Source organism: Pelecanus crispus, chromosome 8 (genome assembly GCF_030463565.1).
Source record: "Pelecanus crispus isolate bPelCri1 chromosome 8, bPelCri1.pri, whole genome shotgun sequence".
NCBI lineage: Eukaryota > Metazoa > Chordata > Aves > Pelecaniformes > Pelecanidae > Pelecanus > Pelecanus crispus.
In genome coordinates, this window is record NC_134650.1 from 26181367 (window position 1) to 26434814 (window position 253448).

The 253448-nt window shown below is 50.2% G+C and overlaps 13 protein-coding genes and 4 non-coding genes across 22 annotated transcripts; 6 read left to right on the forward strand and 11 right to left on the reverse strand.

Moving 5' to 3' along the window:
- Window positions 1-5117: 5117 nt before the first annotated feature.
- Window positions 5118-17189, reverse strand: SLC9A5 (solute carrier family 9 member A5). The gene is made up of 16 exons (XM_075714836.1): window positions 17057-17189; window positions 11805-12107; window positions 10978-11141; window positions 10597-10675; window positions 10146-10323; window positions 9792-10012; window positions 9419-9621; window positions 8762-8851; window positions 8561-8631; window positions 7713-7842; window positions 7492-7580; window positions 7213-7339; window positions 6913-7083; window positions 6250-6319; window positions 5909-6040; window positions 5118-5616 (listed from the first exon to the last, which is right to left on the reverse strand). The coding sequence occupies exons 1-16, from the start codon at window positions 17187-17189 to the stop codon at window positions 5150-5152; spliced, it is 2628 nt and encodes an 875-aa protein (XP_075570951.1). The 3' UTR covers window positions 5118-5149.
- Window positions 17190-19507: 2318 nt separating this feature from the next.
- FHOD1 (formin homology 2 domain containing 1) lies at window positions 19508-35291 on the forward strand. The gene is made up of 22 exons (XM_075714835.1): window positions 19508-19678; window positions 25593-25699; window positions 25844-25908; window positions 27316-27383; window positions 27489-27594; window positions 27807-27901; window positions 28319-28430; window positions 28510-28604; window positions 28701-28844; window positions 28964-29178; window positions 29334-29444; window positions 30777-30943; window positions 31204-32081; window positions 32335-32487; window positions 32648-32830; window positions 33101-33220; window positions 33435-33596; window positions 33697-33887; window positions 33967-34159; window positions 34240-34393; window positions 34479-34655; window positions 35209-35291. The coding sequence occupies exons 1-22, from the start codon at window positions 19508-19510 to the stop codon at window positions 35289-35291; spliced, it is 3750 nt and encodes a 1249-aa protein (XP_075570950.1).
- An 8307-nt stretch (window positions 35292-43598) lies between these two features.
- HSD11B2 (hydroxysteroid 11-beta dehydrogenase 2) lies at window positions 43599-60294 on the forward strand. The gene is made up of 5 exons (XM_075715715.1): window positions 43599-43869; window positions 58445-58657; window positions 58933-59118; window positions 59333-59470; window positions 59933-60294. The coding sequence occupies exons 1-5, from the start codon at window positions 43599-43601 to the stop codon at window positions 60292-60294; spliced, it is 1170 nt and encodes a 389-aa protein (XP_075571830.1).
- A 2242-nt stretch (window positions 60295-62536) lies between these two features.
- ATP6V0D1 (ATPase H+ transporting V0 subunit d1) lies at window positions 62537-97914 on the reverse strand. Its single transcript, XM_075715146.1, has 8 exons — window positions 97760-97914; window positions 87136-87307; window positions 72628-72806; window positions 69496-69575; window positions 65533-65610; window positions 64725-64901; window positions 63710-63787; window positions 62537-62861 (listed from the first exon to the last, which is right to left on the reverse strand). Exons 1-8 carry the CDS (start codon window positions 97887-97889, stop codon window positions 62700-62702), a joined length of 1056 nt encoding a protein of 351 aa, XP_075571261.1. The 5' UTR covers window positions 97890-97914; the 3' UTR covers window positions 62537-62699.
- Window positions 97915-98770: 856 nt separating this feature from the next.
- Window positions 98771-99941, reverse strand: AGRP (agouti related neuropeptide). Its single transcript, XM_075715725.1, has 3 exons — window positions 99767-99941; window positions 99382-99476; window positions 98771-98962 (listed from the first exon to the last, which is right to left on the reverse strand). The coding sequence occupies exons 1-3, from the start codon at window positions 99939-99941 to the stop codon at window positions 98771-98773; spliced, it is 462 nt and encodes a 153-aa protein (XP_075571840.1).
- Window positions 99942-105211: 5270 nt separating this feature from the next.
- On the forward strand, window positions 105212-109070 carry LOC104036364 (SNF-related serine/threonine-protein kinase-like). Its single transcript, XM_075715734.1, is given in 6 exon segments — window positions 105212-105800; window positions 107297-107438; window positions 107614-107826; window positions 107936-108073; window positions 108226-108882; window positions 108884-109070. Coding segments are annotated over 6 exon segments (1926 nt in total).
- Window positions 109071-110744: 1674 nt separating this feature from the next.
- Window positions 110745-110817, reverse strand: TRNAK-UUU (transfer RNA lysine (anticodon UUU)). The gene has a single exon. It is a non-coding gene; the product is annotated as a tRNA-Lys (tRNA).
- A 627-nt stretch (window positions 110818-111444) lies between these two features.
- On the forward strand, window positions 111445-111516 carry TRNAH-GUG (transfer RNA histidin (anticodon GUG)). The gene has a single exon. It is a non-coding gene; the product is annotated as a tRNA-His (tRNA).
- An 836-nt stretch (window positions 111517-112352) lies between these two features.
- On the forward strand, window positions 112353-116206 carry SETD6 (SET domain containing 6, protein lysine methyltransferase). The gene is made up of 9 exons (XM_075715197.1): window positions 112353-112379; window positions 112592-112690; window positions 112806-112950; window positions 113523-113664; window positions 113972-114166; window positions 114342-114465; window positions 114773-114953; window positions 115185-115327; window positions 115857-116206. The coding sequence occupies exons 1-9, from the start codon at window positions 112353-112355 to the stop codon at window positions 116166-116168; spliced, it is 1368 nt and encodes a 455-aa protein (XP_075571312.1). The 3' UTR covers window positions 116169-116206.
- A 2607-nt stretch (window positions 116207-118813) lies between these two features.
- Window positions 118814-179954, reverse strand: CNOT1 (CCR4-NOT transcription complex subunit 1). 5 transcript variants are annotated; one of them, XM_075715807.1, is made up of 49 exons: window positions 179899-179954; window positions 173235-173511; window positions 169205-169312; window positions 168410-168508; window positions 167787-167855; window positions 167633-167687; window positions 166991-167194; window positions 165401-165569; window positions 163210-163336; window positions 162804-162914; window positions 161465-161635; window positions 160790-160917; window positions 159504-159744; window positions 157839-157958; window positions 156576-156698; window positions 156192-156343; window positions 151426-151576; window positions 149852-150053; window positions 149271-149414; window positions 147998-148122; window positions 146860-147146; window positions 145430-145508; window positions 143901-144131; window positions 142423-142563; window positions 141350-141529; window positions 140153-140269; window positions 139635-139745; window positions 138966-139043; window positions 138466-138643; window positions 137829-137959; window positions 136971-137267; window positions 134221-134361; window positions 134016-134120; window positions 133289-133408; window positions 132517-132708; window positions 130588-130730; window positions 129253-129361; window positions 128990-129159; window positions 127634-127865; window positions 125484-125732; window positions 124701-124864; window positions 124307-124424; window positions 123740-123841; window positions 123322-123495; window positions 121805-121954; window positions 120538-120718; window positions 120009-120141; window positions 119773-119907; window positions 118814-119636 (listed from the first exon to the last, which is right to left on the reverse strand). In XM_075715807.1, the coding sequence occupies exons 2-49, from the start codon at window positions 173334-173336 to the stop codon at window positions 119558-119560; spliced, it is 7128 nt and encodes a 2375-aa protein (XP_075571922.1). In that variant the 5' UTR covers window positions 173337-173511; window positions 179899-179954; the 3' UTR covers window positions 118814-119557. The 5 variants fall into 5 exon arrangements, with proteins under 5 accessions (XP_075571922.1, XP_075571923.1, XP_075571921.1 ...); XM_075715808.1 differs by having other exon boundaries at window positions 149286-149417; XM_075715806.1 differs by having other exon boundaries at window positions 149271-149417.
- On the reverse strand, window positions 140692-140830 carry LOC142594241 (small nucleolar RNA SNORA46). The gene has a single exon (XR_012831280.1). It is a non-coding gene; the product is annotated as a small nucleolar RNA SNORA46 (small nucleolar RNA).
- Window positions 150963-151098, reverse strand: LOC142594235 (small nucleolar RNA SNORA50). The gene has a single exon (XR_012831274.1). It is a non-coding gene; the product is annotated as a small nucleolar RNA SNORA50 (small nucleolar RNA).
- A 3291-nt stretch (window positions 179955-183245) lies between the features above and the next one.
- Window positions 183246-187606, reverse strand: SLC38A7 (solute carrier family 38 member 7). 2 transcript variants are annotated; one of them, XM_009478355.2, is made up of 10 exons: window positions 187340-187606; window positions 186907-187105; window positions 186673-186817; window positions 185804-185902; window positions 184970-185027; window positions 184522-184636; window positions 184153-184300; window positions 183866-184065; window positions 183563-183617; window positions 183338-183479 (listed from the first exon to the last, which is right to left on the reverse strand). In XM_009478355.2, the coding sequence occupies exons 1-10, from the start codon at window positions 187604-187606 to the stop codon at window positions 183377-183379; spliced, it is 1389 nt and encodes a 462-aa protein (XP_009476630.2). In that variant the 3' UTR covers window positions 183338-183376. The 2 variants fall into 2 exon arrangements, with proteins under 2 accessions (XP_075571632.1, XP_009476630.2); XM_075715517.1 differs by lacking the exons at window positions 183563-183617; window positions 183866-184065; window positions 184153-184300 and having other exon boundaries at window positions 183246-183479.
- A 3572-nt stretch (window positions 187607-191178) lies between these two features.
- On the reverse strand, window positions 191179-202998 carry GOT2 (glutamic-oxaloacetic transaminase 2). Its single transcript, XM_075715086.1, has 10 exons — window positions 202937-202998; window positions 197688-197844; window positions 196049-196177; window positions 195611-195670; window positions 195321-195482; window positions 194564-194668; window positions 193480-193630; window positions 193055-193220; window positions 191921-192071; window positions 191179-191437 (listed from the first exon to the last, which is right to left on the reverse strand). The coding sequence occupies exons 1-10, from the start codon at window positions 202996-202998 to the stop codon at window positions 191315-191317; spliced, it is 1266 nt and encodes a 421-aa protein (XP_075571201.1). The 3' UTR covers window positions 191179-191314.
- A 2155-nt stretch (window positions 202999-205153) lies between these two features.
- CALB2 (calbindin 2) lies at window positions 205154-211333 on the reverse strand. The gene is made up of 11 exons (XM_075715087.1): window positions 211243-211333; window positions 208015-208091; window positions 207724-207813; window positions 207554-207634; window positions 206593-206649; window positions 206402-206479; window positions 206198-206253; window positions 205959-205998; window positions 205813-205866; window positions 205528-205599; window positions 205154-205270 (listed from the first exon to the last, which is right to left on the reverse strand). Exons 1-11 carry the CDS (start codon window positions 211331-211333, stop codon window positions 205154-205156), a joined length of 813 nt encoding a protein of 270 aa, XP_075571202.1.
- Window positions 211334-218259: 6926 nt separating this feature from the next.
- Window positions 218260-228636, reverse strand: PNP (purine nucleoside phosphorylase). The gene is made up of 6 exons (XM_009486444.1): window positions 228614-228636; window positions 225081-225250; window positions 224680-224783; window positions 223103-223278; window positions 219418-219608; window positions 218260-218477 (listed from the first exon to the last, which is right to left on the reverse strand). The coding sequence occupies exons 1-6, from the start codon at window positions 228634-228636 to the stop codon at window positions 218260-218262; spliced, it is 882 nt and encodes a 293-aa protein (XP_009484719.1).
- An 8353-nt stretch (window positions 228637-236989) lies between these two features.
- Window positions 236990-243349, forward strand: CMTR2 (cap methyltransferase 2). Its single transcript, XM_075714841.1, has 2 exons — window positions 236990-237022; window positions 239036-243349. The coding sequence occupies exon 2, from the start codon at window positions 239055-239057 to the stop codon at window positions 241326-241328; it is 2274 nt and encodes a 757-aa protein (XP_075570956.1). The 5' UTR covers window positions 236990-237022; window positions 239036-239054; the 3' UTR covers window positions 241329-243349.
- Window positions 243350-253448: the final 10099 nt, after the last annotated feature.

Consider the following 253448-nt stretch of genomic DNA (forward strand, 5'->3'; position numbering starts at 1 on the left):
TGGCTGCACAGCACTGGAGAAGGCGAGGTGAGAGGAGCCCAGGTGGCTTCTTCAGGGATCTTTGCCTTCCTTGTGGCTGCATGGAACAGCTCTGTCCAGCTGCGGGGAGGATCACAACTCTAGGATCTAGAGTACTCGTAAAATCAAAGCCCCCGCCATGTCGACATCCATCCTGGCTGTTCTGCAAGCGTCCCTGGGAGCAGTAGCCTGGCCACGTAGTCCTCCAGGGCAGGGAGTCCCACAGCCGTGTTTTCTCCTCCAGGCAAAAGCAGGGAAATCTGAACCGCAAAGTGAGGTGTGGATCACCCCACCCAGCTCCTGCTGACCTAAAGATCCCACTGATCTTGTCTGTCAGCCAGTCCACACTGCAGCTTGTTTCCCCGCACAGCCGGGGTGCAGGGAGAGCCTGCTGGCCAGCCCTGCAGCCTGGTGGGTGGTACAGCTGCTGGAGAGGGTCCCCAGCTCTGCGGGGATCCTGGGGACGCTCACTGCCGGCAGACAGTGAGGAGACACAGGCGAGCCGAGGGGCTGGCTCGACACACGATGGAGAGGTGCAGTGCGAAGCACAAAGGCTCTCCCATCCTGGCCGCTCTGCCCTGGAACGCATCATGGGAACCGCTGCCCAGTGCAAATCTGTTCCTCATTATCCTCCCTGGCTGCCGACTGATCCCGGCTCCGTCACCAGCCACTCACTGCATGGCCCCAGCCGGCTCACATCCCCTCAGCTGAGCAACTTCTGCACGACTTCACTAGCCAGCGCAGCGGAGCAGACGGGGACCAGGGCTGGCATCCACCCCTCCAGAGTTAATTCCGGAGTGAAAATGAATTGTTCCCTCCATCAACAGGCAGAGAAGTCTTCCAGCAACAGGCAGGGAGCAAGGATGGCTGCTTCACATACAAAGAGCAGCAAGGTAAATGCAGAATTGAGGAGAGGTGTTCAGTCTGATTGTACCCAGGTGAGATGAATGCCTGGACAGATGGATAGGAGCAGGAAGGAGCAAAGAACGTACTGATGTCTCCAAAATGTGTGTACCCAGATATGATCAGACTGAACTCCTGAATCCTCCTGCTGTTCTCCTTCCTGCTGTTCTCCATGAAAACGTGAGCGTGGCCAAAGTCTCTGCCATGCTTTGTGCTTGCTGGGGCTAAGTGGGAGGTGAGAAGCTGAGCTCCCATTCACTAGCTTCCCACCATTTGTGCCTGTATAGGCCATCGTGAAAACATCACACGAGGGCGTCAGAAGTGCTCCAGAAATAGAGCAGAATGAAATATCATGCAAGCTTGCCCATGAGTCAACAGCACCTTTGCTGCAATGGAGAACATGAAGCTGGCAGGTTTAAGGAAATTATTATTCCTTTTGACTTGGTACCTGTGAGACACAACTGGGTACTAGCTCCAATTTGGGGGTCCCCAGAACAAGATAGATAAAGATAGATATAGATATAGATATAGATATAGATATAGATATAGATATAGATATAGATATAGATATAGATATAGATATAGATATAGATCAGAGAGAACCAGCTTTAGGAAGACAAGGCAAAGAGGGGAGCTACCTGCAGGGGGGGGCATAGAGGCACCAGAGCCCAGCTCTTCTCAGAGACACACCTGGAAGGACAGGAGGCAACGGGGACAAGCTGCATGAGGGGAAATTCTTGCTGGGCATAAGGAGAAGATCATTCTGCACAAGAGTGTTGCAGCCATGGTATGGCTCTGGGACAGGGTGATATCTCCATCCTCAGGGACTTTCCAAGCCCAACTAGACAAGGCTATGAGCTACCTGCTGTAGCTTTGCCACCAGCCCTGCATGGAGCCCAGGTTGGACCGCAGACCTCCCGAGCCGCTTCCAGCCTAAAATTTACCTGATGCTCCAACATGCATTGTGCAATGGCGAGGTGGTGATTTTAAGGTGACTGCGCAAAGCTGCTGCTTAACTGACTTGGGAGGTGGCCAACACCAATCTATCACCCACAGCTTGGCTCTTCCATCCAGCTGATGCCCCTGTACCAGATCTGCCTTACATCCTCTGCTGACTTCACAAGTTCTGGTACCACGGAGAAACTGGAGGAGCTGAGCATTGGAGAAAGTAAATCACTGTGGAAAAAATGTGCAGATCTAATGGCAGGCTCTAAGGAGAAGCCTGCGTGCAAAATGATGGGTCTGTGATAGTCAGGCAGCTCCAGGATGGGGTTGCTTATAATAACAGTCAGAGGACTGTAAGTTCTGGGTTACAGTCTGACAAGCAGCTTCTTTGGTTATGCCTTACTCTTTCCTGGAGAAGCAGAGGTTTGGGCACATGTGTTCATGGTTTGGCCTGGTTCTTGTGTTTTTCCACTGAAGCACTTTAGTATTTTTAGGCTGAAAGAGACAGCTCTGTGCTATGCTGGAAGGATCAGAGCAGTCCTGTGCAGGAAGGACGCTGCCTGCTATCTCTCCCTGTAAAGTGAAATACAGAGAGTATGAGAATAAAAACCAATAAAACCCTGCATGGAAGGGTGTAGTAGGAGCCACCACCCCTGGTCACAACATGACTGGGGTTGAGGGTGGGAAGAGGGGACTCCAAGCTCACCAGCTGCTGGCTGGTGGCATGGAGAGCCTGCACACACATTAGCTGCTAGGCTCAGATAACCATGTGAGACAGTGTTTCCCAAAGCTGAGACATCCGCTTTTCCTCCTCTGAGGACCTGAATGCTGCAGACCCACCGCTTCCAGGAAAACAATGTGGCCCGCGCAACCTGGTGCACTGCCAAGGCAATCGTGTCTATAGGAAATGCCGGCACTGAGGTCTGGCACGCAGAGCATGGCTCAGCCAGCATCTCTGGTCAGTGGAATGCAAGGCAGATGGGAAACATCAGGAGGAGCAAGAGCTTCCAGAGGGACCAGTACAAAGCTCTCAGGGCTAGGAGCTGTATAGGAGGGACCCTCGCAAAAAGGACCTGGGGGTGACAGTAGATGCCAGGTTGAATACAAGCCAAACATCGATCTTGTGAATCAAGTAAACCACATTTACCTTCCTTTAGGAGAAGTGGAGCCAGCAGGTTGAGGGAAGAGCAAAGCCAGCACACACCAACGCAGGGAGGTTCCTGTGATCCAGAATACCCTGAAACAGACCCATTTGAACCATATTTTTGGCAAAGAGAAAGGAAGCATGGACAAGGGAAGATCTGGGCTCCCAGCACTCTGCTGCTGTGCAGGCAGCCACAACAACAGGCAGCAAGGGACCAGCTGCCTGCTCGCCTGTTGCTGGCTGCTCCCCGAGGCATGGCCTAATTATGGCTGCAGACAAGCTTCTGCTTGGAAAGAATTTCACATTTTCCACAAATGTTATCAAAACTAGGAAATCCAGTTAGGTACATTGAGTCTGAGAGGGGGGCAGTGGCCTCAGGTGGAGAAGAGCAGAGACGTACAGGGACACGGTGCCTGCAAGGGAGAACCGAACCAGGAGGTGCAGGAACCAGCATGTACAGAGGTTCCCAGACAACAGACAGACTAGACGACAATGCCTGCTCCAACTCCAATTTATTGAACATTACAAAATACTCTGCATATATTTTCACATTAAAACAATATTCTTGCAAATAAGATATTAAGTCTTGAGTCATTTGTGGTGCCCATGGCTACAGAAAACACTGACCCAGCTAGAGATTTAGTATGGCCCAATATCAGAAATCAAAATCAGAATAAGGCATACCAGAAATGCAAAACTATATAAAAAACTTTTAAAAACCACATGCTCAGCTGGTGGGACAGGTACAGAGCATAACGGCCTTTGCTGAGCCTTGCTAACAGTACCAGGGGTACCACCAGCTCAATTGCCCTATGTTGGGCTCACTCACCCAGTGCATCTACATGTCCCCCTGACACCTGCTGTCTCAGCATGCCCACATAGCTGAAACAGGCAGTTATTTACCTGCCTTGGGGCATTAAGAGCCCAAGTACCCATTCTTCCCTAAGAGAAGCATCCCCAACCCTCCTGCATTGCTGGTGCCCAGCTGCCATGCTGAGCTTTTGCATGCTGAGCAGTCCTTGGGGAGCAGTTCTGGGTCCTTGGGGTCACACCAGGAGTAATTCACTGTGTAGGCCATTGCCACCAGGTCCCACCACCCTCTCAGGAAGGACCAGGGGTGGCTGGGAGGCAGGTGGTGGGGACCTGAAGGTGCACTCAGCTCTATCCCATCACCTCTGTTCCTGATGTACATTCATACCTGCTGCTTGCTCCACATCTCACACCATGACCAGCCCTCCCAACTGATGGTCCCCAGGCAACTGGAGGGACTGGAATGTGGGCAGGATGAATGCCAAGGATACTGTGCAGGGCAGCTGCCTCCTAGCAAAGCCAGAAAGCTGAACACCACAGCTATTGAGAACACATTCAGACAACAGGCATGAGGCTGGCACAGCAGGTTGGGTGCTGGAGGAGTCCCTGTGCGTACAGGTTCACTAGTCCGGCTCCTGGTGGAGCCAAATCCCAGGAGCACTGCTCCCAGTCCTGAGAAGGTCATGGCCTTGCCTCTGTAGTACCTCCATAACCTGGGGAATGCAGAGCTGCCGTAGCAAGGAGCCCATCCTGGCTGAGCTCCATGCATTCTGTGAGGAACCAGCACTGCAGCTGTCTTAAGTCAACGGTTTGGTCGCTGGGTGTGGATGAGCTCTCATGCACCAGCTGCCACTCCCAGCCCTCTCTCTGGAGGTGTCCTACACACAGCCAGGCTGGAGATCAGCTCATGCTCCCACATCCACAAGCAGCCACGGACAATAAGCCAGCACCCCTACACCTCAGAGCAGCACAGCCACGACAGGATCGAGTCCAGATGGGATCCCAGCCCTGGGAGGAACTTCTTTGGCCTCCCAGCACTGCAAAGATGTGTAGGGACCAGAAAGGAAAAAAGAGGTTTGGGGTCTGTGCCTCCCTGGGCGGTTGAGGGCTGGTACCTCCTGTTGCAGCACAAAGCCCAATTATTGACCAGTTTTGCATCAGTAGGTGCATGGGCAAAGTCCACCTTAAGTGTAGCTCCAGGAGGAGTACTAGGCTCTCCTGCCACTCCTTATGGAGACACACATAAGCTTTACAATGCAAGACAGCAGAGCAGTCAGCGAGTCGCAGCCTGTCCGCAGCCCCGAGCCCCTTCCCTATCTGCAGTCTGCCTCAGAGGTGGCTTGCTCTGTTGAACATCATCCACCTGGGCTCCATGGCAGGCAGCATCCTCCCCTGCTCCCCTGTGGCCATCAAAGGCTGCAGCTCCTGCTGCTCAGCACCGTCTGGGCTGCTGTCACTCTGCGACCGGCTGCTCTTAGAGACGTGGCTGGGGAACTGGAAGCAGGAGCTCTGCTCTGGCATCACCTGGCTCGCAGACTGGGGTTGCTCCTCCAGCACAGGACAGGCAAATCTCCTATGCTGAGGTCCGCTCTCAATGCCTGGGGGTGAAGCAATGCTCTCCAGGGAGGAGATGCTTTGGTTCCACGCCTTCTGCATATCCACTGGCACGATTTTGGTGGTCTCCGAGGAGACATAAACAGCCAGATCAGCCTGGTCTCCTTTCCACGGCAGCTCCTTCTCTGCCAAGGTGGGTGATGGCGGGATGATGCAGGGGCTGGGGCAGACATCCAGGCTGCCTGGGGATGCAGAAGGAGGGACAGTGAGAGGGATCTTGCACAGCTCTTGCTCTCTCCCTGGGCCCTGCAAACATTGCAGAACCAACCACTACTGAATGGCCAGCTCGTCCAGGGATGCAGGAGCTACCAGGGAGGCTCTGCCATGCCTCCAGAGCCACAGAGAAGAGTGATTCTCCCATTCATGCTCTGCTGACTTTAGTTTTGCCCAGGCCAAGGCAACTTTACTCCTCAGGTGGAGGAAGGACAAGCTACCCAATGGCAGCTGCCCTGGCGTGGGAGCATCGGTGCCTACCAGGAGTTGTCTTTCCCTGCAGGATCTCATTGGTGGCTCGAGCGATGAATACAATCCCTTCATCATCCTCTCTTTCTGTCTCCGAGCTATCACTCTCCTCCTCCTCTGAGCTGACCATCACCAGGACAGGAGCTGCAGCCAGATGGAGGGAGTTGGTTTGGAAGATGGGGCACCCTGTGGTGGAAGGACTGCACCCATGCGAGAGGGACTTGGTGCTAGCGCAACCCCAGGTGCTGTCATGCCACCAAGCTGGCAGTGGGCAGGCACAGCGAGCTGCTCCCATCCCACCCCAATAGGTCCCCTTGCCAGGACCTACAAATCTCACCTGCCACTGGCCTTACCTGCCTCCTGCCAGGGGACATTTCTGTGTGTCTTCCCATTGGGTGTGTCGCTGGTCAGAGAGATGTTCTTCTGTGAAGGAAGAGGGACCGTCTGGGACCTGCCCTGTGCAAATCCCTAACCCTGACCCAGGCAGCCCTGCAAGCCAGGGTAACCCCAGGGACACAGATTCCCACCCTGGCTAGATAGCAGATGGCAGTCAGTGGTTCCTAGTCCTTAGGCGTTGCATCTTCACGGCCCTACAATAAACAGCTCAGCTGCAATTGCTTCAAGAGCCTCCAAACGAGAGAAGACACCTAAGGCCCAGTTTAAGGTGCAGTGCCACACTTCTGAGCCTGGATCTGCACTGATGTTCAGGATACTTTATGCTGAGTGCTCTTGGAAAACAAACATGGAGCTCCTCCAGGGCTCAGGACCACTTTGCCCAGGGAAGAGCCACCCTGTGGCAGCGCTGGCATGGTGGGGACATGTGGACATGCAAGACCTGTGTGCTCACACGCAGCATACGCAGGACTGAGATGAGGTGAGCCACCCTCCATGCTGGCCCTGGAGCTGCCAATGCCCTACAGCACTTCATCTAACCCCCAAAGAACCTCACTGTCTGCAGCTTGGGGGAGGCCAAATCTCTGAGCTAGTAATGGAGCAGGAGGTTGGGGAGCGCTTGCCTTTTTCCTGCCCTTTTCCTTCAGCCTGGCCTTGCTCTTGGAGGAGCACACATTGTGCTTTGTGGACTTGAAGGTCTCCAGCCGCCTCTTCATGTTCTGCCGGAAGATTTCTTTATCTTGGCGCTCTTGTTTATCTGGAGAGATGAAGTGACGGCTGTAGCTGGCCTTGTACTGGCCGAGGGAGAGGCAAAGAGACACAGGGTGAGCAGCTGGCCCCACGGAGCATCTTCCATTCCTGCTCCTCTTGCAGGTGCTGCTACCCTTGGAGTGAGCCACACGCCACGGCCAGGGAGCACTCACCCGCCGGCGGGGCTTGTAGAGGCTCCCTCGCAGCACGTGGTGCATAGCAGCATCCTCCTTGTCCCGGCGGCTCCGCACTGTGTCAATCACCTGCAGGTCCAGGCACGCACCACTCCCGCTTTCCCTCCTGGAGGGGAGATGGAGATGGAGACACTGGGCTCCATGCCTGCATCCTGCCAGCCCCCTGCCAGCCCTGGCACAACCCACCCCCAGGGAAGGGGGCAGCTGCAGGGGTCCAGCGAGATCTGCCCAGGGGCTCGGAGGGATGTTCATACTCACAGGAGGTTTGTGACCGATGACTCCGACATGGATGTGCGGCTGGGCATGGAGGGCAGCGCCAGCTTGGCAGCCGAGAGCACATGGCCACCCTGGGAGGTGGGAGGGCAAGGCTGGCATCGGGGCAGTGGGGATACGCATGGCCATGTGCAGGGGCCCCACGCCAGGCCAGACAGATCCTGTCAGGGCCATCCCACCACCCGGCCCCCACCGCATGCCCCTACCTGGTCGACAAAGCTGATAGCATCACGGATGTTCAGCTTGTAGTAAACGTCCCAGATCTCATCCCGCAGCCTGTAGGCAGATTTCCGCATCAGGAGCTGGCTCAGGTACTTCTTGTCAAACTGCTCCCACCTGCCACGAGATAAAGACACGGGCTGTTTAGCTCCCACAGGGTACCACAGCCATGGACTCCCTGCCCACACAAGGTTGAGAGTGTCCAAAGTGTGGCAAAAGTGAGCTGGGCACACAGGACCTGACTGTGCCCAGGGACATGCTGCAGGGAGGGCAGGAGGGGAGGGGACACGCTGACCCTTCAACCCTACCCAAGGGTAAGCTGGAGACCAGAGGGTCTGTGGGAGGCAATGGGAGCGGGACTGGGGCCAGCACAGCTGCCCCGCTGGGAGTGCTTCCCCTCCAGGAAACAGGCTTTTCGCATCCTTTTCCTGTCACTGTGCTGCAGATAAACACTGCCCAGGCTTTAACAGGGCTGTTCCCTCCTCAGTGCCCAGTGCAGCTCCATCCATGGGGAGGCACAGGGCCATCGTTATCGATACCCCACAGCCCCCCAGGCAGCTGTGGCACAGGCAAGCAGTGCCAGCTCTCTTGGCATCCCCAGCTGCACCTGCGTGACCTCTCGCAGGGATGTTTTTGGGAGCTTGGTCTGCTGCCCAACAGCAGGCAGACAGTCCTCTTCCAGATGGACTGATGGACAGACACACAGCCTTCCTGGTCCTGCTGCCCTGCCTACAGCAGGGGTGTCCTGCAGCGGGGACCCTGCAATGTCCCCATGGCTGACATGCATCCACCATCCACTTGATGGCTGATGGAGAATCTTGGCTAAGACACTCACTTGTCCCGCCAATAATGGTAGCCGTGGTGCCCCACGATGTCCTCCACCGCTGCCAGGATGTGGTCAAAGGCCTTGAGCGAGGAGAAGAGGGTGAGACCAGTGGTGAGGCTGCAGGTGCCCTAGGGGTGCAGAGGCTGTGCATTGCCCTCATCCAGCCCCGGCAGTGCAGTGAGACGGGCAGCCTCCGGCACCAGCACCTACGTGCTCATGCAGCTCCTCATTCAGTGTGGGCTTGTGGTGGTCGCTGCGCTTCACCTTCAGCCACGTCACCAGGGGTTTGATGGTGAGGCCCTGGAACGGCAAGAGAAGGCACGGGAAAGACTGGGAGGGCGAGAGGGTGTGTGGCTGGGGCATGGGGAGCAGAAGCAGCACCAAGTGACCAGAGACAGCAGCAGTGCCAGCCACGTGTGCCCCTACCAACCCAACCCCCTGCACCCAGGACCTGGGCAATGGTCCTGTGTCCCAGCAGGCAGTGACCATGTTGTAACCCCCAGTCCCCCTTCCCCTAGGCTCGCATCCATCCACCATATGGCTCCCCTTCCTGGGGCACAGGAACCCCAGAGCCATGGGCCATCAGTAGCTTCGTAAAGAGAACAGCCTGGCCAGGCAAAGGCCATTGCTGCTCTTGGAGTGAGTCCCAGAACAAGAGGCCAGCAGGGAAACAACATTAGCCATGGCCCCACCATTGCAACAGCCACCAGGGCAGTCCTGCCTAGTGATGGATGAGGTGCCAGGAGGCACCTAGGACCAAAGATGACTTGAAAAGAGGTACTTTCCCCAAGCACATGTCCCTAAGCGCCACAGGACAGCTCTGGGCAAGAGGGCAGAACTGAAGGAGGGCACGGGGCCCATCCTCACCTGCACAATGACAGTGAAGAACACTACCACGATGGTTGTTGCCACAAAGTAGTCCTTGGCTTTCACCTTTGCCCTGTCCAGCAGGATGACCAGGGCAAAGGCCACAGCTCCGCGGAGGCCACCGTATGACATGACCACCTGGTCGATCTTGTCCAGGGGGATGAGGCGGAAGTGGTTGAGCACGCAGGTCTGGAGGACAACGCCTAGGGAAGAAGGAGAGCCTGGGATGCCAGCAGAGCCCTGCCTGCTCCTGGAGATGGGGCAAAGCCCAGGCCAGGAGCTGTAGCTGGGTCCCATGCCCTAGCCTTTCTTGGGGGATACCACTTTTTGGCATGAAAACAGCTGGGTCAGAAGCACAGTGGGGCAGACTGACCCACAGCTCTGAAGAGCAGGATAAAGAACAGGGTGCCCAGCACCAGCGCTGTGTCCCATGCCCACTTAGAGGTATCCACAGCCGAGATGCCCAGAAACATGAAGATGATGGTCTCTGAGCTGCTGGCCAGTGTCTTCATGGTGTACTTGACTGTGGTGCGGGATTTCTGGGAGATGTTGGCTTCTACGTACTTCTTGCAGCAGATCCCACAGAAGGTGACTCTGCAGAGGGACAGAAGGAGCCAGAATGACCCTATGGCAGGATGAGGAATGGGTCTGCTCACCACCTCTTGCTGCTCAGCACTGCACCCCCGATTTCCTGGACACCTTCCCCCCGGCACACCCCAGTACTCACGCCAGGATGGAGGAGAGTGAGACCATCTCAGCAGCAAGGTACGCGACGTAGGCCAGGAGGAAGACGAAGAGCGGCTCAATGATGCGCACGCGCTTGGTAAATCGCGTGATCAGGGCCAGGAGGAAGGCGAAGAGCAGCCCCACAGCCGTGCCCCCCAGGCTCACCAGGAAGAAGGAAGCTGGTGGGAGGAGAAGACTCATTTGCACCATAAGCAAGCAAGCCCAGCTCCTGTGCCCCATGGCCATGCCACGCTGGGCTGGCCAAGCCCCACGTTCCCACCTGGTTCCCCACTAAAGCATCCCATGATGACAGCCAGCGTGTGACCACTTGGATGGAGATTACAGAGCTGTGGTGCTCAGTTGCCACCTCACAGTATGACAGCACCCATGCTTGCCCCCCACACTTCCACCCCAGAGGAAGAGTCAGAGGGTCTGGTGGGGCATATACTCACCTACACCCTTCACGTAGTCTGTGGCATGGATGTGTGCTGGGCCCAGCTCCACAAAAGAGTTGAAGACCTTGTAGAGTACCTGCAGGCAAGGCAAATCCCTTGGGGAAGGCAGGGTATTGACCTGCCTTGAGAGGGGCAGCACCTGCAGGCAGGATGGATCCTGCGGAATAGGCATTGCCTGCCCCAAATCTGCCAGGCAACACAGCTTATCTCAGCAGGCAAAGTCCCCCAGGGCCAGGAGAGAGGAGAGACACAGAGAGCATGGCATGGGTCTGCCTCCGGCTTGGGGGATGTCACCTGCATCCTCTGCCCATTCTGGAGGACTCCAGTGTCCTGACCCACGCTGGGCTCCACTTTTGGGTCCCCCAAGCTCCAACTCACCACGGTGACAGCATCATTCAGGAGAGACTCGCCGAACACGATGATGAACAGGGTCTCGTTTACATGGACCTCTTCGAAGACAGCCAGCACTGCCACGGGGTCCACAGCTGAGATGAGGCTGCCGAAGAGCAGGAAATCCATCAGCCCAGCTTCAACACCTGGATCTGCTAGGACAGAAGGACCAAGCTCAGGCAGACCATCTGCCCCAGAGCCCCTTTCACCAGGCTGAAACAAGCCTGTCCTTTATCTGCTCCTGGTGACTTGGTCGCAGCATTCCAACTTGGAGTGCAGTGGGCTGAACCATGGAGTGCTCCCAGGCCTCCAGGGTCCCCCAGGCAAAGTAGGGTTCCGCACACCCTTGCTGCAGCATAAAGGGAGCAGGGCTCGGACATGCCCCCTGGCACCCAGGTGCATCACTGCCCCTCTGGCAAATATGCACTGAAGGAGGGTCAGCAGCCCCAACTCAGGTACAGGCATCAAGCAGTTCCTCAGGGCTCAGGAGACTCAAAACACAGCCCAGGCCAGCCAGGGCCAGTGGCTACAGCCAAGGACAGGCAACACGGCAGCAAGCCAGCAAAGCTAGCCAAGGTCGGTGACAAAAATAGCAAAGACATGAGTCAGCTCAGTGCCAAGCAGGGCTCGTTTGTCCTGCATGCCTGACGGTCCTGCCAGAGCACTGTTCCCAGGATGCCAGGACCCCACTCCTGCAACACTTCCTGGGAATCCATGGCAGGGCTGGGCAGTGGGCTCTGAACTTGGGGGTGCTTTGCACCCTCCGACCCATCTTTCGGGGATGTGGTCCAAGCTGGGCAGCCCTGTGCACCCACCCATGAGCCCAGCCCGGTGCAGCCCCCAGAGCGCAGTGCCGGTGGCGAAGGAGTTCCAGAGCGTGCCCACCACCGCGTAGGTGAGGATGGCGCCAATGTTGTCAAAGAACAGACGGCTGGGCATGAAGTACCCCGAGTCTAGGACAATGGGGGGCAGAAGGAAGAGGAAGAACATGTTGGGCTCCAGCTGGTACTCGGCTTTCTTTGCCACGGCCAACACGATGCCCCCCAGGCCCAGCCCCAGCAGGATGAGGAGGCAGCTCTCCGGGACAATGGATGTCACCTTCCTCGACAGGTGGAAAACTAGAAGGAAAGGAAGAATGAGATCATCAGCCAAACAGGCACATGGATAGAGCATCCTAGATCCACAGGCTCCACAGAAGGGTTGGCTGATGCATGATGGACCCTGGGGAGGACAAGGGAGCACCTAAGGCTGCTTCATGGACATGTGTGTGCAGAAGACCTTCCAGCTAGTTCCCAGGTCAGGATTTCAGGTCCCTGACTCTTTGGGATTTCCCTCTCCTCCTCAGCCACTGTCTAATAAGCCAAGCAGCTGGACATTTTGCTTTTCTTGGCCTCTGGTACCTGCACTTAAAGCAGCCAGTGACCACATTCACAGTGTCACAAGCAGTGCCGGCTGCTGTTTGAGCGAAGGCATCCTGGTTCATGGGGACACGTTACCCCACTCAGAGATGAGGATGCTCAGCCGTGATGATGGGGTGACCTTGTTTGCAGCCATCTGAGCAAGCAGACGGAGCAGCATGCAAACCACTGCAGCACAAGCCAGTCGGCCGGTCTCTGTGCCAGAGCACAACCTTCCTCAACCAGGCTAGCCTACCTGCATGCAAAAAACAGGCACACGGGAGCTGCAGATTTAGAGATGCTTTGAATAATAATCAGTTTATTCCATGCAAGGTTTGGAGCAAATCTTAAACTGCCGTGGAACAAGATGTATTTTTTAAAGCAAGCAGAGTATGTCCTGGTATTCATCCATCAGCAATGTGGCAATGAGTCTGCAGCTCAGGCACAAGGAAGCGGGACGTCACGCCAGCCAGCACAGGGGACTCACTCCTCCAGGCAGCCTTGTCCTCAAAGCCAGGGTGCCCTGCATAATCCCAAATCATTCCAGCTTCCAGGTGGGCAACCCCCCCATCCCTGTGGATTTCTCCTCCCTAGCAGAGTGCTGTATTTTTGCTACACCCAAAGGGCAGTGCTTGGGGAAAGGCTGTTGAGGGTCACAGCAGTTTTGCCCCCTTGTCAGGATGGCACAAGTTCTGCCATCACTTGTGACATCCAGCCCAGCTCTGTAGCATGACTTAGCCACCAGATGAAGAAACATCCTGGGGACTAGGTTCCTCCAGGCACTTCCAGAGTGAAGTGTCCTTGAGCACCCAGCAGGTACAAGGGACATCAGAGCAGCCTCTGAGCCATCACTTAGCTGCAAGCCCAGCCCTGCCGCCAACCCAAAACCCAGTCTCTAAAGCCCTTTAGCTGGATTAAAGGTACCCATTGCTTGTGCCAAGTCATCCCACCAGAAGGAAAGCTCTGCTGTGGTCACACACAGACCCTAGGCTTCTTCCCTCCTTGGGAACCCCCATGGACAGACCATAAGGTCTGCCTAGCCCAGAGTCCTGTCTCCAGTGACATAGACCTGGAGAGGAGCCCAGGAACAGGTAGTGCTTCATCAGTATGTTTCCATGTCTCTGTGCCCTTGTCGTTCTCCTCTGAACCTGTCCTAGTCCTGCTCTATCCTTTCTGAGACAGGTCCCAGTGTCCCTGTGATGCAGACACCCTAGGCACTGAGGTCATGGCCTCCTGATGTTCTTCCTTTCTCCTTTCCTAACACCTCTTAGTCAATTTGCTTTCCTTCACTGCAGCTGAGCACTGAATTAGAGGAGATAACTCAATGTCAAAGATCTTGTTCCTAAGCAGAGATATCTCTGAGCTCACCACCAAATGTGCAGGCTAAGAGCCACTTTTCCTCTCATTGAGACCTTCACAGCAATCTGTGCTGCACCTTGGCACAGTAAGCCCTGTCCGTGCCATCCTGGCGAGCCCCAGCACTGCTCCCCTGCCGTGACGCCCCAGGAACACTGCCACAGCCGGCAAGGGCAGAGTGGCAAGCACTAGGGTGGTGTGATCTGCAGCTCCATCACCAACCACCTCAAGGGCAAAGAGCTGCAGAGCACCCAGAGCCAAGCCTCCACCATAGCTCTGTAGCCAAGTGCCCCAGCCACAGGGCCCAGGGCATCCACCCTCACCCCCAGCTGCCTCTGCTCACTGCCAGGGCTGCGATTCAGCCACAGAGGCAGTGGCAATACAGACACTATGGCCCTCCAAGCAAACCCACAGCCCATAGAAGGCCTGGCTGAGCTCCAGCCCAGCTGAATTCCTGCTAAATGACCACACAAGCTGCGGCAGAGCCCTGTTCACCCCACATGAGCCCAGCGAAGGCAGCACCAGTGGGCGAATGGTGCTCACTCAGCGCCTGCGGCAGGCTGCAAAACCACTTCCCACCCACGGGAACAAAGCTCTGAAGTTTTCAAGAAGGGAACAAGGCGTCCAGCCCCTTTCTGCACGCTTGGGATCATTGCCAAGATCCTCGCTCCCCACTCCGGCAACCCATCTGCACTCCCCGTGCTGCGGAGGTATGCCCTTGGCTGGCTGGAGAGACCCAGCAGAGCCTGCAGAGATGCTATGGGGACATGGGGACATGGCTCCTGGCTGTCATACGTCATTCTTTCCCCTAGGCCAAAAACTTGGGCAAAGAAGGGAGCAGCGTCGATGGGAAAGACCCTGCTTGTCCAAAAATCCCCTGGCCGAGGGGAGATGCTGCCACCCTCCTGAGCAAATAACAGCACATGAGCTCCTCTGTGCTGCAGGGAGCAGCCAGTGGGGACGGGTGGAACGAGCTCTAATTTTACATGCACTAGTCAAGAATTTCAGCATTAAAGGTTCCCACAGCAACGGTAACTTAGCCACATGTGAATTAACTTCAGAGCCATAATCCACACTCGGGCATCCATAATACAGGATTTGCCATTGAGAGGAATCGGGGCCAAAACCTGCTCCGCTCCTCTGGTGCTTGGGAAATGGTGAAACACCTAAACCAAGACACAAGCAGCCAGGGACAGAGGTGATGGTGCAAGAAGAGGGGGTTGCAACCCACGGAGATGCTGCTAGGTAGAAAAACATCCGTCTGCTGGCAAACCCCTGCCCACGGGACAGCCACGGGTGAGGAGCAGGTATGGGGCAATGCTCCTTACTGGTCCTTAATTTCCCTCTTCCCCACATCCCATTCAAGCAGAGCTGTGCACTGACCAAATACAGAAAAGGCAGCAAAGCCCGGATGATGCCTTGCTGTGCAGGAAGGCAACACCCAGGCCAGTTTTTCCCTGCCCTGGGTGTTTGCTGCCTCGGGGCACCCTAGCATCGTGACGGCTTCCGAGAACAGAGCCCGCAGTGTCATTTCCCCATCACCCAGGCGCGGGGCCGCTTCCTCCCCTGCAGTCACAGGGCTGTGAGCTGGCAGCCCAGCGCCACAACCGCAACGGCTCCTCCATGTCAGCCTACACCCAGCGTCCACAGCCACCACAGCCGGTGCCGCCTACTCCGCTCCCCAACATCCTCCACCTCCATCTCCTCCACAGGCTCCCGTGCACCCTGGGGACTGCACGTGCATGGGGTCGCATGCCAACTCTGGGGACACCCCAGCCAGGGTGCTGCCCACAGCCCTGCCTCCAGGGTATCGCTCCTTGCTCCAGACTGTAAGTATCCATTGGACCTGTCGGATGCGCTGAGCCAGGCAGTCTGGAGTTGCCCACCATCAGGGCTGTGCCTCCCAGATGGAGAGGGAGAGTGGTCATCAGCTTGCCTCAGGCCTGGAAGAGCATGGTGGGGCTGGGGGCTTGGGAATGACCCCGGCTCAGGCCCCCCCGCACCCACTGACACTACCAGGGCAAAGGGGAGTGCATCAAGGGAAACCCGCACAGGGAGCAGCTCTGGAGAGACGTTTCAGAGAAGAAAATAAGAGCCAGGGAAAGGAATCATCTCTCTGATCTTCTGCAGGTAGGAGGGATGTGCTCGGCAGCTGGAGGTGGCACAGCTGCAGGCAGCGGGTTGTATTTTTAAGCTCACAACGCCCATTAGTTCATTCCTCGCGATACTTTAGGCCTCCCTTGTGAGAAGACGAAGGAAGGAGAGGAGCGCAAGATCCACGGCAGTGGTTTCAATGATGCTTCGGACCAGTAGAGGCCAGCTGGTGGTCACAGCTGTAGCTCTCCCCTGGGTACTGGGAGCTGCTGCTGGTCCCCGGCTGCTTGGAGACTCCCCTGCCCAACTCCTAACCCGCATTTCTTGAGCCGGCTTCAAACTAAGAGGGTGCCTGCACACCCGCCACAGGGACTGTGCCCACAGCGGGGCCCTCAAGGAGGAAACCTGCCTCAAGGTCACGGTCTCGTCCCCTGGGCCCAGCACAGCAGGCAGGGGCACCGCGGGAGACCAGCCCTTGGGGACCCTGCACGGCGCCCACACACGGGCGTCCCCTCCCCGGCACCCAGGGTGCTCCGGGGTGCACAGCCCTGCGGCAGCTCACACACATCCTCCTTGCACCTTCCCACGCAGCCTCTTGCAGCAGAGCCTCCCCCCAGCTGCCTAGTCCTATGCTAGGGAGCACAAGAGCCCAAGGCGATGTAGATCTGGAGTGACCCACTGGAGGGGACCACAGGCATGGACCCATCCCCAGGCTGCCATGGACATGTCTTGCCCAACACCTGCACCACTAAGCCCTTCCTGGGGCTGGGGGGATCAAACAGCTTCCAGCCCTGCCAGCTGCCCATGCTGTGCCAGCCTCTGGGGCATGGGACATCCTTGCTGGACATCTCTGCTCAGCTCCTCTTCTCCTCCTTGAACCATCCCTCCTCTGTGCCCGCTCGTCCATCCCTCATGGGGAAAAGGGGACCAGGCCCCCATGTTGTCCCTCAGGCTGTACCTTCATCTCGTCACCGCTTGCCATCCCAGGGAAGGGGAGGGAGGACACAGCATGGGGTCGTGCCAGGCCACCACAGCCTGGCGACCAGCTGGGCTCTGGCCATTTGTCCCCATGACCCGTGTCCTGGTGTGCAGAGGCACCCCTCGGCCCGGATGCCCCCGCGCCTGCCGGGGATGCCGCATCCCACCCTGCCTGCCCCTGTGGTGGGCACAGCTGCTCCCGGAGCCCTGGGGACTGAGGAAGGGGTGGGGGGGACACTCACCGATCTTGGCCAGGCTGGCCACCAGGATCCAGGCAGCCACCAGGCAGGGCGCCTGCACCTCCCGCCACTGCCACCGCAGCAGCTCGGCGCCCGCCGGGGCGGCGGGGCCGGGGGAGGCCGCCGGGGGCTGCATGGCCCCGCGCCGCTCCCCGCCGCTCCCCGCCGCTCCGCCGCGCTCCCGGCCCCCGCCCGCGTCACGCGCACGTGGGGCCGCGCCGGGCCGCCCCCCCCCCCCCGCCCGCCCCACGCCACGGGCTCCGCCCGCCGCTCCTCGCCCCGCCCGGGCCGGGCCCGCCCTGGCCCCCCCGGTACTGCCCTGGGCGCCCCGGTACTGCCCCGGGGCCCCTGCACCTGCCCTGGTGCCCGGCACGGCCCTGCCCACCCCATGCATCCCCCTCCCCCACGGCGCACCTGCCCCGTCCCGGTGGCCCCCGCCCCACCTCGGTCCCCCTGCGCAGGTCCCCCCTGCAATCACGCTGGTGCCTCCGCACCTGCCCTGGTGCCCTCTGCCCCATGCCAGTGCCCCTGCGCCTGCCCCAGCGCCCCCTGCCCCACAACGGATACCCCTGCCCCTCCCCTGCTGCCCCTCACCCCATGCCAGTCCCTTGGCTCCTGCCCGGTGCTCCCTGCATCACCCTGGTCCCCCATGCCCTCCCCTGGTGCCGCTGCTCTGCCTGAGTCCCCTCACCCTGGCTCAGTCCTCCTGCACCCACCAGATTCCCAGTCTCCCCACCCCACCCAATCCCCCTCCCAGCCCAGCCCCTTTTGCTGCCAGATGAGAGCACCCAGCCCTGCCCCAGCCGCTGCCTGAGCACCAGCCTGGGAGCACCCCAGGAGGGCCCGCATGGTTCCTGGGTCCCCCTCACCTCCCCAGCCCCTCTCAGACACCCCTAAAAGCTCCCACTTGCCCACTGACCCTGGGCCATCCCCTCTGCTCTGGGAGGTGCCCCATGTCCCACATCCCATCCCCATGGCTCCCAGATCCAGGATCCATGTGCTGAGCAGGCAGCAAGTGCCCTGGCAGCCAGGGAGCAGGGATGCTGCCTGGCAGGGGGCAAAGGGACACTGGCAGAGACCTTCATGGAGAGCCAGCTCTGAGCCGTGTCCGTGTGTCCCTGGAGCCAGGACAGAAGGACACCTTGGCTGGGCCAAGCCCTCTGGCTGGTACTGCCTATGGCACGGGCACCCTCCAACACTGAGTGCCAGGCAGAGCCCGCTGGCCAGAGGGGAATGGCCTGCAGGACACCTCCCCGGCAGCCTCGGCAGTGTCGCCTCTTCCCATCTCTCTGACCCGGCACAAATGTGCTGGAAATGTTTGCCAGTGGAAGAAAACAGCTGGGGAAAGCAGCCTGCTGCTGCCACCCCCTGCCAGCAGGCTCCTGGCAGGAAAAGCAGCACAGGAATGGTCTCTCAAGGGCTGCCACTGAGAAGACGTTGCCTCCCGCTCCCCTTTTAAGTTGTCAAAGGTGTAATTAAATCCCCCCTTGGCTTTGCCTCCCCCAGGCTGGTCACGCCCTGCCGCCCCGGCCTCGTGGACCCGGCTTGGGCTGCTGCCTGGGCGTCTCTGCTGAGCTCCCCCCAATCTGCTCACACCTCACCCCTACAGGGAGCCCAGGCTGGAGCCAGGAGCGAGGGGAAGGCTCCCTGCCCACAGCTCCATCGCATTGGGCCATCGTCACGGCACAGGTAATCAGTCAAAAAGAAAGTAAAATCGCCTTTGCCTTGCTGGGTTGCGCTCAGTGTGCCCAGCAATGCTTTGTGCCGAGTTCAAGAGCGATGAGACCTTCCCACGTCCCCAGTCCCATCCCTGGTGCAGCCATGGTCCCCCCTGGGTCCTCCCGGGGGTCCCGGCTCTCCTTTACGTACTCCTTTCCAAGCCCACCTTAGCAGCAGTGATGAACACTACATGATCCATCTTGGACGCCCTCGGTAGCATCAACACCTTGGGTGCGTAACGCCCTCGTCAGCATCAACACCGGCCTCAGAGGCTGCCCCGCTGCTGGGTTGGTACCGCTGCACCCCTGGCTCGCGGCTGCCCGGGGCAGGGCGGCTCATCCCTCCGCCGCTTTCCCCCCTGCCCCAGAATGGGGAGGTTCAGCCAAGCTGCCCACCCGTGCTCCAGTTCGCCCGGGGCGAGCAGCCCACCAAGCACCCCGGGGCAGCCCGGAGCATCCCCGCCCACCCGGAGCCCCCCGCGGCCTTGGAGCACGCCCGACGCCGGCGCGTCCCGGCCGAGCACGCCAGCGGAGCGTCCCCCCGGGGCGGGAGGCAGCTGTGGGCGGGCAGCCCCCGCTGCGCCGCCGCGACGCCCGCGGGAGGGCGCGCCGAGCTCCGAGCGGCCGCCGCCGGGCGGGGCGGGGCCGGGCGGGGCCGGGCGGGGCGGGGCCTCGCCGCCCCCACCCCCGGCGCAGCGGAGCGGAGCGGAGCGCGGCTGCTGCTGCTGCCGCTGCCATGGCGGAGGCGGCGGTGCCGTGCCGGGTGCAGTACCTGGAGGACGCGGACCCCTTCGGCTGCGGCAGCTTCCCGGAGCCGCGGCGAGCCCCGGTTTACGCCGTGGTGGAGGCGCTGGCCCTGGGGGCGCAGCTGCCCGCCCTGCACCGCCTGCTCGGGGCCCCGCTGCCGGTGAGGGGGAGCGGGGGGCGGGCGGGGAAGGCACCGCTCAGGCACCGGGCGGGGGGGCATTGTCGGCTGGAAGGAGCGGGGAGGCGAGGGACGGGGCGGTGTGTCCCCGCCGGAGCCCGGGCAGCGCTCCGGGGGTGAGTCACGGCGGAATCCGTGTGCTCCTGCGAGAGATGCCAGTTCTCGGCCGGTCCCGGATGAGTCGGCGAGAAGGAAGAGGATGTGCTTGCTCACAGCAGACAGGAACCCGGGCAGGGGGAAGCAGGATGAGGCAAGGCGTCCATCCCCGTGTTGTCGGGGCTGAGCCTGGCAGCATGCTCCCACCCCAGCATCCCCCTTCCACACCGGCTACCGTGAGCAGAGCTGAGCCTCAACGGGAGCACATAAGGCCGGGGACCCGGCCAGCGTCCATGCTCGCTGCAGCCCGTGGGCCTTGGGGAGTCGACGGTGGAGCCAGAGGGCCTCCAACCCCTCACCTCTCTCGTTCAGCAGCCAGCTTTGCCACCAGAGAGCAACGCGGAAATTCGTGCTGAGCAATTTCCTGCGGCCGGGGTGGGCGAGCAGAAGGCCTGCGTCCCACATGCATCCCTCCCTGTGCTGCAGGAAGGAGCAGGGGATGGCCAGGAGGAAGGGACGAGGTTGAAGCAAGGTGTTGTGTCTTGCTTGCGTGCCCTCAGGCCTGATCCAGGCTGGAAAAGAGGGGCTGGGGAAGATACCCCACCATCCTGGGTATCTTCTGTTGGCGTGATGCTTTCAGAGCATCCTTTACAGGATGAGGACAGGCTTGTTTTCCTCCTTACGAACACAGGACCCAGCAGAGCTTTGACGATGGCTGAGCATCTCTGTCTTGCAGGAGTGCAGGCAAGGGAGGCAGGGACCCAGACAGGCAGAGGAAGCATACCCTGCCTGGAGCCAGATGGGAAAGCCAAGGGCTGCAGGAGGGGGAAATGGGCTCGGTGTGCCTGGCACCAAGCTTGCTGGCCTGCCAGGGGAGGGGGGATCACTGTGAGACCTTTGCCTGCACCAAAAAAAACTCCTTTTTATCCCCCTTTTCATTTTTCTTCGAGCAAAGCAGCAGCGTCTCACGTCGTCGCCGTCATGGGATTTTTAGGCGGTGACTAAACGGAGTTTGTTTGGGAACAAACAACCCGAGACATGACAAGTGGAGCAAACTCAAATTTCAGGCATGTGCTCTCCTCCCCAGGCAGGAGCTGGCTGTAACAGGATCACCAGCCCAGGGTGCTGCCGTGGTGGCACGGGAGGGGCTGGACGTAGCGTTCCCGAGGGCAGGAGCGTTGCAAGGAGGTCCTGTGGCTGGCAGGGGCGTGTTGATCCTGGGATTTCAGGCTCTGTTCTCTGCCTAAGCCAATCTCTGGATGTTTTTTTCTGTAGTTTCCCTGCATCACCCCATGACCCTTGGCAAAATCGCAGGCGAGTGGCTAGGACCCTGCTCTGGATTTATAAGCCAGATTCCTGGTTTATATAGGTTATAAGGGTTATAAACCATGCTGCTTTTATTACACAGAGCTTTCTGAGCCAGCAAGGGCTGCAGTACATCCCGGCCTGACAAGCTGGGATGCTGGCTGGGGTTTGCATGAGCCGATGTCTTCATCAGGAGCCCCCTGCAGCAGGATTTACACCCTGTGGCATGATGTTGGTCTCCCGAACCACCTGGTTCAATCTAAATTCGCAGACGTTGTTACCATGGCACAACCAGCCAAAACCTCCCTTGGTACCCTTTGTGCCAGGGCTCCATTACTCGCCGTCCTAAAATTAGTAAATGAACAGTCGGATTTTTCCAAGGAACCGGCTGTAAAAAAATTTAGCTAGGGATGCCCAGTGCCAGGCTTGTCTTGCTGGGCAGCATGCCTGGAGCTGCAAAGCACTGGGAGGAGGATGCAACGGCTGGGAGCGAGCTGGGCTGGGGGTCCCCGCATCACTGGAGGAGGACCAAACCGCAGGCACCCAGGGGATGAGCTGCCATGGGGGACCAGCTGGGTCCTGCCCTCCCTGGATACAGCAGAGCTGCTCCCTGAGCTGGGAACAGCCTAGAGATGACAAACAGGAGGCTTCTCGTGCCGGCATCACTGCCTTGAACAGCCTGTCCTGCCCCATGACACCCTTGGTGCTTCCTCTCCCTGAGCGCGACCTGCTGCTGATGACTTTTTCATGCTCTCCGGAAAGCATGTTTGTGTTTGAAAATACCTTCCCGCTTTGTTTGCTGCCGCTGCATTGTTCTGCTCCAAGCCGATACTATCTTCTCCTGCTTTCCAGCATTTTTCTAGTACCCTTAGGTGCTGCTCACGCTGGGTGTGGGGGTTTTCTGAACCTCCACAGGCAGGTTTTGGCGGGGCAGATTTTTTTTTTTGTCTGTCCTTTTGGTCCCCAAAGGCCACTGCACTCCCTTGCCTCCGGCACTATCTCACCTCTGAATCTAGGGATTTTTCCAAACAGTTGCAAAACCCAATGGGCTGGAGCTTTGCTTTACCCTTCCTGCCCCAGAAACCTGGGGAAGAGCAAACAGCTCGCTGGCCTTGATGCCATAAGCTTGCCCTCCCACTTGCTGCAAACTCTTGGGCTTGATAGAGGAGAGCCGCTGGCATGACCTTGATGCATGCAGCATGCAAGCCCCATCCCACCAGCTCTGCTTGTCCTCTGTTTCCTAAGTGGCTTGAGGGGCGCTTCACCAAGGGTCTTTGCCCCTCTTAACCTTTGGCAGGCACAAAAGTGGTGAGATGGGGTCATCAGCAGGCTTCGAAACTCTGCCATCTGCTTCTTGCCAATGCTCAGAGCTGAGTGTTGGTGCTTAGCAGCCTCCAGTGCTCCCTGGCTCCCAGCATGGTCCTCGCATGAATCCTGGGACAGGAGCTGCAGCCAGGCATTCGTGCCATGGGATGCTGGCTGCTTGCCAGGACTGGGGTCCTCCCACTATTGATGAGAAACGAGGGATCTGTTAATGAGCAACAAGCCTGGCTGGAGGAGCTTCGAGAGGGACATGTGCGAGTGAGTGTGCAGTTCTGGGCCAAGTCTGGGTGACCTCCAGAAATCCCTCCTGGCCTGCGTAATTTTTTATTTTTTTCCCCCGTGATAAGGCAATGGCAGTGCTCCCATCCACTTGTTGCCATCCATCAGGTAGGAGCAGGCAGGAGGCAGCAACCGAGTGCCCTGGCAATAAACACCCCTCTTAGCCCTGAAACCAAATCGCGGTGACTGGCTTTGGTGGCTGGCTGGGTTGCTCCTCGTGGGCAGAGGCTTGTGATGCCAGGTGTTTCTGACCTGACGGTGCCTTGTGTTTAACTGCTGCCTCAAGCTTGAGTGCTACCTTGGCTGGAGCAAATAATACATATTTCTGTAATTTCCCCCATAGCCTTCCTAGAAGAGCCACGGCAACGTTGGAAAATTGTGGTTACTGCAAAAAGAAAGTGTTAGAGAGAGGGGGGAAAAGTGTTTCCTCTGCTGGCAGATAAAGAGGATATTCACTGCCCGGCCTTGGAGCATCCTCCTGTGTGCGGATGCCGTGATAGGGGTGAGCAGGAAGATGTGATGCCGTGGTGAGTAGTGCGAGTGCAGCTGTGGGTGGAGGATGCCTCCATCTCGGAGGTGGAGGTATCTCCATCATATCCCCATGGTGTGGGGTAGGGGGCAGTCCCGCTGCGGGGGAAGCCGGTTTTCCCTGGGGACTTGCTTGCCTGGCATGTGTGTCCTTGCTGAGCTTTGAAGCCAGCCACAGCTGTTTGGTGTTGGTAGGATCAGGAACATCCACATGTTTCCATTTTCCCCATGTCTCAGATTTGAGGCAACAGGGTGGATGGAGGACATCAGTGCTGTTGTGGGGTAGCTGGGGCTCCCAGGAGCCACGGGCTGGAGGTGTGAGCGTGGGATGCTCTCCTCCTACCCCAGCTCCGCTTTGTCTGCAAGTCCCCATGACCCTCAAAGCCCAGCTCATTTTAAAATGGTTTTACAGGTAGGAGGCAGATGGATCACAGCCATCCTGTGCCGAGAGCAGCGTGACCCCAAGGTCCCGGCTCATGGTTCAAAACCTCATCCAAGGGCACGGGGGTAACCCTGGCTCCGGGGCAGTTGGTGTTCCCTGGCGCAGAAGTGCTGCCCTGGGATTCAAAAATCAGGCAGGGCAGCGTGAGCCTGGGACAGCCCAGCTTCATCCCCAGGGGCTGGTGCTTGCCAAGGGGGGTTGCAACCAAACCTAGGCCTAGCACTCAGAGCATCCCTTGTGGGGAGCACTGCCAAGCTTGCATGGGAAACATGCGGGGTCATGTCCCAGGGGCTTGGCCTCCCCCGCCAGCTGGGATATGTCACTGGCCCTGGTAGGAGCCGGGGATGTTAACTCCGGCTTGCCGGGGCTCTGGCAGCCTAGAGAAGGCAAAGCTTTTGTGCTGGAGCTGTGAGTTGCTCTTCGCTGTGTTTGAGTGCCCAGGAGGATGCAGGGATGCCTGAGGGGATGCAGGGATACCCAGGAGAGCCCTTTCTCCATGCAGGAATTGAAGCTTTCCCCAGCAAGCAAACCTTGTGTGGGGTCAGCATTAGCAATACCTGCTGCAGAGGCAGAGCTGGCAGCCAGACATGCTGGCCCGGTGCCAGTTGCCTGTGTTTGGTGCACGTTGCCATGGCCGGCTGGCATGGCCAACCGGGAGGTGGAGCAGGACACTAACAACTGCATCCAACCCGACGGCAGTACCCTGCCAAATTGCCTGTTATCCTGAGGCTTAGTCAGGGTCATTAAGTATTTTAATGCAGGTGGCATTTTTCCTTGCCCTCTGTTTTAACATCATGCTTGCAGTGAAGTCATACGTCTGAGGTCTAGCACAATCTTAGGACTCAAGGAGATGGGGCTTTCATGGAAAGCAACACCAGTGAGGTGCAGGAGCCATACCCAGCATTGCTGTGCGTTGCCAGCCTGCCCGAGGGTGGCCAGGGCAGGGTTTTATATAAAACCCAATAATAGGATTTTATCCCCAGTCCTCAGCTCTCCATGTGGTTACACAGCACTGCTGTGCATCAGTTCCTCGGAGGTGGGGTGAGCTAGGAGACAGGGGGCTGCAAACACTTCAGGAACAGGACCAGATGCGCTGGGGTGGCAGGGGTGCTGGCAAGGCTAGGCAGGCACTGCCTTCCCTCTGCCTTCAGTCATGCCTGGAGGGCAAACTGCAAACTGCCCCATGGGGAGTTCACCCAGGAGCCCTGCCTGGGTGTTGCTGGGTCCCAGGTGGCTCAGAGGCTTTGTGGGTGCCGTGCCTGGAGCACCTCTGGGTGCTGTGCCCGCTGGCTGGGGTGCACTGTGGGTGCTATGCGCTGACTTTCGGGGGAGGTGTCCTTGCCACAGCCTTGCCTCGGGCTGTGCTTTTCCCCATCCCGCTGGAAGATGCTATGCGGCTGTGTGCTGAGCCAGAGGCTGCGTCAGCCAGGGGACATCCCTGTGAGATTTGCCCTGTTTTGGGGTGTCCCTGGCTGGGCCAGGTGCCTTGGCAGTTCCCACAGAGCCAGTCCCTGCAGGTGGAGGCAATTCATCTGCCCAGGCGAAGGCACCAGCCCAGGGAGGAGACGGATCCTGCCCTGGTCGCACCCTGGCTGACTAAGGGGAGCCCGAGGGAGCGGATCAGTCTCTTGCCTTGGCTTCTGCCCAAAGGATTGCCAAGGAGCCCGGCGGCAGCAGGGCCGCCCTCGTTCTGCCTTTTCCCAGCCTGGGGCTCCATGTTTCTCTCCAGTCTGCCACTGGGCTGGCGTGGAGGGTGCTGTGGCATCTCTCCACAGGACCAGCGCTCGGGCACCCTGCTCCAGGATGTGGCTGCCTGCTGGGTTCAGTGCAGGCAGGAGGGGTGACTCGGGGATGCTGCATCCTCTGGGAGATGGGAGGACCGTAGTGGGCACAGGGGCTCAGCTGGGCTGTCTGCATCCCCAGCTGGAGGACTGCACGCTCCAAGTCTCACCCTCCGGACACTACCTGGACCTTGACTTGTCCCTGCTGGAGCAGAAGGATGATCTGGAGGGTTTCTATGAGGAGGTCAGGTGAGGCATGTGGGGTGCCCGAGCCCTCTGTGGATGGGACATGGGCACCCCACGTGTGTGTGAGCACTGGGGGCCATGGGCGGGGGGCTGCGGGCTGCAGTGGTCCTGCTGCAAGTGCTCATGCGGTGTTTCCCCCCACCCTAGGAAGGGGAGACGGCCAACTCTGATCCTGCGCACGCAGCTCTCTGTCCGAGTCCATGCCATCATCGGTGAGTCAGGGATGCTTCTTCCTCTGGGGTGGCATGGGTCCGGCATCTTGACTCCCCCCGGATGGTGGGGCTTTGGTCCCCACAGTGAGTTTTGGACAGGCTTTTTGTGATGGAGAGAGGGAGCGATACAGCCCAGGGCTGCTCCTGCCCCATAGCCCCCCCAGAGGTGCAGGGGACATGGTCCCCATGCAGCTTGTGGGGACCCAGTGGGTTAATCCCCTCCATCCTCAGAGATCAGGACTTTTGCCTCTTTGGCTGGGAGATACTCTGGGTCATTGAGGCGAGCTCTAAATATAGCTTTGCAGGATACAAACAAATAGCTCGAGCACAGCAGAAAGTGCTGCCGCAGCTTTGGGCAACCCACTTGGAGGTCCTGCAAAATATTTGGGAGTCTCAAGCCTTTTTTTCTCCTTAGCAGGAGAGGAAAACAAGTGCTGAGCAGAGCAATGCCAGCCGGGCATCTGCTTCCTGAGTGGCACGGGAAGGGGCACAACACGGAGCCCTCTCCCTGCAGGAAGGCCGGGGTTGGGGTTGTGCTCTTTGCTGGTGGTTCCCAGGCTCTGGCTGAGCCCCGGGCTGTTCTGCTTTCCCTCTTGACTGTTCTGCTTTCCCTCTTGACTGTTCTGCTTTCCCTCTTGGCTGCTCTGACAAGCTGATAAGCGAGCAGAGGAGGCTGCTGGGACCTCCTGTTTTACAGAGCCCTTGTCAGCATGTCTGGAGGGCTCCTTGGACAGTTTGTTTTTGCCTTGTTACAACTCAAAAGCTGACCCAAATAACTCAGGATGCTTGGACAACTCAATTTTTGGATGCGGGAAGCACTGGCTCCTGATGCCTTTGGTCTCCGCTAGTTTAAGCAGGACTTTCCAGCTTCCCATTGCCCTAGCTGGTGCATGCTGGCTCCTGCCCACAGGCACTGTCCCTGTGAGCATGTAGTCTCCATCCAGCCTCCAGCCTGGTGACCATCCTTTTGTCCCCGAGTAGCCGGTGTCACACTGCCGTCCTTCCTGTCCCCATGCTGCGGCTCTTCCCAAGCCACGGGGCTGCTGGGAGCTCTGGGACCATGCCAGGGCTATGCCCGGGGAGGGACGACTAAAAGTAGCTCTGCCTCCTGGCCATGTTCCTGTTTCGGTTCTGCACAGGAAACCAGAGGGGATATTTATGTCATTGCTGGGCAGAAAAAAAAGGAAATAGGGAGGTGGCAGGGCTGAAATAAGTAGTTGTGGAGCTGCAGCTGCTTTCACCCTGCATGTCCGACAGCCAGGCAGTGCTGGCATCCTGGGGTGACAGCACAGGGGTTGAGCTGGGATGCATGGCTTTCCCAGGCAGCTAGGAGCATTTTGGAGCCCCGGTTCAGCAGCTGGCCCCTGCGGGTCAGGCTGTTACGCTGCATCTCTCCTTTCCTTCCAGAGAAGCTGTACAACTCGCAGGGGCCGGAGCTGCGGCGATCCCTCTTCTCCCTCAAGCAGCTCTTTCAGGTACGGTGATGCTGGCGCGGTGGGAGGCTTGGGGGGAGCTCCCCTGGGGCTGTCTGCCTGCCCCTGCCTCCCACGCTGCAGTAATGCCTGGCTTTCACCCTGCAGGAGGACAAGGACCTCGTGCCAGAGTTTGTGAACCTGGATGGGTTGACATGCCTGATCAAAGTTGGGGCAGAGGCTGACCAGAACTACCAGAATTACATCCTCCGAGGTTGGTATTTGGGTACAGGGCATCTCTCTTCCCTGGGGAAGAAGGCTGGCGCTCAGGGGGGTGAGCAAGCAAGTTTGCATGGGCTACCTTGCAGGCAGCTGCCAGACCTTGCCCTCGTTGTGGCGATGCTGCATGGGGCTGGGAAGGCCCTACCCCTGCCTGCTGCAGCCCTGCCTGCCACACAGTGACCCTGCCCACTCTCTGCCTTGCAGCCTTGAGCCAGATCATGCTCTTTGTGGATGGGATGCAGGGTGTCATCAACCACAATGAGACCGTCCAGTGGCTGTACACGCTGTCAGGAAGCCCGGTAAGCTCCTGCTGCCCTTGGGGGTCAGCCTGTGCCTGCTGCTGCACCCCATTTCCCTGCCTGTGGCTGTCCCCTTGCACCATCCCTCAGGGGATTTACCCCACACTGCCTTTGGGCTTGGTGCCCTGGTACCTTTGGGTATGTTGGGTCCTGCTCCCCACCAGGGGTCACCCAGGGTCCCCCAGAGCTCCCCATCCTGATGTGACTGTGCTCCAGGCCGCAGAGCTTAAGTAAGAGAGGGTCCTGCTCCGGGTCCGTTCCTGGTGCCCTTTGGCCACCAGCATCACAGCTGCAGGCTGGTCCCTGGCCCTACAGCAAAGCCCCCAGCCCTTGAACATGGGCCCAGCCACCCCGCAGTACCTTGGCATTGCATTGGAAGCCCCCTGCCACCGTCCCAGCTGCCGTCCCTTGTCCCAGTTTCGCCTGGTAGTGAAGATGGCACTGAAGCTGCTGCTGGTGTTCGTGGAGTACACAGAGCCCAATGCCCTGCTCTTCATCCGTGCCGTCAACACTGTGGACCAGGGAAGAGGTGGGTGCAGACCCAGTCACCTGCAAGGTCCCCACTGGGGACGGTGTCCCCCCCATGGCCTGCATGTCGCTTTTCTCAGGCACATGCCCATGGTCCAACCTGATGGCCATCCTGGAGCAACGCAACGGGGCTGACACAGAGCTGCTGGTGTTCACCATGACGCTGATCAACAAGGTCCATGGGGGTGGCCCGGCATCTTTGCGATGCCATGCTGGTGGGGCTCTGCGTGGGTCACACTGGTCCCAGCAGCATCCCTCTGGTCCTGCTCAGACTCTGGCAGCCCTCCCAGACCAGGACACCTTCTACGATGTGACGGACTGCCTGGAGCAGCAGGGCATGGAGCGGGTGGTGCAGCAGTACCTGGGCAGCAAGGGCACCGACCTCGACTTGAAGCAGCAGTTCATGCTCTATGAAGTGAGCGAGGCTTCTGTGGGATCTGGCCACGCGCCATGTCCCATGGCAGCGGGGAGGGCGGGTGCATGGGGTGGCAGGGGTGCCGTGCCCAGTGCCATGCTTCCCCGGCCCCTCTGCAGAGCGCTCTCAAGCTGGAGGATGGTGTGGAAGAGCCTCCCTCAGGGGGACGCAAGGAGCGGAGGAGGACAGATGAGGGCCGGCGCGGGTGGCGATCCCAGGGCAGCTGCCCAGAGCCTGGCCCTGATGCCCAGCCGCTGCTGGGGTCCCCTGGCACCCCAAAGGACCCACCCACCGAGGACACCCCGGCTGTCCCCGCGCCAAGCAGCCCAGCCGAGTAAGTACAGCTGGAGGTGGCCCGTGGCAGGGATTCTCCTGGGATGGTGAAGATGCTGGGATGCAGCATGAGCAGTGCTTGGGTCCATTCCCAGTGCCAGGGTGGAGGGCAGCCCTGCAGGACCTGCTCTCAGTCCCCGTCACATCTTCTTCCAGACCCTGTCCCGGCAGCATCTACAACAGCGCATCCAGTGTGCGGCTGGCCCTGGCCTCCCCCCCAGCTGAGAAGGAGCAGCCCCCAGGCCCCGGCGAGCGCAGTGTCTACAAGTAAGCAGTCAGGAGGGGCTGGGTGCTCAAGGGGTTCCCCCCAGGGCTGTGGGGGGACTCCCAGGGGGAAGCAGGGTCTGGGCAGGCACTGGGGCTGGAGAGAAGCGTGACAGGGGAGTGGGCATCAGAGAGGGTACAGCTAGGGGCTCCAGGGTATCCTTCAGACATTCACGGCTCTGCTCCAGCTCCTCCTCACTGCTCCTCTCTGCCCACGCTTGCCCTCTCCTCTGCCCACTCTTTCTATCTTTCCTTTTGCAGGCTGTGCCAAAGTGCCCCTGTCTGGTAAGTGCCCGGGCTCTGCACGCGTGTGCTCCCTCCCAGTGTGATGCTCCAACGGGAGTGGGCACTGCCCTGCCCCACTCGCTGCCCCACCCCACTCTCTGCCCCTTCCACCCACCTCGCTGCCCCCATCCCTTGCCTGTCCCCCATGAGCCCTGCATGTGGGACCCCAGCCTGCTTCCCCCATTGCCAGCATCCCCCATGGGGTGATGGCACCCTCTGATCCCCACCTTCTGGGGTGAGGTGTCCCTGTTGGGGGTGACACAGCCTGCCCTGGGGCTTGGCAAGGGGCTGGCATCACCATCCTGGTGGCAAACTGGGTGGCTCTGGTGGGGGCGATGGTGCCCTGTCTCGCCAGCACCCAATGTCATGCAGTGCCCAGGCAGGAGGGGACTCACTGGGGCTTTCCCAGCTCCCCATGAACCCCAGGGCCATGGGGTGATGGCGGGGTGAGGGTCCCATGCTGGAGTGCTGCCAGGCAGGTGCTTGCAGGAGGCACGAGCCCTGGGGGGCTGCCGGCAGTGGGAACTAACGCCTGTTTTCCCTCAGGCGGGAGGATGCCCCCTCCTTGTGTGGGGACAAGCCTATTTTGAGGAAGTTTGAGTAAGTAGAGGCATGCGTGTGTCTCCAGGCATGCGCTTCCTCAGGCTGGTGCCCAGCTGGAGGCGTCTGGGCTCTGGCCATGCAGGGCATGAGGAGCAGGAGGGGTCCCCGCAAGTCTCTGCCCAGGCACCCTCCTGGGTTTTGCAGCTTTTGGACAAGGGTTGCAGTGAGCACCACGTCCATTGGGACCAACAAGTGATGGTGGCACCCTGACGGTATGAGCCTTTGGCTCCCATGGGGCTGTGGCATCCCTGTCCCCAAGCTGTGGTGGTATCACATGTCTCTCTGCAGGGCTCGGAGGAGGTTGAATCCTCTAAGTCCCTGATGCGGTGTGGCCAGTGCAGGAGTTTTCTGTGCTGCGGGGCTGGCTGTGCAGTGTGGCATGGTATAGTTTGCCCATCATCCCCATCCCTGCCTTGCTCCTGGCCAACGTCCACCCCTGTCTCACAGAGCTCGCTTCTTGGAGAACCTGGCCGCAGCCCAGAAGGAGAAGATCTCTTCCATGGCCAAGGGACGGTTTGAAATCCTCAGTGATGCTGCACTGGAGCATCCCACCACTCTTGCATGGGACAGGGACAGTGGCACCCCTCAGCCCGGGATGGAGCCACCCAGCATAAGTAGGTGCTGCCGGGGTGTGTGTTCCCAGCTCTGGGCACATCGGGGTCCCTGGGGTGGGTGTTAGTGGCCCATCTGCCCCCAAGCCCACACCTGTGATACCCAGAGCCATGGAGGAGCTGGGTGGTACCTCCCCATCCTGCTCCAAATGCCGGCATCTGAGCACACCCCCCTGCGGAGCAGGACCCAAACTCTGCGTGCAGCCCAGCAGCACCTGCCCACTCCAAGCGGGCTGTCCCAGCCTCTCCCTCTCTCCCTGCAGGGTCTCGCCTGGCTCGGCTGGACACCACTGACTCCTGCAGCACCATCTCCTCCGACACCAAGTTTATGCTGGACATGCTCTATGCCAAGGGCTCCTTGGAGCCGGGGAGGGAGAAGGTCTTCCCCGAGGTCCCGTCATCCCCCCTGGTCCAGGGTGAGGTGGACATGGATGCTGAGGGAGGTGGCAGCCAGGAGCAGGAGGGCACCTGGCTCCATGGCAGGGCTCCAGATTGGCCAGTGGCTAGTGCCCATGCCAAGCTGGCACATACCGTGTCCAGCGTAGGTGCCGAGACCCACACACAGAAGCTGGAGAACACCGGGATGATGGCTATCAAGAAGGACATGGAGCTGACATGGGAGCGCCTGGAGGCCAGCCCCGTGCAGCTGAAGATCAAGGACCTGGACTTCACTGATTTGGGGGAAGAAGAAGACTTCGACATCCTGGACACGGGGCCCACAGCCAATGGCTCCTTCCTCCCTCCCGGCATCGAAGCGACGAGTGCTGGAGCTGTCATGGTTCCCCCTCCACCTCCTGTGGTCCCTGGCTGCCCACCACCTCCACCTCCACCTCCTCCGGTCCCTGGCTGCCCACCACCTCCACCTCCTGCGGTCCCTGGCTGCCCACCACCTCCACCTCCTGCGGTCCCTGGCTGCCCCCCAGGGCTGCCAGGCCCCTCAGCAACAGATGGCCCCTCCCAGGCCAAGAAGAAGAGGACAGTGAAGCTGTTCTGGAAGGAGCTGAAGCAGCTGGATGGCACTGTGGGGCTGGGCAGGTTTGGCCAGGTGACACTGTGGGCGTCCCTGCAGAACATTGAGGTCAATGCTGCCAAACTGGAGCATCTCTTTGAGTCACGGTCAAAGGAAGTGCCAACTTCAAAGGTACCAGTGGGTGGTACCCATTAGCCAAGGGGACTTGAGGGGTGGGAGGAAGTCTGTTAGTTCCTGTGGGGATCCTAGGCATGCACTATCACCCCTACCCTATGCTGAGGATGGGTATCTGCAGCGCAGAGGCTCGGTGGGAACGGTGAAGGGCACTGCGCAGGTTTGGCTCTCCACTGGGTCCCTGATCAGCTCTCTGTGTCCATGGTGTTGTCATGAAGGCAAACCCTTTGCCTGGCTGTCCTCTTTGCAGAAGGCCATTGATGGGAAGAAGGTGGTGGTAGTGCTGGACCCCAAGAGGAGCAATGCCATCAACATTGGCCTCACGGTGCTGCCACCTGTGCATATCATCAAGACAGCCGTGCTCAACTTTGATGAGTTTGCAGTCAATAAGGAAGGGATTGAGGTAAGCACAAGAGAAGCTTGGCCCCTCTAAGGTCCTCATACAGGTCGCTTCGCCTAGCCACGAGGCCTCTATGCCGTGATGCCTGCACTGCCACCCCTGAGGTGACATGTCCAATGGTGACATGTCTGGAGTCTGACACATCCCTCTTTGCCTGCTTTAGAAAATTCTGACCATGGTCCCAACTGAGGAGGAGAAGCAAAAGATCCAGGAGGCCCAGCTGGCCAGCCCTGATGTGCCCTTGGGTTCTGCAGAGCAGTTCCTGCTTGCCCTGTCTTCCATCAGCGATCTTACGGCCAGGCTCCAGCTCTGGGCCTTCAAGCTGGACTATGAGAGCCTGGAGCAGGTACGGAGCCACGTACCCCATCTGCCCTCCATCCTCCCACCGCTGTCAGCCCAGCACTGCTGAGCGCTGAGCCAAGCATGTTCTTGATGGGGGCCAGCCATGTCCAAGTATGGGAGGTGCCGTCCTGGCTGGGGATGGGCTGCAGGTCCCCAAAGCAAGCATGGGCTTGGGTTGACCATGAGGTGCTTGTCCTCATGGGCAAGGGTGAATGCTGAAGCTCCCAAGGGAAAGGGTGGCCAAGGGGTCTCACCTGCCTCTTTCCTCACCCAGGAGATTGCAGAGCCGCTCTTTGATCTGAAGGTGGGCATGGAGCAGCTGGCCAGAAATCACACGTTCAAGTGCATCCTGGCCACACTGCTGGCCATGGGCAACTTCTTGAACGGCTCCCAGGTGAGGAACAGGGTGCAGAAGGACATGGCCTGTCTTGAGTGCTGCAAGGACAGGACCAGCCATGGTGCATGGGTACCCAAGAGGGACCATGGGAAGCCTGGGATGGTGCCTGAGGCTGGGTGGTGTTGGTGGGGGTGCAGTGGGTCTGCAGACTGGAGGTCTGCTGGCGGAGTGATGGGATGGAGAGGCCCTGCTGAGTCCATTGGGGTTTCAGAGCAGAGGCTTTGAGCTGGGCTACCTGGAGAAGGTCTCGGAAGTGAAGGACACGGTGCACCGGCAGTCGCTGCTCCACCATCTCTGCCAGATGGTGGTAGAGAAGTTCCCAGAAACCACTGACCTCTACTCGGAGATTGCTTCCATCACACGCTCTGCCAAGGTGAGGCAAGATAGATGACACCCGGCCAAGGCAAGGGTGTGGGTTCCATGGCTGCCCAGCTCCACCAGCAGAACCAAGGGCTGATGTCTTGCTCTTCCAGGTTGACTTTGATGAGCTGGCCAACAGCCTGGTGCAGCTGGAGCGGAGGTGCAGGGCCTCCTGGGACAACCTGAAGGTGATTGCCAAGCATGAGACCAAGCCGGTGCTGAAGAGCAAGCTGACGGACTTCCTGAAGGACAGCACCCAGCGCATTGTCGTCTTGAAGGTCGTGCACAGGCGAATCCTCAACAGGTTGGTGGCTCAAGGTCGTGGGGACACAGGGGGACACCTGCCACCTGTTGGTGGCCCACGGTGACCAATGTCCCCACAGATTTCACTCCTTCCTGGTGTACCTGGGGTACCCAGCAAGCGTGGTGCGGGACATGAAGGTGACGCCTATCTGTAAGCTGTTGCGGGAGTTTGCCCTGGAGTACCGCACCTGCCGGGAACGTGTACTGCAGCAGCAGAAGAAACGGGCTGCCCACCGTGAGCGCAACAAGACCCGGGGACGGCTCATCACTGAGGTACAGGGATGCTTGGCTGGCTGCCACCACCAGATGTTGCCCCCCCAGGTCCCCAATGCCCACCTCTCCTCCCACTGCAGACCGAGAAATTCTCTGGCATCGCTGAGGCCACTTCACCACCTGCCATGGTGTCCAGTGGCCCCAAGGAGCAGATGGAAGCAGGTCACGAGAGTATGAAGAGCCTGCTGACCTCCCCCACGGATGCCCCTGCCCGCCGCAACCGGGCCAGCCGGGGTAGGAGCGGGGTGGCAGAGGCATTCAAGGCATGCCCGGCTGGCTGGGCACAGCTGATGCCAGCATCCCCATTGTCCCCGTGCAGGGACAGGGCACACCACCCCTGCCCAGGGCTCTCCAGCTCAGGAGGACGTTCCCAGCTCCCCAGACGATGCTTCGGATGAAATCATGGACCAGCTGGTGAAATCGGTGACTCACAACGCCAACCCCCGGCCCTGTGCCAACAAAGAGCGCAGGAGGTCCCGCGGCAATAGGAAGTCCTGTAAGTCCCATCCCTGCCCCTGTGCCCTGTCCCATCTCTGTCCCCATGCACTGCCCCTGTCCTCTGTCCTATCTCTGTGTCCCTGCCCAGATGCTTTTTCCCATCTCTGTGTCCCTGTCTCCTTGCCCTATCCCGTCTCTGTGTCCCTGTACCCTGTCCCTATGCCCTGTCCCATCTCTGTGTCTCTCTTATGTTCTGCCCTGTCCCTGTACTCTGTCCTGTGTCCCTACCCGGATGCTCTTTCCCATCTTTGTGTCCCTGTCCCATCTCTGTGTCTCTGTTCCCATGCTCTGTCCCCATGCCTTGGCCCACTTCTGTGTCCTTGTCCCCATGCCCTTCCTGGCTCCTTCCCCTCTGGCCACCCCTGAAGTCCCATGCTGAGCCCACCAGGCCACAGCAGGAGGTACCCTGAGACCAGACCATGCCACTGCACCCTATTGCTGCCCCTCCCCAGCATGCCAGGGCCACTATGTCCAGGCAGGCAACAAGTGCATGGGGACCCTGGCAGCCAGTGCTGTTCGTGCTGCTAGTGCCATGTTCTCCTCTTCCCCAGTGAGACGGACGCTGAAGAGCGGGCTCAGCGATGACCTGGTGCAGGCACTGGGCCTGGGGCGGGCGCCTGGCATGGAGGTTTGAGGGGGGCCGAGGGGGCTTGTGCAGCTCCCCACCACTGGCAGCCCCCAGGGCAGGATGTGGTGGCAGCCCCTGCTGTTCCAGGACTAGAACGCTCTGCACCCTTGGCCTCACCTTGCTTTTCCCTGCTAGTCTCCAGCTCCTGGAGGTGCAGGCAGCAGGATGGGAGTGATGCCCTGGAGCTGTTCCATGGGGGCCAGGATGGAGGATGCTCGGCGCCCGTGCATGGGCGTGGAGGCTCAGGGTTTGTCATCTCAACAGTATTAGAGGGGTCAAGGGGCTGGACCCAGACCCCACTCTGGGAACTGGGTCTGGCCCGTGGCTGCTGTGGCAATAAAGTGATCTGACATGCTGCCTGTGTCCCTTGTCCCTTTGCCCAGGTCACCCTGCTGATGGGCTGAGATTCTGGAGGCTCTTGATGCCATGGGCTGGAGCAGGCAGTACCAAGAGTGGTGGCAGGAGGGAAGGGGTGATGTTCCCTTCGGCATCCCTGGGGAAGCCATCACCATGGTCCTGAGCAGGACCTGGGTGCTGATGGAGATATTGCAGGGTTGGCCCTGCCTGGGGAGCCCAGTGTCGACATGCCCTGTGGAGCCCTGAGAGGCTGGGGCAATGTGGTACTTCCCCCCACGTGGGCCAAGCCAGCATCCCTCCTGCTGCATCCCCAGCCCTGCTGCCCTGGGCAAACACTTGGCCCACAGCAGCCAGCCCTGGGGCTTGCAGGCACCATCACCCCTCCCAGGGACAGCACAGGGGTCCCCCAGGAGGACCCTGCCAGAAGGAGTGAGGACTGCTCAAAGGCAGGAGCAGAGGCTCAAGTGCAAGGCTGCAGCACAGTAAAATCAAGAGTATATGCCCTGTCTCAAACATCACCTCTCCCTTACAAACTGCTCCTGGGGGATTTTAGCCAGACCAGGACCTGGGTCTGAGGCAGGGCTGTTCCCCTCCTGGAGCAGGTCCAGGGCACAGCAGCCATGTTGCCCCCTGCAAACCTGGCCGTGGCCAAGCTGCAAGCCTCAGAAACATCTCCCTGTGCTTGGCAGAGATAGGCTGCCTCATGATGTAAATGCAGTCAGGGCAGCCTCTGCCTGTCCCCGGGGGGCCTGGGAGATGTCCAGGCAGGAACACATCACCTCCTGGTCCAGCACCCCTTGTGCGGTCCTGGGCACAGATTAAAACCCAGCTGGATGCTGGCCGCAATACTCCCCGCCGGGTGCTAGGTGGTGGGCGGGTACCATTTCTGAGCATCTCCCTCTGCCAGCTGCAGTGCTTTGGGCACTGTCACCCATGGCAGAGGCATTTGGGAATAATGTCAGGTCATCCATCACAGCAGCTCCACCTTGGTGCTGCCCTGGTGCTGCCTCCCCTCCAGCCCTGAATCCTGTGCAGCAGGTCTCTGTGGCTTTCAAGGAATGAAGAAAAACTCTACTGGGCAGGGTAGCTTTTTCCTCCCGGCTAACCTCTGCCCAGGGTTGTCCCTCTCCTGCGAGGCTGGATGTGCCGGTGGCCTCGGAGGAGCTGGGCAGTGCCAGGCCACCCCAGCTTGTGAGGTGCCTGCAATAGTCCCAGGCGGCTTTGGGGACAGGGGGCTGCCATGCCAAGAGCTGCAGGTGTCCCACAGGTGCCCCAAGACATGGTCTGGCTGTCTTCCTCTCCGGGTGCTTGACTTGGGTCCCCAAAGAGAGGATGAAGAGGTCATGAAAGGCAACATTGAGCTGCTCAGATGCACAGTGGGAAGGAGAAAGGGGTATAAAAGCATCTGCACCTGCCCCAGTTATCCAAAGTGATGTTATACATGTGACAACCCCAGGACTGTCACTCCTAAGGGCTCACTGGGGGAAACTGAGGCAGGGTGCCAGTGAATGCCCCCCCCCCCCCCAAGTGGTTTAGTGGCACTCAGGGCAGCTTTGTCCTCAGTGAAGGCCTCCATCAACCTGTTTATTTTTTTCTAGCTGGGTTTTTTTGCAGCCTTGGTGATATTTCCAGGGGGGCCAGCCTGGCCCCAGGCACATGCTGCCCTTGAGCGGCGCCTGAAGTGCTTGGCTTGGCTGTAGTGCAAGCAGCTTATGCCAAAAAAACACCAGGCAGGTGTGCCCCCCCCCCCCCCCCCGGGAAGGAGTGGGGGTGGTGGGACACTGAACTCCTTTGCAAGCAGGTTCACAGGCTGCCATATGCGGCTTGGTGGGGACCCAGGGGATTCGTGGCCTCAGGCATCAGCAGAGCTGGGGTTGGGGTGCCAGGCCCCCAGGAGGATGCTCCAGGTGGGATGTGGTGACCCTGCCAGGGGCACCTCGCAGGCAGCCGGCACCTCCATCCCTGCCTGCACCCGGGCTCAGGCCCTGCATGCCTCCTGCCCACGCCAGCCCAGGGCCACCAGCTGTGTCCTGCTGCCACGAGGGGGCACGGCGGCCACGCACACAGCAAGGCCACTCAAAATAACGCTTCATGTCCAGCCGCTCTTCGGGCACTTGCCCACTGGCCTTCAGTTTGCTGTTCTCCCCTCCCTGGCACCCAGGGGGGCTGCATCCTCCCCCCCGCCCCTCCCCGGCGAGATGTCCTGCCACTTCTGTGTCCCTGACGGAATGACAGCCACGTCCTTGGTCCCAGCCATTTGTCTGGCTGGCGGGGACAGGTTCCTGTCTCCCTGTGCTCCGACATCTCTCCAGCGCTCGTCCCTGGCCCCCATCGCACCCTGGCCCCCTTCCAGGCAGTGGGGAGGAGAAGGGGACAGCAGGGACGAGCCCAGCTCCACTTGCTGTCTCATTTACTCTCGTCTGTAGCAGTTTGTCTGCAGACACCCGCTCCCTCCCCTTACAGAGCCTGTGCTGGAAGATGTCCCCTGCCTCCTCTATCCCACCCTGCCAGCCCTTTCCATGGGACTGTCCCAGTATGGGGTCCTCTTTGCTGCCACGCTCCAAGGTTGGCTCCAGCCTCGTGCCGCACGGGCACATCCCCACTGCCTTCCTTGAGCTCAAGGGGGGTACCACCCGCAGTCCTGGGCTCATGGCTGCCACAAAGCCCCACCACCTCACATAAGAAGCACCATTCCCACCAGGGACAGCACAACCTCACCTTTGCACATGGGTTGAAGCCATCCAGAGTGCTTCTTGCAAACACCGGTGCACTCTGGCCACCTTCCAGAAGCATCATGATCACCTGTCCCCCCTCCAAATTCCTCCTACTGTCTCAGCTGGAGGACTCCTCCTCTACTTCCTGGTCCCAACCCTCTTAAGCAACCCTAGACTGGCAACATGCTCCATTCTGCAGCCACCTTCCCCAGCAGGACGGAGGCGTTGGACAGGAACCAGGACACAGCTGCCATGATCTACTGCCCTCTCCCTTGCGGGCAGATGCAGCAGGATGTCACCTGGAGCATGGCCCAGCCAGATTTCCCTGGGATCTGTCTTGCGGACAAGGGGGAGCCACATTTGCCCTGTCCCCATCACCCTAATATCATGGTAGATGCCCTGTGATGAACATGGGAGAGATGGGAGATAGGAGGGTGATGCTGGGCTGGCAAAGCAAGCCGAGCATAGGTACCGTGCATGCCCGAGGAGATGGGGGATGCAGAGTACCAGGCATTAGCAGAGCTGGGAGCACTTTCGAGTGTCACTGGCCCTTCCCAGCCACACCAAAGGAGCAAGGTCCCTGCAGCCCAAAAGCAGCTCTTGTTTGGAGAACTGTGGTGCAGAAAGCCCAGCTGGTGAAGGGGCTGCCAAGGCTGCGTCGGCAAGCAGGTACAGCAACACAGGGTCCTCGCCGGGCTGGAAAACCTCAAGGTCAGGCTGGGGAGCGGCTTCCCAAAGGTGAAACCTCTCCCTAAGCCATGAATGTGGCTTGAAGCAAAGCCGTGTTTTGTAAATACCTGGAGATCCTGCACAACCTGAAAAAAACAAGTCAGAGACAGGAATTTTCCAAAGATGAGGGGATTTGCAGAGAGCCAGTTCTGGGGTCAGCGCTTGGCTGGGTGCTCCATGCTACCAGCAATGCTGTCCTGGGGAGCAGGCCTGGTACTCCCCGAAGGAGCTGCTCCAGCTGCAGCAACCCAGGAGCAGAAAGGTCCTGCCAGGAGCTGGGGAGAGGTTTGGGCTGTGCCCACCATCCAGCTGAGGTGCATTCTCCCCCACAGATGGAGAATCGAAGCCTGGGACCCAGGCTGATCCCACCAACATGGCACCAGATGTGTGGGATGATGGGCACAAATGGCTACCCGTGTTTTACAACAGCAAAACATAAAGCAAGCCCCCAGAAAAGTCCTCGGTCATGTCCCAAAGTAAGTTGGAAACAAGGGATGGAAAGTCCTGGGGGAGAAGATCCCAGCACAAGGAGTTAAGGCGGCTTCTTGGGCAGCTGTGGCTCAGGTTGGCCATGCTGTGGGAAGTGTCTCCCGGCTAGGCTTTGGTAGACCCGTTTTTCCATGCCCTGGGCTTGGAGAAGGATAATGGGGACATTAAAGTGTTAGGTGCAGGAAAGGTTTCCTGGAGCTGAGCCTGGCTTAGCTGAATCACAGCCACCTGAGGATCTGCCCTCCCTGGACAAGAAAGCCACAATAACAGAGACCTCCTGCTCCAGCAGCGAAGTCCAACCAGAACCAGTAGAACAGCACAAGTTCAGTGGTAGGACACAAATATTTGATGCTGGGAGTAATTAATCACTGTGCTCTGCAACATGCTTTGGGTCAAAATGAGAGTTAATTCCAGGCAGTGCAATGGCCTTTGTCACCCCTGAACTGTCTCCAGCCCCAGGCACCAACAGACTCCAGTGTCCCACATCTTCACCGCGAAGAAGGATGGACCCGCATCCATCCCAAGGGCTCTTAGAGGACATGGTGTGGGAGAGAAGGAGCCCCATCTGCTTTACTTAGCAAGGGACATTTCCAGCATCCCCTTTCCCCTGGGCTTGATGGTCCATGGTAGGTGCCCAGCCCACAAGTGACATCCAAGGAGGTCCCAGCCCCATGGTCCCCTCTCCTGAGACAAATGCTCCCAGGGAAGGACTATGCCCTGTGGCCTGTGAGAGGAAGCAAGCGCTGACACAAGTCTTCATCAGCGCCAAACAGACAAAAGTGCCCTGTTAGGCTCTCGACTGGGTGGTGTTAACTAAGGAGATAATAGCCATGGAAGAAGGGCTTACTTGCTGTTTTGGAGAAGATTAAGTACCTGTGGGAGCAGCATGGATGAATCACATCCCTCATGGGCTTAGAGCCCCTGGAAATGGCTCGTGGCACTTCGAAAACAATGTCATGAATCTTCTGCAGATGAGATTAGGGAGTGGAACAATTATCTCAAAACCTGTTAGTCATGGGAGGCTCCACTGAGCTGGAGAAACAGCCTGGAGCAAGGGGAGCACTAGGAAGATGTGGTGTGTGTTCCCCCCTGGCCAGGGACCTGCATGAGCAGCCCCAGGAAGGCTGTGGGAGGTGGCTGTGGTCCAACCAGCCCCACTTCCCCTGAAAAAGGTGAACTCTTAATTAGCAGAACGGGTATGGAAGAACTCAAGTAGGTCAAAAGGTAATAGGGCTATCACCAGTGTTTCCTAACAGCGCAGCATGGCTGGGAGGCAACCTCCGGTGTTGAGCAATGTGAAGATGAACAAGGCCAGGCACTGTCTTCAAAGGAATAGCCACCAAGGTCATCCTAACCACACACTGGCCTTTTTGGGGCAAGCTGGGGAATGGCCAAGGTTGGCAAAGGGTGCCAGTGGTCCAGCTCCACTCCACCAGACCTCTTGGTGAGCACATCCACGGAAAGCCCAGACTGTGGCCAACAGAGCACACCATGGCTATCTACAACCCATCTTGAGGTGTCCCACAGGAAGGGCATCCCAAGACCATGCATGAGGAGCTCTGGAAGGGATGGATGAACAGACATCCAACCCAGCTCTGAAGGAGATGTGTGAATTCATGTTGCAATTTGGGAATGGCCGCATCTGCCCTTGTTGAAACACTGTCATCCGTATGGACTCTATGATCTGGCTGTCCCTGTAAAGCACCGTATCCCTGACCCTGCTCCCTTCCATGCCCCAGCAGCTCTAGCTCAGCCGGTGTGGCAAGGGATGCTCTCTCTGGAGACTACATCTTTCAAAAACAGTCTTTCTCCAACAGGATTTTTCAAGCCTTGGTGAAGTGATGGGTGGGGATGTTTAACAGGGTCCTCTTCAGAGCCCAAGTTCCCTGAGGCTCTGCCTTGTGGCCACCTCCATCATTTTCACAGAGTTCAGCAGCCCAGTGCCGCAAGCGAGCGGATTCCTGTGGGAGAGCCCACGACCATGTTGTTGGGAACATCCCTCCTCCAATGCTACCTTGCCAGCATTGCTGGCATTCCCCTGCCTGGAAGAGCAGGGCTGTGAACCCAGCCGCATCCCACCACCACACCCTGGCAAAACCACCCCAGCCTGTTTGACACTGCACTTCTGCAGCACTGCCACCACCATCGCTGCTGATGAAATGTGTTTTTCTGCTGGTACCAGGTGGGTCGTTTCCAACAAGGATGGCACAGGCACCCACTGCCATTGCCACCACCGTGCCAGGGCTCACAGGGTCTGGCAGGGGTGGCCAGCACCAACGACAGTCCAGCTGGCAGAGCCCAGCTCCTCCAGGATCAGAGACCAGTGTTGATGCTGGCACACAAAAGCCTCTCACCCTCCACGCGGACGGCACCAAGGGGCAGGCCCACGGCAGGGACGCACGAAGGATCACCAAGTACAGAGACTTGGTGAAATATTAAAGCAGGTGCTTAATAAAGCGAGCCCAGCAGCAGCAATTACCCTGTGTAATAAACCTGAAAAGGAGAGGACTTTGTCCCCCCAGCTGGGGTGGTGCAGGGATCTCCTGCCGGCACTCACCGGAGTTGGCACAGACCTGGTGCCTGGTGCTGCACGGCAGGGCTTCCCTCGAGCCTTAAGGCACCAGCTGGGGCAAGCCAGGAGCTGACCTTCCGGCACGGCTTGCCGTGCCGCAGCCCCAGAATAACACTGGGTAGCTGGGTGGCAGGGTGCTGCCTGCTCCGGGTGGCAAACAAACAGCAGGGTGCTGAGAAATGGTTTGGGATCACCCAGGGATTATTAGCCCCACGTCATAGGGAGCAGCTGGGAAGGGAGCGTGGCTGGCCAAGGCAGTGGGACCCAGGTGGCACATGGCCCAGCACCCGTATGCTGCTCCCCTAGCAGACCAGCAGGTCCTGGGGACACCACCCTGTGAGGGGAGACACCGATGGAGGGGTGGCCCTGGGGGGAGGCTGTGCCCTGTGCTCCCTCTGTCCCAGTGGGACATGGGCACTGGTGGGACTGGTTCTGGCTCTGGCAGCAGGCAGGGGACCTGCCCTCCTGCAGAGCAGGGCTGAACGCACTGCTGCTTCCTGCCAGGAAGCTCTGCCCAGCATGGGCACCTAGCCAAGCCATGCCAGGCTGAACCAAGCTGAGCTGAGCTGTGCTGAGCCATGCCATGTCGAGCAGTGCTGAACTGAGTCGAGCTGTGCCTGCCTAGGCGGCATGATGCCCCAAGCTGTGCTGAACTGAGCCGAGCTGAGCTGTGCTGCAGGTGGCATGACGTCTCGTGACGTACGAAACCAAGTCAAGCCATGCTGAGCCAAGCCGAGCTGAGCTGAGCTGTGCCTGCCTAGGTGGCATGATGTCCCAAGCCATGCTGAACTGAGCCCAGCTGGGCTGTGTCAAGTTGTGCTGAACTGAACTGAGCCAAGCTGAGCTATACCTACCTAGGTGGCATGATGTCCCAAGCCGTGCTGAACTGAGCCGTGCCGAACAGAGCTGTGCCTACCTAGGTGGCTTGATGTCCTGAGACGTGCTGAGCCGAGCCAGGCTGCAGGCGGCATGATGTCCTGAGCCATGCTGAACTGAGTCGAGCTGAGCCATGCCAAGCCCTGCTGAGCTGAGCCGTGCTGAGCCGAGCCGAGCCGAGCCGTGCCAAGCTGAACCGTGCCTTCCTAGGTGGCACGGTGTCCTGAGCCATCCTGAGCCGAGCTGAGCCGAGCCGAGCCGTGCCGAGCTCAGCCGTGCCTACCCAGCCGGCGCAATGTCCCTAGCCGTGCTGAGCTGAGCCGGGCTGAGCCGAGCCGTGCCGGTGTCCCGCCGCGCTCCGCGCTGCCGGCCCCAGCCCCGCTGCCCCGGAGGGGTGCCGGAGGGGTGCCGGAGGGGTGCCGGGCCGGAGCCGGCGGTGCCCGGCGCCCCGGCGCGGGCCCGATCGTCTCCCATTGGCGGGGCGGGAGCGGCCCCGCCCCTTTCCCACCGCCTGGGCGGTTATAAACGGGCGCGGCGGGGCCGGGCGCGGCGGCAGCGGCGGGGCCGGGGCCCGGGATGGAGCCGGGGCTGGAGCGCTGGGCGTACGGCGCGCTGTGGGCGGCGCTGGCCGGCAGCCTGGCGCTGCGGGCGGCTCGGCGGGCCCTGGGGCCGGGCCGGGGGCTGGTGCTGCCCCTGGCGCTGCTGGCCGGGCTGCAGAGCCTGTGCCGCGCCTGCCTGCCGCTGCCCCTGGGGCTCGCCCTGGCCGCCGCCGCCGCCTGCCTGCTGCTGTGGCGGGCATCGCCCCGCAGGCTGCTGCCGGTGGCAGGCAGAGCCGTCCTCGTCACAGGTGAGTGCGGGGACACGGCCTCGATGCCCTGACGGCCCTGGCACGGGGTCAGGGTTGGCAGGGAGCAGGGCGTCCCATGGCAACCGGTCTGGTGCTGCAAGCGGGGTCCTGCCTGGGTGCCGTCCTGTGCCTGGGGCAGAGCAGTGGCACGGCCACCAGCTTACCTGCTCGTCCCTCCTACTCCACGTCCAAGCAGAACTGGACGGCCTGTACCTGCTGTTGCCCTTGCCCCGAAGTGAGGAGGCTTTTGGGAGTTGTGTTGGCCCCTGCAAGTGGCTCCTTGACTCGAGCATTGACCACCAGTTGCAGCGTGACACTGGGAGCTGCTTCTGAGAGCTGGGAGATTGGATGGGACACGTGGTGGGGCTGGCACAGAGCCGGACCACTGGTTTGGGAGCACCTTGGCTGGCCCAAGGGCTGTCCTCTCCTCTCCTCCCCTCTGGAGCCATGCTTGTTCTTAGAAAGCTTCTTGTGGCATCTCTAGAAGCTACAACAGAGCTGGCTGCCTGGGGCTGAGCACCACTGCTTCATCCAGAGCTCTGTCCTGGGAGCTGCTGGAGGCAAATGAGGATTTGTTGTTGCCCCCCCCCCCTTTGTGGGGGCATCCTTGGGAAGTGCTGCTCAGCTGCTTCCAGCTTCTCTTTGAGCTGCCTGGTATAGAGCTGCTGCATGGGGAAGGTGGCTCTGCAAGGGGATGTGCTGTGATCCCATCCCAGGCTCCTTGCAGCTCTGGCTTTGTGGCTGAATCTCTTTAGGATATCTTGGCATATAGGTGCTTTCTCTTCTCCTTCCTCCTGGCAGTGGGACTGAAGGATGATGAAAGTAGCTGGGGTCAGCAGGTGCTTTGCTGTGAGATGATGGCAGCAGACACAGAGTGAGGAGGAAGTGCTGGAGCCAGGGTGGTTGTTGCCACAGGTGTGCTGGGAGGGTGCTGCTGGCTCTGCATGGATGCACAGGGGAGGGAAACCTGTGGGTGCGACCTTGGTGGTGCTCCTGAGTATGGGAACCTGCATCCTGGTGGGAATGTCTGGGCTGGGCTTGGAGACCCCCAAGCAGGCAAAGGTGATTTGTGCATTTCCTAGAAAATTGGGTCTTGTGATGGAGAGTTGCTTTGAGAAGGAGAGCTGAGAGCCGGGTCCCCCACCCAGCTCAAAGGGCTCTGTGGTGCCGGTGGGAAGTGGAGGGAGGCCCCTCTCTGGAGGGGGAAGCTCAGAGGAGCAAGGCAGCAGATGAATGAATGATTCAGTTGGGTGAAGGTCAAAGCCATGGCGGGGCAAGGCTGCCTGGGGAGGACGTCTGACAACCACATGCTTGCAGGTGCCTTGTGGCACACCAGGTCAAGCCAACCCTGGCTCTGTGGCATTGCCTGTATAATTAGTGAGTCAGTGGCTGGAACAAGGTGTTCTTGCCCTGGTGCATTGAGGTGACACCTCTGCAGCTCTGGTGTGTTTGCTCTGGGCTGTAAATACTTTGTGGTTTTACAGGTTCAAGGCACTGCCTGCGGTGCGGGACCGGCATTTCCTTGCTGCTGCTCCAGCAGGTGCCTGCCAAAGGGCAGATGCGAGTGCTGTTCTGCCTGGGACAGCATCCCTTGCTTAAGTATTTACATAGTAATTAGCCTGATTCTTCTGCGGATTAATTCTGGATGCCTCCTGGCAACTGCGTATTGAGTGTCTCCTGTGGGAGCAGCCAGGGAAGATCAGTGCAGGAGTAACCTTATGGAGGAAGGCAGCCTGGCCTTCCTCCTCTTGCCCATAGGAAGCAAAACACAGCAGAGGGGGAACTGCAGAGTTTGCTGCCTGGGAATTCTAGGCATCAGTGGAGGTGTGTGACGTCGGGGACAGGGCTTCTGCAATGCTGGATGTCATGCTGGACCCTGCAGGTCAACTGAGAAATGCAACAAAGTCCTCTCCTGATGCATGTCATGGTGCAGTGCAGGTCCCAGCCCAAAAAACTTTGGGCATTGTTTCCTCTTGTATATACTTCTTGGTCTCTGGCTTAATCCTGCAGTGGGGAGTTGCATAGGTTCAGTGATGTTTACCTGGAGCAAAGGAATGTGGCTGTGGTGCTGTTCTATCTCCTGGTCAAGGTGTCCCAGCTCTTCTAGCTGCCTGCTCTCCTAGACCTCCTGGGAGGAACCCCAAGTTGAGCTCTGCATGTGATGCTCCAGCCCCATGTGCTGGCCTGGACATTGCTGGCTAATCAAAACTTAGTTTATGGGAGGAGTTGAAGGAAAACTAACTGTGCAGCTCAGTGGGAAAGTAGCAGAGCAGATGTGGAGCTGCTGCAGAGCAAAGGTGCTGACCCTACAGTAGCAGCAGGAACTAAAAGTTACGGTGTTTCCCATCTGTTGCAGGCTTGCATTTCAGGTGTTGCATGTGGGGCTGGCATTTGGCTGGAGCAGGGATGGGCAGCTGCCTGCTGCCAGAGTGGAGCAAGGAATGCTGTGATCTCCCATGATGCATCCCCTGGGCTAGCAAAGTAGGTAGCCACTAGTCCCTGCAGTGCTGTGTTTATCTGTGGCTGTGACCTTGGGGCTCTTGTTCTGCATCCTGATGGTCCAGCTTCTCCAGGAGTGTGGCTCCTGCATATGCAGCCTGCCTGGGGGCAGGGGGTGAGGAAAGTGTTAATCCTGCCTTCCAAGGGGAGGTCACAGCTGTTTGCAGTGAGGAGGAGAATGCCCTCCTGTGCAGCCTGGTCTGGAAGAGGTCAGCCCTGGGAGGATGGGTGGGATGAGGAGGAGTGGAGATTAGCTGCTCTGGCCTGGGGCTGGGAGGGGGGTGGCAGCCATCTCCATGCTGCCCTTGATGTGTTGTCCTGAGCCTGCCCATGAGTCCAAACCTGCCTTGAAGATGAGCCCACTGTCTGGCACAGGCTTTGGCCAACCATGGGAAGCTGCAGGGACCCCAGCACACTTGTGGTGGGGGTAGCACACTTGTGGGCAAGCTGGGTACAGGCAGCTGCCTGGCTTGAGGCTGATCCAGCACTGGAAAGCTGCAGGGTAGCTGATACCTGGCATCCCTTGTTGCTGCTGTGTGGTCAAGGCACCCTGGGGTGCTGATGCTGGTGGTTGGCATCTGTGGGCCAGCAGTACAGGGGTGTGCTGGCAGCTCACCGGGAGCAGCCTTGCTCCGATTACCAAAGGGCTTATTTCTGTGTGTTTGTGCCCTGAATCTGAAAATGGCACTGTTGGAGTCCTCTGAGCTGTGTGAGTGAAGAGGAGGGGTGTTGCTATCCCCTATCTAGCAACTATAGCTATTCCCTATTGGGAATGTATATAAAAAGTGCTCCAGCCACTGCAGCCTGTGCAAAGGTGAGTCTGCAAGAGCAGCCTTGGAGGGAGGTGATGAGCTTCTGTTGCTTGGCCTCTCCAGTTCCAGGCTGACAGCACTTCATGCAAGGTTTGATTTTGACCTGGGTTGGTTTAGACATGAGCCTAGATCATCCTTTGGTCCCTCTGATCTTAGTGAGTGCCTGTGAGATTTGGCAATTCCATGGAAACCACCCAGCGCAACTGGATTTAGGGTTTGGAGGTGGTGGAGGGATGGCTGTGAGCATCCCAGGGCTCTGCTGTGCAGCTGGAGCAGTTGCAATCCCCTTGCTGTCATGTAGCTATGCTGTGTGTGACTGCTTGGAGTGATTCTTTGGACAGTAGCCAATTGCCCAATTTACTGCAGATCCTTGAAAAGGACCGAATGCAAACCAGCCTGTAGACCCTGCCTGGCAGGGTTTTGCCAGAGCAGAGGGAAGACACAAATTGTGTAGCAAGGTATTGATTCTTGCACTTCAGCTTGGATAAGTTGAAAACAGTGAATTGTTGCTCTGTCTGTAAAGGTTGCACCTGAATTACACAGTTCTGAAATAACCCAAAGCCATAGGACTGCTGCCTGGGGGAGGTGATTTGGGTTCCTTGCATCCTTGCTTCTCCTTGGTGTAGCCTACAAAGCCAGGAGGCATCTGCCAGGCCAGTCTGTCCCCCCAACAAATCATCTTTGTGAACAAAACTGGTTGGCAGGTCAGGCTGTTCTAGACCCAAACCTGCCATGTTCTCATCTGTTCTCCTTCCTCGCTGCAGGGGAAACTTGGTTTTCCTGGTGAGGCTCTCTTGTTACAATTGCATGCCCCATTAACAATCTGAAATGGGTCAGAGCTTCAGATTGTGTTCAAGGTTAACAGAGGTTTTGCAACTTTATCGTAGTCAAGTGGAGCTTCGATGTTTCCCATGGACTCAACAGATGTTGAAGCATCTGGTGACTGCAGCAGCATGGAGTGATTCAATCCAGATGTCGGGATTCTTGCTGTTCTGCCATGAAGGTAAATCACTTTCCTTGCTAAGAGAGTAGGATCGCTCCCATCTGGACTTTGATCCTGTCTTAGATGCATTTTCCAGCTAAACTGGGCGATCGGGAGATGTCAAGGGTCCAGACTTTGGGGCTGTTGAGCGACGCATGCTGGCTCGGAGATGGGCACCTCTGCTCCAGGGCATGGCTGAAGCACCAGCATGGCACACTCACAGCCTGTATTTGGTGCTGAGCCTGCCAGCAGCCTCGCAATGAGTAAAGCTTCATGCAGTGATGCTATAGCTTTCCATAGGCAACTTCTACTCTGCTTCTGGAGCCAGTGAGACAGCTCAGAGATACCTGATGTCTTCCCCAGGCTAAGTGCAGGCTGAAAATCAGCTTGTTCCCTGGAACTGCTCTGGTTTTCCAGGATCTATTAAAAATTAACAGCAGGGACCACTGCTCCTCCAAGCTGAGGCGGGGACAGGACCAAAACCAAACACCCAAACTCCAACCCTGGTGTACAAGCAATCCCTTGCATATTTAAAGGGGGAAAAAAAAAACAACACTTAACTCTCTAGTTATGGGGTTTGCTGCCAGTTTCTGGGAGCAGAGCAGAAAACCTGCTTTCTCTGCCTCTCTTTGCAGGGCTGAAGCTCTCCCCCCCACTTTGTCAGCAGCCCTCCACAGTTTTAGGATTCTTCCCCTTGTTAGGTTTCTTCAGAAATAGATACCTACCCCTGCTCACTGCAGACATTTAGATAGATACTCAGCTTTTTTCTCACTTATCTGTTAAATAAGCACTTTTAAAGCCTGCTGAGGACACAGACCTGTTGGGGTGGTTTTTTTAGCACCGTTAACCAAAAATGATGAGCACAGCTAATTAGGAGGAAAAGCATATAGAAGTTGCACACTGTGGGAGAACAGTGTTGGTAGAGAAACCCAAGCTGACTTCATTAGTGCTCGGGGTTACGTGGGGACATGAGAGCAACAAAGCAGAGACTTCCCTGCAGAAATGAGATTGTCAGATGGCTTCGGAAGGAGAAGTGTAGGCAGTTGCTGCCCTCTAGTCCAATGAGCAGCACATCTTTAATGAGGTCTGGGATTGTGTTACCCACTGTTGAGTCTAGCTCCCCTCAAGCCAGTATCTGCTTGCACAAGAGCTGTGCTGCTTTACTGCTGGTAGCACAGTGGTGGTGGACTTTGGTCAGCCAGGGTTTGGCTTGAGTGGGGATGGGGTGGGGAGGGTCTTCAAGATGCCTCCAGCAAGCCCAGGCAAGCATTTGCCTTCTCTGCATAGTTTTCCTCCAGTGCTGGTCCAAAACCCCAGCTGGGGAACCTCTGCTTGCCCAGCTGACCTGTGCAGGAGGAAAGGCTGCAGAGCTTTCATACCTCTATACCTCCCAATGTCCCTCCTGCAATCTCAGATCTGAGACACGGCTGTGGAGCCTGCAAGGTGGAAAATGCCCAAGCCTGTTGCTGTTGTGCTGTCAGTGTGTTGCTATAGGTATAGTTTGTGACTACTTTTTTTTTTTAACCTTGCCCAGCATATGCCTGTTACCTCCTTCTCTGGTTCCCCATGGCTGTTAGGGTATATCCACCATCTCCAGTCCCCATTCTTCTGTCCCGGCCTGTGCATGCTTCCATGTGCAACATATCACTTCTGCTTCCTTCTCCCCTGGAGAGCTGCCAGCCCCTGAGCTTTATCAACTTTCCTGTTGGGAGCTGGCTTCCCTGTCGCATGTGGTGCTGTCCCAGGATTTGCTGGCTCTTAAGGCTGTAATCTTGAAAAGCAGTTTTCGGCTTTACAGGCTTTGCGGTGGTGCAGCCTCTTGCTGAGCAGCTGACCCTGGGGAGCCAGATGGTGGGTGCTGCCCAGGCAGGCTGGAGATGGAGAGGAGGGATGGGCTGGTGAGCTGAGGTTCTGGAGGAGGTACCTGCCCTGATGTCTTCTGCAGAGGCTTTGAATGTCTGGCTGCTTTTAAGTCTTTCTCTGTTTCTTCTGGTGGTGGTGATATTCTTGTGCTGGGTCTCTCAGCTTCCACCAGACATACCCTTGAGTACATCTGTGATCCCTCCCTGCCCTGTTTCTCCACTGTGGTGGTCATACTCCAATTTGGCATAAACATCACACCACATGCATCTGCTTCTCATGACCCTGTCCAAAGACACTGTGACCAATGCTTGCTCCTCTCCAGGGTCTCGGTTACCACCTGAGGACAAGCTCTATAATCTGGGGTGTGCAGCCATCCTGTGGTGACTTCTTTTCCCCCCTTCAGCTGGTGTGCTGAGCTCTGCCTGTGCTGTCCCAAGCTGAAGGGTACGTGTGGGTGCTGCCCTGTGCATCGCCCTTCAGCCTGGTTCAGCATTACTATGTCCAACCACATCAGCCTGGAGGGCCACCTTCATGTATTTTGGGAAAATGCACCAAAACAGTCTTGTGATGCCCAAACTCCGATGAGCTGGTGGGAGCTGCAGGTGGAGGGTGAGGAGGGAACAACTTAAATCAGGTACAGAAGGGGCTGGTGTGGCTTGAGGGGGTCATGGGGGTATGGCTCCTAGCCTGGAGGTCTAAACAGCTCAATGTATTCCAAAACCTGTCTTGGCTGAAGCTCAACTGGTGCTCACTCAAGTGTTTTGCTCAGTTTCTTTAATTCTGCCCCCCCCCCCAAAAAAAACCCCAGACACCTGAGATCCACATGGATCTGCAAGCTGGTGCAACTGCAGAGCCCATCATGATGTGGGGATGGGCAGGGCTTGCACCTATTTTTTGGCTTTCCTGGGCTTGTGGCATGTAGTGGGAGTTTATTCTTGTGACAAGGGGAGTGATAAGATGGCACCTTACAAGCAAGTAGAATTTCATCACCAAAAACACCCTTGAACTGCTACAACTGCATTGAAACTGCTGTGGCTTTATTGTGGTGCTGCAAACTCTGAGCTACTTAACATCATGATCCCCTGGGCTTGCTCTGGAGTGACTGCTTTGGTTGGCACTGCCCTGGACTTGCTTTGTCCCTGCTGGCACCCTGTGCCATCAGCCCCTGTGACTTGTCCACCTCCAGGGTGGCAGTTTAGGGCTCTTCCATGGCTGACCTGACCCGCCATGTGGCCAGAGGTTCTCCTGGTCCTGTGGTGCTTTGCTGTCCTGGCTAGTTGTCCTGGGGTGGTGATGGCTTATGGTGGTCCATGTAGAAGAGGTGGTCTTCCCTTCTGCTGCTTGTGGATGGCTTAGCCCTGCCCATAGCAGACCTTAGGCATGACCTTCTGCATCTCCTTGCTGGCTCCTGGGGCCTGATGTGTTATCACATGTGAGAGATGGGTATGGGGCTTGGTGTTTCTCCATCCTGCTGGGAGTCTGTGGGGAGCCCTTTTGCAGCCCAGGGATGCTCCCCAGCAGGTGCCCTAGCCATGGCTTTACTGCCACTGCCTCATTCCCTGGGAACATCTTCAGTGTTGTGTCCCAGCCGTGACTGGTGAAGCTTTCCAGCTTCCCAGCCTGGCTCCCACCTGGCCTCTCCCTCTCCAAGAGCCCAGGTGGACATGTTACTGGTACCAGCTTAGCATCGGCACCGATCCGGTCGAGCTGTCTCTGGGCAATGGGTGTCCTTCCTAGTGACAGCTCTTGCTGATGGATGGCTTTCGTGGCTCGCTGGTGCCGTGTTCCCAGTTCGCCGTGTTCCTTCTGAAGATGATTATTAACCTGGTTATCACCACAGCTCTTCACAACTTCCTCTTCTCGGGGGGACATCCATCCATCCCAGATTAGCTCTGATGTACAGGCTGTGCCCTTTCCCAGGCAACATCCACAGTGCCATCTTCACATGCTCATCCCTGCCCATGGGAAGCTTGAATCCTTGACTGCAAGAGTCTGTCTGCTCCTTCTGGGGACTCGATCAGGAAGACCCTGTCTGACCCTGGGATGTGGCAAGTGGCTGCTTCTAGGAAATTCCCTGTGCCCTTTTTCTGTGAAACGCTGAAGCCTCACAGAGTTGCTGGGAGGAGAGGCACTTCCTCTGCCCTGCCTGTTTGTGAGCCCTGGGTTGGTCCTTGCTGGCAGCAGCATCATTGCTGTACTGGGGCTGGCCCAGCTCCTGGGCTGTCCTGTGCCCATTCCTCCTGCATCTGAGGAAGACTCCCATGCTTTTGCATCTGCTGACCCTGCTGGTGCAAGCTCTTAGGCTGAGCTTAGCAGGTCTGGGTAGCCACCCTTAAAGCCTGCGCCAAGGCTGACTGCAAGCTTGTGGGTGGATCCTGGCCTCCTCGAGCAGCTTGCCAGGCACTGGCCTTGTACAGGGGAAGGTGGCTGGGCTCATTTCTGTCCCCGCTGCACCAGGGCCACATGCAATGTAATGAGCTCCTGTCTTCATTAGCCCCACTGGTTGGAAGCAGCATCTGCTGCCCACAGCTTTGGCAGGGGAGATAAGGTATCTGGATGGCTTTTAGTGACAGTGGTGGGAAGGGCTGTGGCTCCCGACACTGATTTATCTCATGGCTGCTCTTGTGTCATTGGGTCCCCAATACTGAGACACCAGAGCTGGCACCTGCTCCTGTGAAATGGGCTTTAATTCAGGAGCTGTGGGCCCATCTGTGCCAGCCTTGGGGCTCCTTGTCATCTCTGCCTGGCTGCTTTGAGTTGTCTAGGCAGAAAATCAGATTTTCCCCCTTCTCTTTGGTTTGTTAAGTGAAACATATCTTCTCAGGTGGAGGTGATGGTGTGTGAGGCTTCAGAAACACTTGGCTAATCTGTTGTAATTCATACCATCTGGCTCTTGTCCCTGGTGTGGGGAGGGGGTTGGGTCACCCGTGGACACCCTGCAGTGATGGGCATCCCCAGCTCTGCCTTCTGCCATGGTCCACAGGCCTCCCTGGGGAGGTGGGGGGCTGCCTGGCCCCTGCCCCACCCCATAGGACCCACTGGAGGGACGTGGATGTGGCATTTCACCCTGGGCTGCGGGGGCTGTCAGCACCCCAGCCAGTAATCTTCCTCTGTCTCCCTGTGCCAGCTGTGCTGTGTGGGAGGTCCCCGGTGTGTGCCCCCTTCACTCAGGTCCTGGCTGGGGAAGGAGGCTGAGGCTTTGCAGGGACACCCACCCAGGCTGCTTGGGTGGGAGGCTTGTGTGTTGTCCCCTTGCTGGGGGTTTGGGGATGGGATTCGGGTCATCCCCGAAGGCATCTCCCTGGGTTTAATTGAGTTTAGGCTCATGGCTTCCTGAAACTGGGCAGCATCACAAGGGCTGTGGCCACCTTCTGCCACACTGGCCCCATCTGCCAGTGCCTGGGCACCGGGGCTGCTCCTGGGGGGGCTCCGTGGGGAGCAGGGACACCCCGCTGCCAGCACAGCATGCTGCTGTGCCAGCTGCCGGCTGGGGTGCGGTTTCCTGTTGACAGTGATGCTGCCGGCTGCAGTGGGGTGGGGGCTGCCAGTGTCCCTGCCAGCCCCTCTCCCCCAGCAGGACCTTGGGTGCAGGAAGGTGGCATGTGATGGTTGGCTGGGGAGGGGGGAGCCGGCTGGGGTGCCTCAGCTGCCACAGGCACAGGTGCTCCTGCCGTCCCCTCCCTCCCCAGTGCACTGCCAAGAATTTGTTCCCTCTTGCCTGGGGCTGACATCACCCCTTTATCACTCTTTGCTCCAAACATGTGCGGCATCCGGGAGGTGTTGGCCACAGGACCCTGCCCTGCCCATGAGAGCTTTTACTGGGCACTTTGTACTGGCCCATGCAGGGACACCCCTCCCCAAACCCCTTTTGGGGTGTCCAATCCCCTCCAGTGGCACTGTCCCTGCTGCATCCTGCTCTAGCTGCCCCGCTTGGTGCCACCTCACCCTGGACTTCCTCATCCGTAGGGTGCCCATGGTGCTCCCAGGATGGAGCTGGGATGACTGTCCCCAAGCAGCCAAGCCAGGATCAGTCCCTGCTGCGCCTGCTTGGGTGCCCGGCTGAGCCTCCCCATGGTGCGGCTGGGTTCGACCCCATCCTGTGCCTGGAGGAGCGGGATCCGAGGCAGTGGCAGCGAATCCTGCAGGGGCCAGAAGGCAACACCTCTGAGCAAAATGTCAGCCGTGTTTAGCTTGGCATCCCAGGCAGGATTTGAGCTTGAGCCTATGGAAACAAGCAGCTCAGCGTGTTAATCTGCTCAGCCTGAGTGCCTCTCCAGCTGACGGTGTCCTTGAGCCTGGTGCCATCCCAGGGCTGGGAGGCTGATGACAGTGGTGACAGCCCCTTCTTGGTGAGGTGTTGTGGGCAGGGTGGTGGGACATGCAGCCCAAAAGCTCTGTGCAGGAGGAGGGATTCATGTCCTGGGATTTGGGGGGTGGTGGCAGGGCTGTGGGAGGGCACCCAGGCAATGGCCTGCAGAGCTGTGAAGGGGATGATGCTGCTTTGGGTGTCCAACTCAGCTGACAGGCACCCGCCTGCCTCTGGGCTTGGTGAGAGATGGAGTGTCCCCAAAGGATGCCTCACAGCCCATCCTTGCCAGGTACCTGTGTGCCCCTGGGGCTGCCGACTGCTCATGCTGCCAGGGCTGACTGTGGGGCAGCTGGTCAGGATGCTCAGTCCTGGGGCAACCCCTCTCCAGCTTCCACACCGGGGTGGCCATGTGGGGGAGCAGCTCCCAGGGACTTGCTCCTGTGGCCAGGCACTCACTGGGCTCTGGGCAGCTTTGCAGCCACACAGGGCTTCTTCAGCAGAGCTGTGCTTCTGACCACTGAGGTTTTGCAGGTCCTTGCTGGTCCTCTCCTATTGTGCATGGCTCAGGGATGAGGATGCATGGCTTGCAGCTTCACAGCTCAAGGATGAGTATGCACAGCTCATGGTTGAGGGTGAGGATTCATGGCTCACAGCTCAGGTGGGGAAGCCACTGCTGCGTTGCATTGGGGTGGGCGCTGAGGACCCATGCTACCAGCCCTCCATTACCTACCGTGCTGGTGGTGGGCGCAGGTGCGGGGGGCCGGTTGTGGTTTGGCAGCTCCTGGGCAGTAGCCATGTTATTGCCTGTCTCAGCTCCACTCTCAAACTGTGGTGTTGATTTTGAGCGTGTGTCTGTGCGTGGCAGCCTCGGTGCTGGCTGCAGGAGCGGCGCGAATACCTGAGACAGCAAAAAGCCAGTGTCGTGCTGCGCCTGACTCACCCAAAAGAAATGCGCCCATGCCAAACCGGGACTGTGGCTTCAGCCGGTGGCACGTGAGTCCATGCCACAGCCTGGCCAGCAGCGAGGAAGTGTGAGTGGTGCCCACCCTCTGCCACAGCCGAGCAGCAGAAGCTGTGGGCAGGCTGGCTGGGAGCTGCCAGGCTGCTTCATCTCATGCCAGCATGGCTCAGCCCCTCCTGTGTCTCTGATGTTGCCAATGAGGGGCATCTCTGGGTGGTGGGCACGGCATGGCACATGGTCGGTCCTCTTTGCCCTCCCCAAGTTGGGGAGGGGGAGCAACACAACAGCGGTGCTGGAGGACAACTCTTTTTTGCTTGGACAAGATGTGTAAAGCTGGGGCTCTTCGTGCCAAAATCCCAGTGGAGGCCGGCATGCCCCGCTCCTGGGGGAGCCACTGCAGTGGCTGGAGCATCTGCAAAGTCCCTGGGGAATTGCTGCCGACCCACTGCTCCAGCACAAGGCCAGCTGGCCCCTGGGGTGGGCGTTTGCCCACTCTTGCCAAGCCTGCAGAGCTCTGCTGGATTTTGCAACCTGGGCTCTGCTCCCACTGCAGCAAAAGCTTCTGGCTGCTGGCCCAGGGCCTGTGCGGGGGTTGCAATGGGGGCTTCAAGCTGCCTGCCCTCCTCCGCCGAACTCCCTATGCCACGCTTCTCCTGTGCTCAGTCTGACCGCGGTCCCTCCCACCGGCATGGATGCAAAACTGGTTGGCAAGCCGGGAGCCGGGGCTGGGGGAGCTGGCGCCAGCATCTCCTCGTGATGCAGCATCCTCGGAGGGCGGCGTGCCCAGCGCCAGCCTCGCCGGGACCGCGCAGACTGGCCGGCTCCGGCATTCCCGGCGGGGCCGAGCCAGTGGCGGCAGCTCCCGCGCCAGCCCCAGCATGGCCAGCGGCTCGTGCGCTGGTAGCCATGGGGAGCAAGCATGGCCCTGGGCAAACTGCCATCCTTTGGGGCTGCGTGTTATGGTCCCAGGGGGTTTAATTCTCCCTCCCTGCACTGTTGGCCATGCCTGAGCGTGGCAGCTGGGAAGCCAAGCAGCTCCAGAGACCTTAAATAACACCAGATCATCCTTGCCCTTCTGGCCCTGGGCCTCCCACCAGCCTCCCAGGAGGGGATTTTTTTTTTGTGTCTGTGTGAATAAATTAAAACTTCCGAAACAAACCCTCCAACCACCTCACTCCTCTAAGGCAAAAGAAACCCTACCTGGCTTGGATGGCACACGGCTGTGTTTGCTCCCTCCTTTCCAGGCTTGCCTGAAACAAGCTGGCAAGCCTGGCTCTCTCAGGTTTTTGGGATGTTACCTGGTGTTTTGAGGCGTGGGAGGTGATGGGGAGCTTCGTGTTTGGCCTGGAAGCTTTTCTTGCTGGCTGGGGTGGGAGCAGTGCAGGTAACTGTGTCCCAGCAGCAGGCAGGGTGCTGGCTGTGGCATGGTGAGGCCGTGGCTGCAAGCACTTTTATTTTTTAAACCTTATCTTTATTGCAGTTTTCTCCTGCCTTGCTGGGAAAGGCAAAATGCACCTTATCTGGCTGGCTGCTGGCAGCACGACCTGTTCCCAGGGAGGGGAGAGGCAGAGGTGCTGCTGTGCCTGGTAGCCCATAGTACCTTCAGCATCATGGGGGAAGGCGCTGGTGGGGGGCAATGCCAGGGGTGATGCTGGGGTGCTGCTGAGCTGTCCTGTCATACACCCATGGTGGGTGCTGGGTGTTGGGTGGCTCTGCCGAGAAAGGGGTGGGGGTGGGTGGGGGTGGTGTTCTTGCAGCCCCTTCTTGCCAGCTGAGCACCTCCAGGGTGTGTTATCACTCTGGCCTCTGGCCTGGGGCTTTATTGTGGATTTTTGATGCAGCAATAAAGCCAAGCCAAGCTGGGGAGCAGCCCACAGACACCGAGCCAAGGACAGCTTAGCTGGCACCCCAAGAGCAGAGCCGGCAGCGCCCTGATCCCAGCCTGCAGGTGTGGGAGCGGGGAGCCAAAGGGGCAGCCAGTCCCCATGCCCAGCCCAGGGCTGGCAGCAAGGGTGCTGGGAGGTGTCTGGTGGGGGGGGGGGTCCATGGAGCGAGTAGCAATGCCTGGAGCCACCACTGCATCCATCCCAGGGTGTATCCAGGTGCCAGATAGGGCCCTTTCTCAGGGATATCCTAAGGAGCACCCGGGGGGGGGGGGGGGGGGGGGGGCAGGGGGCAGGGGGCACAGGCCTGCAGGGGCCATATGGGGCTGCCCCTGCAGCACTGCCCTCTTAAAGGTTAATGTGGCTGGGCAGCAGCGGCACTGCAGGCTCTCCCTGAGCTATCAGTGCTGCCATCGGCCCCTGGAACAGGGCCAATGTACCTTGCTGCTGCTGTTTGTTTGCGTCTTTGCAACCCTGCCCTGGCCACCATCCCTGCAGGCCCTGCCGCTGCCCTGTGACACCCAGCTCCCACCCAGGCTGTCCCCAGTGGATGGTGTTACCTGCAGTGCCCATGCTCGAGCTGAGATGGAGGAGATGAGGCTGGGACTGGCAGCACCTGGTGCTCCCCTGCATGGGACATCCCCATCGGATGCTCCCTTGAAAGATGCAGGGTGGCAGGAGAAGACCAGGATCCCTCCTTTTTCCTCCCCCTTTTTAATCCTCTCGGCACCGCAGCCAGGCGATGGGGTGGGGGGGGCGGGGGGCAGACAGTGCTGTGCCTGTTGGCCACCATTTCTGGGCGACAAAAAGGATTTGGGGAAAGGCAGTGTCTCGGAGCCTTGTGCCAGCTCCCAGTGGTGCCCGATGGCGCTTTTGGAGAACATTTTGGGGTTGATGGCTCCTGCCCCACATTACTCTGAGCCATCCCACTGCCTAGCCACACCATGCCTGCCTGTGCTTTTACCTGCATCTTGCATCAGAGAGGCACTTGGGGCGATGGGGTTGCAGATAAGGGAGTGTTTTCTTCCTCCCATGTGCCATACTACAGAAAACAGCAGCTCCACGACCTGCAAATGCCCCAGGGCAAGGTCACATCCCCAATAGATCTGGAGCCGGGCAGCAAGCCCCGAGCAGGGGGACCAGTGTCAGGGGGGTTTGGTCCCTGGGGATGGAGAGGCAGAGCTGGGGGGGGTGGTCCTTGGGGGCTGGGGACAGCCAGCTGGCAGCTGTCACTGGCCACTGCAGGGCTCCTCTCGGCTCTTGCAGGCTGCGACTCAGGCTTTGGGCAGGCAACGGCACAGCACTTGGATGCCATGGGCTTTCGGGTGTTTGCCAGCGTGCTAGACACGCAGGGTCCTGGTGCCCAGGAGCTGCGCAGGAGCTGCTCGCCGAGGCTGACACTGCTGCAGCTGGACCTGACGAAGCCAGAGGACATCCAGCGTGTCCTGCAGCACGTCCAGACCCACACCAACAGCACAGGTAGAAGCCCTTGGCACCCCCTAGGACCCCACGCAGCTCCCTGGGACCTCAGCTTGCAGCCAGCGTGCCAGTGTCAAGCCTCCATGTGCTCCCCACCAGGAGTTGCATCCCTTCGGGCACCCGTGCTGACAACCTCTGCTAATGGGGCTTGTCCTGGGGCACCCTGTAATTCCCCTGCAGGATCCCCCTCACCAGGGAGCAGCTGGGATCTCCAGGGTGGGGGGGGGGGGGGGTCCCCCATTCGGGTCACCTCTTCAAGCATCCCATCCCTGCAGGGCTTTGGGGCCTGGTGAACAACGCTGGCTTCAACGACACAATTGCCGATGCTGAGCTCTCACCGCTGGGCAAGTTTCGTACCTGCATGGAGGTGAACTTCTTTGGTTCGCTGGAGCTCACCAAGGGGCTGCTGCCCCTGCTCCGCTCCACTGGCGGTCGCATCGTCACTGTGAGCAGCCCCGCAGGTGAGCAGCCTGCCTTCAGCATGGCCCACTAGACGCCTGGCACCCCAAGCTTGAGTGCAGGTCAAGCATCCCCATGGTGCATGGAGGCTGGCACCCTTTCCTTGTGCAGTGGCTGGGAGCGCAGCCTTATGCAAGCCCTCCCAATCCCTGCCTGCCCCTGGCCACATGGGCAGCTGCCTGAGAGCCCGCTTACTCATCCTTTCTCTCCTGCAAGGTGACTTGCCCTTTCCCTGCCTGGCAGCCTACGGGACCTCGAAGGCAGCCCTCAGCCTGCTCATGGACACCTTCCGCAGCGAGCTCCAGCCCTGGGGCGTCAAAGTCAGCCTCGTCCTGCCTGGCTACTACAAAACAGGTAAAAGGGTCAGCAGGCAAAGCGCAGGTACCCTGGAGAGGCAGAAGAGATGGTGATGGAGCAATAGCAAGAGCAGTCAGTGGTCAGGATGCAGCTTCTGAACATCCCCGGCCACCTCCCTGGAGATGGTGGCTATCCTGTGGCCTTTGGGTTCCAGCTGGTGAGAGGCAGGGTCAGGATGAAGCCCGCTAGCAGATCCTCTGCCACTGGGGCTGGCCGAACCAGCTCAGCCACATTTATGGTAGCACCATCCCCACTGCAGGCAGAGAGACCTCTGGTCCAGTCCTGGGCTATGACAAGTCACTACGGTCCTCTCACCATGCCTCCCCATGGGAGATCTCTGCCAGGGTTTCAGAGGACCTTCCCAGGAGGCTGGGAGGGGACTGGGAGCTGCTGGCACCCATGCCAGGGGGGCTGGAGGAGGGGGGCCATGCAGCTCACAGAGGGGCTGCGTCTTTGCAGGGACAACGTGCGACCCTGCCTTCTGGAACCTGCAGACACAACGGCTGGTGGCCAGCCTGCCCCAGGAGCTGCTGCAGGCCTACGGCGAGGACTATGTGGAAGAGATCAACCGCCAGTTTATCCAGTTCATGAAGGTGGCAGTGGAGGACCTCAGCGCAGTGGTGAACAGCATCACAGACGGGCTCCTGGCTGCCAACCCAGCCGTGCGCTACTACCCGGGGCAGGGCCTTGGGCTCATGTATTTCATACACCGCTACTTGCCCTATTTTGTCCGAGACTTGTTCTTGAAAGGATTCTTCATCAACCCCAAGCTGCCCCGAGCGCTGCGGCGAGAGCACCACGACGCCGCGAAGAAGGCCTGACCTTGGCCCACACGCGGTCATGGGGCAGGAGCGAGCCTTCTCCCAGGATCTCCAGACACACCAGCCCCCAAGCACATGCACGGCCGCTGGCATCGCCCTCCTGCACCGCAGGGGAACAATCAGCATTAGACGTTAAAAACCAAATTGCTTTCCAAAATCAGGCAGATCTATTTTCTATTGTGCGAGAATCAACATTTTCTAGAGACCTTGTTTTTGTATTTTTTCTAACTGTGCATCCTGCAAAGGGGCCACCCCTGCCTGACTGTGGCTCTGCACCACAGGCTGGGATGTACCTCGGGCGTTTCTCAGCTACATGACATCTTCTTCCTTACTGCTGTCAGAGCTGCAAGCATTTGCCTGTGTCACCTCTTGGCTGGGTCAGGCCTGGAATCCTGTGGCCGCTGCTGTGCCAGCCCCTGCCTCCCTGCCATTCATTACACACTCCACGTGCTCCCGGCGAGCGCAGGGGCTGAGGCCGGGCTGCAGAGCTCTTCATGAGATGAACTACATGATTGTCACTTTTTAAATAAATCTGTTCTTGATATGCCACTGGGCTCTGGCAGTTTCCTTCCATGTCGGGAGCTTTGCATGGGGCAGCAGGTGCCACATACAGCCCCAGAAAAGGGGTCAAGCCTGTCAGGAAGAGCTTGCACCCACTCCCCCCCCTACTCTCCACCCCTACCTCCAAGGCTGACTTTTGCTTTGCTCTGACTCTGTGGCCTGGCTAGGGCAAGGATGGAAGGGATGACAGTGCCACACACAGACAGCCCCACACAGGAAGCCCAGGCACAGGAGGACAAGCTTAGCAAAGCCAGGGGATGTGCCATGCAGCTCCCTAACCACATGGCTCACTCCCATATGGCTGCACAAGCAGTGAGGGCTACACCTCCCGGGCACCCACTAGCTCAGCACCCAGCTGCACCCACAGACAGCACATGCAGCTTGGGCTGGAGTGCGAATGCCCACCTGCCTGTGGTAGAAGCAAGTGCCTCAAGTCATGCAGGAGCCACAGCAGGCTCCACTACTACAAATATCAAATTCCCTGGTAAGAGGCCCCATGGCTGACACAGGCTCCTCTTGGGGACATGGGAGCAGGCACCCAAGTAAGCAGAGAGAGCACAGTGCAGTAGGCAGCTATTTATTGGTGTAGAGAGGAGGGGATCACAGGATAACAAACACCGCAGAGGCAACCACAGCACAAGCTGGGACAGAGCTGCTCTCCATCAATCCCTCCCAGCAGCAGCACCAAGCACGTGTTTCCCACCAGCAAGGCTTCTCCGCTACCACACCACCATGGGGCAGCTCCTAGACCTCAAGCACAAGTGGGAGCTAGCTGGGGGACAAAGCAGCAAGGAGCAGGGCTGCCCCGCCATGCCCAGGGCTTGGCTCCCACCCTCTAACTACAGGCGGGCAGGGCCTGGACAGGGTGTGGGACATCTCTGCCAACAGCTGCCCTCTGCACTCATCAGGGTGACCAAGTGGAGCCCAACAGTCAGCTGTACCCATACAGCTCCATGGCAGTGCCAGCCCAGACGCCCTGTGTAGGTGAGGAGGCTGTGCCAGCCTGGGTGTCTGCCCTGGGGTGGTGCAGGGGTCCGGCACCATCCGCAGAGCCAAAAGGAGCCCCAACTCTTGCATGGTTGTGACAGTAAACTCCAAGCCATGGGTCTTCGGGGGAGGAAGGAGCTCAGCCAACTTATGGAGCCCTTTCAAGCTGCAGGGCAGGAGGGAGACTGACGAAAGCTGCTTCTGAGGACACAGTGAGGCTGCACTAGTGCAAATGCTGCTGGAGTGGGGAGGAGCATGCTCCACAAGTGCTCTGGCTCTGCCCTCGCGTTCCCACAGGCTCCATCCCAGTCCTGGCCAGGCCAGGGCTGCTCAGTCTCTCCCAGGTCAGGGTTAGCTACAGGGGGATGCAGGGACTGCACAGCAGCACAGGCTACGCTACAAATCACACTTGAACTAAATCTCACAGGAACAACACTGACTAGGAGGTGTGCAGAGCACTGACGGAGAGGACCCCTGGCCACAGCAGACCTGGTGCTTTCCTCTACGGCGGTGGGAACCCCTTGGAGGCAGCAACCCCCCGGCTGCTGCTTGCTCTACGAGCATAAGCGCATACAGCAGATGAGTACAGTAACATAGGGACTATTAGGACAACAGGAGGTGTCCCTCCTGCTACACAGGGCCAAGCCTGTGCCACTGGTCCCTCCGGACCCCTCACGGCACACACAACTCAAACTTCAGCTTGTGAATAATTTAACTAGCAACTGCACAGTTTCCTCATCTGAGCCAGTTCCACAGATGGGACATCCCTGGAGTCTGGGGAAGGGATAACTCGGGGAGTTAGGCAGGTGTCCCTCTGGACTCCAGGCATGGGAGGGTCGGGCAGGAGCAGAGCAGGGTTAGAAGATGGGAATGTAGTTGTCAATCTTGGTCCTGTGCCGCTGGGCGATGCACTCTGCGATCCACACAATGTTGCGGCACTCCTGTTCCTTCAGCTTCACAAAGGCATAGAAGACTCCAAAGTGGAATTGGTTGAGGAAGGCCAGCTTGTTCAGCTTCACCTGCGGAAAGCCCAGAGGAGGACACGTCACTTGTCCACCTCAGATGGGAGGAGCAAGGCGAGCATGGAGCAGGTTGGGAGGTCCCATGACTTCCCCAGCAGGCTGGGAGGGGGCTCAGCACAGGTATCCTGCTCTGCACCTCTCTAGGTCCTCAGGGCAGCTCTAACCTGCAGCACATGGCTCAGGACAGGCTCTGACATTTGAAAATCCTTCTTTCCCACATAATTACACTCTGATCTTGCTATCAATGGACCAAATATCCACCAGCAGCCACAAACTTGCCTCCCACACTGCTCTAATCTGTCTGGGTGGGAACATGGACTGAGCACCATGCTGGGCCCCCAATAGAGGGAACAGAGGGCTATCATCCTTTTCCTTCCTGCAAACTCTGTTCATCCACAGCACTGCTGACAGGGCAGCAGACAAGCTTGCTGCTACCCTGAGCTTTGCACGGGTATGCACATAGAACCATTTAGGTTGGAAAAGACCTTTAAGATCATCGAGTCCAACCGTAAACCTAATGCTGCCAACTCCACCACTATACCATGTCCCTATAAACATATTTAATATCCCATATGTGACAAGGATTTTAACAACGCCATACCTAAGGACTTCAAGAAAAGCTGGGAGTTTAGCACTCAGTAGTCACTAAGAACATTAAAAAAATACATCTACTTTGCCCAGTGTTCTCTGCTGTATATTTTAGGACCTCAATCATGCTTGATTTCCCTGTTAAAGAAGGCTGCTTCAGCTGCTGTGCTTTAGAAAGACAAATAGCTGATCTGAAATATCCCTCTGGTATTGGATTATGGACCTGCAGGCTGAGAAGTGTCTCAGGGCTCACTCACCTCATGCTCAAAGAACCTGTCTTCAAGGGTCTTGTCTCCAGGGTTGCTGCCAGCCCCTTCAAACAGCAGCTTGTACTCCTGCAGGAAGACATTACAAGAGGATATATCCAAAGTCCTCCAAGCTCAGCAGCATTCCTGGGCCCTGTACATCAAACAGATACCCCAGCCACTATGCCAGGTCAGCAGAGGACACAGAAGCCAAGAGCCTGCCCTGTGCACACAAGAGCATTGGCAAGGGGATGCTGCCAAGGCTCCACTGCACGCACGCCGGCTGAAGGCAATCCCCTGTAAGGCAGAGAAAGCCTTTATTTCATCTGTGAGCTTGTCCAGCCAGGCATCCTAACCCTTCTCTGAAATATGCAGTGCTCAAAGCCATATTGTCACTCTGAGTCTGCAAGGAGGATGTAACAGGTACAGACCCCTCCGTGTACAGACCAGAGTGTTTGGGCCAGGCCCCTATGCCCACAAACACATGCCCTGGCTGCTTCAGCAAGGGGACACTGAGCTCTCTGACTCCAAACAGGCCCCCAGCCACGCACAAGAGCAGCTGAAGGAACCCAGACACATCCAAGCATGTCCTCCCAGGTCATCATCTCCCCTGTGACTGAACCAGAGCTCAGAGCAACCCACTAGGGCTGGAAATGTGGCACACCACTTCTTGCTGAAGACATGTTTCCACCCCCAACCAGCCCAAGAGAGACTGTCATTGCTGCCACACCGGTACCTCAAGGGTTTGGTGGTGAGCGCAGACCCCACACCCTGGGACAGGGCACATAGGGCATGCCTGGTCTCCCTATCACCACTGCTAGGGCAGCCACAACTAACAGGCCAATGGCATCCCAGGCAAGCCAACTCCATCTTGGCCAAGCAGAGCACAGAACCAACAGTAACAGCAGAAGACATGCACCACCCCCCTCACGCTGTCAATCCACAGATTCCCCCAGATCCCTGAGAAGCTCTGATCCAGAGCAGGTCCTTGCACCAGTCCCCACAGCCCTCACCCCAAAGCACTCACAGGATAGTAGTCAGCAACATTTTTGACTTGTTCGTAGTCATCTGCTCTGGCCAGCTGAGCCAGGCCCTCAGGATAGAGCTTGCCACAGTGCGGGAACAGCTTTGCTCGGTCCTCCTTGGACAGCTCAGTACCAAATGAGTTAATGGTGATAATGAAGGCCCTCCGGTCAGCTTCAAACTGCAGGAAAAGAGCGGTTCACCTTGGGATGCAGCATCTTTACCAGAGGCCAGCAGATACCAACGCTGCTCTGAACAGAGCCGCATCAGAGGGCAGCATGAGCAAGACGCCTAGGACACGTACAGTTACCTGGTGCTCAGCCAGGGCAGGCTACATGTGCAGGCTCCCAGCATGCCCAGTAGCTGATGCCTGGGGAGCAGTCAGGTGAGGAAATTCCCACCCCAGGCACGAGCCAAATCACTGAGCAGAACCCTGCCCAGGTCAAGGAGTCTGTCTCACCCACTGCTCCTGAGCCCTGCATACCCCACAGCTAGCCTTGGCATGGAGATGGACTGTGCACTGAACAGCTCTGGTTGTTCTCCAGCTCGTTATCCGTGTGAGAGGATGAAGATACTGCCACGAAGGCAACAGATGTGTCAGCACCTGGCAAGATCAGGACTGGGGAACCAAACCAGTCCAAAGTCATGTGCAGGCAGTGTTTTCCTAGGTCTCCCAGTGAGCAGGCAGAGTGTGCATGGGGATGCTGAAGAACATCTTTAGCATCCTTAATGCTGGCAAGCAAGCTGGGCCTGAGCACAGAGCAATGAATATCATGGCAATACCATCCAGCTATGGGGGTTTCCACACCTACCTCCAGGATCGGGCACATGGCATCTGCCGTGGTACCTCCCAGCACCTTGCAGAACTTGTAGAAGGACTCCAGGTAAGCCTGGAAGATAGAGGGCAGATGAGCTCTCTACACAGCTTCATCTACTGCCCCACAGGGCCATTCAGTAGGCAACAAACAGCAAGCAGGGATGCTCCCAGATGCTTTTAACACCGCACGGGCACTCTCACCCCACGTGAACTTGGATGCCAAGCCCTCAGGAGGGTCAGTGCTTTCTCCAGGAGCTGGAGACAATGAAGGGTTGTGGTTGGACTTGTTCAAGTGACTGCACGAGCTTACTGCAGGCAAGATCTCCAGGCATCAAGGTTAAAGCCTGTTTTGCTCCTTTGAGTCGTCTAACTCCAAAGAATTTACTGAAATCTCACATGGTTTCCTGACCCCGCTCTGGCCTCCACAAACATGCCAAGCCACACAACTATAGCTGCAAGACCTACACTCAGAAAGTACCGCTGTGTAAGCAGAGTCAAGAGATGAGACAGGACATCTGTGAAGAAAACTAGTCATTCTCTGTAATTCTCTTTTCACACTGCAGCCGCTTGGTCTCCATCCCAACTGGAGCACTTCAGAAAACATATAAGGCTAGGCACAGCTATGCTGCCTCCAGGAAACGTAATCCTTTGTGGAGATGTACCATAATCCAGCTGGAAGATGACTGTATCTCCCAGGGGGAGCCCATGAAGGCAGAGCATGGCTAAAAGTGCTGTTCAGCAAAAACTTTCTCAGAAGAAGCCATCATGTGATAAAATACCTCCCTGGACAGAGAGCTGCAACCAGAATCACTTAAAAGGGATGGAATAAAATGATGCTGAGACATCACAAATCTCTGCTTTGTCACAACAACTCCAGGACTGAAGATGAACCAAGAATGCACGTGTTGGACACCCTCAGCGTCTGCACTAGGAAAGCACCGGGATTACTGTATTCTGTAAGTATTTGTTACCACACAGTGCAAGAGGACACTGCTGGGTGAGCATCACACATCAAAGAAACGTCGCCTCCAGCACTTGCCACTGCTCAAGTGCAGGAGAGCACAGAGCATCAGTCTGCAGAACTACCACAGGTACAATGACACGGATCTTTGCTTAAGGCTGACAGAAGAGGGAACCTGGGTAAGAGGTTCAGTCACCACCTCTGCCCTTCTCAGAGTTTATGCGCAAACTTAAGGCTTTGGAAGCAAAAATTGTTGAACTCAAATACCCAGCACTGAATGAGGATCCAGTATCACAGACAGCATGGAAACACAGCCTGTAAAATAGCCACATGGGTACCCTCCCCTATGGACCCCTCTGCAGATGACAGCAATTTACAGAAACTCTCCAGCGTCCTGAAACCCTTACCCCAGAAATGGTAGTCTCTTTGCATTTAATAATCCCCAATGGACTCTGACTTCCACAAACACACTCATTTACCCTCTGCCTCCTGCTAGCCTCATTTGTCTGTCACCTCCAGCCTGAAGGGAGATATGTGGCCTGTCTGGCCATGTTGACTTTTCCAACACTATCTGCACTTACCACCACAGCTCTGATTCACTACTCTTCAAGGTGAGGAATCCCAACTGGTTTTGTAGTTTCCCATACGGGTGTCATTGTACCCAAACCTTTACATGTGTCCTCCTCAGCAACTTCTGTTCTGCTGTTCATATTCACAGATGAGAGAGGAGAGGAATGAGACAGTGTTCAGGACAAACGCACTACAAATGTATGCAGCAGCAGTGATATTTGTGCAGTTCTTTTCTTTTCTACTGTTAGGAACAAACTGCCTTGTAGAGAGACACTTACTTAGGTCAATCATAACCCAGGATTTCATTTAGTAGTAGAAAGAAACAAGGAGACCCTCACTGTACAAGCAGAGTTAGGATTAACTCCTTGCCTCTCCCATATACCACTCCACATTTATCCACAATGATTTGCCTGCTATATGTTATTGTCCAGTCACAAAGGTCCTTCAGCTGGTTCCTACAAGAAGGTCGCCAGCAAAGGCCAAGAGTCAGCCAGCTTCACTTCAACATATCCATTAAGGATGTGCAAAAATGGGAGTAAGCACTGAAGATAAGAATGCCAGCATGCCTCTGCTGCAGGACTCCACTGCTGACTGCCCTCTACACTAAGAGCTGACCACTTACTTTTAACCTCTGCTCCCCATCTTAACCATATTTCCATTTAAGAACCTTGTCACTTGTCATTGCTGATGAGAAATCTTTGTAATTGCTTTGCTGATGAGAAATCTTTGTAATTGCTTTCCTCCTATGAATCCTGCTCAAACCTTCTGTCTACATGCTCGCAGATTCCTTCAAAAAACCTCCAGTAGGTCTGGGAGGTAGCACTTCCCCTTCCCATGCAAACTCCTCCTGGACACAGGCATCCATCCCAGGCACCCGCCTGCTCTGTTCCTCAGAGCACCTCTGCACAGATTTCAGACCTGATTTTATTTCCCTCATTTGCCTATGAAGACCATTTGCATTGTATTATACATTTTCCAGTCCCTGGGGAGAGAGGTGGCTTCAAGGGAAAGTATGTAAGCAGCAGTTACCTATTTCACCCTTGTGTCACCATGATTTGTTAGTGACAGAGCCCCTGTGTTCCCCGGGACTGCTCTTCAGCAAGAACCAGTCCCCCAGCACACGCCAAGGGATAGCAGGCATCAACGCTTCAATTTGGGGGTAGGAAGAGCAGAATGCAAAGAAGTATTAGGCCTCAAAAAGGAGATGGGAAAGGAAGTGGCAGCTGGGACCCAAGGAGACACACACACACTCTCCCCCAACCTGTTTGCCCTGCACTCGCTCTGCTCCCTGCCTTCCCCCACCTGCCTCATCTCAACAGAGAGGTCTGCACCCTGCAAGGGTGCAGGTATTTATGCGTACAGGCATACCTCCTCCTGTTACAGCAAAAGACCAGTACATGCCAGAGGCCACATGCAGCTGGGCATGACTGCTGACACGCAGCTCCTTCTCCCCTCCCTTTGCCATCTTCCCTTCACGCCTGATCTGTTCTCTGCCTCTCCAAACAGGTCACGACTTCCTTGGGAAGCAGAGGTCATGCTGACTGCAGGCTGGCTGTGACCAGCCAAAACAAGGTTGGCAGATACAATCTGCATCCCACCCTTAATCCAGAGAGTTGAGATGGAGCGATAGCCACAGCCTGCACATAAACACATGCTTTGATACTGCCAGCTAAAACCAGATAGGGCCTGCAGAGGAGACAACAGCTCCCGTGCAGGCTCAGGACAAGGAGATCCTTAGCCCATCCACATCCCTGTGCCAACACTCTCCCCAGCCTGCAGGACTCCTCCACCCCAGCTGCACCTTTTACACTGCTCTACCAAGAGCATCTAACCCCAACCACAGCCACTGAAGGCTTGAGCAGACTGTTGGAAGCTCTTCTGAAAGAGCTCAAGACAGAGAGCCAAGCCCATGGAAGTCCTTCAGAGAAGTTTAAGATCAAGCCACTTTAGCCCTCTGAATGCAGTTAACTACACATCTAAACTCGTGTGGTTAAGAAGCAGCTTTCTCCTGCCTGCCTGGGGCCTGAGGAAATTTATTCAGAGGCAGGACCTCTAAAAAAATCTCTTGCACAAACTCTTGACAGCCTGACAGCTCAAAAAAAAAAAAAGAAGTCCCTCTGCCTACCTCTGGTGCCCTGACTCTGCAGAGCTGGGTGACTGGATGTCAGGCCCCTCCAAGAGCACTATCTTTACTTTCCAGCAGATGCAACTAATTCTTGGTCATGTTCACTCTATCACCACTCCAGGGAAGAAAACAGAGAGAAAGCAAATTTATTTTTAAATCTGCTCTAAGAGGAAAATACCCTCTCCCCTTTGGCTGAAGAAAGCCAGCCTAAGTTGGAGCTCCTGACCCAAGACAGAGCTGTAGTCACGCTAGGAATAAACAGGGAATTTAACATCTCTTTCCCTTCCCAGAGACTTATTTACCTTATACAGTGTGTTTCGAATGATTTCAATGTTCATTTCATCCAGGTCCTGTTCAGATATGCAGTCTTGGAAGAAAGCAGCTGAAACAGAGCCACAGACAGAGTTAGCATTGTCCTAACGAGACCCATGCCCAGCACTTTCCAGAGTCCTCAACAATACCAGGCAGAAGCACACCCTATGCTGAGCTTGTCCCTCCTAGGCCTGGCCCTTATCTTCAGGAGCCACCAAATTCCGACGACTCAAAACCTCAGGCTCCACAATCATTTTTGGGGCGCTCACACCAGCCTATTCTCAGCAGAAATTCTCAGCTCTAGCCCCCAGCATCAGCGCCAGAGCACCCTGTATTTAAAAACAAGCAAAACCCAAACTGTTCCCAGATGCAGGCATTCAGAGGTGACAAGACAGCTTCCAAATTGCCTGCTACAGCATGGCAGCAGCACTTAAGCATCTGAGGGACAGCAGCTAGTGAGTCCTGAGGAAGCTGACGCTGTGTTTCGCTCTCATCCTCCAATATCTTAGTTGGATTAAGGAGGCATGGGGATGCCACAGCTCCTACAGCCCGTGACACTCCATGGTTGGAGTCAGGAGCTGTTTCCCCTGGTCAGGTCTATCAGTCCCATTTTCCACTTCTTCCAAGGCCTTTTATTTCTCCAGCTGGAGGTAAACAACAGGAGACAGGATGAACTAGTATTTTGGTAGGAAGCTCAGCCTTACGTACCTTGCCAGAGTATCTCAGAGGGAGTTTGAGAAGTTGCTGCCACAGAAAGAACACAGATTTCAGACCTAACACAGGGTACTGCAAGCTGCAAATAAAGATGAGTCTTGTACGTCTAGCGTAACGTAAGGTTGTTGTGCCACTCACTTGTTAGCAAGAGCACAATAAAACCCATTGACAGGACTTTTATGACTTCTTCAACTCTCACTCAGCAATCAATTTTGCTGAATTTGCTGCAAAGAGAAATATGATCTTTCTCAGCTTACACAGTCCAGCTGTGGGTAAAGGACACTGCACTCACACTGAGAACTGACTGGTGCTCTGCTTTGTGCAACAAACCAGGTACGATGCAGGCTCACACCTCTGGTGTGCACTACTTCTATAGCACGAGCTCCCTGGCATGGACAGCAGCTGCACCATGGATCTAGAGAGTCCTGAACAGGGGTTAACTCCGCCCTCGAGGTTTCTTTGCAACAGCATCAGATACCAATGCCACGTAGCTGGAGGAGCACTACTCCCTATGGCTGGCAAAAATGAAAACAGAGTGTGCCAGGACTGGTTTTCACTGCAGGACTCGCTGGCTAGCCTATATAGCTAAGCAGTGGCTACTTCAGAGTAGCAGAGGAATGAGAACACAGCTATTTCAGTTCTTGGCCCTCCAATATCCCAAATTAGGCTAACAGCAAGTCTTATTTTGCCCTGCTAACCTATGAGAGCCATTTGGGGTTAGGCATTCCTACCAAGCCACGTAGCTACTCAAGTACTTTTAGGCGATAGAGCTGCTGTTTCTTTGTGTGTGGTCACTGGAAAGACTGCAAGTTAAACAACTGGAGCCTGCATGCCTGCTTGTTTAGGCAACACAGCTACTCCCCATGCTCTCCTGCTGAAGAAATGCCGCACTAGATGGTACACAGCCTCAAGGCCATGGCCAGGGCAAAGGTCTGAAGATCTCAGCCTAGCCAGAGCAGAAGCAGGCAAAGCTTACTGACATCCAAGTGCACAAATGCAAGAGGCAAAGACTCTCAACTGCCAGCCGTGTTCTCCAGAACCACCTTGCCAGTGCAATGTAGCATTTCCACTCCATACACAGCTGGAAGTTTTAAGGTCTCTGAGAACTAATATCTCTGAAATGCTTGGTTCCCAAAATGGGAAGGTTCCCACTTACTCGTGAGGAGGATTTTCTTCCCACACATCTTCCCTACAGCGGGCTCAACTCAGCTACAGGCAGAGCCTCAGTTCTCCTGCTGCACTGCTGCCCTACCTTGCAACCCAGATCTCTTGAGACATGTTTTCCTTTCTTTGCTGGGCCCTATCTGGCAAATCATTTTTCCGTGACAACTACTTCACTTGCCCCCCTATTACACAGAGCATTTGCAAAAGCATTTTCAGTTCCAAAATCAACTATTTCTATCAAAGACAATATGATGATTTAAAGTGTTTTGTTCTTTCTAGCAACCCCAAAAGAATGATTAATCACTGACTCAGGCGTACCTCGTTACTTTTTTGCCCACAGATGCTAACCTAGAAAGTCTCCTGTGACTCTCTCTCCTACTACTGCAAAAAGACTTCCATATTTTCTCTAGAACCACTTCCTACACCTTTTATCTTTAAAGAACATACCTGTCTGACCGTTCACAGACACCTGGTTTTAGTGTCACGCACGTCCTGGTCAAGGCTTGTAGCCCCGAGATGGTATACCTCAGTGCGGGGTCCTGCTATACAATGAGCTTAAAAAGGCTTTTGGAGATTTCCTTTTTTTTTTTTTTTTTTTTTCTGTTGCTGGTTGGGGTTTTTTGATATGTAAAGAGCTTTTCTTGATCTAGAGCTAATTTCATCAGTCTCAGAACAAGACTGGGCATGTGCAGATAATTATCTACAAAAACTGCCTACAAGAAATTGCCCAATGGTCCAACTAAAAGTGCTGGAAATTAAGTGACTCATTCCAGCAGAGGACCCGATAGCCCTTCACTGAGGAAGCACATGTACCATGACAATTATTAAAAAGATCACATTGTCTAAGACCTCTCCAACTTTCTCTTTCCTCCGTAATTTCAGGTGACCATTTCCAGAAGAGCTGGTAAATGGACATACTTAGCAGATCAGATCTAGCTAAACCTGCACTGCCATCACAGCTCAAACCAAATTCCCCGCAATCTGCACTACCAGTGTGCTGGTTTGGACATTTGTTGAAGCGTACAGAGAGCTAGCTAGTCCTCCAAAGGAAAAACTAGCATAGGACAGGCATAAACCTGAACTCAAGCCCAGCCATCACAGGCAGTACAGTCACATCTGTGCATTACTTACTGTTTTGTCTTCCTGGAGCACAACTTAGACTTAGTTGGACCTAGTTAGACTGGGGGAGAAAGGGACATCTGCTCCACACACAGCTGAGCGGTATTTTGAAAGGCTCTGCTCACCCAGGGGAGTGTCCACCAGGATTGCATTGTAGAGCTCCGCAGGCGTCTGAGCAATGTTCACAGCTTCCATCTGCTCGAAACTTCCTAGAGGATGGCACTTGGGCACCAGTTCGGAGATCGAACGCTGGTGCAGGGTCCCAGTGATCAGCAGAATGACATTGTCAATCATGTAGCTGTACCTGGAGGAAGGCAACAGGAAGCCTGTCACAATACAAATACTACAAAAACCAGCACATGGCTCCAGATGGGCACACATCTTCACTCCCTGTGAACATCTCCAGAAAGATGCACCCTTCCCATGAAGGGTAAGTAAGGCAGGCACCTCCTTAATGTCTCTTTATCATGCCAGCCTAGGAAAAGGGAGTCAAGCATAGTCCCAGGCTGTGATTTATGCTACAGCTGAACCACATCATCTGGGCATCTCCTACCTACCATTGAAGAGTATTAGATTGGAAGGGACTTCTGGAGGTCTCTTGCCCAATGTCCTGCTCCAAGCATGGCCAGCTCCAGCTGCTCAGGGCTTTGTGCAGCTGAACTTTAAATTATTTGCAAGGATGTATATCTCAAAACCTCCATGGGGCTCTGCTCCAGTGTCTGACCACACTCACAACAAAGTCTTTTCCTAACAGCTATCAGAATTTCCCTCATGGTCATTTGTCTACTGTCCTTCATCTTAACCCCACACACCTCCAAGAGGAGCCCGGCTCCAGTTTCCCCACACCCTCCCGCAAGGTAGTTGGGAACAGTTGTCTTTCCAGCATTCCCACGGCTCTCCTTGCACTGCCATGCTCTGTAGAGAGCACGTGCAAAAGCATGCATGGCAGGACACTAACAGAGGGGAATCTGCAGATAGCCTGACTCGTGCTCAGCTTCATTGCCAGCACCACTGCTCCATCTTGCCAAGACTACGGAGAAAGGGTCACATTTCTGCAGCCCTGCCCCCTTCCAAAAACAACAGGGTTGGCAGCTTTGGCACAACCTTCATTCACACCCTCAATAAACTACACACAAGCTTATTCACACCTCTGCCATTAAAAGCTACATGCTCTTTTGCATTAGTCCATATTATGATGTCCCTAAGCAAGTTCTCCGCTTATGTTATACAGAATTAGCAGATTCAGTCTTTGCCACTGCAGTAATGGGACATTCAATCTGGAACCACAGCACTCAGCACAAGTTCCACCAACACAAGCCCTTTGTGGACCTTCTCTCCAGTATGTCCATATTTCTCTTGCACTGAGGAGCCCAGAACTGGGCACAGCACACCAGGTTAGACCTCCACCAGTGCTGAGCAGAGGGGAAAGATCACCTCCCAGTTCTCCTAGTTCAGCCAGAGAAGGGAGACACAGCTGGCCTGAAGACTGGGAATACAAGAAAGGTTGGTGGCCTTCTCCAAGTAGAAGGTCCAAGCAAGGGATAAAGGCATCATGCAAATACAAGGAGCTGAGAGGAAAAGCGTCCACAGCAAGAGGAGGAGCGGTGCTCTAGGCACCTTCACCACCAGGTAAGCCATAAGCCACATGTACTTAGGTACTGAAGAAAGGGAGCTTAAGGCCAGCACACTGGGACTGAGGCAAGGGCAGTGAGAACAAGGCTCTGTGCATATTTGTCAGTCATTCGGATGCTGCTGGTCTTTATATTTCCAAGCTAATGAGCAAGACATAGTGCAGCCCTGTTTCCCTTTGAACCACATCAAAGGCAAGTAAGTAGAGCCAGTTAAAGGCAGATTTCAGTAGTTTTTATTAGACGGTCTTATTGCCTCTCAAATATGCTCAAAGGGCATGCCCATGAAGAAATCCACACCTTAGTTCCTCAAACAGGTGCTGCTTTTTTCTCCACACTGCAGGGCTGGGTAATGCACCTCCTGACCCCACCATTTTTGCAGAGAGCCTTTCTGTGTTTGCAGCCTACCTTTCCAGGGATGTTGAATCTAGAACCAGGGCAATCAGCACAAGCTTCGTGTACTAGGAAACCTCCTTTTGCCCTTTAATCTGCAGGGTCATTATCCTCCCTTCTGTTTGTGCAACTCTCACCATGGAGATGATTGCAGTCTCCAGGACAGTAAGAAGGACCTGTTTATAAGAGCTGAGGGTAAGACCCTTGCAGTAAACAGCTGGTTCCTGGTAAATACAAGCATCTGCATCCTCACACAGATGCATCTCCATGAGGTGTGTCAGACCAAGGATACAGCAGATCATTTCCCAGCTCCACCATCTGCCCTCAAACACATGCAAGTTGGCTTAGTGCAGCACAGTAGCTTTCAGGAAGGACCATACACAGGACTACTCTCATCAAAGCAAGACAACAACATAGGACCAAACAAATTAATTTCTTCAACTCAGCCTACAATGAAGGAACAGGCCAGGATATATGGTCATTGCACAGCATGCTAGCACACCTCTTTCCTTTTCCCAGCTTACCATGGATCTTGCTCTCTGAAAGGTATTTGCAACTTCCAAGGAACATGGCCAAAGTCAACCATATGTGAGGAACTGAGGGAAAGTGCCTGGAGCCCCCTCTGTTTGCATGTCTTCAGAGCAGCTTAGCTTCTAGCTTACTGGAGTCACATCAAGCTCATCCATGCCCTCCCAGTCCAGCTCAGCATGAAAGCCACAGCCAGGTTTGGGGAGAGTAGCCCAAGTCTGACCCTCTTCACGCATGAGAAGCTCCTGCTTTCAGACTGATGGTCCCAGAAAGACAACCCAGCTGGTTTCCACTGCCAGAGTGCAAAGCATGGCTCTTCCCGTTTCATTTATACCCCTTAACTTGCTTGTTTCCTCATCCTTCAGGGAAGCCTGGGGAAATGCACAGCCTATAGACCAAATGCCAAGGCCCCTAAGGAGGCCCAGCAGCAACTTTTTGAAAGAGTACTTTATCTATCAAGACTACTTAAATCTTGCTGTCAGAGAAGGATTCATCCCTGCAGGAAGAGGAGTTACCATATACAAGATAGAGGGGAAATTTCTCATTCAAATTTCCACTGCGACAGTATTTCAAACCTTTACAATAAGAAGAGAGCTGCAGCAGGACAAAGGTCTTCTCATGCCTGCCAAGGCCAGGCAGACACCAGCACCACTACATAATCCTTCCTGATAGTTCCCATTTCCTTCACGCAAGCCCAGACCACACTTATTCACATTCAGTCCCTACTTCATCCCAGTAAAAACAGCCATGGCTCAGTCAATCATGACAACGAGGCAAGTCTTCTAGTGCCAGGGCAGCTGGAAAAGCCTATTCTCATCTGTGGAAGGGGCAACGCTTGCTTTCCTGTGCCAGATCCCAAGAAAGCATCTGCCTCCATTAGCACAGCTGTACTAAGACCATAGCAGAGGTCCTGCCTACAGTGGCATTTCCTCCCAGGCCCAAAGGATTAGATTTATTACGGTGGCAGCAGTTTTCCTAGGAACTTCCAACTACTTGTTTAATAGAGTGGCTTTTGTCATCATCCTCCCTGTCTCCTATTAGGTTCTGACCAGCTTCAAATATTTCAGCTTTCATGGTTAATGCATGCTCAGACCCCTCCAAGAGCATTTTAACCTTCACTAGCTCTCGGTACAGCTAATAAGAGGACCAGACTATGCGACACAGCAGAAAACAGGTGTAGTTCCTCACTTGGAACACCATGAAGTCTTACTACAGCCCACTTGGCATGGAAAAGAGATTAGGACATAGGATGGTCTGGTGGGAGACTGGAGACAGGTAGAAGGACCAACAAGCTCCTTTGTGAGGACAAGCCTCTGCACTAGCTCACTGGGAGCACTCAGGTGGAGTTCAGAGGAGAAAGCACTACATGGAGACTCTACATAAGCTACAGCAAGTGACACAGGGTGGCAGGGCTTTAATTAAGTGGTAAAATGGCACTTTATCTCAAGCCCCCAACCTTGCCTCCACAAAGACTGTAGCAAAACTCTCTTGAGCAAGAACATGTTTTACACTCCTGCTTTGAGCTGCTATCTGCCCACACAGGGAGATTAACACAAAAAGAGTGGATGTTCAGTCAGAGTTTCAGATGCAGTTACACCTTGCCTCACTCTTCCTGTCACCCATTGAATTGAGGTGTGGTATATTCCAGAAATTCATATTCACAGAAATACGACTTTAGCTGATACCGAGAAGCATCAGTAATGTCTCATAGAAGAGTAGAATTTCTTATTAAAGGACAGGAAAGAGTCAAACAGAAATATCGTCCACAGCAGGAGAGAGATGTTGGCTTATGGCTTCCCAAAGTCTGAGACAACTAGGGCCAGTATCTTTACTCCTCCAGCGACACCCAGTTCAACACAATATGCACTAGGCGACACTCACATAAAGAGAACAAAACTAGGCTAGGATACGCCTACAGAAGCCAAGAGGGGGGGGTGTGTGTGGGAAAATGTTCCTTCCAGCAGCAGCAGGTCAGAGAGATCATTCTCACTGCTGGGTTTGGGAGGTACAGTCTCAGACAGGCACAACAGAGACCTCTCCGAGAAAACAAAAGGAGAGCCAGGCCCCAGAAGCTAACTTCTGGGATAGTCATCTGTGGAGAGCTATCAAGCAGAATCAAGGAGGAGAGCACACATGCAAAAGCCATGTACAGGTACTTTGACAATGTATGTCTTCCTCCTTTTACTTAAGTATAGCCACTGATAAGTGAGACATGCAAGAAAGATTGCAACGGCCCACTGAATATTGGGAAAGACTTTTTAGCAGGGGAGCACACAAACTGCATGAAAGCTCATCACATGGGACTTTTACAACTTGGCCTGAAGGCACTGGGGAATAGCCCTGCAAGGCAGCAACCCCAAGACAGTTAGGGCTTCTCCCTCCCCCACTTACTAATCTAATCATAAAGAGTCATTGTCCTACAGCAGATAGGTTGTTTTTTTATTGCTTTCTGCTCCAGGATACTAAAGAAACCGTAAACAATACTGCAAGTGGTCACAAAGCATGACTAATGACAGAACATCGCACGACCTGCGTTTCTCAGGGATCCTCTGAAAGCCTTGCCAAACTGTAGCTTAACAGCTGCTCTGCAAGAGGTCATGAGGACAGCCCTCCATGTCAACAGCAGAAGCAGAGAGTGGCAGGCTGATGCAGAAATGCATAGCATGGAAGAACCAGGCTGCGGCTCACTGGTTTTGCCAGGATGTGTTAAGGTATTGTGTTCAGGCAACTTTAATGCTTTCCAAAACCAGCCAGCATTAGACTTTAATGCAGACTAATGCTAGCAAGGCAAAAGTCACTATGTTACTGCATTGGGCAGTTACTCAGATTACTGTAGAAACATGTGTTTATTTTGGGATGAAAAAGGGAAATCTCCAGCGGGATCAGAGCAGTGTTGTGAACTTGGCGTGAATTCTAGAGACAGCTTTAAATGATGATGAAGTTGTTTTGACTATAGTCACTTTAGCATGTAGTGCTAGGGGGGAAGTAACGTAAGGAAAAAGTTTCAGGTTGGTTGCACGGCTGCTTCCTTGGGTTTGTTTGTAAGTACACAGACCCATCTCTTTATCCCACTGGGTTTGAGACCTGAGCAAAGGCGATGGTACACCAAGCCAATTGTCACACCTCTCTCAAGCTCTGAATGTAAGCATTCATGGGCGACAGCAACGCACAGGCTTCAAAGCACAGAAGAGCAGTAGCTGACACTAAGAATAGTGCCAACAGCTGAGATGCTTGTATCTGGAGTGTCATTTTAAGATCACTAGTAAATAACTGTACAGCTGTCCTGAACTGGAAAGGAGTGGGATGTTGCACATCAGGAAGACCTCAGTGCCTCACTGAGGCTTGTTTGAGTAATAGACAGCAGATGAACTGAGTCAAGTCCTTAAATCAGTTTTTCAGCTCAGATTAGAAAAAGTCAGACCAGCAGCTTCTGGCCAGGAGCAGTTTTACCCCTCGTCTGCAGCTGAAGCTCAGCCAACACAGGGAACAGCAAGAGTAGATGCAGCATGTGATGGTCTCCGCTCAAAATGCGCTGATCTCTTCCTGTCTTTACACACTGTCTTTCCTAGAGTCACACCAATGAAAACCACACCTAAGTGGTAGGTTCGTGAACCTGCCAAAGAGAAAGCTGAGAATTTCATGGTTGCCACCACAAACCAAGGGCACTCAGCCAATAAGTGGGTCCTCTGCTAAACTTAGATCAACAAGACCATTTCACAGCAAAGAGTTATAGCTTCACAGTACTACAGAGGCTGTGGCAGCCTTTCAAATCCCAAGTATCCAGGAATGTTCTCAGCATTAATCTATATTTAGCTGCATCTCCACATGATTTTTACCATCTTCTAGTGAGTCTAGGTCTCTTGGGATACTGACCTCAGTTTTCCAGCGGTATCATCCGGTAACTTATAAGCAGTCATACAGTGTTAGCTGTGTTAAAGGCTAATGAGAAAAAAAGCTAGATGAAGTACTTTTAATTTTGAGGCTTTATGAATATGACATTGTGTTCTAGATGCACACAAACTCCTTGAAACACCAGGGAATGTTTTGAACACCTTGCAGCCTCATGCAAGAGTCTCTGGTTGCTTAAACCTGATGCCTCAAAGATTGACCTCGGAACTTGAGAAACACTAGACTGCTATGCAAGGCTGAGTCCTGGCACCCTGCTGAGCAGACTTCAGCACTAATTACATTTTAAATATTGACCAGAAACTTCTAATCATGCTGCTTTCACACAGATCAGCTGTAAAAGCCAAACTTGCATATAGTGTTTTCTTACCTTCCTTACATGTAAAGCACTAAAAAAACCCCCAACATTCCAAGGATATAAAACAAGATTAAAGGCTGCACTGTGCAAACTCACATTACCCCCAAAACTGCCTGAAGTAGCTAAGAAAGCTGAGTGAGCTTAATGGCCTAAATGCCCCTACCCGATTCTCAGTGAATGTGTGGTCTGGGCTTAGATAACATGCAGAACATTACTGTGCATACAGACCTGCTGCCAGCAGAAGATATGAAAAATCATCGTCCCACTTGGCATGCAGTAAACCACGTGGGGTAGATGTAAGATTTTGCTTCGCCTCTAAATCTTGCAGTTCTTTGCAGTATTTATGCAAAGCTCTATCTAAGTATTTGCTAGACTTGAAACTAGCATACAGAATGGATCTGGAAAAGGGGATTAGGACCCAAGATGCCCTCAAGAAGTCTTGAGAAGCAGTGCCCTTGGCCTTCAGGCCTTCTCTGGGCTGAACATGCCAGCCTAGAGCACTGGGTGCGGCAAACCGATGGAAAGGTAAAAGAAAAATGAAGGCTGCTAAGGTCCAGCACCAGAAGACCTTGAGAACAGTATCAGTCAAGGAGTGAAGCATGTTACATGGGGACAGAAAAGTGCTCAGTGAACATCCATCCAACTGAAGGCGCTGCATGCAGGTTGTCCTCTGGAAAAGTTGCAACCACACCTAAATTGATCAGAGGAGCACTGATAACCTCCGAACATACTCCTTCCGTCCCTGTTTTATGACTCTAACAGACATGCTGTTCAGCCTGTAGAGGGAAAGACTGAGAGAAGGAACATGAGGGAAGTGGAAGGACTGTTCCTGTGAGCTGCAGAATCACCAGAGGTGTTCAGCTTTAAACAAAGCCCAAGAAGATAGTTAAGTCTACACACTGCCTCTGGATGAAATAGCATCAGCTTGGATGGGGATGTTATCCAGGGACAATGTGTTCTCACCTAATCACCCACATGCTAGAGCCTCTTCTCAGGGCTGCTGAGTTTCATTAAAGATTTCTCTATCTTAGTGAAACACAGGCCTACATCTGGAGCTCATCAGTACCATTTTGCTGCATCTTTACTGCCACCGACAACATTTTGCTAGCTCTTCTGATCACTACCATGGCTCACTGTGTGTGCTAGGCACCATGGTAACACCTTCCAACCAAATGACAGCACTGGTCAGTAGGAGGAGGGTCATGTTGTTCCAGTTCAAATCCACTGGCCAAATTGAGTGTTCTCCAGGCACTAGAGGTTTGGGGGAAAAAAAAGCATCCCCTCAACATAATACACAGCAAATCCACCTTTCCAAGACTCCCTTTCTGATGAGGACACCCACAGTCACACGATTTTGAAAGATGACTTCCATGGCCACCACTGTAGGCATGTAACCCAGTCCGTTTTCATAGACATTCGTTCTGGGAAAATGGTACGAGATCTGTATCCTTTGGATATGCAGGAAAACAGATGCAGCTCTGATGCTACCATCCAGAGGACGTAAGTTTGTGGTCATTTCCAGACCATTAGTTACATGCCCTCTTATTTTGAATATTGCATAATCCCTCCAAGAACTTGGCTTATCAGTTCAACTTTGCACTCCCTGCAAACAGGGAAGCTGTTTGTCAGAAACCTGTGCTTCTCTGCCAAAACTGTCTCTGCCAGAAAAGGCTCATAAACCTTTTATTGCAGGATCCCCAACCACTACGGTAATTTCTGCTTCCCAATCCCACCACCACCAAGGAGTTAACAACTAATTGAAAATAGTATAGTGCAGTTTTAACCACAGCAGCATTAGAAAAGATCCTTCAGAATGTTGCATGTGCCCAAAGAAACTGCAAGTGTCTAATGTAAAGCATTTGGAGTTTTTTCTTCTGCAAGAAAAGACTTCAAAAGCATGTAGTCATATTTTGTAACCTCTGCAGTTATGCCAGGATGCACACTCCAGAATATTTAGAATAAAGACAGGTAACTTTCTACTCCAGAGAAGAGGATTATTGCTCTTCAGCTCAAGAGGCAATTGAAACAGTTTGACTCCAGAAAAACCACTGCTGCAAGATTAAGTTTGAACTCAAAAGTCATGCAGCAGAAACTAGATCTTTCCAGTGCAGGGGAGAGGCAGAGCAGGACTGGGTCAGGGAGCAGGTAACAGAGGGAAGTGTCAGCTAAGAAAAGGCACGCGCAAGGGGAAAAGGTACATGCAGCCTCATCAAAAACACGTCTTGTGACCACAAAAACATACTGAAAGCCAAGTTCCCAGCTGCATCCTCAGGGCAACAAAGAACCCAGTTCCCAGCCCTAGCAGACTGGTAAGGTAAAGACAAAAGATGACCTAGTCTGTCCTCTGACAACAGGCTTGATCATGGATTTGGAAAATGTGTTTCGACCCAGCTCCCCCGCAGACTTCACTCCTACAGCAGACTCAGTTTCTGCACAGTTATCAGCAGCTCCCCTACCTGAACACAAGATCGAATCCTTCTCTGCCCATCAGCTTGCTTCACAGGCTCAAGGGGCCCAACAGCTGCCAGAGCCCTCACATCAGGCTGCTGTGAAACCAGGCTTTCCAGAGCAGGGAAAAGACTGCGCTGAAGCAAGGGCAAAAAAAAAAAAACCCACCCTTTTTTCCCCGCCTTGGAAAAATATTAAAGCTGGCAATCCGATCAGGCTACAGCACACTAGAGTCAGAAGCGACACTATGAACCACAGATAAAGTATTCTATCTAAACAGTATACAGGAACACTGGAAGGAAGGAGAGACAGGACATGGCACCGTGTCAGGCTAACACAAAGAACAAAGCCTTTACAGAAAGGCAGGGCAGCACATCACCAAGAACAACCTAAAACCCACTTCCATCCCACAAGTCAATATGTGCTTGTTGAATTCAGGAAGTGGGTTTTGCTGTTTCAAGTACACTTAATACCTGTTTGTTGCTGCACTACAGAACATCGCTGCATTCCCTCAGCCAAACAGTCAATTGTTTGTGTTGGAGCAGAGATGTTAACAGCCAACTTGTGCCTATCAGTCAGAATCTACTATGGTTGGCTGAAAAAACACAGGGAAGCACCAGCAGTCTTCCAGCAAGGAGCTGCATGGCAAGACACAGAGCTAGCAGGTGTTTTATAGAGACCATGGCAGGCTCAACAAGTTGAGCTTTTCCTTGTCATGATATGCAGTGGCAGAGGAGGCCAGCTACAGCCACCGCTTGAAAAGACAAAGGGGAAATCAGCCAACTTCCTCAATATTTTGGTACTAACAAAGCAACACTTGCCACAGAAGAGTTCCTGGAGAGGATCAGAGCCAGGAAAGAGTCAGCATGGTGCCAGGAGAGGAGCATAACAGGACAAAAATCAGTGGCAGCAAATGACTTGGGTAATGAAGACCTTGCTTTGGGGTTGCTGCCTCACTGCGTTCTTGGGTCTGTTTTGTTCATTTGCTTTTAAACACTGCCCTTTCCCCTAAGCTCAGGAGACAAGTTAACTCCTGCCCACCTTCATAGGTGCCCATCCTTACCTATGGCACGGCACGCACCTGGGAACAGGCAGCAGCGGGACTGGAGTGCCACCTCCTGGCAAGGAGCAGGCAGTGCTGCCTCATCTCCTTGGAGCTGGGCAAGGAGAGCACACACACCACCAACACACAACCTCCTGGTGCTCCAGAGCCCCCACGCCGTCCCCATTGCTGCTTCTCCTTCCCATGTCCTCACCTAGTTCATGGACCACTTAGAAGAGGCAAGAGAAATGACATAGTGTAATCCCACGCAGGGATGAACAGCATGGCTTTTGGCAGGTTGGCTCTGGAGCAATCAGATGGGACAAGGACCACAGCCATTCCTGAGGTCACACAGTTCCCCACATCTTCTCAGCAACGTGCCCTGGGTCAAGATCTGAGCACCCTCCAAAAACAAGCACAAAAGTCACCTGCTGATCAACTCAAAACCACCCCAGAGGTCCAGCAGAACATTCATGAAGGAGAAAGCGTGACTGGTTCTCAAATGCTTGATCCACCTCCTGCCACCAGTCATCTACATCCTGGTCACTCTCAGTGAGATGGTACCCAAGTGTTTAATGGGCCTCAATGAGCCTGTCTTGTGCGAGGTTATCCAACATTTCTAAGAAGCCAAAAACCGTACGTACATACAAAGGTATCCGGTAGCAGTGAGTTTCAGAGCTGAACTGGACATACTACAAGACATTTCCTTCCATTTTAAGCCAGACACACCTCCAGAAATACCTCCTGCAATCCCACTCGATTTTAAAAATTTCTGTTCACAATCCAATGCCTCTCTCTCAAGAGCGTCCCAGTGAACTCAAGCTTTCTTCCTGCAGAAGCCAGCTCTGCTCAGACTTTCCATACCTTTCTACCATTTTGTATTTCAATTTGTATTTCAATGCAGCCTGTACAGTTTTAGCACATGGACACATTCAGTTGAGTACAATTTCTTCTTCTGACCACCTGGTGCCTCACTGGCCCTGAGCTGTCTACCAGGAGTGGTCTTCACCATTTCCTCCTTGAGTTTCATTAACTACCCTAAAAGAAAGGAGTGGGAAATAGTCATGCTTAAAAGGCAAAGGTAAATCACCCCATCATGCCTATCTGTGTGCCCAGCCACAGTGGAAGGTCAAGTGGCACAGTCTTGTCCCAGCATTGTCTAGGGTAGGCAGAATGACACGGTACCTCTGCTGCTGCACCGGCACAACATCCCCAGTGCTGCCCACATCCTTTGGCCTAACATCTCTATGACACTGCCCATATACAAGCCTGGCTTAGATGAAGGCTACTGGCACAAGTGTCCACCGCCAGCCTCCGAACAGAGCTGTTCTCCACTCCAACTATTTGGGTCATGCATGGGAAGCTTCACACTGTCAGCAGGACAATAATCCCTGAAACTTCTGCCCCCTACGCTAAACCATGACCCACTACAACCCACAGGACAGTTTCAGGGTACAGAACACAGCCTAGAAGGCAGCCTGAGAAGTCATATCTAAGTCTATCCTCTTTTCTACTAGCCCTATCACTAAATATGTTAGGATTATCAAGAGAAGATATTAAGATCCACTGGGCAAAACCAGCACCCTCTCCAAACTCCTTGTGTTTCACTGTCCTCATTCTTTTGTTTTAACTTGTCTGTAGTGTCATTAGAAGTTATTAGAGCTTCTATTACACTGACAGTGACTCCCACCTTGGACCAGATGAAGCTGATAACACCTTCATATTTCATCAATACTCCATTAGTGTGATGAGTGCAGACCCAGAGGAGACCCCTCCATCAGTGGTGCAGCGGAACCGTGCCAAAACACAACTCAACACTTGGACTTCTTGCACAAAAAGCTCCGCAAGACAGTGGAGACACTTCATGTACGAAAACAGCTTTTTCTTGCTTCAGCTTTTGCCTTCCTCTAGGCAGCACTGCAGACAGTGGTATTAAAGCAAATCTTGTGGGTAAAAAGGAAAAGAAGAGATGAGTGAAGGCAACTCAAGGAAGAAACATCCTGTCTGGAATGATATCAATATATTCAAGAAGAGATTATGCAGTAGGCAATAAATACAGATATCTGCACAGAACTGTGTTTTGTTATAGAGAACTCATCAAAATCAGAGAGACAGAAGCAGAACAAGATCAAAGTTAAATCAAGTTGAGGGCAAAACACCAGTTTTAAAGTGAAGTCGTTCAAACAGCTGTGAGAACCAGCCTATCAGATTACACGAGATGTTTAAGGTCTTCTGCACAACTGGAAGTATACACTGGATAAAGGTCAATAGGACTGGTGTAACAGGAAACTGGATTTCCACAGCCATTCATATGTAATCAGGGCAGGCATGGTCTGAGACCTTTCAGTTCATCTTTTCCACACACTGGTTTTTGACATGAGACTGTTATGGAACAGCAAGGTTTTAAAGTCTGCAAGATACTCATGTGTCCTGCCCAGACTCTTGCCTTTAAAAAGATATGACAGAAGCTAAAAGAAGAGACCATAAGCGATTACTATGATACTTCCATAGAGACTAGACATTTCCATAAACCTGTAGGGCAGCAAAGGAAAAGCATCAGTGAAGGACAAACTGCCAAATATTGCCAGGCTCAAACAGTACTGATGTCTTTACAGCAAATTAAAGACAGGAAAAGAGGTGTTTTGAAAGTTAAGTTAATTATTTTACGTTTGAAAGAACAGACGAGATTGTTCCATACAACTAAGATGATAAGCTAGAAACCAATTCATCCATTGCAAACACTGCTGCAAAATGAGGGCTTGGTAAAGCCTTGCCGATGTCTTGCTCCATATCTGTAGCCAGATACCAAAATTCAATGATTTTTGGTAACAGGCATATAAGAAAAACCTATTTCTTAGAAAACAGGAAAGGCTTAAAAGACAGGCAGCTTTAGCACAGTGACCCAGAAAATAACAGGTATGAGCCACTGGGTTAGAAAAATGAGATAATGTTATTGTTCAGATATAGGAAGGACAGAACAGGAAGGAATACAGCAGAGAGACAAGTCTTTAATCAATATTTGCACATGCAGGAGATGCCACAGATAGGCCAAAATTTTAAATCTTTTAATCGACCACAAAGGCCTTTTTACATCATTCTGCACCGTTCAAAAATCTCTAGGTGGCAAGCAAGATAACACACACACACAACTGCCAAAAATGCAAGATTAAACACCGCTTGCCACAGTGCCTGTGATGAGCCCAAGCTCACTATATCAAATAAATGAATGCTCATGTATCAGCTGTCCAACTCGAGAACACAGTACAACCTTCTTCTCAGAGATGCCAGTTAAAGTCATGTTCTCCTGAACCAGAAATTCCCTTTTGTCCATGATGCATCTCCTTACACATTAGAGAAGGCCACTGGCTATGCAGTTTTCAAGCCAAACTAGAGCTTACAGCAACACAGACTAAGGAAAGGAAAAAAGGCAATTTTACTTCTATGTTTCAGATGCAAACTAGCACAACTGGTATGTCACCAAAGCTAGCAATCTCATTTATTACCAATTAAAACAAGAGCAGCACAAATGGAAGCAGAGGGTTGTGCAAAACCACTAGGAGAAGATACTTGCACATATCTGTGCTATTTCAAGCTTTTCACATCAGCTGAACCTGCTGTGGAAGCACGCATGCCCTGTGTCTTTTCATGCACTGACAGAGACATGCTGAGGCTGCTGCAGCTCCAACTTTCCCTGCTGCAGCTCCGACTTGCCCTGCTGCGCATTCTAGACCCTCCCTTCCCCTAGTGCTGGTGTTCACTGGATCCCACTGAGCTGGCTGAGAAAAACAAATCAGTCAAAAATTAACCCCAAAAGTGAAAAGCTGTTCAATTTTCAGCCAGCTCAAGTCCCTGAACCAGTTTGTGACAAGGTCAGAGGAAGGCCTACAGCACCTGGGGTGGGATGGCAGGATCACAGCAGCCCTGATGAAGGCTGATAGACCTTGGTGGGTCAGAACTAGGAGGCAACTGCTGTCATGCACATGTATGGCATGTTTTGCAGCAGGATGAATTTTAAAAAAAACAGGAACATTGAACACAAGGGACAGAGGTAAATGACAGCTCTGATAGAGACTGAACCAATTCTGCAATGGAAGGCAGCTAAGGATCTGTGCTAAGGAAGCATGCACACCCTGGGAGCAGAAGCGTTTAACAACATAGTGATACTGTGCAGCTGGTTTGAGACCTCCAGATACAACCAACACAGTTTCATTCAAGAAGCTGCGGAAAACATAGCAGCTGTAAGGCTGAGTGTGGAAAGCTGGTCTGAGAGCCCTCAAGTCTGGAAGAGCACCAATGTTTCAAATGCTCTTCATGAACAGTGCATACTCACGTGATGAAGTCCAGAAAACTTGCTAGTGGCTCATATGCATGGTTCCTCATGTGACGAAACTCCACGACCATCTTCTCCTTCAGCTTGTCGTCTATGACGGAGACGGTGAGCGGGGAGGCTTCATTGGCCAGGAAGTTCCCATAGTCTGTGCTCTGGAGGTGCAGTTTCAAGTCTGAAAAACAAAGAATAATTCCACTCTACAGGGTGTGTGTTGGGTTTGGGGTTTTGTTTTTTTTTTTTGAGCATACTTAACACAGCTGTTGCTCAGCACTTCTCTAGGCATTCTCTTCTCTGAAAGATCACCTAGACAAAACCTATGTGTTAAGTCTTACACTTATATTTGCTCAGTTTTATCATGGACAACCCAAATGCAGGAAAAGATCAGTGTTTCACCATACCAGCCTTGCCCCATCTTAAGGAGGAAACTGTGACACTATCTGCATAACTGAGCACACATCTGTTTTAGCTGTCCACTATGCTTGATCAAGGTGGAGGGTTATTGATTTTCTAGGAAGTATTTGCTAGAAATCGGGGGGGGGGGGGGGGGGGGGGGGAACTTAAGCACTTTCTCTAGCTAAAAGGGCTCTGGTTGCAGGCTTCTCTGAAGCAATCACAACCAAGAACCTATATGCACCCACAAGCAGTTTCCTCAGATACTAGTGATGTGGAAGCATCTGAAAAGCCAGAAAGACACAAACAGCAAGCATCTAGGTATTACGTCATCGAGTCAGTCCAACTGACTGCACTGGTAAAGAAAAGTCAGGCATTAAGAGGTAGAGAGGGGCTGGTGAAGAGGAAGGCCATTTAAATCCATCTCGTATGGTAGGCAACCCCTGCCCACAATGGAGGAACATGCTCAGAAGCCTTCCCCTCCTCCAGTTTCAAGTACAGGAAACCTTTGTTTCCTCCATTACCCTTGCTGCAGGTCAGGTGCCCAACCAAGCTGCAGTCCTGGCCAACAAGCAACCACAACATGCTGAGCTCTGTCAAGATAAAAGCCCTATTTGAGCCAAAAGCATTTAAGCGTCTCTATGGAAAAACTGAATGCAGAACTGAGGAACGTCATATAATCCTACTCCTCAAAGCTCTACTAGTTGCACTGGTACATAATGTTCATCTCCTTTCAGCTTCACCTCAGAGGGCCCGTTAGGCAAGCACCCTCCTAGGGATTCAAGACCTTTATGGGGAAAGAAGAGTAGCTGGAAGAGTTTAGTCAAACCAGATGTGAACACACCATCCAGAGAAAACAAACAAAAAAGACGACAACATTTTTCCCTGGTTTCTCTTAAGTCGGAGCACTGAGGCTGCCCTTCCCTTCCACTGAACCATACAAGTCCTCAGCATTATGGCACAAGCATCCACGGCACCGAGGTCAGAGAAAGGACTCAGCCTAGCTAGAGGAGTTTGATCTTTTGACATTACACCCAGCTACAGGCATGAGCTGGAGAGCATCTTCTGCACCAGGCTCCAAACTGAGCTTGTACTCTACACAGTGACACTGTCCTCAGCCCGAGGGGTGGGAGGGTCAAATGGCCTTCATAACTCTTCTGGGTATTTCCAAGGGGGTCTAGCAAAGATGGTTTTGATCCAGCACCTTTTAGTTACAAAGACACTGCCACTGCTACGTCTCACAGAAAACAGATGGGGTGGGGCAGGGCAGAGCCTTAAATAGTACTCAGTTGCTGTCACATTTCTCAGCAGTTTACGGGAGATTTTGGTGGTACTCTTAACTTTTACTAAGGAATCCTGGATGCAACAAAAGAGAGCTGCCTGCCCAAGAAGATGCATCATGGCTGAAGCAAAGCAGAAACTTAACCTAGATCTCTGCTCCCCAGACTATGCTGCAGCTAAACAGCTGTGTTTTATTCTACCAAAACATTATTAGCTTATGCTCACACTTTTCAGGTGGGAAAACATGGTCCAGATAACTCAAGACAATAGAGTTTTCAACACGACCCTTGTGAAACACTGGATCATGCCAAAACTCAGAAGACCCTCACCTCCATTCAGCCTACATAGGATTGTTAATGACGAGAATCACTTCCTAAACCCTGCAAAAAGCCCAGCTCACAGGCAGCACACTGCATGCAAAGAGTTCTCACCCATCTGTTTTGCAATTGCTTGATTTTTGAAAGCTAAGATATAGTTACAGAGGGGAAATCTACCAGAATTATGTCTTAATGAGTTTCAGTCCCTCTTCTGGAAAGCTCTTGGATGATGAGCTTTGGAGTCTGAGTGGAAATTCAGTTCCACTGTCAGCTCAGTGCTTTACTAGCTTGCTTTTAGCAGAGGCTAGAGAAAGCATGGATCAAAATTCAGTAGTTGCTCAATGAATGAGAGAAACAGTCCTGGTAAGAGTATTGCACCCATAAAATCAGACTGCAAGGGAAGGCACAGAGGACTACAGTAGCTACATTCATATACCTCCTACTTTCAGTTCTCTGTAATTGTGCAGTGCTCTAATGCAAACTAAGCCTGCCCAAAAAGGCATGTGATGTTGTTTTGCAGCCATACAGGACCTTGGAAAGGAAGCAGCTATTGCCTATCCTACCACGTCTTAGTTCAGTAGGGAAGCTTCCACAGCTTTCAGCTCGTTTCCTCAACTCCAGCTCTACTACAGCAAAACTATCAGTTCCTTTTGGTGTCACCACAACCTGCAACTCTGCTCTTACTTTTGAGGCTGCAAGAAGCCACCTTGCTATTGGGTCACTCGATGCTATAGAGCCAGGGACACAAAAAGTTGAGTTCGCTGCACCATCCACTTCCAGGAGGTCAGAGCTGCATTGCATTTAGACCAAAGCCACACAAGCTGCACGCTGTGCCTTGCAGCCTCTCCCTCAACAGCTCTGAGCAAGCTTCCATGAGCCACTCGGCCAGAGCATTTTGTCCTGCTCAACGAGGGGGTTGCCCCCCCAACTCCACAGCACAAGAGCCAGCACAACATTATGTTGCAACTGGAATAAGGGCCATGTTTATATAACACTTGGAATTAATGTTTACAGGGAAGGCCAGCCACAAAGTGCAGGAACTGAACTCTTCTGTCTGCTTGGATGCTAAGAGATTCAGAACATATTTTCCAAAAACTGGATCGGATTTATAAACCCTGACTCAATGCAACCCATGGCGTACCAGCGCCTTATGTGAGCCTGTCCTCCTCCAGCCACTGGGCTGGTCACCAAGCTTGAGCTAAGGGGGCTTGAGAGTTTTTACTAGGACTATTCACGTGTCAGGCTTCTCGGTTAAGAACAAACTAATTCCATGGTTTCATAAATTCCCTGCCAGAAGAGCTGTCCCCGTAACACAGTGACTAGTAAGTGGACCCACTGCTGAGCAAGCCCCATGCTCTCCAAAAGCTCAAGTTCCTACTTCCTAACGCAAGTTCAGACTGAGCTGGAGTCAGCCTCTGGCAGCAACAGCAGCACCTCGGCAGGGGTGGCTGCCAGAAATCCCACATGCTGCATGTCGACGAGATGCTGGCTGCAAGTCTTCTGCCATGCCTCTTCCCCACCTCCCTGCTGAAAGGGAGAGAGACCTGCACCTAGAGCCCAGCCGCTCCCACTGAGCTCCTCCAGATGCTGACTAACAGCAGCACACAGCCTCAACCCAGCAATTGCTTTTGAGAGGTCCGTTTGCCTGTTTCGGCATTTTTCCAAGCAGTTCACACACTTTAAGAAACAGACTGAGCCAGCATTTGGCAAGGGAGTGCTTGAATTACCACAATGCTTTTGTTCTCTCTCCTCCCCAGCAAAAGCTGGTAAATTATGGCCAGGTCACAGTTCCCAAAGAGCTGCCTCGTGCGAGAACATAACAGCTTGTCAGAATGACAACCTTTTTCTGCCAAGTATTCAAGTAGGGTAGCACTCGAGATTACCATGACATGTACTTACAGCAATCTCCTTTCAGCTCTCGGATCAGGCCCTCTGGTTTCAATGGCAGCTAGCTGTACATGAGGCATAAACACAACTGAAGCTTAATTCAACACACCGCTGTGTCAACACCACACCTCAACATTCAGATGACATTTTCTTGAGAGACTTCAGATCCACACTAATACTACTCTCCTCTCCTGCAAGTTTCCTTTGCCATAACAAGCAATCAAGCCGTTACTCAGTCTTTCAGACATCTGTCAGTCATCAAAGCCTGTCCTGTAGGCCCTACTCAGGCAGGGTGACCCACAGCCCCACCAGCTCATTACTTCCACCCCTTCCTTCTTCAGCGTCCTCCCATAATTGCATTGCAGAGCTCTAAATCAAGTTAAGGGCTCAAGCACTTCCAGGCAAGGACTGATTTGTCTTCTCGTGCACAGGCACAGCATTAGCTTTTGCAACTTCCGAGCTGAACTGAGGTTTTCACACAATTATCTGCTGTAACCCTGACATCTTAATCCAAAGCACCTGGGGCCATAACTGCATATATAAAATTTAATATATCATTTGCCATCTCCCAGGCCTGAGGCAGCAAAGTAGCCGAGGGATTACAAAGCAGTCTGCAGATCAGCTACATCACCCATGTCTCCCTTCAGAAGACTGCAGTCATTACCATTTGGCTTGTTGCTGTCCATTTGGTCTGTTTATAGCCACCTCGGGCACTCCTGAAGCTGCTTCTCTGAAATCTCAGCTGAGAAGCACCCAGACACCCTTCATTCCCTGCAGAATTTAAGACCTTTCCTGTGGTTGTACACCACCAGCAGTGACATGCCACCTCTCCTCTGCTGTCAGGCAGCAAATTCCTCTGGGCGGGACACAGAGAAGTGTCGTCTCTGGCCCTTTTCATCATCAGTGTCTCACCTCTAGCTCTTCACCTCTCTATCTGAGATATCCTCAGCACTAAACAGCAGCCTGTGTTTCTAGCCCAGCCCTTCCTGGGGTTGAACTCGCACGCCTCAGAGCTTCAAACCCAGCACAGCCAGGTCTTGTTTCCTTTGGAGCCCCTCAACGAGGTAGCCCGCTCCTGATCCTCCCAAAAGGTGAGGTAACCCCTCCTAATTCAGTAAGCTTCACCCCTCCATACCTTTTTTCCCCATGTCTAAAAGCAGACCACACTAAGTCACGGCTGTAACCTCAGAGGTCCAGTACACTAACAGGACATCACCCCAGCACCTAGTGCAGCAGTTTAAGGGAGAGGCAACAAATCATTCAGAAAGCAGTCTCACACTGCAGGAGCCGACAGCAGAGGAAAAACAACAAGATGAAAGCACCGACAGGCTGCCGAGTGGTAATACTTGCCAGGAAACCCAGACACCATCATCTTCTAACAAGAGGCAGGATCCAAACAAGGGCTGAAGCTGCACCAGTGCTGAGAAGCTGACCTCAGCTGCTGCTTGAAGTTTAGCTAGGGGAAGCTATAAGCAGGTCTCTGCCCAGTAAAGGAGGCCAGAACAAACAGCAAAGAGCCTCTGCTGAACCCTGCAGGAAGCCAGAGACCACAGTATTTGTTTGCCACCATGATTTAGCAGGCTGTGGAAGTGCCATCTTTCTTTCAATAAATAATGTTTTCCTTGAGCTTATTTTAATAGGACAGCTGATTAACCAGCCACAGCGAGTGGTTACACTGGAGGACGCAGGACAAAGCACCAAGATCAGCAGGACAGCCTTTCGGCTACTGCTCTGTTGCTGCAAGAACAGCCAGTATTCACGGGACAGGAATGGTCTCTACCCTCCTCAGGTCTCACTGTTCCCATACGCTCCACCTCATCTGACAGATGAAAGCTCCTGGGGACAGGGCCGGTCCTCCTGCACAGTCCCAGCAATCAAAGGTCAGCTTTTCACAAAGGGCTCCTAGATTTCTGGAGACAGAGAGCATCGTCATCATGCTTTCGAAAGGTCCCTACCACATTATGGTTTGGCTTCTACACCCACCAAGTTCAGGGTTCAGACTGAACCATTCTCAGAGTTCAAGATGGATCTAAGCACAACCACACTTCAGGACCATCAAGTGGCCTCTCCTTGCTTGGTTGTACAGCAAAGGAGCTGCATAGGAAAGGATCTATCCCATTCCCCCCACACCCAGGAGAACACCATGAGCTGAGGTGCCAAAAGCACTCTCAGAGGTAGTCTGTAGCTCTGGTAGCAATGCAACTTCTCTACACAAGAGAGGACACACTGCCCACACAGTTAAGCTGAAAGGGAAGCCCAGCTCCAGCCTTTTGGGGCCCAAATTCCAGGACCACAGTGATAAAATGGAAGAGAGAAGGGTAGCACAGCCTCTCCTGCTCTTCTTTCAGCAAAAGGAGATATGGTGGACACTCAGTATGTAACACCATAAAGCAAAGGCAGCCTCCAGGAGAGAAAAAAGATCCTTGAGACTATGAAAACAAAAGCACACACCGCATTTGGCAGAAACCTGGTGCACAGAGGACATGCTCCCCAACATCCATTTGTCGGAGGCAAGCCCACAGCTCTGCTCAGGGAGGCCTTTGCTTCAGTGCGTCTAGCTGTCTGGTAGTTAGACAACGGGAAGACAAACACACTTCACCCCACAGTGGCTCAACCGCATGCTCAGTGCACTTCAATATATTTCATCACCTCTCTTCTGCACAGAGGAAGAGGGAGGAGGAGAGCATGGGAGAGAAGTGGATGTCTTTACACCGAAGAGGCGTTTAGGACAGCAAGCCTTTAGCAATCCACTCCTAAGTTGACCGAAAGCAGCACTCCCCTTCTGGGCAGCAAGCAGAGCAACCCTAGAAATACTCTTCAAAACTCAAAAACAACCAACCAACCTGCCTAGTCATAGTTTATTCCACACCATCCAGTCCTGTATCAAGAGTTTAGTGCTCACTATGTATTGACAGAAAACAAGGCTCCGGCATGTGTGAAGGTACCATTCAGGCAAGACCACCATGCCCTCCAGCTGGTGTGGAGCCACAGTCTGGGACAAGGGTGACCTAGTTGCTTCAAGCTCTCCAATTTCACTGTTGATTCGCATGCATCCTAGAAATGGAGGTCTGTGGGCCAAACTGAGGAGATGAGAGAGAACCACAGTCTTGGAAATCCTTTCTTTCTAAAAAGAATCACATGTATTTGCTTCTCCTAGCCACCCTTCACCTCCCAAATACATCTTTGGGGCTCAGGTGGTTGCTCTGCTCTTCCTCAAGCTGATGTGACACGACACCGCTACCTTGGAGTTACAAGGACTGGAAAACCAAGAATTTTCATGGGACAAGCCCAGAGCAGACTGATAAACTGCAGGCTGAGATGCACAAATAAAACGTAACAGACCCCCGCAGCGGCATGAGACTAGTTCCACACACACCTTAAGCCAAAGACAGGACAGATCTCATCCCTCCACATGCACACCACTGTTTCCATTAAGGCGTGCAAGTCCCCAGCAGAGCCGATTGCATGGACAGAAGCACTAGTACCCACAGAGAGGTGTGGGGGGGGGAACCCACAGCCTCTGGAAAGCCTCTCCCAACAGAGGCCCACACTAACAAGTTTGAGCCAACCACCTGCCACTTCTCAGCTGGCTATTTCACAGCCTCATTACCCAGCTAGAAGGTGACACATCCTGCTGCTGGATTTCACCATACCAATCACCTTTATCACATGGGCAGGTCAGAAAGAAAACGGTTTCCTACACTGTTCCTGTGGAAGCAAGAGGAATATTAGCAATAGGAGGCTTGTGAACACTGACTTAAAGAAATTCCTGTTTCTAAAGAAGATGCTTTTGTACACTTCCCAGACTCCATATACTTTTTGCAGTACGGAGTATTGCAGACCAACAGTAAAGCCAGCCAATAACCTACATTCCAGTCCCAGACTGAACTCTGCTTCTTAAAAGCAGCACCACTGTCCAACTGCTTCAACAGCTTTTTACTCTCCAGAAATGACACCAGACCTCTAACAGGCTACCATGGCTTTTAGGAGCTGGAGACAGCTCACCATCCTTTTGACAGCAGAAATCTGGGTGACTCATAAGTTTGGTTATCCAGGACAGATTCCACTGAAAAACAAAACAGATCCATGCTCACACCATTTAAGCAGAGAAAAATCAGCTCCAAGTCCTTCACTGACACCTTGTGTCAGAAGCAGGAATTGGCTACAACAGAGAGGGTCAAGCAGGTTCCAAGCAACATCCAGCACAGGTGCACAGCACACAAGGACCTCTGGCTGAGAAACAACCAAAGCACCAGGACTTGTGGAACTGAAAGAAGGAATTAAACATATTATTGCCAAGGGTTTCAAGAAAAAGCCTAAGCCAAAACAGCTCTTGCCCCCCCCTCAATCCTGGTCATGTTTTCCTGCCCCTTCATAAAGCCAGTTCAGGAGCCTGCTTGATCACAGAGAGCCCATCTGGCTATTTCTGACTCATCAAGAAGCAAGAGCTCAAATCAGCTTACTTTGTGATCAGACAAGCAGAGACAACAGAGGATCACGCAGAAAAACATGATCTCCTCCTTCTGGCAGCACTAAACTGTCAGCCCAGGTCCTGAAGCGGAGGATTCAATTCCTTTGTGCTTCCAGACTGATCCAAGCACACAAGAGGGAGCAGCATTTCAGACCTGGAAGCACAATGTCCTCCAAGCAATGTCAATACCAGTGACCAGCTAGATACCCGATTCCCAGGGCCAGCCCTAGAACAGCCTTGGTCCTTCAGGATTTCTCCATGGCCAAGGTGATCATTTCCAGGACTGGGACTAACTATAGAGCCAGACTCACATGCAAGAGGCAACAGGGAAGACAAAACAGAAATGGTAGAGAAGAACGTATGAGTATTTTATGCCTAAGTACTTACTTTAGCTGCTAATAAGCTAGCCAAATAATAATCTGCCTGGATTTAGTGCAGACAAGCACCTGGGAGAGAAAGAACATATGTTATAAGTCTGTGGAGCACAGAAAATACTGTACTGAAATAGGAAAATCAGAACTAAAGGGACAGAGGAAAGAAATGGTCTGACCACAGACCTACATAAGCGATCAAGAGCAACGTTCCTTTGAAGGAAAATCATTCTACAATAGCACACCAGACAGGGACACAGAAAGCCAAGTGGAGGAGGAATGAGATCAGCAGTGAACTGGGAACAGCCTTCAAGCTCTGAATGAAGCTTGACAAGGAGCACAGCAGCAGCAGCTGCCACCAGAGAGCTGTCAGGCATGGGACAGTAACAATACCAAGACAAACACATGAGAACTCCAAACTGACTCATTCCAAATGCAGAAAACACCACTCCAAGGGAGAGCTAAGTTTACACAAGTTGGTTCATAAGGCAAGGAGGGGAGAAAAAAAGAGAAGCTATAGATATAGAAAAACTCCAAAGAGGAAGTTATCTGCAGGGAAGGTGATAAAGGGATAGTTTAGGGCATGCTGAGACTTCTGACAAGCAAGAGAGCAGGCATACCTCCCACTGCCCTCTTTCAGGCCCTGGGCTCCATAGCAAGAACAGAGACTGCTCCAAGCAAAGAGCTGCAAAAAAGTCTGGCTGAAAAGAGACTTCTGTCCTAAGTAAAAATATCCTGGGTATTTTTAAGGTAGAGATTGAGGCACATCACAGCACTGTTCCCATTCTGTTGTTTAACGTTTACATGAGCAACTCCAGGTAACTTGCATCCAGCGTTCAGCTGACCAAGGATCTCTCTAGATAGTCAATATTAATTCCAGTCGCTCAGCAATGATCATCAAGATAAAGCCAATGCTTAACTAGCATTTTTAGAATAAAGAACAATTCAGTAATTATAGTCCCATTGACCAAAACAACCGACACCTCCGGATACATGTTTGTAGCCTTTTTCAATAGAGGCCTGGTTTTGATCTTCGTGATTTGTGATCTGGGTTCTGGACATCAATGAGTGAAAACTGCTAAGCAGGTCACCGATACAGAGGAACAGTTTAGTACTAATTAAGATGGTGAGCTGACCACAGGTAATGAATATCACAGAGCAAAACCTTCACAGCTCTTCATGTTTGTACACACTGATCTAGAAAAGAGGCAATAGCCTTGAAAGAGAACTCAAGATTACAGGTGAAGGGTAATTCACCGGTGAATTTACTAATATCTACACTGGATTTTTTCCACTAGCAATCCTTCAATAACAGCAGGTACTTTTCCAGCTGACCCAGTCTCCTTAAAAACTGATCACGGGTATCAGGGATTAAGTCAGATTACCCCAATAATCTTACTTCTGGCCTTAAAAAGGTTCCCTGTGCTGCCTGCCATTTAGGAAGTGAAAGCCCAAAATAAGACTCATCAGCAAAGCCTGACAAACCCGCCAGGCTCCCAATAACTGCAGGACACACACCACAGCTATACGGTCACCTCAAGAAAGCACTGAGGGCTCAAGCTTCCTTAAACCACCGTATCAGCTGCTGCAATTACACGGCCAGGGTGACCGGGAAACTGAGTCATCTGAGCTCGGAGAGAGCGGCTGGGGACGGGGGGGGACGACGGAGGGGGGGACGGGGATGGACACACCACCCGACACCAAGTGCCTGCTCAGCCAAGTAGTGAAGAGGGGACAGCGCCTCAAAAACGCCGCTGTCAGCTCTTTTCCCCACTGCCACGCAGTCCCTCGCCTCCCCACCGGCCCTCCACCCTCACACCAGCCGAACTTTCTTCTCAGCCCGCCGACGGGGCCTTTCCCTCAGCATGGGAAGTCGCCGCCCGCCTCGGAGCCCCACCGCCACTCACCCTCCAGGCTCTCACACTGCACCAGGTTCACGTAGTCCCCTTGCCGGAGCACTCCCGCCTTAAACCCGCGCACCAACCCTTCCAGGTAACCGTTATCCACGTTAAAATACAGCTCGGGGAAAGACGACATGGCGGCGACCGACAAGACGGGCGAACTACCCTGGCGCCTCACGTGACCCGTCCGGCGCTCACGTGATGCTGCGCGCGCGTGTCCCCGCCCCCTTCCCGGCAGGCAGCGGGAGGGCGGGAAGTGCCTGGGGAAATGGCGGCTGCGGGCGGCATGGCGGCGGCCGGCAGCCGCGGGGATGGCCCTCCCAGCGCTTCGCTCCCCCGTGAGACCGCCTCCATTCCCACGGAGCAGGTTCAAACCTCCCTCAGCCAAGTCCTCACCCGGAGCTAGGCCTGAGGTTCACCTCTGGCGCCCCTGAAAGCCCGGCTGTGGGTTTTTAGGGCTTTTCACAGCCTCCACGGATGTGTTTTACCCTCTGAGTGCGCCTTGTGGCATAGGGATTAGTGGTGGAGGGTGTGATGCTCTGTGCTGGCTGTGTCCATACTGCAGGTACCCCCCTGGTCACTGATTCCTTGCAGTTGACAGCTTGCAGGGTCCCTGGGTGTAAAGCACCCTGGGCCACCATGAGCGATACTGGCAGGAGAAGAACACGACTAAAGCACCCAGTGCAGCTGAAATGTCACTTCCTGGGGCACCCCTCCTGCCGAGAGATCACTCATCTAGCCAGGAAGGGCCCTGCAGGAGCTGCTCTGGGGGAAAAAAAAAAAAAAAATAATTTTGTTTTACATGGAGGTGCCCTGGACTCTTGGCTGTGTGGACGCTGCGCCCACCTGGGTGCAGGTAGTAGTACCTTACTGCCACCCCTCTCCCCTGAGATCCCAAGCGGACACATTGAACCATTCCCACTTGGTGATGGCTTTTGCTAACAGCTGGTTTATTAGAGCTGCAGAGGAGGAGGCAGCACACATGGGCAAGGAGCAGGCAGCCCCGCGGCACGGGCGCTAGTTCTTGCCGCAGGGGAAACTGGTGCTGATTTTCCTGCAGTAGCAAAAAGCGTTGAAGAAGCGGCAGTAGCAGGTGGCGCAGGGGTCGCAGCAGGGGACCTGATGCCCGAGGCAGGACTCCAGGAGGCGGACACAGCGGCGGGGGGAGCGCTCTTCTCGGCCCGCAGCTTGCACTTCTGTGGACGATACCTGCTGGAGAGAGAGGAGGAAGAAGAAGAGGGAAAGAGTTGACTTTAGTGAATGGTGCCATGCCTTCTGCCTGAACAGAGTCACCAGGGTCCAAGCCAGGCAAGATGTGGCACTGCCCAGTGAGCTCCCGCTCTGTGCAGAGGCTTCCTGGGCTGTGCTTGAGGTTAATTAAATGGATTGCAGGAGTGTGGGCTTGGACCACCCTCCTTTGAGTGCCGGAGCCCCTTGCAGCTCTGGGCAGCCTCAGCTCGTCCCAGCCCTGACTGCTCCCCAGCAGGCAACAAACAGATACTCCCTTCCCAGGCAGCACCATGTTGGGCTCCAAACCACCCCTGGCCCCAGGGGCACAGAGAAGGCTGCTGTGGCCTGAGGCCACCCCACTCTTTGGGGTGTCTGTAAGAAAGCTCAGAGAGTATTACCTGTGGTTCCAGCATGCCCCCTCTCTGCACAAGGTCACCATCGGCTTCTTGGACCTCCAGGGCCATCTGCTCAAACCCCAGCCTGGGGAGAGCTCCTGCAAGATACAGAGGGGCTAGATAAGGAGGCAGCTTTGGGGTCTGCTCTGATTCTGCTCCCCATGGTTGTGTGTGTGTCCCCAAAAAAGCCCCCCACTCCCCGCAGGTCACCAGGGCAGCAGGAGGGAGGAGGATGCTCTCACAGTGACAGGAGAAGCTGCACTGCTTTAAGGGGATCCCCTGCATCTGACTGCAGGCATGGGGTGCCCAATTGTATTCTGGGGGCCCTGGGCATGCCAGCGAGTGGCTGGTGGGAGGCAGTGAGAAGGCGGGGGGCCACAGGACTCACCCGTTGGCTCCACAGACACCTCCTTGACTTTCCGTAGCAGGCTGGAGTAGTGGGCTCTGTCTGCCCCCTCCAGCCCGCCGCCCACCTTCTGCAGGTGGCCATGGCTGAGGTCAGCAGTGAGGATGGCCTGGATCCCCTGCAGCAGCCCACAGCACAGCAGCAGCGCGTTCAGCATGGTCCTGGGGGACAACCTGCATAGAGGGGTCCCGGCCAGCATCAGCCCACCCGCAGGCAGCCTGGCCTGGCCCACTCCTCCGCCCAGCCACCATCAACCTCCGAGCAGCACTGCGTTGGTGAGGGGCAGCCTCTGCCAGCCCAGCCACCACGGCAGGCTGTTTGCTGTCTTGGACTTGAGAGCCTTTCTCAGGCCACCACATGCCTGGGAGTGTCACATGGACCCTCCAGAGCTAATGCACATGCCGTGGGGCACCCCACATGCAGGCACATTCATGATCTTGCTGCAGAGGGGGGCAAGCAGCAGAGGATGGACTGAGACTTGACCTTTTTTGCAGTGGTTCGGGGTCTCCCTGCCCCCCCACATAGCCTTCAGCAGCCACTAGACCATCGCAGTGCTGTGCATTCGCCACCTGCACGTGCACAGGATGTGGCTGAAACATCCAACACGGCTCCTGCCAGGCACTTGTGCTCAAAGAGTGTGGAAATGCCACTAGTTTTAAAAACCAGAAGCTAATATTTACCACCTGGTCTGCATCTAGGCTTGGGTGTGTGACCAGGACCTTGCAGACAACAGCCAGCACTGTGATCTTACAAGGTCCCCAAGTACCACCACAGCCGTGGTGTAGTCAGCAGCCACATACTCAGCAGCAGCTCCATCCCATGCCCTTCTCCACAGCAGTGCTGAGGGCAGCACGACTCATGGCCCAGCACCTCCCTGTTTCTTGCCCAGCTCCTCTGTAATACCTCCCTCTCCCAGTCCTGCTTTCTCCCCCCACTCCCCAGCCGCCAGCCCTTGAGCCATGTTTCTGTGTCCAGACTTACAGGCAGGTTTGCAACGTGGCAGCCAGGGAACAGGCAGGAGCAGCATTACATGGTTGAAACACGAGAGACCTCCTGCACATTGCAGCTGGAGCTGCTGCAACAGAAATCTCCCTGAAAGTCCCTGGGAAATGACAAACTGCTTTGCTATGACTCCTTTTGCAACCAAACCAGGGTTTGGCCACAATAAACAAATGTTGGGCTTTGAGAAGCTAAAGCCTAATGTGGAGGCTGGCAGGGAGAGCAGGCACGGATGCAGTATTGCTTAAGGACTACAGCGATGGGCTGGATGTCATGGCCAAGACCCTCAAAGGGGGCTCCAGCCCCTCAGTGCCACACAGTTACCTGAAAAACCTGCTGACACTCGGCTGCACAGCTTCTGTGCGGGAAGCGTTTGGATGCAAAGCCCCCTCTGCCTTGGGACATGGATACCATCATCAGGAGATGTCCCCCCGATTGGACCAGCCCGGGGTTTTCACCCACCCCCAGTGCAGGGGGGACACTTTGCTTCCCCCTCCCTGCTTGTGGGGGGATTCAGCAGAGTGGAGGAAGGTGAGGCTGAAGCTATAATGCTGAGAAGAGGGCAAGGCTGGGCTGGAGGGGGCTCAGCGGGGAGGAGGACCACACTAGGCACAGCTGGGGGAAGGACTGGGTGAGTTGAGCTGGAGGAGAGCAGATGCTGCATGGTCAGGCTGTGGGCTTTGGGTGCCTGAAAGCTGTAAGAAGTAGAGGGGCTCTTAGGAAGTGAAAGAAAAGGTGCCAAGAGGGGGACCCCCGGTTGCTGCCAGCAGCCAAGTCCCGTGAAACCTAGCGCCTGCTGCTTTGGCAGCCTTGGGGCTCCAGCCCTGGCTCCAGCAGCCCAGAGCTGTGCTGGCCACTCCTCACCTCCCCATCCCCGAAAACTGCCCAGCTCTTTGCCAGGAGAGACCCCTCCATGCCATGGGGACCCCCGCAGCTGCAGGTATCGCGCCCTGAACGCCCCCAGACCCTTCCCATTGTAAGCACTGACCTCTCCAAGCAGAGAGGGGGCTTGCCGCTTGCTGCTCCACCGAGCTCACTGGGACCGCTGCTACCGCTCACTGCGTCGACGTCCTCCTCCCCACATGCTTACTGGAATTTATATCGGCTTTTTATTAATTAAGTGCTGCAGTCACATGACTCTGCTAACTAGCAGGTAGGTGGGCTTCTCTGGAAACCAGGCTTTGTCTGGACGGAGAGGCAGTGGCGGGGCAATGTGTGGGAGGGAGGACTCCTTCTCTGCACCCTGCATGGCTGCGAGGAGGAACAGATCCCCACTGGCCCCAAACTCCCAAGTTTCTTGGGAGCGATCCCCACCACCCTTCCAGGCCACCTCCCTTTCCAGCCATGCCTGAGCAGTGCCAGGGCTGCAGCCTGAGGACATCTAGTTCCCTGGTAGAGAAATACCAGGGCTACAGGCTCCTCGCCAAAGACACACCAAGCTCTCTACTGGTTTTCAAAGGGAATATTGCCCACCCATAGCTGCTGGCAGGCACCCAGCCATAGTCCAGAGCCTCCAGAAGTCCTCCAAATCCTGACCATTTGCCATCTGCAGGTGCTTCAGGCTCCCATCTGTGCTAACTGCATCTCTCATTCATGTATCCTTTAGAAAACCTGCAGCTCCCCAGAGCCAGGCAATCTCAGAGGAGCTCTCTTGTGCATCCCAGGTTCAGCTCCATCGTGGGAAGTAAGGAACTGGCTGCCTGGTTCTCCCCAGCCCTGATATAGGCTTTCACAGCCATCATATGTGGCTCATTGAGCTTCTCGGTGCAGAGACCTTTGAGGGCCGCTCCAAAACCCAAAGGGAGCTGCAGCCAGCCTGACGCAGCCTCAGTCACGGGGCCAGGCACTGATGGAGGTGGCATCTCTGCAGTCTCTCACCGGCCAGGGTTGCAGGGGATGTGCATTATGGACGCAGCATCCCAGCGTGCCACCAGTGCTTGTTCTTGCTTTTTCAGCTGAGGGCTTCAAAGCAGCGCTGGCATGTGTACAACAGACAGTTGTGCAAAAGGATATGGACCTGCAGCTCTGGTGCAGCACCCAGCACCCCATCAGGAGAAGGACCCGACCCTGACATGCACAGTCCTTTCACTGGTAGAGAGGAACCGCATATGGAGGGTCAGCCAAAAGAGGTGGTGAGAGATGCTGCTCACAGAGCCTCCACAACCCCCTCCTGTACTGCCAGCAGCAGATCTGAGAGCTGTTTGCTAGAAACCCCCGTGCCAGAAGCCAGAAAGGAATCACCTTTCCATTCGAATCCCCAGATGCACACACAGGGTGGCTAATTGCCCAGGCACCCAGCATCCCAGGGGCTGCCAGCTCCTGCTTCCCTGCCAGCATCTCCCCCCACCACCCTACAGACTGCCTACTCTGAGGTTAGCAGCTTGGCCAGGCTCTTTTTGGAAACACCTGTGTCCTTGGGTGGCTTCAACCCTGCAAGGGAATGGGCAGATAAGACATGAGAGGGGTTCGGTGGCCTGTGACATACCCAGCAAGGGAAGCTGACGGCCCGGGCTCTGCCCTTGCCAGGCTTCTCCCAGACCCTGTGTGACCAGGGAGGACTCCCAGGCCTCCCAGCGTGTCCCCAGCGGCAGGTGAGGCACCGCTCCTGGTGCGCGGTGCCAGCCCTGGGGCTCTTTGCAGGTCTCCCTCTGTCCCCTGTGCACCCTGTCCCGGCACAACCTGATTTCCGCTGTACCCGGGGGGACGGGGCACAGGACTGGCGAAAGGCTCATGTGCCATGGCCCTTCTCGTCTGGCAGCAGGCGGCTGCTAGAAACACGCAGCACCCAGCTGGGATGCCCATGCGCAGCACCCGGCTGGGGCCCCCAATGCACAGCACCCAGCTGCCTCCTGCACCCCGCATGCCTGGATGAAGACCCATCTTGGGTTAGATCAGTTTGGCAGCCCCCCTCTTCCCATTCCCATTCCTGAAGCCTGGGCATGTGCCGAGTGCCCCATCCAGCCCCACTCCTGCGGCAGGAGCTGCTGGGCAGCTTGATCCTCCCGGCTCCTCCATCCCCAGCCCTGGGGGGATTGAGTCCCCAGTCCGTGCTGCCCCTGGCCCCTGGCTGACGCCAGCCCCTGAGCAGGGCCCTCAGCCCGGCTCATTAGGGCCTGTTTGCAGCCTGCAGGGCTGCAGGCGGAGGACTTCTGGGAAGGCATTAGCAGTAACGAGGGCGGCCGCGCTGAGAGCTTTTTAATCTGCAGGAGCAACGTCTGCTTTGTGCACATCCCTACGGCCAGTAACGAGCTAAATGAGGCAGCCGGCTGCTCGCCGGGCCGCTTCCAGGAAAAGAGGGCTCATGGCGGGAGGGAACGGGGGCTGGGGCTGCGGCTCCAGCCTCGGCTCGGTGCTCCTGGCCCCGAGCGAGGGTGGGAGTGGGCAATGGAGCGGGTCGGCAGCATGGCAGAGATGCCCGCGAGTGGGTGCCCAGGAGGGAGGGCAGCAGGGCGGGAGCCTGTCCCACGGCGGGACCCTCGGGAGACAAGCCCGGGTAGGGGGCTCTTCCTCTCTTCCTGGAAGCGGCCCGGCGGGCAGCTCATTTAGCTCGTTACTGGTCCTCGTTACCGCTAATGCCACCCCAGTCCCTGCCGCCCCAAACGGGCACTAATGAGCCGGGCTGAGGGCCCCGCTCGGGGGCTGGCGTCAGCCGGGGGCCGGGGGCAGCGCTGCCCGGGGCCTCTGCTTGGAGAGGTGCGATGAGCATCGCCCCGGCCTCAGCCTCGGCGGGCGGCGGACGGGCCCTTTAAGGCGCGAGCCCGGAGCCGCCCTGACGTCAGCGGGGCGGGCGCGCCCCGGCAGCCGCAGCCCCGGCGGCCCCAGCTCCGCTGCCCGGTGAGTGCGGCTCCGCCGGGACGCGCCCCGCGGGGCCGGGGGCGACCGGCGCCTGGGGTGGCCCGGGGAGCGTGGGCGTGGGTATGGGGGTGCCCGGGGGGGTGAGGTGATGGGGACTGGAGGTGGGGCATGGGGGTGGCCAGGGTGCTGGGGAGTGGAGGTGAGGGTGTTGGGGTACCCAGAGTGCTGGGGTGCTGGGGATCTGGAGGTGGGGTATGGGGGTGCCCGGGGTGTTGAGGGGCTGGAGGTAGGGGTATTGGGGTGCCCAGGGTGCTGCGGTGCTGGACACTTGGAGGTGGCGGTATTAGGATGCCCTGGGGTGCTGGAGAATGGAGCTAGGAGTATGGGGGTGTCCAGGGTGCTGGGGACCGAAGGTGAGGGTATTGGGGTGCCCCAGGTGCCTGGGGACCTGGAGGTGGGGTGTTGGGAGTGCCCAGGCTGCTGGTGCCCAGGGTGCTGGGGACTCTGATATCCTGGCCATCCCGGTGCCCAGGGTGCTGGGGAGCCTGGTGTTTGGGGGTGCCCCACCCCCCATTGCTCAGCAGCTCTCCCTCCCACAGCACCCAATGCCCGTCCCCACCTGACACCGCCACCATGGCCAGGGTGCAGGGCTGCAGTGAGGGGAAGATTGCGGGGCTGTACGACCTGGAGCGCACGCTGGGCAAGGGCCACTTTGCGGTGGTGAAGCTGGCACGGCACGTCTTCACTGGGCAGCGGGTGGCCGTCAAGGTGATCGACAAGAGCAAGCTGGCAGGGGAGGCAGCGGGGCAGCTCCTGCAAGAGGTGCGCTGCATGAAGCTGGTCCAGCACCCCAATGTGGTGCGCCTCTACGAGGTCATCGACACCCATGCCAAGCTCTACCTCATCCTGGAGCTGGGCGACGGCGGGGACATGTTTGACCACATCATGCGGCACGAGGGTGGGCTGGCCGAGGTGCGGGCCAAGCACTACTTCGCCCAGATCGTCCACGCCATCTCCTACTGCCACAAACTGCATGTGGTGCACCGTGACCTCAAGCCCGAGAACGTGGTCTTCTTCCAGGAGCAGGGGGTGGTCAAGCTCACTGACTTTGGCTTCAGCAACCGCTTCCAACCTGGCAAGATGCTCACCACCAGCTGTGGCTCACTGGCCTACTCGGCACCCGAGATCCTGCTCGGGGATGAGTATGATGCCCCGGCTGTCGGTAAGGGCAGTGGAGCGCAGCCATGGCTGGCACTCACCCTGGGGACGTGCCTCCCTTGTGTCCCTTGCCCGGAGCATGGTCCTGCTGGCCGGGTACCACCTTGATTTTGGCCCCGTATGCTGAGAGCACCCATGCCCCGGTGGCCCTGCTGCCCCCACAAGGAGGAATCCCATCCCTTGGGTGCTTGGCTGCTCAGCCCTGCACTGGCACAGGGTGGTCCTCTCTGCAGAGACCGTCCCCGCACCTGCTGAGATCCCCCAGAGTGATGGTTCATGCCAGGGAAGGGAAAAAGCCCAAGCAGGCTGCGAGCCTGGCATGGCATCTGCTGGGGCTCCGGAGGAGCAGTGCAAGGGTGCAGCTGCCGGCAAGCCGGTGCTGGTGGTTATTTTGGGGGCGTGATGCCAGAAGGAAACCTACTTGGGATGCTGACATTTGGGCAGAGGAGCTCCGAAAGTTTCCTTTGCTCCATCCCCACCCTGAAAACCACTTCCTCTGTGTGGCTCCCAGTGCCCTTCCTGCCCTGGCCATGGTGCAGGGAGGGCTGGGAACACTGTCCCGGGGGGCACTGAGAGGCTCTGCTGGACAGAGAGAACATGGGAGGAAGCAGGACCTGAGCCAGCTGCACTGGAATTTGGGGCAGGACGATTTAGCAAAACAAAACATGAGCCCTTAAAGGAAAACACCTAGTGTTGGCTTGGGGAAAAGGCAGCTCTAGAGTTGAAAATGGGATGGCTTGTGGAGATGGTACAAAAATAAGCTGGTGGCTCTGCAAAGGGAAATAAAGGGAGAAAAGCGGCACAGATGAGAAATTTTCAAACACAGGCACTTGACTTAAGAAGCTGAAGGTATTAACAGAGAGCCCCAGGGTGTGCTCAGCATGGTAAAAAAGCACTTTTGCAGAGTATGTACTCGTTAGGAGGAGCAGATGAAGATGCTGCTGGCTCCATCTCTGTCCCCAGGGCAGGGCAGCAATCCCTCTCCAGCTGGTGCTCACGTGGCTGTAGGCAGCTTGAGAGCCCGGATCAGTGCTGCGGATCAGTGCTGCGTGCCCTACCCTGTTGCTGTGGTGTCCCCTCCAACACAGCCCAGTGCTGGGATGGTCATGGTGGGGTCTGTTTGGGAACTGGGAAGCTGAGTAATGACATGAAATGGTGCTATGGGTGGGTGACTAGCAGGGGTGGACAGAGCTTGGGACTGTGGCTTCCCTGTCCCCACCTGGGAAAGGGGATAAGACCTCAACTGCTTTGGTGAAGCCCCTTTAGACCTGCTTGGACGTGGGGATGAAGAAGGTCCTTCCCCACCTTGGTGGGGCTGCGGTCCCCCCTGTCTGTGGGGCAGGACCTGGGAGCCATTACTCCAAGGAACTTCCCAGTGAGCATTGGTCTTTGCTGCATCGGCACTGGGAGCTAGTGGGGTAGCCTCTCCGGGGTCCTTGGGGTTGGGGTGCTCTCCTGGGCCATGGTGGGTGCAACCTGAACTGCTGGTGCTTCTTGCAGACATCTGGAGCCTGGGGGTCATCCTTTACATGCTGGTGTGTGGCCACCCCCCCTTCCAGGAGGCCAACGACAGCGAGACCCTCACCATGATCATGGACTGCCGCTACACCGTCCCCCGGCACGTCTCAGCCCAGTGCGCTGAGTAAGCACCTCTCCCCGCCCTGGATCCCCCTGGACCTTGACTTGCTGCTCCTGGGGGTGGGTGCCCTGTCCCTGCGGGATGCCTGGGAGCTGGGGTGGGAAAGGGGCGGTAAAGCTGCCATGTCCGTGGCTCGCATGCTGCTGCGGGATTGCAGCATCACCCCTTTCCCCTGCAGTCTCATCTCCAGGATGCTGCAGCGGGACCCGAAGCAGCGAGCCTCTCTGGAGCAGATCGAGAGCCATGCATGGCTGCAGGGGGTGGACCCGTCCCCTGCCAGCCGCTGCCTGCTGCCTCTTACCTCCCACAAGCGTGTGTCCGAGGAGGAGCACGAAATCATCCTCCAAGCCATGACATGTGGGAACATCGCTGATCGGGACACCATCCAGGAGTGAGTGAGGGGGTGGGATGCTGAGGTGGGAGCCCCTGCGAAGGGCTCTGCGGGGGTCCCTCTGAGCGCATCCCTCGCATGCTGATGGGGGTCCCGCGGTCCTGTGCAGGGCGCTGGAGGCCGACCGCTACAACCACATCACGGCCACATATTTCCTGCTGGCGGAGAGGATGCTGCGGGAGAAGCAGGAGAAGCAGGGCCATCGTCTCAGCCTCGTCTACAACCTGGCCAAGGAGGTGCAAAGCAGGTGAGCCCCCCTGCTGTCCCCCATCCCACATCCCTCCCATAATACCCCAGGTCCCCAGCGCAGGGTCCCAGCTCGTCCCCTGTCCCCCTCCTTGCCACAGCCCTTGCAATGCCCAGGTGGGTACTGACACCTCCGCCACTTCCCTTTCTCAGGACCAACTTATCGGACACATTCAGCCCCGTGGGCAGCACCAGTGGCCTCTTGCCCTTCACGGAGGTGTCAGGCGACCTTGCTGGAGGCTCCCGGCTGCTCCCCCGGCCCACTGGAGGGGACGTTGGCAGCCGGCAGCCCTCTGGGACCCTGCTGAAGGTCCCTGCAGTTGACACCGCCATCACCAAGAGCACCCCGGCCCTACAGCAGATTTGCGAGGAGGAAGAAGAGGAGGAGGAGGAGGAGGAGGAGGGGAGGCCCAGCACCATGGAGAGGAAGAGCAGCTCACTGAACCAAGAGCAGATGCGAGCCTTCCTGCGTGCCCGCCGCCCGCCCAGCCGTGGGGAGGTGTGGGGGCTGGGGGCTGAGCTGGGGGGCCGGGGCAGGCGCCCAGGGGCGGCCTGGGCTGGGAAGGGAGTGAGTGAGGGCCGGAGTCCCCCGGCGATGCAGGGGGATGGAGTCGAGCCCCCCAGGAGGGAGGAGGACGTGGAGCTCAGGGGGTCCTTGGCAGAGCCCCCTGGGGAAAGGGGAGCCACCCCGTCACCCCAGAGCAGCTCTGGTGGGGTCCCCCACGTGCTGGGGGCAGAGACGACCCCCACTGCCCTCCCAGGCCCCACAGACAAGACCCAAGGGCCCCGGTCACCTGCCAGCCCAGCCCGGGGGGGGGAGTGAGGGGGGCGCAGAGAGCGTGATCAAGCTGGACCCAGGCAAGAGCAAGGGGGGCAGCCTGCGGGACAGGCTCCTGCAGTTCCCGCTCTGTGAGAAAGCCCTGGCCTTCAAAATCCGGCCGGGCTCTAAGGAGAGTCTCCTCTCGCTGGGGCAGTTCAACTGCTGCCACGTCATTTAAGCCCCCAGGGTGAGGGTCTGGCCCCTCCATGGGGTCTAGGAGGGTGCCTGTTCCCCTGCCTTTGATCCTGCCTGTGCCCCACGGAGCAGGGGCCATGGGGCTGGTGGGGGGCACAGTGCCCCTGCTTTGTCAGCTGTGGTGGCCAGCCTGCTAGCACCCACCCCAGGTGCCCGCTGTGGTGCCTGGGGGCTGGGCTGGGACAGAACTGCCCGGGGGGTAAGGCGGGTTGGGGTCTGTCCCTGCACTGGCCAGTGTGTCCCCAAGCCCCCAGGGCTGCCGGGGCAGCTCCATGGCCCCGCTGGGGCTGGATAGACCATGACACATTTTTTTAACTACTAGAAATAATTTTTTTAAATAGTCTATTTTAATGTAATTAAATAGAGATTGCTATATCCCCCACAGACGGTGGCTCCCCCCAGCCCCGCAGTCTGCATGGCCCCAGAGCTGGGCTGTCCTGCCCGTGGTGGCCATGGGGCAATTGCTTGCCTGCCTGCAGCCCGTCCCCCGTGTCCCCGTCCCCCGTCCTCCGTCCCCCCCCCGGCTGGGGCCAGGCACAGCCCGGCCCGCAGCCGCCCGTGACCCGAGGCCATCCCCTGGGCCTCCCCTGCAAATAAGCTTCCTATTTATTATCTCTTTGTTTTCTTGCTGGCAAGAAATGAATGACGACTGAGGCGTGAGCCAGAGCTCAGCCTGAGCTGCACAGCACGCACGCGGAAGGGATCGGAGCTGCTGGGAAGCAAAGTTCATCGAGCCAATAAAATAAGCTCATGGGTCAATGAGGTTGCCATGTCTTGTTGCAAAAAATCCCCCACTGTCCTCCAGCCCTGCAAAAGCCAGGGCACCAGGGGTGGCTGTGCGGGAGCATCTGCCCCAGCTGGGTCTCTCTGCACTGAGGTGGGCAGCAGGGGGATGGTTTGGGGGCTGTGCAATGGGCATGGGCTTTCCCTGCTGGCTGTTTTGGCACTGCCTGGCCGGTGTGCCTAGCCACTGCCACGTCCCAGTCCTTGTGGAGGGGGCAGGCAGCAGCTGCCACAGCCCCTTCTGGGGAGCAAGGTTTGGGGGAACGTGGCATGTCTACAGCTGTCCCTCAAGACAAAGTGGGGCTTCACCTGCACCTAGATGGGGCCTGAAAGGGAGCTTCTGGCGGGGGGGGGGGGGGGGGGGGGGGCACCCAAAGGTGCAAGGAGGGTCTGAGGCATGCAGAGGGTACTGCACGCCTTCATTGAGGCTCAAGGTTCAACTGTACTCAGCCCCAGAGGTGCCCCCAATAGCTCTCCAGCCCCTAGTCCTGGGGTGGAGGCAGCAGGCCACCCCTGAGCCCCCAGCTCCTACCCAATTCTCCTCTTCAGCCCTGGCTTCCTTGCCTCCAGCTCTGCTGTCTCTCCCTCTTCCCTCCAGCCTATTTCTCCCTCCCTGCATACCCCCAAATAACAGCCTTACCTGTCCCCATCATCTGACATAGGATACCTCTTTCTGTGGTACTGAGTAGCTGGAAGAAGGGACCGGTGCTGTGCGGGTGTCAGATGGTATAGAGCCAGCCCTGGAAATGTCCCCGGGGAGGTGATGGTGGGAAAAGAAGCAAGGGAGGGAGGGGGGGCCCTGCAGCCCCTGGCAACAGCAGGTGCTGTTACTGTCCATGGGCTCCCCTTCCTGCTTCCTAAATGATAAAGCCTTCGCCTGAACAGGGGCTTGAACCCTGGACCCTCAGATTAAAAGTCTGATGCTCTACCAACTGAGCTATCCAGGCTCATGTCTGGGGGTTTGGGGGATGTTCAAGATGGGCAGTGTCGGCCCCACTTCATGGTGTTACCAGAGGGACACCATGGGGACTTGCTTTGACGTCTTCCACCCCCACACCGCCCCAGCGAGGCCGCCACAGCGGAGGGCGTCCTCCCACCAGGACCTCTACCCTGCCCAGGCAGGCAGAAATGCCAGGTTTATCCTCTTGGGGACAGCCAAAAGCCAGAGTGATGAGGCAGAGGAGAAGGAGAGCCCGGCCAGGGCTGTGGGTGCCAATCCCAGCAGCCTGGGAAAACAATAACGTGGCAGCAGTGGGCTTTGAACTTGCTTTTCCGGAGGCCAGCACCCAGCACCAGCTCCTCAGCCCACTCAGCCACACTGCCTGCATGTGCTGGGCTCAGCACCCGGCTTCTGGGCATGGGCCGGACCGGCGTCCCACCGGGGCATGGATCCTGACACGGGGATGAGCCCCGCGAAGGTGCCAGTGCCGTAGGGATGCACCCACAGGAAGGGCGAGCAGGGTGCTGTAGGAGCAGCTGTAAAACCTCCGCTGCCCCCCCCACCGCTCCCCGAGGGAGGCAGGGGGGATCCGGCCAGAGGAGAGGAGCGGCAGCGTGGGGTCCCCCGCTCGGCGGCTGTGATCGTATAGTGGTCAGTACTCTGCGTTGTGGCCGCAGCAACCTCGGTTCGAATCCGAGTCACAGCAATGCTTTTGCCAACAGCCTGGTGCATGAAAAGGCCAGGCTGAAGATGCGAGGGAGGCGGCTGCAAGGAGGCTGGTTTGCAAAGATGCTGTGCCCTAGGAGGGGGTCACAATCTCTGACGGGCTCCTAAAGGCCACCCTTCCTTTTCTCTTGCCCTTCCTTCCAGTTCTGCAGGAAGGGGCCCCTCTGCTCCATGGGGAACCCACCCTGACAGCCCGGCCCACCTCGGAAGGGGCTGCAGAAGGTTAAAGCCAACCCCAAATGCTCATGGGGTGGGGGAGATCCACGGGGACAGCCCAGTCCCACAGAGAGCCTCGTGGGGCCTCTTCAAACACCTCATGTTCATTAAGTGGCTTAATTAAGAGCAACCAGAGAGGGCATCTGCCCTCCCTTCTGGTGGGACTGGGGACTTAATTAGGATTAATTAGCCAGAGGAAGAGAGAACACCGCGTGCCTCAGGACAGCCTTAGAAGGGAGATCAGAGCTTGGCATGTACGGTTAGCGGGGCGGGGAGATGCTGACTGAACAAGGCCATGAGCTTAATTATCCTGACTAATTGGAGCCTGCTGCTTTTTAACCCATGTCCGGTGGTGACAGCCCGCCGGTGCCCAGGGGTGGAGCACAGCACGCACGGCCCCGCGGCAGCCACGGGGGCACCGGAGACCCCTGAGGTGCACCCAGGACCGCCCGGCGCGTTGCCGCCGTCTCTCCCCCCGCCCTTTCTGGCCCTCCGCGGCCGCCGTCAGCCCGCCCTGCCGGGAGGGGGGCGGAGCTCCCCGCCTACCCGGAAGCGCCCGGCGGGGACCACGTGGTGGGGGAACCACGTGTCCGCAGCGCCATGGCGTCGGCGCCCAAGAGGCCCAAGGTACGGGGGGGCGGGGCACGGGCCGGCTCCGGGGGCTCCCGCCGCTCCGGAGCCTCCCGCAGGCAGCTGCCCCCCCCCCCCCCCCCCCCGCCCGTGCCGAGGTGCCCTATAGTGCGGCCGGGGGCGCTGGGGCGGCTGACGGGGCTCCCTCCCGCACCCTTCTTTCCTCCTTGCTCGTCGGCCTGCGCTTCATCCCGTGTTTTCATCCACAGGCGGCTGCCGGGAGCAGCGGCCGCGGGAAGGGCAGCGCCGATCCCCTCTCCGGCTTCCTGGCGTGGTGCGGACGGGCCGGGGTGGAGCTCAGCCCGAAGGTGAGGCCGCGGGGGCCGGGCCGGGCCTCCCCCCGGGCTGCCCGCGGGCGCCAGGGCCACCCCGCGCCCCTCTCCCCTGCTCCCCTCACAGGTCACTGCTCACCTCTCGCCCAAGGTCCGCCTGAGCAGGGAGGGGGTGGTGGCAGGATACGGCATGTTGGCCGCCGCGGAGCTGGAGGCGGGAGAGGTCCTCGTCACCATCCCTCGCACGGCGCTGCTGTCCCAGCACACCAGCTCCATCCAGGCCCTCTTGCAGGAAGGTGAGTGCAAGCAGAGGCTGCTTTATCCTCCTCGGGTCAGTCAGGGGGTCTGCTGTGCCTGCCCCAGCAACCTACCCGTGTTTTCCCTTTAAAGTAATAAAATGGGGCTGTGATAAAGCCTAGGGAACATTCCTGCTTTGTGCAGGATGGTGGAGCAGGGGGTTGCAGGGCTGTTAGCCACCAGGTAGGAAAGGGGGTGGTCAGGCACCCTATCGCCTTCCTAAGGGAGCCTGGAGCCATGCTGGGCAGTGGGAAAAGCCCATTGCTAGGAAAAAGAATGATTCCTTTCTTGCTGAAGGCACCCAGAGGCTCAGGGTGAGGACAGCAAGGCAGTGTGGCAAGTTCTGGCTCATCCATCGCTCCAGAGCAGCAGCTTCTGGTTCTGCTTCAGCTCAGGACAAACCCAAGCCTGGAGAGGTCTTATGGAGTAAAAGCAGAACTCCCCACCCCAGGCTGAAGACAGGCAAGGATGCTTGTAGGATCAAGCTTTGGTTCTTGGAAGACTTGTCTCAGAGGAAAGGACCAAAACTTCAGATCAACTTACACTTTCTCCATCAACTCTGGTTTCTTAGCCCAGGAGTCCCTGCAGAGCCAGTCCGGTTGGGTGCCCCTCCTGCTGGCCCTGCTACACGAGTACACAGCCAGCAACTCCCACTGGCAGCCTTATTTCTCCCTCTGGCAGGACTTCAGGAGCCTGGATCACCCTATGTTCTGGTAAGGTGAAACCAGGTGGGGCTGTGGGGTAGCCTGATTTGACAACTGAATGCAGGGGCTGCTTACCAGGACTCTTGGGGCTGGATGTGGTCTTACTGCATGACTTCATCCTTCTGTTCTAGCCCTGTGCTGTCAATGGCAGTAGCCTCAAGGACCCCCCTACCTGGGGTTGGAGCTAGCTACTACCATACCAGAAAACAGGAGTCTGGAGAGCACCAGGAAGTTGAGATTTTAAAAGAGAAAGGAGTTCACAAACCGTTCTCCTTGGGGCAGATGAGAGATAAACCTGCTGTTTTTCTTGCCACAGGCCTGAAGAAGAGCGAACAAGGCTCCTGCAGGGCACAGGCATCCCAGATGCAGTGGACAAAGACCTGGCTAACATCCACCTGGAGTACAGCTCCATCATCCTACCCTTCATGGAGTCCCACCCCAACATCTTTGACCCCAAGCTGCACACGCTGGAGTTGTACAAGCAGCTGGTGGCATTTGTCATGGCCTACAGGTGAGAAGTGAGGGCTTTGCTCTAACAGGAGCAAGGGCAAGGAGTACCATCACAGGAAACATTATAGGCCCTGTTACTTAAGTTCTTGTGCAACTGCAACCTTTTAAGTATACAGTGAAGCTTGCCCTGTGCTGCAAGGTGTGAAACAGGCTTGTCTTCATCTCCCTTGTCTTAGCTTTCAGGAGCCTTTGGAGGAGGAAGATGAAGATGAGAAGGGGCCCAATCCTCCAATGATGGTGCCTGTAGCAGATATTTTGAATCATGTGGCCAACCACAACGCCAACCTGGAATACTCTCCTGTGAGTGCAAAGCCGCTCTGCCAGGCATCATCAGAGTCTGGTTCCTCTTCACTGCAAGGCCTTTGGGAGTGGTGGCACAGCAAGGCTGGCTCTCTGAACCCAGAGCAGCACTGCTTACCTGCCAGGGCAGCAAGCGAGTCTGGCCTGGATCTCATTAATATGAAGCTATTTTGCTCAACATACTCCCCTACTGCAGCCCTGGCTTTAGCTAGGAAGAGCTTAGGGTCACTGAGCCTCTTTGAAACACCTTGTTTCTGAGTGGCAGGACCACTGCAGCTCTGAGAGCCTCTTCTCTCCCTGCTTGCAGCAATGTTTACGAATGGTTACAACACAGCCTGTCAGCAAAGGACAAGAGATCTTCAACACATATGGGCAGATGGCCAACTGGCAGCTCCTACACATGTATGGCTTCGCGGAGCCGTACCCTGGCAACACCAACGACACAGCTGACATCCAGATGGTGACAGTACGCAAGGCAGCACTGCAGCGTGAGTGGCACCCGTAGCCACTTTGGGAAAGCATGGAGCAGGGATCTCTGTTAAATAGCAATGTAATGAAACAGGGATCAAGGGTGACATGAAAAATAAGCCTGTTCCACAGTATTTCAGGTGCTGGGGCTATGCCTTGGTTTTCTGCCTCCGGTTTCCCCTTCTCCATTCACCATCCCCCCCTCCACTGCAACCCAAGTTGGGTTCACAGCTCTGCTGTCTTCAAAACAGGTGCCAAAAGTGAAGCACAGCAGCAGCTGGTCTCAGAGCAGTGGGACTTCTTGTGCCAGCTGGAGATGGTGGGGGAGGAAGGTGCCTTTGTGCTTGGCTGGGATGAGGTGCTAACAGAGGAAGAGCTGTCCATGACCCTAAAGGTAAGCACTGCCAAGTGGTGAAAGAGCTACACAAGAGCACAGACTAAGCGTACTGCAGCCATGCAAACCAGCATGCAAAATGGTTCAATGAAGGGTGGCAAGCAAAGGCATTTTGGTACTAACACTCCTGCGTGAAAAGTGGTAGGGGATGCGGTTACCCATCTCCCCAGGCTTCGGGTACAGTTACCGTTGTCTTCCTCTCCTGAACTAACTATCCACATGTACTTACGAACTGGTCTTGAATGGCTCTGGGGCTACTGCCATTCTAGAGAGCTCTGCACCTTTGTAGGTAGCAGCCAAGATATCCCTTAAGACTGTTCCCAGCACCCAGGTTTGCTGTTTGAATGTTCTAACCCACAAGTTACTTGTGATTAGATATTTAAGCCAGTTTTACTCTCCCACCTTTTGTGCAGCTGAGGAATAATTCACCTGCTCACTCCATGTGGCTCTAAGACCACACTTCTGTAGAGAAGAAAGTCTGATGTACTCACACTGCCAGTGACTTGTCTCTTTGCCTGGGTCATTACAGGTGCTGTGCATGTCAGAAGAAGAATTCAAGGAGTATAAGGAACAAGATGGCTGGGAAGATGACAGCAATGAAGAGGAAAATTCTACCCTCTCTAACGAGGCTCTCTCCAGACTTAAAACCCCTTGCAAGAAGCTCCTTTATGACAGTGTGCTGCTGACCCTGGCATCCTACAGGTCAGACTTGAAAGCGGAGCAGGACTTGCTAAATAACAAGGCAGCTTACAAGAAACTGAGTCAAAGGGAGCAGCAAGCTTTGCATGTGCGCTATGGACAGAAAAGGATCTTGCACCAGCTGCTAGAGCTGGTACACTAGAAGCCTTGCTGCCTCTGGAAGTGAACTGCTTGGAACTGTGCTTAGGAAGGGAAGGTCAGCCTTTGGCCATCTCTTCTACAGCAGTGAGAACAGATGTCAAGATTAAATATGGGTCCACTTGTCCCTCAAATGGCATGTGGCTTTTTAGCTACCTCAATATAAACAAACAAATCTTGCATAGCATAGAAGTGGTTTTGGGTGGCCTTATCTTACAATGAGAGCTCTGGAGCACAACTACCACCTTCTTCTAGAGGACTTAAGAACACCCAGATCTCCTAATGGCTGCTTTAGGAAGACAGACATACTCTGTCATAATAACAAGTGGTTTCCCTCATTTAGCATCAGAAATTTAAGGCAAGAACTGCTCCTTGTCCAGATGAAGAGGGCCAAAATCCAGCTGGTAGCTCTTACCTTACAGAGGTTCAGAGTAAATATCTGGCAGGTGTCCATGCTGACAAACTGAACTCTTCACCTATATTTTGTTAGTACTGAGTACAAGCCCATCCGTCTGGTTTTCATGTAGGCTCACTGTAGCAAGATATTTCCTTTTACGTATATAAAAGGCATTTCTGTATGTGCTTGAGACTGCTCTGTAAAGGAGCACTGTCACAGTTCTGCAGCTGCTGTAGGCTAAGCATTTGACAAACACCCTCCAGTTGAGACAGTTCTTCCCTGAACTCAGGCATTGCTCCGCATCACATTCAGCTATGTTAATATTTTTCCCTCAGCAGTTTTTGCACGACAAAACACTGGAGGTTTACAGGCCAAGCTATATTTAATAAAGATGATGTTTCTTATCCAGCCAATGCTGTCTACTTTGGGTGCAAAACCCCATCTAAGAGCGGGGGGGGGAAATCTGTGCTGCTGATGCAGTTAGAAGTACTGCGAACAAGCAAACCCCACGTACTCATACAGATAAAGGTCAGCTACAGCTCTACCTGCACTGCTGGGGGCCAGAGTGGTTTAACACTACCTAGGATACTTTTCTCCCCTTTTACAGTGGTGTAATGCTGTAATAGAATCCAGTCTGCCATCTTGGCTCTTCTCTTTACAGCAGACTAGATTTCAAACTAGGCATGCAGTGGATTGAAAGCTTAGTCTTCATTTCTTAAACGTGAAGTGCATTGTACCCAGGGCCTCTGCTGGCAAGGACACTGGTAATCCCTGGGGAGCTGACACCAGCACTGTTTTCTTTGACAGCACCAGCTGCAGGTTCCTTACCTGCTAAGAGAGGATATGAAGTTCAGTGGCCTCCATCCTACCAGCCCAACTTCTGTTATCTGGCTGAGTCCTGTCCACCTTCCACCCCCTCTTTACACCAGTTCTTAAAGCCTAAAGGGAACCAGCCACGTACAGCAGCATTAGTACAGAACCCGAGAGACCTTTGAGCTTTGAGTCATTAGGACAAGTCAAAAAGCTCTGCATGTGGTTTGCTAGAGTTAAACAGCAGAAAAAAACCCATGGCATCTAGACTAGATAAAGAAAAACTGTTTGCTGATAATTCTCCATTTCCTAACCCAATACAGGACGAAGAGTAAAGTGGAGTTACAACACCAGAACCAAAAAAATTCCAACTTCAAAAGGCTCAGTTTCAGTACAACTGCTGAGCTGCCAAACAAATGCCAGGGAATTGTAGGATCTGGCAAGAAGCTACTCCTTTACACTCAGGCAATTGAAAAAAACACTGCCTAGAAACACGTCACAGAGAGAATTTCCCTTGAGCTGCAGTCCACTGGCACAGTTGGCTCAGTGGTCCCCTCGATCTAGTTTTTGTTCTGTGCAGCAAAAGCACAGCCAGGTATGCAATCCCTTAAACCTGAGCAGGAAATCTTGACCTCTCCACCCATACAATAGCAGTCAACTAGCTTTAACAAACTAGTAATGTTATCTGAAAAAGAAAGCAGTGAACCTCTATTTCCTAGTATCTGCCAGGTTGCAAGGCATAGGTTAAAGGAGTTTGCAGCATTAGCAACACTGAAGCCACCTATCCTTATTACAGGTAACTAACAACCTTGCACAGATCCTTGCTGAAGGGAACTATCATAGCAGGGTGCAAGTCATGAGAAATGCAGCTGCTCTGCTGTGTGTGCTCTGCACCCCTTCACTACAAGCCGTCTCCTTGCCAGCACAACTTTTTCAGAGACAAATTCTGCTCGTGAACTTGCAACTAAGATACTTCTGTCTCCACACAACTGTGTCCTTTCCTGTTGCACTTCAAAGCAGGGTCCATAACAATTCTCCCCTCTGACCTCAAGACAGAAGACAAGCTCAGTTGCTCTCAATAGGCAGTGGCCAAAACACACTAGAAAACTGCAGATTTTGGATGGGTGGAACAGACTTGGAAAGGTATCAACTGGCCAGGTAGGATGGAACTAGATAGAATAAGCACAGTGGCACGTGCTGCATGTCATGACTTTAATGTGTAACTACAGTATGCATACATACAAGAAGTGGGAGAACTAAAGCCCAAGAACTAGAAATGCTACAAAATACAACACATGGACCAATACTTTACAAAACATTCAAAATCCTTACAAAATGGGCTGTATTGGTCCTTTGGGTTTTCTGTTTTGTTTTTTCCTTTTTTTTTGGGGGTTTTTTTTTTTTTTTTACAAACTTGTACTGTGTGATCACAGGGTGGGAGGTGGGAAAAGGTCTAGATTTAAGCCCCCCTCCAAAATTTACAAGTGTCAAAAAAAAAAAAAGCTGTAGGCCTGGTCTCTGGTTTCTTTACTAAAAACAGCTGACCCTCTCCCAAAGGGCCTGAGGTGTGTCTTCTCCAACAGAAAGAAGGCATTCTGACTGTCACTCCACTTGGTGTCTGTCAGCATTTGATGAGGGTGGGGGGAAAGCAACACTGAACCTTAACCCCTCCCCTACTCCATAGTATTCCCATATTCCAAACACATCCACCTTTTTTTTTTTTGTAAAACAACTTAGTGATTGAAAGGTCCCCCATCCACATAAAGAAAAATAAGTTACACAATATTATAACTGGCTTTTCAATATTCTTTGGGAGTCTGGGAATGTCAGGACAAGGAGGTCTGCCCCAGACAAGTGCTTGGCATCAGCAGCTGCCCCTTTATTACAAGCTGGACAGGCACCTGCCTTTTACACAGTTTGCACAAACCCAGAAGTCCAGACAAACGCTTCTGTTCCTTGTATTTACACTAGTTCAAAATGATATTCACAGCATCTTCTGCATTTTGGCCAAAAGTCAAAAATTTGTTTCAAACTTTGGAACGTGCCCACATAGACTTTCATAGGTTCTGTTGCATCTACCCAATCAAGGGCTGGGAAGGTCAGGAGGAGCCTTACAGAGTCTTCTGTCAGTCGATGGGACGGGGGACCTCCAGGCTGGCACGCTTACAACACAAGATGCAGCTCATTTAACTGGCACCAGTCCCTTCCATTACTTGCTGGGCCTGCTTCTGCCCCATGCAGCACTGTGCAACTGACTGGAACAACCTGAACACAGAAGCAACGCAGCGTTAGCTGTGTTTATGGCAGCAAATGGTGCCTCCACTATGAAGCACCAGAAACTCAAGGTGCATCTCAGCCCCTGCTTCAGATATATTGTTTTAGTAATTTTATGGATACTCACTTCTCGATTTCTGGAGCACAGTGAACAAACTCATGGTTCCAGAACTTAAATGCTGGATTTTTTATCAGCTCAATGAAAGTAATAAGGAGACCCCAGGGATGAGGCCTATTTACAATCAGTCGTTCCAAGAGAACCCTGAAATCCAAAAGTAAAAACAGTTAGAGCTCAAAGATCCAAAATACACAGAAGGAAAGTGAAAAGCCAAATACTGGCAAGTTAAATGCCTTCCGTCTCACCTAGTGATCTGCTCCTGGATAGCCTCTGTGTTGGCCTCTGCAAACAGGTACAGCATGGTGCAACTGAAGTAGTGGGTGTGACTGTTGGGATATCGCAGCTGATTGGCAATCGCGTTCAAGAAAAGGTACCGGCCTGCAGAAGAGGAACAGTGAGTACCTATGGTTTTCCTTACACACAAAAAGGAATAAAGCAGCAACTAGTATTGCTTAAGATTAAGGTTTGTGAGCCTGCCTTATGGAGGTACAAGAAACAAGAACAACTGAAGATATGAAAAAACCTTATTCAAGCCAAGCTGATGGGACAGTAAGAATTCAATTTCTCTTCATTAAACTTACTTCTCATTCCCTTGGATACCTTGAACGTTTGGTTTTAATATTGCTCCTGTATTCAGAATTTCATATTCTAACATAGCGTTACTTACCGTGAATTCACTAGCAGCTACATGAAATGATCTTCTGTATTTCTCATAGCTCAAACAATCTGCTGTTAAATTCAACATCACATGAACTAGAAGTGTTTCCAGCTTACCTTCAGTGTCCAGGTCTACTGCCAAATTCTGGAAGATGTCCATGTGAGCTGAGTGGGTAATGGTGCTCATAGAGGGTGTGCTGCCTTTGTTGTGAATGTGCGCAATAGCTTGAGTACCTACATAGAGCACCAGTGCATTAATCAGCTGGATGTTGTAGCGGTTGCCAGGTTCATTTGATACCTAATAGCAAAGATATGAAAAGCATTAACATCCTATACTCCTTCAGCAATTGAAGGTACAGCGTGTACAACAACAGCATCCAAATATCTTCTTGATTATACAGACAGCAACACACTTAGACATCCACAAATTCAATCTGGCATTTACCTTTTTGTAATATAGCATTTATATATATATACACACACACACTCAAAAGCATCAACAATATGTTGACAGACCCAACAAGACAATTTTTGTACTCCCTACCTAAAAGAAAAAAAAAATCATGTAAAGGCAATATGAATTCACCAGCAGTGCCAGAGGCTGGCTGAAATGCGCACCACCTGTATGAATGCTTCAGTCTGAGCAATTTTCTGAGAAAGTCCAACTTTAGTCCTGAAGTCTGTCACAAGCCAAACCATGTGATGTGTTAAATGCATGCAGTTGGCTAACAACTCTGAACTGGGCTTTAGCTAATTTGCCTTTTTCCCCCCTAAAGCATCAGTATGCAGATCCGTAGATTTCAATAACTAGCAACAATTAATCCATTTGGAGTAAAAATTTAATCAGATTCTAAAAAAATGCAATCAAGTTCAATAAAACCTGTCTCAGCCAATGCCTGGATAAACAGTGCTGGAGTCATGTGATGGAAGCCACAAGACTCTTCATCACCCAGTGGCTGAGCACAAAAAAAAGCTTGATGCAATCAGCTCTGACTATACTCTTCACTGAAGATTTGCAAGGTTGTGCACTAGAGACATGCAAGCAGAAGAGTCAAAGTTTTAGATAACCTTACATTTTCACTTACATGAGCATTTGGCAGCTCAGGTAGATAAAACCAACTGCTTTTAAATTAGATAATTTTAGGGTTCTTAAAGTCAACATTCCTCTTTCCTTAAATTCCACCTGTCTGAAACTACTTAACACACTTATACGTCCTGCTAGGGAGGGGGAAATACTCAGAGAAGTGTGCATTTTCAGAGGCTTTTCTACTACCTGGAACACGTTTGCTACACACTAAATTCCTGCAATAACGGTGGGTGACTCAGCCGACGAGAACGTTTGTCCTGCACTATTTAAATTCAGCATCCTCAGAAAGCCACTCACTTGTAGGTTGCTGCGCAAGTCAGACAAAAAAGTGACTGGAGAACGGGTTTTGAGATAGGAATCCAAGTCTTTCTTGAACTGAGGTGGCATCACTCCAGTGAAATTTGTGAGTATTCGTGGAGCAATATTAATCTCACTTAACATGTCCACCTGTTGAGAGAAATCTCAGTCAGCTAAACCATAGCAATCTCTAAAGGAACAAAATGCAAAAGCAGATCTGTAAGTGATATTATATCAACTACTGCTGTGGATTGCTTTTTACTACCAGCAATGAAAAGGAAAACACTAGGCTTTTGCAGATTTCAGAAGAAACTTGGTCTCTAATATACAAACTTATTAGATGACTGTCACAAAGAATTGAGAGTAGAGGATAAAACAATTCAAGGGTGAAGACTGTAGTGGAATTCAGTCACCACCTTTCAAGACTCCCTGTCTACACTCAAGACAGTTTGGTAGTTTAAAAAAGTAGAAACATGCACATAAGTCAAGAGTAGCCTTCTTCAATCTCAAGAAGCGCTAACTGAATGAGTGTTGCGGCTTCACTCCCATCACTCCCAATGAAGAATAACAGGACAATGCTTTAGCAATGTCACAAACTTTGCTCCTAATCGTTCCACGATAAGGAGACTGGCACTTGCCCAAAGATTTAATTAGGTAACATTAACACGTTGCAAAGTCTCTCCTCATTATGCAAGAGGCTTGCTTCAGAATGGTGGTTTATCTCATTATTTTGAAGATAAGATGGTGTCTGTGTTTCTCATTAAAAAGTATTTACAATTACATAGTGCTCAGACACCAGCTCTTCAACAATTCATTAACTGAACTCCGGTCCCCAGGCATCCTGCAGAGCACAAGCTATCATCCAGCATGAGCTACACAAAACTGATACAAGAACCATTGGCTGAACTTTCAAACAAGTTTGCTTTAGCAAAGCCAGAAAGACTGCTTTACTAGTCTGTTTTTCAGTGACAAATGAGACAGTAAAATGATAAAGAAGCCCTTGCCCCAACACCACGTGCCAGTTAGATCAAGTCAGCCTCCCTTTGGAAACAGAAAAGCCCTCTGGCTTTCCATGCAAAAGCTAGGTTCTCGATGCAGTTCTTATGTAACATGGGTCTCAACAGCCTGTCCTTCCAGGTTGAACCTGCACAGACCTTGCAAGCAAGCTAAGTATCTACAGGTGCCAACAAAGCCACACAGACCAGAGTCAAGCATTACATTTTCAGCTGCAACAAATTTCATACAGGACAAGGATTGCATCCTACTCTGTATGGAAACTGTCCAACATTGAGCATTACAAGCATAACTGAAACCTATATGCTTTAAAAAATGGCTGTTCTGCTAGCTGCTGACTATGTCACTTAAGTTTCAAATTACCTGATAACTTTTGAATGGTTTCATTAATTCAAGTATCAGCTAAATTGTTCCCAAAATTCCACAGACTCTGCCAAAAAAACTGGATAAAGAGTATTTGGAGCATAAAAATTTCCCATTATCAATCTCATGATAAGTCCTACCTTTAAATTGGGGGTGAAAGGGTCTGGAAGCCTCATGTTCCGTGGGAAGGCACTCAGGATCAGATTCCTTAGCTGAATACAGTTAGGTGGGATCACATCACAGAACCCATAGTGGTAGTCACAAAGAAATTCTGGGAAATCATGCAACAAGACCAGCAACACACGCAGAGTGCCCTGTGAAACAACATAAGAGGTGTGGAACTGTTGAAACTGCCCAAGAACTTGCAGAACCATCCTTCTATGTCTTGTGGTTAACATTAACAGGAAGAAGGGAAGGTAGCCTGTTTCTGTCCCACACCAGATTTGTGTTTAAGAAATAAATTATAAAAGAACAGTAAATCCTGTTTTGCCACCAGAACACCTCTACTTTCAGACAGCTTTGGCTAGAAGTAGCATCTATTAGCTGACATTTTTTTACCTTGTAAAGAATTTGCATAGGTTTGGTGAGTTCCACATTTCTAAGGAAAGGAGCCAAGTACTTGAAAAGATCAATCAGTAACTGGGCATACATAGGCCAACCCTGTCAAGAGAAAAAACAGCAGGTGGAAAACGTGCAATGAAGAGCAGTTATCTTAAGTTCAAAACTGTAATTAGATTGGTCTTCATATAAACCTGGATCAAAGTTTTGTCCTACTGCCAGCTCTAGCAGTGAGTGCAGCACAGCTAGAAGGGCTTTAGCTGCATATCATATGCTATGGGTGTTTCCAGAACATTCAACATGCCATACTGAGTTGACAGTATTTGGCCTAGACTACAGCTCTTCCAGACTTTGACAAAGACATGTTTGTTAAAATCAATTCACCCTATATCCCAGTTTACTGACACAAAGACTCTCCTCCATGCAGTTAGGTTACTGTGAATATGGAAGACAACAAAAACAGAACAGCCATGCTACTAGTGCACCTCAAGAGATGTGAAACAGCACCACACCAGATAAGCATCTGTGTGAGCTTTTTAATTCAGAAGAGATAAATTGCAGCCACACCTTCTGCTGTGGTGTATGTGCCAACATTCTTGCAATAAATATCCGATGGGAGATGAGTTCCAGCCAGGCATAAACAAAACCTGGAGCTTTTGTAGGCCTCAGGATGTGAAATGTGTTACTGAAAGAAAAGTTAGAGCAGGTTAGAAGTGCACAGCAATAAGACTGCTTTTCGTAACATTGAGGGAAAACATACATAGCCCTAAAAGCAAGGCATTTTAGCATCTTCGGTTTTACCAGTCATCTTCCTTAAAACAAGCAAGTGGACAGTCTATAGGAGAACCAGTTATTCCAAATGTGATTAAGCCACCACAAAGGAACAGTCAGATAGCCTTTAGATGAAAGTCTTGATCCTACCAGGAAAGGATGAGCATTGTGGCCAATCTCAAATACATACCAGAAAGCTGTGAGTGTCTGGAAGTTGATGGTCTCCAGCACATGCTCTGGAGCATTTAATTCCAACAGCAACATGATGAAAATGCGATGATAAGGAAGTTGCTGAAACTCACTCTGCCGAACATCATGGTCTTGCAGAAGAACTCCCACCACAATACCAAGAACCTAAAGAGATCAAGACATTTCAGTGGTGACAGCAAGAATTACTTTGCAAGTCAGCCTGTAGATAATACTTTAACCATCAGTAAAAAAACCCCAAACCAGTAGATTCTAACAAGAACCAAAAAGTCTAATTACTGGAAGCGTTATGTAAATTAATATTATAATCTATATCAGCAACTCCCAACCATTATACTTTGCTCTCCCTGTCCCGTGCATCACAGTCACAATGACTGACTGAGCAGTGTCAGAAGGTCTTAACTACGTAAGACCATCTAGCCATAAACCAAGTAGCGTAAGAGTATAGGCAAGGCCCTCACAAAATCAAGGCAGGCACCCAGGAATCTCCACCTTAAGCCACACTTTCTACTGCCTCAAAACAACAGTTGACTTTTTCATTTCAAGGCACAAAGGTGAGTTTCAGGTTTGTTTGATATGAAATCTTTGTGAACAAGAAAGCCACCTGGCATCCTGATGCCACAACAGTTTACCATTTCAGTGACCAACCCATTAAAGTCCTCATCTTCAGCAGTAGCCTGCATTAAGGTCTACATTTCACATTTACCAGCAAAGGTACACCCAATTATGCACTTCAAATGCAGTGAGCACAAGAAGGGTTCCAAACCTTATTCAGTAGGTTGATCTTTGTAACTGTGTTCGTTGCCTCCCCAGAGTGCTTCACTAGCAGTGCAATAAGTCGCACAAAGGCATCCAGATTGTGGTAGCACTTGGCTCGAATCATAGTGGGGTTGGCAGCAGGATTATGTTGTTGCTCAGCCTGAGCACGATAGCTGATTTCAACACACATTTCGGTGCAAAGACGGAAAAAGCGGGTGATCAGGTCATCTGTTTTCAGGATTCCTTGCTGGTGCATCTATCCAGGAAAGGAAAAAAACCCTCAGAACTGTAACCACCAAAAGTTTGTTTTACAACTTATTTCAAACAACACACACTTTATGAAGCGCCCACCCTGCCTGGCATAATTAATTTTTACCACACTCAAGAGATGGATAGCAAGCTCTCTCTGCTACTTTTGCCCAAGATGGGTATTTTCAAGGCAACTTGAGGATGGCAACACAATTTTAGCAAAGACTCCCAACAGAGTCCCAATACTACTCCCAAATAGAGTCTTTTTGATCCCAATTCTTTTCAACCATCAGCATAGCTGAGGAGCCTGTTTCACTATCAGTTCTGCTACCAGCACTCAACCTTGCATGAAGGACAGCAAGAGGCAGCAGCAGTTCAGTCTGTCAGGCCTTTAGAAGCCCACACAGGGTGTACAAGCTCTGGGAAGGGCAGACTTCAGCTACTAGCTCAAGAACCACCACTCCTTTGCAGCAACATTCTGTAGAAGCAAACTGCATTTGGAAAGTTAATTTTCCTTACAGGAACATTAACATGCAGAGAAAGATTAGGTGGGGCTTTTTTGTTTGTTTTGCACTGGGCAGTTGTTTTTAATAACATACATATAAAAAAAAGAGAGGCCTCCTTTTATTTGTTACCCACAGTATTAAAGCCATCAAAATGAAACAAATGACACTGCAGGAAGCCTCTAGGTTTTGAATAAAGCATCTTACTTCTAAACTCCTGTACAGACATGAAGCTATATAAACACCACAATCGCTAACTCTTGGAGAACTTCTAGTATTTCTGGAGAAACTTTTTTTTTTTTTTAAAAAAAAAAAAGGACTTCATGTATCTGCCTTCAAAGTTCTATGCTCCTTGTCCTAAAGGCTAGTAGAAAGGAAGCAACACTTAATTTAAGCAGCCAAAATTATGGTAATTTAAGTTCAGTAATAAAAACCTTGTTTAATGCAGTTATTACAAAATACTCCTTTAAAACCCTAAAGCCTGTAAGGAAAAAGTTATATGTAAACACTGCACTTCGATATATTTCAATTGCCATTTCAAGTATGATCAAATAAGTAAACAAGTGTGATAAAAGAGCGAAGCAGGACAAAAGTGCATTGAGTATACTATACTGAAGTATCCTTATAAGCATACTTTAAGGTATAAAGAGAGTGAGGTCACACAGAAATTTAAAGAGAACACAATGCAAATAGACTAAGTCAGGGACTTCTTTGCAGCTGCAGTCAAGCAGCTGCCAGGAACACAGTTTTAGAAGGATGACTGCAGATATATAGGGAGTTTGTTACCACACATGCTGGGCTACTGTGTGCATCACCCTTCTCAATCACACCTGGGAGGCAGATGTGTGCTGTTCATCACACCCATTAAGGTGCCCTGGAGTGAAATGTTGGAGGCTGTTTATATTTAGGCACCACTTTAGCTAATGAAGTTTCAAGTTTTCCCTCACTCTAATGATTCCAGCTAGAAAAATGCTTCCCTTGTTCACATGGTTTGAAACAATTCACCTGCACCTCTATCTATTAGCAATTTCCCTCTGTAGGCTGTCAGAGCTTTTACTGTTACCCATAAGGAGCAACAGTAGTCAAGCTTCATTACATGGAGCATGTCAGAACTATTCCCAACAGCTATCTCAGCTGAAGTTCTTTTCCCACCAGGCTTATCCCAAAATTCATAGTCCGAACTGACATCTTGTTGCTAGAGTATCTGAAGAACATGATTTCTTGAAGGGTAGGGGTTTCTACAGAACTTTAGCATCAAAACCAGACAAAATTTTGATAGTCAACTGCCATACGCCTGAAAGTTTCAAAAGGATGCCTAACATGGGTTATAACACTGCTTTAAAATGGAGGGCATCACACCCTACTTATGTTGAATAAAAAGCACCTTTCTTTCCAAAAGCTCTACCTGTCCAACAAACGCAGAGAATGCTTTGGTACTGTCACGGCCTGCTGCAGCTGAATGGTAGAGGTTCACCCACTCCCTCAGCAGGTATTCTGCCTTCTCCCTCAGACCTGGCGGATCATCATACTCAGAGGCTTGGGAAATTCCTGAATGCATCATGAAATTGGGACCTCCGTGAGCACGGTCAATCATTGCTTCATAGTTTGATCGGACCACTTCCATCAGCTGGGGTAATCTAATGCAACAGACCAGAGCAAGAGCTGGGTTAGAATTTCTCCTCCCCCAGAAGATGCCGGAACTGGAAGCTCAGTCAAATATAGTTGAAAGAAAGCAAATTATTTCTTATACTAAATCTTTGTATCTTCCAGTCCTCGCTGGAATAGCAGAAATAAGTCATGAAAGCAGACACATTTATGATGAAAGAAAGAACACTGAAGTCATAAAAGCTTTGAAGTTCTACTCCAATTCATACAGCAGTGTGCTGCAAGAAAGCACAAGCACTAGAAATAGCTTCACTTTTGCAGACTTTGGAAGTCCTACAGTGCTCCGAGATAGTGATATGCCAGTGCTAAATAGCCTGACTGGAGCACTAAATTTGGCTGCAATGAAAGTCAAGTCATACAGTGACTACAGTCTACCCACATCAACTGCAGACGAAAGGACTTCTGTTTTGGGACCTCCCACTAGCAGTTGTGTTGGTAGTGGCAGCCACTGCCACCACCACCAGCCAGCCAGCTGCTGGTTGCTCTCACAGCAATCCAGAGTTCTCCAAGCCCAATCCACGTCTTTCTCAAACCCAGCAGCAATTGCTTCCACCTTAGTAAATAGGAGGCCTGCAAGTCCCACAGGTATTTCCAGATGCTGTGGCAACTTTTGCTGCCCAGTTATCTGGTGGTGGAAACACAAGCCGTGTGAGATTGGTGGATGATTGCTTCATAGAGTCTAAACAAAATTGTCTAAAGAAATAGGATTGTCTAATTTGATTAATTACTTGTGATTAACAAATTAACATATTAACACCTAGATACTTAAGATTTAAACAGGTAAGAATACTGCCTAAATTTGAGATAAAGCAGGAATTCAAGCAAATTTCTCACAGTATCATGGTATTTTGGAGCACAGTGCATAGAAAGATTTTCCTGCTCAAGCGTTCAGTCTGACATGATGCTGCAGCTGCTTGTATTTTGACATAAAATCAGCACAGTTACATTAGAGTAACAGTTAAAAATAACATAGGACTGCAGCCCTAGAGAAAGTTTAAAGCTGTATGATTGAACGATACGAGACATTGCCTATATAACATTCAAATCATAAATGAACATGAGAGAAGTAATACATTGCACAGTATTTCAATCTCACCCTTCTGGGGCGTTTCCTCTGGAATGAGCATTAATCCTCATGAGTGTCTCAATTGTGTGAAACAGATCTGCCTCTGTTACATGGGCGACACTTCTCTCATCCACCAACAGGATCTTTACCAGCTGCATGGCAAATGCCACAGCCATGTAGTTCAAGCCATTCTCCATTGACTATCAACACAAAAAAGGCAATTAAAGTTCAACCACAAATCTTACAGTTGGACTGCCCGTAACTTCTCCTCCAAAAGAGCAGGTTCCTTTTACCTGAGCCAAATGAAGGTCATACTGTTGCATGTTAACAAGGTGATTGCGGATTAGCAGCTCCACAGCTTCCACATTGTACTTGTACTCATCTCTGCATTCAATCAGGCACCTGAAGAATTGGACTTCTTTTAAAAAGTGTACTTAAACACAGTTTAAGCAAAGCAACTTAAATCTAATACTTCAGAAACTGCGCCATTCACTGTGATTCACTACTCGGCTCCAAAAGAAGCCTTTTCTAGAGCATTCTCTAAGGTAATGTTTGAGTTCAGAACAGTCATTGGTCTCAAATATATGGATGATTAAAGCCAATCATCTCAAGATCCTATAAACAGCAGTCCTAAGTGAGGCCCTTTGAGCTCTCCTGGACTGCAGCGGGCTGCACCAGCATCTCCCTCTGAGCCAGATGCCTCTCAGAGCTAGCAAACTCTTAAAAGTGTGCTAAAATTGGAGGCCCATTGCTGAAGATCGACAGTGGAGCCTGAGCTGAAACCCTTCACTCCTTGAGGCTCAACTCTCACCCGCTGAGAAATGCCAAGGCATTCAACATGAATATTTCACTGAACTCGTGGGGAATTTTTAACAGATATACCTTTTTTTATATATATATATATACACACACATACACATACATGTATTCATGTCTGTGTGTATGCATGTGTAAATCGCTTCAACTAGTCTGCAGATGTATGATTTAATTATAAAGTGAGTCTTATACTGTTGCATTACCCTTATTCACATAAACCATTGACCAAGTCTGAGACTAAGACTGACCTAGCCACACCTAGACTCCTCTGATAAGGAGCTCAGAAAGCAAGGGGGACTATTCTGAACCTCGTGACTCAACAGGAGGGTCCTCCTTATCCCCTGTATATACAATCTCTCTGTGAATCATTCCAACTCAGTGTAACTTAATTTTCCTTTATGCACTTCCATATAGTAATAGAGTGAACCTTGCCATCTTCGAATCTGTAACTAAGTCGCTGTTTTGACTGATTTTGTCTAATCACTTTGTTAATCACTGATGATTGAGTGCTATTAAAATATCACAATCAAATCCTTCAATTTGTCACAAGTAAATTCTAAATTGCTACTAAATCAAACTGTGTAGTCACTCATTTGCGATAAATTAACATAATCAGCAGGATTCACAAACCTCCATTCGCGACAGCAGCGTTATCAGAAGATCTAGTTACTTTTCACAAAAAAGCTAGTTATTTTTTGTCTGTCCAAATTGCAGCAATGCAAAATATTAACAGCCAAGTGATCCAGAATAACACAGTAACCCCCAAAAGATGATGAAATCTACATCAGCCTTCCTGTTGTCTCATAACTGACCTAGTGATTTGTTTATTACACCACGGAGATCCATATGCACGGCCATCCTGCAGAGCCTTCAGCACAAGCAGATGACATTCACGATAGCGAAGCAGGAGGTCAGCATCCGCCCCACTGGTGGCATCCAGCAACCCCTCTACAGCCTAGAATAGATGCAACCTGTTAGCAGAGGAAAAAAACAGGTCCTCTTCCAAATCTTCTGCAAATTAGATCAGCAAGAGTTATCACCAGAAGACTTGGCAGACATGCAAAAAACAATTTAGTTATTGTGCTGACCCCTTGATAAGGCTATATGAGATTTTACCAGCTGCTATGGCATCTACACATTGACTGTACACAGCTGAACTATGACAAACAAGCCTATGGTGTCACTATGACCCACTGGTTTTATATATGCACCAAATAGTATGAAAGACCACGTTAGTTTGTGCTGCAGCTTCTCTAAGTCAACACCCCCTCACGAGTAATTCTGCTTATGGCTACTTTCATGAAAAACTACATGAAAGAAGATTTACAGAACCTGCCAGCAGTGAGCTATCAGGTTCTTTAGACAAACAGCTGTAACACTCTGAGATGCATCTGTGCTAGTCTATAGCAAATGGAAGACGAGTCTTTTACAGTGGCAGCACAAATTACCTGGTCAAGTCCTAGTCAGGACTAGATCCTTTAGTAGATACGAGCACTATCAGTCAAGAACAAAGAGCCTCCCTCCAGCTTCCAGTTACTTTTGTTTTGCCACTGTTCCTGGATCTTCATACAGACAGCTCAGTATCCTTCCACGATACTCAAAACGGATTCTTCTCCACATCTTTCACTATATGCTCTGCACTACTACACAGGGCACTGATGCCAGCTCAGCTTGCAGAGCTCACTGCAACACTCCCCACCTGGGATAGTCTACTGCTTCTGGCTGGGATGGAGTTAATTTTCCTCATAGCAGCCCATATGGTGCTGTGCTTTGGATTTGTGCTGAAACAGTGTTGACAATGCACCAGTGTTTTGCCAGTTGCTGAACAGCACTTGCACAGCATCAAGGCTTTCTCTTTCCCACTGCCTCTCCCACCACTGAGTAGGCTGGGGATGGGCAAGCGGCTGGGAAGCAACACAGCCAGGACAGCTGATCCAAACTGAATAAAGGGATTATTCCATACCATATGACATCATGTTCAGCAATAAAAGCTCAGGGAAAGGAGGATGAAGGGGAGCATTCATAGTTATGATGTTTGCCCTCCCAAGCAAATGTTACACACACTGAAGCCCTGCTTTCTGAGGAGTGGCTAGACATCTGCCTGCTGATGGGAAGCAGTGATTATTTTTATTTTTTTGCTTTGTTTGTGCACACAGCTTTTGCTTTCCCTACTAAACTGTTATAATCTCAATGAACAAGTTATCTTGCCTTCCCTCTATTTTCTCCCCATCCTGCAGGGAAGCAGAGTGTGCGAGCAGCTAGAAGGATGCTTGGCTGATGGCCAGGGTCAACACATCACACATACTCATTTATCAGTTACTGCAAAATACAATGCACAAGTGTGCTGCTCTAAATTCTGTACTATGCTCAATATTATCCACCTCCACGGGCAGTTCAAGCATCTTCTTAGCCTCCAAATTATCCTGAAATCAGACTATTCTGGAGTGCAACAGCTCTTTACTTGCCACATCTGAACAAAACTCCCCTAAGTCCCAGGATTCTGTACCTGCTTCTTCCTACAGCAGCCTTGCCACTGTGCATACAATACATCAAGCGAACACCACAGCCCTCTTCCAATTTTATTTACTGAATTTCCAAAGACAGCAGTTGTTCAATATTGTTCACCAAGCAAGTTCCACAGGATGCATGAAGATACACAGTCATCAGCAAGACAATTCACAAGCCAGATGAGTAATAAACTCTAGGTGAGCTGTTACAGGAGAAGAGTTGTTAACACTCACTTTCTGCAGTAGTCCAAGTGCAGCAATAGCATCACGGGAGTTACGAGCCACTACCACAGCCTCTAAGAGGCTGCGTAACGCTTGAGCTTGAGGATTCATGGCCAGGGTGTGTGGAATGGACTGCAGGTGCTGCTCCAGTTCTGTCATACATTTGTCATAGATTTGTGCTACGTCATCTGTAGCCCAAGCTTGCTGCTTAAGAGAAAGTGGGAGTGAGTGATTTTTTTTCTGTCCCGTCCCCCCCCCCCCCCCCCCCCCCAAGGACTGTGTTTGCAAAACGCAAATACTGATTGGCTCTTCTGCTTCAGAAGTTATAGCATCCAAAGTTTAGACCTCTAAAATATTGTGGTTAGTTATTCTGGCATTTTCAATAAATATGAGCAAATTAAGCCGTGGAAATAACTAGCAAACAATTCTAGCAGTCCTTAAGATCAAGGACGCATACAAAAACCTGTTCATTATTTCAAAATACATGCTTGCCATCCACGACATTCTCCAAAAGTAACCTGAGATTTGAATAGAATGTTTCACTGCTACTAAAACTGCATGTAGTAATCATAACTTGCAGATCTTGGGTTACAAAGCCCTGACACTGCATATAAGTTTTATGTTGCCATTAGTTTGACTTTAAAACAAATGCATCTTTCAACTGCTATTCCCAAGCAATACAAATGCCTGATTCTTACTAGTCTTCTAGCAAAGGGCACAAGTTCTGCAACATTCACCAAAAGGGCGACAGTACTCTCAAGCCGATTAGTTTGGAAATCTTTACCTTCATAGGCTGAGCCAAGAATCCTGTAGGCTGAGTTAAGTCATTGGTAGGCAAGAAGCCAGGGACATTGCGTGCAAACTCTTCATAAACAGCCAGCTGTTTTGGGTCCACACCTCCAACCTTTGCAATGAAAAGAACAGCCATTAACCTCATTGTTAAGCACTGCAGCAGTAAGAAATGAGGACAGTTTGTGTAACAGGTAGCTAGCTGCTCAGTCATATTCTTAAACAGAGTGGCCTAGACATCAAGAATTAGGATTCAGCTGCTCTGCACTGAGGTCCTATCTCTCCTGCCACACCTCCTAACAGAAGGATTTCGGTCTACAACTGCAACTCACATCCCAGAAACAGGAAGAACTGAATACTGGCTTCATGCATGTCTGATGCACAAGAGAAAGGCTGTGCTGAAAGCACATGGTATGTCCTTTAAGGGAAGAAAATCTAAAGGAGACAAGACAATGAAATAGACAAGTCATCTTTCAGTGAAAGGAACAGCACAGAACAAGAGACAGGACTCAATGTCCTCAAGATAGAGGAAAATGGTAAGAACGCTCATTTTGGAACAACATATTCATGTGCTTCCATTACTAATCAAGCTAACGGCAATTGTAGTGTTAGACAAGACTAACAATATACAGGATTGCTCAGCGAAAGCTGCACGATCCACTTTTCATTATCAGGAGGGGGAGAAGAGCAGCATCAGAACATAGCTCAGTTAATACCGTCACCTTTAGCCTGATCTGTTCTGGCATCCGCTCAGCCTGGTAAGTTAACACAACAGGATCACAGTACCGACGACCCTCTTGTCTAGCATGTTTTCTGAGCTCAAATTCCTGGGAAAAAAACCCAAACACCACAATGAATTTTAGACAATGAGCCTGGATGTATACGAGCACATATAATACTTTTAAAAGACAGCAGTCCCATACTTACAGTTGCAAGCCTCTTGTCCATCTCAGGGCCTGCCTTTTCCACAGCCGTCTTCTGGATAAAGCAGCATGCTAGCTCACAGTTGTCCTGCGCTAACTGGGCAGCTGCCTGCTCCATCATGTCCCTCTGTTGGGGGGAGGCTGCCTATTGAAAACCACAATAATCAGTGAAGGCTGTAAATTTTCCCTGTGTATTACTAGCCTTAAAATCCGCACCACTGCCTATACAGAACACCAACAATGAAAAGGAATGCTCTTAGCAATACACTCTCTTTGCATGGAATATACAATAATAAATTTAATTTCACATAGCTTTGAATAACACATGTAGGCAAGACAACAGTAAAGACTTTCAACAAGGAACAAACAGCATGTGGTTCTCCATCTTCTCCACCAACCCGTCTCCATGACATAGAAATAAAGCCATGCTTTAGACTGATGCACATACAACAGATGCTATTGCAAGAAAAGCAAGCCTCACATCACAGCCGAAAAGTTTTTCCACTTCCTAGGTTGTAATTGGAAGATATAAAGGTGCATCACTAAGAATGCAAAAAAAAGTAGTCCTAAGCCTTCTTCAGTGAGCTCCCTTTCTGATACAGTTTTTCTTCTTTCCTTCTTGGAGTCTGCTTTAAGAGAACCCCAAACAGATGGACTTATTTTCCAGGGTGCAAAGCAGCAATTCCCACTGGAAATATAAACATATAAACAGTCCAATCTGTTTGGATTTCCTTGTCCATTAAGATTTACCCCTATTTCATTAGTCCCTGAAAACTACATTGCTTCTTTCAAATAAAAGAAATTCTTGCTTGTTGACCCACTTCGTACAATAAGCCAGATGTGACTTTTTTGATGTCCTGTACAGCACATTCTTCTGCAACACAATGTTTTGTATAATTACCCTTTAAGAAAACCTCCTTGATTACAACTGGCCCTGTATCAATTTCATACATCTCCAGGGATAAAAGAAAGTTGACATGTTGCTACATTTTCATAACATTCGTGACATTTTTACAAACACCACAATACACTAGCATTAAGTGGGGGCAATCTTTTTAGCAAGGCCTGTTGTGACAGGACAAGGAGTAATGGTTTTAAACTAAAGAAGAACAAATTTAGACTAGACATAAGGAAGAAATTTTTTACAATGAGGGTGGTGAAGCACTGGAACAGGCTGCCCAGAGAGGTAGTGGAGGCCCCATCCCTAGAAACATTCAAGGTCAGGTTGGATGGGGCTCTGAGCAACCTGATCTAGTTAAAGATGTCTCTGCTCACCGCAGGGGGGTTGGGCTGGATGACCTCTAAAGGTACCTTCCAACCCAAAGCATTCTATGATCTATGATTCTAAGTCTTCCACAAAACTTGAATTACTTCTGCCTATACAAATTCTTCTGTGGCACATCATGCCTTAGATATGCACAGCTCTAACACCAGTCTGTGTACACCCTGCCTCCCCAACTTGAGTATCACTTCTCTACCTTCTCATACCACTCAAAAGATAACCAGCACTTCTCCAATTGCCTCCCTATCTGAACTGTAGTCAACATCTGATGAAATACAGCAAGATTGCACACCAGAGAAATATTTGTGCCCCTCTTACCCAGAGGACAACAGTGCTTTCACTTATGCTTACTAGCTTGATACTCAAAGCTGTGTTAGCACAGCTGCTAACAGCAGTCACTGACTCAGCTCACATGTTAACAAAGCAATACTAAAACTGATTACTCCCATCCTTGTGTTTAAGATGGATGGAACAAGATTAATTTGTACACTTTTCCTGCTCTTCATCTCAGCAATCAAGTTACTTGAAGTTCTGTATGTGAAGGGTCAACAGTGTTCAAGGCCTGGAGTTAAACCACGGACTATCCATACCATACCTGCAGATGCAATTCTTAGCTAACATTTTGTGCTCCCTTCAGACCATTAAGTCCTGCCCTCTTCAGCCAGTTACCATGCAAGACAGCAACCCCACTGCAAAACGGCCTTTGCACTGTCACTCCCTGACAGATGGGAAATAGTAGCATGTCTTTAAGCACAAGGTAGGCAGTCCTTTAGCTTTTTTTTTTTTTTTTTAAAAAAATCCGTGAAAGGATAGCTATGTCTTGATCTTTCCAAGATCCTTATACTCTTGTGTCTGTTGCTGACACTGATGGTAAATAGTAGCAGCTGCTGTTCTGGCCAGCAGTTCGTGAACTGTTCCATTTAGTCAAGAAGGAAAAGCTACCACTTCAGCTCAAACTTTGTTCATTAAAGACCTGAAAAATAGCCTCTAGAAAACCTGATGAATTCACAAGATGTGCAGAACAGTCTTAACTACGTATCTGCTAACAGCACAGAAAAAATCCGCCTGAAGAATGCGTGCTGAAACAATCCATCACCAGAAAGTCCCAGAATCAATTCAGTCCTCCCCACTCTAGCTTTTCTACCTCAAAACCCACAGAAAGGTAAGCACGCCATGGCTTCCTTGATGTGATCAAATTGGAGAGAACATTGGGGCAAAATAAAAAGTAGTCAGGAATTGTGTGTGACATAGTAAGATCCACCACTAAGAGTGTTTGACATGAGCTGTAATCTCACAGTTTTTTCACTGTAATTCCACAAAAGTCATGAGACATTTGTCCACTAAATTCACCTCCATGCTAGCTAAGCCATGTAATTAATCAACAAGTCTGCAGTGTGGAGAACTGATTTCCTAATGCTGCATGTCTACAGACCTATAAGCTGGAAAGAAGCTTCAGATGATGCAACTCTTACCCTCAGTGCAGTAGCAAAACTATTTTTCAAGTTGGTAGCTATGCTCATCAGCAAAGGTTCCCTGCAGGTAATCATGGCCATCCCAGCAGTCAGGTTGCGCATCATATGGTGTGCAGCCACACGCATTCGTGACTCCTCTGAATCCAGTGCAAAGTCCTTCCTGACTATCTGCTCACAAGTAGTCATGGCAATCTTAATGGACCGATCAACCACTGGATGGACAAGCTCTTGCACTGCTCGCTCTATCGCCTGCCGCACACACTGTTTCAACTGCGGGTGGGCTTGAAACAGAGGAATCTGGAAGAGGATTTGGAAAGTTAAGTGAGAATAAAGTAAACTAGAATCCCATCTACCCTAAACATCCACATTTTCTGAACAACTTAAGTTTACTGTCACAGCTTGCCTACAGTGTGGCACTCTTGTGTTCCACATGAGCTATTAATGTTTGATAATTCTGAAACTGGGACATATGACCATTTTTCTCCCAAAGTCACAGCTGAGCACAATGCAAAGACTAAGTCAAGAGCTAAGCCGCTGACCGGTCAAAAGGAGCACAGAAGCTCCTTTTAAGCTTAAGTCCCGATAGCAACTATGCCAACTGACACTTATTGCCAGAAATAAATTTGATATTAATATCACAGCAGAAGATCACTTGATCATCTAAGATTGCTAATACAACTACTAACCACCCCTAAAGTTCTCCATCTCATTACTTGTTAGCACTCACCCTCCCCATTACTTTTGAGAAGTGACTCTCCAATAACTTCAACTTACAAAACGCTGCTCCACCAACTAAGATCTGTGGCAACACTGGTGGCAAGAATTCTTTTAGCAAACCAAATCAGCTCTAAAACTTACCGTTGGATTTAAGGTAATATGTGGAGCCAACCCTCCTAAAGAATAGACATTGATGTCATGATAACTGTACTGTGGCTGTGGAGGAACCGTGGCTGTACAAGTGGTGCTGGTAGCTGGAGTTGTAGAAGCAGCTATGGAATACAAGAACATTTGTATTGAACCATTACTGAAAAGCAAGTGCTTATAATGGAAGTATGTACTTCTCATTTAAACCAGCAAGTGACCAACAAAGAAGTTTTGCAGTTTGGTCATGAAACCTTCTGAACTTATCAAGCAATTTTTGTTCTCCATTTTCCCAGTGATTAGTACCAAACTAGCTTCAGTACATTTTAGCAGAGCTGTTTGTTATGACACAGTTTAAACCCTGGTGTCTTGTTAATAGATCATCTTGCTACACCCCATTCTAAGGAGTAGCTACACAAAGCACATGTAGAATTAGTCCTCAGGATGGCTTCCATTCCCTTCCTGTCTCCAAACTCTGTATGCCTACTTCTATTACAAAACTATCCAAGTGCTCCCAAACATTTAGCAATGTTACAGAAGGGTATGCAGCTCCACATTCTTCCTTGCAATAACATAAACTGCCTTATTAAAACTTGTATAGTATGGTTCTGGGTTCTGCTTGAAATGTACTTACTAGTTGTTGTGATAGGTGCTAGCTCTTCTGGCTGCTTCACATCCTTCTTTGGAGCAGACAGCTGCTCATCCAGATTTTTCAGACGATCCTTATCTTTCAGGAGACTTCCAGGTTTCAGCTCATTGATGTCTAGTGCAAGATTCTTGCAGAGCACCTCAATCTCAAACTTCAGATTCAACTGCACAACAATTCTAGTTTAGGTTATGTCACAAGGAAAATACCCGAAACATTTAAATGGGCCACTCGAATCCCAAGCTTCCCATTCTAACCCCATGCCTTTTAGAGACTTTTGACAGTGACTGAGGATTAGACAAATATCTTGCATGCTGATCTCACAGGAGAAGAGTTTCATCCAAGTTCTACCAAATTAAGCAATGCCCAATTCTCCCCGTGCTAAAGAAGCAAGAAGTGAAATTTGGTCCTTTGCAATATCCTTCTTGACTGGTATGTCAAGAAAACCTCACACTCAGTAGGTATAGAAAAGAAAAACAGAAGTTTACTTTTAGATCATGTTCTTGATGTAGCTCAGCTAAAACATTCATAATGGCCATTGTCCATGGGTTGGGAGGCCTGAAGACCTACAAGAGAAAGAGGAGAGCAGTATTACACAAACTTCTTGAATCATTTGGATAACTTATGACTGGAAATTTTTGAAACATGAACAGCTATGTGTGCATACAGCTGTGGAAAAGTTTGTACAGCTGCAATTAGGGTTGAATTTAGTATTCAGTTTGACTGGAACTAGACTGGGATGCTAGTTGAACATTAAACTGGAAACACAATGACTTGGCCCTTCTGAGAGATCAGTTCTATGTCAAGCAGAACTGACAAGAGCTAATCAGGGTCAAAGGGGGCTGAGGGGAATTAAAAAAAAATTGAAGAATAAATGTATCCTAGAACATCTTCAATGGGATCCTTTCATTACACAATAGAGTTCTGTTCAGGGATACCACAGCACAATTCAGCTAACAGCACCTATTTAGACTGCAAAAATGCATGGGCCATGTACTTTCCCTCAAAACAGAACTCCTTCTGTAAGCTCCTACATCCCTTTTCTTTCTCTCCATGAAATTCAATCAGTTGTCACTTTGTGAAAGAAAAAAAAAAATTACTTTCTGCAAGACTTATTTTGCTGTTTGAGCAATTATTGTCAGCACAAAGTCACTTACCACACTCCTCACACTGGATTCTAAGACTTTGGCAACAAATGGCACTACATAAAGCAATTCCTGCTGTCCCTTAACGTATGCTTCCAGTAGTAGCGATTTCACATCCAAATCCTGCAAAATACCATCAACAACTGAAAGGGGGAAGAGGGTGGAGAAAACAGCAAGCACACTGCAAAAATTCCACTTGCACGCCATTTCCTTGTAGGACATATAGGCAGAATCAAGTCAAAACTGTCCTTGAATTTTACAGACTGCTAAGCAGCAGTTACTTTTTGAACAAAGATTTACAGATATACATTTTTACATGGGATTAATTCATTTGTTTTGGCAAGAACTTAACTAACTTTTCTGATTAAAAAGATATTTAGAAGTCTTAAATGACCAACTCTGGAATCATACTTTGTACCTGGCACACAAAAGAGGCACAAGGAAGATGATAACATTTCCCAAATAGCCTGTGCTACTGCATAACAGCATACCAATTCATGCCAAGCAAATCTGTAAAGACAGAGGCTCACCGTGTGCAAGATGGGCTTATTTTTAGCCAGCGTAATCATTCCCAGCCAGTGACCAAGGTTCTTTAACAAGGAACGGTCTGAGAAGTTGGCTGCAGCTTTATCTGATGTCAGTAGCACCTGATGAAAAAAAAGCAACTCGAGCAACAACTGGAAGATAATCACAGACTCAAAACCAAATCCAACATCTGATCTGACTTAAGAAGTAAAATTTTAGGACATTAAATTCTGAGCTTCGGTCACATTACAGACATACTCAAGAGCAGCCTTCACTTCAAGGCAGCACCCTGTAAATCTGCCCTGTAACAATTTCAAAATTCCTTTCTTTCAAGAGGATCAAAAAGAGGATTACACTTTTCCAGACCTTACCAGTTACTCTGTCAAGACTGTTATGACTACTCACTTAGTAAAATACAATTTGTGAAGGCAATGCTTCCACTTAAAGCCTTCGGGTCTGTGACGAAGCAACAATTTGCACTTCTTGGGAAACCATTTAATTCTTACTTCAAGACGTAAATCATGTCACAGTGTTGTGCTGTTAGCTCTGTTCCTTAGCTTCAGAGGAGCATCAGCTGGACAGAGCAAGGTCAGCTATGCTCTAAAGAGCTAGGAGATTCTTTTGCACTACAGCGTAACCCACGGTGGTCAGGAAATTCCACCAACAGGTTTAAAAATAGTGCTTGCTTGACAAACTTGTCTCACCTGGTCATCTCTTCTGGGCTACCACTTCTCCCTCCTCCTCCCCTTCACATTATCTTAGCTCTCTAGTGAATTCTGGTTGTTACACCCCACTTTCTAAACTGCCCCCTTCCCCTTTATTCTTCTTTGACCAAAACAGCAGAGAGAGTGTTTTCTTATCTTTATACTTTCCCCACATAAAAGAACTATAGCATAACCAATTTTCTCCTAGGTTATAATTTGCAAGCCTCACACAGATTTTGAATTAATTTATGTAGGCGGACTCTAATGCACATTTGCCCTCTCATTATTCAATTCAAATTAAGCCTTTGGTACATTCCTGACTGAAAACAGAAGACTCCTAGTATTCATAGAGGTAACCTGCTATTTCAATTGTAAGCTATCAAGTAGATTTTTGATATTCCACATTTGAATATCAGTAACATATTAAGCAAACAGCCTGAGAACAGCACAGTCAAATCTTTAAATCTACCTAAGTATTACAAAACTTGCGTTACTCACCTTGATATTTCTGTAGGTTTCATTCAGAACCATTTTATTAAACTCTGGATTCTTAAGGGTGTCAAGGAAGTTTGAATATAAGCTGTGAAAATTAGGCTCAATACTGACTCTCTTCATCACAAGATACTGTGATACCCAAGGCATGAACTCTTCTTTCACTGTTTCCTTCAATTCTTCAACCTGTCCCCATACCAGAGGAAAAAGCACACCACAGAAGATACGACAAGATGACCGCAAACTTCTGGGGTCAGCTCTGACCAACACAGTCATATTCAGTCAATCACTTTTAACACTAAGGTTTTTGTTTTGTTTTTTTTTTTAAAAAAAGAGCCAGCTTTGAAGTCAGTGTCTCATTATCCAAAGATCTAGTCAACCAGTAAGGACTTAATCATAACATGAGCAAGGCCCAGTAGTTTACCTCTTGCCCACTTCTCAGCTTTTTACCAGATAACTGCAAAATAAATGTCAGCTTCTTACATTAAAGTCATCTGTCTGCAAGACAGACAGCACAGGTGGCAGCAGTGCTGCAGATTTCTACTAGTTCAGAAAAAACTCCCTGAATTTCAGCTTGAAATACAAGAGTCCATCAGCTTAACCTTGCAATATCAAATGGTACCCAGACCATTTGATGTAAATGTTTTTTCAAACTTCTATTAATATTTTTCAGAAACTTGCATTAGTATTTTTCAGTCCTTTCAAATGACAAAAACATCAGAAAGGACTATCCAGCAGTTATTCCAGGCATCTGCCAGAAGTGCCTTCCTGAACACAAAGCATTACAGACCTATAATACTTTAGTACAAAGGATTTGGCTACAGGGAAACAAGGAAACTTGTAGAAGAAAGCAAGATTAAGAATAGCTTTCTTTCACCTGCTTCTCCTTTCACTGCAAAACTCTATCTTCAAATAGGTTCAAGTAGAACATGTTGAAAACTACTATTTCTTCGAAGTGTGTTCCCCCCTAATTTTTTGCAAGTTGGAATTTCTGCAGAAACATCATCACCCACCACTTTAGAATGGATTTCTAGAAATACATTAAAAAATTAATTTTACTAGTGTTCTTCCATACTTGCCTTCTGTGTCATATTTGACTGAGACAGATTATTGAAGATGAAAGCAATCTTTTCCTGGACATTCTCTGGAGGTTCCACAATTCTCTCAGTTTGATCTGTTGCTACTAACAATGTATCAATGTTGGTAGTATTAATGGAAGGCTGGAGGGAGAACAAGAAGTTAACAACAGACAATACCTAGAGGCGACATCAAAAGAAACTTTTTCTCTGTTCTGTCAACCGAAAAAAGAATTGAGCTTTGTCAGGTGACATCTACCATCTCAGATTCATTTTCAGCAGCACTCTAATGAAACCAAGTAATTTTTTTCTCTACAAACAATGATCAATACTCAGCAGAATGCTGCTGCACAAAAAACTTCTAGCATTTACATTCATATATAATAGATGCCACTGCAATGGTACCCATTAAGCTAACAGCCTGCATACACTGTTAGACTGGAGAAAATCACAGTACTAAAGAGAGCCATACTTAGTATAGCAGTGAGCCCCCAGGACCACTTCAGTGCTGATTTGGGAAGAAGAAATCCCAGAGCTTCATTTCTGAGAAAGCATGCTAACTCTAAGTCAACAGAATGTGACCCATGTCCCTACAGCTGCAGGTCTAAACCCAAGGGCTTTAGCACCTGGTATACTGCAATTAAGGGGAAAGGAGATACTGTTTTAAGTATCAATCATGACTTGAGTTTAAAATTGGGCAACATATTGAGGGCAACCTCAAAATAACAACTATCTACATAACAATCAGGTGTGAAAGACACTGATAGCTACACTATGAACTGTCCCCCAAAAGTGGTTCAAAACTTTCATCTACCTTTGGCTTTTGCCTCCTTTAATTTGAGGAGCTTCTTTTAAGAGAACTATATACACACACAGTCCCAGGAAGCAAGACAGGCTTGACTTTACAGTGCATCAGTTATCGTACAGTAACAGGTCTGCACATCCTTAGCATACACATGGGACCAAGTGTGCCCCAACACTGTCTGTGGAATAACCAATACCATCAATCTGCCAACCCTGCAGTAACTCTGGCTAGCAGTTCAGAGTTGTGTTTACGTAAGTGACTAAAGATTTGAAAAACCTAATGCAGTTAAAACTGCTAGGACAAATGTGATTCAGTGCGCCGTAAGTGTTCTCAAGCCCCAAGCGGAATAGCACCTGCCAACAATTTCAGGAGTCCTACTGCAAGTCATTAACAGAAACAATGATTCTTTATTTGTCTTGATAATTAAAGCCTCAATAAACACATTTCTACTTGACACCACAGTAATTCTATAGTTTCATGATAAAAAATGCCTTCTCTACAAAAATGTTGGTCATATTTGAAAAGGTTATATGTTTTAGATATAAAATACGGATCACAGTTTGAAAACTTGTAGTAAAGAAATTAAATTGGATTTTGTCTCCATCTACTCAACACAGATCAGCAACTTAACTCCTTTGCTTCTCCAGTAAGGTCACTAGAGTCACAGAATGCTTACCGGCACATCTTTCTTGAAGCTGACTCCAGTTGGTCGGGTGATTGTGATGGTTTTTGCAACAGTGGTGGTGGTTGAGGTGGTTACTATAGTGCTGACTTGGCCAGCAAGAGGAGCTTTTGCTGGAACTTGGGCCTGGGCCTGAGCCTGGGCAAGTGCAATACTTCCAGGGGTGGTGATTGAACCCTGCATCTTCACAGGAGGATCTCTGGATTGCTGTCCATATTCTATGTACTAAAATAGGGTAAACAAGCACATACAAAAGCTCACACACTGCAACAGAACTATGGGTTGAGTTTTAGCATGAGAGGTATAAAGGTTTGCCAACAATCTTTGAAATACTTGACACTAATGCCATTAAAGGAATCTGCAAGCTACAGTTGAACACCCTTATAAAGCACATCTTGTCACTATTTACGTTCTTTCTTACTGGAGAGGAGCCTCAAGCTCTACCTCTGACCTCAACAGGTTGATGCCAAGTGTCAAGAGACTTGACATCCTTAAAATTTTACAGGGTGCTACCCAGAAACCCTCATCCCTGCAGGCCGGGGACAGCAGAGCAGAAGAGGGGAAAGAGCCTAAGAGAAATAGAAATGTGTGAGTATCAAGAAATCGGCTACAAGGCACATAACTCTTCCCCAAGGACTCCTACAGCTACATAGAAATGGTAAAGTCTGAAGTTCAAAATTATTATGAAGTTCAAAATTATTATTTTCATTTATTAATCGTGAAATGTCCAACTTTAAGATTTTTACATCCTCTAAAGTAGCTCCACAGTAGAAAATTAGTTTCTTCCCCACTGTAATACGATTACCCAGAAATTGGTAACATCAGACAACACACTGTCATTTAAGGGATACGGTCTGAAACCTGTCAGTGAATCAGACTACTGTTGGACTTGGCAGCTTTGGGTAGATGGCCTCCCTGCCTTAATGTTAGGGCTGAACATTTTTCCCTACTTAGATTATGCTCTCAAGCTCTACCACTGGGATTAACTTTTCTGTATTTCTACCAATGAAAGCACCTTTGAGGCAGACACCATATTACCAAAACACTTTTACTCTCTGGCCTACAGGGTATTTCCATTACTCTGATCAGAATGAAACTTTTCTCACCTTTATCTGGATTAATTTAGCAGGTCTGAGTATGAAGCTGTATAAACCCAGCTGAATGCCCTCTATTTTAGAAGAAAACTCCAAATCCTTAATGCACTGGAATATGAATCCACTGAAGCACTTTAAAACCTTTGTGCATGGCCATGCGCACTAGTTGATCATGCAGTTATATTCAGGTGGCTATTTCAACATAAGCAACCCAAACAGATTTGTGGAAACAGAAGAGGTACCAGACAACCACCTTCACCTGCCCACCCCATCCCACAGCAAAACCTTTAAGAAAAGGCATTTGATTCTGCGGATGTACACTGTCCAAAATTGTGACAGGTGAGACTATTTTTCCAAAGGAAAACAGGAATTTGCTCAAAAGAATTTAAAAATCATAGAAAGCTAGCATGCCAATATGAACACACTCACCTCCTGTAAATGATGCGGGAACTGTATAAAGTGACTAATAGAAGCCAAGTGCTGACAATACTGGGGATAGTCCTTCAATCTGTCAGACAAAATACATATTAGTCAGAAGCATAAGCCCAGATCAAAAACAGTATTACAGAGAAATACAAATATAACACTGGTATGTCATTCCCATACTGCATCACAGAATTACTTCTGGGCTGCTTACAGCAGCTGTGCTATAAACAAAGCATTATCTACAAAGTACTTTTGTTGCAAAACCCTTTTGAAATGAATCAATTTAAGAGCAAAACACAAGGTTTATTCACAGCAACTCAGCTTATCCTACATCTCGATACTTCTGACTGAGCACACAATTGCATTTACGTTCAGTGTTTGCAACAAGATTATTGGAAAAAGTAATTTGTAGTCTGGCTTGGTGTTTTTTAAACAGCACAGACTGCCCCTAACACTCAAGACAGAAGCTTCACCTACACACACCAATTATTATAGTTCTACTTATGAATGCTAGATGCTGTTACTACTTATTGAGAGTAAAATCTTTAGGTCCCGCTTAAAATGGTTCTCAAGAAAAGGAGTAAGATGGTGGCTAAGTCTCAAGTATGTCAGCCTTAAGTGTCTTTATTCATTCTGTTCAGCTGACTCCACAACACAATATCCAACTATGAACGCTGCAAGCAACACCTTTTATTACAGATTAAATACTGCAGGGCAGATGAACTATAAAAGGAGAACAAGGACAGAAAATAATGTGCTCCTTGCTTATGAGTCCACACTTCAAGTCCAAACATTTCTAGTCATTAAATAATTCAAGGAAGCTTTCTAATACTTTTCAAGTTCTAGTATCTTCTTCCAAAATGGAGATTTTTCCCACGGGTGTACAATCCTGCCTACTATTGCAGCCTGCCTTGAGAGTTTCCTTTATCTGCAATCCATTAAAAGCTTTGAGAAAGCTTTTTTTGAGACGCTTTTTACCATACTTGAGATTTCTGTGTAAAACCAAAGTCCTAGAGCTTAGTTCCTCATCCACCTTTCAGTAACAAATGGGGCAAATCGCATTCCATTAGAATGCACCTGTAAAAGAGTAATTGCATTCACCCCATTTCTAAGAAGCTGACAACTTCATCTAAGTCAACACTTCACTGAATTATTTTTATAAACTAAGTCCGCTAAGTAGTTTCAGCATCTCAGTTTGTCCCACATTTATACAGGTACCACGCTGAATATTTTGATTTAAAAGAAAAGTCACCCTTTAACTAGCACATTAGCACATTTTGTTTCAGCTCAGCACATCACTGAAGTAATCCTGAAGTTGAGATGTGTACATTTCTAACACATATAATCAATCTTGTTCTGCATAATTATAGCAGGTTCAAGGTTAACAAGACACCACATGTACTGTTACAAGTATTACAAAAAGCTACACTCACCTATTTTTAAATCTATCTAGTGCAGCAATACCAAAATAGTACATTTTGGATGCAAAAGGCTTTCGTAAGGCTTCAAGAACATAGCGCAGGGCCACACCCAATGCCATATAAGTAACCAGTCCTTTCTCTATTATGCCACCAAAGAGGCAGGCTGTTATGTGCAGCTCTTTATCTGGGTACTGGGGAAAGAAACGGTATTCCTCAAACAAGTTCCTCAGCATACAGTTAAACACTTCTCGTTCCCGTTTAATGTTGGAGTCCTTAAACCTCTGCAGCATTTCCAAGACCTGCAAAGAAATTGGAAATTGTTACCAGCAGATTTGCTTTATTTTCAGCCCTTCTGCATCTTCAGGTTTCATGAGCGCTTTGCGCCTACTAAGGTAAACTGTGCTACCACAACCTAGACTGCAAAAATAACTGCTTCAAGAAAATCTCATTTTAACCAGTAGACACTACGTCACTACAAGCTTTCTCTTCAGACTTTAGTTTTCTCCCCTTTCTTTTAAGTAACTGTCTTCACATAAAACTTTGTGACCGCCTACACCATTGCTTCCAAATTAGAAAAATGAAAATTAATGTTTAGTATCTTCCATAATTTATAACCACACAAATACATTAAAGTAAATTTGAAATACTTTAAAGAGCAAGTACATCAGACTGATAATTACTCTCAGAGACTAACCAAAACAATTATCGAAGCTCAGAAGGTAGAACTTAGGACACCTTTATATATTTAGAAGTTGTAGTCATTTTTAGATACTTTAAAAACAAATATATTCAACATAAGCATAATTTATACAGACTGTTCAAAGGCACACTTTAGCACTTATTTTGAACACACAAGCTTCCACTCCACATGGAATTCTTCCCACTTAGCATCATTTTAGGAGTGTTAATTAGTCATCTGAAGTCTTCACAGAAGTCAAAGCTGAATGTAATGATCAGCTGCAAGTTTACTCTGAAAGCATGCTGCATTAGAAATATACAATTTCAACCAAGCAAAAAAAGCAATGCTGCAAGCATCTACCACTAGCCCTTTGTTATCTTCCACTAGAACTAATACATGAAGGAATAATTACTATCAACTTTATAGCAAGTCTCTGGACAGGTGATGCAACTGCTACAGAAGGGAACTCACCTCATCTACAGACATGGTTGGATGTGGTGGATGGTTGTAAATACGCTGGAAGTAGCTGTTTGCCTCATCATCTATTTCTTTGCTAAAGTGCTGATTAGCCTCTGGCCACACCTGAGATAAGTCAGCTGTTAAAAAATGGTAAGAGGTATCATGCTCAGAACAACTTCAGGCAGTCAAGATTTCATCTAGTCCTTTTCAACTCTTCCATCAACCCATATAAAACCTGCTAGTTCTCCTGAAAAGCAGGACATTAAACCTTTCTAGTAGACAGGAACTGTTATTTAAAAATCTGTATTCAATATGTTATATTTAAGCAAAAGAACTGAATCCTAAGATAGAATTAACCTCATATTGTCATATTCCTAGAACGCACTGCATCCCAAGCCAAACTCAACTGATGCCTAAACTAAACGTATGCAAAACAGACTAGAATAAAGCATGCTACACAACACTAACATGCAGACAAACTTTCACACGAACTTTCAGGCCAGCCAGTGAGCTTCAACCAAGTTTATACTGAATGGTCAAAAGCCCAAAAATATAAACCAATGGTCACTACAGCTACCTCTACCATACACCATGTAGAGATCAGTAACTCTGCTTTTATGGAGGAGCTATCAAAGGAGACTGAGATATGCAATAACAGCAATGCTGAAAGTTTAGCATGTGGCTATGCTTCCTAAAGGCAACGTTTGATTGCTTAAACATTTTATTGTGAGCATACTTCAGAGGCATAAATGAGTTAAGGATAATGGCTCAGTGTTAGGGACCAAAGTATTCCTTCCAAAAACCACATTCCCACCAACTTATGTTAGCCTTATTTCTTTCCAATATTGCAGTCTAACTCACTGCTTCACATGTCAAGTTCTCATCTGCAACAGGACCTTACCCAGGTAGCTTTGTTTAAGCTTGTTACAAACAAGACAAAACACACCCTCTTACCAGATGCATACAATTCTCTGTAAAGAGCAGAACAACACTTTTGTTCAAAACACAGCATGACAAAAAAAAGGAAAAAGGACACAGAAACACACTGCTCATGCAAATCCATAACATATTTTTACACTAACAGCTTTTTTTTTAATCCTCCCTGGGCCACTTAGCAAGCTTTTAATATAGAAGTTTAGAAGCACCTTTTTCAGACTAATGGCATAATGCAAGAGCCACATTACTAACATTTACCACCTACAGATCCAAGCCTCCCCTGAAGGAAATGCAGATTAACTGCAGACCACAGTCACACTGCACAGCCACAGACAACACTACCACTTACAAGGTTTCATCTTACTCTGCTGGAATGTAGGCTGGTTCAGTCCAGATGTGCTCAGCTTCCTTTGCACGAATGGGTCATTGTTCACCGCAGGAAGGCCCAGGGCTCCAGTTCCTATGCCAGTCAGGCTACCCGTAGTAAGACCACCTACTGAAAAGCAAGCGCATAGTAAGACCATCTACTGAAAGGCAAACAACTGGTCATCTCAGTTGCACCCTTCAGAGTACGCACTTACCACTCCCAGCACTTGCCATTTCCAAGAACTCAGAGCTATACAGCCTCATAACTATCCAATATCAAGCAGTTTTATCTCAAGCCCAACCTTTATCTCTGTCCCAACCTAAAATAATGCTGCTAAAAAAAAAAATCTGTCAAAACACTCACCCTCTTGTCTCTCCAACTTTTTACCTACTGCAGCTGCAACATTCTGAAGTGCTGTTTCAGCAGTGGCGTAGGAGTGAGGACTGTACAATTCCCTCCCACACAACACACAACTGTTTGTCTAGTATTTCCAACCATGGCAATAACAGTGCCTTAGCTCTGGTATGTCAAAAATACAAACCACACCACCCAGATAGCAATACCTGGAAGCTGTGAAGAGAGTCCTCCAATACCACTGAAACCTGTTGTCTGATTTTGGGTGGAAAGAGGGGGGAACGCTTTTGCTGGTGACTGAGGAGTACTGAATGCAGAGCCCAAGTTCGGAGGGAAGCCTTGCATGCTCTGGGTATGAGGAGCAGCTGAGCCACCTAAACTAAGAGATGCCATTCCTGCAAGCGAGTCGATCTGAATGAAGAAAGGAAGATTATACACAGACATCCATAAACCGCGATCAAGCTGACTTTTGGCAGGTTTTGTATAAAGGCAGCTACATATGAAAACATTCCTAAAAACAATTTTTCTCCATGGTTACTTTAAATTCTAAAGTCATCCAGATCACCCCAAAAGATCAGTTTGTCTACAAAATGCAATTCACTTTTTCTTCTCTAATCCCATAAAACCCTCTTCTATCCGAGGTTTTACAGAAAGGCTGACTGTTCCATAGACACTAGTTAAGTGCAACACAACAGTAAACACTTATAAGAAGCAGTGCGTAGATTTTTTATACAAGAGCAATTTACGCTCTGCCATTTGCAACCTCAGACCTCACCCCAAGACTTACAAAGGCTATTTCATATCAAGCTTACAGAGTATTTTTGACTGGCTGAAGGATTCTATCAAGCCCACTTTTCACAGCTAAATACCTGAATGCAGTCTTCAAGAAAAAGCATTAAGACCTGGGTGATAAGTAGGAGGGAAGGCACAATACCAGCTGTCAAAGCAATAAATTAAGAGCTCCTGACTAGGAACAGCAGAAAACTGTGTTATCTACCCAAAAGACAGCATGGCTACAGACTAACATGTGCTGCTCTATTTCTTCACATCACTTATCTGCAGCAGGTTGCCTAGATATTTGGTACAGTTGATGAGCAACTTCAATACAGTAACAATTTACAAGGAAACTGCTCTTTGTATTTAGTTTACATAACCTACTGATGCTTCAGACATTCTTAAATGCTAAATTGCCACTATTTAATGTGAAAAAGTTTTTACCATTTTAAAATCTGCCATTGATTGCAATTGCTAGAAGGAAAACCTGTCTGTAACGTGTTGCTCCCAGAGGAGGAAGGGATGATGAGTGGCAGGGAGTAACTTAAATGTACCTTGTTTTTAAAAGAGCAGTTCAGTTGAGAGCTGAAGAGCCCCAGTTATAACAAGTCCTTATGCTCTAGCACTGTTGCTTGGCCCGTGAAGCTACAAACAAGACACATCAGGTTCAAAGGCAGTGCTTAATTCTCAAAAATCTTAGTAAATTTTAGCACTTTTAAAAGAAACCCTCAGTTATTTTAAATAAACCAAATCTCTATCCCTCTTCAGTGCTCCCATTCCGCTATACCTCAGTTAATTCTTACAGACATTTGTGAAGTGAAAGACAGTTCTGAACTACAATCCTCAGGCATTATTCTGTAGTTACAAGTTATCTAGACATGCAAATATAAAAACTAAGGGAGCCAGATGATGTTTTACTTAGTCTTGCTGAAAGAGCTCAAATAGTGCAGCAGAACTAACGCTAAATCAACACCACCTTCTAAAAAAATGCAGCACGTTATCTGTCTACCTGTACAGGAGAGATGGCATCCAAGCTGCTAGCACTGGGCGGGCGTCCTTTTGGCATGACTCCAGGTGGTGGCTGTCTGGCCTTGTTCATGACATTACTGCAGTTAGCTACCATGGTGAGGATCGTCTCTGATAGCTCCTGAGAAACACTCCTAGAACAGAGAAGTAGGATAGTGAGCCATATAACATTCATGAAACTAAGCCCCCTAACTTATTTGGTTTTCCTACAGAAATTGGGGCCACATTTCACAGACAGAAGTTGCAAAGCAACCCCAGTAGAAGCTGCACTTTGTTATTTGCAAAACTTGCATTAGAGCACATCCCAAGAAAAACTGCTATATTTAAATAGAAAATTCTAAACTGTAGTTCTAAAAATTTATCTCCAATAGCATATTCCTTTGTTTTCAATAATTCAAATACTGCTTTACAGTTACCCCAGCAAGTAATGACTTACAGAAAGCTGGGCTATGTATCCATATGGCTCCAACAGTCCTTAGAAGAGCAGACTATCTACAACAGTCTTTGCCTGTTGTTCTCCACATTATGTGCTATATACAGCTCAGCCTCATGAATACACAATAATCGATGCTATGATCCCTTGCTCGAATCTGCTCCTTAAGGCTCCTTCCTGTCACCAGACTTCACCATTCATGATTATTTTCATTCTGAATCTTGTTACACACAAGATGTCTCCAAAAGAGGAAATATAACTTGACTAAAGCTTGGGCTACACACTCAAAGACAAAAAAAGGATGAGAAGTAAATACCACCACCTGCTTCACTAAAGTTCATCTGTCTGTAAACTGAAAGAGATGCTTCACACACTAACATTAAACCAAAACAGAGACAGGAAACCTAACTATTCAAGGAAATTATAATCAAAAGCCAACAGAAAACTCAAACTTAGACATGAAGTCATTGCACAATCAAGAACAGTCAGTACCTCTTTCCAAAAGTATTCCATGTCTGTGCCAGGTTCCCAAACTAGAAGGAAAGCCAGCTCTGCTGCTGACATACCTAACCACAAACATACTAACACAACACTAACATTTTCCTTTTGGCAAATAGAGCCAATTATTTACGGCTTTCCTGAACTTTAGTTCTACCTTGTTGGTGAGGACAGCTAAAGCAGCAGATTCCTTCCTGTAACGGTGCAACTATACCAACACAGCTTTAACCTTGTCTGGAGATTCCTCATTTTAACTCCATTTTCACAGGCTTTTACTGCACAGCTGTTGGGATGAGGGTAAAGAAAGAAAGAGGAACCATCCTGACAATTAAGGCAGGAAAACAAAGTGCAGATCAGCCTTCAGCTTTGGCAAGTATCCCATTACAGGCTACACAGAGTTAAGGGCTTCCAGTTTTTCTCCAAAGCCATTGATCCACTATGTAGTGTGGGTAAAAGCTTGCCCAAGACAGACAGGGGAAGCTGGAGAAACACCACAGGTGAGCAAGTTTCCATACAGGGCAACAAATATTTTATCAACTGTTTCACAAGCTGATTCCTTTACATGCTTTAACATCCTCTCACCAGGGGCTAGTGTCAAAGACTTGAAAAAGCAAGGGGCTTGGGGTGTGTGTATCAAAAAGCAATCAGAAACCTACCTTCAAAAAAAAAAAAAAACCAACAAAAAACCCCCAAAAAACCAAAGGGATTTCTCTTTTGAGAAAGTGCAACCAGACATGAAGGCAGAGCTCAGAGCATGGCACATAGGTAGGCTTAGTATCTACAATATGTATTTGCCTACACCCCAATGCCAGTCTCAGAAACCTGAACATTTAAATGTATGTATGACCAATTAACAGGCAGCATGTTTTTTTCTGATGCAGGAGGCATTCCAAGATCATACAGCACTCGGCTAACCAGGGAATGGGACTGGGGATTGAAGAGCTGAGTTCACACATGGTTACCACCCTCAATCTTTTGGTCTCCCCCCCCCTTTTTTTTGTAGCAGTTAAATTTGCAGTCTTTATGCTTAAATACTATAGCACACCTTAGTAAAACAAATTCCAGTCTGCTGTAGATAGATAGTATGGCAGCCCACAATGAAAACTAAGACAGGCTCACAATCCTAGAGTGATACTTATGGTGACCAGTTAGGCCATTTGTGCTTTGGAGCAAACAACTTGTCCTGCCACCTAGACAGATTGAAGGTTAACTCTTTTACCCTGTCAAAAGACACACTACTGCTGTATCAAGATGCAAACATCGCAATATTTTTAGATAGTAAAAACCTGCACGTTTTCACAAAAAAAAACCCTGCATTTGAGGCAAATGCTATGATGTAGTAACTAGGTGGGCATGGTTTGATAACTAGATCTTAAAGAAATTGTTCATATTTTCAAGTTCTACATAAAAATATATTCAGGCATCTAACCTAATCAATAGCACTCCCAGAAGAGAACTAGGGGAAAACTGCAGGAAGGAGAACTTTGAAACACGAGTAAGGAGGAGAGCCAGGGGCCACAGTCAGCCACCTCTAGAGGAACAAAACTGTCAGCTTCAGGGAGGCTCCAGCTTGCTGAAGTAACAAGTTCACTTTTTTTTTTAATCCATTTTTTTACAGAGCAAGGAAAGGCCTGTCCATTCCCGTAGGCACAGGTAGCCAGAAGCCTCTTCCCTTCTTGAGGCAGGGACTGAGAAGTAATGACCATTCCCCATGCTGACACACCTGGGACTGTAGTGGACATGACTGCATGGAAGAGGCACTGCTGCCTCCCTCAACTCACTGCAGCTCCTTGAGGGGAGGACTTCTCACAAGTAGTTTGTTACCAAATCACATGCTTGTTCAGCCTGTGGTGCCTGCAACCACCCCAAATTAATTTTAAAAACACTCAGTAATAAAAAGAACAGTTTGGGTTTTTTTTTTTTTGAAGCCTCACTGATACATGATGCCACAACCACAGTGCTCACCAGTGATAAACAAGTTGTACTAAAAATAAAGTCTCATAACATGCAGGGTCCTGGTGGCTAAGAGAAGTGTCTCCCTGGACACAAAACAGGACAAGAAATAACTACAGCCTAATTAAAGAGCAGGCTCCTAAATGAACAGATTTAGGAGATGGCAGACTTCAGCTAGTGAAGTGGAACTACCCTCTCAGACTTATTTAAGATTACTGCAAATTTAATCTTCTAGTATTTACAACACCTGCTTCCATTCATGACTGCAACCTAAGCTAATCAAAGCAACTGCTTCATGAAAGAAATCCAAGCATTTTCTTTTTAAAGCTCAAAGAGAGTAACTAATGGAAAATGACTGCAAGTAGGTCACATTCTTGCATAAAAAGGAATACAAGTAGCTATAAAAAGAAACCAAAAGCTGAGAAAATTGTGCCAGTAGAGAACTAGTGGCTTTTGGAATTACTGGAATAAATAAAACCTGGTAACACATTAAGATTCAGAACACAGTGACATTAGAATCAAGTCAAGTCTACAGTTAACTATTAAACATCTAAAATCTGGACATGGTAGCATGCAAAATAATCAACATAAGTTAGCTTGTGAACTGTAGTCTCAGAAGATGCACTGAGAGTTAAAAAATAACAGCCATCTTTTCAGTCCAAGAGGTGTGCTAGACCACTGTATTTTAGAAACAATATTTCAACAGCATTTTGAAGTTTAATTGCACAGGTCCCAGTAGAAATCTGGAGAATCCTTTCTCCTAAAATCTTACAGGTACCCTTCCAGTTCAAATACCCATCCTGACAATTCTGTGTTGATACTCATTTCCTAGCATCTGCATGAGAGCCATGAATCATCCTGGATACCTTTAAAGTTGTTTCTTATATCTTTCAAGACAAGACTGGCTAAGCCAAGGGACACAATATAAGCCTTAGATCAGGTAACAGGTACTTGGACATGCCAGCCTCTTTTGGTGCCAAAATTTAATGCCAAAACTAGCACCATTTCCAGCTTTCAGTCTCTCTGGCTCATATATTGTGCTATGCTATGCCTAGTTATCTTTGCAGTAGTGCTGCAGTTAAATATCATCTTGATCTGACAGCATTAGAAGTGACACTGCAAATATTTTACAACATTCAGTCATTTTTACTAAATGTGAACACAGTATTTAAAACTGATTTGTCCAATTTCAGTTTCCATTAGCCTTTCTGCAGTCAACCCTTCCCTCTAGCAGATAAAACAACTCTCTAGGACTCACACTTTTTTCTTCTGGATTTATCTAAACAATCTGATCTGCAAAAGATCTTAGATTTTCCATCTTTTGGCTACTTTGAGACTGTCTCAAATGGAGACAACAGAAGTTACACATGTCTAGTTTCAATCTCAATTACATTTACAATCACCACTTAACACTTTTCTCCTACATAGGATTGCATTAGCCATTTCTGCTAGGGTAGTAACCACACACAGATCCATTTGCATAACGCAATCACAAAATCCTTTACACAATCACTGTTTTCCAAAATGCTGTCCCATTCTGTAGTTATGGCCTGTATTCCTTTTCATCCATATTACAGCCTGGTATCTAGTCATTAACAACCCAGGATCTGACTAACCAGCCAGCCCCCAGTTACCAAGATCACCTCACCTGTATAGAGACAAGAACACTCTCTCAAGCTTTTGTGACCTACCCTACAACACAAGTTTCAGCGCAAAATTAAACATACTACTGAATCTATCCCTGCAAGCTTATATACTCTCATTAACCCCATTCGCCATGTGAAATTCCAAACCAGCTGTGACCATGTGCCAGCAAACAACTTGCAACCAGATTACACATTCAGCATAAGCAATATAATCCTTACCCAGCACAAGCTTGCAGACATGCTAACATAGTCGCCAAGGTTTCTGGAGGAAGCTGAGCACTTTTGGGCTGATCTTTTTCTGGAGCGAGGCCACCCAGGATAGATGGACATCTTCTCTTTAAGAAAGTCATACAGGCCTGGATGAAGGGCTCCTGAGGAAAAAAAATGTTATCTTAATCCCCCAAACTGCATCCAAACCACTATTTCAAACTTGGCAATTGCACCGTGGAAAGAATTGCACTAAGCTATTATAGTTCAGTGAAAACATTGAACTATCAGACCATGGACACTTTCCACAACTTTAAAGTTACTTATAAAATTGTTAAAGTGACTTAAGTTAGTCACTGATAGAGTGCAGAAATAAAAAGAAAAATCCTGCTTTACCCCATGCTCCCGAATTTTATCTGTGAGCCATTTGTCAAGTTTGAGGTATTCCCGTCGAGAGGCAAGTGCAGCAAGGTCAATAACAAAGGCAAATGGAGTACCATTTAGCAGCATTGACAAGGCCTAAAGAAAAAAAATCAGAAGACTACTAGTGAAGACACAAGGATACCCTTTCTCCTTTCTTTTCTTTCTAATCTCCATATAATTTTTAGTAAAGAAGTCTTACTATCACATGCTGCCATGCTTTCTTCATCAACAAAAAGATCAGTACTATCAGCTTCACTTACTTATAGCTTGCTCGTGAGACAAATAAGCAAGAGCTCTCATTTGAAATCATGACCCTACCTTCTTTGAAGCGACCTTGTGCTGACAGTTTTAAATTCCTCTATATGAAAATCCACCAGCAAGTGGCCAAGAGCTACCAAGTTGATATTGCAACAAAATTAATCAGAAGAGCCTAGCATCTCCCTGCAAACAGACCTCAACCCCTTCAGAGCCACTTTGAATATATCTGCTCAAAACGTTCATTTCTGAACACAGTAACTACTACAACAAAACTGACTTCAAGCAGCAGTTGGTACTCTTGCACTTCAAGACACCCAATTATTTTGCATCTAACTTTAGGAAGCAATAAAGGCCTCAAAAAAGTCACTCACAACTTCCAGTCTCTTTTGTGAATGTGTAAACAACTGAAAAGTAGTAGTATTCTTAAGAAATCCCTGTTCCGTTAAGCTTAGTAGTGTCACCTTCACACAAATATCTGACGGACATTTTCTACATTCCTATTTCAATGGTATTCAAGGTTAAAAGTCAAAGCTCTTCCTGGATTTATAGTACATTAACATAGCAAGCAATTCTGTTATAGTGCTTCCCAAGTTACTTGTCAGCTAAGCCCCAATAACCAACTCTACTGCAAACACCAAGTAAAATATCTTGGATTCACAACTGGACAGGCTAGAAAGCATCTGTAGTCAGATACCACAACTCAGCTGAAGAGCAATTGAAGTCAAATGAACATAGGCTGGTGGGGGTTTTGTTGTTGCTGGGGGTTTTCTTGTTGGTTTTGTTTGGGTTTTTGTTTTTGGGGTTTTTTTGTTTTTTTAAGATGAGGTACAGCAGCAACAACTGAACTCACACAAGCTTAAACAAAGTAATCCCTACTGAATTAGTCACATCTAAGTTAAGCTTAGCCTTTGTTAAAAAATAAGCAAGTCTGCATAAGACACCAGACAGAAAATAATGGCAGTGTTTTGCAAAACTCACCTTCAGGTCTTGCGCCACATCAAGAATACGTGACAATTTTGCCTGGTCATACTGCTCGCCTCTCATGTACCATTCTGCCATTGCGTGCATGATAAGCTGACGAATCGAAGGAGACTGACCCTAAGGAGAATTAAATTAGGATTCATGCCTCTAGGAAAAGGATCAACTATGTGAACATTAAGTAGGATATTTTACTTCTAAAGCTTAACATGCAAATACATTTACTCTTTAGCTTCAGAATTTAGCTTATGAGTTGGGCTCTTTTTGTGCAATAATAAACTATCCAGGAGCTACAACTAGAGGATGTAGAATGACTAGTAAGTATGACTGGTAAGTATGTACATCCCCATCTTTCCCACCACTGTACAGGTCTAATTCCTCTCAGTTGTAAAGAAATCGCTTTTGGAATATGCAAATCATTTACAAGACGTTATGCCTGACATGATGTCCTGAGGTGAGAATTACAGTGCTGCACCTTAACATGGAAAACACAGTATCTAGCTCTTTGCTCAACGGGGGCAATTTTAAACTACAACACAACTACGATTTTGATGGCAGCAACGGTTTTGCTTAAGGTTCGCTCATCTGGGGAAGTGAAACATCCTCAAGTTGTGGAACAGCACCATGTCACAGGGCAGCCATCATTTTGTACTTTATTCTGAAGCCTACCCTGCAGAGAAATTGCATATTCTGCCATTTCAATACCTTATGCAAAAAGCACATCACTTCTCTCCTACCGCCCCATTCTTCAATTTAGACTTTTATCAGGAAAAATATAAAACATTCATAGCACTTCAGCTAGCAAATAGCCATAATTTTACACTGAATGCAGACCAAGACCTCAGAGGTCAAGCTTCTTACTACCTCTACTTGAACAGGGCAAGATGTTTCCTAATGCAGATTCCCTCCCACCCCAGAAGCTTCCTCTGCCTTAAGTTTCTTGTTATGACTCCTATTTGCTTAACTACCAGTGGACACAATGATGAAGGCCATAGCAAAAGGCAAATCCATAGAAGCCTACTTGTTTGCCCATTAAAAGCATGGGATTTGCATACATAGTTACCCCGTCTCTACATGGAACTTCTCCTTACACAAGGTCAGCACCAAGTCCTAAGTTTTCAGAAAACACCCTAGACTCTTAAAACTTACAGTATAAGTAGTTTCTTTATATCTAGAATAGCCTCCATCTTCTAGCAAGTACAATGGAGGTTATTTTGGTTTAAACCTCCTCTCCTCTTACTGCTTCAAGTTTCTACACTAAGTGTGAGGCTGAGTTTGGGGGGGGGAGGGGTGGGTGTTGCTGTTGTGAGGATTTTGGTGGTGGTTTGTTTGTTTGTTTTAAATCAAACTTCTGTCAACTTTGGTTAAAAGTGAAAGGTTAAAAAAAGTAAAACAATTTCAGCCTCTCTACTTTTCCAGGAATATTTTCTCAGTGAACATTTTTTTCTTTGTTCTGAATATATTTCCCCAAAGAAAATCAAATCACAACAGCTTGCTTCAAGACAGGGAGGAGACAACTGGTATACTTTGCATAAACCACTGATGAATTACCTCTTGGGTTTTAAAGTATCCCGTTCATAAGCCCATACAAGCATTGTTCAAGCCATTTAACAAGCTTTCAGTTACATGAACAAGTTACAGGCACACTCCAGTGAAAATACTTACCTGCCCATGCCATGCATAGTGCAAAATGATGGCAGAGTTTGGATGGTTGCCAAGGAAAATTGGCATGAGTGTGGAGATGAGTTCATGGCGCAAAGTATGCCAGGACGTGTTGATCTGCAATAAGGCCAATACCAACATATCTGGGCAATGCTTGATAGGAAAACTGAAGAGCTGCTTAACCTGCTCATACTGTCCCACTTCTGCCAACCGTAACAGAGATTCAATCAAATCCAGGCTCTTCCTAACAAAAGAAAAAAAAACAAAAAACACACACAAATAGACAACCCCCCCCTCAAAGTTACAAAGTAGTTAGCTTACAGGATCCTGGATTCAAGCATTTTGTAGCAACAACTGTAAGACAATATAAAGCAGTGCCCAGGGCAAACAACTTGATATTGCAGCTCTTATCACATACAATTAAGCCTACAAGACCATTCTTAACCATGAAAAGTAATTTTTTTTTTTTTCTTTTACAAACCAATTTAAGCTCTTAAGAGCTTCTGATTCTGTTAGGGAAGAGGGAAAACTGAAAGCTGATGTTGAAAAAATTCAGCTTGACATGGGTCACTTGGATAATTTAGCTTGAAACGTACTTCCAGAAATGGAGTACTCTTTTTTAAACACCTCTAGTCCCCACCTGTGAAACTTCGTGAAGATATCCTACTTGTTTTGTCTGCTTTACAGACAAGTAATCATTGCCACCTTCCCCAATTTACCCATATTCCCCATCCTCCAATTCCTTATTTTGGGTCATACAATGGAAACAGAAGCAAGTATCTTCACTGACATCAGCTACACAGCTATATCAAGAGAAGGGGTGTAAAGGTCAGCTCAGAAAGTCACACTAGTCAGCTTTATGCAATAGCTCAGCAACAGCTATATAAATTTACTATTTAAATCCCAGGACTTCTTTCATACAAGTAGACCACATTTCTCTAATGTCATCCTGGGAAAGACAAATTTCAATTCATACCCCTCCTCTATCCCCTCCTCTCAGCTCACAGTATCTGCCAAAATACATCAGTGGAAATTCTCCAGACAACCAGAAGACTCCAATAAAAGCAAGAAATGACAGTACATTTTCAGATATTACGGAAGTACATAGGAAGTTCTGGTTATATGAGAACTTTCACCAGTCAAACATGGAACAAATACTAATGGCTGATCTACTGGGATGTACACACAGCTACAAATAAATACGGCTGCATGAAGGTAAAGTCACATTTGACCAGACAAGTAATCTTATTCTAACTCTACATATGGAAAGCAGTTGAGAACAGGTTTACCATGTAGCAATTTCTCGATTGTCATCCTCTGGTGGTGCTTTCAGGATATCTGTGGCAACAGTATGACAAGGGTAGTCAGCAAAACAGAAGATGTCAGGGTTTATGAGGGAATGTTGAATGAAGGAGAGCTGGAATAAAAGAAATAAAAATAGTTTAGATATTTAGAGTTTCGGGTTCCTTCTGCTTTATCAACTGCCACATTTCTGAGAACAATGCAAATCAACAAAGCAGTAGAGATGAGCCAAGATTTACTATCAATGTATTTTACATAAGACTGAACCTCACACTTCTCTTCCCAGGATTTCTGAAAGTGACAGATACAGGTGTGCTGATGGTACTTGTTTGCACAAAGCTGTAGCCTTTTTGTGTAACCAGGTGAAAATCTCAGAGCACAGCCTTGCAGCAACAGTTCTATACTCAGCTGCATTACACATCAGAACTCATGCTAAAACAAAAGGTCACACGTGTATAGCAAGTGACCATCTCCTTCCAGCCAATGCAGACACTGTTCAATTAACAGACTTCAGTAACATACCTGAGGCCTATGCCTTACAGGCCAAGTTCTCAAATGTGACTTGTCTAAAAATTCACATTACCAATCGACATTTGCCATTCAAGACATTCAGGAACTTCACAAGTGTTGTACAGATACAGCAGAAATGTTGGTAAACCTACCTGGCCCTCTGCGTGCTTCCAAGGTCTGTATATGGCATTAACTGGAAAAACTTCCATGCCCAGACCTCTCTGGATGCCAAACACTACAATATGCAGGCCCTTGCTGTCACGAATCTGAAATCCCGGATGGTCCAGTTCATAGGTTACTACTTTGAAGTCCAGGCTAGGATTCTGCAAACAGAAAAACAAGACAGTAGTCAGCCTTGAACATTACAATCTTCAGTACTTGCAAGAACCCCTCTTCATCAGTATTTTATCCACCTTAACATCCACCCGACTTTTAGGTGAAAGCAGAGTTTTTGTTTTAGAAAGAGCAGGATTTAGATAGTTATGAGAACCTGATGCAAGCTAATGTTTGAAACTAGCCTGTGAGATTGCACTTCCCCCAGCACTACATGTAGTAGCTGTCTATCCTTCCAAACATTTCATTAAGTCTTCAAAAAAACCCAAAACCCCCAAAACCACCCAAACACATAGCTCCTTTCTTAGCATGCTAACTCATTCCTTTTGTACACTTCCATACACCCGCCAATAAAAGGCAGAAGGGTTTGACCTGCTGGCAAGCAGAACTTGCTTTTCCTTTTGAAGAATGTACACTGCAAGTACTTGCAAAGCACCTATTAGATTTTCAGCAATAGTGTGAAATCGTAAGGGTGAGGAAGCTTGGAGGGAACTATGGCCATTGTGGAATGCAGACCACTTATTTCAGAGATAGGTGAGCACTGAAGACAAAGCTAGTTGTATGTTCCAAGGTTTAGAAAAACAAAACACTGACTCCTGCATAGATAGGGAACACACAGGAAAAAAAAAATCACCCAATAAGGTAGGCAAAGAATATAGTACTGCTGTTTCACCGAGTTCATTACAAAAATTGGTGCATATAAAGTGGTGGAAAAACTTTCCTATCTCTGAGGCATCATCGTATGCAAGAAGCATTTACAGTTTTGGAATGAGTAGCTACAAAAATATTTTGTTTCATTTTCATCATTAATGCCTACAGTGAGAAGCTTTTCAGAACAAGGTGCTTGATGCACAACACTTTCACTGTCAGAAATAAGTTCAAACACAAAAACCCTCAGAGAACACATGCTGGAGCAGTGTGGAATAAATCAAGTTGCACCTAAGTTAGCCATTCAGGCAACTTATTTCCCACAATTCCTCAAAATATTCTTGTTCATGAGGAATAAAGCACCAATCATTAAGTACAGCAGCGCAGTTACATTAATGAGATTCAAAGCCGTTCAGGCTGCTAGGAGCTTAAAAAGCTTTATATTCACACTGAGACATGACCTGCTTTCTGATATTCTGCATAAAAGACCAAGATGCTCACAAAACTTACCAACTCTTTAAGAACATCAATTAAGACCTCCACATTCCAGGTATGGGCTTGTGCTCCATCACTTTTATCTTTCCCATCACTCCAAATCCCACTGCCAGGAGCCGAAATAGACTGCAAGTTAAATACACTCAATCAAATACTAGTTAAAAATAACACAGTCTCAAAAGCCAGTAGCTACAGAACTCCCTGTACTATGAAGGTAAGCAAAGTTCAGACCAGTAACAACACCAGTTGCACACTTCTGAGAATCTTTCATTCAAGAATGTATTATAAACATTTACAGCAGAACAGTTAGAAGTATAATTGTTGAATAATAAAAGCAATTCTTATACTAGAGGCTAGCATTTTAACTTATTTTCTGCCGATTAAAATATATATATAATCCCCACCCCAGTAGGCCACTTACTTGTAATGGAATACCATCCGTCAACCCTGAATGAGTTCGAGCCATCATCCCCAAAACCCTGGCAACCTGGGCAGCCGTGACTTCCCGAACACCAAACTGCATGATTATGTTGCGACATTCTTCAACACTAAGATGCAACAAAAGAGAGAGACCTTAATAGGAAAGCAGGTTTCACTGTGGCACAACATAAGACAGATAGACCAAAACAAGACCTGTTGAGTACAGTTGGGACAGCACACAGATTGCTGGGAGAAACTAATTGCAGACTGTAAAATACAACCATTCACTCAGTTATGTTAGTCAAAGGATCCAACATAACAGAATTCCAGAACAAGCAAGAAGAGAAATTCAGTAGAAAGTCCATGCAATTATTTCCATGAAACATACTACGCAATGTACTCAGTTCAAAGCTAGGTCTACTTAAGTGAGAGGTGTTTCACAGGCTATGCTCTGCCAAAGTAAAAGCACAGGGTAGGTTTAGCACTGTTTTCTGTTAAAAGCACTTCCATGTATTGACCTGTGATACCAAGCTTCAGAGACTGAAGTTTTCTGCTAGCTAAAAGTGAAACAAAGGCTCTGAGAATGCACACTTCAAAATGACGTGCACTGTTCAAAAGGTAAGCTGTGAAGGTATGCCTTTTAGCCTGATGCAAGCCACAGCATTTCTCATCAGAGGTCACCAGGAAAAACCTTCAAGGAGCCAAAAGAGCAAACAATGAACAGATGCTTAAGTTCAAATTTTAGAACTGAAGGTCTTTTTTGCAATTTTTGTTTCACTTCGTGAACACTTCATAGTTAGGCCAACAAGATTTATACAGCATTACTATAGATCAAAAAAATGTTTTATTAACAGGCACATGTTAACAAAGGAAATAATTTTCATGTTCCAACACATTTACATTGTGTTTCCTTACTTCACTGTTTAAACAGAAACTTATGTTAATATCTTTGAGATTTGACCACCTCCCCAAAGTAGTCAATAGTCTATCAAAATACAGAATCATTTACTTCTCAGCTTATGCTTCTTAAGTGAATCTTCCTTTAAAAAAAGGTTCATACTGAGGTCTGAGACTAAGGCTCCCTTCAAAACCAGCCACACACTTGTAGGCTCCTGTTACCACTACCAGTATTAGATCATTATCCTAAATCCTTAAAAACTGCATTCAAAAATTGAGCTGGATTTGTGCAGATAGCAGATATACAGCAGGCAATAATCCTTTAATATATTCAAATTAACTCTTCAATAGACAGCTTCTTGCTAAAGTCTAGCTTCTCCTTCCATTTTTCTAGTAACTGTTCCAAATCACACCTGTACATAAAAAAATAGCCCATGTAATACAATATTTGTGCTAGGTCCTATAAGCAAAGATCTTTAGTCCTGCTCACACCACTCCTGCAAACCCACACAGCTCTGTGGATGACAGCCCCTTTCACACAGCTCCAGCAAGTCAAGTTAACAGAGCTGCCCCTCTAACATTTCAGACTAGGGGCAGAGAGCAAGAATATGGAACATTGTTGAAGATGTGGGTAATGTATGTCTATGAATATAAACTCACCCTGGGTTTGTAAGACAGCTGTATTTTTGCAAAAAAAAAAAAAAAAAGCCTTAGCAGGCAAAGGCTGATGCACCTGTCAAGATACTCTAGCAATTCACTATCATAAATAGATTCTACAGCTACAAATAATCTCAAACATACTGTGTACCACACTGATCAAAACCCAACACAAACAGAAAGCTGCTGCTGGTCTACTCTCTTCAAGTGAGACTATTACCTTCAGTTCTTCTGTAATCTATTTCATGTGGACAGTGAGCTAACAGGAGTCTGTCACAAGAGCAAATTTCTTCCAAAGATGTAGTAGGATTCAGTTGGAATTTATGCCTACCTAGCCACTTTGGGTTTACTTGAAAAAAGTGTGATGGTCAACTCTTATAAAACCTTCACAAGGAATCTGAATACCTTTACCTAGCACTTCTTACCAATCACAAAATCTTACACAATCACAACAGACATGCTATACACATTCGAAGAAAGCAAAATATAAAACAGGAACCAAAACAAATGACCTCATGATACTTAGTGAGAGTCTAGTTATTTTAGTACTTTTAAGTGTTCTTCACCTTTTGCCTCAAGAAACAAGAAAGAAAACCACTGCCACTCAAGATGCTTGAAAATTACATTTTCCTACAAACCTTGTACAAAAGCCATAGCCAACTTCTTGCATGAAATCTGCCAGAGAACTCTCCATCATGGTTTTGGCTATCCCTCCAGAATCAGGCAGGATCCTGTCCATTAGAATGTCCCGTTTTTCAGGGTATAGAAGTGGTGCAAGCACCACAGGGCAACGCTCCTGGGGAAAATCTAAAGGCAAAAGTAACAAAAAAAAAGTGTCAAAAACCCCAGAACACCAGTTGTGTGCAAGTGACTATTCAAAATAACTTGACTGCTGTACTAGTTTCCCTGCTGCTGCAGAAATCAAGATGGCACTCATGCAGCATTCCTCCATCTCACCTCCCAGTTCTCTACTGACACTTGGATATTCCTAGAGAACAAGAATGTAGAATAGGCTAGGTTCATACAGGTTCACTGCAGCTGCTCAAAGGGCTAACAGCTGTGCTGGTGGTTAAGTTTAGAACTAGATTGTCACTAACAGCAGTCATCCAAACAAAGCACAGAGCAGGAAACAATACAGCAGTAGAGCAAAAGCCTCTCCTCAAAATCAGGAAGTATTAGGAAACAAAGGAGCTGCTGTTGAGTCTAAGTCTAGCAAATCTAAACAAGGCACTTGGACATGGAAAGAGAGAATACTCCCTTCTTCCTTCCAGGTAAGCAAAGTTTAAGAGAGACACAGTAATGAGCGGATCAGATGTGTGGGTGGGAGTTTTGCTCACAGTGGAAAGTAACAAAAGGCACCTTATGGGTGGGCCTTTCTGAGACAGCATTATCTTTAAGATGGTGCATAATGCCTCCATACCCTTCAGGGCCATTCAGAGAAGAATTCCCAATTTCCCAAAGCAAAGTGAGGGGAATTGCAGAAGCTAATACACTTATCTTCATTAAAGTAAGTACGAACTAAGAAGTTACACTTAAACAAACAGAACAAATATTTTGCTCTTGTAGAAGGGGTGCCTTCCTCTAGGTCTGTGCAGACCCAAGGAGTGGGTTGAGTGAAATTCAGTTAGCTTTGAGTCCAAATCCTCCTTATTCTGATGGGCTTACAGCAAACACTGTTGTTTCAGAAAGGAAGAGACTACCAGTTCACAGCCTGTCGATAACATTCCCCACCATCACACAAGGACCAGGGTAGCAGCCAGGAAATGAACTAGAGTTTTAGTGCTTCCTCATAGATCTACACCCAATATAAACAACTCGGTGCTTAAAATCCACCTATTTGAAATGGTAATATATGTTCCTCACACTGTAAGGAATTCAAGTTCTTCAACTACAGTGCACTGAGCTGCTTTCATTAAATCCACAAATACCATCCATCCCACACAAGCACACACAGACTTGAGTACCCCCTACTTAATGCTTATTTATCACAAGTTTTTTGAAAACCCAAACATGAGACCATATTACTGCTCACTGAAAGAAAAGCAGTACATTATAGCCAAATGCCAGAACAGTGGTATTTTTCTGCCAGTTTAGAGCTATGAAAATTTACTGAGTTCTACCTCACCAAGCTCCCCACCATTTCAGTAGCGGTTTGCACTGACAGTAGTTACAAAAATCCATTTCAAAGTTTGCATTTAGTCATGCTTCTGGAACACCACCACACTTACCTCTACGTAATGTTTTGAGGAAAGCGTCAATCTGTTCCTGTCCTACCCCAAAGGCTCCCTTCTGCCCAAAAAGGAGATGGGAGAGGAGAAGGTGCAGGACCTCTATTGCAATATCTTGGAAGCCACCTTCTTGATTTCCACTGACGTCCGCGTCAATGTAAGAGCGCAAAAGATCCGGGAGTTTCTGTTTGATAAACTGAGCAGCTTTTGAAAACAAAAGAGGCTAGAGTCAAAACTTGAAATTTCTTTTTAATATGAAGACTCTTTTTAGCTAGGTACTATTCTCTTAACCTGAGTTCGTTCACCACAAGCCACAACAGTTCAGATTTAAATAGAAGTCTCATAATCCATACCTCAGAACTCAAATATCAATGAATAACTAAAAGGTAAGTTATCACAGTACCTCAATTTGATTCTTTATCTAGCAAGTCATTCATGGAAGGGACCTCCAACTTCATATAAGACAAGATGACTATGCTATCTACTGCCCCTCTCAAAACGGTGTAAGACTTCAACAGCACTACTGATTGCAAGGTCTTGCATTACTCAGGTCATGCAGGCACACATCTATCCATCTATAAAGCCCACTGCTTAAAAAGAAAAAAGGTGTCCCTGCTGCAGTACTTTGGAAGCTTCACTTACCAAAACCTCGTAGATCTGAGCTGAACGAGTTCAGTAAAGCGAGACCAAAAATCACCTACAAACAAGAACAAACATCATAGTATGGGGACTTCATCCTTTCTAACAAGCTGTCAAAAAAACCATTAAAATATTTTTGAAATAAATGTTCACCTACCTCTTGAACTTTACTTAATTTGATGACTTTACTCAATTGGGCAAATAAATGGGGTGAAGGCTTTAGACTCTGAAACAGGTAAGAAGAGTTAAATGGAAGCTGTTACACAGTCAGTCTCATTTGTAATGTGGCAGGCTATCTAGGGTCTATTTGCAAGTCTGGAATATTAGTACTATTCTGCCGTAGGTTAACGCAAAGCCTGTATGACTAAACAAAGAATCTTTGGAACTATTTTTGGGTACATCTAGACTAGAAGTTTCTTCCACATATCCCACTCTTTCACTACTAAACCCCCATCATGGCTTTCATACCGAAAGAAAAGAGAGGCACTGATGATTTATTTTGGTTCTGGCTGCCACAAACAAGCCATAAAGTACTAGCACTAGATTAAGCTTTAAAATTAGTTTGCAGTCATTCCGAGTGACTGAGTAACTTGCTCAGTTTAACAAAATAAACCCAACCCCTGGGCAAGCTCAATTTTTGAAGACTTTAGTACAACCAATCTTAACCATAAAAAAAACCCCAAAACCCCAGGAAAAACACAAGGGAAAACCAGCTGGTTTCCTACAGACCAATTCACTGCAGTTTCTGACATGGGGATTCCCTTCAAGAAGCATACAAACCTTCTGATAGTGCAACGGATTGTCAATGGCGTAGGACAGCGTCGAGATAAAGTTTGGTTTTGTAATCAGCGACGCACACTCCTGGATCAGAAATTGAGTCTGAACAGAACAAGATAACATGAACACTCATATTGTTTTGTAACAGGACAATAAAACAAAACTTCTACTGTTCACTGTGTGCAGTAAAACTAAACAAAGATAAGGTGCTTAAGTCTTGTAAGAACCCAAATTCTCATTAACATTAACTAGATTATTTTCATTCAAGTTTTCTTCAGGTTTAGTTTGGTTTTAAGACTGAGAAAGTGATCAAACATTCTCATGTGTGCAATGTTTCATTTTCTGTAAGCATCCTCACACATTGCCACAGACAACCTAAGAATATTTGATTCCTGTTTATGAGCTAAAAAGTCTGTGGAAAGGATGCCTTGCTTAAGGGTGAAAACACTCCTGAGAACAGACACAGCCAGCACCAGAAGTGCTAGTCAGTGGATTTTGACAAAGTTTTAAAAGACAAAGAAAGACTTCAAAACAGAGCACTGCATGAGGCAGAAGAGCAACTGTACTGAAGCTATCTGTTTTTTCCATATCAAGGGATTGTAAGAGTCAGGTATCAACATTTGTTGTCTTCTGACTTGAGGCCTGGCAAAAAGTGCTTGCAATTGAAAGGCCATATACCAGAAAAGAAATTTGCTTGAAGCTACTACCTCTAACCTGCCTTTGTGCTTAGAATGGATCAAATCCTACTGCAGATTTCTAACAACCAAAACTAAGCAGATGCCTCAGTGTAAACTTTACCTGATGGAAATCTTTGCCACTGCTTTTACCATCGCCACTGAAATCCACGTGCGAGAATAGACAGCGTAGTAAATGCCTGTCTGCCTCGGGACCGTGCCTATTCACAATCTGGAAAAAAAAAAAGCCCAAAAAACAACTTGGTAGAAAACAGTCATTACAGAGCAAGACCTGGGTCTAGTACTGTGAATACAGCAGTACTTCTAGTGGTTAAGTCATCTACGGTTTTAACAAAACTGCTAAGAGTGTTCCTTTTTAATCAGTAACCTAGAAACCAAGTCATTAACCCTATCTGCAAATGAGAAATATAAACTAAGAGATACAGAAAGAAGCTAAGCACAGGTCATTGACATGGAAGCCATGCATTTCATGGGTAGTATTCTTAAAAAGCTAAGTAAAAAAGGGGTTTTCGAGTCACCTAGAGGATGATTTCAAGTTTCTCTGCCACCAAAGCAGGCCCAGAATCCACACAGTGTCATGGCCTCACTTTTCTCCATTTCTTCCCACAGCTACAGTGCCTAACTCCACAAGAGTACAGCCTTGGGAGAGCAGGCACCTCTGTGTATGCCTATGTAGCAGGAACTTATCCCAGAGATATGCCACCATACAGCATCTTCACTGATCTTGCAGGCAGCTTCTACACTGTCTCCTGGTCATGACTGACTTGGCCGACATTACTCCACAGTCTTTTAAGACATTACTCCACAGTCTTTTAAGACATAAGGGAATACTATACAGGAAGTGTTCGCCATCTAAAGAAAAAAGTTCATCTCCAACTTGCTCATTAGCAAGCTTTAAAATCAAATACCACATGCTGAACACCTGCAGCTAAGACCCTTCACCAAGTCTTTCCCCTGTCATTAGAGCTCATTCAACTGAATTCTGTACCTCATTCATAAATAGGTGATCTGCATTTGTTAATTTGCAACACCTATCACTCATTAGTAAATCTTAACAACACTATTATATTCTTGTTAGCATCATATGCCCTAAGTTTTAACTCCTGGCTGTAGACCAGCTCATTGGCTTGTTGTTTGAAGTACCTTCAGGTTGTTTCAGTGTTTATTCATTTCTTCAAACCTCAGCTAACTGGACAGCACTACTACTTTTTTAATAAAATTCATACCAGCAGAAATTTGAAGTCACTTAATCACCAGTAGCTTGCTTCTTCTGTCCAATAGTAGCAGCTAATATCAAATCCAACCTTCATCTATTGGCAAAATTTTTGCCATTGTTTCCCCCTTTCTAGCTGCAGGACAGACACATGTGCTAGCACAAACCAGCAGCTCTGCCTATGCTCTGACTGCCTCCACCAAACCCAGTGCTTCACCCCATCATAAATATCCTTGTTTGCTGGTAGTTTCTTTGTGCAAAAAGACAATCAGCTTTGCTTTAGGCTGTGTCCGCTCCAGCTCTGCTGTTTCTGATTGTTCTCATCTCAGTTCTTCTACCATTATCTGACACTATGCCTCCCTTTCCCTCACAGCGTGCTTATTCCAGTGGCTGCCAAGTTTTGTTCTGCTGGAAAGAAACTTCCAAGTTGGATATAGCTCTGCTTCTTGACCAGAGGCTAGAATATATGTGCTCATGAGATGTCAGTCCAGAGTAAACAGCCCACTTTAGTTATGTTGACAGCACTGTCTTCGAAGGCAGCCACCCCCCATGATTAGGTAGTAAGATGCTCAGATTGGTGCAGAAGGCAGCAAAACTGAATTGACAGCAAGTTCTACTAGTTAGCTCAGGCTTCAGAAAACAGGCAAGTCATTCAGGCAACCCCAATTAAATACGTAGATTTAGATGTGGTAACAAGACTGGCATGAAGCTGGATCAAACTCCTAGGGAGCTATCTGATGCCATGACCAAGATAAATTCATCAAAGCAGATGGACACAGAAGAAAACTACATACTGAAGCAATCCATACAGCCTCTCTGCATCAGAATTAGATTGCTTCCTTGCGTAAAAGTAACTTCACAAGGTTAGTAATTTGAAAATTTAACATATGGAGATGAAGGGAAGAGAACGCTAGAAGTTCAGCGCAGCATCTTTCAACTCTAACTACGTTCACATAAAACTTTTCCAGGAAACAGGGAATGAGAATTGCTAGTTTTCCTGTAGAAAGAGCTGCAAGAAACCTTCATATTGGCAGCCTTCATACACATTGAGAAGACAGTGTACCCAATCATAAAATAGTCTGTAAAGACTGACTTTTTTTTTTTTTACCATGAGGGTGACCAAGCACTGGCACAGGCTGCCCAGAGAGATGGATGGAGAGCTGTCTGGACATATTCCTGGGTAACCAGCTCTAGGTGACCCTGTTTGAACAGAAGGTTGAACCAGATGACCTCCAGAGGTCCCTTCCAACCTTGACCAGTCTGTGATTCAGGATAAAGCTTGACCCATCTATATTTGGATTTATCATACAGAGACAAGTTGGATTTTGTTTAGGCAAACACAGGGTTAGATCAAAAATAACTCTGCTTTTCTAGATCCAGAAAGTTTTGCTTTCGTAGATGACTGTCTGCAAAGCCCTTCCCTCCTCTCCAGCCAGGCTCTCTTTATCACTAATTCAGGAAAAGGAGACCACAAAAACTCATTTCAGAGGAAGCCATTCTTTAGAATTTGTCTTTCTGACAAATGCATAAAAGGTTTTTAAAAAGCATGTTTAAGCAGAAATTAGTTCCTCAAGCTTTGCCACTGTTACGCTTGTGAGTGATATATTTAAATGCAAGTGTCATTTTGGTCAGTTGTGACAAGAACAACTCCAAGCATGGTTTTCCATGTACTCTGTATGCTTAGATATAAGCTTTGTAAAATTGAGTGCATTAATGCCAAAAATTTACACCAAGCAGTGTGCTGTGAGACAAAGAGTTACAGCATGCACATATAATCTCTTCAACTGTCTAAGGAAAAATTGTACTAGCAACCACAAAAGTAAAGTAATACCAGCAAGTTTAAAAAAAAAAGACAAGGGAACACTGAGATTTTAGGAATTTAGGCTTGAAATCCTAGATCTGTCTTATAAGCAAACATACACAAAAGAGCCATCTTCACAGACCGGTTTCCAGTCCCTCAACACAGTGGGTCTAAGAGGCCTGCTGTGAAGGATAATCTGTCCCTGTTTTAGAGATCTATATTCCAACTGAATAGCACATCAACCGTAACTTCTCCCAAATCAAAGAAATGTTTATTATCCTTTACATAAGTGTTCATGACAGATCTGTAAGTCATGCTCCAGTCACACGTTACTGCAAAAATCATCTGTTGAAACCAATACTGATCAAAAGGACAGCACGATCTCAGATGAGCCCCTGCAAGTACTGAACTTGCAAAAACACAGGAACTTTACAAAAGTTACAAGAGAAGTATTCCATCTCCATGGCTTATGAGATCATTTTAAGCAGTGAATACTGCTGAAATGACCCCCTCTCACCTCAAGATAAGTAAAGTAGTCAGCTGTTACCAGAAACTCACTGTGTTTAAGCCCACTGGCCTCCTAATCTGATTCAAATCACTGCAGGACTGCACTAGTGTAAGAAAAAAAAAAGTAACTGGCCCAGCTGTCTGCTGGGAACTGAACTAAACCAGTTTCTAAAACTGGCTCAGTAACATTCACTTCCTCCTAAGTACTCCTCTGCAGATAATGCAGTCCATCCTGCTAGTCAGGGCTATTTTTAAAAAGGTCAGTTAAACCAGAATTCTTGCCCAGATCTATGGAATGTCCAAAAGTTGAAAGACTGAACCTGAAGTAGTTAGGACAGCTTTGCATGCCACACTCCAAGAACAGCAGTTAATCCTAACATTCAACTACAAAGTTAATACTGGTCTCAGCTCTGAGCTGCTGTATTCCATGACTTGACAGATGAAACCAACAGGAATATCAGAGACATGAGCTGCAATTCTCAGCACCGCAGAAAACAGTACAGTAATGCACATGAGAGCACTGCGGAGTACAATTCAAAGGGGAAGAGAAACTTCATTTGACACTCCCATTTTTTCCTCCAAAATTTCTTTTGTAGCCATCAGTTTACTTACATGCTGTATTTCCTGCTGGCTGGCTCGGTAGTTTTTCTTGGTTAAATTGTCCACCAGGTAGCTGATTTGAGACAAGGCCAGCGAGAGCGAGTCAAGATTCATTGCTGGTTGGGGCGGAAGCAGGCGGCCGAGCCCGGCGCAAAATCACCATTATTCCCCTTTAGTCACCTCAGAGACAGGTTAATTTTTTTTCCCCCAATTAGTCTGTATCTGGTTCTGTGTTACTTTCTTCAGCTTTTCTTTCTCAGTTGTCTTCCTCTGTTCTGAAACATGGCACCTGAAAGACAACATTGCATTAAACTTAAGTTCTGTAGCAACTTCACAGCTACGTTCTAGGTACTGCTGTTATCTTGCCACAGAACCAATCAATTTAAAAATAAGCTTTTTAGGTTGGGTTTTTTATTTAAAAAACATCTTTAGCTGTTTGCAAGGTGTTAAAAGCAGTTAGGGGTTTCTCTGTATTCTCTACTTCCACCAGAACACTACAGGGTAGAAAGTTAAATCCTAGAAGAATTCAGCATTATGCCTTGGAGCTTTTTCTTTTATATTTTTGCTTACAAGCTAGCTGGGCAAACGAGAAAAATAAGTTCAACAAATAAATTGATAATACAGGCATGTTTGATAGCTTAACTTACATAAACCATTTGACATAACTATGTCTGCAAGGAAAATGAAGTACTATTAAGTTTTCACAACACAAGCTTAGTTGTTTTCACACTACCCAACCACGTTTATTCATTTCTGCAGTCTGAAAGACCTGAGCTGTTTGCTAGTCAGAAGAATGACTACCCCTTCAGCACTGTGAGAAAGAAACCAAGATGCATAATGAATTAGATACCACACAGCAACAGAGTCAGAATCATTCAAAGCATCAATCACAAGTTTATACAAGAAAATGTGCTTTTTAACCATCTCTGCAATATTTTGCCTCACTACCATCAAACTAGTATTGCACTCAACTGTACACACCAAAACAAGCAATTGTGAATGAGCAACACACACAAAGAACTGCAATAAACTAACCCTAACATTTGGCTTATACTGAAACAGCTTTCCAGTGAGCTACAACAGCAGAGCTTGCCAACTTAATAAATTTCTATGACAACACAAAACTTGGCACTTGACATCTCATCTGTTAAATTACAGATTGCCAATGTGATAAAACTGCATCCCAAAGCAAGTCCTGCATAACCAACAGTCTGAGGAGTCTCAAAGAAAGCTGTAAGCTGCTCCAAGAAGCAGCACTCTATCAGAGGTGGAATCAGGCTGGAGAGTCACTGTTTTGAAGCTCGACTTGATCAAAACACAAAGGTCACTAGGCTTTGTGCCAAGAGTCTGAAGATGCCTTTTTCAGAATAAAAACTATTGCTTTACCATCTTGGCTATATGGCCAAAACCACCAGTACAGGATTTCTGCCTCATCATTGAGAGGGATGGCATAAGCGATGTGTTAACTTGGCACGCATAACACTTAGGGCAAATCAGTTCAGAAAGCAACCCCTGCAGCAGCATGGCTTGACATGCTGGCCACCCTTCTGCAAAAGTTAAACAGGAGCACTACGAACGCAAGCTGAAAAGGCTGTGCTGAGTAGGACTAGAAAAATCCTTCCCCCTCTCCCTTTATACAAAGGTTTTCACTCGCTTACACTTAGAACTACAGCTTATTTAACATCTGCCTACACTTGAAAACATTTTCTCCCACCATACAGGAAAGAATCCACACAGGTGATAACCTCAGCAGTAGAGGCAGCAAGACACCTCTTGGAAGGGACTACCTGCAATATCTGGGGGGAAACTTAACTATCCTCTTCATCCTCCACAGACACCAAAAGCATCAGGAGCAACAAATCCTATCACAGGGGATGAAGGTCATTCTGCTCTTTGGGATAAGTTTATTACATTAAATAAGAAGATGGGTAAACTGTTTGTAAGGAAAGACAAATCACCAACTGACTTTCAGACTTTCATTATGCCACGGAAAACCCTGAGTACTCCTAGAAGACATGTAAGATCATACAGAAAAAAACCCTTACATCTCATGAAAAAGAAATTTTCAAGCACTAATATTGAAAACATTCTTCAGTGACACGGCAGTTGTGCTATGAAAGAATTTCAGAGCATGTTTAAAACTGCAGCAAGAAGAATTAAGGAAAACTTCCAATTTTCCTTCTTTATACATCTGACAAGCTATAATTCATTACCTTTATTTACAGGTTTAAGAGCCCACTGACTGTGAAACAGCTTTGTAGGAAGGGGGATAGGCACAGAAGTTATCAAGATTTCTCAGTAGCACAGTACCTGATTTTCTTTTTTTTTTTTTTTAAAATAACTCTAGTCCTCTTTTGGAATAATCCAGAAAGTGTCACTGGGCATGGGAAGTACATGCTTTCCAAGACGTTCTTACTGGCTAGGTGTAACATACAGGACCAACACAAATCTTCTGAAAAACGTTTGTTAAAAATCAAGCAGACAGACCACCATGCCACAGTACTTACACTTACAAAAGCCACTGCAAGCAGCTAGAGCAAGGGGAATTCAGTCCCTATCAGAGCATCACATTTCAGCAACCAGCCTGAAGAACTCAAGGGCTGGCTGAACTCAGGACTCAAGAACAGGACATAAACATAGTCATTTTTAAGACAATAACAGAATTTTCCGAATTTGCCCTTCATGCTCCTAGGAAGAAAAAACACATTTCTCTGGGTTATTGTTCCTCAGAACAATACTAACAGCACAGCAATCACACCTACTCCACCCAGAAATCAAGCTTTTATAGGTACTGGAACTCTTGAGTGGGGCTCAGTTGTAAGTCTGATGCTCCCTGCTGCCACACAACACCGTGCAGAGCACTGACACTGACCATCCCACTCCCCTATTAGCATCACTGTTTTCTCCCAAGAAAAGCAGGGACTACCATCTCAACATGCTTTAATTGCATGGACGCACAACAAGCTTTGCCACTTTCTAACTGCCAAGTCTGGCAGTGCCACGAGAGAACCCAATCTGGAGTCAAAACGGGATTTTCCCTTTCAAGGAAGCAGAACAAAAACCTAAGCAGACACCATGACTCAAGTACAGAACACAATAGCTGAAGGAAGCAGCTTCCTATTTATGTTCTAAATATACGGTTTGCACAGTATGTGTCCTGATACACAGAAAGAACCTGACAGTTCTCACAAGCACCAGACTAATAGCATTTCAGAGTTTCAAATGGTGCAACCTAACTTACAGTAGTATATAAAAATCAGAGTAATTAAGGGAGCCCTGCCTAGAAAGCAGACGTGCACAGGTACCCCTCTAGTCTTTCAATGCAAGGCTAAAATTCAGTTTCTACAGCACTGATTAAGAAAGCTATGAATGCTATGCAAAGCAGACTTTATTTTTAGATGCATATACTCTTAGTGGGAACGAATCTCCCTACAATGGCCTCAACAATTCAAGAAGCTTTCAGTCCAGGGGGCAAACCTGCCAACTTTACAAGTTCAGAAAATTCAGGCCTCAGACAGAAAGAGTTTACCAACAAACATTTAAATTTGCTGACAAAATTAGCTACTTTCAATTACAGTTCCTGTGATACAGTAATGTATTAAGCTATCAGACATAGAGCTCAGGAGCTCTTAAAAGATTACCATTTTTTAAAGGTAGAAAATATTTACTGAAATCTACAATATTACATAGCCTCAACACTTTCTAAGGAAATCAACAGGCCATCAGCAAAACATGGCATCTATTTCTGTATATTGTTTCCAACAGCAGAGTTCTGTTCGGCTATTAAAACATAATTACAATAAAATTTTAGACAAGAATCCAAAAATCATAAAATAGAGAGGGCCAATATGTAACCAGCAGTTGGGTTTGACAAACACACTCTCTACCAACCTGAAGCAGATCACTAGGAATAGAACTAAGCCTTGCTGCCAAAGATGACAAACATGAAGTCTGCCACAAATTTGGAAAGAGCCTTCCAAAGAAAGTAATTTCAAAATTACTTTAAGCTGAACCTTGGATTTTTTTAGTATTTTGCAGAGGTAAGTAACTACTCCCGCTGGGTTTCAAGAGCTGTAAAGATTTTAGGCCACATGCACTGCATTTGGAAGACAAAAAGCTCAAGCGACAAAACCAGCAACATGTTCGCTGATTAGGTTCTAAACTCTTGTCAAAAAACATCATATAAAACATACTAAAAGCAGAACTGCTAAACCTGTTCTTCAGAACAGTCTCTCACCCACTTCTCAAACCCATGCACAAACAGAACATATGGAAGAGGGGCACACCTCTCAGAAGCCCCACACAAGAAGCACTCCAAGGGGGGAGGGCGTTTTGAATCACACCATAGTTAAATTAGATTTCAGAATGTCTGTAATTTTGAAATCTACAGAGAGAAAAACCTTACAGTGTAAGTCACATTAACAGTAAAATAAGCTATTGATTAATTTGACTGGTTCAAATTTAGGTGTTTACACATAGAAAAGCCACCTGAACATTCCATGTACTGGAAAACTGCACACAATTCCAGTCAACTGGAAGACAAAATGCTAATTAGACACAGTAACTTTAGTTTACAGAGGGCAGCTGAACTAAGCACATATGTTTGTTCCCATACACTAAGGACAGTTAACTTTCAGGTTTGGAACCTACCTCAAGTATATCAGGCATGCCTCAATCATGACATGGCCACTTCAAGGCATTTTCACATCTCAACTCGGATTGTTTACAAAAAAGTTCCAGGAAACTCACTTCCCACTTTCCCTTCAGTCAAACACTGCAGGATAAAGTTTTTGTTCAAGGGAAGTGAAGGAAATTTAAGGACCCGTTCTCAAAAGCTTTGTGCTGTTTTCCCATCCAAAAATTGTTTTAGAACAGTTAAAAGCCATTTCAAAAGGCAAAGGAGAACCGCAGTTTTCATAATAGTAGGGATGCTTATAGAACAAAAAAGAGAAATCTGGCTAAAACAGTAATGTCCTCAGTCATGACTCTCAGTAATAAGAATTCCCAACGCTATTTAGCAACGACCCATCACAGGGTCACAAAACGTCACTGTCCATTTTCCTAAGTTATGTTTGCACAGTTTCTCTTCCACTTACCCAACTGAACACCAACCATAGCCATTTCAGCATCAGTTAAAAGTGAACTAAATATCTAGGAGCACTATGCTAGAAGGATAAACAGGATCAGCTATTTCTCTAAAGAGGAAAGACAGGTAGGCAGCAAGCTTGCTATGAGTTTGGTTTGGAGACACCAGGCCAAGAGGATCAACAGTTAACAGCAAACTTAAAAGCATAAGGACAGAAAAAACAAGACAATAACAAGCCTAGAACAGACAAACAAGTCTATTACCAACTAAATTTGTTTCCTGTTTGTAAGACAGCCACCTCACCCAGACTCATCCTGCCTACAACTTTAGTCAATGCCAACGTAGTTACCTTAGAAACAGGAAACACTTAAGTTGTGTGCACTAAGAATGACTTGTCAGGTGTCATACCTGTTTTATTACCTGCTTTAAAAAAAGTTCCACTGAGAAAAGATGCCATGCTTCCTTCCAACAAGTGGGATTCAGAAACAGGCAGTATAAACTCATGACCGATCAACAGACTAAGTGCCTGGTTTTGTATTTTTTAGTATTATCTCACTTCTGTTGTAAATACAGTCCAAATTGTTTGTGGGTTGTTGAAATTAAACTATGACGGCTCACTAACATTACTGTATAAAGAGAACACGGTACTACTCTGAGTTAGAGAACTATTGCAAAGCAGCTATTTCTAATAATACAGCATCTGTCAAAACAGCCAACTGCTGCTATTTCTAATTTTGAAAAAAGCAAGTCCATTTTACCGGGCAATGTGTTCTTAACTGGAAGACAGTGTTAAGAAACATTTCTTCCATGTGGTCTGCAGGAAGCTCATGTCACCAGATTATTTACTACAGCTCACTGTTTACAGGTTACTTGTTTTCTTTGGGTAAGTCACAATAATGCTGATCTTCTAAAGAGGCCACCGAGCCAGGCTCAGGGGTAGGCCCAGCACCGGCCACCTTCTGAGTGTCTCCAAACTCCACCTGTCACGATCAACGCTACAAAAGCGGACGGGGAAAGAGTAATGGAAACAGCTCAAAAGCCTTAGACTTCCGCGTCACCTCGAAACGATCACCGCGCAGCCTGCCGCCGACGGAGCCTTCCTCCCTGCACGGAAAGCCGCAGGCGGCAACTCACGGACCTAAAAACACTCGCGCCTCCCGCCCCGAGCCGCCCCGCCCGGGCCGAGGCAAAGCCCTTCAAAGTTTGCTCGGCTGCTCCTCCTGTTGATCGGACGCCAGCTGAATAAACGGCCGGCGGCGGAGAGACGAGGGCCGGGGCGGGGAGCAGCGCAGGCCAGGCCAGGCCAGGCCGCGGGGGCCCCGCAGGCTGCCCCACACTCACCCCGGAAACGGCGGGCCGGGCGCGCTCCCTCTACCGGCGCCGCCACCTGCCGCCCGGCTCCTGCCGCCTCCCCGGCGCCCGGCCCCGCCGCGGCCTACACCGCCGCCCGCCACCCCCGCGGCCAGATCGCGGCCGCGACCCCCGCCGCCCCAGAGGCTCCAGTGCTCCCACACCCCCCACACACAGCCCACCCGCGGGGCAGCTGGGGCGCGGGCGGAGGCTGCGCTCGGCGCGGCGGGCGACGCTCACCTCAAGGGGCGTAGGGGGGGGCCGGAGCAGGGCGCCGGGCTGGGGCCGCTCGCGCTTTTATCCTCTCGCCTCCGCCGTTTCGCTACAAAATGGCGGACGGGGTCGCGCGCTCACGTCGCGGCCTTTCCCCTCCCCCGTCCCCTCGCGGCACGCCAGTGGGGGGGGCAGCGGGGGCGCGGGTGGGCGGAGCGCCCGCCGAGCCTCCCGCCCCCCCGGCGCGGCACTCCCCCAATCAGGACGCAGGGCCGCACGCGACCTGCCCAATCAGCGCGGCGCGACCTCTGGGGGACGCTCTGCCGTCCTCCCCCCGCCTTCCCCGGCCCTCCGCGCGGAGCCAACGACGCGCGCCCATTGGCCGAGAGCGGCCGGAGTCCTTCCTACGGCTTTGGCCAATCAGGCTGTCAGGCCTCTTGGTCCACGCATGCGCATCCCGGGCTGGCAAGGCCGACCAATGAGAGCGGGGCGCTGCGCTGGGGCGGGGCGGGAAGGGGAAGGGGCGGGGAGCGCCAAAGGGCGCGCGGACTCGGGGGAGGGCGGTGGCGCCCCTCCCCGAGTGGTGCGGTCCGCCCACCCCACCCCCCCACGGCGCCCTCCCCCTCTGGGCGGTGGTACGGCCCCAGGCACCGCGCCCCACCCTCCCGCCGCGCAGCGCGGTGGTACGGGCCCAGGTCCTGGAGTGCCTCCTCCCCCCGCTGCCTTGGTACGGCCCGGAGCGCTGCCTGTGGCCCGCCCACGTCACACACACACACACACACACCCCCCCCCGCAGCGCGGTGGTCCGGCCCCAGGCGCTGCGCCCCCACAACATGGCGGCGCGGGGCCGGGCACCTGCAGCGCTGGGCTCGGGCCCCGTCCCCCTGCCCTGCAGGGCCGCAGCCTCCTCCCAAGCCGCTGCGGAGGCCATTTTGCCCCGAAATTCCCCCCTCCATTTGCACACTCCCAGCCTGCCGGCCTCGGTCCCGGAGAGGAAACTCTTGGACCCCCTTAACCCCCAGGGCAGGGGCCGTCCCCTCGTGCCCTGAAACCCCAGAACGGCCTCTTCCCACCCGCTTCAGCCACCCACACCTGCTTTCCAGCCCTGGGGGCGACCCTGGGATGCCAACACTGGGATCGGGACCTGCAGGACCTCTCCTGGGAAGGTACAAGGGCCTGAGGAAGGTGTTGGGGCCTCGCCTCTGGCAGGGGAACCCCCTGCCAGCAACCATGGGGTCAGCACCAAAAACCACCCCTGGCCCCATGCCACCCACTCCAAAGCTCAGAGAGCTGGGCTGGTGTTCCAAGACATGGCTTCATCCCCACATCCACCTGGGAGCATCTCCCTTTCCCAGCACAGAGTGAGCAGTGCTGGCCCCACAGAAACCACCTCATGGCCACCCAGCACACGCACCACAATGTCACTTTTATTGAGTCGAGGTCCCTCCGCTTTCTGCACGTAGAAAATACATTTAAAAAGGTCAGTGTTTGTAAACAGTTGGGAGTGGTAAGGCAAACAGAGAAACAGCCACAGCACCTCTGTACTCCACCTGCTCTCAACCTCCCGGGGAATCGAGGGAGTCCAGCGGCTCCCTGGGTGACAACCAAAGATATGGGACTCCATGTCTGCCTCTGCTTCGGCTGTGGGATCTCACCTTTGGGAAAGCCAGAGGCACAAAAGCCACCGGGTACCAAACCCCTCTCCATCTTGATGGGGGGTGGGCACTGAAAGGCATCTCGGCATTGGCATCTGCTGAGCCTTGAGCATCCCGGTCCCTGCTGGGCTCTGTGGGAGGTGGCTCTGTGCTCCCCACATCCAGGAGGAGAGGTCTGCAGGGTTGGGTGGTGTCAGGGTGGGCACCCTCTTCTTTATGCCAAGGGGTCCTCCAAGCCCCAGCACCGGCTCTCAGGCAGAAGCTGGGTGAAGGGGCTCAGGAGGCAGCCGGTGCCATACAAATGGGGGGTGTGCTGGAGCCTGGTTTTGTCAAAAGTTGAGGGCATAGAGGTTGGAGGTACCTTGGGGGAGGCAGGAGGGACACATGCCTTCACAAGGTCCCTCAGGCATTCACGCTGTGCTTGGGGTTTCTTCCTCCTCCTCCATCTGGGTGTCCCTGTCTCATCCTGAGGAGCAGTGGGGAGGTCCACATTTACATGCAGCAAGCGTTTGTAGGGAAAGACCAAACGTTTCCACATGGGTAAGCACCCACATGCTGTCTTCCCATCACCACCACTGGTCGCAGAGGGAGAGCACCACGGTGAGAAGTACAGAAGCACACCATGGTTCACCTTCCCACCATGACAGCCTGGGCTGCTTCCCGAAGAAACAGGAGCAAAACCAGGTGCTGCGCAAAGCTGGGCTGGATACTCATCACAGAAGCAGCAATAGATACACATGAATTCCTCTCTCCCCCAGGGTTTTAGAAACCAACTAAGGAACAAAGAAACTCAAAGAATGAACAAGAGCAGTTTGCTGTTGAGGTTTAACTCCCCCAGCTGAATCTGCAGCTGTGACAACTGCTCAACCCAGCGAAAGCACAAGTGAAACTATCATACAGACAGGCAACAGAGGGACAGCCCAGAGCAACTACAGCCACAGAGCATGTAAATGACCAAGGGAACAATATAAAATGGATTAATACTGACTGCTTTATACCCAAAGCACCCCTTAAAACCTGCACCTGGCCCAGTTCCATTCCCTGGACACCTGGAAGAACAGGATTGGAAATTTGGAGAAGAGCTTTGCTCTAGCGTAGTGTCTCCTGTAGGTTGATGCAGCCACAGCACCTTCTCTAGTGAGCAACCCTGGCAGGGAAAACATTGCACTGGCATGTCCCTACCCTGGGGTAATCCTGATCCTCAAAAAAAAAAAAAAAACCCAAAAAATCAGGGTGAAGGCAACAGTCCCACTTTGTAACAGAAAGCACAGCTCAGGCAGAGGGAGATGTAAGAGTAAGGGAAAGAGACTGGCAAGATGAGCCACAGGAAAGCAGAGTGCAAACCAAACACTGACACAGAAGAGGACTATGGGGATGTTGCCCTGTCTGATAAACATGATTGCTAGTTCCCTTTATGCAAGACACGCTGTCTCCCTCTGATGTTGGGAGAAGAAGGAATTTAAGCTGTGGAGAGGAGCTCCACCAGCACAGGGGTACACAGGTGAGAGCAGCATGCTTTCGCAAACCCCAACTGCAACCCCTTAGTGATGCCTAAGGTAGCAATGTCTATCCCTGGAGCAGCAGAAAGGGCTTGACCTGGACTACATGTCCCCTTGTAGTGATACTCTGGCCTTCACCAGGGAGTCGGGGCTGAGAGGACAAGCCTGACCACCTGGTGCGTTAAGACAACAAGATACAAACCACCGCAGGGCTCTTTCAGACAAGTCCCCAATTACAACCCTCCACCTGGATCTTCCCAACACGCCAATGTGTTTTCTCCTTGCTTCCCTTTGGTCCTAGGGGAAATCTGCATCCCCACAGCAGCAGCGCTGTCCAGCCTGGAGGAAGAGTCAGGCTGTGAGATCCACGAAGATGGCGTTGGCAGTGGTCTGTCCAAAGATGAAGGCTCCAAGGGTGACCATGAACACCCCGTAGCTGACCTGGGCCCACCAGCTGTGGATACAAGAGGACAGGGACCTTCACACCAACATCCGCAGGGGAAGGGGGGAGAGGGGAAGCACATTTGTTTTGATTACCTGATTGCCCTGGTTTCTTGGATCTCGGAGAGCTTGGCTTGAATCAGGCAGAGCCCTGAAAGGGAGAGGAGGCAAATTAAACCCAGATGAAGACTGAGCAGACACCCCACAAGCCATGTAGCTACACTCCCTGTTACAGAGCAGAGTCCAGTCAAAATAGTTGGACTGCCGACCGACCTCATGCCACACTTTTGTCCTTCTCTAAAGACCTCCTGGTTTCTGCATCTCCATCCCACTCCCTCCCTCTTCGAGACACAAGGCTGAGATCTCCGCCAGCCCCTGGAGCATCCCAGGATGCCCTACCCGGGAAGACAAAGATGAAGCAAGCGGCCAAGCCCCCGATGACAGAGATGACTTTGCCAATGTCGGGGATGAAAAGAGCGAGGAGGAGGGTCAGGAGGAACCAGCTGATGGTCTGAAGCAGGCGCCTCCTCCGCTCTCGAACCACATCCTCCTCCACTGTCACCCCGGTGTAGCGGAGCCAGAGACCCTCCAAGACAGCCCTGTGGGAAAAGACCCAGGGCAGGGGGGGCGGTTCCCCATGCTGCCCCTCCTGCCCACACCAGCCCCTGCTTCCTCCCAATGCTCACCGGCCGCAGAAGTGCAGGATGGGGTAGGATGTCAGCACGCAGAGGATGATGAAGGCCCGGGCGAGGGCAACAGGGATGTCGTTGGAGGGGTAGGACAGCAAGACGTCCTGCTCCACACCAGCTCCAAAGGTCAGGAAGCCGCAGACACCTGCTGGGAAGGGAGCAGTCAGCGGGGAACAGGGACAAACCTCCTGCACGTGTGTTTGAGGGACCAGGCTTGGATGGATATGGCACAGGGCACGTTGCAGGTTAGAGGGACTCCTCTCCCTTCCCGCTCTGTTCCTCTGCTGACCAGAGGGTCCCTGCCCTCCAGAAGCTCACAGCCCCTCCAAGCACCATGCCACACTCACACAGTGTCCCCTTGCTCACCAGTGCCTGTGTAGACAAAGAGAGCGATCACCATGGCCGCTGTCACCACTGCCCCCCAGGTCTTCACCTCCGGCTGCTTCATGCTGTTAAAGACGGGCACGCTGCTCACGTGGCACTGCCAGGGACATGGAAAGAGAGCGGGGACATGCAACGGGCTGAGCCTGAGCACACAGGGAGCCGCACGGGATCCCACACGTGATATCCCCACGTTTGTCACTGGAGAAGGAGGGGACAGGCTGCCCTGGCCTTCCCAGCTCGGGTAAAATGGATGCATCTCCACCCAGGGGCAGTGAGATGTTAAACTGGCTTCAGCCCCCTCGCAAAACCATGTGGTGTGTACATGGGGAGGATTTTGGCTGATCACCCAGGGAAGCATCCCTGGACCACACTGGTCCCCCACCCAAATGGCTGCAGGGTGAGAAGGGGAGTGCTGGGCTTGTGGCCTTACCTGGAACCCAAAGCAGATGGTGGGCATGGCATTGAAGACGGCCGTCCAGGTGGAGGGGCTGTCGGGAGAGAAACACCCACTGGTCAGACCAGGGCCTCCTGTGCCCCCCACCCAGTGCCCCAGGGGAGGATGACTGGGCATGCTCAGCAATGGGCTCACTCCTCTGCTGTCCTGCCCCACCCTGTGGTTACTGTGTCCCCCCGACCCAGGACCAATGCCTTTGCACAGAGTGAGGTTTTCCTGGGACCTGGCACTCCGTGAAGACCAGGGCCTTTCACCAAGACAGAACCAGCCAAAACTGAGGACTTACAAAAATAAAAGTATCAGTAAAAAAATAAGAATCTACTTGGGCAGTGTCAAAAAACAGTCTAAACTTTGCTCTGCCCCACAATTCCCACTGCCTGCACTGGGTCCATAAATGTCCCTAAACTGTGAGGGAGGGGACAAGCCACAGGGGCTGTGTCGGCCAAGGAAATAACCAAAATCATCCTAAAATAAACACAGCTCTGGTTGCTGGATGAGCACAGGCACTGCATGGGGAACTCTCAGCTTGGCTGTATCGGAGCTAAAAATCAATCAGCTCTCCTCAAAACCTGCGATGGAGCTGTGGGGACCTCCAAGAAGTCTTTTTCCTGTCCTTCACCACCTGCTCCTCTGAAACATGCAGAGATGCAGCCACTTGGGAGCTTCTAACAGCAACATGCAGCATGCCCAGGCCCAGGGACAGGACTCGTGAAGGATTTGTCCCCAGCCTTTGGAGCCCTCGCTACCACACCCCTGCCTGGCTCGCAGTGCTGTGATGGCCACCGTCAGTATCAGGTCTCTTGCACTCACCTGGTGGGGATCTCCACAGGCATGAGCTCCTTGTCAGGCCAGATGTACTTGATGATAATGACTGCTGTGACGTACCACGTGCCAATCACACTTAGGGAGCTGCAAGGGTGGACAGGAGACCATCAGTGTGCTGCCTCCCTGCTCTGTGGAGGGTCTCCTCCCAGCCATTTCAGCCCCATCTTCCTCCCTGCACAGCCCAGACCACTCTAATCCCTCCCATCAGGACCACCCCTGCTCTTCCTTCCCACAGGAATATGCCAGGCACTGTCACCCACTGTCCCCAGAACAGATGCCAGGCACTGTCACCCACTGTCCCCAGAACAGATGCCAACACAATCCTGCTGCACTCGGGGGCTGTCCCATGCTGCTGTGAGTGGCAGACCTGCCCGTGAGGGGATGGGCTGCATTTGGGGCAGGAGAAAGAAGCGAATGCTAAAGAAGTGACACTCCTCGGTAGCCCTGGTCCAGCTCCAGCAGCCAGGTTACTTGGTGGAGCAGGGCTGGCCTGCAGACCACCCAGCCCAGGGACCCTTACTGGCTCTCCTTTCTGCTGGCTGGCCAACTCCAAAGACAGGGGACAACACAGTTGAAAGCAGCTCTCCCCGCTTCCTCCAGCGAGCAGAAGGGAGGGACACAAGCCCCAGAGTACGACACTGTGGCTGCATGGTGCTCAACAGCTCCTCTGCTTCCCAGATGGAGAAACGGAGGCGTGGGAAGGCGGAGGAGGAGATGTCCAACCCTTCAGGGGCGAGCAGGCAGATAGGGCACTAGAACCACAGCATTTCCACTCCCCATCCCCTGGGGCTGTGTTTAGGTAGGTACTGGCTGGCCCATCCAGCTCCCAGCCCTGGAGAGCTCTCCCCACCCACCTGGCATATTTTTGGAAGCCAATCTCCTTGGGGATGGAGAGGGGCAGGATGAGGAGGAAGGCGGTGATGCTGATGGTGAACTTGCGGTCCGTGTACCAGCGGCTGCTCCCAGCTTCCTCAGGCTCCGTCACCAGAGCAGCAATGACTGTGGGGACAACAGGGGCAGTCAGGTTGTCCCCTTCCAGCCAAAGGGATGGCAACTACTTATTTTTTTCCCCTGTGGGACACACTTACTCTTGTCCTCCTGGTCTCCGATGATGATGAGGAAAGCAATGCAGGTGCCAAAGGTGTAGACGGCAATGGCCACCTCACACAGTACACCAGGCACCTTCCCGCAGACGGCCCACACAACCTCCTGGTAGGTCCGCTCATTGCTGGCCTGTGAGCAGTACGCCAGGATGACCAAGCCTCCGATGATGAAGATCAGCATGCACTGGGGTGGGGAAAGAGGCACAGAGGGGACACTGAGGCAACAGCACGATGAGGTTCCCCAAAGCCACCTCAGGCAGCCACCCTTGTACACACAGAGCATCTCTGGGGTCCCTCACCCAACAGGGCTTCCTCCCAGGAGGCACATCCTCCCTGAGCCCCTTCTGGGGCTCCACACATCCCCACCATGTCACCCCCCAGGGTGGGACAAGGGACTGTCCCTTCCCCACCCTCTCACCATCTGTAGTGTGATGCCTGCGGCCACGCCACCAGCCATGCTGAAGGCGGCAGGGAAGTTGAGCAGCCCAGCCCCAAGGGCAGCATTGACTACGATGAAGATGGCTCCCAGAGCCGACGTGGCCCCCAGGCCATTTCCTTGGCTCTCTCCACTCTTTGGCACTGTCTCCACGCTGGGGCTCTGCAGGAGCCTGGCCCTTTCCCCGGCGTCAGCGCTCCACTCCCAATCCTTGTAGTCGCTGTTGATGCTCCCGGTGCCCTGAGCCATCGTCCCTCCTAGGGTGGCACACACCACCATCCACGTCCCACTAGTGCTCCTGCACCGGGCTCAGCCGGCCGTCTTGAGGAGGGTCCTCTGCCAGCACTGGCTCCATCAGGCAGGGAGGGCAGCAAAAGGGCAGGCTGGGACTGCGTCAGCACAGGGGTCAGGCACTTCACTGCTCCTACAAGGGGATGAAGAAGGACACAGTAAGTGTTCATTAAGGTATGTTAACAAGGGACAACCTGAGCATCAAACGAGGGCACAGAGGAAATGAGTTCCCTGGGTCTCAGCCTGGAGGTCACAGCACGCAGGCGTCCTCACGCCAGTAGAGATAGGGCAGGAGAACTCACCTCTTGTTCCCCGAATCCAGGGCAGGGACACTGCTGCCATTGGACCCCTGTCTCAGTCCCCTGACTGAGTCCCAGCTGCAGGGCTGGGGAGCCGCAGCGTCACGGCAGGACTCGCCTTTCTGCAGGCACGAGACCCAACATTACGGATGGCTTCCTGATTTCTAACCCCAATTTCTGCAAGCTCTGCAAGAGCCACCGTGCACGTGCTCCTGGGTAAAGGTCAAGGCTAGGCTCAACAGGAACAACCCATGCATGCAGCAGAAACACTGCGTCGCCAGAAAAAGCAGGACCAGCCGCTCCCAATGCGCCCCCAGGGTGACCACCAGCACGAGATGTCTCAGAAGCTTTTGGACCTGAAGACGTAGTGTTTCCAGCACCGCAGCCCTCGGGGGTTAGATAGCCCAGATCTCATCCCAGTGCTCTGCTGAGCTGAAGCAGATCAACCCTCACAACCTGGCAGGGCTTCGCAGGGACCTACACAGCCAAGGGAAATCTCTTTTCAAGGGAAATCTCTTTTTTTGCTAGACAACATCTCCAGGGACTTTTCCTGACCCTCCCACCCTCTGCTTCTAGGCTACTGAAACCTCACACTTGTGCTACAAATCCTCTTCAAAGGTTTCTGGGGAAGGGGAAAAACCCGGCAGGTCTGTGCAGGGGCAGCCTGAAAGGCAGCCCCCTCCCCCGGGACAGGAGCACAGAGGGGCCAGGTCCCAGGCCCCCAGGCCGGTGGGTCTGCTGGCCCGCATGGGTCCGCTTGGGCTGAAGCCCCCGCCCGGGCGAGGAGGGGGTCGATGCCTCTCCCATGGCCGGAGGAGGATGCTGCAGGGTGCCCGGCTGTCCTTTCACCCCAGGCAAAAACGCCATGCCGGTGGCAAACAGCGACCCTGAGAGCAGGCGCTTCTCCGAGGGTGACTCGACAGACCCACGGACCCGCGTGGGCCCCGGCGGCGCTCCACGCCCGCCCCACTCCAGGAGAAGCAAGGCCCGGGGCTGGTGACGGTCACCCCGCCTTTGCAGGGGATGCCCTCGGGGACACGACGCGGCGCCAGCGGGTCGTTGGGCTCCCCGCGCCCCCCCAGGTACCCCCCCTGCCCCGGCCCCACTCACCGGACGGCGGGAGCCCGCTCCGCTCCGCTCCGGCCCCGGCCCCGGCCCCGGCCCCGGCCCCGGCTGGGCTCGGCGGCGGCGCAGCGCCGGCACCGCCCTGCCCGCTGCACGCCGGGGGTTGTAGTCCGCCCCCGGCCCGCCCCGCCGGTCCTGCCCGCCCCGGGGCGCCCGCATCTCGGCCGGGAAGCGATGCCCATCCCCGGGGACCAGGCCAGGGGCTCCGCCTTCGGGAAGCCCATCCCTGCCCATCCCCACCGCTCTGCAGCTGAACCCGGAGGGGCCCGCGGGCAAGAACAGGGAGAGAAGGCAGGGCTGTGCTCCAGCTCTACTTTTATTGTCACTGAGAACGGGCAGCAGAAAGGCCTAACCCAAGGTAAAAGGGCTCTCTGCAACCAGGAGTGGCAGGAGGAGGCAGCTCCAGAGCCACGCAGAACCGGGGACCACAGCACGAGAACCCACAGCGCCATGGGGCAGCACCCACGGCAGCAGCAGAGAGCGGTTTATTGCACAAATTAGAGCAAGCAGCGGCTGTGGGCATTGGGCCATGTAAACAATCATCGCCGTTGAAAGTGCAAACTGTCTGTCTGGGAGCGATGGGAAGCTCCAGTCCTCCTCAGCCTGCGCAAGCAGCTGCTCTGCCGGCAAGTGCGGCGACAGCATGCATTAGACAGGCCCATCCTGGCTCCCAGGAGAACACGGCTGCTCTGGGCAGGAATGAGAAATGAGGACTGCTCTGCTAAATGTCCTGGGATGGCCGCAAAGGGGAAAGGTGCCAGTGGATGGAAAAAGCTCACGCAGACTCAGAGGTAACCCCTCCAGGTCCACCTAGGGCGACAGCTTTGCTTGCTGCAAGGAGAAACTCCATCATGCTCCAGTGGCTGGGCACAGGGCAGACGGCCTTTGGGAACTCACGCTCTCCCCAGCCACAGTTCAGCCCCATAGGCTTCAATTTCAGCTCTGCGACACCAACTCTCACCTGGGGCAGCCTCAGCCCACACTCCCCGGTGCTCTTGGGGCACACAGGTGGGCTCTGCCCTCTCTCTACATGGGATTCTTGGGAGATGAGGGTTTCACTGGCCATACAAGAACCCCTGCACTGCCACATTCCTGACAGGGAATATTTGATGCATTGAAGGGACAGGATCCAGCTGTGCAATGACAGGAGGAAGTCCCCAGCTCAACACAGCCATCCACCAGTTTATTTGGATTAAAAATCAGAGTCCAGTGAGTCACAGGGTGTCAGGGACACTCATTTTAAAGGACAGAATGTTTTTTGAGTCATCAGCTCTCACACTTCCCTTAGGATCTTTCCTTCCTGTTTTCTGTGTCACCAGAAATTTGGCTGAACAGAGCTGATGAGAGGGCCACCCTGCACCCCCATGTGAGGGTGGACGTGGCAGGGCCCACCTCTTGGCTCATCCCTTTGGGACACACAGAAAGACTCTGCTTTGCAGGGAGGGCTGCTGGGGGTACAGAGTTGGGCTGCTGGGGTTGGTACAGGAATGGGGAGAAGCAGAGACCAACAGAGAACAGTTTTCAGAGGAGGTTCTTATTGAGGTGGGGGGAAGGAGTTGCTTCACCTCAGGGCATGGGAGTGAAGTCAGGAGAACCAGGCAGATTTAGAGGATGGGACACAGGTCTGCCCCACACACCAATGCCACTGTGAATTACCCCTGAAAGGAGATTCCCAGATGGAAAGAGCACAGCCAATGATAGAGCAGATTTAGTAGTGAGAAGTCCTCAGAGCTGGTTGTCTGAGAGCAGCTTTGGTGCTGCCCAGCCTTGGGCTAGGAAGATGAAGGAGGATGGAGCCTCCTGGCAGCAGGGACCTGCTGAGGAGGTGGTAGGGGCACACCTGAGCAGTTCTCCCACTCAGCTCCCTGCCCACTGCTGCTTGGGCCAGTGGCCAACAGCCTCACAAAGCCTTCTCATGGAGAAACAAGTGTGGGGGAGCCTTTGGTGCTGGTAGGATGGCAATGCTAGAGCATTTGCTTCCTCCAGTGCAGATGGGTGCTGGGGCTGATGGACAATGAATGGACAGGGGAGAACAGCTGTGACAAGCGGGAGCCAGCAACAATGTCCCTGCTCCACAATGCAGGATGGTTTTGACTAGGCTTCTACAACAACTCATCTACAAGACACATTCAGCAGCGGCGTCAAGTGCTGTGGTTGGAAGTATTCTGCTTGTTTCCCTTCCCTCCCCATCTTTGACCAGTGGGGAAGGGAAGGCCACCAGCTCCAGGGCACACCTTTGTCTTTACTTTGTGACTTGATGGATGGCATGAGCCAGGTAACCTACATTGCCCGACGTAACTCCCGCCACAGAGATTCGTCCGTCCTTTGTCATATAGATGGAGAACTCCTTGATCAGCCGCTCCACCTGGGGTGAAAGAGCAGAGTTCAAACCGCAGGCCAACCTCTACTCTCCTAGCAGCATGCAAATTTACCCAGCTTGCCAGAACTGAAAGCAAACTGGAAGCCAGCAGACATGGCATTCCACTACCTGCAGAGCCACCCTGTAAACCAAGAGAGATGCTGCTCGGCTCTCGGGCAACACACAAACACTGCAGATGTTCAGCCAGGAGTCACCTCACTTGAGCTGACCTTTAAGGTCACCTCAGAGTGCCACCAAGTGACTGCTTCCTTTGACAGATAAGCAGGCTACATCCGCTTTCAACTTCCACAGGCACAGCAGGGAGCAGAGCAAGACATGGGTCCCCACAATGCTCCAGTGCTACAGGCTTGGAGGATGTTCCTCCTGGAGGAAGAACTGCCCACGAGGGCTCATTTTGGCACCTGCAGTCAAGATCTTACCAACAAGGACCACAAACGACACCCTGAGACCACAGGAAACTGTGTTTACCTGCTCAGGCTTCAGCCCTGTGAAGCAGAACATGCCGATCTGGTCAGTGATGTGCTGCCAGTTGTGGGAGGATCCCTCTTTCTTGAGGTTGGACACCAGCTGAGTCCGCATGCTGATGATCCGGTCAGCCATGCCCTTCACCTCCACAAGCCTGAGAAGCCAACCCAGAAACGGCTCAGAGCAGGGCTGGGATGCACCAACAGCCACTCCCCCCACAGCTATTGGGAATCAACCCTCTCCACCTGGAAGGGCCTCATACCCCAAAAATGTGGGGGATGCAGATGAGCAAAGACCAGAGAGTGTGAACCTGTAGCTCCAGCTGGGGAGCTGCTTCTTTCTCCTGGTACCTGAAGGTGATTGCTATTTATTTATTCCACAGCTGTTGGACACTACTACCAGAGTATCGGCATCTGTCACTTCTGAAAGCCACAGGTGAGTAGGCCTCAAGGCAGCACTGCCCAAACCCAGACAAAATAATATCTGCAGATAAACAAAGGGTTGCGGCGGTACCTCCCAGCACAGGCAGACATCCCTGCTCCAAGGCAGCACAGCTAGGAGACGTCTCTGCTGGGCCCTGGATCAGGCACAAGTGTCAGCATGCCAAAGGAACATGGCTCCCAGTGAGGCCATAACACACAGCCAGCCTTTGTTCTGCCAGGACAGCTGCCAGCAGGGATTCGACGCCAAGGGGCTAGGAGAGCAGCACAGGCTGATGCCAGGAAGCAGGCTTAGGGCATGAGGGATACACTCCCAGGTCTTATTCCCAGGGGGCTTACGCTTCTACTTCCCCCGTATGAGACATACTATGTGGCTACAATGCCTCAGTCAAGTCTTTTCCACTCCTTGGACAGGCAGTTCCTGCAGCCCTCAATCCTAGGGGAGCTTTATCTCCTCCTTTACAGTGTTTCTGCCTTGAACACAAGGGAAACATATTTGTGTCAGGCTGGACTGATCCCAGCTGATGCCAGGACACGAGCAGGGATTTCTCCAGAGGAAAGCGGTAGCGCGTGGTTCTGACTGTACCCCTGAAGTTATGAGCTGCCCATGACAGCAGCAGGCCGTCAGCACAGCGCAGGGCTGCCTCAGAGAGACCTCACATCTCACTGTTGCGAGCATTAGGAGTTCCCCTCTTACCACTCCTTCCGAAGGTCAGGGGTGTTCAGGATGATAGAGGCGATGCGGGCTCCGTTCAGGGGTGGGTTGGAGTACATGGGGCGGATGAGGATCTTCAGCTGTGATTCGACCCTCTTGGCTTCCTCTGCATCACTGCAGATCACCGTGAAGGCACCCGCACGCTCTCCTGAAAGACAGGCAATCAGGTCCCAGCCTCTGCCCTTGGATACCCAGGGCTGGGGCAGGACTTATCCAAATGCCACATAGCTTTAGTGGAGCCCTGTTCTCTAGAAGGGTCTCCACCAGCTCCCAGCAGGTCATCTCCCCAGTTGTTACTGCAGGATTAATGCAGGCAGCAGAAAGACACTGGCTGCTGACCCCCGGAGGCAGTGGGGTCCCTCCAGCAGCCTGGATGAAACAGTCTCCACACCACCTGCCCTACTCACCATACAGCCCCATGTTCTTGGCGTAGGACTGTGACAAGATGACATTGTTGCCCTGCTCGATGAAATACCGCACAGCCCAGGCATCCCGGTTGATGTCCCCGCTGGCAAAGCCCTGGTAGGCCATGTCAAAGTACACAAGGAGGTTCCGTTTCTGCCAGCAAAGAGGGGAGAGAGTGTCACAGGAGCTGACACCCCTCCAGGGAGCAGGGCAGTAGGCTGAAGAGAGCCATGCAGGCAGCAGGCTGCTCAACTGCAACTGTGCTCCTCCAGAGGTAGAATCATTCCCCTTTGTTTTCAACAGGGAAGGCAGCCCCAAACCCACAGCTATTCAACACCCATCAAAACAGCAGGTCAAGACCCTCCCAGTGCATTTATGGGATGTGCAGTCTGGCCCAGAAGGCAGGTGGATTCAGCAGTAATAAATTACTCCATTTCAGTGTCTCCTGTATTATCATTTTCCAGGAAAACCACCTGGGAACCCTTTGGGTAGGTGCCAGCCCTTCCCATGCCTCCAGGCAGATAACCCAGCTGCACTGCCCCTCGGTCAGGAGACCCACAACCATCTGTAGGCCCCAGAGGCCACTGTGGTTATCTACCAATTCTCAGAACACTACAAAGGCCAGGCATCCCCAACCCAAATTTCACTGGCTATGGCCTGGGGGAGCGGCAGGGAGGAAGATGAGAAGGATGAAGGAAGAACCTGCCTCTCTATCTGTTTCCAGGTGAAACTTGTGAGGAGACACCAGGCATGCGAAAGATCTTCCAGCATTTTTAATAGACCAGCACTGGGAGACCCTCTCCAGCTATCACAACTCACTCTTTCAACCCTGCTGCTCTCCTTTCAGGTCTCCCTACCCCAGCTTCCTGGGAAGGTGCCAGCAGAAAGTCTGACGGTCAGCTAGAAGCTTTATGGGTACATTTGTCTGGCTCCTGTCTTCTTCAGTACAGGAACATGACACCCATTCTGTCTTCAGTGAAGGGAGTAACCTTTAGCACAGTGAAGGACAGATAACCACCCATGAAAGCCCAGAGACATGATTCTCCCAGGAACAGCACAATACCCCTGGGACGCTCTCCTGCTCACCTTCACCATAGCTGCCAACTCCTTCCATTGCTCCTGCCGGGGATCCACCCCAGTGGGGTTGTGAGCACAAGCATGCAAGAGGATGATGCTCTTTTCTGGAATTTTCTAAGGAAGATGTTACAGAAAATGAATCATTAATGACATCTGAGCACTCTCCTCAGCAGCTGAGATGGGACTCTTGCCCTAGACAACTTAGACAAGCTCTGCAAGGCATCTAGCCTTCACTTGGTGCCTTCAGGCATCATATTAAAAAATGGTCAGAGTGATGGAGCACTTCTATGAAGAAAGGCTGAGAGAGTTGGGACGTTCAGCATGGAGAAGAGAAAGCTCTGGGGAGACGTTATTGCGGCCTTTCAGTACTTAAAGGGGGTTTATAAGAAAGACAGGGACAGACTTTTTAGCAGGGTCTGTTGAGATAGGACAAGGGGCAATGGTATTAAACTAAAAGAGGGTAGATTCAGACTGGATAGAAGGAAGAAATTTTTTATGAGGGTGTTGAAACACTGGAACAGGTTGCCCAGAGAGGTGGTAGATGCCCCATCCCTGGAAACATTCAAGGTCGGGTTGGACAGGGCTCTGAGCAACTTGATCTAGTTGAAGATGTCCCTGCTTATCGCAGGGGGGTTGGACTAGATGACCTTTAAAGGTCCCTTCTGACCCAAACTATTCTATGATTCTATGATATTTAGGCTAAAGCAAGATGATCACCCATCTCCCCACATCACGTCCCTGCTTCCAGGCAAGAAAGGCAACTCACGGAAATGTCATCCATGGCTCCAGAGAAGTCAAGGCTGCATGTCTTGGGGTCGTAGTAGCGGTAAGCCTGAAGTTGCAGGCCAGCATCACGGAAAATGGGTGTGTGATTGCCCCAGGACGGTTTGGGTAGATACACATCATGGCTAGACTTGAAGAACCGTTGCTGATCAAGAGAAAGACAGAGCATGCAAACAGGTTGAACAGATTCAAGCAGTTAGAAAACCCCAAAGAGCCCCAAAAACCATCTGGTCAAAAGATGTCCTTTCCTTCCCCCACCAGCCAGGGACTCACCAAAAAATTGGCTCCAATTCGCAGAGATCCAGTCCCAGAAATACCCTGCACAGTGACATACTGCAAGGGAAGAAACAAATACACGAGTCTGAGCAGCCACAGTATGATACAGAGAAAGCCCAGTCACTATGTCAGCATTGGCAGAAGGACATCTCTGCAACAACTCACTCAAACAGGGGCATGGGGCTGGAGGGAACTGCATGGGTCAGCAACTCCAGTTGCAGGGCAGGGAGTTGGGACCACTGGAAAGGTCAAATCCCCTCCTCAGGAAGGTCTATTTCACCCCAGCCTTCAGAGGAAGCAGTTATCCTTGGGTCTGGCCAGCTTGCAACTCAGAGGCATGAGTCCTGCCAGTCCTTCCACTTTTTCTGGGCACCCACGTACCAACGATGCATCAGACAGCACTGCCCACCCCCTGCTTCCCAGCTCGCTCCTTACCCGGCCACTCTTGAAAGCTTCACTGTTTTCACCCAGAGCCAGTTCTGCGGATGCCCGCGTGAAATCTGCTAGCCCTGCAATGGGCAAGTACTCCTTGTCCATCTTCTTGGATGCTATCACGGCCTCCGCCTGGGAAGGAGGACACACATTCAGCAAGGAAGGCATCACCATGGAGAGGATGGTGGACAGCTGAAGGTCGCTTCTCTTCACATTCGCTTGCTCAAGAGGGGCAAAGGTTGGTTTACAGGAGTTCCCCTTCAGAGATCAGGCCTAATTCAAAGCCAGGGCAGCAGTAAACATTTCAGGTGACACTCTGCTTTTACCACAGGGCAAGGTGCCCAGCGGCCATCAGAGCCCTCTGTGGGTGCCAGCGTCGGTATAGCAGAGCCAGGAAACCTGGTGCCAGAGGAGAGCACTTCCAGCCCGTTACAAGTCAGCACTGCTGCACAAGGACACATGCTTCTCTGCCCCAGCAGGAATTGTCCTGCAGGAAGGCAAGACTTGACTGTTACTGAAAGGCAGAGATTGGCTCCACATAGGGGGACATCCCAAAACCAGGTAGGGTAGCAAGCTCTTTGTAAGGCCTTGTCATGCTGGAAGAGTTATTGAACTAGATGGAGCAGGTTAAAAAAAAAAAAAAAAATCCCAGCCAATTTTGAAAGCAGCCTGTCTGAAAGCTAGCTCACCCAACCCTTAAACATGGTTCCCCCCAGCTTTGCTAATCTCTATTTCTTTCAAACAGATCCTGCAGCAGAAAGCAGTCCTAAAGTCCCTACTTAACACAGAATCAGAGAGTGGATGCAAGAACAGCAGACAAGGAGCCATGCTCAGGAAAAACGCAGTGATGGAGATATCTGGAGCACTCTGCGAACCCTATCCTTGCTCCCAGAGCGGGACAGACTCTGGCAGCATTCACATACCACCAGGAAACTGTTCCTGCGACACCACCCAGTCTCCCTGGTTGTGACCCAGCTGCAATATGTGCTGACACAGGCAGTGCAACGGCAAGGGATGGCTTTAAACACCACACTGATGAGAAACATGGACAACACATCCTCCCTGTGCCAAGGAGACCAACCAGTCAATATGTGTGTCAGCTGCCAGCTATTTAACAGCTTATTTCTACACTGAGCCCTGAAAGGCTCCATAATCCCCTCAAGGGCAGTGCCCACATCCAGCTCCCTGAGAGTTTTAGGCTGGCTTATGGAGAAACTGGTAACAAAGGCTCAGCAGAATTTTTAAGACTAATCCATTAAGGGAACAATGTCAGCTCTTTCCTCCCATGTGAGCTGGCCCAGGGAACATCAGACTATTCAAGAAACACCTTGAAGTTCAGAGGACAGGTGGGTTGGAGGGCTTGTGGAAGTCAGCAATGAATTAGATTTACCCGCATGGGAATAGGACACATATTCCCTGTTTTATCCCCTGCTACTTAACAACCAGCTCTGTTGCATCTCAAAAGCATCAGTACTGCTAAGGAAGACATCCAGGAACACTGTCTTGCTCTGTTAGAGACAAAGCTTACTCTAAGGACCAACAGGCGAACCTTGCCTACCTATAGGCCTTCCCCCTCCCTGACCCACCCCAGGGCACCTGACACCTGGATCTGGCTCTGCCCAGCAGCCAGCACCAGGCTCACCTTGCGGACACAGTTCAGGACATATGGCTTCCCATTGTCATCCCGGTATGCCCCCACACCCAGGTTCATCTTCTTGGAGTTGGTGTCACGCTTGAAAGCTTCTGTCACCCCCAGGATGGGGTCAGGGGGACCCATCTCCACATGGGACCACCATGAGCTGAAGGGAAAAAAAGAAGCTAAGAATTAGGCTTGAGAACTGGGCAGGGACGTGCACCAACACGGCTACAGAGAAAACCTCAAGGGAAATCTTGTCTTTAAACCACTGGAAAAGCTACAAGCAGAGAATTACCCGGGGGGGGAAAAAAACCCAACTCCATGCTCTATGATCTGGCACTGTATTTTACATTGCAGAATGGGCAAAGAGCCTCAGTTCACTGTGGCTGAAGATAACTGACCCCCCTCCAAGTCAGACCCCCCATGTGTAGAAATGGCCCTGCTTGCCTTATGTGCTAACACTAGAAAGGCCCCAGGAAACAAGCCTTAAACTCTTACGCTCTGTCCAAGTGCAGTCTCTTCACAGCCTACAGGCGGGATTGCATAGGTTAGTCCCCTCCAGGGAACCTCGGCCAGACCCAGGCAATTGCACGAAGCACGAATACGGAGCCTCTTCCAAACTCCTGGAAGGGCTCTTGTGCATGAAAACTAATCTGCTTTTCCCACAACATCAGCTGACCTAATGAAGATATTTCCCTTCCCGGCCCTACGAACTCTGCCTCACTTGAAGAGGGATGTCATAGCCAAATGCTGTTTTCTTGGAAATCACACATGACACTTTCTTCCCAGTGTGACAAGTGACAGGCTCTGATGTGAAGGCCCCTTCCCTTGCTGTCAAGCACGAAACCTCCCTGTGTCAGGAGGAGCTTTGCCCCCAACTCCCCAGCAGCCACTCTACAAACCACCTGCCTCTGCCCTGTTGGCAGGACATCCTGAAGACAGAGAGGCTCTCAATGTCAAGGGCAGACTAGACCATGCTATAAAAAGAAACCCGTTATTCTCCCTTTGGCCACAGCCTCTGTCCAGTCCCACGTCCAGGCTTTGCAGGCTTGTAGACAGTGCAAGAGAAGAGGCATGGTGGTTTTTAACCTGCCTGACAGTGGGCTGCAGCTGTAACAGCTCCCTCCTGAAGACAGGAGTCCTAAAGACGATGACTCCACACAGCTCTGAGCATCCCAACTCACAGCATCATGCAGGTGCCTACCCAGACCCCCGAGCTCAGTGGGGGACAAAGCACGCAGGACAAAGTAGATCGGGTTTATCTCCTCTGGGGCAGGATTCAGCCTTGATTGCTAAAGGAGAAGCTCCCACAGCTAATGCTGCCATGTATCAGCTTTACAAAGCTTTGCAGCCCAGGGAAGGCTGCCTCAGGTGAAGATAACAAGCTTTCCCAACACAGGAATGCCATCCTGGGGCTGGGTTTTGCCCCAGGCAATGCAGACAGCCTGGAGCCTCCTGCTGAGCGCTCAGTGTGGTGACAGATACAGCAGATCTGAAGGCAGCAGGGCCAGGTGGGTTAAGGAAGGTCTAGCGCTAGCGATCAGCAGAACTCACAAAATCATCTGCTCCTTCCACTCTGTCCCTGTTTTGAGTCCATTTAGACCCAGTTTACTCACTACATAGACATACTCTGCACTAGCATGTGTATGTAGATTGCATCTCATGGAGCCCCAAACATCATTTGCCCTCTTCAGACTTAACTGCTCTTCCCATCAGTACAGCATTTCCAAATAAAACCCCTCCATTTCTCCTCTGGACAGACTCTGTGGAAAAAAGGGCAGCAAACACATACAAGGCAGAGCCACCTTGGGTAGTTTAAAAATGGAAGATGCGCTTAGCATTTTCTAGACCACTAACAAGTGTTAATTACTTCTCCAGTTAAGTACAGGTTCAACTTAGAAAGGAGTATGAGTCAGTCATGCCATCAACACACACCCTCCAGAGGGACACAGGCTGCAGCCAGCAGGGAGGCAGCGGCTTGGGGAGCCAACCTGAGCAGGATCTGCAGAAGGGGCTGTCCGGGCAAAAACCTACTGCAGGTTCAGACAGCATGCGATGCAGCTTTGGAAAACCTCTCCCAACGCCTTCCTGGCAATGGAGGCAGGGGAAGAGAGAAACACACTCTGCATAGGAGTGTGTTCCTCTGCAGTTTACCTGAGCTATGATTCTTTTGGTATTGAGGGCTACAGGAGCCCAGCCATCTTTTTTGAAGAGCTGCTGCTTTGGAGACTGTGACAGCACCTTCTTTCTGCTGGGCTTTTCACCAAGTGGTTTACAGTGTTTGGGGTATTTAGGTCCCGATCCTGCAAACACTTAAGCAGGTCACTGGGCTCTGATATACTACTGCTACAATTAATGCTGATCCTGTGGGCATTTACCTAAGCTGCAGCACTCCAGAGAGTTAAGTACTTCTGTTATGACCTGGTCCTTCTATCAGCTTAAGGCAGCGAAGGGTAGGTTTAGGACTGATTTTCCGATTCTCAGCCTGAAAGTTTTGGGGGTGAAGGCCCGAGGAAGACTTCCCCTGCTGTTTCCATGGAGGAGAGCTTGCAGGGATACAGGAGAAAAAAGTCCAGGCTGAGTTGTCCAAACACATCAGGATACCCAAGAGATCACAGAGGCAAAGCTTTCTAGACAGGGGTTTTGGAGAAGAGATCTACTAGGGATCTGAGGCCACAAGTCCTAAAGCACCGTTACCCCTATGTTACCGTAATGTTGTTGTCTCTGCACTGCGTTATATTTTATTTTGAGCAATTAAAAGAGCACTGGTTTTGAATAAAGGTCAAAGTTATAAACTGCACATCTTCTCTGCCAGGCTGGAGGTATTTCAGTGCGGAAAACTAAACGAAGGCAAGTTTAAGTTGGGGTTGAACTACTGAGGGATACCCAATGTAAGCCAAAGAAAGCACATTTTCCAGCTACGGGACTTGAACACAGGTGGCCAAGTCAGAGTTTAGATGCTGAAGACACCTGGTATTCAAGTCATCTCTGTGTTCTCCAGCCAAGCTGGTCTTCTGAGCCAGTTTAATGCACAGCTGCAAGTGCAGTGTGACAGATGGGACAGGAGAAAGCAAAAAAATGCACGAGGAACTGTATAAACCAGCAACACCCTTCAAAAATGTATGTGGAACTTATGGCCCAAGCTGCAGAGACCCAAGAGCATGCTTATGGACTCAAGCCAAGCCCAGAAAGCAACTTTTCCTCTAGGTAAGCAAGCCTTTATAAGTCCAGTGAAGCTTTCCATTGTGAACAGGCCAATCCACATCCCCTGAGGTAACAGCCACATAAGATACTGGATTTCAAAACCTCTGCCAAAGCCCCTACAGCAGTTCTGCAAGCCAGAGCAGAGCAGAGGGGCCAAAGGCAAGGCTGGCCGGATACCACAGCTAAAGCAAATATTTACACAAGAACAATGCCAACAGGCTACTAAGGTCCTTTCAAGCCTAAAAATTCATTGCCCCAGTCAGCTGCTTCAAGTCAAGCCTCCCACCAAGAAAAGCATTTAAAATAGCTGTCTGGTGATACATCAGAGCACCAGACTGAGTTATCACCTTAATTAGCATTTGTGTGTCAAGGGAGCCATTTTAACAATTTCCTATCTCTTTTCCTCTGTCCTGATTTCAGAAAGACCATTCCCAGCACAGAGCAACTGTAACAGCTTGGAGCACCACATGAAGTTGCTGAAGATAAGGAAACAGAAAACTGCTGATCACTGCTTGGCATCCCCTATCGCGGGATAACAAGCCACTCAGGAAACAACTCAGGGCTGTGCATAAAGGCTCTTTACTTACAAAAGGGATGGTCTGCTTCTCTTTTAGGTAACCTCAGTTCAATTTGGTAATTTATAGTTTGCTGTATAAACAAGCTTGAGAAAAGCAAAGCTATTGCCAGCAGGTTTGCATACCTTTCACAGGTCTGCTGCAGTCCAAGGGCAGAAACCACAAGTTCTAGATACCTGCTCCTCCGTACCTGCTGAGGAGAGCTAGAAAGCTGCCTCAGAAGAAGCAGGGGCTGGGATCATTCATCTCACAAGGCAGCAAGGGGCCACACTGGACAGAACAGGGTTAATCAATACCTACTAGCCTTCTTTACTGGCTGGAATGGGTAAATAAAAACCCACTGCTTTCCTGCACTGACAAGGGCTGGGAGCTGTTCCTCAAAGCTTCCCAAGCCAGCGCAGGCCAGGAGTCAAAGGGCTCTGGACAACAGCAAGGCCTTGCCCAGATCCCTCTGCACGCTCTGCTTCTCAGCCACCTGGTCACAGTGGTGTTCCCAGCCAGCGTCCTATGGCTCTCACATCAGCTATACTTTGTGGAGCTGCTTCTGGGCTCTTCACAGGGATCCAGCTGCACCCTGTATCCTTCTATCCATCCCTCTGCTGGCTTCGGTGAGAGCAGAGTCCAGAGCTGCCAGCGCAGAACTGGTCCTCACAGAAACACCCTCACTCCCATCCCACTCACACCAGGTTTCGCACACCTGAAGGTGTGGCTCTAGCACAGGCAGCACTGCACACTGGCAGCACCACCCCAGCCCCATTTCATGGTGCATGGGGTCGCTGTAGACCCACCGCACAGTGCATGATTCCCAGGCCCCTTCCACGGTGCACGGGGTCCCTTTGGTCCCACTACGTGGTGCATGCCAGACAGCGAGACCCCAACCCCATTTCACAGTGCATGGGGTCCCCCTGGCCGCATTGCACAATGCACACCGACAGCAGCACCCCAGCCCCACTTCACAGCACACGGGGTCCCTCGTGCCCTCTTGCACAGTGCACACCACCAACAGCACCCCAGGCCCGCTTCTCGGTGCACAGGGTCCCCCCGGCCCCGTGCGCACCAGCACCCCGCCCCCGGTGCACGCGCGCGCGCGCGCGCGCCACGCCGCCGCGTGCCCACGCGCCCTCCACGGCGGTTCCTCAAGGGCAGGCTAGGGGCGCCGGGCCCGGCCGCAGCCAATCAGAGCGCGAGGAGGCGCCGCGCGCCCCCCCGACTCGCCGCGTCCCCCAGCCAATCCGCGCGCCGTTCCCCCGGCAATCCCCTTCCCCACCGCGACGTCACCGGCGGCGCCTACGGGCTCCACGGAGGGACAGGCTTCCTCCTCGCGAAGGGCCCGCTCCCCGCAGCCCCCCACCCCGCCTCGCCTCACAGGGGCGCCCGGCAACGGGCCCGGCGGCGGCGCGGCGGCCGGCGGCGGGAAAGCCCCTCCGCCGGTACCGGAGGGCAGCCCCGAGGGCTGAGCCGCCCCTCAGCCCTCACCTGGCGCGGGCGGCGGCGAGGCGCGGGGCAGCGAGGAGCCGGCGGGTGTGCAGGAGAGCCATGGCGGCGGCGGCGGCGAGCGGGCTGGCGAGCGCACACCTCACACCGCGGCCACCGGGCTCGCGCCCCGCCCCACGCATGCACCGCCCCGCGCCGGACGGCTCCGACGCCCGCCCCCTGGCGGCAGGGAGGTCTCACTGCAGCCGCGCCTCCCGCCCGGTCCTGCGCTGTACTGGGCTATACTGGGCCATCTTGTACGAGGCTGTACTGGGCTGTGTGGGGACATAGAGGACTGTACTGCACCACAATAGGCTGTACAGCGCTGTATTGGGCTGTGCTTAGCTGTACAGGACTGTACAGCACCATATCGGGCTATACAAGTCTGTACAGGGCCACACTGGGCTGTATGGGGCTATACAGGACTGTAATTAACCACACTGGGCTGTACAGGACTGTAATTCACCATACTGGGCTGTACTTCACCATAGAGAAGAGGAGGCTGAGGGGAGACCTTCTCGCTCTCTACAACTACCTGAAAGGAGGTTGTAGTGAGCTGGGTGTTGGTCTCTTCTCCCAAGTAGCTAGCGGATAGGATGAGAGGAAATGGCCTCAAGCTGCATCAGGGGAGGTTTAGATTGGATATTAGGAAAAGTTTCTTCACGGAAAGGGTAGTCAAGCATTGGAACAGGCTGCCCAGAGAGGTGTGTCTGGGTGTCACCATCCCTGGAAGTGTTCAAACAACAGGTAGACATGGCACTTTGGGACATGGTTTAGTGGACATGGTGGTGTTGGGTTGATGGTTGGACTGATGATCGTAGAGATCCTTTCTAACCTTAATGATTCCTAGCTTTTACTTTCATTAGAAAACAATCCAGCTACCAAGCCAGGAAACATGAAATTGCTACTCTACCCTTAATTGGTTTAGTGGTAGGCTTGGTAGTGTTAGGTTAATAGTTGGACTGGATGATCTTAAAGGTCTTTTCCAACCTAACTGATTCTATGATTCTATATGGGACTGTACTGAGCCATACAGGGCTGTACTGGGCTGTGCTTAGCCATATAGGGCCACACAGATCTGTACAGGGCAGTATTGGGCCACACTGGGCTGCATAGGGCTGTACGGGGTCTTGCTGGGCTGTACTTGGCCATATGGGGCTGTACAGGGCTATGCAGGACTGTATGGAGCCATACAGGGCTGTATAGGACTGTACTGTACCACATTGGGCTGTACAGGACTGTACTGCAGGATACCAGGCTGTATAGGACTGTACTGGGCTGTACCTGGCCATATAGGACTATATTGCACCATACTTGGGCTATACGTGGCTGAACTGGGCCATACTGGGCAGTACAGGGGCTGCCCCCCCACTCCCACCCAGCACTGCACTCACCCCCACACACACACACGCTTGCACCCTGCTCCCACTGATGCCCCTGACACCCGTGGGGGGGCTCCCCTGGCACACGGCCGTCCCCCAGCACCCACCCCGGTGCCAGGCCACTGGGTGGGGGGGACCAGGGTGCCCCCCCCCCCCCCCCCCACTGGTGGAAAGGTGGCATTGCGACTCTTAAACTGGGGAGGGGGCAGGGCCACAACCCCTGGGATGTCCCTGAGGCTTTGCCAGGGTCTGGGAGGGGTAACTGGGAGTTACTGGGGCATGTGCTGTCCCAGAGATCACCAAGCTGGGGACATCAGCGTCCCCAGCCTGCCTACCTTCTGCTCCCCAGGGATTTTCCAACTTCCCTCCCCCCCCCCCCCAATTCTATAGGGGCTTTCCAAAAAGCTCTGACTCCCTCCCCCACCCAGCAGCTGTGTCCCCACTGGGGCTGGGGTGGGCGTCCCACCTCTTCCTGTGGGACAGGGAAAGAGGGGCTCCGGTCTAGCAGTACTTGAATTTATTTGTAAACTGTTCTTTGGTAAACGATAGAAACACAAGAAGAGACCAAACAAAGGACACCCCCCCAAAAAAAAAAAAAAAAAAATTAAAGCAACCAGGCAGATGGGGTTAAAAAAAAAAAAAATCACCCCCAAACTGGTATTTTAACGACCTACAGCAAACCCAGGAGCTGTGGGGGGGACCATGGAGGGGTGGTGGTGGGAGCTGAAGCCCGGGGGCTCAGCACCCACCACCCCCCCACCAGCACTGCAGTGGTGGGTGCTCCGCCATTGTGCTCATTTTCAGGGAGGAGGAGGAGTGCGGGGTGGTGGTAGGGTTCCTACATGGGGGGCTCGTTGCAGAGCACGATCTCCAGTTCCTTGCGGTAGAGTTTGCCCCCATCGGAGAGGTTCATGATGCTCTTCCGGTAGTTGGTGAGCTGCTGGATGTTCATCTCCTGCAAGGAACAGGGTGTGGTGGAGCTGGATACCCTGTTTCTCCCTGGGGGGCACCCCCAGGCTAGGACACTCCTTCCCCAGCTCCAGTGCAGCCTCCCATGGGGACACAAGGTTGGCATCTGGACCAGCATCTCTCCTGGTCCCCAAGGAGCAGGGACACAGGGGGTGGAAGATGCTGCTGGAGAGGGAAGGAGGCACAAGGGGAGGTCTGGGGGAGCACCCAGGCTCCGTCCCCCACTTACTCTTCCCCACTTACTTTCTTATTCTTCTCATACAGGTCTTTCAAAAGTGCATCCAGCTCGTTCTCATCAATGAAGCCGCTCCCATCCTGGATAACGAGGGAGGGACGTCAGCAGGGGGAAGGACACAAGCCCCACAACTCTTACCCAGCACAGCCAGGGGTAAACCCAGCACTCACACCCCAAATCAGAGTGGGGAATTGACCCAACTGAAAACACGTGGGTTGGTTTGGGGTTTTGTTTGTTGTGGTTTTTCCCCCCCGCTCCTGCCGAGTTATATTTATTTGGGGTGGTTTCCCTACCTTGTCATAGAAGGCGAAGATGGCGTTGAACTCCTCTGAGGACAGCTTCATCCCCTGGGCAGCGGCAAGGGACACCGGAGTGTGAGGGAGGGGATGGAGGCGCAAGCAGGGAATAGGAATGTTTTTATTTATTATTTTTATTTTACCTGAAACTTCAGAAGGAAGTTTTCTTGCACAGGCAAAAGTCTGAAAAAGAAGGCAGGGATGACCAGGGAGCAGCCAGGAAAAGACACTTTAAATCACAATGACTTTTCCCTTAGAAACATGAGCAAATTAAAGAGGAAAACTGTTTTCCTCGGAAGATGGAGCAGACTCTTCCTAGACACAAGTGTTTCAGGGTGTCTTTCCCTCCCCACTGCTTCCTTCTCACTGCTCATGACCTTACCGGGACATCTCTGAGAGGCCCAGCTTCCCATCGCCATTCATGTCGAACATCCGCAGCTGCCGGGACACAAGCAGCACCTGGTCACCCATCGCCTCCTCCTCCCCTCCCTCCCACCCACTGCGGGGTGGCAAGACCCCCCAGGGGGGACTGCCCTACCCCAGGAGAGCCGTGGTCCCCCAGGAGCAGCCCGGAGGTCCCACTTACAATGGTCTGCGTGTACTCCTGCAGCTTGGGCTCATCATAAGGCCGGTTCGCCTTCTTCAGCAGGTCCGACAAGAAGCCCTGGAAGGAGAGGGCTTTGCTGGCTGTCCCCATCCCTGGCTGTCCCCATCCCCGGCTGTCCCCATCCCCGGCTGTCCCAGCAGGGATCCATCCCAGCCCGCCCCGCAGCCCACCTTAAGCTCGTTGGCTTCAATGTAGCCACTGCGGTCTGTGTCGTACCTCCGCCAAGCCTGCAAAGCAGCCACTGCGAACATTAGCATGGGCTTGCACCCCACGTTTCCCCCCACTGACATGTGTGTACCCTCATAACACCCCACCTGCAGCATCCCCTGCCACCCTAGCAGAGAGGGGTCATTTCACAGCTCTGATCTCTGCTCGTGGTGGCCTCACCGGTGCCACGTGCTCTCCTCTGGGGCTCGATGCTCTCCAAGGCCCCCTTTTGTTTAGCCCCATACCAAGAGTTCAAGCGCTATTATCCTTGCCCCAGCGTGCGAGGCAAGGCTTTAATATTTGATTGCATCCCACAATTAAGCAATAGCCTCCGCTGACCCCTCCTTGTGCAACAGGGTGCTCCTCTTTCATCCATTGCCTCCACCTTGGCTTCATTTTCCAAGCACAAGCTCTCCCCCCCTTGGGATGCTGCACATTCCTCTCCATCCCCAGCTGTGTTTCGGTCCCCATCGGGAACTTCTCTCCTGCCCTGCAGATGGGTTTCACCCCATGTCTGGGCACAGCAAGGTTTTGGGGTGGCCCAGAGCCACATCCAGCAGCATTGTCTGCTTCAGCACATCCCTTGGGCACTAAGGGCTGACCACCTCTGAAGGGGAATTTACAGAAACAGCTCCAAATCTCCACAGCTCACCCCACCTGGGGACCAGGACGAGGTGCCCGGCTGCCCTGAGAGGTGCCCAAGGAGCGCGGAGGACTGGGAAAACTCATCACACTCCTGCTCTCCCCCCAAAACCAGCACCATCCACACTAGGATGCCCCACCCTGCCTCCTGATGCTGAGTTAAAGCCAACAGTTTGGGGGAGACTAGGGAAGTTTGGGCAATGCCAGCTCCCAACTGTTTTTCTGTGGTGGAAGCGGGCACCGAATCCCACAGGGAGCCTCAGCACAGCCCGCCCCGCTCACCTCCATGAACTCCGAGCTGGAGCCCACGTGTTGGCGGAAACACAGCAAGAAATTCTCCTCTGTGGGCAGGATCTGGGCGAGCTGCAGGGAACACAAGCATCAGGGGGGAACATGAGTGTCAGGGGAGGACTGTGAGCATCCCAGTGGTCTGCAGGGTCAGCACCACTTACCTCTGCCATCTCAATTTTGCCATCTGCGTTTTTGTCATACTTGTGCATGAACTCCTTCATCTTATCACCCAAGTTATCGTTCTTGGAGTCCTGCCAGCAAGGAGAGGGGATGGGAGTGTTTAAGCCCCTGTGCCAGTGTCCCCCGCTTCCCTCACCACTGGGAGCCGGCAAAACCTGAGCTGCCCTGGTCCTGCTTGTCGGTGCCATTCCCAAACAGGGCTGACATGAGCCTGAACCCTCTGGCAGGAGGGAAAGGAGGAAGGGGGGAGTAAATCCAGGAGAGGCCCTTACCACACCCGCCCCCTTCCTTGCGCTTTCCAGCTCCTGGAAGAAGTTTTCCAACTCTTTGCCTTCGATGTAGCCATTTCCTAGGGAAGGAAAAAAATGCAGTAAGAACCCCCAGTGTCAGAGGGTAGGAGGCGAGGGAGGGATGCTCCTGGGGGATGCAGCGCTTGTCCCCCTCTGCGTGGTGACATGGCTCTGAGGCAACTGCAGCAGCAAAGAAATGCTGGCTGATGCTGAGTGTTATACAAACCCAGTGATGCCTGAATTTGCAGAGAGCTGGAGTCCCCTGTGTTGTAGCAAGGGAGAGGGGGCATAGCCCTGGGCTTGTCCCCTGCACCTGCTTGTAGGGCATGGGGGGTTTTGTCCCCATCCCCAGGGGCTTTGTCCCCATCCCAGTGTTTGCTGCATTTTCTGTATCTGATACTTTAACTGGGTGGTTTAATTAAACCTTTCCTTCCTGAGCACCCGCAACCAGGACTGTCTCCTCTCAACCCACGGCAGGGGCCAGCAAGGGTAAACAGGGAATGGAGAGGCACCTGGCACAGCATCACCCCCGGGTGTAGGATTAGCCCTGGGGATGGGGTCAGCCCCCAGGGCAGGGAGCCCAGTGCTGGTCTCCAAGGTGACTGGGGGTTCAGAAAGGTCCCTGTCCCATGTACACCCCCTGCCCCTGCCGATATCTGTGCTGAGATGTGGTTCCTACAGAACACAGGGTATCCACAGCCCTTCCCTGCCTGCAGGATGCTCAGCAGCAGGACAACTCCATCACAACATAACCATGCATCGCTGCCTCAGCAGTGGTGCTTGGTGACTTCGAGGGGGTGACTGGTGTGCCCCAAAGCAGTGGGGTCATGCCACAGCCAGGGGACTGCAGCAAGGACACTGGCTCTGCAGTGCTGCCAGAAATCCTTCCTCCCAACAACATCTGGGCACAGCTGGGGGATGCTGCCCTTTCCTCCAAAGTGCCTAACCAAGGGATAGCCAGGGCTGTTCCTCTTGGGCATTCCCCCAAAACGTCTCTCCCTATTCAGCTTTCAGAGGCTTGGACCGCAATGCCCTGCTCTGTGCTGCCTCCAGCATCATCACCTGCAGGCTCCCCGGCAGCATCTCCTCCCTGCTGCAACATGGAGGCTGGGAATAACCCATCCACATCCTGGCTGGAAGCGCCTGTGGAAGTCCCAGGGCACCTTCCTTGCTGACAGCCACATCCTGACAGATAGGCAGCATCCCTCCCAGGAGGGGATGAGGGGTTCAGGCAGTGCCGGGGTGAGCCATAGAGGGGCTTGGCTTTCCACTGCCCTTCCCAGGGGCTTTGTTTTTGTGGGTGCAGGAGAGCCCCAAGCTCCTTTGAATTCAGTTGGAAAAAAAAAAATCAGCAAGAGTTTTGAGCCGGGAAAAAGAACACCACCAAGAAAAGCCATGGCTGATAGCTTGGTTTCCCCCAGGCAGCAGCTTGGACAGGTCTGATACATGTCTGCAGAGTGGCGGTGTGTGGAGCAACACAGAAAATCCCCTCTGGAGAGCCACAGCTGGTCCGTGTGGCTGCACCAGCATCCCCGGAGCCTCCCTGTGCTGCAGAGCCATGGGACAGCCATGGCTGGCAAAGTGAGGACATCAAAGACACTCAAGGGGACACCTCCAGGGCATGAGGAAACAGCTAAAAGCCCCATTGGAGGGGTTTAAGTGCAGAGAAGAGCATGGGTGAGACAGCCCTGTCCACAGGGGGATGAACCCCAGGTCCCTCCATCACCCCATGCCCATTGGTGGAGAGAAGCAGCCGGGGCTGTTGGAACTCCCATCCGGTGTGACTGAGCATCATCCTCATCAAGGCCACCATCTCCCCTGCTACCTGAGTCCCTCCTCTGCTAGGCACCTGCTGTGCTGCAGCCCAACATCCTTGCCCTGCCCAGGGGCCACAGGCCATGCTGGATCCATGCCTGCCCCTGTGCTTTGGAGATGACAGAGCACATCCAAGGGTGCAGTGGGATGTGCTGCAAGAAGGCAGCTTGACACCCACACCAGGAGCTGCCCACTCCCACTGGGGTGCAACTGTCCCACCTTCACCAACCCCCAGCTACTCCAGTGCCAGCTCCAGCGGTGACAGGATCAGCAGTGCCTGTGTCCCCGGCACTGCGGGAGCTGCAGGAGGGGCCCTGATGGTGCAGCCAGGAGGGCATCCAGCGCAGGCTGAGCTCCAGCAGCGCAGCCAGGGATGCTACATGGCGCAGTTCCCAGGAGGGTTTTGGTCCCCAAACCTCCCCCCAGCGACAGGAGACCCAGGGAAGGGTGAGAGCTTTCCCTTGGGCTGCTCTTCCCAGTGGGCTGAGGCTCCTGCACCACACCATGGTGCTGAAGTAAACTATTTTCCCACCAAGACGATGCTGCTTTTTGCCTTCCCCATTCCCTCCCCCACCCCTTTTTGCCTCCCCCCCCCCCCCCTTTTTGGGGCTGGCAATGATGGGGACCAGGGGTGGCATGCCCAGCTGTGACTCCATGGGGATGTGAAGTCCCCACTTGGGACACAGCCACTGCCACAGCATCCCTAGGGAGAGGTTTTATGGAGCTGGGGAGCAGGTGGAGAGGGACCAAGCACTCCAGCCATGGAGGGGCCATTCCTCACCCCACTTCAGGCAAGAGACACCCCCTCTGTCACCCCCCCACCTCCCTGGGGCCAGGCTGGTGGCCATGCTGCCCCCACACCTCCAGGCAACCCAGGTGCCAGGGATGGGCCACAGCAAAAGCAGGGGGGATGGAGGGGGCAGAGGGTGGGCAAGGGTTTCCCCGGGAAGGGCAGGATCCCCCAGCCAGCATCCAGAGGCCACACCAGCCCTGAGCAAACCCCAGCCCTCAGGGGACCTGGCACCTGGGGACCATGCAAAGAAGACCTGGGGCACCCCTGGTCTCAATGTCCCACGGGCTGGGGGCTCCAAGCAGGGTCCGGGGCTGGGACTCCCCATCCTTTCCCGACAGGGAGGTCCTGGGGGACCGATCATCTCCCCGATCCCAGAGCTCACCACGATGGGGCTGCACTCCGGGATCTCTCCATCACCCCAGGGGCTCTCCATTTCCCCCGGCTGCAGTGGCTCTACCTCCTCCTCTGGACTCCCCGCGACGGGATGCCCGGGGACTCTCCATCATCCCCCCCGCCCCGCGCTCCCGGGGGTGCTCAGCCCGGTGCCCTCTCCGCCGGTTTTGTGGGGGGTGACGGCGGGTTCCCCGCGTCCCGGGACTGACCGTCCGCGTCGAAGTGTCGCCAGACGTCGAGGAACTGGGAGGCGGTGAGCTCGGCCAGGTGGAGGTGCGGGGCCTGCTGCGGGCCGGCCATCTCCCGCTGCCGCCGCCGCCGCCGCTGCCGCCGCCGCCCGCCCGCCGCCGCCTTTTATACCCGCCGGCACCGGCACCGGCGCCGCCCGCCGCCGGCAGGGGGCGCCGCTGCCCCGGGACACCGGCCCGGCACGGGGCGGGCAGCGGGACACCGGGACACGGGGGAGCTGGACCGGGACACCGGGACACCGGCACCGCGGGGCGGGGACCGGGACACCGGGACACTGGGGAGGTGTCCCGGGACACCGAGACACCGGCACCGCGGGGGGGGGGGGACACCGGGACACCGAGGAGGGACCGGGACACCGAGACACCAGCACCGCGGGGGGGGGGGGGGGGGGGACACCGGGACACCGAGGGGGGACCGGGACACCCGGACACCGGCACACCGGGACCGGCGGGGGCAGCACTGAGCACCGTGGGGGACAGCCCTCGCTCTGCCACTTGTCCCTGCCTCGTCACCTATCCCTGCCCTATGTCACTTGCCCTGCCTGATGTCACCTACCCCTGCCCTGTGCCACCCACCCCTGCCCCATGCGACCTATCCCTGCCCTATGTCACCTGCCCCGCCTAATGTCACCTACCCCTGTCCTGACACCTAGTCCTGCCTTGTCACCCTGCCCTGGCCTGCCACCTCCTCCTGCCTGTCACTGCATCCCTTCCCCAAGTCCCTGCATCTCTTCCTGTGCCACCCGACCCTACCCCTGCCACTGCATCCCTGCCCGGTGTCACCACATCTGTGCGCCTTGTTGCTGCTCCGCTGCCTTGCTGGGCTCCTGATGGAAGCTTCACAGCTCATGATTTGCTGGTCCCCATGAGAGGAGCAGGACTGAGGCAGCCCCAGTGCCACCGCCACTGCGATGGCTGCAGTGGGGCCATCACCTGTGACCCGTGGCTGGGGCGAGGACGCAAAACCTGGACACTGTGCCCGTTTTTCAGAGGAAAAAACAAGGAACCGTCGGATCAAGGCTTTGCCATCCCTGATGGAGGGAGTCTCCTTGGAGGGATGGGAGTGATGCTCACCCCAAACAGCAACGCTTCTCACCCTGGCTCCCCTTGCTGCCTGCCAGCTCATCGGGGGATTTTCTTTTCCCAAGTTTTCCCAAATGGCAGGGAAATTTCCAGGCCCAAACAAACAGCCACACATGGGGTTTGTCACTGGCTCCAGAGCAGCCTGCCCAGGGGAAGCGTTGCCATGACTACAGGGGAAAAAAAAATATAATTCAGATCAGTGAGAAGGCTTGGCCGATACAAGTGCTTAATTAAAGATGAGAAGAAGGCAGAAAAGTTCAGATGTGCGCAGAGCACGGATGTAATGGGTGGCAAGCAGCTGCAGGGAATCATCGGGGGAGTGCCCATCCTGCCGGGTGCCAGTGCATCTTGTTTTTGTCTCTTGGCTGGGAGAAAAGGGGATGCGAGGTGCTCCCCCCGAATCACAGGGGGAGCAGGCTTGGGGACTGGAGGAGCTCAGTGCAATGGAGATGGCCCCAAGCACGGCTTTAATGCTGTGGGAAGCTGGGGCAGGGCAGGACGCCAGACTCTGGGCATGGGAAGGGAGATGCTGCACCAGCATCCCATAAGGAGAGCCATGCTGGGACACAGAGCAGTGGGATGGCCTTCTCCTCCTCCCTGCTGCACAAGGCAGCCTTCAAGCACACACAGAGACACTGAAGGGTGTCCTAGGTATTCAGTTCACGTTTCCTGGTGTCTGGCATGGAGATGAGTCCCAAAAAAAGCTTCCTTTTCCCATTATTGGAGCACAATTTTTCCCCAGCAGAGCCCACTGCTTTTCTGTCCCCCTCCCTCCAGAGCAAAGTTTTCCTGGGGGCTGAGAGCGGACACTTGCTGTCTCCACAGGGCTGCGCTTAGGGATGTGTCCCCAGGTGTGCCTGGGCTGGGGGGAGAATGGGCACAGGGGAACACAGTCCCCAGCACTGGTCCATCATCTGCTCCGTGGGGAGCAGAGCCCCAGCCCATAGAGGGGATGGCTCTGGGTCAACAGCCCAGCACTGTCACGCTGCTCCAGGGCACCCACCTCTCTGCTGATGAAGACCAGAGGCTGCTCCAAGTTGGCACCTGGGAGCAAAATTGGGGCTCCAGCAGTGCCCTGAACGCACTCCCCACCATTCCTGGGGAAACACTTCCTCGAGCTGCCTCTGCAAAGCACCTGGCAGGGCAAGAAGAACTCATCACTCCAGGAAGGAGTTTGCTAAGATTGAGAAAAAAGAGTTTTAGAGAGCAGGCTGTAAAGCTTCAGTTGAGGAAAGCAAGCAGTGGTTGTTTTTCTGTTTAAAGCCATCTCCCAGCATGGGTGTCCAGGATCTGGGCATGGCATGAGAGTATGTCCCCTCTGCAGGAGAAAAAGCTGGATGGTCCCCTCCCGCCTTCACCAATGTTCTGGCTCTTAAACCAACTCCTCTCTGAAAGTGCCATGAGATTTTGGAAATAACAGACCATCACGCTGCTTACAGAGTCAGGCTTTAATTCAGCAACGAACTGAGATCAGCCAACTGCCATGACCTGCACCGGTCCCTCTTGCTCCACATATTCAGCTGGCAGAGAGGAGTTTAATTCTTTCTAGCATACAAAATCCTTGCAGTGAAGACCTAAAGCTTTTGGACAAAAATAACCCCACCATAGCAGAAACCCCTTAATTCAACTGCAGTTTTTTCAGTAAAGAGAAATTTCTAAGGGAATTTTGATAACTTGAAGGCAAAGCATATGTTCAGCTGCTGAGCTGAGACAGAGAGCACATTTTTTAAAAGCTTTTTTATTTACTTTTATGTAGAAAAGAGTGCAAACAGCAAATCTCATGTAAAAGAAAGAGTCTGGGAACTGAGCCTTGCAAAGGAAACAGGGCGGATCACACAATCAGATTTTTTTTTTTTGAGGTTGCAGGGTGTTTCTCAGATAACAGTGGAGATCTCTACTTAAAAACTCATGATATGGTCCAGCCAAGGGTTGTATCAGAGATTTCTTGTCTTGACATCACACTTTTATGTGAATCACACATGAGGGCATCAATATAACATCTCCATCTTCTCCAACGGACTGGAAGCAGCAGGACCCCATGACCTGAAAAGTTTTCTCTGGACTGATGAGCAAGGAAAAGGAAAGGGCTGGCACAAAGGATGGGCCAGACTGGCTCATGAAACCATGGCTGTAAGAGTAAAGGAGGTGCTGTGCCAGTTCTGCCATGCACTAACACAGGTCTTCCATGGGTGCCCCTGCCATGGGCACTGCAGCATGGGACTGCCTGTGCTGGTGGCATTCACTTCCCAGGCAGCACCTGAACTCATTGCTAACCATAGCACTGAAAAAGCCACAATCAGTCACACAATTTGGGGTTCTCTTTTTCTACTTGCTAGCGTTTTTTTTTAGCTTTCCATGCATCTTCCAGCTTATCCTTATGACCATAATAGCCTACATTTCAAAAATAGATAAGTGGTATAGAGTACAGGAGTGAAAGGAAGCTGAGGTTGTGTTACGATCTACTCATTTCAGCCGTGGACATTGCCAGAAAGCACTAAGAGAACAAAATAAAAGGCACAGGATTCAGCAACAGAAGTGTGCCATGTCCCACAGGATGTCCAGTGAGCAGCATCAAGGTAACCGCATCCTACTTCTGGTGCAAACGACTTGTTGCACTGATACCACTGCAGCCCATCATAGCTTTCAGCTGCTCAAAAGTTAGTTGAGATCCTTTGGTTCTTGGTATTTTTTCATCTGAGAGTTGCTCAGCCTAGTGGGATCAGTAAGAAATACCTGTGCAAAGTGCTGGTCAAATGTTGGTCCTAATTATCCTGAGCTTTGAGCCTGGGTGCTCTCATCCCCCAGGGCTGTCCCCCAGCCTGGAGGGTTGGATGCAGGGGGTACAGCTACGCGACTCTTTCCTTTCTAACCAGTGGTACTCTCACAGCAAACAAAACCACTGTTTTCAGGATCACAGCAGGTTTTATTTCCTCCCAGTTTCTTTCTCACACATCTTCCCCCACTTGCATCATTGTATTTCAGCCTTTTGAAACTCAGCAGCAGGAAAAAAAAAAAATTAATTAAAAGCAACTCCAAAACCAGACGAATTCACTCGTTAATTGTATTCTCCCTCTCTCCCAAAGCGTGAGCAAGATCCCTTCCAAAGTGCCCAAGGCATTTTCCCCTCTTGTCATTTACAGGGACAAAAATCGGGATGTTCATGCAGAGTTTGAGCCATCCCAGTCAACCTTGGACAGCAGAAAGAAGAGCCCTCAACTGTAAGAGGGCTCAAATGTTATGTAGAAAATATTTCTTTTAAAACAGGCATAATTTGCCAAAGATTTAGTTGCATGGTGATTTTCAGATTAAGTTTTAAGTTGTATGTAAGTTGTATTCAGATACAAGTGCATGGTCTGGGTCTCACACTCTACCTCTGGTACAGCTGGAGAGAGGAGCACACCCAGCCTACTGAAAGCAGGTGCTGCTGCCAAGCTCCTCATCATCTCAAGCCTGGGTTGAGAAGTACCAGCACAACAGCAGGTTTTTTGGATGCTTCCCTTCACATTGCAGTCCAGCCTGACTCTGATTAATTAATGGAGTCTGCTGAAATCCCAGCTTTAGCTACTCTGGCTGCTCTCTAGCTACAGCTAGCTGCACAGCTGTCTTCCACTTGCAGTTGAGAGACTTTGTATTTACCAAGTATTAATTAGATGAATATGAAGCACCATTTTTCTAGGCAGGGGAAATTATCTGCTCCCTCTCTGCCCTGTAACAAGCTCATATTGGGACAAGTCTGAAAAGGGAGCAGGTAAAAGTGGTTCTTTCTTGCTCTGCACATCTGCCACTTTTCATATTTCACTGCTTTTGCTGCCACCATTGATGAGCAATTCACTCCTGCTAGACCTGAAAAGGCAACATCCGTGTAGAAGAAGGAGCTGGATGGAGTCTCTCCCTTTGCATATTACCATCAAAGCCAGTCTCTGAGACTGTCTTGACAATCAGGCCCACCAAATGGAAAGAGCTGCTGTCTCAGAGGACTCTTCCAAGTGCCAGGAGCTGCTGAACAAGTGACTTGTCCAGTAGAGCGCAGGCAATGAATTCTCCCCCTCCAGAAGTCCTCAAGACCAGGCTGGGCAGATGTTTGTCAGGACTGAACACAGGTAACCCTGGCCAGGGAAGAGAAGGGGATGGGGTGGCCACCCCAAGATCTCTCCCACACCTGAAATGCTACCTTTTCATGAAGGATATGCACAGCACAACTCTGTTCCTCCTGGTGGCAACACCTGCACCATTAGTAATACAGCAGCTGACACCAGTAATTGCAGCACAAAGGGCTTCAAGCAAATACCCATCCAGAAAAAACTCACCAGGCCACAACATCCTTTTGTGCCTGGAGCTAAAGACATGTCATGGAAGGCTGAAGTGTGCAACCGAGGGCGAGTGTCAATGGTAAAAAATTAATCAGCTAAATTTAGGAAGGCAGACTGGGAGCTCTCCATGACCAGTTGGGTGTCTTCAGTTCAGACCACTGTCAACTGAAAACATTTAGCTATGACAGTGATGGGCTTTATAAAGAACTCTGAGACAAATGAAGGGAAAAAGGTTACCTAATAATTACAGTCACTGTTTCACATCCAGCTGCATCCATAGCTCAGCTTGACCTTTGGGGAACAATGAATAATGCACTGTTCTGGTGAGTAGTCACCCTTCCTTGATAGACCATCAGCACGCTGGTAAAAGAGCATGGTGGCCTCTCCTGTTTGTCCTTTACTCACTGCTAGGCTCAATTTCTTCATGTAAGAGGGCCAGGAAAGTCAGAAAAGTATCATACCTGTTCCAAAATAATTTCCACTGTAATTTCACATCACTAAGCTCCACAAGCCATTGGTGCTCCAACATCTGCTGCAGGGACGGCAGCAGAGCAAAGCTGGGGTGAAACACTGGGTCAAACTGATCTCTCTGTCTTGGGGCACCAAAAGGTAACCGGTCTCCAGTGCAAGTGGCTCAAGCTGCTGGTCTCCGAAACATCCAGAAAGACAATGAACAAAAACAGGCAGAGATGGACCTAGATCCTGTTTACAGCTTGGCCACTTTTACACCATGCATGGACAAGTCATGCCTTCTACCTGAGCTGCACTTTTGCCCCTGTAAAACAGGGCAATAGTGATTCAAGGCTGGAAACAGAGCAGAGAGGTGTCAGGGGGTGTTGGAGGCATGCTGCATTGTAGCAAACAGCTACTGAGCTCTGTGGCTGGTCATGAAGAACCAAGAATTGAGCAAAGAGAAACTTCTGGTGAGACCTTCAGGGGTGGTAAGGGAACACAACCCCATGCATGGGGATGCACTGTTTTTCAAAGCTGTAAAATCAATTGCAATCTGCCTGCTCTGCAGCATTGCTTGTTCCGGACAGATCTCATCTTTAGGCTAGCCCATTTTACCTATCCAGGTCCTCATGCAAAACGCAGACTTTTTGTGGACTTCCACCAGCTTCAGCTCAGGTCCTAACAAAGCATGCCCAGCAGGCACCAAGCCCTGTGACCAGCTCTCGACCTGGCTCATGGTGTAGGGGCTCAGTGCAATGGGGGAGGAGGGCACTGTGCTGAGAGAGGCAGCACCATGGGCAAGAAACACCAAACGCTCTGCAGCAGAACAAGGGAGAGCTGGAGCTCACGGTACTGAGGGGCTCATTGCTGATGTATGGGTTTGGGAATCTGCCAGAGGTCAGACCCTGTTTGTTTAAGTGCCAGAAAACTGTTTTGGTCACTGGCTACTAACAAGGGGATCACTGGCAAAATTCAAAGCAAAGCTCTGCACCTGACCAGCTAAAGCACAGGGGCAAAGATCAAAAGGTCTATTCAAAATCAGGACAGCAGAAGGGGACAGTCTCATCAACAGCTCTCCCCCAGCACTTGCTCGTGTTCACGTGTTATGATATGGATGATAAATGGCTGGAGGTCACGGAGAGTTTGTGCTTTCCCCCAGCTTGCCAAGGAGATGCGTGACCAATTTCTGCAGGGCTTCAGCCCGGACCACCGAGACACGCAGCACTTCCTCGTGGTTGGCTTTCTCTTGACTGTTGTAGCTCATCACCACTTTGTTGGTGATGAGGGAGATCCCAAGGACTCGGAGGCCACAGTGCCTGGCTACAATTACTTCTGGGACAGTGCTCATGCCTACAGCAGGAGAGGAAAGGACCAGGATGAGTCAGGATTTACAGCAAAACAAGATCTCTCCAAGGCTGCAAACCATGATCCTACCTTCTGCACATGCCCTTGTCTCATTCCCCCACAGCTCTCTGTTTCTGAGCTATGTAATAGTTAAAGCCTGCGATACTTGTAAAGCTGTAATAGTTGTAGCACTACAGCTACAACCCTGCTCAGCACAATAAACCACCCACATTTGATTCCTGAGCACTACATCTCTTTCCCCAAGACATGACAGACTGCTTGCAGTCTTGCTAAGAGAAGTACTGATGTGCTGTGTCATTTGGCTCTTTTCTTTCTTGGCTAAAAAAGCTATTGCAAAGAAAAATGGCTTTGTGGGAAGCTGAACTCCTTTACTCACACAGTGAATCTGCAGATATTGATGAACAGACTTCCATGAGCTGCTTCAATGATGCAGGGGTCAAGCTGGAGGAATGATATGGATGATAACACTGACCTTCCTCGTATGTGATTAGGAAGATTTCCATAATTACCGTCCCTAAACAACCAAGACTCTTACGGAGGGCTGCTTTGTAGGGAAGATGCACAGTGAAAATCCTTATAGTGTCAGAATTTTAAAAAATAATAGAAAAAGACTTTATTTCTGATTGGGCCCCACTCAGTCCTGCTGAAGTCGAGCCATCTGAGCATGGGAGATTTGTGTTTGGGAAATAAACACAACATTGTGCTGGGATCCCTGTCCTGGGCAGCCATAAGCACACAGACTCTCTGCAGATCCATCCTAGGAGCTGCACTAAGCCACTGCAGAACTAAGCAGAAATACAGAGCTCATTTCTCTAGGCCCAGGAGACTTAGAGAGTCAAAAACTGAAGAAAGTCAGCCCTGAGCAGAATTAACTGTTTAATCCATGTGCCCAACCAACCGTAGCAGCCCAGCCCAGGCAGCTTACCTACAGCATCCACTCCCAGCGCCTGCAGCATGTGGCACTCGGCAATGGTTTCATAGCAGGGACCAGCCAGTAGACAGTACACTCCTTCTCGGACAAAGCCCAGAAAGCCCAGCTCCTGTGCACTCTCCCTCGCCAGGCTGAGCAGATCTTGTTCATAAGCATCTGACATGCAGGGAAACCTCACTCCAAACCTGCAAGGCAGTAAAGGGCAGAGCAATGCTGATATTGCTAGTGCTACCTTCCCTTCATCAGTTCAGTGATGCTCACCCTTTGGAGAAAAGGGAAACGTCAAGGGCAGACTTGCCACAGATGAAATCTCTCTCATCCCAGCTTCACCATCAGATACTTCTGCCATCATGACATTCCTGCTAGATCTAATCGCCTGAGACCCTCAGCATGTAGAGGTCATGGCTGTTGGAAGGTCTGGCTGCTACCACACAAACCCTTCGGGAACGGTCTTTCCAAGGATTTGTGTATCCAGAGGGCACTGATGGTCAATTACCTCTCTCCCCATAACTGCCCATGGTGACTTTTAAACATTGTCCATCAGACAGTTGCTGCCCTTTGCTTCTCCTGCATGACAGCTTGCAGGCAGGGTCCCTGTGGCACTGAGTCCCAAAGGTCATCCCAGGGAGGGGGTTTGAGCAGGGTCTGATGGAGCATTGGTCACTACATTTAAGGCTCATCACAGCAGGCAGCTACTAAACCAGGCTCACGAAGAGGGATGCCCCGTACCACAACATCAAGGGCTGTCCTGTCAGCACATTAACACTCACATGCTTGAAACAGAAACAGAGTTGGATGCACTGGACAAATCACTTGAGATTTGAGTATTTCCCCTTTACTGTCTAGTTTGAAGGGCCTCAAGGAATGAATTTCTTTGCAAGGCAGATGAACAAAGCTTGCTAGTCAGAAAATATATCCCTGGAAAGAGCATCCAGTTCTGCATTTGGTTCCTGGCACAGCAAGATCACACCAAGTACAAACTTGGAGACTCTTCTAGGACAGAAGTGCAATCCAATTGCCCATTTGAGGTGCCCCAGTGGGTTCTGCCTGCCCCTCAGCTGCCTCTCCAGAGCATGCATGCATCCTGTAGGTCTTATAATGCACCTGCCAGCCCCAGAGAATGGGTACTGGATACTGAGCAGAGTGTCAGATGGTATTAGATGTCTACATTTAGGCAGCAACATCCCATTCTAGGTGTCCTCCCTTGCAGGGAAATGGGTAGAGTAGCACATGTTGGAGCTCCAGGGCCATATTTTAGGTAGCCTTCATCCTGTGCTTCAAGGCTGGGTCTCTTGCTTGCTTTGGGTCTTAAGATAACAGCTCAGTCCTGCTCCTGACTGAGAAAATCCTACTACTGACTCAAGGAGAACAGCAGCAGATGGCAAAGACTGGTGTGCTGCTGCTGAGAAAATCTGGAAAATAAACTCCCAGCCATGTTCACTAACTCAGTTCAGTAGAAGTGGACTAGGTCCCTCAGGTAGGCTATTAAAGCTCCTGCTTGTTTACATGTTCTTCCAGCTGAATGTTTAGGGTAGTAGGTGGCTTATTTATGTTTTTAAACACTAAAATATTATATAAATAAAAATAAACTTTCCCATCTGGTCTAAGGTAATAGGTATTCATCACCATGAAAATTGCTTCTCTTTCCTGAAGGATGGCCAGCAATACAGAAGCCAATCTCTAATTTATTAAATTCAGTCCTCAGATTCTTGCAGTATATTCCCTTTCCACATCACTTCATTGCCTCTAGTTTTACTCTGTTGAGCTTAGATAAATCCTTCCTGGTGGCTGAGCTGAACTGGATTTTAGGAGGAGTTTGCTCAGCTTTGCAATACTTTGGAAGCTGATTCATAACGACCTTTTGCCCATTTTGATGCCTTGGTCAGCAGTACAAAAGTCACCTCCCAGAGCACCGCAGTCTTCATCGGGAAGCTGCTCTTGGGAGGCAATGAGACAGTTATTCTGCCTTTGAATGTTGTCCAGATGCAGTTATTGTTTGGTTGCCATTTCTCCTCCTGTTCCTGAGTGATTATGCAAGTCCAGAGAGCTTTAAACACTCCTCCATGTGGCTTCTGTGCTTTTGATCACTCTTTCCTCCAACCCACACCAATACCTATGACGATGTGAAGAAGTTCCGCTTCAGATGGGTACTGTCCTCTTGCTATCTGAATCGCAGAACAGCATTTATTTCTCCTGAGGTAGATGCTAGCATCTTTCAGATTTCTTCAGAAGCAGAAGCTAGGTCTGGCATTACATCAGGAAGGAACTAACTTTAACTGGAAACCAGGCAGACCACCTTATTCTCAGCCAGAACTTTCTTTTTGGAAAGATCCCAGGACAGTCCAAGTGCCTGCCCTGCAAACAAGTTCTTTTTTTTCAAGATGAAGGTACCAACCCAACAATGTATTTAACCATTTCATTATCTAAACTCACCCTTTGCTCATAAACTACCACCTCCTTCACCACCTCTGTTGCTTGTCCTCTGGCTTCACACACCTGGCTTTCATCTGGCTTCTCTCCTGCCAGCCTGGATAGGAAATAATTCTTTGTTATCTCCTTGTCACAGTCCAGCCTCTTTCTTTCCTGCCATAAGACTCTTGACAGCCCTGGATCTTTACTGCTTCCATGTTGACTTTCCCAACACCTGATGTGCTCTCCTTTTCTCAGCCTGAATCTCCAGTGGATGTGTCCTCATGCTCTTTTTAGCCCCATTTGAGAGCCAAAAGGCTTCCCTTTGTAAACACTTGCCCATCTGGCATGTCTCCTCTCAGTGCTGTGACCTTGCTGGCACTGGTTGCTTTCCACCCTACCAGTCTGATGGTGCCTTGGAAGGGTTTTACAATCATAGATTAATTCAGGTTGGAAGGGACCTCAAGAAGTCATCTAGTCCAACCTCCTGCTCAAAGCAACCCTATGTCTGGTGGCAACTGCAGTCCACGGGTGAAGATGTGTTACAAGCCCCTCTGTGCACTGTCCACGGGATAAGGATCCTGCTACACAGCTAGTACAGGAAACCTGATTTCCCAGCTCAACCAGCAGCAGGTCACTCTCGTAGATCTCGAGTTCTCCCAAGAGGCTGCCAAGACAACCACCTCTCAACAGACTGATGCCTTCAGTGAATACGTGATGTTAACAAAGACACCCCGGTTTAATGACCTGGATACAAGGGTGATTATCAGGAGATTCTGAGGTTTCATCTTTGCTCTGCTATCAACTTACTGTCTGGCCTCTGTCATATCAGTTCCATCAGACCGGAAACGGCTGTTGATAAATGCAGGCTGGAGACACTGCAGTTCACCAGATTGCTCAATTAAGAGTAACTAGCAGAGAGAGGGACTGAAAAGAAGAGACAGCAGAGGGTCTCTTTAGCAGACAGTATGACTGGCCATGTCAGGAGAAGGATCAGAAGCCTACTCTTATAGAACAAAACCCTCTGGAGGTTTGTGTATAAACTGCTTATAGGCTTATAAGAGTAAGCAACAACCAAGGAAAGGTGCTTGGGGAAGGCAGGGCAGGTGGCACAGCACACACAGCTATTGCTTTAACTTCTCCCTCATGGGCACCTGGAGCCAAACTCTACCTCTCAGTAAACATTTGCCAGCAGGGGCAACTGGCAGTCCTATCCTGTGGCTGGAGGAAGAAAGAATTAATTGGTAACATGGGGCTGATGCCTTCTTACCTCTCATCGTTTCGTCCACGCAGCGGATTCTGCCCTCCTAAACCAAACATGCTGATGTGATCTCTTATGAACATGATGTCCCCCACTTGGAAGTGGGGATTCAGTCCCCCAGCAGCATTTGTGACAATCAAGATCTCCACCCCCAGGAGAAAGAAGACCCTGATGGGAAAGGTGACCTGCAAGAACCAGTGGCATATATGCAATGAGTATCGCAATTCGTAGACAGCTACTACTACTAATGTAGTATCACAATTTGTGGACAGCTTATATGGTGCAGAGAATGGTCTATATGAGGCTACAAGGAGACAAAACAAATTTTTCTCCAAATTTAAATTTTCCACCAATTTAAATTGAAAGAATTTCAATGTTTTTTAAACATATTAAAAATAATGTTGAAATTAATACCATTAAAATTCAAGCCCATATTTTCTACAGTTGCACTAAGGTCAAATAAATGCGGTACAAAAAGAATATGCAGATAATTTTTCCTCGCTGCCAAGGTTTTGCAGAGATCAAACCACTGTGCTGATTGAAGTAACTACTTATGCATATGGACTTGGAGTGTAATTGATAAACCAGCTTTTTACAGCAATGATGCATTTCACAGAAGCATAGAGATTATTTTATTCACTTCGTTTTATTCATGTTAGTTCACTTCAGTGACCTGCTTATCCAAAGTTAAGGAACAATTGTGAGCTGGAAAAAAAAAGAAGGAGTTTGATTTTGAGGACTCAGGAAGGAATCAGGATGATATCTGATACCTCTAAAATGCTAAAGCAGCTGTGAGCAGAAAATTTCCTAACTATGGACATCACTTCTTTAAGAAATGAGTTCATTTTAATAGACAAACATGTTTTGATAAACCAAGTTTTGTATCAAGTGCATTTAAAATAGTTTTGTTCTATAAATGTTGGGTGGTGCCAAGTATTGCAGTTTATACCCAAATGCAAACTGACCTCAGCCACAACTAAAATCTCAAAGCTATCCAAATAAAAAAGAACACACAAAACTATCAGCCAGTAAAATAAATATTATTGGTGTTTTCTAACAGAAATCTACATACATGCATGTTAGGTAATATAAACACAAATATTCACATACTTCCATATGTTAACTGGGAGAGTATACTAAGCTACGCTAGCCAGGGAGTTTTTTCTATGGAAAAAAAAGCTGTAAACTATACAAATGCAAAAGAAGATGAAAATAGATTATTCTTATCACTCAAAGTTTCCTGGTTGCTGATTTAAATCAAGATTAAAATGACTGAGTTAAAGCATGTAAATTAATCTGCTTTGTATGATGAACTATTTTGCCCTGTGAGTATAGCAGGCCTAGCAACTTTGTGTGGCTGCACAGCATCAGCTTCACCTAGCAGAAGCTGACTACCTCCTAGTGTGAACTCCCAATTTTATTTTTGGGGGAGAAATCTAAAATCTAAGCAAGATTCACTGCAAGAACAATGTAAGTTCATTGCAAGAGCTAACCTCCTGCAGCTAGATATCAAAGCAAGCAGTCACTTTTGCATCTTTTACAACATATGTCCCCCTACGTGAATGATTTTCTTAAGGAGAACTCACCGTGTTGACAGAGTACCCTTCGTAATAGTGGAAGCGTCCCTGCATACACACACAGGGCTGTCCGTTCAGCTCCCCAAACACTAATCTGCCAACATGCCCTGCAACTGGAAATTAATAGTCATTTTAGTTACAGGTCTCAAGGTCTTTGACTTTAGAGGGATCTGTCAGTTGATGATTATGCATTACAGCGGGGCCAAGTGCTGTGAAACCAGGAGCTGAATGTTAAATAAATACCATAGCACAGAAATATGTAGGGTTTTTTACCGTGAACACACATTTCACCACTGAGGGACTGGTTTGCAGACCAATGTGAAGTGGTGCACACTGACTTGAGTTATCTCACTGTAAGGCTGTTGCAGGCTGCTGATGGATGGGTTGCTGATGCCCTGGGTTGCGCTAACCTGTGCTCTGCGGGAAATGAGGGATGTCCTCATACAGAAAGACTGTCTTGTTATCCAACGCATCGGCCAGACCTCCCAGTCCAGATCCGCAGATGATGGCGGTCTTTGGGCACTGGATGGTACGGGCGCGTAACCAATCGGCTGTTTCCTTATACACCTCGTAGCTATTTCTGCAAAAGGAGGACAGGTCAGTGACACTATCAACCCATCCAAAGAACAAGCTTCAAAGGATAAAAGTCCTGAAAAGGTGCAAAGAAAAAAAAAAAAAATTAAGACTAAAATATCAGAAGCTTCACTGCTATTACTGAAGATGTTTCACTTTTAATCTCGTATATTTTACTCCTGGCCAGAGGCAAATCATTTGAATCCTCTTTGCCAGTTTCATTCTATAGTGGAAGAATGGCTGATGATACCTAGATCACAGAAATGTCACAAGGCATAACCACTCCTGCTTCTGATGGGCTCTGGTCTCTCCTGAGTTACTGAAGGAATGCAAAAGCACAGTTAGTCTGAGAAATTGTAGCCTATATGTGTGTGCATGGGGATGTCCAACCTGTGATGAGGAAAATACAAGAGGATGGAAGTCCAAGGGCACCTGTACAGGATGGCTGGGATGATGTGCTGATGAAGGAGTAGACACTATCCTCTGCAATAGGTAGACTACTGGGAAGCATCATCTATAGAGATGGAGAACCCAATCTTCATAAGTGTTGACTGCCATCAGCTCCCAGTGCTTCCTTCTGGGGCTGGTAATGCATCTCAAACATCCACCTTCTCAATACCTTATGGTTTCAGTACAGGAGGCTAAACATGGAGATCTCATTCATCCTCTCCTCTCCCACAGGGTGGGGAGTGGGTCACACCTGCAGTCTAGTCATAGGCAAGAGGCCCAATGACATCAGTCTACATCAAAACAGAAATTAAAAACAGGAATTTGGGCTCCTGGGCTTATGCTGTCTGATTTAAGAGGGGGACTGCTCAAATACCTTGGCAAAAAATTTGTCTTATCCAGCGCTGAGGCACATTGCTAGAAGGTGGGATAGAAGCTGGCATTACACTGCCTGTTGTATATCAGTCTCGTGGGAAGAGAGAGGACTTCAGTGTTTAGGCCTGTCAGTCCAGTATTCATCAGATGCATTAATCACTGTTTTGAAACACAATCAATAGCAGAATAATCCCATAATCCTGTTTCCAATAGGACAATGGAGGTATCTTCTGAAAGTCAATATCAAGGTTGACTGGAAACTCTTCAAAGCAAGGGTACTGATAGCATTTCTTGATAGTGACTCAATCGTTACCATTGATGAGTAGAATTAATGACTCTGTGTAGTAGAGGACTGGGTCACGGAGTGAACCAACACAGGTAGGGGCAGCAGGTTCTCTATATGAAAAGCTGATCTGCTTATTAAGGTGTGAGAGAATCAGGTACTGCAAGGTTGAAGGTGATGTAAAATTGACTGGAGATGCTGATAAGCAGTCACTGTCTGCTTCATGAATGTTTCTTGTTTTTTTTTTTTAAATCAAGACTCTTGTTTCCAGAGGTGCAAAACTTAGTCATGCTGTGATTCTGCTGTCTGCAGTCTTAGAGGACACACAGAAAAGCTTTCAAAGTGGTGCTCCACACTCCAGGAGGTCTGAGACCATTGATGAAGACAATTTGACTGTCAGTGCACACCTGGCTCCTCTAAACTGGAATATCAGATATTCAAATGCAGGATCTCAATTCTATAATGCTTTTTCCTCCTTTATACTGACAAGGCAAGTAGTTTTTCAATGGATATCTTTTGAGCTTTTTCATCTCCTAGCTGTCCAGCTCCTGCTATAAGTCCTGTCCAATGTCTGATATATCAAATACGTTCCTAGTTATGGACTGTGATGTCAAAAATACCTGAGTATGTCATAAACCTGCAAGCCAGCAGGAAGAAATAACTTCCATATGCATGAATTAAAACGAAGAGTCATACTTAGCTAAAATAATTTTCAAAGGAAAAGTCTGGAAATGAGAAAGTTTATTTACCATAAGGTATTGTTGAATCTTCCAAGTGTACCATGAGCTTTTGAAATAAGCAAAAGCTATGAAAGTGACATTAATGAAGCCTACACTTAACTGACAATATTATCCCTTGCTCCCAGAGAAAAGCTTTAAAAGTGCTTTACATATATTAATGAATTTCCCCCCCAATTTCTCTGTTGAATAACTGCAATCCTTGTTTAAAAATTAGAGGGAACGAAGAGAATTTAAACATAATACTCAAGCTTTTGACGTACCTGTGGCAGGCATGAGAAAAGAATGAGGTCACTAGGATCTGCTCTTCTACTTGACCACTAATCCCCCTTTTTTGGTATTTTTTTTTTAAAAGGTGCATACACCCTTGCAAAATAAATTAAAAAATTGATATTATTCCCATATTCCCAGAAAATTTAGGAGCGTGGGGTGAATCTGATTCCATGCCCACTGAAGACATTCGGATTGACTGAGTTGTGCTGAGTTTGAGGGAATTTTTTCCTTTCTAAACAGAAGATGTTAAAGTATTTCTTATCCAAAGAAGTAAAACTCCAGTGCTATGTAACTCTCCTGGCCTGAAACGAGCTTCAGAAGGCGCACAGGGGCCTTGCAGAGCTCTCTCCATCCCAAAGGCTTTGGACATGCCAGAGCTGTCCCCAGTGCTTGAGAGCACAGCAATGCCAAAATTAATCTGCTGTGCCTGCTTGCAATATTTAGTTTTCAGAAATCTTCTGGATGCACAGCATCACGGGGGACTGGCAGGCACAGATAAGTTCTGAATACTGAATACGAAGGAGATACCTGCTCAGCAGCAGTGGAGGGAGAGTTTGACCTGTGGGTCACCAAATGCAAAGTTTAGCCTGGAACTGCATGAGCCCAAGGTCTGTGCAAGCTTTTTGACAGCCCGAATTAATACATGTAGCACAAAGCCCCCCTATAGCTACCCCGTCTCCAACAATGCACATCTAATAATAGTGCTCAGTAACATCGCTTTGGATTAAATCACAGGATCAGCTGAAAACACAATCCCCTTTATTGTGATTGCTGTCATCTACTGGAGAAACGCATCTGTTGCAAAACACAGGACTGTCACTGATGACAGATCTTTTATGGCATGAAAAAAACCCCACCCTCATTGTGTTTCTAGGTTGGTTGAAAGCAAATCCATGTAAAAAGCAGACATATCCCAATAAACTGATAAAGCACTACACTTCAGAGAGGGGCATACTGCCATATGTATTTGCAGTGTATGCCTTTCCACACCACGATATTTGCCTCTCCCGGCCCATAACCTTTCCCAAGGTCACCTGCCATGGTCATTGCCATATTTCATAATACCAGCACCTGACACAGGCAGATGGCCAGATTCCTCTTCAATAGTAAGATGTTTACTTCTGAGCAGTGCTTGCCTGACATTATTGAGTGCCCAGTAGGAAGAAGAGGAAAACAAGGCGAGGAAAAGCGATGCAATTTTGCTAGCCCCTTCTAGCTTGGATGTCTGTGCATCCCCTATTTCACAGCACCTTACCTGTCTTCCTCAGCATAGGCCATCCTCCTCCTCTCTGCTTAACCGAAAGAAGGGGATGGTTGCTGGAAATGGAGCTGCAGGGTTTTAATTGACCAAAGAGCAGAGGCCCATTGAACCTGCAGAAGCTGCTGCTGTCTCTGGCAGTGAGTCACGGAGGTGTGTCCCAGCTTCTCTCTGCTTTCCCAGGAGCATCTCTAATCCCCGAGTAGGAGGGGCATGTTCAGGACATCTGCTTTTCTGGTCTCACCCCCCATGACACATATGCTCTAAAGCTCTGCAGAAAGCTTACACGCACACACACACACTTTATAATGCAGATTAAGCCTAGAAAGTTCACACGCACGCACAGAACTTTTCAGCAGCCTCCCAGAGAGGAGTGGCTGACAATGGATCTGCATAGATTTGCACACTCTTGCGTCAACTGGGAACTAGCTAGCAGCTGAAGTCACCTGCTCCTTTGCAATTCAAACCCCTGGGAGCATGGCATGAGCTCACTGGGTGTGTGCAGACTCTGCAAGATGACCTGCACCGCCTACTACTGCACCAACCAACGAGACTTTTCTATCTCACATCATTCTCTTCCCATTCTTTCATGGCAGCCACTGGCAATGTCCCATTACCTCCCCCCATTTTTTTTTTTTTCTCACATTTAATTGCCTCACCCATGTCAAAAGCAAATACTGTCTTCAGGTATGCTAAACCACTGTTCAGCTGATTACATTATGGAAGACACAGGAAAAAAATTAGGGGCCCCACCATCTTCCCCTCTAACTTTAGCTTTGTTTTACATGGAAATAAAGCTTCAAACAACTTTATCATATGTGTCTGTCTGTGCAACAGTGTCAGATCCCAATAACTGATGTGAACTACATTTTACAGACCCATAGATGTTTCCAAGACAAGCGGATGCCAAAAAAATTTATGAAAATTGGTGATGAGCAGAGCACTTTACGTGCCCCAAGTGGAAGGCTACAGCTCCAATAGGCACTCATAGCTTACTAGATCCAGAAAGGCCACATGGGAATAGAATTTATAAATATCCCAAGAAGGGAGAAAACCTTAATCAGAGCTTGTCAATTCCTAGACAAATCAGCCAGTCAAAAAAGCAACTTAGAAAATTGGGATACACCAGTTTCAGGTCTCATAATATTTCTTATGACTTGTTATTATTCTTATTAATAATATTTATTATTATTCATGTTTACTTGTTGGTCTTGAAGACCACACATCAAACATCCCCTTGGTTGCCCCAGGAAACTCTCTTAGAGAACTTCAAAGTCAAACAAGGTAATAAATGCAGCCACAAAAAAATGGGCATTTTTAGAGAGAGAGACTTCATGTTGGAAAGCAGAAACCCAGTGTCCCCCTCAATTCCAGCACAGGCTGTGAGTCTGTAACAACGTGCAGGATTTAGGCATCATGTGTAACAGCAAGTTCTGTTCATAACAGGTATTTGTTGAGATACAATTGGCACTGAAGAAACAGAAAATGGATCTGAACAGAAACACTAAGTGCCCTTTCCTCTCAAGTTCTTGACCTTCTCCCTTTCTTTCTCATGTTCACACTTCCACTTATTATTTACTTCCTCTTAGGAAACTTAAAATGCCTCTTCTACAAGGATCAGTGGGTATGTGTGCTGCCAGTTCAGGAATTAGTGGTACATTGCTGCACTGGCATGGTGCACCCTGCTCTCAGTTTGCTGGGGGCAGTGGAAAATCAGCAATAAGGACCTAATATTGCTCTATTGTCTTCCCTTCTATGCCCTCTTTCTCATCCTGTTTTTACCATGCTCCCCCTCCTTTTTCAGATATACCTCCTTTTTGTCATTCTCTCTCATTCTTGTCTTTCTGAACCTTAGCCATCTCCGTCTCTGCCTCTTTGGTGTATATTCTTTCCCTTCAGCATTGTTTTTCTATACAAAACACAGTAGGCTGATAGCAGAGATGGTTTTAGGTAGATTTAACTGCATCAAATCTTGCGTCTAAAAAGGCCCCACACTGCTTGCCTTCCTACATAAGCCAATGTGCCAAAGGACTCTGCAAGTCACTGTCATCCCAAGCAACACCTGCCTAAAGCCAGGGTCTTAGAGCCACTTCCCAGCTCCCCCAAGTCTTTTTGCACTCTGGAAACCCATGCTCCTCTTGCCAGCACTCAGGACTTCTTTGAAAGCCATTATTTGCTCCCATTAAATTAAATGATAGAGCAATGTTAGGCCCTTAACATTGATTTTCCATACAGTTCTTTGATATCAGTAGAGTTCTGATGCCCCCAGATATGTTCCCTTGTTTAGCCTGAATCTGATTACATTCATTAATCTGATTCTTTTTTGCAAAGCAGACGAGAGATCAGACAGCCTGAGAGCTCTTCCCAATTTATTCTCATCTAAGACAATCTCCTCCCTAGTTTGGATTTACATGGAAAACAGGATTATCAAAAAGGGACCATTTTATCTAGCTTTCTGCAGTGTCTGTTATTTAACAGCAACAAAAATTACTTGAGTTTTAACCTGTAATGCTGCATTGGCTGGACAAGTACTAGATGAAGGTTTGCCCTACTAGAAAAAATTAATTTGAGCATTGAGGACATTCATGCCAATAACACCATAGAGAGGAAGAGAAAATCTAATTAAGCTTCAGCTCCTGTACAAGTACTCCGAAGCAGATCTATCTAAAAAAAAGTTATTGAATAGATTGCATAATCCTTAAGAAAGAGTATTGACTGTTGCCCACCCTGAAAGAATCTCAGTTGTCTTGTTCTGTATGTACGTGTCTGCAGTAAATTATATCTATAATCCAGATCTTATTGACTTGGGTGTCATTCAAGTCCTGTTCCTGTAGCTAGAACTTCAACTGCTACAGGATGAAGATACAATCACCTGAAATAATTTTATAACAATGCTTTACATTCCTACAGCAATTTCTATCTAAAGAAGTGTTGTGAAGTATTTTGCAAGCATTTCATCAAAACATTTAATTAATGCTTTAGGGTAAGTCTCCCACTTCCCCGTGCGCTCACATTATCACAGCATCAAATTATCTTGTAGTCTTCTCACGTGTACTACACATCACCCTTTTGGGAAAGAGAACTGAGCTGCAGAAAGACTAACAGGGTGTCTACACAGTGGAGACAACTTAAGTCATCCTAGTCCAGGAGAAAGCATCCCCCCAGCAAAGTCCTACAGGCATTACTACCACGCCGTCATGGGTGCAGTGCTCTCCTTTATCCCTGCCTGGGGGACATTTTTTCCTGATTCTCTTATACTTAGAAAAGCCAGGACTTTGCCTCAGTGTTTTGGAAGAGGGTGAAATGGATAAAGCCAGGAAAGATTTTGCTTTTCTGCTGATTCCCTAAAATGCAGGTTCCAGGTTTGAATAAAAAATTACTAAACACACCCTAAGAACTAATCAGGATTGTTGCAGCAATTTGGAAACACATCATTTGGGAAACGCATCATTTGTACACTGGTCCTAGACAGCAACAGGAGTGTTACTAGCCACAAGGAAGGTAAATAAAATCAAATTATATACCAGATCAAATTATATACCAGATATATTTTTGCCCTACAGATCATTTTAATGGAAGTCTCTAGGAAGATCTGCCTGAAGTGATGTGTGTGCTGATCATTGTATGTCTTCAGGAAAGAGACCTCTGACCATAGTGAATGGAGAAAAGGGATGACCAGGGGAACAGAAAGCCAGACGTTCAAAAAGCTTGTCATAGTTAGCTGAGCAAAATGAAAACTAAGCAATCTCAGATGACAGCCTGAAAATGCTGCCATAGAGGCAGGAGAGATACAGAAACTTAAGACAGGCATGAGGGAGCTGGGGAGGTGCATGTTCAGTTACGCTAGACATGAGAAAAAGCTTCTAGTTACCCAAAATGTGCAGTCCTGAATAGCCCTCCTGTAAGGGCAGCGGGGAAAAGGCTTTTAGGGTGGAGATCACTTCATGTAAAGGGTTGCATGATGTTCACTGGCAGGGAAGCAGACATAGCATTCATAAATTATATGCCAGCTCTGTAAAAACCCACCAGCTTTATAAGACTCAGGCAGAAACAGAAAGCAACTTGACCAAATCCATGAACAAATGATACCACAGAAATTAGGAAAAGAGCAGAGATGTCCTAAGACCAGCCAATATCTCCATCTTCCAGCTCTAGGAGAGGTGTCGAAGGCTAAAGGATAAGACTGGGGTTGTGGCTATGGGAGTTTGTGGAAATGAAAGTGCTTGTGTCAAGGAACTCAGTAGAGACAGGCTATAAAGAAAAGGATCATATGGGGATTTGAGGGAAGGGAGTTGTATTTTCTGGAGGGATAGAAACAGCACAACCGGGGATCAGTGGTATGTCAGGCTTGGGATGAATGGATGGGCTGTGTGCTGTGAAAGTGCTTTAAGGCAGGCAGAAAAATCAGAGAGCTCAGGGGAAAATGTAGTGGAGAGCTGCAACAACACTTTAGTGAGGATGAGTAGAAAAGAAACTATGGATCCTGGTAGACTAGAGACTACAAAAGGCCAGATACCCCTCTAGCCTACAATAAATACAAATAACTTGAAAAAAGGAACTAAAAATTATAAGGAAGAAGAAAGAAATGTTTCCAACCCTGTCACAGAAGAAAACAATTCTCAAATAGTTAAATGGTACTACACAGCTATATGTATTACTAATGATTCTTGAAAATAGATGTATTCCCCTATTTGACACAGGTAAATACAGTTCATATCCTGGCATCACAGCCAACTGCTGGCCTGGAGCTCTGAGTATGCTTCTCTGTAGGAAGAATAAGACTTCTCCATAGGAAGAATAAGGACACTTACACATATCGAGACCACACAGGATCAAAGTTTATCCTGTTCCGTGATCTGGTTTTCTCTCAATAATTCATAATACTTTCACACAGTGGAGGTCAAGGCCAGACCTTTCGCCAGTCTCCAGGACCATGTTCCTGTTTCCCCAAAACCCCTCTTTGGAATACTAAACACTGCTTTCTGGAGGTCAGCAGGTGAACATACTATCCCTTGTAGCCATGGTCCATCAGGATGTATTTATGCTGTCCCAACAGGATCAATGCTTTCTCATTATCTCACTTGTGGTGCAATAATGCCACAAATTTGAATAGTCTATAGGTTTTTCCTTTTAATTTCCATTTCAGTGATTTTTATGTAAAGAAGCAAAGGTTAGACAACTGTAGATCATTTTACTAATTGTCTGCACTAGACATTGTTTACTGAAGTCTCACAACTCACTTTCACTACAGGAGACTGTGGTTGCAATTCCTCCAGCAAGGAAAGTGAAAGGCAAACCTGCCTGACTTTGGACTGCAAGCCAGAAGCAGAACAAGAGCCTTTATGGACTGTTCCCCAAGGTCATGCCAAGCCACTGCATTAAGGGCAACCAACATTCCCAGCCTCATACACCACATACCCATTTCTTGATATAGCTGAGAGCCATGAGACATGTAAAATGTGAGACAGCCTCAGATGGGGCTCAAAGGGTGCAAGATAGCAACAGCTCCTTAGTAGTCCCATTTCTCCACTGGAGGAGAGGGCTCAGCTACATGTGCAACTGGTTCTAGGCAAATCAGCAGCATTAACTTCACAGTCCCATTTGGATGGCTGCCTCCTCCTGGCATGGACTCAGGTTACCCAGATCATAACAAAACCACAGCATGGAAGTCACAGCTGAGTCCTTCAGAAGCCCTGTGGTGTCCTTTCAGTTTTAATCCAAAGTATTCCTCTACAATTGCCTACAGTGAGCTTTAAAAAGCACGGGTGCAGCCAGAGCTGCAGGTAAGCACACGACAAGATCCTCTAGAGATCTCACGAAGCCTGAAGCTAGGTGGGATCTGTGCAACTGATGGGCCTTTGCAAATTCCTGTGGGGAAACTATTAACTAAAAGTATCCCTGTAAATCTTTCTTTCACCTTTGGTATTTGATCTGAACTTTTACAAAAAATAAAAAAAAGTCTGTTGCCTGTCTGCCTTTAAGAGGCCAATGCTATCTCCCCAACTTACGAACATCTTGCATCCTGCACAGTGATAGCTAAAACCATGATGAGACTTCATGTAAAATTACACATTTGGGGGCTGATCTTTAGAAGCAGGGTGAGAAGTACTGGGTGTCCTGTAGAATCGATGAAGTCTTTTCCAGGGCTCAGCACAGTCCTCCCAGCAGCCTTCCTGCATATCCGATATGATTAAAAGAGCTCCCAAACGCTCCAGCAATATTCCTCAGCTCCATCACATAGCATGCTTATACTATATGTATATTTTGCTATTTTAACTACACAAAAAAAAGTCAGAAGCATAAACAAGACTACTTTGTTCTTAATTAGATGTTTAACTTCTGATGTTTAAGTGCACACTTCCTTTAAAGACAGATGCTTCTGTTTGGGACTTTTGGTGCCACAGCTGTGCACACATCTCATGATCTGATAGGGAGAAGATCAGCTATCTATCAGTTGATAGAACATTAGTTCCACAAAAGCAGAACTAATCCAGGAAGAAAGCGCTATGTTCCCATTTTGAGTGTCTCACATGGACAGAAAAGAGATTATTTAGCATAAGATAGAAGTATCTACTTGAACTTCTGCTTTAACTTGAAGAGATTTAGGAAAACATAGGAGGAAACTGAAGCTCACAAGCTGAGTTAAAGTTTTAATTTCAGGAAGAGCATCATGTTTTTCTTAAGCATGCTATTCAATTGCATCTCTTTTAGCTAGGAATCTCGAAATTTTGCATGCTCAGTGACGAATTGTTCTCCCCTGCATTTTGGGAGAGCCTTATCTTCAGTAGTCCAGGAGATTGTGACACTGAGAAGCTACAAGCTATAGTAAAAGCATAGCAGCGTAGGACTGAAAAGGTAAGAGTCCCACTTACATACTGCTTTCCTGCACATGCTGAATTGTAGTTGTCTTCTTGCTGATATTATCCAAACACTTAAGAACCCAAGAACATGTAAAAGGTGATTTAAGTGTTTAAGAAGATATTAAAAAGAATCAACTCTTAAACTCAATCATTTAAATAACCTATCGTCCGCAGAACTCAGTGCAAATCTTGCGGCTGGTGTGTGAGCATGCGGTAATAACAAAGGGAAGGTAATGGAAACATCACAGCATTACTGGAGATATCAGAAGGAAAACAAAAACTAAATGAATGTTCTGTTTAGTTTTTTTACTACAAACACAAGAACAAAACATGTCAGACTATAGCATGCCTTGTTATAGCAAACCTGACATTAAAGCGAAATGATTTCTGCTAACTCAGGCTATGTCATTTGATGTTTGTTCCCAAACGGGCTGGCAAGTGCCTCATTCCCTAACCTGAGTATAGGAAAATCCCCGCGATGCTTAAAACCTCAAGAGCAGCTTGCACCCTCTGTCTGCTGTAGTAATTAATCTGCTTTGACCTTCCTGCCTCTACTTGCAGATTAGATACTGTTTTGCTGTCTAGAAAGTGTATGTGTGCTTCCAGGGACGCTACAATGAATGTTCGATTCTGCTCATTATTGCTCTGTTAATATTTCAAGGCTCTTGTCTCCTGCTAACCCAAGTTGGGTGTAACGAGTCTCCTGGGAATTTAGAAAGAGCAGGAAAGTGGGTTATCATGTGCAAAAGTCTTCTTAAGTTATCTGCTTGTGAGTTACAGAGGCCAAAGCAAACTCCTGAGAAGCATTGCTTTTGACTCGAGAGATGGAGGCTGTCCTGAAGAGCATGTGCTGAGACATGGCATCTGCACAGCTGGGAGGTGATGGTGGTTTGCTCTGGCTCCTTGGTCAGCTATGTCTGGTTCTGCAGGACAGATGTCCCAAATCTTTATGCAGAAAGATGCAGGGCACTGAGCCCTAGCCCCTCCTCTCCAATGGGATTCTAGCAGTTTGTCACGGAGCTTTCCTCCCTGTTTTTCTCTGAAAAAATCTGTAAGTATTATCGTGTGGTAAGTGCTCGTTAAATAACTTCTATGAATGTTTCTTATTTCTTTTGGGCTGCACTACTGCTGGGAGGCAGCTCCTCTGCTCGGCCCCTGCAGAAGCTAGCCAGCTCAGATGGGCGGGGTTTCTAGTGAAAAGCAGCCTGCTTTCTAGCTCGTCTCAGTGAAATGGCGTGGTCTTGAGTGGGCGACCTGCCTCCAGCCAGAGCAACCTTCGCTTGGGGAATGCGGGCACTCGTTGCTCCTCATTCTCTCCCAGTAGTAACAGCGAAGGGTGGCACTCCAGACCTCCCCCTGCTGAAAAACCCTCCATATTTATTTAAAAAAAAAAAAAAAAAAACAAACCAACCAACCCTCCTGGCACGGGGGGAGGTGCCTGCGGCGCCCCGCTGAGGAGAGGGCAGAGCGGCCGGGGCGAGGCTGGGCGGTGGAGCGAGGGGGCCGAGCCTGCCTCGCTTCTCGCCGCGCCGCCGCAGCCCGCCGGGTAAGAGCGGGGGCTCCTCTAGGCCGCGCAGCAGCCGCGGCCTCGCGTAGCGAGCGGGCGGCGCTGGGAGACGCCGCGGCCGGGCTCAGCTCTACGAGGGGCCGGGGCGGGGGGGGCGGCCGGGCCGCGCTGCGCTGTGGCGGGGCGGCGCGGCGCGGCGGGCTGTACCACGGCGGCGGGCGGGTTTCCTCGGGGTGCCGCGGCCCTGTGAGCCCCCAGCGTGTGCCGGAGCTGGCTGCTGGGTAGGGCCGATCCGAGAGGGAGCTGGCGTGCGGGGCACGGGCCTTCCCCCGGCCCTGGGATGTGTGAGGAGCCGCGGGGTGGGGAGGAGCCCAGAGCCCTTAAGCAGGCTTGAATCGAGTCCAGGCCAATGGGGACTGGAAATAACTATAAAAAAAAAGAAAAAAAAAAATAGGTGACTGCGTGCCTGGTTCCTTTTTATGCTTTGGATGATAGCTTGTTCAGGGATTTGCTGGAATGAGCTGTAATTAAAAGGCCATGCTGTAAGTTGGTATAAATACCAACTATAAGTTGGTATTTAAAAACGAACTAAAACTAGTTTGGGACACAGTACGCTCCTGTGTTTCCTACCCAGCACCTGTAATGAGAAAGGACTGGATTAAAGCTGCATACATCTGCATAAAGGAAAGTGAAACTAAATATGCTTATCAAAAGGCAGTCGAATTGGGGAAACGAGAGATGAAACTTCACCAGTATGTACTTAACCATATGCTTCTCCTCAGAGGGCTGATGATTATGAGAGGAGTCAGTTGTGGAGCTGTGGCCTGAGATGCTATACAGATTCAAGGGAAATAGTATTGAGGTTGACCGTGTTTTGTCCTGTTTGCTTCCAAAGTTTCTCAACTCTTCCAATTTTAATCCATTATTTTTTCACACTAAACTGTTTTGTAACACTTAAGATCATCATATTTTGATTCTGAGGTAATGAATGGGATGGTTTGTGGGATGGTTAAAATTATATGCTGAGGGATTTCCTGTCTCTTATGGTAATTTTGATTAAATTGTTTTGCTTAAGTGAACATCTTAGTTTTGAATAGGTTGCTGGCTGGCTGATTTCTGGTTAGTGAACCTAACTTCTGCCTTGTGCGCTTTGGCTGTGCACTGGAGCAGATGGCAGCAGACTCGTTAGCTTTGTGCTGAGTATGTTTGTGTTAGTCTGCCTTTATCCACTCAAAGCACAACCCTTCGCACTACTTTCTTCTTCAACATCAAGCATGAGTTAGCACTGACCACAGATGCAAGAAAGTCTCTTCCCACTTCAGATTTATCACTTTTTCCAGTAGGGAAAGCTAGGCATAAGGATTTGCAGTGGCCTGGCAGAGAGCTGTAACACTGAGCCCAGAAAAGGGGTTTTGCTTGCAGGCTGGTGTTAAACCTCTCATGAGGGTCTCTTCAGCTAAGGGACTGTTATCGAGGGTGCCAGTGAGGGGGCTCTTCCAGCGTCACGTGGGTTTTGGTGGAAGAGGTGTGAGGGTTAGCTCTTGTGAGGTAGGAGAAAATAGAAGGAACAACTGTGCTCCCTCTCAAAGCTGCCTTTGCTTGTGGCTCCCCACTTTACCTTGAGGGGGATGGATAAATGCTGCCATAATCAGATTAAAAGATTTCTGGGCCACTTGTTTGATTTGTATAGCTTGTGGTATGTTCCCTTTTGTGACTGAGAGAGATATTTGTATTTAAGTGTTTAGACCCATATAGCGAGCAGAGTATTCAAAGGTCAGTGAAGAGCCAAAGCAGCAGCCAACTCTTCTTCACTTTCTATGTAAATAGCATGAAGGGTGATTGAACCTGTGAAACTCCTGATTTCCAAATAGCCTTACTGAGGATAGCCCTCATTTATTTTCCTCATTGGTATGTGAGTCTGAAGCATTTCTCTCTCTCATTCTAGAATACAGAGGTTAAGCAGGAGAAGCTTTTTTTTAAAAAAAAGCTTTGCTTATTTATATACGCTTGGGATTGGAGTGACATTATTTCTTCTCCCCTGCTGTTCTCCAGGTTGTGAATCAATCCAAGAATGCAGAAATGTAAGAAGCCTTATGTTGACCAGACTACAAACCTTGAAAAGTTCAGTCCTGAAATTCTTTCTGAAGTTGAGAAGCTCTTTGCAAAGAAATTTACTTACACTAAACCAGTGAATAATGAATGGCAGCTACCAGATCCCAGTGAGGCTTTTACATGCGATCACAAGGAATTCGACTCGCTCCTGGCTCTGAAGGACTCGATGAATGAAGTGAAGAATCAGCTGAGTGATAAGAACCTGGACGAATGGCATCAGCACACCTCGTTTACCAATAAAGCAGGGAAAATAATTCCTCATGTGAAGAAATCTCTGAATGCTGAGCTGTGTACCCAGGCCTGGTGCAAGTTTCATGAGATTCTGTGTGCTTTCCCTCTTCTTCCTGAAGAAGCTCTTCAGGATGGAGAACTGAATTCTGTCCACCTCTGTGAAGCACCTGGAGCTTTTATAGCCAGTCTCAATCACTACTTGAAATCCCGCCATGTCCCTTGCGACTGGAATTGGGTAGCTAATACTCTAAACCCCTATCATGAAGCAAATGACACCCTTATGATGATCATGGATGACCGTCTTATAGCAAATACGTTGCATTGGTGGTACTTTGGCCCAGATAACACCGGTGATGTGATGACATTGAAACATCTAACAGGACTTCAGAGCTTTGTAAGTAATATGGCCACAGTTCACTTGGTAACTGCTGATGGCAGCTTTGATTGCCAGGGAAATCCAGGTGAACAGGAGGCTCTTGTCTCACCCCTTCATTACTGTGAAACAGTCACTGCTTTAATGATCCTGAGCACTGGGGGATCCTTTGTTTTGAAGATGTTCACACTGTTTGAACACTGTTCTACCAATCTGCTCTTTCTGCTAAACTGCTCTTTTGAGGAGGTCCATGTCTTTAAGCCAGCTACTAGCAAAGCTGGGAACTCAGAGGTCTATGTGATTTGTCTTCGTTATATGGGCAGAGAAAGCATTCACCTGCTGCTTCCTAAGATGATACAGAACTTTGGAACGGAAGTGGTCAACAAAGCACTTTTTCCCCAGCATATGCTACCAGAATCTTTTCTTAAAATACATGAAGAGTGTTGCATGTTCTTCCACAAGTACCAGGTAGAGACTATCTCTGAGAACATCCATCTCTTTGAGCGCATGGAAGAAACAGAGCAGACGAAATTGAACAAGTTAAGAGACTGTGCAGTAGAGTTCTTCATGCAAAGACTTCATATGAAACCCATTGCCAGAAATAACTGGCTTGTCAAGAGATCTCAGACTGGTTGCAGTGTGAATGCAAAATGGTTTGGGCAAAGAAACAAATATTTTAGTACGTACAATGAAAGGAAGATGCTGGAAACACTTACATGGAATGATAAAGTGGCAAAGGGCTATTTTAATCACTGGGCTGAAGAACATAGTTTAAATAATGCTGGTAAAATGTGCATCTTGGAAGGATCATCTTTTAACCTTGAGTGTAGTTTGTGGTACATTTTGGAAGGAAAAAGACTACCTGTGGTAAAGTGTTCTCCATTTTGTGATGGTCAAGTCTTGGAAAATCTTAATGAAGCTATGAAAGAATTGCTGGGGGGGAGGCTGAAAAGCAGACAAATGCTGCAGCCTTGTCACTCGTGTGAAGTTCTTCCTGGGGAACTGATACTGGCAGAAGTGTCTGATCTTTCCAGGTGTCATCAGGAAGTCCTAAATGAAAAATGTAGTGACCAATTCACGTGCCTTGTGGTGGACTTTCTATCCCTCTGTGATACTGAAAGCCAACCCAGTATGGAAATAAAGCTCCTGGACTCGGCCACACTGCTGACTTTTAGCTTCTCTTTGCTTTATGATGGAGAACCAAAGTATCAGCAGCAGCTTTTGGAGTGCGTTCTGCATTCATTGAATCAGCTTACAATGGGAGATGCGTTGATCTTGCCTATTCTCTCTTGTTTTACACGCTTCACAGCTGGCCTGGTCTTTATACTGCATTGCTGTTTCAGATGCATCACATTCGCTTGCCCGACCTCCCATGAGCCTCTAAGGACTAGTGCTGCTTTGCTGTGCATTGATTACCGAGGCCTCCCAAATTCGGTTGTTGAATATCTGCAGCATCTGAATAAACTGATGAGCTCTTTACTAGACACGGACTCCCCCAAGCAAGTTTTGCAGTTTGTGCCTATGGAGGTTCTCCTCCAGGGCAAGCTGTTGGAGTTCTTATGGGATTTGAACACAGCCATTGCAAAGAGACAGCTCCACTTGATTGTGCAAGCAGCAGCAAACCACTAGCAATATTTCACTTTAGAATAATTCTAGAATTGAGCAAGTTGCTGCTGCTAGACCTTGTTTCACAGGAGGTGGAGGGTGTTAAAAACATTGTTAATGTGAAGGTAATGTTACTGTAAAACCTTGGTGTGACATTGTTAGTGTTGGGAGGTTGTTTTGAGTTCTCAATCCCATTTGCACCGTATTGGCCTGAGGCTTAATCTGAGGCATGGGGGACTTGGGAGGGGCAGTGATTGGAGCGTCTCCTCTGTCACAGCTCTCCCTGAGCAAATTTCTTTGTGTGCCACCTAGGTCAGAACTGTGGCCTTCATGACGAGAGGTGGTTTAGTGTTTTATACCTGTTGCATCAGGCCAGATGATGGGGGACCCTGTTGTGTGATGTTAGCCCTCTTCAGCAGAGCAAAATGTGGGAGTGTTGACACGTTTGCGTACTTTTCCAGGGCTTGTAGAAGCTGAAACATGAAGTTTGGGCCAGAACACTCAGTGGTGTGCAAGCCTGATAGATGTGCAAGACTTGAGGGATGAGTGTCTAGTGAGCAGGCAGCTGTCTCACAACAGCTGGGTTAAAAGTGACTGTAAGCAGTAGCAGAGGTGTCCAGGGAAAGATGCTCTTTGGTTTTAATTTTGTTTATGCGAAGAGCAGCAGGCTGTGTATGCTTTTTGACAGGTTATTGTGTGGCTTTGTCTCCCCATCAATGAATGGGCTCTTGTAACATTATTTTTATGTGGCTTATGGGCCCTCCTTAAAATAATTTGAGACTCCTGAGTGAAAGTGAAAACTTGCATCTGTCTATGGCAGCAGTTATTAATGAGGCACTGCAAATGTTTTTCAGGCTAAAAACATGATCATGTATAGATTTGTGTATCAAGAAATGCTTTGGGTACCACTGGAAGAGCATTAAGCTGAAGAAATGTGTGATAACTTTCTTTGGGAAAATATGATTAAGATTTCAGTTTGTTCCCCTTAAGGATAAAAATGTTGAAATTGGTAACTGACTGTTCCTTTAAGGGAGTCAAATTTTATTTTCCATATTGCTCCTTTGAGAGCTAAATTTTGAGGCCTAACTTGTGTATATTAACATTTAGTTTTAAGTTTGTAGTATACATGGAAAAACCTGCTCAGAGGGAGAAATGGTGTTTAAAGGAAAAACGGCTTTTCTGTTGGTATGTGCAAGATCTTGTAGAAAAAGGTCAAAAGAGTGGCGTTAGAAGGAAAATACAGTCTCCTGATGAATTACCAGTCACCTTTGGGAAGCACTTCTAGTTATATAATGTGGGAGCTGGAAGGATAATTGATTACTGGTAAGGGATTGAAAGGACTGCTGAAAAACAGTTTTGTCTGGAGGTGCTGCACATTTAATAGGCTTTCTTGCCACGTTGATCAGGGCAGAGTTTAATGCATTTAACAGTTCATTTTTTATTTAAGAACTTGATAGGTGAATGAGTTGGTGGCTCAGGTCTGACTAATTCATAACATCTTCTAAAAATCTTGATTTTTACAGTAGCATGTAAACAGAAGCCTAACAAAAGCTTCTGGGATTGGTCACTGTCCACTTTAATTTATTTAAATGAACTTGCTCTCTTTGCTGTAAGCTGAGTCATGCTTCGTCTCTCAGACCAGGAAGGAAGGGAACAGAGGCTACAGATTGGAAGATATATGCAGTAATAGCTTCCCCTGTAAATCATTTTTGAACCTGTAAACTCAAGAGTGCAAGCAGGGCTACAGATTAATTTTGTTGAGGAATAAAAAAGAAATACTGAAAACCAGAATAAAGAGCGGATGATGAGACAGTATCAAAAATCACCTGTAAAAGTCATCTTTATCTGAAACAAGGCAGGATAAAGGTATTGTCCACCAAAGACACCCCTATGTCTCTGCCACTGTTTCAGAGGTGGTTAATGCTTCTGAAACTCCCACTGACCTGAAGCATTTGAAAAGCTGTCTCTTAAAGCAGGGGTAAATGAAGTACTTCACACTGTGATATTCTGCCATGGAGGCATGAGCCAGAAGCATCTCATCTAATAGGTACTTAAATTCTTACTAACATTAGTCTAATATTTTTAAATTATTATTTTATAGGTAAAGTAAAATCCTGAGGTGACTGACAGAGGGAGAGAAAATGCATTTATTTTTTCAAGCTTTCCTTGGTCTGTTCTGTACATCTGATGAACTATGCAGACTTACTTGAGATTCCTCCTATCCCATCGTTCCCTGTATCATTAGTTTTCCCTTTTTCATTTATTTTTATAAGAAAACATTTTAGATGGTCACAAAACTTCGGCAGATTTAGGACTGTGTACTTCAGGATACTCTAGACTGAGCTTGTGGGGAAACATAATCCATCTGCTTGGAAGTACCTCCAAAAAAAAAAAAAAAGAAAGTGTGGAAGCTCTCCTGTGGAAAGCCAGATCTCCAAACCAAAAGAAATCCAGTGTCCTGTGGATCCTGATGCCCAATTTGCTCTGGACTTTCCTTTGTTTGTTGGCAGACATGGGGAGATGACAGGAGAAATGCTTTGACAGGAGCTGTTCCTGTTAAAAAGAAAGGCTGTGACTTGGAGAGTCTTTTTTTTATTATTATTATTGTTTTAATGGCAGGATTTTCAAAGTTAGGAATGACACTTGTCCTTTTAATTGTGAGAATCCTGCATTGTCCTAGCTGTCTTTAGAACAAAGATTTCTTTGAGAGAACAGACACTTAATTTCTGTTGTGACTTTTGGAATATGTAAGAATGCACAGGAAGAATGTATTAACCTTTGTGGAGAGGGTCTGATGACTCCTGCCTTCCTTAAGGCTGTCAGTTTTTGGCCAATTTGATTTTGGGTGACAACTGAAGTAGTGTCTCAGTATCCTGGCTGCTTTTAAGTTGTTTTTTTACCTGTTTGAAGAAGAATTGGGTATTGTTTTTCGTAATTAGGAGCTTAAGGTTTCCCACAGGGGAAAATAGAGAGGGTGGAGGGAATAAGTTGGTTATGATGTGATTGAGATTCATGCAAACTTGATGTAAATTTAGTTGTGCAGCCCTGCTGTTGCAGGCTTCCAATGAAGGACCGATATCTAGGCCCAATGATTAGCTATGAGCTACATTATTTTTCTGAAACTTTTTGGATCTTTTGTTTTAAGCCAGCATAACATTTTGAAATCAGTTGCTTGAGGGTTAAATGAAAACTGAAAATGCTGATTTTTTTTTTTTTTTTTTTAGTTCCATTAAAGTTAAGAGACTTGCTACTTATTTTTACTGATTCTGTATTGTATTTATATTCATTTGGATGTGCACAGTTTCTATGTGTTCTTGTCACTGGCTTTCCGATTTAATTTCTACAAAACATAATGAGATTACAGTATGAGATCTGGTAGTCTATTAAAATGGTACTAATTGGTGTCTCTTCATCTTCATTTAACCTGGATCTATCAAATTGCTGGCTGTAAAAGTAGAATATGTAGCAGAATTGTATTCTCTCAGAAAACCAACTTGGGACTTAATGGGAAGGGATTAATATTGCCTGTGTAGAAAGCAGGAGAAAAGAAAAACACACCTTGATTTCTGGCCCATGAGCTGGGTGCTTTAGGATGCAGAATAACATCAAGTCCTTGATTGACTGGAAGCAAGCATTGACCAGTAAGCTGAAGTATCAGAGCCTTATAGCCTCCTGTTACCATCACTAAAAACTGTCTTTTGACATCTCTTTAATTTATGGTTGATTTTCAGCATGTTAAGTTCTTAATGGTGAAGTGGAGGAAATCCTGTGTAACTTGTCTTACCATTTTGGGTGGTACGAAATGGGTTTGTTTATCAGTACTTGCCCCTATTTCCCTTTTAAACACGAGCCTCTAAATTTCACCTTGTAGCCTTTGAATATCAGTCTCTTTTTTTAGCACTTTAGTAAGTGAAGACTAAGATTAACATTTCCTTGCCAAAGTCTGGTAATGGTTTTTCCATCTCATTTGTGCAACTATTTTTGTGAATGCCATGCTGATATCCTTAGTTCCAGTTCTTTGTGCACTTCAGTCACTTGACAGAAAGATCAAATGGAGCTGTTTATGCCAGAAAAGCGCTCAGCCTGTGCCTGTTCATTGCTTACTCTTTAGGCAATAATTTGGATTGCCATTGAGCGCTCTCTTGTGACTTCTTATGAGTCCAGAGGTGATTTCAAGTCTTAAGAATGAAATTTGCTAAAAGAATTAGCCGATGGCTGTAGACACTTATGCTTATAACAAGCAGAACCTTTAGGAGACATTTAAAAGCAGGAAGCTTTTCCACCAGCCAGAAGAGGCTAATACAACATGCAGCTGGTGAGATTTGCTAGCCTTTCCTTGCTAAAAATTCTTAAAAAAGGCTTTGAGGCATAACCACCTGAACAAACAGTTCACCAGTTATGTGCTGCCTTTCTTGTACACACAGGTATGTTCATGTTTGCATGTGTGGAAACCCCCAGGATTGTACAGCCATGAAGCTTTTGCTTTGTAACTAATCCATGTGTGCTTTTGTTTTGAAGGATGTATATATTTTTCTAAGTAGATGAAGGGATGTTGATTTACATGGCTATTGCATGTTTTCATTTGTTCTGCAAATGAGTGTTAAAAGACCTTTTTTTAAAAGGAAAGGAAAAAAAATGTTATTTGGAGAAAATAAAGTATTTTAGGTTTTAAGTGTTTCTATTTACGTGTTTCTTTACCAAACATGGAACAAAACAATGAAGCACAGTGGGAAGAAGTCTGAGGAGGTTTAATATTTCATTCTTTTGAGCTACAGTTCCTTCATCTTGCCATTTGGATCCATCCGTAATGAGTGAAGGATACAGGGGCATTGGAGCAGGCTGTTCAGTGGGGGTGGTGTGTGGTTCTCTCTTTAACTGTCTTTACCTTTGCTGTTTACTGTTTCAAAGAGAGACTCAGTTGCAGATGTGGTCAAAGCAGTGTGCAGGAGGCCTGCATACAGTTCCCTTGGCCTTGTCACTGAGCTTTACAATTTATGTCCCCTTGTGTGGTTGCTGTAACCTACTTTAGCAGCAAGGACTTTGTCTTAAGGATCTTCAGTTTCTCCTGGCTATGACAACCACTCTGGTAGGATAAGTCTGTTATACACTGTACTTTTGTTTGCAAAGTCTATTATTAACCCTTATCCAAATGTTTTCATTCTGTGTTTGCCTTCGCTCAGTGGTATTATTAAGAAAAAGCTGTGTGCCTTATTCCTCAGGGTTGGCTCTGCTGTACTGACAACGGTTCCAGCTGATTGTCTTTGGCTTGGCTATTTGATTTGTCTTGAGACTGCTTGCTAACTAATTTTGCTTGCCCTTATTATTGCTAACGTTCTTTTTTCATTGCCTTTCCGCTTTGGAAGTGAACCCCAGATTAGGGAGATGGGGAAAACCATTCTGTGTACTAGAGGTATGAGATGACACAGGAAATGCATACCGTTCCAATACCTTAATTTCCTTACAGCTAGTAGGTATGTGCTGGGGAAATCTTTCAACTAGGAGTGGTGTTGAATGTATGCTGAAATGCAGGACAGCGTTGTCTTGCTTGGTTTTAGTGAAGTTCTAGACTGTAAGCATTGGCTGTTAATGTCAAAATGTACTTCAGGGGATGTGAGGAGTTTGGAAGTGAATGGTCTTTGAAATAGGGACTGGGTTGGAAGAGAAGGAAGGATTGTCAGGTTGATTTTGGTGGAAATATTGCTTAATGTGGTTTTGCTGAATTATATGGAATTGTAAATGCTCAGAATTGTATTCAAACTTATAAACAGTTCTATGAAATATTTGCAGTTCCAATAAAACAGTATAAAAACAGTGCCTAAAAACATAGGAAATGGCAGATTAGATTAGTAAAGGGAAAAAGTGGATGTCTTCATTTTGCTGCTTACAGACCTTAAAAACTGCATATGTGACTTCTTCAGTCCTTAAAGTCTATTTATACACTACATTATGTTGATTATAAATCTTACTTGAATTTTGATAGATCTTAATATGTTAGCATGCCTGCCAGTTTTTGAGTTTAAATAGTTGGTGTTGAAAGCTAAGCCAAATCACTGAGCACAAAGCAAATCAGCTCTCTCCCTGGCTGAACAGATATTTAGCAAATTCTCTTTTACTGTGTTGTGTCAGGTCCTCAGTGTCCCCCATTGAGACTGGGGAGATGAAATTTTGCCTGTAATACAACTCGTACTTGAACTAGTGCACCACAGTTAGCGGCCCCTTTTATTAAAACAATATTTTTCCTCCATAGGGAACTTGAACACATCTGTTAAAGTGCCTCTTCATAGTGCTTTACTAGATGAGGATGACTGTCACTTGTTAAAGAATTGATCTATCTAAATTGGGGGATAGCAGAGAAAAGTGTCTGTCACTTGTTGGCAAATTGATTTATCTAAATTGGGGGATAGCAGAGAGAAGTGGATCAATATTCAAGTCTTATTTGTTGCTGAAGCCAGAGATGATTATCTGTATGGCTAAGATGAATGGACAAATGCTGCCTGATACAAATGAAAGCTCATGCGGAGGTACCCCTAGGTCCTAAGCTGTCGGGTACCTATGCCTCGAAACAATGACCGAGTAGCCAGTCGGTAATGAAACCTCAATTAGACTAAGGAATGAAGGGATTGTGGTGGTGAAGTGCCTTAATTTAAGTCTCTAGAGAGTTAAGGTGGTTAAATACTTGCTTTATAATGAGTTGACTGCCACAGGTTGATGACAGAGCACAACTCAACGCTGTTGAGTTGAAATGTAATGAAATCTGTCTTGGGGTCACAATTAAACTCTGAGGTGGCTGCTGAATAGCTACACATTCCCTCAAATAATGATGCTCTCTGACAGATGAGTGTTCAGCAGAGGAGTGCAGGGCTGGGGCAGGACTGCTGCTGCTGGGGACATCTGAATGACAGGAGCCATGTGAGCTGCTGATTTCCCTGCCTTCATTACTGCAGCAATGCTGATAGAAGGTACCCAGCTATGTAGCTTGAGTAAACCATGCTGCAAGCCACGTAGACAGTATATAGAGCTCTTCATGGAGTACGTCAGAAGCATGGAATGTGTTTGGGATTAGTGTGCCTAGTACTGGGAAGCCTGCAGGATTCCTGGCTGGCAGAAATGGTGATGTTCAGCAGCGGAGGCTTGCTGTCACACCTGAAAAACACATAGCAGCCATGCATCTCTTGGAAGTAGCATTGAGTGTTAGCACAAACTGAAAGGGAGCTGGATTCAGCTAATGTATTGAGAGAGGAGAGCTAGTTCAAAACCCTACCTGTGCTCTGTGGGAACACTGGAGAGGCTAGTCCTCAACTGCGGTGAGCTTGCACTTTGCATGTAATACCAGAGTAGGTTGGGTGTTTAATAACTGTCAGTACTATGGCCTTAACTATAAATCACAAAGTAATTGATTTCAGGGTGTTAATGAAATTTAGATTTATAGGGAAGTACAGTTATGCCTAAGATGCACAGTTAATAGCACTGGCACTGAATAAACCCTCAATTGGCTCTGTTTCCATTATGAAACAGGGTAGTATAAGCACATACATTTATATTCATATACGTGGTTTGGCTCTTAATTATGTGACTAGTTTTGTGGAAGTTCTGTACTTAAATAAGTTTTTCAGACTTGGAAACCTGTTCAAAACTCTGGATACTGGCCAGCTTTCAGTTCCTGCACTTCCCACATGGATTGAGTATCACTGCTCTGTGTGAGAAAACGGAGACCAGATCCTAAGTGTACTTGATCAAACATCTGGTTGGAGTTTGAGTAGGAAGGAGGATTAGGCCCAAGTGAAATTCAGTCTGACTAGTTTCTCAGTGGGTTACAGGGGAGACAGGACAGCCATTGCTCCTTAGGCCGGATGCTGGGACAGTGGGGTTTGCTAAACTGGAGCTGGTACAGAAGTTATAGGCCTGTTCTGAGTCCTCTAGTGTGATCCTGATAAAAAGTGCATTTAGCATGTGCAACAGACCTCAGAATAGGTTTGGATCTAAGAATGTAGTGGCTGAGAACACACCTACTTAGGTTTCAATAACTGACTCTACTCATCACACTGCTCTTTGCAGTTTTGAAGTGACCTGAACTACTTCCTGAAGGAAACAGTGACAGCAGCAGTCTCAGGAGCATGAGTGGAAGTAATGAAGCAGTAATTAGCAATTAATAAAATGTGGTGAAACTTAGAATTTTAATAACTGCTGCACTGGCCTAGAGGTCTGGTGCTGGAGTGAAGTAGTCCCTTGGAAATCTACAACTCTGAAGCTTAATTATCATAATTTCCTTTAGACACCATATGGTCTTAGAGCCAGCTTGTATATTTATTTTTTCCCCTGAAGGTAGATGAGGTTTTAAGGACTCCAATTTTGTGGCTTTTCACAACAGAGGTTAAATTGAAGCCAAGATTAAGATATGGGGACTGAGATGGCCTTTGTGGCTGATGTATCATGCAGAGGACAAAGTTCTGCTAAAATTGCCAGCAGGGTCTCAGAAAGGTGTTCAGATATAGGAGGAACTGTGAAAAATGTGGACAGAACATCCTCTGTAGTTTGCAGAGGGTTTAGTCTCATTTCCAGAGGGAGTACAAATTGAGACTGTGCTGTCTGTGTGTTCTTCTCTTCCCCTTCCTGCCTCAAGCCCTTCTGAGCTATGCCTGGAAGATGGCAAGTTCTTACAGATACTGTGATAATGAAGGGCAAGGATTGCGAAGTAACGCTTATGACATGAAGTTACCGCTGGATTACTAACAACAGGCAAACCCCAGATCAGAGGCCAATAATTCTCTTCTGAGGAAGAAGGACACCTGTAGTGGTGGTGATGCACAGTGGCAAAGCTGCTTGCTCCTCAGAGCTGTTGTATTGCTTTGCTTTACCAGTGTGCTGTTTTATGCCTTGCTGAGCACTGTAAGGTCAGCTCGGGTTGGAAGCCAAACTACATCACCACTCCTTGCTCTCCTGAAGATAAGCCTGAGAAGTGGTCAGATCATGAAAACAAATAGCCAGACAACACCTGCCTTCTCAACCCCCGCTGTATTAATTGTTGATGGCAGGAGCTCAGAGCAAGTGAGGAGAGTCAGGTTAGGCTGAATTATTTTTTTGTTTTCAGCTATAGGAATGCCCTATGGACTTGAACAGAGCAAAACACTTTTCAAGCAGTAAAGGTGAGAAAAATGGGACATGGGGATTTTGGAAGATGTAAGTGCGATTTTAGATGTCACTTGTTTCCACTGAAGGGTTGTATTAAGGATTCAATTTTGTCTTGTGTAAATCAGTTTTAATTAATAGAGCAGATGCACCGACAGTGCATCTGGAAATGAAATGGAGGAGAAAAGAAAAGAGGCAGCTGGTGCTAGTGGATGTAAATATTTGCTTTTTGCGAAGTGAAGCTCTGCAGAAACTTCAGAGACAGTTTCAAATTCAGAAGCCCACTTCTTTTGCCTGTGGAGATATATGGAGCAGAAAAAAATTAACTAAACTGAACCATAATGCTTTGTTTGATTCTAGTGCCTGTGATGTAAGAAGCATAAGTTTTTGGAATAGGGCCAACACATGAAATCTTGGTTCCTACTGAAATATTAAGGCTTAGACTCTGTTGGTGCAAGATGCATTAGTTTCAGAGGAGCTGTGTCTATACCAAGAGGCCTTCCCAGGCTTCTGCAATACAGTCTTGGGGGATAAGCATGGACAAATCAATATGCTCATTTTTGGACCCCTAAGGCCAGGGCAGGGTGCTGTGATGGGCCTCACTGGCAAACCAAGTGGAAGAGATCTGAAAGCTTCCATGGAGGAGGTGTGGCAGGCATGGATAGGGACTCTGATCTTCCTGTGAAGCTGAGGGTCAGAAAAAAGTAAGGCATGAATGAGGGCTTGCATGTTTTGATGGGACCCTCCGCAGTTCTGCTGTGTTATTTTTGAGGACTCTGCTTGAACTGCAGCAGAACAGTCTTTCAAATCTTCCTGACTTTCTTTGAGTATTGGACTTTTCATGAAATCCCTGGCTATTCATGTTATGATTAGGAGAGCTTTTTGTTCTGTCTTGGATTTTTTGGTTAGTGCCTGTAACTGCGAAGAATAATTTGAAAACACAAACCTAAAAGCACAAAATATGACAGCAAAAAAAAAGAATGTAAAAAAACAAAACAAAAAAACACTTTTAAAACAAGTCACGACTGGAGAGCAATGATGTCCAACCTGGAACTGGCAGTGCTGGATGCAGAGTGAAGACAATGAGGTGTTAATCCAGAGCCAGTATTTTCCACATAGGGAACTGGACAGTGGGGATAGGAAGGATTCGTCTAAGTAGGAAAAGTGGTAGCACAAGTCTTGTTAATGCTTATTGCAAGCTCTCTGAGGATAAGACAGATTTTCTTGCTCTGCAGTTTTGTTTGCAATAGTACATCTGGATGCCTTGCACCCAATCTTGCATGCATATATGATGGTCTTGGTTGTTGTGCCTTGATCCTGAGAATGCTCCATAGCAGAGGAAGTACCTCAAAATGGCAGTACAACTCAGAGGTGAGCTGGATCTGGATCAAGGTGAAGCTCCACTGTCCTTAAAACTTATGGAAGGAAGCTTGCAGGTGTGAGTAGTGCTGCTGCTGAGGGGATTGGGTTTTCCAGACCTGGGGAGCAGATTATTACCCTGTCTGTACTGCATTTGCATTGTGAAAGCTTGTGTACAGTAATGCCTCCCTATCCATCACTTCTGTTTCAGAGCTCTGCTGTCAGTTATTTAATACCCTACTCTGGTTACTGTTGTCATTGTTCTGTTTTCCTTCATCCTTAATTGACCTTGGTGAGCAGCAGGCATCCAAAGGTGATGATGAAAATGTAATGGATCGGAAAAGGCAGCAGGACCGCTGGCAGTGAGAGATTTGTCAGGTCTTCAGTCTCACAGGTGAAGCAGCTGAGATCTTTAAGATGGTGATCTGCTTGAAGATGGGTCAGATAGGGTTACCAGGACATCATGAAGTTTAATTTTGCGTTATAAAGGGATTTTCCACTCTGAACTTCAGGCAAGTTTCTTGGTATTTTAAAAGCAGTTAGAATCTCCTTTACTGCTTTTGTCATTACCAGGTGTTCAACTGGCAGCTGTGACAACCCTAGTGGTCTTGCTTCTGTCTCTCCATCTTTCTTGTCATGTATTCTGTCCTTGTGTATTTAGGATGTGTGCATTTCTGAAGTGTCTGCACGCATTCCTCTCTGTCCCATTGTTTCTTATGGGAAAAACTGAGTTGTGAACAGTTGCACTTTCAGGATCGCATCCTCAGCAGGTAATAGGATATGCCAGAAACTAATTTATTGCAGAACTATTTATTATTACAGAACCAGAGTTTAGGGTTGGGAAGTCAAAATGTTTCAACAACAATGAAGAGGGAAGGATGCAAAGCTTTCAACTATAAGCCTGTACATACTGAGTGTGCATATACTGAAATTCACGGCTGCATTGTCTCAAGCTGCAGAAGTTTGTGTGTAGTAAAGCACTTGGTTAGTGGAATAATTCTCTGTTGTTGAGGATTTCTGGAAACTAAATGGAAGAGGTGTTATGCTTCTATCTGACTTTTTTATTCCCTCACTATAGCCAGGGTCACTCTGATTGTGTCCTTAGGGTGTTCCTTTATAGTTTTGGCCTTTTGTCTGAAGTTGGTCTGCTCAAGTTTTTGTGCTCCTTAATGATAAGGTAGTTCATGGCAAAAACTAGGTGTCTTCATCTGAGTTCATGCTGATAACATAGTTCATGATTATTCTGCAGCAGGTATTGTCTCTTTTATGCTATTATGGTGCTTGTTGTATAGTCTGGCACCTGGTCAGGGCAACCACAACTCTGGAAAACCGTGATAGCCTCTGCTGCTTGCCCATCTGTGAGCCCAAGTGGGACATCCTGTACTATAAACCTGGGATCAGTTTTAACCACACAGTCCTCGCACAAGGAGGTACTGAGGCAGGACATTAAAAGTAAATGAATCTTACCTGGCTCTGATTTTTCTGACCTGGGAAATCTGTTCCCAGCATGATCTGGCAGCAAGTACTGGGAAGTGAGTTAAGTGTAAGCCACTGATCTGCTGTCGTGAGCTGGCTGGAGCTGTTGTATAAAAACACACCCCTCCTTGCTAAGAAGAAATGGGAAGTCTCTACTTGTTTAAGAATTGTCTCTTACTACTG

Coding starts and splice junctions, on each gene's coding strand:
- SLC9A5 (XM_075714836.1), bottom strand. CDS start 17,189: ATGCAGCCCCCGGCGGCCTCCCCCGGCCCCGCCGCCCCGGCGGGCGCC. Junction 10,013..10,145: donor TCACTCTCCTCCATCCTGGC/GTGAGTACTGGG, acceptor GTCCCTCTGCAG/AGTCACCTTCTGTGGGATCT. Junction 7,084..7,212: donor TCTACAAGCCCCGCCGGCGG/GTGAGTGCTCCC, acceptor TCCCTCGGCCAG/TACAAGGCCAGCTACAGCCG.
- FHOD1 (XM_075714835.1), top strand. CDS start 19,508: ATGGCGGAGGCGGCGGTGCCGTGCCGGGTGCAGTACCTGGAGGACGCG. Junction 29,445..30,776: donor GGCGAGCGCAGTGTCTACAA/GTAAGCAGTCAG, acceptor CCTGTCTCACAG/AGCTCGCTTCTTGGAGAACC. Junction 34,394..34,478: donor CCGCAACCGGGCCAGCCGGG/GTAGGAGCGGGG, acceptor GTCCCCGTGCAG/GGACAGGGCACACCACCCCT.
- HSD11B2 (XM_075715715.1), top strand. CDS start 43,599: ATGGAGCCGGGGCTGGAGCGCTGGGCGTACGGCGCGCTGTGGGCGGCG. Junction 43,870..58,444: donor CAGAGCCGTCCTCGTCACAG/GTGAGTGCGGGG, acceptor CGGCTCTTGCAG/GCTGCGACTCAGGCTTTGGG. Junction 59,471..59,932: donor GCCTGGCTACTACAAAACAG/GTAAAAGGGTCA, acceptor GCGTCTTTGCAG/GGACAACGTGCGACCCTGCC.
- ATP6V0D1 (XM_075715146.1), bottom strand. CDS start 97,889: ATGTCGTCTTTCCCCGAGCTGTATTTTAACGTGGATAACGGTTACCTG. Junction 69,576..72,627: donor CCTGGTGGACACTCCCCTGG/GTGAGCAGAGCC, acceptor GCTCTGTTTCAG/CTGCTTTCTTCCAAGACTGC. Junction 62,862..63,709: donor ACAGGTTCTTTGAGCATGAG/GTGAGTGAGCCC, acceptor GGCTTTCCGCAG/GTGAAGCTGAACAAGCTGGC.
- AGRP (XM_075715725.1), bottom strand. CDS start 99,941: ATGCTGAACGCGCTGCTGCTGTGCTGTGGGCTGCTGCAGGGGATCCAG. Junction 99,477..99,766: donor GGTGTCTGTGGAGCCAACGG/GTGAGTCCTGTG, acceptor TGTATCTTGCAG/GAGCTCTCCCCAGGCTGGGG. Junction 98,963..99,381: donor GGGGCATGCTGGAACCACAG/GTAATACTCTCT, acceptor TCTCTCCAGCAG/GTATCGTCCACAGAAGTGCA.
- SETD6 (XM_075715197.1), top strand. CDS start 112,353: ATGGCGTCGGCGCCCAAGAGGCCCAAG. Junction 112,380..112,591: donor CGGCGCCCAAGAGGCCCAAG/GTACGGGGGGGC, acceptor TTTCATCCACAG/GCGGCTGCCGGGAGCAGCGG. Junction 113,665..113,971: donor CTGGATCACCCTATGTTCTG/GTAAGGTGAAAC, acceptor TTCTTGCCACAG/GCCTGAAGAAGAGCGAACAA.
- CNOT1 (XM_075715805.1), bottom strand. CDS start 173,336: ATGAATCTTGACTCGCTCTCGCTGGCCTTGTCTCAAATCAGCTACCTG. Junction 149,418..149,851: donor ACTCTCTTCACAGCTTCCAG/GTATTGCTATCT, acceptor CTTGCTTTTCAG/TAGGTGGTCTTACTACGGGT. Junction 119,908..120,008: donor ATCCAGGAGCAGATCACTAG/GTGAGACGGAAG, acceptor TTTGGATTTCAG/GGTTCTCTTGGAACGACTGA.
- SLC38A7 (XM_009478355.2), bottom strand. CDS start 187,606: ATGGCTCAGGGCACCGGGAGCATCAACAGCGACTACAAGGATTGGGAG. Junction 187,106..187,339: donor CAGGCATCACACTACAGATG/GTGAGAGGGTGG, acceptor TCCCCACCCCAG/TGCATGCTGATCTTCATCAT. Junction 185,028..185,803: donor CCTGTGGAGATCCCCACCAG/GTGAGTGCAAGA, acceptor CTCTCCCGACAG/CCCCTCCACCTGGACGGCCG.
- GOT2 (XM_075715086.1), bottom strand. CDS start 202,998: ATGGCTCTCCTGCACACCCGCCGGCTCCTCGCTGCCCCGCGCCTCGCC. Junction 193,221..193,479: donor CAAGAACATGGGGCTGTATG/GTGAGTAGGGCA, acceptor CCTGTCTTTCAG/GAGAGCGTGCGGGTGCCTTC. Junction 191,438..191,920: donor CAGGGCTGAAGCCTGAGCAG/GTAAACACAGTT, acceptor CTTTCACCCCAG/GTGGAGCGGCTGATCAAGGA.
- CALB2 (XM_075715087.1), bottom strand. CDS start 211,333: ATGGCCGGCCCGCAGCAGGCCCCGCACCTCCACCTGGCCGAGCTCACC. Junction 208,092..211,242: donor GCGACACTTCGACGCGGACG/GTCAGTCCCGGG, acceptor TTCCTTCCCTAG/GAAATGGCTACATCGAAGGC. Junction 206,480..206,592: donor TTGAAGCCAACGAGCTTAAG/GTGGGCTGCGGG, acceptor CTCTCCTTCCAG/GGCTTCTTGTCGGACCTGCT.
- PNP (XM_009486444.1), bottom strand. CDS start 228,636: ATGGCCTATGCTGAGGAAGACAG. Junction 223,279..224,679: donor AAGGGTACTCTGTCAACACG/GTGAGTTCTCCT, acceptor TGGTTCTTGCAG/GTCACCTTTCCCATCAGGGT. Junction 218,478..219,417: donor GCTGGGAGTGGATGCTGTAG/GTAAGCTGCCTG, acceptor CTCCTGCTGTAG/GCATGAGCACTGTCCCAGAA.
- CMTR2 (XM_075714841.1), top strand. CDS start 239,055: ATGCAGAAATGTAAGAAGCCTTATGTTGACCAGACTACAAACCTTGAA.